We start from the raw sequence: 288358 nt of genomic DNA on the forward strand, positions 1-288358 counted from the left end.
TAATGGCTTCAAAGACGTTAGAATGTAGGACTGAAATAGACTTCAAAGCTGGACAACTCTTTGTCGGCCTGCCCATGTGGCCAAAAGTTTTCTCAAAGTTGTGTTTTGACCCATTGTTTTTATTAGAATCCTCTGATTTGCGCAGCCTTAAACGATTCGCTCCCATCAGCAAATAATCAATCAGCCTTTTGTACTCCGTCTCGCAAATTGCATGCAGAATTATCTCCAGTACTTTCTTTTTAATTCCTATCCAACGCCACGTTTTCCCACAGGGACCATTAAGGATTTTAATCACCTAATCTAATAATGCTGGAAACTTCAAATGTTCCACACATCACAAGCAAAACTATTGCTCGGAGCTCAACGTCATCCATCTGGAATAATGATGCCGCTCGTGATTGAGCCGTTCGAATGTCTATCATGTGTACGCTCTTCCCAGAGGAGTCCCTCTGCTTTCATTATGTTGATTTAGCCGGGGCCTTTATTGCGGCCGCGCCGTGGATCTGTTGTTTGAGCGCTTTGCTCGGGAGGCGGCAAGCTGCAACGGGGAAACAAAAGGAACGCAAACGGCAGAGGAATTAAGTATATGGAAAACAATTACACTCAGCAAAATGTCAGGCCGGGATAAGCCTGCCTAATAACCTGTAAAATTGTCTCATTTGGCTTATTATTCACAATGGAGTGTGCGCGTGGTTGCAGGGAGAGAGGCACTTGGACCAACAAACTGACAGTGGGATTTGTGCCTCCGGTTCTGTGTGGTTTAGCCTTCGCCATGACTCAGTATTTCCTTTCATGCTGGTCTGATATCGGCTCTGCAAATTGGGAAAAAAAAAAAAAAAAAAGAAAAAAAGAGAAAAGCACCCTTGATGACTCACTTTCTTACGAACGTGTTGCATTAAATATCAGAAAGCACACACATCAATAAATGCTCTGCAGAGGACATCAAAAGGAAAAACTACAAGTTATTTTTTTCAGATTTATAATTAAAAGAACACATTTATAGGCTTCAAATATCCTATTTGATTACTCTCATGAAAACAGGTTGTTTATTAAATTGCATTTCTAATGTTGCAAACCTACTATATCTACTGCAAAATGATGCTTTTTTTGCAATGTGCCGTTTCAAACATGTTGATCAAGCTGACGTATCGCTTGATTATAAGAAATGATCGTATCTTTTTAGATTACATTGTACAGTACCAGTGGGGTGATGCATAACGGGATTAATGAATGAAAGGCAACAACTTCTTTTGAACCAGAATGTGCTCAACAGTGTGTTGAGTCACGTGTCCTACCAGCACACTGAACTGATGTAACGTGTATTCTCACAACGAATCTGGACCGCTACAACTAAACTCTGCAGAAAGCCTAAATATTTGATGTGCTGTTCTCTGAATGTGTCACGTATGTGGCAGCTCGGAGCATTTGTGGGGATGCTTGATGTGCAATAGACTGATTAATAAGAGGGACAAATGCAGCAGAGTGCAGCGGTTAGGAGGTGAGGCATAGAACATGCAGCAGGACTGCGTTCCACCACACGCCTGACCTGAAGTGTAGGATGGATTACCATCAGGTAATGAGGGCTGGGTTGTTTAGCACTTTAAAGCATACATATGTACATATTTAATTTGAGTACCTACTTTACAATTTACAAAACAACCAGGCTGAGGTTACATTATTATGTGAAAGAGCAGCTTAAATTTGAATTTCTGTGTTTTAAACACCGTCAGCTGAACGTTTGCCGTCATCCATCAGCATTTAAGGAGGTGTAGGAATCCTCCATCCCTTTAATCAAACAGGCACATTTTTATTTCATGTGCATTTACTATCTCGACTCTATGAATAATAAACTAGCGAGCTCCTCTCACAGCAGGATCTTGCATACCAGGCATGGCATTTCAACGTATTATTGTTAATGACTTTGATGTATATAACCAAGGGTAGAAGAGTTGATGAAACATGTAAAATCATTGTGCTATTTTTTTTTAAATTATTTTAAAGATACCTCTTGACAGCCTGTGTCAGAGGGACATGTGGTTCCCGCAATTAGCGCTGGCCGATTCATGGATGCAGAGGCTCTGCCAGCTCTCAGATGGCTACAATTAAAAGCAGATGCCACTTGAGCTAATGGGGTGTGTGTGTGTGTGTGTATGTGGGGTAGTCATGGGATGCTGAGCTATATGGACGGGGCACAAGAGGGTATGATGGAAACCGATGCAAGTGGAGCTGCTTTAATACTAATCTTGTGGGCTCCCTGCTGCTGCAGATCAGAGAAGAGGGATACGATCCCCAACCCCAAGGGACCGAGACTTGCTGAGCAGCAGAGATATGGGAAATGGGGTGGAAAGGGAGAGGAGAGACGAAAGCGGTCTTAGCAGCAGTAGACATGTGAGGGAGGGGATTCCTGAGTTAGCCTGGGAATATGGAACGTGGGCTAAGGGCAGGTAAAGAGATGAAACCTGCAGTTCCCCATTGTGAGGTAATTTAAGGATTATTTCACCCAACCATCTTTTTAGTCCGTATTAAGGTCTCTGTGGCTAAACGGAGAGCAGACATGCTCCGATATACCCTGAATCCCACATGTTCCTCCAGTGTTTCCTCAGGCACACACGACTGCTTGAAGATAAACCAAGAAACTTCATCTCGGAGACCTTGTCCTAATTGTTCATGTAAGGTAAATCATATAACCAGACTCTTAGGTTCCCTGCATGACCCTGTCAGCCTCATTCTGAAGACCAAAACCCTTTAAAGAAAACTCGCTGCAGCTCACGTTTCGTCCGTCTCCTGCAACACTTTATTAAACTGCTGATCTCAGCTGACATTGGCTGAAGGTAGGATAAACCCTTGACAGGTCGTCAATCGATCACACGGTAAACACAAAGAGGCCAGCAACCACATACACACATCCATGAGTCATCAATTAATTTGAAGTGTATGTTTTTTAGACTGTGAGAAGAAAATGAAATATCTGTGGGGGGGAGTAAGAAAAACCTGTTTAGTTAGCTGTCTTTGTCCTCCTGTGGATGGATCTCCAAAGGCTTGCCGGCTGGAAGCAGAATCAAAGACACACTGAAGGGCTTTACTCCCTTCTGGCATTTACATGTGTCTCCGGCGAACCAGATGCAATTACAGCAACAGGTATATTAAATTGCACCTGACATTAAGACGCATCTCTGCATGCATCTTAAGGTGACGTCTCCTTAATAAATCTCACCCCTCCACTCAATGTGCAAATTAACATGCTCATCACATAAATAAAGCTGTAAACAGGTAAGAAGTACAAAGACGGACGAGCCGAACAGGGCACCGCAAAAATCAGACGTCGACGTTCACTCAAGCCTCTTTTGTGAACATCCTGCTGATCACTGGGGGAGATCAAACCCTTCACCTCATATTCTTATTAAGGAATCGTGTTTCGGAGGTAATTTGTTTCACACAATCACTCAGATGTAAACCTGTAGACGATGGAGGCAGATTTTCCCAGGAAAATGAAATCAGTCACCGGAATTCATTGCTTGCTTTTTATTTGATTGTCAGTGTTGGCGCTAATTAAGTCGGAGCGCATAATTAGCCTCGCCGCAGAAGACGGTACACAGTCGGCCCATTGTATTGACTGAAACCCTCCGTTAGGCCGGAGACATGCTACAGGTGTGATGCGACGTATGCCAGAAATTACAGGAGAGGTAAAACAATAACTGAAGAGCCAAACGCAGCAGAGACTTTGAGGCAACTGCCAAAAACAGCCTGTGTTTTTATGCACCGAACAGCTGCTTTATCGCCTACCTGCAGATTAGTCTGCGCTTGATCCACCCCATCTGAAAGTTCAGCTGTGCTCGGCAGAATTAAAGAGGACATGTTTCTCGCAGGGAAGACGTCAGTGGAGCTGGCAGCGCCTCGGTGGCGGCCGGGATATACTGGCATGTGAACGAGAACAAGGACTGACCAGCTCCAAGATGTGGGCTGATCCATGAAATCCCCTCAATGCAGCCCAGTTGAATTCAGTCTCTTCTTAATGCCTGATGCAAGACTGCAAGATGTTATCCTCAAACCTGCATGAGATGGAAGAAATCAGTCCAAAGTAGCAGTACCTGTAGCTGCTGGAGCAGTGTTGAGATCTTAAGTGAATAACAAATAGCGGAAGTGTTAATAGATGGACTGTAGAACACATTAATGGCCTCAGACCATCAGTGCCCGTGGTTGCGCCTCTTTTTCTGTGTAAAGCGCTGGAGCAATGTCCAGCTGTGACCATTCTTGTTGACTTCCTTCTTCGCTCTAAAAAAGTGAACTTTTGGCTAGTACGTTGATCCAGAGCAGTGTGCTCCGGTGGGTAGAATATCTAATGCATTGGAAGTATGAAAGCGTGAATCTGATGTGAATATGGCACGACTGTTTGACCTTACAGCTACACTAAGGAACTTTCAGTTTTCGTTGATTTCGGCAGCGCCAGTGGACAAAAGCGGTAGTGTTTTGCCTGAAGGAATACTACAGTTCCCATGAGGACTAGCGCGTGACGTCGTAAAATGCTGCTCCCGGTGGCATGCTGTCGGACTGAACTCGCCTTCATTTGTTTCCAGTGGCTGTGTGAAGGACGGATAGCGATGAGGTAATGAATCTAATGGTGGCTAAACAATGTTATATCATGATGTGACGCATGCCGTAAAGCAGTTCGCACATTTGGAGTTTTTCAGTGTGCAGGGTTCCTACCACCCTCCTCACAGCTGCTCAGTCCAAGTGAAAGCAATACTGACGCCCTCAGCCCGTGACAGAGGGGTCATTCAACTAGTTGTAAGTCGATGTATCATCACAAAAGATATTAAAATGTTTTATTAAGGTTGAAAAGTTCCTTAGTGTCGGTTTAATGTTTGAGAAGTTTGGGAAAGGTTGATTAAAATCGAACTCAAAATTTCCTACAATTTCATTAACTTTGTTATGTAGTTGCAGTTTTGTGCAGCTATATGCACTTTGTCAATCTTTTTAGAGTTTTTTACATATTGCATGTAATTTCTATCCAACACTGAAAACATGCAAATTCATTAAAACAGTGAAGGACAAACTATGTGATTAATATCAAAATAAAAAAGCTTACTGTTTTTATTATGCGTGATAAACGGTGAGCGATTTAATTTGGAAATTTTTGGATTAAAGAATTCAAGTAATACAGAGTTCTGATTTTATTTGGGACCAGATGATGTCTGGCTGAGAATTTTTTAATCACCTGAAATGGATTCTTTTCCACCCAGAGAAATATTTTCTTCCCAACTTTATCAGCATTCAATCCAACTTTCAATTACATTTTTTTTTGGGTGACTCATAGCAGAGAAAACATTGCTGATCTCTGACCTGAACGGAGCTTAAATGACCAGAGATCAAGAAGTGCTGGCGCCGAAATCACCTGCATATGTTCGGTCTTTTTTTTAATTTAAAATCGTAAACCATCTTAATGTGTGAGTAAGACGGACTCGCACCTCGGTGCGAACGGCAGCTGACAGGCGCTCTCCCGCTGGCTGCGTGCCATTAGCATTCCACCGAAGCGGTCAACTCTCCAGCCATCATTCATCCTCGTCGTCCAACAGCGCGCCCTGTGTGGCTGTTTGTGGATTCCCCCCGCAGAATAAACGCTCCAAAAAACTATAAATCTCACCTTACGGCAGTGAGTGAGGATGTAGGGGGGCGGAAAAAGGGCAAACATGGTGCCGGTAGGTGCAGGAGAGGGGAGTGAGGTTGGAGGAGCAGCAGTTACTGGCCTGGAGGGCAGAAACGTAGCGGCGCAGGGTGGATGTGAAGCTAAAAGGAAGTCAAGAAAGATTATCTGTGACAAATTTAGATGTAAAGAGGGAGAAATCGGCGGAAAGGGCAGGCGCGGCGCGACGCGTAAGAGGTTTAAAGGGTGAAAACAGGGAGGGAGGGGTTCAGATTTTGAACTTTCGCCGCTGCGCTGTGTAAGTGAAGTATAATCACCGGTGTGGGAGCAGGGGGGGGGGGGGGGGGTGAACGAGCGCATTTCATTTAAAGTGTTTGTGCCAGTTCCTCTTGCTGGCAAGCGATCGCCCAACTGTGCCGAAGCCCGGTCTCTTTTCCCCGAAACAGCTTTGTGAATTAAAAGCTCCTGGCATCCGAGGGCGTTCTCAGCGATTTGGAATGACTTTTGCAGGCCTTTTTTCTCCCCCCCCCCCCCTCCCACCGAGGAATAATAGTGTGTAACCGCGCTCATTGTGCGTACGCAGGTGAGCGCGTGCTGCCAGTCTTCAAAATTAGTCATAAAGCAACAAATAATTATTTTTTCTTTGAGGGTCTATTTTAATCTATGTGACAGAGCTGAAGGGATTCGTGGGCACTCTCACTTGGTCGGGTTGTTGGGAAAGTAAATTAGGTGGAGAGGAAATGGGCCTCTGCTCACTGTGGGCGCCGCAGTCTGAAAGGTTAATGGCTTTATGAGATTGCAATGACATATTATTGCAAACACCTCCGAGCAAACAAATGATTTGATTGCAATATTGCAGAGCTGCGGCTTCAGTTTCAGACCGTTAATGAAATTTCAAAATGACACGCTTGCTTTCGGTGTCGTAGACATGGATGGATACATGCATGATTTTTATACATCAGCATTATTGGAAAGTGGTTTGAAACAATTAATACATTAACTTTCAAATGGCAAATCATTTCATCTATCTTTAAAACCAGATTTATGCACATTATTGTCACTGGGGCTGAAGTACAACACTGAATGAAGAACAGGACCAAGGTTTTTTGGGTGAAGTTTGCATAACTCTCCTGCTTGTGTTAGTCTCTGGCAACAGATTTGTTGAGTTTTTGAGAACTTTTCCAAAAGCTTCTTCTTGTGAACTTTGAGTTTTTGTGCAAATTCCTTGATTTTGTCTACAAACTCGTGTTTATATCATGTAGAATTAGAAGTAGGATCTGGATTGAGGCAAACTTTTTTGTGTAAAACACAAATTAGAGGCAGACTATATAAGAAAGTGAATTCTGTGGTAGTTCGACTCCCAAAGTGCCGTGAACTGCTCTCAATAAGGTTGAGCACCTCAGATCGCGGGAGTCGACATTGTGTGAATTTGCATTTCAGTGGTCAGTGTGACGGAAGCCCAATATACATGACAGCACTTTCAGGTGTAAATGCAAAAATGTCATCATGTCATGAGGTTCTAGTTACATGAAGCTCGGCACCACTGAAAACACAAATTTCTGAACACTGTTCCCAAAGTGGAAGTTGTTGAAAATGCTCCATCGCTGTGGAAATGTGAAGAAAATGAATTTCTGAAACGCTGCGATTCCTGTAGTATCTCGCTTTCGTGGGATGAGGGGGCAAGTCATAAATATACATATTTTTTAATACATTTATTTGAAATTTGAGAAAATATGTACAAAACAGAATGGGCAAAAAAATACAAAACATTAAACTTATATTCAGTAAATCTAATGGAGTGTATCAATGTTGACACCTTTTTTCTCGCCTGTGTTCACTCAGTTGCATTGTAGAACTGTTGTATTTTGAAAAAAAAATCCACTGAACAACAGCAGTGTTAGGCCACTGGGCCACATCAGGGGCCCTGTTGGCTGGTCAGTTATGCATGGAGCTGCAGTAATCACACTCAACCAAGCATAAAGGTGTTGTGGAGTCTCCACGCCTCACAGGGACCGCCCCCCCCCCCCCCCCCCCCCCCCCCCCCCTCCCCCCGGGACCCTGACTTGGACAACTGAACTCCAACGCATCATATATCAGCAGTCCAAGCGTGGAGGAGGGCATGTGTTTTTCTTCGTTATGGGATACCGTGTTCATTATACAACACGTGCTATCTGCTCCCACGCGTCGATCAATTCTACCAATGGCAAGCAGCGAGGAGTGGTGTGTGTGTGTGTGTGAGATGGCCGGTGAGGTGAATGTGTGTGTCTGGATACTCGCTTGTCAGGTGTCTCTCCAGAGAGCCATTACCTGTGATGTTCAGGCTGGGGCTTATCAAGTGTGGAACATCAACGTCGGCCCCCTATACGCGAGGACGCCCACCGGCCCTCTGGCTCTTCACCTTGGCCTGATGGGATATCACTGAGGGAATGTACATCCACTGCATATGAGGCCATTTGTCTTGATGGTGGATCCCTATAAAGCCTTCCTCCTCCTCCTCCTCCTCCTCCTCGCTGCTTCACTGGTGCCCATCAGGCATCACATTCTAAAACTGCCTCATGTTCTGAAAGTGTTTAACATTTTCAAAATATTGAATAGGCAAGCGCAATGTTTTTTTTTATTTATCAGTGGATATCGATAATGATACATCTTTTTATTACATTATAAATTGCTGTTTTTGTCAAATTGAAGACGTTACAGAATTGACTCATCTAATGAATACCCTGAGAAGAGAAGATTTGAAATTGACATTTTTAATGATGATGAATGAAACCTAAGTCAGGGTAACTTGTCCAAAATACATTTGAAGTCCAATCATGCAACTCGGATAACACTCTCAGTGTGTTTCATTAATGAAATTCAAAAGAAGAAAAAGGTCAAACTCATCCCAGCAAACCAATCAGGCCTGCTGCATAATTCAAAAATGCAGTACAAATATATATAAAAAAATTCAGAAATAAAATAAGGCTGAATCTCAAATAGACACTTAAGCAAACTCTAAATTCAAAATGAACACTTAAGCTGATACAGCAATTAAAAATGAATACAGGTAAGACATGCCTCTAAATAAGGCAACTCGCCAAGAATGTGTTAATTTGCAGTGTAATTAATTAATCTAATTAATGTGTTAAAGTGACAGCACTAATAATATATATACACATATATATATATATATATGTATAGATATATATGATATATATATATATATATATATATATATATATATATATATATATATATTTATATATATGTATAATATGTTTAAGGTGGTATTTTTTCACTATGCACTTTGAGAATCAAGTCAAAATACAATGTCAAAGAATAAAATGTCTCCTCTGATCTGTCCCTAATAGTCTTTCATACATATCAATTAAGTAAGCAGTTGCGTAACTTCAGAAACTTAAGCTCAAAGTTGAGCTCCGTGCCGCAGCGTGCAGCCCTCCGCTGCTCTCCTCACTGACTTTTACAGGCGGTATTAAGGAAACCAGTGGAGACGCCGCCTCTCGTCCGTCCCTAATACTCGCACAGAGACTTGCACTCTGAGAGCTGGGATCACCAGTTGAAATAACAAGCATGTTTTCAGATTGTGAAAGGAATCCAGAAAACTGAAAGACCATGCAAACTTCCCACAGAAGTCCCTGTTTGATTCAAACTCTGGCTCTTCTGCTGAGGTAATAAGGCCAGTCTTGGCAGGACCTTTGCTTCCTCACCTTCACCTGATGGGACACCGCTGAGGGAATGTACATTCACTACACCAAAGCCAATTTGTCTTGATAGCGGCCCCACTGCAGCCTCTCACCTCCTCTCTGCCTCTCCGATGCCCCTCAGGCAATCCGAGGTGTCCGGAAGGTAAAAAGGCACGACGGGCCGACATGATGTTCCCTCTGATTGACGACAGCGCGGCTCCCCCGGCGGACACGCAGCTTTGTTTCCCCTGCCTGGGGTTTATGTGAGGACGGATCCCGGTGCACGGATGTTAAGCAGTAAATCTTCTCTGAAAAATCGGGCCTGGATGCTGCCCTGGAGCACGTGGGCACGGTTTTCTGCCGAGATTTGAGAGGCGTGTGCTCAATTAATGCTCAGTTTTTGTGGAATATCGTGCAAAACAAGAACAGGAAGAAAAAAAAAAAAGGCTTTTTACTTTTATTCAGTGAGCTGAGATTTGCTGGCAGGCGACAGCCCCACCGACTGTGGATACATGGCTCTGCAGTGGGATAGTGACTGAGGCAGATGTTTGGCTGTGTTATGACCCTGGTAATAAGACAGACATGTGGCCGTGCTTCATCCAGAGGAGCAGGTGCTGCCACCACGCTGCCATTACCATCTGCGCTGATGAGATCAGGGACTGAGCCCGTGCTGGATGTTGGATGGTTATTATCCCTTAAAGTAAAATGTAAAATAAATAATGGCCAAAGCTGTTGAAGTCAGCAAACACACCCACCTCCAGAGAAAATCAGCGTTATATTACAAAAGGGAGTTGTGGTGCTGATTAGTGAGAGTACAGCCTAATCTTATTGTATTTTCTATCATTTTTACCTTCTGGGGTATCACTATAAAAATTCTTTAATGCCCCATTTGGCATGAGAAACAGTAGTGAGCCATTATTTACAATTTTGTGCCGCTTTCTGTGGGGACGAGCCAGACAGAAGAACACCGTCTGTGTTGGAAAGGTAAACTATGTGACGGGAAGAAGGGAGGAGAGGAGAAAGATGCAGGGTGGAGGAAGAGGAGGAGGAGGAGAAATGTGTTGGTATCCCTTTAACATCCTCTGACGTCATACTGATGCAGATCTGGACGCCAGGAGCAGAGGGATGCCGAGAAAAAAAAAAACTCCTCAGCGTTAATTTTTACTCCTCCGCAGGAGAAAATGAAGATCGACCCCTGTGCCACCCCAAAGGAAAAATAAAGCAAGAGAACACCTTTTTTTTTCGAGGGGAAAAAAACACGACACATTTTAATAAATAAAAAAAAAAGCCACCATATTGAGGTCAGAGGAAAGCGTTGCCAGGGCGACCGGGTTGCTTAGGGAGGACACTGCGGCGCGCGTCACTCGCCGGGCACGAGCGCGCTCGCCTGCCAGCGAGGTTGTGCACGCGCGTGCGGCGTCGGCGTCGGCGGCGGCGGAAGAGAGCGAGGCGGTCGCGGCGTCCATCCATCCATCCTCCACAGCGGCGGCGGCGGCAGAGGCAGCATCTCCCCCCCCCCCCCCCACCGTGAAGAGCGACCCGGAGCGGCGGAGTGAACCGACACAGCAAGCCGGGAGCCGCGCGCAGGGACCCGGGCTGAGCTCGGTGTGGAGTGTCGGGCTTCTCCATGGAGGAAGGGATTTACTGTGTGGATATACCGTCGACGTCCTATAATTGAAAAAAAAAAAAAAAAAGAAACGCTCAAAAACTGAGTGACAGTTCCTCTAGATATCACCGCAACACGGAGTGTTTGCAATATTTGGCACTGTTTTATTTTAGGAAGCAAAAAGATATTTATTTTCGTGGCAATCTAGACTGTCAGCCGGGAAAATTAATTAATTTAATGCCGGTGCTGGAGACGACGGAGACCGGGGGAGCGCGCCTGTTCGGAGCGGGAATAACCAGCTCGGGAGCCGCTCCGTGCGGACGTGCGCGCCAATGCAGCACCGCGGCTAGGCGCTATTTCTGCGGCTCCGGCATGAAGTCCTCCACCTGCCGGCCCGTGGGGACCCAGACATTCAACGCTGCCTAGAAAAAAAAAGAAAAAAGAAAAAAAAAAAATCTTTTTTTTGGTACATTTTTGTTCTTCACAAACAGGCACTTTATTATATATTTTTAATTTTGACTTTTACCGGCGGAGGGGCTTTTTTTTTTTAAGAGAGGAGGACAAACAGGAGGACAGTTTCAGGAGGAAAAACGCCAGTGGGAGTCTGGCATCACTCACATTAACAGGTAGGACCGTGTCTGCCAACCCTAATGCTCACAAATAATGTGGGGAAAAAAAATGAACTGAAAGCCTCACGCAATTTGTATGAGCTTATCGTGAGAGTGAAGACACCTGCAGTGCATACATATTGAGTATAAGACTCCGAGTGAGTGCTTTTGAACCACAGATAAATATGTTTTCAATTATCTGCATGCACTTTGAATGTAGTTTGAGAAATGGCCACTGAAAAGACTGCATCTCCTCTGAAAATGTCAGGGAAAAAAAAAAACGCTCCGTGTTTGGATTTTTGCTGTGCCTTTCGGTATGCATGCATGCAGACCTGCAGACCTGTTGGGAATAAATCCTGCTTCACGCAGGGTGAACGTGTCCTTAATAACAGAGGAGATGCATCCGCTGTACCATTAATGAGGACCTGCGCCAGAATGAGGCGAACAGAGGCTGCTATTCAGCCAGGCTGGGCTGCTTTTCTGTGTTCTTCCTCCTACATGCACAATTTGGAGCACATTCATCAAAGGGCTTCTCGGGGGGGGGGGTCGCACGCCAGTGCACGGTCACTCTCTGGACCTGCTGTGGTCGGAATGCATTTCTTCAGTTCTGCAAAAATCTGGATGGAGATTGAAATTAATGGAAGTGCAAGGGATGAGATTTGACAAGGGAGCCAGAGTGTGTTGCAGATGGATGATCGAAATGAGGCGCACACTCACACATGCATGCACACACTCGGACAAAAGTCCTCCTTTAACAGCTGGATCATCCTTCAACTTAATACCAGCATCTTTTCATGGTGGGCTTTATACTCGGAAGACCCCAGGAAGCGCCACGGCCATGAGAACATATTCCCCTAAATGATCCTCTACACACACACACACACACACACACACACACACACACACACACACACAGAGGAGGAATAATGGGGTGCATTTATATGCTGCTGCTGGTGTTGTGGGGCATTCGGATCGGCTGGGCCTGCTAAGATGATAGAATTCAACAGGGACAAGAAGACCTCTGTTCTTATCTGCAGCGACGAGAGGAGGAAGGCAGCTCGGCTTCTCCCCTCGGTTTAAGGCAGCTCACTTGCCCTACATAAGCCAGATAGGGACATCTCCTCTGTTTGGGGGGGGGGGGGGGGGGGAAGTGTTTTAGTGCAGGCAAAGGTACTGGGGAAATGTCGTTGTGCTTGATGATGTTGTCACGGGAGTTATTTACCGAACTGGAAACTTTGACGTGTGTGAATGTTGATGGGCCCGAGGGGTGTCGTGTTAATTCTGTGTGTCCAAGGATTGCAGAGATATGGAAGAGAGCGGAATGTGAACACACAGGGTGACGGGAAGCAAATGGAAGGTGGCACATGGAAGACGCAACGCATTTGGTGTCCGTGGATCATTTTACTACCAACAAAACGGCGACATAAAGGAGAGACATCTCCAGAAAGGAGAAAGGATTCCTGTGTGTGACGATGCATGTGGAGGGGGTTTTTCTTTGTTGTGGTGCAAGAATATACGTGATGAAAATGTCTATTTTTGAAAAACCAAACAATTACAACAGAGAATGTCTACAATCGCAGCATAATGATGCCTTCTGGTGCTAAATACAGTGAAATGTCAAAAAAAAAAAGATGAAGGAAATCTCCTCAAGCAGTTGCATTATGCATGTTTTCATAAACTCACCCTGACACCATGGCTTTGAGCAATGGGGAATTGCTTCCATGCTGATATCTCCGCTCACGTCTGTGTTGTTTTGTGTCCGCTACTCAATGGAAACTGTAATTTTTAAATTGATGTTTTCTCTTAAATTTTTTACAATTTTTAAATTTTTTTTTTTTCGGCCGGCCGGAATGGAGCCTTCTAGTGGGCCGGTTTTGGTCCACGGGCCTTATGTTTAACACCAACTTGTCCTGTATTTCCTGATCACCGGTTTCACAGTAAACTGGCACAGCAGCAGATGCGACAACAGTACGATCAAAAAACATACATCAAGCACTTTAGTGGACTAATTGGCAACATTGACATTCCCAATTGATATATGGGGTTCACATTAAAGCACCTTAATTCAAATTGATTTTTTTTTTTCATCATAGACGTCGCACATATTCATTTGTTGTCTTCTGTTGTTTTAAAAGCTGCTTTTCAACCCTTTGAGATCCAACGTTCCTTTTTAAAGGGAGGCTTAGACATGGCAGCCGTCACAACGCACACTGCTATTTATGTAACTGGCGAACTAAAGATTAAAAACAATAAAAGTTTGATGTAAAACACTTTCAGATATCACACATTATCATATGAAACGCTTACGTAGAGATAATCAGGGCTTCAGAGATTTCACGAGTGCTTGAAACTCTTTCAAAGCTGATTAATCAAGTCTATAAATTATTCCATGACTGATGCTGCAAACTTGAAAGCTTTCTTTTACAGTTATGTTCAAACTTTGGGAACAACTAATTGCAAAGTGGTCATAAAATGTTTTTTTTTTTTTTTTTTTTTTTAATCCCACTGAAACCAAAGCTCTGTTCATCCTGACTGCATTTTTTTTGTAACAGATTTTACTGAAGATTTCAATCACACACAGGTTGAAAAGTAATTTATAAATAGTGCATACCTTTTTAAAGATAATGTTCACTTTTGATTAAAATGATCAAAGCTTTAACCTTAATTATACATATTTTTTTTAAAATTTTTTTTAGATTGCTGTGGTCTGTGTCTATGCTGGGTTTTCTCAAGTTTTCGCCCAGAGTCTCAAACTCATTTGAGTTCAAGACCCACAAACAGCCCAATTTCATATTGTGTGCCAGAACGATGAAATAGTGCCATAATAACCTTTAAATTTATGTCTTAAAGTTTTTCTGTTATTCTCGCAGGGTATTAACGATGAAAATGTCACTTTTCACAAAAAACTAAACAACCAAAAATGACTGCAATCTCAACACAAGTCCAATTTTAATTATACCTGCTGGTGTTGCATTCTGCATGTTTTTACAGACTCACCTTGACAGCCTGTCATTAACCTACATGACATTAAAAACACAGTCCAGTGCAAACTGTTAATGTAAAAAAAGAACTTAAACTGAAAGTTCAATTAAAGTCTCTTTAATGATTTCAAGTAAAACGGCAAAAATACCTGAAGGCAAATGCAGAATTTATGTCAAACTCAATAAAATCAATAAAATATGGATTGTGATTTATGTCGCACTACAAGCACCTAACGTAATAATTTTTTGCTCAATTTGGTACCATCTGCCTGTTTCTCTACCTTTTTTGAAGGCTTTGATAATCCCAGTAACTGCAGACTTTTCACATTCTTTTGTCAATAGATGATCACAACTTTCTTTCAAATACACTTTTAAAGTATGTAACGCAGTGACTCTGCACTCGCAATCAAGAATTAGAAATCAAGCAACAACAAGCTGCAATAAATCACAGAAAATTCTCAATCTTTGAGGGTCCAAAGCCTCACCAGGGTTCTTTTCCCTCTCTTTTCTCGCTGTGTACATCAGTGTCACTCTTGGGTCAGACCTCAGACTGAACCATGCCACATGAAAAACTTTCTCAATTTCAAATTTTCACGCTTTTGGCGGTAAAAGAAACTGGACGATCCTTTCATACTCTGACCGTTGCTACCCAGCTGGAGTTAAAATGTGCCAGTCAAACATGGCTTTCATTAAAATTTTAGTAACAATCACCAGGAATGTTTCAACAGTTGACCATTAACCTCCCAACGTTTTCATCCGAAGTCGCAGGCTAGGGTTTTTCCTTTGGTGGCGTCTGCGAATGTGCCCTGATCAAATGCATGCAAAGTGGAGAGCCATCCCTCTCAGGGACGGCGCAGCAGAAACTGCAGGCAGATGGGACTGAAGGGTTCAAAGTGTGCCGGCGGCGAGATTGATGTCTCCAAGCGCGGGTCGCTAAGCAGTCAACAGATGCGGGGCCGGTGCGCTGACAGGTTGGGATGAAATGGCGGTCGCAGTCTCACACGATCCTGCTTCTTCCTCTTTTTTTTTTTTTTTTTTCTTCCTTTAAATCAAAAAAAGCCCCACCTGTCAGTTTGCTGCTGCTAATTTTATCCCTCACTGCTTATTTTTGCCGCGGCTGAGTCCGTGACAGCAGGTTTCCCACTGGGTTCGGATGTTTTTTGACTGCGGTGATAACAGGAGGTGGTGCTAATTTAAGGAGTCATGCATGTTTTAAAAGAAAAAAAAACAAAAAAACTTCAGCATTATGACAGCTGACAGGTTGACTGGAGGAGTGGAGGCTCGTACGACAAACGCCGGCAAAATTAAATGTTTGTCGAGCAAAGTCGGAATGAATTAGTAAAAGCCGAGTCTGGCTGAGCAGACGGGTCCTCGGGGAGGTGCTGTTGTTCGGATCTTCCGTCTGTTAGGAGGGGGACTATGTGTGTCAGTCACTGCTTTGAAGCCGCGCGGCAGAAAGGTTTTCCGAGGACGTCTGGCAGGACTTCTTTCCCTGGAATTTGCAGGTGCCACGTTGACAAACTATGCAGTCAGCTTTGGGGATAATTGAAAGAATATTGAATAATCTAGGGAACCTTCTTACTTCTTCGGGAGAAGTGTTTTAGACACTTAATAATGCCTTATTCCTGGAAGTGAAGTGTAAATATGCCACCATGGCGGGGGTTATGAGTGGATGTTCAATACTTGGGCAAATCTTATGACAGGAATCTGTTGCCGTGGCGTCCGACTCGGAAAACCCGTTTTTCTCTGCTCCTCCAGCTGGAAAGAAAGCTTGTTAAGTGCAGTAGCTCTTCAGCGGATGGTCATTTCTCACATGGCAGGGCTTGATGATTGACAACAAGCTGCTCCCATGTGGAATGCTCCTCATTTTCCCTCCCGAGAGTCCGCCGCAATCAGCCGGGCGTTCACATATGTTTGTTTTTTCCCTTTTTTGTTCCATACCGTTCTCTCATTATACGAAGCTGATTTCGGATGACATTGTGCGTTTAGAGAGCCGTGCAAACCCCGCACGACTCTTTTCTTGTCTTTATTCCTCATTGATGTGTTCATTTGTTTCTCTTCTCCATGCGTTCGTGGCAGACTCATTCAGTCGGTTCAAAGGGAGCCTGCCTGCCCGTCTTTTGCAAAGGGAGTGTGTGTCGTTGCTATGGCAGCGTCTTTTTGGAAGGATAAGCGCCACAAAGACTTGAAACTCGGTTTTTTTGTTTTCTTGCCACCGGTTAGCACGTCTGCTCTAGCGTGCACCCTCGTATATTAATCCTGCTGCTCAAAAAAAAAAAAAAAAAAAAAAAAATTGCTGCAATGCTCAAATTGCTTGAGGTTGCATTTTTTTTCCCTTACTTCGTAATCAAGGTTTTTCCCTGTGCCATGGCCCACTTCCTCATGTTTTTCCACATTATAACATATAATTAATGGCTTTTGGAATCCATAACCAATGAAACGCAAAACTGTTCTCATCACATTCATTGGCTTTTGATGCTAAATAGCTGGCAAACCCTTATATCATTTGTATCCTCAATTATTAAACTTATGAGAAAATCGCAGGGAAACTTCACTTCCTGAATAGTGGGAAAAAAAGCTACAGGATATAAAAATACCTTTCACTATGATATAGTTGAACTGAACTGTTGGCAAATGAAAAAAGGAGTAGAATTTATATTTTATCTATTTTTTGTGTGCATATGTTTGAAATGTATGTACTGTGTGTAGAAATGGTAACTAATATAATTCAGTCAGTATTTGTCAATTAAGCATGGAAGACTAAACATGATGAAGAAATAAAAATATATAATGCTTAATGGATCATGCTAAACTTAATAGTCAACAATCTGGTTTGGTTTGGTATGGAAGTTTTTGGAAAAACTAAAAGTTAGCATGATTGTTTTTTAGTCATTTCAGTAGCATGAGTTTGAGCAGATCAAGCACCAAACTTCAGCAAGAAGTTATGGAAAATTGGTATTTGGGTTAATGACTGATAATGAGTAAATTTGGAGCAATGTTTGAATGAAATTGAATTCGACCATCATACAGTAAAATGAAGACACCATCTCTGCAAACAAAACTTGATCAAAACATAGTTCACGATTTAGATTTTTGCATGTCAAGGTCTTTAGAGTCACCAGTAGTTATTAAAGCAAATATAATGGGGAATAACTGAGTAATTGCCCCCGGTCAATAACTCCAAACAACAGTTTTTTTGTTTTTTTGGGCAACATCTGATTGTTTTCCAGGACAAGCACCTTCATCCTCTTTTCATCATATCATAATATGTTTTTTCTTTCACTGTTCTTTCAGCATCTTTAAACATTATTTCCCATGTTTTTCTTCGTTGACCCCTCATCTCCTCCGATCAACACGAGCCAGAGCTGTACCGTCCCCGGTGGGCTCATTAAGGTTAGATCAAGGTCGAAGCCTCGAAAGCTTTCCGATATATTTTGGCAGGAAGGAAAAAAAAAAAAAAAAAAGCTGATGTTCTCTCCCCGAGTCTCCGGCCAGCAGGAGCAGCGAGCGGCTACAACCTTCACTTCAGCACTCCTCCCACCCCCCTGCTAGAACCATGCTGACCACCAGCCAAGATCAATGAACATTTACTCCTCTCCTTTCTTCAGAGAGATAAAAGCAGAAGAAGACACAGAGACGGCGAGAGAACCTCCCAGCTCCGGGCCGCTCCCCTCCCTTCAACTTCCACATTCCGGGCTGGGTTGGAAGAGAAAACCTGCCAAGATTAAAAACCGCAGAGCATTCATCATTCATTCTCATTCTCTGCCGCTTTTTCCCTTTCGGGGTCGCGGGTGGCTGGAGCCGATCCCAGCTGCTGTGGGCGAAGGCGGGGTACACCCTGGACAGTTCGCCAGTCTGTCGCAGGGCTGACATATACAGACAAACAACCATTCACTCACACATTCATACCTAGGGGCAATTTAGGGTGATCAATTAACCTACCATGCATGTTTTTGGACCGTGGGAGGAAGCCGGAGTACCCGGAGGGAACCCACGCACACACGGGGAGAACATGCAAACTCCACACAGAAAGGCCCTGAGCCCCGGCCGGTATTTGAACCCAGGACCTTCTTGCTGTGAGGCAAGAGCGCTAACCACTGCGCCACCGTGCGGCCTCAGAGCAATTTTTTTTTTTTTTTTCACTTCCTTTTTTTATGAAACAAATAATTCCATTCATAATAGAGGTGCAAGGCTGCAATTGGATTTCGTGCCTGTGTGCTGCACGGCCGAGTCCTGAATAGAAAGTGTGATCCAGATTTGATGAAATCAACAGCAGTGGAGTCAGCAACAGCCAGGATTAAATGCATCCTGCTTTCTGGCCAATCACATTCACTGACAGCGGGAATCCATGTTGCCCAGAGCGCCAAAGCTCATCCCCTTTCCATAGCTGGGCAGCGTCGGCGTGTTTCTTCCCCTGGCCCCATGGGAATTCTACCTGTGTGCTTCATCTTTATCCTTAAAAGCCCTCTGCAAGCCCTCCTGTATATTTCATATGCAGGTTTACAGCAGCAGAACTTTGAAGATTAAAAGGCTTTTAGAAAAAATCTTGTGTTTTTTTTCATTGTTATTCATTAAATTCAGCACTATCTGCGACCTGCAGTGCTTTAAGACCGCGGGCTTCAATTTGCCACCTATAGGGTCACGGGTCTATTGAGTGAGTTACGGCATGGGCGGCATCTCAAGGTCAGGGGCGGCCACGTCCAGGCGAGCGCTCCACAGTAAACCCTCGGCATCGCAAACAAGCGCCGGGGTCAACGGTCAGGTGAAGATGGGCAGGCACATACCCGGGACACGCACAGGGCGAGGTGGCGAGAGTGTGCTCAGAAAGGCAAGTGACCGCCGATGTCGCCACGGAAAAGGAGAGCGAGGGGGAAGGCAGGAAATGGACCAATAGATACAAAATCACTGCGTTTTTGAGGAAAAGTGTACAGAGCTACGACACCGCATTACAGCAGCACCGTCCCTGTTTTGCACTCTTAACATCTGCTATATGCTGCCTCTTCCCTGCTGTTGCACACACACATTAGTATTGGCTGACACACACCACATGTATTAGTATGAGCTGTCAGCTGAAGCCCTAACAACCAGCAACAGAGGGACCAGTGGAATGGTAATAGTGGCAAAGGAAGCAGCCGCAGTGGAGGCTGTGTTGGCCAACACGCTGAAGTGTTATCACTGTGGCTGCACTGTATAATGATAAGGCTTGTTATAAAGCGCGCATTTTTTTCGTCTCTTGAGCTGACTCACACTCGCACAAACACACACACACACACACACACACGCACCCAACACGGGTCTCAGTCAGTCAAACATAATGAGTCTCAGCGGTGGTGCTGCTCTCGGGTATACCGTGCTGCACGACGGGCCTTGGTCCTTTTCATCCATCTGTTGACGTCGGCGGCGGCGGTGGTGCCGCGCTGGTCTTTGGGTTGGAGGCTCGGCCGGAGCCGGCAGCCGATGGCAGCAGATGAAGACGCAGAGATACTAGTATCTGCTGCCCAACTCTGTCCCCATTTGGGGCCTCTGATGCTGCTTTGGAGTGCTTTCTTAAGGACCGTCTGTTTTCTTCACCGCAGTCGCTGCTTCTACCACTGCAACTGTTTGTTTTTTTTTAGTGTGAAGTGTTAGGTTACAAACAACAGGGATGTATTTGTTGTAATGGTAAACCAAAAGGGAAGTAGTTAATGGATTTTTCAGGTTTAAATCTGCAGACCTCATGTGCTTGTGTCTCTGACTTCATGTAATAATTGGAGTACAAAGACTGATCACAGTGAAAATGTTTCATCTAAATGATGTGAAGATTCTGGTCCGATAGGGTCCATTGGGAACTGAATTTAATTCTGAATGAGACAGGTGGCTAATGATGTTGGTTTCAGATCATGTCCCTCTAGTTGGGGTGAAATTATGTCTGTTACAGGCTGTTTTTGAGGAAAATGGCGGTGGGAAATCTGGCGAGCTCGCCAGTAAATCTGGATGTGGCGATGATCATGTGCACATGTAGCAAAGCATTATGGGCTTAACCACTAACTCTTGTTCATAGCCATTTATTCTTGTGCCATAGTCATGTAAACAGGACAATCTGATCCCTGAATCAGAGAGAGTTCAATTGAAAAAGCAAAAAAAAAGCAAAATCACAGCTGATAACAGAAAGAATAGGGACAGCCACCATTATCACATGTTAGATCAGGGGTGTCCATACTCTGTCCTGCATGTTTTAGGTCTCCTTGCAGTGAGGGGCTTGCTACTGGGCTTTGTTGCTCCTTAATGATTACGTCAACATGTTGCGATGAAATTTCTTCCAATAAACTCCGCCTTTTACCTTGGCATATTGTTTTGTTCTAAAATGATGATGTTTCACGGTAGAATGTGATTTATTAGGTCAAAGCGTGATTCTGGGAGATGACGGATGTGGCAGCATGATGTCTCTGTAAACCATCTTATTTAACAAAAGATTAAAATGACAGTTCACACAGTCTTCTGACATGCTTTTTATGACCCTGTCACTCACAATGACAGACAACAAGAAAGTCTAGTGAAGCCTTTGTTTCACGCACCAGAGGGTTTTTTTTTTTTTAAAAGTGCTTTTCATGTGTCTAAACATTTTTCCGAATGCTTTTTTTTTCTGTCATCAGAACTCCACAGAAGTCAATTATTCAATAAATCGTTTGATGTACTTTATATAATTTAAAGTGTGGCCTATTTAGTTATTACTGCATATTGTGCATTTGTCTCATTCAGTGTGATGAGTAAAATCCATGCATTTTTTGCACGCACACTCTCCTAACGGCGGACCCAAATCATATGCATGTGCATTGTGGCACGCCTACAGCCCCATGTTTAGTAATGAGCCTCCATCCATTCTCCTTCAAATGAAGCAGGACGTTCGATTCCAGCCATTCCTGTTTGTTTTCAGGCTCCGGTTGATGCATTGTTTGACTGCTGGGCTTCTGCTGTCCTGTTGGCAGACGCTAATGAAAAGAATAAGCCTGTTCTTACGGACCGAATTAGAATGTCTCCTCGTTGACAGGCCACTGCTTGATGCCGGTTGCGTTCGTGTGTGTGTGTGTGTGTGTTTGCGTGCGTTGCTCATGAGCGGGAGCGGTGGCGCGACAGTGATGAATGAGTACCGAAATGGCAGCGTTACACTTTTGCGCCCGGTGATGCAGAGCGGGCGATGATAGTCACCGTTATTGTCACAATCAGCAAAGAGAACTCCACCCTCGGGACAAACGGGGATGCACATGCACACGCACCAACACAAACATGCACACAGCAGCAAAAGGTGTTGCCTTCAGCGCATGCACAAACAATTGGCAGGCCTCTCTCCTTTGATGTATCGTGTCTAAAGGCGCTTTCCTTTTTTTTGTTTTGTCCCAATATTTAAGGATGCGGCATGTGTGTCCTCCATCCTTCATAGAGAACAATGCATATTGGTTGAATCGCTCATCTGTGGCTCTTCACTCTGTCTCTCAAGGCTGAAACAATTCCTCTGCTGACAAATAGATGCAGGAGGAAGAGGATACATTCCAATATGTGCGGATCACTCCTGGGCCCAAACACGCCGCATGAGCGGTACAGAAGTATATTTTCCCAGGTAGCAGCTCACAGCACCAGGAACATAAATGTCAGTGTTCTGACTCGCACCGAACTTTATTGAGTGCAGTTATCTGCTACCCTCAGGCTCCGGTATCTTAGTGAAAATGACTCATGTTCCCCGTGTAGTGCCCTTCATATGTCCCATCTGACTGTCTGGAATCCACCTCAACTGCTTCAGATACGGAATGAAAGTGAAAAGAATAGTTTTTCCAATTTTTTTTTTTTGGGTTGCAAGCTTAAGAATTTAGATGGCAAGAGGGATTACAGAGGACTGTAAATACAAGAACAGTACACAAGGACTGTAAGTAAAAGAAACAGGTTTGCACAGGTTGAAATTTAATTTGAACAGCTTACTATTGTCAGAAGAAAGATGGAGTCTTGTCACCATAAGTAGCCAGGTTGATCACATGCTATCACCAACTGTTAATGAGTAGCAGGAGTGCTTTGCAGGGATGTACGTTAGTGTTTATAGTCACTTTCAGATGGCAGAAATGCCGCAGGGGTTGTGGTTGTTGCCATAAAGACCCGAGAAGAAAGCATCCAGAGCCTCCTTGCTACCTCCATGAAACAATCTCTCTCTGTTCGGATTTAGACTCCAGGGACTCAGGAATGAGAAAGGCAATAGAAGAAGGAGGCCAGCGATTGAATAGGCTGCAAGTCAGCAGGATTTCCTGGCCCATGTTTTTTTTTTTTTCTTTTTTTTTTTTCCTTTTTTCACTATTACAGGCTCTTTCTCTCTTTCTATTTGTACAAAATAAACACACTTCAAAGAATTCTCTCACTTGAGGACAGGCTTTGCATTCTGCAGGACAAAGCAGCCACAAGGGGTTGTTGTGTAACTGCGGCTCATGTGCTTGACACATGTATTCCCTGCTACTTAGTTTGTGTTGACAAATAAATATCTGAATTGATTTTCCAAAGGTCTCCAAAAGACTGAACCAAGAATGTGTTCTTGACGTCTTATTTCACAAGACTTTGACAAATATGAAGAGGAGGAGTTGTATCGATTCCACAAGGTGAGGCAGTAGTTCATGTTCATTACTAACATGAAGACATTTCCATCAGAGAGTTATTGGATGGTCCCACTCAATTTAGCTAAGTACACAAGAGGATTTGTGCCCCACATTGGACTCCTCCACCGCTGACTGTTCTAATGCCAAATTTGTCTACCTCTCTCAAGCTCCGCCCACTTGCCCTTCCACCCCCCCCCATTCTTCTTCACCTCTGGTTACTCGGTCCCCTGCCCTCTCCATTTTCCCTTCTCATTCCACTTAATTAACCCATTGATCAGGACGCTCATAAATTAGCCCTCTGGAGAGGCCCTCACAGAGCACTCGTCCTCCGACACCCCTCCTCCTTTCGTCGGCTATACCCGTTCCAGAAAAGGTCCCTCGGCCACCGCATGCAGCAGTCGTGTCATCGTCCGAAGCCAAATGAATTTTTCAAAAAAAAAAAAAAAATTAAGGTTGATTCGGTTGCTCTGAGGGCAAGTGCAGAGCAGGGAGCAGTGGTTAGGTCACTTCTGCCCCTCAATTCATTACTCCCACATAGTTCAACCTTTCCATGGCACCTCCCTTGTGTCTGCAAATGTTTCCCCTCTTTTCCTTCCGTCTCTTGCTCTCTCTTTCTCTGCCTGACCTGCTCTCCTGGGCTGGGTACCTACTCAAAGCTTTGCCCAATTAGGAGGAGCTCAGCGATCATTATGAAGGCAGGCCTTTCACCCACTCCCTTCACCGCATCCCCTTTGTCTCTCTACTGTTCCCTGTTTACATAGCTCTTACCCCTCAACCCCTCAGTGTTCCGGCTTTTCTTGAGTATTTAACACAACCTCTTTTTGTTTCCCTTTTTCCCATTTAGCCTCTTCACTCTTTTCATTGTGTTATGCTCCTTTCATGTCAGGCTCCGGATCTCCTGAAAGGCATCCTTTCAGAAAACCTTTCTCCACCCTTGCTTTAAATAATACCACAATTAGAGAGAACACTAATTACTTCCATAAGAAGGAAGAAAAACTCTTCCAAAACCAACAATCTAACCGTAAGAATCATTTGGTGATTAGTTGTACTCCTTTTTTCCATACATTGGTCTGCTGTTATTGCCTGTCATCTATATGTCCATTTCATCCCACTTTTCCCAACTTGAATTTGCCAGTATCAAAAACCAATTCCACTTCAATATTGATGAGTGTTGGGTACATCTTGGATGGGCTGCCTGTCCATCTTAACACAGATCAACAAACAGTCGTACTCACCAATGAACTGCATTGATTGATCTAACCCACACAATATGTAAAATCCACACAAAAACAAAAAAATTCCTCCGAGTTCAGACTGAATTGAGATATGTTTGCTATATGATGAGGGCCACCACCAATAGTCTCACATCCTGCCTAATGTGTGATGGTCTTGTTTTATATATTTAACCCCCTTGAGATGTCTTAAGAACCGCCACTGAAAGACCAACTGCCCTTGAGTTTTCTCATGAAAGTAGTCCTTTATATATGGTTAAAGTCACGCTGCGTCACACCAGTTGGCCCATATCTAGTTTTCAGCCTCACTTTAAGGCTTATATAGGAGTGCTCAATGGATCCGAACCAGGAAAATATGTTCGCTACAGTCTGGTTCAGGGTGGGTGGATGGTTTGATTTAAAGGCCTGGCTTCCTGGTACATGATTCATTCATATTCCGAGGTCCTTCTGCCAGGCCCACAGCCAGGCGCGGGAATTTACACCGAGCTGGGAGCTATGTGTGCACTTGTCTAAGGCAGTTAAATATAGAACGCTTTGGCAACCTGCAGATGGGAATGCATATAGAAGCGAAATATTTTCTATTAGGAGTGTAGCGACAAGAACTTTGTCACGATTAAGCTCTCATGGGGTAGAGCCCTTTTGGCGCAGAGGAAATATCCCTACCCAGCACCGCAGACAGGCGAGTTAGCGACCACGCGGGGTGCTCCATCAACACCTTTGGCAGCCACCAATTTGGAGGGAAGCTGGTGAGGTGTCACATCTTTGCTGCACAACAGTAGCAGCTCTGTGGGGGCCTGTGTTCAGCGAAACGGGACTTTCCCTGTCATGGGACGCATTCTACCCAGCTTGGTTTTGCTTTTCACTTATATAACAAAGCAAATAATAATTACCAATGTTTACCGGAGATAAAGGGGGAAAAAAGTGGTCTCATTCTGGATTTTTGTATTTCCACGGTGATGTTATACAAACATATGTTCCATTTGTTTTCTTGATTTCATTTAATGTAACCTTGACAAGTGGCGCTTCCTTCTGAAAGGATATCCCTTTATGATAGCTGTAAAGATGTACTGAAGCTTGCGCCATCCCTTGTGGCCTTCCGCAAAGAATAAGGGGGAAAAAAAAAAAAAATAAGACGAGGCAAAGACAAGTGAAGATTCAAAGGTATCGAATGCCTGCAGGGCGAAGAAGAGCTGCGGATGCCCAGGGGTGTGATGAATGGATTCCTTTCTACTCATGTGGTGGCCCACTGTTGCTAAGGCTTGAAGGAAGAGTTTGTGGAGAAGACGTTATTACTGTGTGCGCCTTGAGAGATCCAACTCACTGGCTCAGTGATGCATTCACTTCTGTTTCTTTATGTGTGTAACTGTATATTTTGTCGTAGAGGCTTGCCCGCATGTGCGTGTGTGTGTGTGTGTTGTATTTTTCAGGATATCATGAGGCAAAGCAAGGATTTTTATCACCTCGATGTCCAGAAGAGTTGAACCCAAAGTTCTTCAGCTGTCTGCCGACATTGGGTTGTACATTGCAGGACCTACCGGTTCCCGTGGGCCTCATGGCTCATCTTGTCACGTACACGCAAGGACACACACATGCAGGTGTAGCCGCCCGAGGCATATTCCACTATACCTGTCACTGCTGCATAGAAGTAAATATGTTTAAGGGAATAATCTGATCTGCCAAGTGCCCTCTCCAGCTCGCGAGCCTTCTCCGTACAACAGTTATAATGCTATTACATTTAGTCTTGTCAAAGCCAGACTTCAAGGTCAGTCACGACAGACAGGGATTTAGAGTCGGAGCTGAGCGGAGAACAAGTCAAACATTGTGGTTTTACGCATTAGAGAAAAATAGCACCCAAGGGTTCTACAAATCAAGGTCGGTGATAACGCCATCACTTGGGGCTGGTTGGGGTGAAAGAGGGAGAGCGGGTGTAGCATTAAATACCACCCCAACTTCATCCCTGGAGTGACAGTCGACCAAGATTAGCACACCTGTCAGGCCTACAGTCAGCATATTTACATGCATAATGTTATACACTATTGGAATTTTATTTAAATTATTATTTACCGGGTCTTTGTCAATAAGCTCGAGTCTATTTACAGTTGGTAATTGTAGCTCCTGCGCAGTCTTGTTTTCTGTGAATATCGAGATGGAGAGTGACAGAGTGAGTGGCACGTTTGTGCTTCTTGCATAATTTCCTGTCTGCATGTTTTGAAGGTTGTTTTTCTCTCCGGATCTCTGTAGTCACTTCAATCTATTCCTTCCTCATTCATGGTGCAAAAGTGGAATGCCACAATCCTTTTTGAAGATTTTTTTTTTTAACTTGCAGTAAACAAAAGAACCACATTTAAAGATGAATTTATTTTAGACCTCATATCTGTTTTTATTGATGGTATATGTCGTAAAAGCCTGCATGCAGTAGCTTTTTATTAGATTTCTTTGCAATCTCAACTCGATGCTTGAGTCTGGACCGACATCTATCCAAACGTCCATGTCTAGTGACTCTGGCTGAGCTAGTAGAGATAGAGCTGGTGGTTGGATTCCCCATCCCAGCATGTACCAAAGTGCTTTTAGGCCTGACGATCAACCCACTAATTCTTCCCAGTGTTGTGGTTGATCTCACCTTTCAGCAATCAGGTGATTTATGTTGTCACTGATCGTGTATTGACTCGACTGAAACAGTAAAACTGTGCTATAGCAGTAAAATTCAAAGTAAATTTACATCCATTTCTACATATTTCTTTTTTTTTTTTACAGATTGTTGAACATTGCAATATGACAAATTGAGAGCAAAGAATTCCAAATAACTCAGTCCACGTTTTGGTTGCACTGCAGAATCATAATATTCAGTGATTTATGGAGCCATGTGGTCAAGCCTGTGTCAATACACTGAGAGCTTTTTTTTATTGGAAAATATATGAAGATAAATAGAAATATAAAGGGTATTTATACTCCCTAAGCTATCTCCTGATTTGGCTTGTGGTGAGAGATTTATTTTTGTATGAGTTAGAGTGGCCCCAATTCTTCTGCCTCATAATGTCCTCGTTCTCTAAAAATCATCGCTGGATGGTAACGTTTCCAAAGACTCAAAAAATGTTTGGATCAACATGTCTCAGCATAGGTCGTAAATAATTTGCTATGTAGTTACATAAAGAAAACTGGACATGAAGTAGAGACTAAAACTCTCTAAACTTCATTCTTTGCACTAATTGTGAAAAACTTTGCAGAACATTCCCGATGTATGAGAGGAAGATGTAGTCGAGTTGAGAGAAGCATATAATCATCCTGAGCCGTAATCTTTAATGCATCATACATACTGAACATGTGAATCTGCCAGTTGAATGCGTGAGCAGCTCATTTCCGACGCGACCTCTGGAGTATCTGTTCTGAAAAGACCTGCTGGCACGATTCTTGAAAAACCCGCCGCTTCCACCTACTGTACCTTAATCCCAATCATTATCTTCAACCTGGAAGCAGTGAAGTGGTGGGAAATTATGACTTGCAGCAAGTCATCATGAAAAAGCTCGGCTGAGCCGACGCCGGCATCAGACCTGGGGGGAGGAGTCTTTTTTCGACTGCGGTCTCGTCTCGCTGGAGTCGACTTCTTCCACACATATCTGAGAAACAAACACATTCAAAGATCTTGGTCTTAAATACCTTTCTTTTAATCTTTTAATTTATATGTGAAAACCTGTCCTGATCAGAAATAATGGCCCTTTCGTGGACGCCACTGTTGGGCATCACAGGTCTCTGAAAACCGGCCTGGGGGTCTCTGGTAGACGAACGGCACCAACTAGTGGCCCCACGTGAAAACTACAAAGTTTTCAGTGTTTCTTCAACCTCCATGTAAACGGACATCATTTTCAAAACGTTGCCATACGCACAAGAAAACTTTCTGAAATGAAAACAAAATCTATCTGCAAGTGAAATGTAAACAGATTGTTTAAGGGGAAACTTAGTCCCACCTCGCTGCTGCCAGCGCACCTTGCTGAGCATTAACACACAAAGTTGGAACCAGCATCTGGTCCACCGTGTTATCTTAAACTGATGCATAATGCTTACAGACCCTGGAAACAAGGAGACGATCATCATTCACTTGGCTGTCTGAGAGCAGTGATGGAGTAGCTGCTGGGATATAAGACTGTTGCCAACTTCGTGCACCATGCGGTGGATGATGTGCGAAATCCCATCTACATGTTAAAAAGGCTCCTGATGAGAGAGAGAGAGAGAGAGAGAGAGAGAGAGAGAGAGAGAGAGAGAGAGAGAGAAAAGAAACTGTCCTTCAGATTTGAGCTGCGTGTCATTGTAATGGGAGGACTTGAGTCAGTGTACATGCACACTTCCTTAATTTACAAGTGTTGCATGACATACAATTAAAGCTCCAGACTGGTCCGTGCACAGACATGTCCGACTCATGCACGCTTTCAGCATTTTCAAACGGTTATCCACCCTCAGCATTTCCACCAGGCTGGCCTTTTGGGAGCGTGCGTAGTTTAATGTTGCAAACACAAACAGCTGTGTGTGCACGCTGCGTACGCACTGCACTGGATCACGCAAGGTCATTTGAGAGTCTGTGAGGAAGCTATGTGTGATAAATACTTCAACACACAATAAACTCATTTGGGCATGAGCAATGCTGTCGTATCATCAACTTGCCATCCGGATGCATGAGTGCACTCTGTGTCACACTTCTACACGTGCTGGATGCCTGAAAGACAAACATCTGCACACGGAATACAACAGCATTGTATATCAGTGCAGCTTTGTGGTCCATTTAACTGGAATTCTTAATAACGTTGGCCTATTTATTGCTTTGTGGCATCAACGAGCACAAAGCTCTCTGACAAGTTCACGGGCATTATGCCTCAGAAGCTTTGCCGTCAAGGAGAATATTAGTTTTCCTGCCCTAAGTATCGCGCATGATCAAAACACATCAGTCAGAGCTTCTACCTGATGCGAGGCGAAGTATGGGAACACAAGCACCCAAGATAATTCTGCTTGTCTGCTCGTATTCGGGTTTGTTGTCTTTACTGCTCCCACCCCTCTTTATCCATCTGTTGTCTAATATTCGGAACATTTGCATCGCTCAGCGTCAAACTGTTCCTGGAAACCATTTGCATGGATGGGAAAAAAAACAAACCAATCATGTTACTTTGTTGACGATGTCTGAAATGATGCAGCTTCTGAGCAGGGAGATGCTCTAGTAGTGGCGTAGCTGTCATGGGTCGTCCTGAGGAGGAGATGGGACGGGATGATTAGAACGTCTTGGCTTGGAGAAGCACCTGCGATGCAGAAAATGCAGTTGTAGAAAGTTGTCAATGGAATCGAATCAACTGTGAAAGTAGTGTTTGGTGAAATGTGAATGAGCTTTAAGCTAAATGAGCAGGCTTAAGCACCAACGCCAGCAGTGATTGATCAGCCTCCGTCCACGCAAGACGCGCTCGGGTACCGTGTTCAGCATACTGAAAATAACCTGAGGCCAGTACACAAATCAATGCAAAATGTAATGATATTTAAAGATACTGTGGACCTCAGGTGGTATTCTCAGTTTCTTGATGACTAATTAATTCTAACAAAAGCTTCTAAATTCAGAGGTGGTCAATATCACACGGTAGTTCTGTTCAATCTGCTCTTTGTTGACTCCTGAATCTTTTGCTATTGACTGCAGTTGCCAAACCATGAGTTTGATGCCCACAGCTGAGTTTAGCAAATCAAAAATAAAGCATAAAAACATTACCTGCTGGCTTTTGAGGAGCTGAATGTGATTCTTAGGCAAACAGTTCAATTTAAGCAGCGATGGCTTTGAGTTCAGAAACAACCTGAACTCCATTTTTTCGTGCTTATTTGATTGGTTGAAGATGTTATGATGACATTTCTGGAAAATATATTCACTGGCCACATAATTCTGATAAACTGGAACGATAAAATGTAGCACTTCTGAACCTTGAAATTTTCATTTTGTAAGAATAACATCGGAAAAGGAAAAATTATCATCATTGGTTTTTGGCTATATTGACTCCTGAAAACACTGCATTGATTTATATATTCATTCAGTTACTTGATATCGCTGTGAGGGAGCTTTTCTTGTCTTGACTCACTGACTTCCTTGTGTAGACAAATGATTGGTGATAGATTACAACACTGCTGCCTTGTGGCCAAAGGAGGGGAAGCATTTTAATTTAATATAAAAATGGCTGGTTTCCTGTTTGTGTTACACAGATGTTGTTTGCTTCACACTTGCTGAATGTTTGATATTTATTATAAGTTTACAATATTTTGATGGAAAAAAAATTTCGTCGTGTCACAATTTATAATGATCTCTTGGTGAAGTTTGCACTGCTTATTAAAGCACCATACCTGTCTTTCCTCAGGCGGTCCCTAACTTCCTGATTCATTCCTTCCCCTTTGTCCTGGATGCTCGCCGCTCCTCTCTGTGTGGTCTCCGCTGGCGCTTATGTAAGGCCCCAAAGCAGGTGTTGCAGATAGATTGTGTTTTTCAGGCTATTTCTGGGCACAGGTGGACACAGGCAGTCAAAGCAACACATCAGCGCTCCCCAGATGATCCTGTCATCCGGGAGACCAGATGTTTCAGCTCTGGCAGGAATAGACCCGCATGTGTTTCTGCGAGTGTGTGTCGGTGCATTATTGTTCGCCGCCACTTTATATTGACATTTTCAGGAACTTGGGGAGTGCAAGACGGCGAACGCTGTGATTGTATCTCCTCACGTGTGGCTGCTAACACATTTATCTAACACTTTGGGGCGGCTGTGACACTGGTTTAATAGCTTCAGTCCGGATATCAGCCTTTTCTGCCGCATATACGGTTTGCGGCATCATGCCGCACAACACGCCGGCGGCGTGCGGGAGATAAACATCGTACAGGCTACACGTTTATCCGCAGGTAAAATACAGTGCAGAAACCTCCCCCATAATTGTGGCACTCATCCGATAAGAGAGAAAATGAGATCTGGCAGTCAGATGGAGCCGAGACATTTCCCAGGCACACCGTGTACATATGTGTACATTTCACCGCAAGTGTGGCACGTGATCCGGAGATTAGGACCCCGCGCCGCGACGATAAGGGCGGCTTTTAGAGAGCGACGTGTCGCCCGGCTGATGCGGCCGCTGATGTGAAGGATTATCCCATTACTGAGACCTGGGCATTAGCACGCAGACACTCACCTCGGGGAATGACGGACCGACGGAGGAGGGAAGCGGTGAGGGAAATGGAGGGACGTGAGATAGAGTAGAGGACGGGGGGGGGGGGGTTGGATGAAAGAGATGAGGAAGAAATGGGAGAGAAAAGTGTAAGTGATGGAGAACGGAATGAGAGGGAAGATAGCATGGCGGGGGCATAAAAGGGAAAGAAAGAAAAAAGGTTGAAAGAGCAGAGATGAAGTGAGGGGACGAGCTTTTGCTGCATGGATAGAAATAGAAAGGGGCACGGAGCGGCGGCAAGAAGTGAAACCAAGACAAGACATTACAAGAGGGGCAGAAGAGGGAAGCTGGAATGCCAGATAAAAGCCGGTGATGAAGATTTGATAGTGTGGCTGTGAAAGAGAGGGAGTGCATTAGGGAACAAAACCATGAATGATGCATCAAAGAAAAGACTGTTATTGGGGCTGGAGGTGGGTTGGGAGGGGTCATTCGAAAAGAGAATTTTATAAAATGGGGAAAGGCAACCGGCAACAAAGAAGAAAATGGAGGATTAATGCAGATGGTGGTAAGACGATGAAGAGATGGGGGGGGGGGGGGGGGGGGGGGGGGAAGAGTGCAACATTAGAGGTGACTGAGAGGAGTTATTTCTGGACCAAAGTGACAAAAAGAGAATGAAATTAGAATTTGATAAAAAAGAAAAGAGTGACGAATGAGGATACAGAGATGCGTGCGAGCAGGAGAGAACGGAGCGAAAATAGAAGAAAGTGGAGAATATGGCCTGAGAGGGAAACGAAAAGAGAGAAGGGAAGGCTGATGAAAACAGAGGACAGGTCATTATTCTGTCAACCTCTGTCCCCTGTGGATTGATCCAGTGATGGAGCTTGCCCTCACACACACACACACACACACACACACACACACATACAAACACACACACACACACACACGGGACCAATAGCTGCTGAACCTGCATTGATTTGATTGGGGTCCTGTCTGGTCCTCTGCTGGCTTGTTGTTTACGAGTTACTCGTGGAGAACGTCGGCGAGCACGCGCAACCCTTTCTTTTTTTTACAGCCCGAATCCGGCTTTGACCATAACCGAGTCTCCACTTTGAACCTGCTGTCAAAGGCACGGGCTCTGATTTTGTAAAATTGATAAATGGAACTCCTGAAGGAGGACGATGGAGCAAAGGTCGCACAAACGTAAAATTTCTGTTTTACTGGGGTCACTCCCACTAAACAAACATGACCCGCTTCCTGCTGTCAAACAAAAAGATGATTAGATCACATACAGGAAGTCACGCAAAAATTAATGTTTTTATTATCTATGATTTATTTTCACAGCACAGTGAATATCGTTGAACTTATTTAATTTATAGCTATTGTTCTCAATAAAATGTTTATAAAGAATCGTGAAGAACTAGCACAAAAAATAAACTGTCCAACATGCATCCATTCGTTTATCTGACTTGCTTTCTTATAATAAACTAGATTCCCACAATCTGTTTATGAATTGCAAATTTCAGGCCCTGAGCATCTAATGTCACAATGCCTTCTGTAATACGTCGTCGAACAATCAGCCATATGCTGTTGATTTAGTATGGAGGAGCATCTATCATTCAGCACAGCAGAAAGACGGCCGATTGGCCTCCGACAAAAAAAAAAAAAAAATTAAAGTAGACTTTCAAGAAGACTTTCAGGAAGAGTGAGGAGAATGTTGCAGCACGAAGCCCGTCATGGCGTCGTGGGGCAGATAGCACTCAATGCTTATGTGCTGTTTGTGCAATAATAATCACCCAGAAGAACCATTAAGAATGCATTGTAGCACAGGGGTATTGAACATGAAATGATGGGTGCCACGAGGCTCGGCTGCCCTTGGAGATTTGTCAGGCCGGGTGTCATTAAAATCCATCATGAGGGTTTTTTTTTTTTTCTTCCTTGCCAGCAAGACAACCATTTGCAAGATCATCATTGTCTGTTTTGGGCAGAAGAGGAGAGAAATGGCTTGTTCCTGTACAGGCTGCTTGGCAGATGTCATGAAATGGCATCCATTTTCATCCAAAAAAACTAACTCTGACTTGGATTTAAAGAGGCAGTTCTAATGTTAGACACAGCTAGCAGGTAGATTCTACAGCGTGCTTTTTAGTATGTGCTTGTAGTATCAACGAATACAGAAACGAGATCAGAAGGAATTGAATTAGACCGGTTGCTCTGATCAAACCCAAAGAAATTGAAGTAATGGAAGCAGCAGTGGAAACAAGAGTCAGTTTGATGAACCTGAGAGTCGCAGAAAACTGAAACAGTTCAAGTCAAACACTGGATAAAGGTGATTATCTTTGATTTAAAGATGAGTCTAAAAACACAAAAAATGTTATTAAGCATTATGGTGTCTTCATACTAAGAATTATTCATTTGAGATGTAGAACAGACAATTTTCCCCCAAAAAAATCATTGTATTCGTGAATGAGAAAGAGAACAGTGTCAGAGAATTGCTGGTTTCCGAACACACCTGCTATGTTGAACAGGGAATTTTTGGGTGTTATATTCTTGTACCTCAAAATGATGGATCTCAATTGGTGCCACAAGAAAGCTGTCAACTCTTGGTTTATTTCTGTTGGAGGGTTCTCCTTGGTTTCGTCGTTATACTTGCCGATGCAGTATATTCATCCTTAAGAGTCATGCCGTTTTGACATTCCTAGAATGTGTTTATGTTTCGCATTAGTGCAGCCTGCCATTCATGTTTTTTCACTGAAATACAAAGCGATGGGTTTATTTTAGAATGAACACGCTGAAAGATCCAAGAATAGCAGTAATTGGCCTGAGCGTGCGCTACAAAAGAACAGGCCAATCAGCGGACAGTAGGGGCTCAAAAAAACCTCTTGATTCTGCTCCATCTGGGGTTTTTGACTTGCAGTGTGTTTTAAAGTTAAAAAAAAAGAATCTTTTGAAAGAGAAGCTCCACAGATAGAAGCTGTGCCGTGCCAGTAAATCACGAGCAACAAGATTCTTGATGTGAAAAACCAGCGGTGACTTTCTATGGAAGTCAAGACTGCAAATAGCATATTAGCAGAGTGTAGCATATGGAGCCTTTTATGCCTCACCGTATAAGCACAGGAATCACTGCTGCACTTGGTTTATTTTTAGTAGTCTTTCTAAATGTACAGCAGCTGTAGCACGCCGTGTCAGTACACGATGTGTTCTTCAGGTCAAAGGATGCTGGATGACGGAGACAAACAGTGGATGCGCCAGATGCCAGTTCACTCGTATTTCTGCATGGGAAAGTTTTGCTGCACATGTGCACGAGCAGCGATGGCTCTATTAGAGAAATTCAAATGTCATCTGTTAGTCCGGCGACTGCCAAGAAAGATGCAGTTATCTGCCCCCTCTATCCTCCGTTCCTGATTTTCTGGAAAAATGACAAGGCTTAATTTGTCTCTAAATTATCCCTCCCAGCCTGAGCTGGCCGGCCAGTCGAGAATTTGTCATTCTTTGGCCGCCGAGGCAGGAGGCGAGAGGGGAGGGCCGGTCCGGTCGACGGGGAGCGGATGATGCTGGTGAGCCGTCAGCCAATGGGCTTTGAGCAATTAGAATCGTTACTTACAATCGGACGATCAATCCGAGGCCGACCGAGGGATCCGTTCGCGGGAGGAGGGCAGAGCACGCGTGGGCACAAAACAGTCGGTCCGTGCCAGGTTGAGATTGACCAGAGCGTGATGAGTGGGATGGAGTGTCACACACGGCGCTCTCTGCCTGCCCGCGGTTATTGTTTATGAAATATCAGGAGGCGCATGTCAACACTCAACACAGTCCAATTTTATATAAGCGACAGAATATTGTGTCAGAACCACAGCTTCACTAGTGACACACTATTGAGTTTTTTTTCTATTTTGGGTTACTAATTTCCCAAAGGAGAAGAGAAATTGTGGTAGCGGGTGAGATAAATTGCTTTCGGAATGGCTTCTTTTCCTTCACTTTTTTTTTTTTTTTTTTTTTTAAGTAAAACTGTATCAACATTTAATGGAGGAACAAACTATGGAGGTATTGCGGCGCTGCAGCAAATGTTGCAAAGCGACGAGGTAATGCAAATGTTATCAGCAAATAAATGGGGAAAGTATCAAGTAGAGTGCCTGTACAGAATGGGAAAGGCCACGTTGAATGCATTAATGGCGTGCTAAAAGTGGGAGACGTTTCTGATGACGCCACACTGCTGTTTATTAACCGGGCGCAGGAGGAAAGAGCTGTTATCGAAGGAGCATTTTGCTGTTGGTGCAGGTGGAAGATGTTCACAAAACAGTATGGCAGCTATTTTCTGCAGTTTCTCACAGCATTTGGAAAGTACACATAAAAAAAGAGGATTATTCTGGGGAGTTTACTTAATTCTTTACCTTGAAAATTGCCTTAACAGCCTCCTTATTCAACACCCACAGAAAAGAAATAGTAAGATTATGATCCATCGCTTTTGGGCAGAACAGCTTCTTTATTATTGCACTTTTATGATCAATCATATTTTTTTGTTTTATTGTTGGAAGACTTGCAGAGCCTTTTGTGTCTCGGCTCCATTAAGAGTAATTGGGCAGCAGCCTTTGTTTATGTGCTGTGGATGAGCCAACGCCGGCGGGTCGTTGTCACAGCGGCGCCGAGGGGAACAAATGGTGGTCGCTTTTAAAGGGTCACCTCATCGATTGCTGAGAAAGAAGCTGTCCTGAGCAAATATATCGACAAGTTGCCTGCAAATTTAGAGTTAGGGCTTTCAGAAAAGGAAAAATGAAAAAGGACTACAGGTGTTTGATGGGGTCTTCTTGGCAGGACCTGTCGGATTGAAAACATGTCGGGTTTCTCATTTTCTCATTAAAATTGAGCCAGATGAAACAGATGTCTCCAAATTGCGGCGCGGCTTCTTGGAGCGCTCTCATGACGGCCTGAAACGAAACTCGCTTTGCCGCTCTCTTCATTAGCTCATGCAGAGCTCTGTGGCACTCCCGCTCTGGCAGGAGAAGCGAGAGGTGCTCGCTGGGATACCCTGGAGGGCTTATGAAGAGCAAGACGCACAAATTTGTATCGAACCGCAGCGGCGTCCGCTCAAAGACTCGTGCGTGTGCACGCACGCCCGCACTGTTCTGCCTCTTACTCCGCACTTGATGCCAAAACCTGTCGGCCCACAAGTGTTTGAGGAAAGAGTCTGAGGGGCTTTCAGTCAAGATGGGCCCCGGTTGATTAGGAAGTAGGAGGCGTTTTGCTCCTTGTGCAAAGATAATAATGACAACTCCAGCGGCCCCCTTGGCCTCGGCCAACCGGCGTGGAGGACCTGGTGGAGAGCAGCCGGAGTGGATGGTGGGCGGAAGTTTGGCTCTTCAGGTGGATTGGAGGTACCAGCGGTGAACTTATTGTCAAGCAAGCTCTCGGTGAGAGTACAGTGGAGGCGTCGATAGGAAAAGAAAGAAAAAAAAACAAACTTAAAACATTTGGATTCATGGTTCAACAGTGAAATAACACTCAATCTACCGGATAGCACTGGTTGCAGCGTGCAGAAATATCATGTGGAACGAAAGGGGTCAATTAAGATGATCACAAAAGCCAAGCTCTCTTTTTTATTAATGAAGAGTACCTCTCCTGCAATACTAGCAGTTCTGCCCTGTTTCTACTGTAATTTCCTCATTCAGTTCTCAGTGAAGGTGTCAGACACTTCCTGTAACACAGAGACCCAAGTCAGAGGTTAGACTTGTCAATCCTCTGCAGTTGTCAAGTCGTCAAACACTATCTGTGATCTTTGAGCTCATCTGTCTCACGTCAAGTAAAGAAACAGAAAACCCTTTCACCGACTGTTGCCACCTTCTTTCGGTCAGTCTCAGACTTGATCTCACGGTACTCACACTCATTACTTGATCTTACTTGTGTTTTACATACTCTTGGATGTATGTTGTTTTTGATGTAGGGGTCTGCTAAAAGAAAATCTAAATTGCCCTAATTTGAGCCATCTTTGAAGCAGCTTTTCAAAGCAGAGCTGTTAGAACTTCAGAATGCGAAGCTAGTTCTGTGAGGAGTTCAATGACCTCAAGGCAGCGAGGCGGATTTCTGATTGGATGGAGGGAGTTTAAGTCTCACTGCCAACAGGCCACCACTGTATGAAAAGAAGTGTCTTTTCATGATTTGGCATCTTCTAACTTGCCCTCACCAAAAGTCTTCCTCAGATCATTGCGCGAGGAAGATAAGCCAGCGTTTGACGGCCTTGTCTTGCCGTTAGAGCGGAGGTCTCTGGAGAGAGCCTCCTGGTCGGACGTCATGGCGGATACTGGAGAGGTCGGCTGAAACCACCTTCCTTCAACAGAGGTTGAGGAAGAAATTGATTATACGTCATTCCGGAGCATCAGTAATCTGATTAAGAACAAAACACAATCTCTGTAATCACACATATGCAAATCTAATCAGGCCACAAAGAAGATGATTAACAAAAAAAAAAAAAAAAAAAAGAAGCATAAACAATCACACACGCTGTTGTGCACAGTTTTGTTTTTCTTCTTTTTTTAAAAGAGTGATTTCATTCATAACTGTAATCAGAGTAAGATAATGACAGTTCTTTTTTTAAAGGTCAAAAGTATTTAGTAAATATTTTCTGTTTTGGCCCTGGTCTTACATGGACTGCCTATGAATATTGAAGATTTTTTGGCTATATTAGAAGAAGAAAAATCTAAAAACGTTGCTGATGCATTCAAAGAGAATTATTTTGAGTATATGTGAAATATAGGAGTTAAATGGAGCAATAAACTACTCAATTACTTGACAGTAGTAGTGTGGATCTATTGTAAAATTGTGGCACTTTTTGATTATTTGTCTTGACTCTTTCACAAGAAAAACACCAAACTGCAGATATCAAAATCAGGAGAAAAGCTACCACTTATGTCCGTTTGTACACATCTTATAATATGGTGTGAAAAATACCATAGTTCGGGTTCCTGTCAGTGTGTGCAGTGTTATTTCTATCGATTCATCCACATTTATTAATAAAAACGATATACATGAAACATTCATCACCCCTATAAAACGTCAGCGCTGCCTGATGCTCGTGGACTCGTGCCAGGGTCGACTGGTGGGGCGCCGCTGTGTTGCTCTGCACCTTGTTGCTCTGCAGTTCCTTCATCCCTCCATCTCTGCCTGTCCTCAGTCACCTCTATCTGTCCCTCCCTCCCTCCCTCCCCCCTTCTGCGTTCTGGGCCTTGTGTGTTCAAACCAAAAATTCTCAAATGGAGAAGCTTATTATTCCAATAAAACTATTGACTCATTGCACACACACACACACACACACACACGCAGGAATGCAAAGATAAATAGACCGACTCACACATCAAATACGGGCACGGGGGAAGTTTGAACAGACGGGGAAGTGCACACACATCGCGGTGACACAAACACATGGGAAAGACACACAAGGTCCACAATCACACACACACTTTTAATTTAAATCACCACTGCACCCACGTACGTCCCAACACTCCACTTTTAATAGACCTCTGCCTCTTTATGGCTTTCTGCCTCCTAAACCCATCAATCCTCTCTCAAGTCTCTCTCTCTCTTTCTCTCTCTTTCTCTTTCTCATCTGATTGCATCTGTGACGCAATCGCCCCTTCTCATGCAGAACCCCCCCTGCATTTTCCGGCTTCATCTTCTTCTCCAGACCGACTGCAGTCTTTCCATCTTTTTGTTTTACCCCCCCCCCCCCCCCCCCGTCTTTCTCTCCGTGCCCCCCTCTCCTCTCCATCCCCGCTCTCCCCCTTTGCTTTCCCGTTTTCTGCTCTGCCGCTGAGACGGCGGGAGCCGATGCAGCGGCGCATGTGGAGAGGGATTAGATAAAAAAGAGAGAGCAGAGAGATGAGCAGAAAGTGAGTCAGAGAAAGAGACCAAGGACAGCAAACAGAAGGAGACAGATCGACTCGGAGGCTGTAAATGAGTTTTAGAGAGGGAAGGATGGAGCGATTGAGCAAGGACAGATGCTGCCTGACTCAAGAGGCAATAAAGATATAGACTTGTACCAGATTGTTTCTGTCTCTCAAATTAGATGCAGGTTATAAAATTAAGAAAAAAAAAAAAGGTTGAATGAGTTGACAAGATCGTGACTAATGCCAATATAGTTGAATGTAGAGAAGATGAGTGTTGTTAATGCATCACAGGACCAACAAGTGTCGCCCGCATCTAGAAGGTCAAACTGAACATTTAGACAATACTTACAACAGGATTGTGGTTGCGAGGGTAAAGGCTGGTGGAGGTGCCGCTGCCGCACAGAGCCGGTGTTGGCTGGCTCAGGTGGCGTGGATGGCGGGGGTCCCGGGTTCGTACGCAGCGGGCCCTGGCCAATACACGAGCACACCTGCACCCTGCCTCCCACGTCCCACCTCCACCGCCACTCCAAACAACTCCCAACCCGCCGTTCACACTCCCTCACACAGCTCCCCCGTAACAGCCCTCCCTCCCTCGTTTTCTCTTCCAAACCATCAGGCTCCTCGATACCCCCCCCCCCCCCCCCCCACCCCCCCACACACACACACACACACACACACACAATCTTCCTCCCACCACCCATTACTGCCAAAGCACTCTGAAAAAGCCTGCAGTACACCACTCTACCTTGTGCCCTTGCACAAAATAAACATGATTTGACCTTGCAATTAGAAAAACGGTCAATAAATATAGATTTTTTTTTTTTTTGCCCACCCTCCCATCTCTTCGGACGTTATGCATTTTCCATTTTAACAAGAAAATATAACTGGTGGATATTTATCCAGTGTCCTGTATTGGTAATGTGATGCATTCTTGTTTTGTGTATGTTTGAATTTGAAATTGGGGTCTGCCAGCAACATGGCGGAACATATGAACCAAATAAAATCATTTAATTCCGTTTTGAGTTAGTTTTTCTGTCATATTCAGATGTGAGTCTTTATAACATCCATTGGATTGTACAAAATACAAAATATGAAATATTTTTAAATCTAAAATATTACGCTCAAAACACAAATTGGTCAACATTCAGCTCCAGAAGAGGTACATTTCACCTAATTTTGTAAAAAATGATGCCTTTTCTTAAGTCTTGATCAAAGTGAACAGGTAGATTTGTGCTCGTGTTGGGAAGCGTTCAGGATGGGACGTTAGTTAGATCAGCTGTATTCCCTTGAGACAGTCAAATTATGTGTGTATGACCGTATTATAGCGCTTGAATGGCATTGGTGGTGATGGTCCACCCATTTATTTAGACGCTTGGTACCAACATCTCTGGTTCTCCGAGGATTAGCTTCCGGTAATTTCATGGTTTCACCAGGGTGATATTACTTCATGGTTGACTGCTTTTTGCCATCAGGTTTAGTGCCTTTAAACTCAGTCATCTGGTCCAGAAATTCATGGTGCGTAAAAGGGGACTCCCATTACTGGAATGGTTTCGCGATGATGCGCTTCAGTTCAAGGTTTATCGCTGTGATTTGAAACACAATCTGAGCGAGTATTAAAGAGATCCTGCATCATGCTGGTGACCGGATCTGACAGCATCGTTGATACCTCAGTGATACCTCATGTTCCGATACCATCAGACGTTTCGGGATGCCTTCTCAGCCTCAGACGGCGTCTTGACAGCTCCCACCTCTGTTCGGCCTGCTCGCACTTCAGTACAGCGTCTACAGCATTTGCTGAGTGTTTCTTGGCTCGGAGAGCTTCGTGAAGGGCACATTTCCGCTGGACACCAGTTGACCGTTTTTGAAAAACTCCTGAACCCCGGCCATGTTCTCCATTAGACCAGGAGTGCTTGTGAATAAGTGGCTCGGGCAGGTCGGTGGAGAGGGAGTATAATTTGAAGTACTGTATTACAAAACCTGTCTGTCAAGCTAAATCGCTCCATCTTTCTTCCTCGCTTCCCAAGACACTTTGACACCGAGACACACACACACACATACACACACACACACACACGCACGTAGAGGGATTTTGAGGTGAATTGCGAGGCCGTGGTAATACCTGTGTGCACAGGGGTGTTTCAGCAGTGAGAGGAGCCCTCCTCAGTATATTAAAGGGATGGACAGAGGTGAAGAGGAGAGGAAGAAGAGGGTGGGAGTGGAGGGAGGTAGGCACTAAAAATAACTCCGAATCACCAGCTTTTTTTTTTCTCAAAACAGGCTTTTGCGAAGTCACATTTGCCCCAAGCAAAAGATTTGAAGTCTCCTGGAATAATAGATTCACCATGCGCTCTTTTCTTTGCCTGCACGGCTCTCTCCCAACAGCACAAAGGGCTGCAGCAAAAGGAAGGGGAAGAAAGAGGTAATATTGTGGCCACTCAGACACAAGCCGCTTCTCCCGCACGTTCAAATGAAACGTCAAAACATGAGAATAGTTTTTGTCAAACCGACGGCATAATTCAGACGGTAATGAATATAAATGGGAGCGTGTGGATTTCGGAAAGGTCTTGGAGTGTCTGTTTCTCAATATTGTTGGTGTCATGAAAAACCTCTCAACAGTTTTGGTTATCCTGCCTACTTCAAACCTCCTCTATTTGGTAATAATCCGTTTTTTTTTTTTTTTTTTCCCCACTACTCCAGTAAGCTCACATGATAGCGTTTCCCAACCTACCGCATTGAAATCGATCGTCTCGATGTTATTGTTTTCCGGTTAGCAGTGAAGATGAACTGAACAGATGTCCAGCACAATTTGAAAGAAGGATCAATAGTGTCAGATGAGGGGACACCTCCACTTATAACCTTCAGATAAACAAACCGCTGTTCCTATTGGGTTAAGCACCCTTTAAAATGTGTCATAAATGGACTATTTAACAGGCATGACTCTTGATTAAGGAAACAAATTGACCGAAGGAGTCATAAATATAACTGTCAATATTTACAACGTGATAGGATGACGGACTCGGAAGTCAATGATGAAAAAGATGTTTTAGTCAAATGTGTAATATTTACAAAATCCACTATATTCTATATTCACTCAACAAACGATCAGTGCATTTTTTTTCCCTTTGTCTTGTTAAATCCTGAAAATATAAACAGTTCTTTGGAGGATTTTTGTTGTTGTAGCCTGAGTTGGAAGATGTTGCCATGCCCACAAAGTACAAAAGATAAATGTAGTCAGTCATTTGTGTCGCCCTAAAATTCGATCTCGAGTGGGTCAGACTCATAAAATTACAGCTAAATAATCTCTAAACAAAAACATCTTCAAATGCTTTCCCTTACTGCAAAGACAAATGAGGATATAAACATTTTGTCCAATATCTTTTTACAAACCATGAAAAAGTGAAATGTAAAAAGAAAAATCATTGAAATTTTAAGATTGTGCCATATTTATTGATCCTCCATCTGCAAACCTGTCTTCTTGTGTATTTTTGTTTCAACTAAATAAACTTTTTTCAGTTTTTCCAAATTCGCAGACAACTTTTAAATCATCTCTGCAACAGGCTCTCTTCATTCTAACGCAGGCAGAAGCCTGACGCTTCTCAGGACTTTGCAGTTTACAGCATGTTTTTAATGAATCCAAACTCACGGTACATTCACGCTCCTGCAGAAACAATAAGAGAGCTGAGAGTTTATAGCCCACGGTAAATAACCACAAATGATTCAAAATGAGAAGCTTTCTGTTTACTGTTTGCAAGGTCGTCCCATTGAGCCGGATTGGTCTCTTGGGCCTCATGTTGACGTCCCTGCTCTGAAAAGATTCTTAGCAGATTCAAATAAACACGTCTACAATCCAGTATTCTTGTATTTCTTAAGGACTTAGTACCATTAAGACTTGTCACTCGCCGGATGCGTTGCCTGGCAACCTCATCTGATTGGGCATTCAGCAGGAAGCAGGAAAACCTTTTGGGACCGCAGATGCACGGCCATGCCTCCGCTCTGCAGATCGACGCTGGGCCAAAGGTCACTGCTGTTGACATGCAGCATGCTGGCACATACGAGGGCTTAAATACAGACGTGCTGGTTTCAAGTCGTATTTGTCACTGTTGCTCCAGCTCCTGCTGCAACCTTAAGTTTGTCCTGTTTCTCAGTGCAGCTAAAGTGAAATTCCAACCAGCAATTTGGTAATGAAGTGTTTACAGAATTGGGCTTCTGAGAGAAAACATACAGATAAACGTGTGGCTGATTTCCTGCTGAACTCGCTCAGTAAACAAACACATGCTCTCGCTCGGTCCCTTGACTCTAATCTCCCCATCGGTCCCCCAGTGCAGCCAGTGACTCCGTGCCTGGGTAGCATAAGCAAAAATCAAAATGCGGTGTGAAATATGGGCTGGGATTCATTATTAGGTGAAGGCTTTGTTTTTCCTTGGCACGCAGGCGGACTGGGGGATTTAAGCCTCTGTATTGGAAAGCATACCGATTAGCCCAAAAGGAAGCAGCAGTCACCAAAGCTGACTCCCCTTGTGCTGCTTTTTTTAAAGTTGGCAGCTTGGTCGACTACAAGCTGGCTGTGTATGTAGAGAAATGGCGGGGAAATGTGATATTGTCTCTGATTTATAACAACATAAAAATCCAATCCAGGAATAAGAGTTAAATGACTTTCAAGGAAGCTGAAAGTTGATGCTTGGCTGACTGTGGGTGACGGCGGAACACATCCACGACTAAACCCCATGCTTTAGTATCCAATAAGAATATTTCCTTTTTATATCATGACCTTTAAGTTTTGTAATCGACAAGATGGATAGTTTTGACTTTGAGTCGTTTGTAGTAGAGATGTACTGATTCCGATGCTGCAGGGAGAACTCATAGCTCCCCACAGCATTTTCCCTCAGGTAACCGAGAGAGCACAAGCAGTGTCCACAGTCGAGGTTTTCAGGCGAGTTCATGGTCAAATACAGTCCAGGACCCTGAGAAAAGTCCTTCTCGCATTCATGCATGGATTCATTCATTCATATCACCAGATGTTTATTCCTCTGAGGTCTTCTGGTCTGGTGATGGCTGCAGCCTGAGCTGCCACAGCCTCCATCAATAATACATAAAACCCCACCAACTACATACACAGGCACTCGCTGCATGAGCATGCATAATAAACTGCAGGCATTTACACATATCTCCAAACAAGTGACCCGGAGGAACTGCTGCGCTGCCACCTGTCGTGACGTACAAGCTCCAGAAATAACGGCGATGATGGATTCTGGGTTATAAATCATAAAACCTATAATGTATTGAGCCTGTGTTGAACTCATTCCAGGCGATTCGTGAAAAAAACTCTGGCACAGGAAGCAGAAAAATGTGAACTTTCCTTTGGCGCTCAATATCACCATCCACACATCTGTGTGCATGAGCTCACATTTCTGTGAAATAAATAATTCAGTTTATTTAATTCCCCGCAGTGTTTGCGGCTTTTAATTCTAACAGGGAGAAAAGGGTGAGGAGGGAGAAAAAAAAAAAAAACAACCCCATTAATGTCATTATCCTCTCCCAGGTCACTTCACTCGATTGGTTGGCTGGAGATGAAAGGGAATTACTCATGCGTGGAAATGTGGATGAAAGACGCTTTTTTGAGACATCCGTGTCTATTTTTACACAACACATACAGTATTCGCGCGCATCCAGCAATGTGGGAGGGCGAGGAGGAACCCCCCTCCCCAACACCACCTCCCCCTGCTCAAGGGCACACGGCTGGAGACGCGTTGAACGCGTGCGCCGACGCGCTAAGTGCTAGCATGCTAGCGCGCGCCTGCACTTGGGATGGCTTTTGTTTGGTTGTGGGGACGCAAGGCTGTGCTGTCCTGTCATCTTTTATTCAGGGCAGCTCTATATGTCTATTTTCAGCTCTGCAGCACTCTGTATAGATGAGCCGCTCTCTAGCAAAGGGATTTAGGAGAATGGGATCATTTCAGCAAAATGTTCTCCTCCACTGCCCGTTCCACTCTCCAACACACACACACACACACACACACACACACACGCACACACAAATCCAGTGTAAATTACACATCTTCGTAGCTGCTCTGCATATTCATGGAGGTGCTTGGTGCCAAAGCTGTGGCAGCATTCCACATCTAACAGCAGGGTGACACAGTCATTTAAATATTGCTCCACCAAACGCCCGGCTTCACGACTACAACAATTTACTCAGAGATACTGGCTCGCAATGCGCTTTTAATGTCAGTCGTAGACAGGCGGGCTCAGAGTGACGGAGGGAAGTGGGCAGAGATGGAGGGACGAGCGGGCAGAAAATAAGGTGCGGGGGAGCCGCTGCCCCTTGTGGCGGCTCCGTTTGATTCGGAATAATCGGAGGCACGCTCTCGCTCGCTGTCATCGCTACATTTGCGCCTGCATTAAATATTCAATGAGACATTTTGGGCAGACGTGTGCGGGAGCGGGCCAAAAGGGCAGCTTCGCCGGAGGACGTGTCATGTGCCAGCCAGGATATGCAAACGTGCGCTGGGCGCGTGTTTGCGTGCGCTCACGGGGTGCGTGTCATACATGGGAGACTGACTCGCGGCTCGCGCGAACACAGCGGCCGACCTTGGCAGGCGGTGAGGTGATTTCGGTTGACCCCCCGTAGTCAGTGAAATTTAATTAGACATCAGTGTAGCAGGAAAATTGCTACACTAAGAATAGTGCCCGCTTTAATTGAAAAAGCTAATGGAGCGCCTCTGTGTACCGAAGCTACAGGCGGCTAGAATCACAGCAGAAGGAGTCTTAAATCGTCAAAAATGGTCTTCTTCAAACATTCACGTGTTAACAAAGCAATTTATCAACGATGTTGTTAAGGCCTTTGACAGGAACACATGTTACCGACTTCAATCAGATTACAATTACTGGAGGTTTCTCAGAATATGATAATTTTCATGCCAAACATGACAAGAGGAGAAAAGCTGCAGAGCTGCTGTCTCACTGTTGGGTGTCTTGATTGCTTAACGACTTACCAATATCTCTAGTGATGCAGACCTTCATTATCTGTTAATTAACTAATTGATATTGACAGCAACAGGAAAGTGTCTATTATTCTAATGAACGCAAGCAGCAGTGAAGCGTTTGCAGCTCAAAACATTGGCTAACAGCAACACAACACGGGCGCATGTGGGAAGTTCATTTCAACTTGATACAACAAGTTCTAGAGGAAGTATTGCAAGAGTTATTTAGCAAATAAGTAATTTTTCATTCCCAGGCAAAGGAACCATTTTTGAAGACACTGTTTGGGCTGCACAATATATCACAAAGTTATAGTCATGCCAATATCAACATGCGCATTATTTATATTGCAAAAGAGTGACTGAGCAAATAAAACGTGTCCCATTCGTATAAATTAGGGCCAACTGAAAGAACACTATTCTGGAAGAACAAAGATGTTATCCAGATTTATCGTGGCAAAATTCTTGCCTGTCCAGTGTTTGCTGAACATCGTGCACCCCTGGTTCCTTCTAGCATCAGTCAATACTGATTTTGAAGGACCTGTTTATCCGGGGTTGTGAGAATGTGCTGGAGTATTTGTTCGCACTTTCACAGCTTTGAATTGCGATGAAACACCCAGCACCTTTTTAAAGGTCGAAGAGAGGCAGCCAAAAGGAAGCGGTGTTATGCAACAGGTGTGTTTGCATGTCAGGAACTTGTTCATCTGTGCTTCTGCACCCACTGAGGCCGTCACGTGGAGGTGTTCCTGTGTGAGGGCGTCGTTTTCCACCATCGCTCCAGAAAACAAGCGCACACCTCCACCAACACAGCTGCACGGGGCAGATGTGTGAGTGCCCAGTTTTCCTGTCCTGTTTACAAAAAGCTGTCCATTAACCTGCACAACACACCGGTGTGTGTGTGTGTGTGTGCGTGCGTGTGTGGTGATTTCCCGTCATGTTTCGTAATAAGGCGGACAGTTTCAGGCCAGATGCTGGACGGATTCAGATCAGTGGTGCAGTCCAGTTGCTTTATTACCGAACCTGAATGGATGCGCAGTCTGCTGACAGGCTACAGATGTGAAGCTTTCTGCTCGGGTCTCTCCCCCACTGCGCAAGCGGTTCACAGGAATTCACCGTCGAGCACGATGAAAGAGCAGAACTTATTGATTCTTATCATTCTTGTAGGTGGGAGAAGTTGGTAATTAGTTCACAGAATGAGGGACTTCTGATAAGGCCCCTGCCATATTGAATGAGCAAAAAGGGTGCAGTGCATGATGGGTAAGTGTGAGATCAAATAAAGCAACTGTGATTAACGAACGTTGCTTTTATTCGATAACATTGATGTTTCTCCCATTGGACCTGTCATCCGAACATTATTTTACTCTTTATATTTGATCTGAGTGGGTTAACCCATCGTTCCTAAGAGGAGCCGAGGCTATCCACAAAACTACGCCACTCTGAAAGATCTTGAGCTAATCTGGCGATTTAATGCCTGTCTGACTCAATTTGACACAGTTCCCGTTCCGCCGATAGTTTCCAGCTCGGTTTGGGGCTCCAAGATAGCGTTTGTCTCATCCCACAGTCCTGGGGTTTCCTCAGCCTGATCCACCTCATTTTCACTCTGCGTGTTTGGCGTGCCAATTTCATCTGGTTGGTAATCTCCAATGTATCTTTACTATGGATTGCCAAAGGCCGTCGAATCCCAAGGATGGAAGGCAGGCACCAGTTAACGAACACCTGGACCCTGTCTGTGATGCTGTTGGTTAGTCTCCAGGTCTCCGCGCTGTAGAGAAAGACAGCTTTGACGTTGCTTTTGAGGATCTTCTGCTTGGTCTTAAGGGTTAAGGTTTAAGTTTCTGGATCCCTATTGAAAAGTCGCTTGACCAATTCTTGCCTGCACATCTTTGTCAGAGCCGTCAGCAGAAATCAAACTGCTTCAAAAGATAAAGGAAGGTTCCTTTGGATGTTCAAACCTTCTACATTGATCCAAGTATTTATCTAGCCTTTTATTTGAACTGTCATAGCAGATCCTTAGTTTCCTTTTGGAAAACTATCTTCCATTGACTGTATCATGGTGAACTGGCTCTCAAATTTGACCTCCTGTTAAGGTCACACAAATCCAAAAAGTGTGTAGAAATCCTATCAGACATTTTTTTTATCATCATACAAGAATTAACAAAAAAGCTTTAACGCCATCCCTCACTCACAGCACCTCCATAAATTCTCAGAGGCAGAGAGGAGTGAAACTGTCTCAGTTTAAAAAAAAGAAAAACACCTCCTCCTTAAAATAGACTAACGGAAATAAAACTACTTAAAAAAAACAAAAACAAAAAAAAAACGTGCCTGAGTTGACATCATAATATAACTCCGACTAAAAATATGAAAATGAAGAAAATGTTACAAAATGAAAATTAGTTTGAAGTGAGGCTAGAAGGAGTCTGGAGTTTGGCGCCCTCAGGTAAAATGTTCTCAACATGGGAACATGATTTGTTTTATAGTTGTGAGAAAGCTAATTGTTGTAAGCTTAAAGAAATCTGTCATTTATTACATCAATATCTGCTCCTTGTTAACTGTTTAGCATTGGAACAATTATTTTTAAGTATTTTATTGTCTAACACAGTTATTTATACCTTGTAATAACTATCTTCCGGAGACATAAATGCTTCTTCTGCATTATTCTCTTCATTTTAATTCTGTTTGAACAGTGACTTGACACTTTGAGAAAACAGTGGAGGACACTGGGTTACCTCAGATGCACCTGCCCTCACACTGCAGTTCTCTAAAGGTTAATCCTTCTCCCTTTGTTTTTTTCCCTTGCATTTAAATGACATTTGGTTTTGTGCATCTCCCCCGAGTTGGCGGTGGCAGCCTGCACACGTCGGAGGTTGCGGCGGCTCGTATACGTGTTTGCGTATGCGTCGCCGGTCTGGAGGCCGAGTCGTCGGGAGCGCTCGCTCGCCCTGACTCCGACGCGTTTGGCGCACTGCTGTGGAGAGCGAGCACAGTAATGAAGGAGAGGACAAATTCCACTCCTATTTTCTCCATCAATCCTCTTTGGGACAAACACGCCTGCTGCCGCTGGTGATGTATTGTTACTGTAGGCTGCGCCGTGGAGCTTCATTTGTCTCAATCAGCAGATTCTTATATTATCATTCCTGCTCGGTTACGTTTGGTAATGTCACCAATCATAACAAATGAATGATACGGGCTGTATTCATTACACAAATAAAATGTGAGATGCGCGCGTGCCAAAATCTTGTTTTTACAAATGGCCCTTTGGCTGTGTTTAAATGGGACATTCAGCTGAAGAATAATCGCAAACATCAATACTGCCAGCGAGACTAATGGCCGACTGGACATCAACAAACAAATGTAGCCATCCGCTAATAGTACATCTATAGTAAAACTGTCTACCTCGGTCTGAATGGTAAATAAGAATGCAAATGAAACGGCGTTATAGCGTATTCATGCCAGTTCTGCTCCAGAACTTGAATGCTTCGTCGCAGCCCACCCGCACCACGGATTTCTCTCCAATCAGCCGCTCCCCGCTCTCTCCTCTCCTTCAGTCAATAGTCCCAAACCATCCTGACGGCTGTTTACTGCATGCTTCTTTATGTCTCGAGGCGTGAGTGAGCGAGCCGGGCACTCCGTGGGGAGAGGAAAGAGAGAGAGAGAAAAAAAAACAGTACAAGATTACACGCTAGTGTTCCACTCCTGGGCCGGGCTCTGTCACAGCCCGCCTCAATCTAATAAACACATGTCTTTATTGATCTTGTCCACACCTCTGCATGTTTTTTTTCTTCTTTCTCTCGATCATCTTTTATTCACAACTCCTGCTTCTCCAGTTATAGTATCTGTGAATGAAGCGCTGTCTGGAAACCCTGCTCAGGTTTTTTTGGTTTCTGGCTCGACTTTGCAGAAACACGTCGATGTGATGCAGACGTTGGTAAATGAAGGACGCTTTTGTTTTTCGTAGCTTTTTTTTTTTTTCCCTCCAATGAGTTTTGCTTCAGTTTAATAGACTTCACGTTGCTTCTCATCAGATTTGTTTAAATTAAAAAACCAAAAAAAAAGAAAAGCTTTATCTGTTTAATTTTGTTTCACTCGCTAGTTTAATAAAGATCGACCCAACAGAGGTGGAGCAGAAATTTTAAGCAATCCCATTATTTTTCTTGAGCTTAATTCATGACTTGAATAATTGAAGTGTTTTAGTTTATTTAGAATCACTATAGAAAGTGCTATGATAAAAGCCCACTCAGAGGTTAATCCTCGCATTTTTTCCCAAGCCTTTAATGAATAATTGATCATTGATCATTAAGATGGCGCTGATTAAAGGCTCGAAGCTTTGCTGTGCATTCATCAAGTTGGTTGCCATGGCTACAAGCGTAGACAGGCGTCTTTTTTTTAGGGAGTTTGAGTCGAGGTGGTTTTGCGTGTTGCGTTGTGACAGTACTGACAACACGGGGACTTCCTCCTGACCTCCTGAAGGTCAGTCAAGGTCACTGTTAAACACCCTGCAGACTGAGGAGAGTTCATCCTCATATTTTAATAGAAACTTTGTTAGATTAATGATAGAGTTATGGTTAACATATTCCTAAACGATGCGGGAAGCCTGTATGAAGTGAGTGTAAGTCAATGTAATGTCCCCAGACGCCGTAAAACATGACTGCGTGTCTGGTTGCGTCCCGGCGCCGACAGGTGCAGTGTGAAAGATTGCGGTCGGACGTTTGCCTTCGTGCGCCCGCTGAACCGCAACGACAGCGAACGGAAGGGGAAGAGAGGGATGGCACGGGAGGAAGGACACTGGGAGTCGCGGGGTCGACGCGGAGCAGAGAATGATGAAAACGGCCACGAGATTTAAGGCCACACAAGGTTGGGTGCGAGTGGGGATAAAACAAAAACACCAGCATTCGGTTTCGAGGGAATGAAACGCACTGGGTTTTATAAATCATACATCTGAAAAATACAGAATGACCCCAACCTCCCACCCATATCCATGAAATGCATACAAATGCCACATCATGACCTCAAATGACACACACACACACCCGCCACACAGGCCAAGGTGATTATAATTATGTGATTAAATTTCGGGATAAACTCAAAATTGATGTGGAAATCTTAATTAAGATAAGAGTACTTTCACATGCAAGTCCTTGCATTTACCCAGCCGTATCTCTCCCACATGACTGCACACAGTTCTAATAATCCGGCCGCTTCACACACACTTCCCTCCCGCGCTCATCTAATTTGCCACTTTCTCTTCCTCCGCTTCTTTCAAGCTCACGCCGTCTGAGTCGGTGAAGTCCAGTCAGAAAGGAAAGAGGTGGACGGATGACAATGTTTGTCTGCATCGATTTAAGTTTGCAGGTTGAACAAACTCCCATGAGCTTTCTAATGTCACACCAAAAGATGAATCAACTGATTAGTTTTTGATGCAGAAGATTTTCCGGTTCATTGTTGATATTTATAGACTGATACTTCTAGACTGGCATTTGAGACCCAAAACTGGACCAAAGAATTGACTTGAACCGACAAGTAGAATCCAAACTTGACTTCAACTTTTGAATTAACATTTTAAATGCCTTTGAAGGTTTTTCAAGAACTCATTTTTATCTTGTGATCAAAGACTTCGCGTAGCTTTGACTCTTGTTCAAAGATTTTAGACTTTCCTTGGACTTCCAACAGGAAAAACTGAGACGACGAACTTGACCAAGAACATCGGATGTTGCTGAATCTGGTGTCCAAAATATCAAAGCCAGACTCAGAGCAGGAATCTAGACTCAGACTTAACTCTAAGACTTTCCTGGAACTTGTGATACAAGACTAAACTTGGAACTGAACTGTGAGTTCTCTAAGATGTGTGATCGAACACTTGAGATTTGACTTTTAAATAATAATTTCTCAAGCATTTGCAAACACTTGGGTTTCATATCATGTCCCAGACTATCAATAATGGTCTCTGGCGGGGGTGGGGGGGGGATAGAAACAACATGCCGCCCCGGCACAGCTGCAGACACCAATGTGCACCAGCTTTACATGTGTTCATCTCAGTAGGGGTTGGTCACAGCTGATATTCTGAGCTCCTTTTGGCTCCTAAATGGTCCACTGGTGACATTTGCTCCAATTAGCTCCCCCCCCCCATCAGCTTGTTTTAGATCAGCGCTAAGTGGTTAGAGATAAGAGGCATGGTGCTGTCGCCAAAGCCCACATCTCCTGCAGATGAGCCATATTCTCTTGAGCCGTGACCGCAGCAGTCATCTCAAACACCCCCCCGTCACTGCAGCCATTACACACCTCGTTGGATTAAAACTAAGTGGAGGAATCATGCAGGAATCAATGGTGCGATAAAGATGGAGGGAATGGGTGTGGGAGTGTATCTGTGTACCGTAGGTCACCCCATGTGTATAAGATGCTGAGTGCTTCAGTGTTTATGGACAGTTAACCCCTCTCTTGTGTGTTTGCTCACTAGGCTCATGAAATAAAATTACTCAATCTTCTTTTTCCAAGAGATATAAAAATGATCTGCTGAATTGACCTGGATAATCACATCTCAGGTGTTGGGGCAGGAGCGTGCTCGCCATCGATATGGAGCGCAGTGATTTCCACGTGTGTGAGACTGTATTTTCTTCCTTGTATTTTATTTTTTTTAAAGAACTCTCTGGTGTGTGTGGTTACTGGAGGTCAGTCGGAACGCTCATTATTGGTAATGTTTGCTAACCTCGGGAGGCTAACTTTGTATGGCTTAATTTTCAGTAATAGATCAGCTCCAAAAGAGCAATTGGAAGTAGAAACCATGCTGGAAGTGCAGGGAAAATTTCAGCAAAATCACATGCCTCTTGAAACACAGACGTCCTTCTGATTTCTTGAGCTGCGTAATGCCATAGTCTGGATTCTGTTCAGTGCTGTTCAGGAGTTTCAATTCGATCGAGCAGCTGTTGTATATTTCTAAACATCATTTTCAATAATGGGTAAAATTGCTGCAAGACACACATTTTGTCTCATCAGAACAGTTGAATCCTCTTGAGTTCAAATGATCAAATCCATAATCCACATAATCATGTGAGAGAACTGTGCCTTTCTTGTTTTCTCCAGGTAGCAGGATTGTCGTCTGTTCTCGGTTATTTTCTCAGGAGAAGAAGGCAACGCAACAGGAAATCAAATTGAGCAGTGATCCCTGTACTTGCACACCCGACTGACAAATGAAGAGAGGCTGAATCACAAGAAGAAGGAAAAAAAAGCAATTCATTAATCATCATATTAATTCACGAAAGCCAAGCATTTTACAAAACCTGGGGATCAATTCATGTTATTTTGGTAGAAGACAATGCAGCCTTTAGTCAGACATTTTTAATACCAGGCAGACTACACATAATATATTTGTATACACTGGTTTTCCATAGGATCACAAGATGTAATAAACAGATGTTGCATCAGTGTAGACTCCCCGCAGTGCAAACTGGTCCAGTATGCACGCTCATGCTTGGAAACTCATGTAGTTTCTGGCATCTCATTTCACCAAAAAAAGACAAAACCTCTGGACTTCTGAGGTGCTTTACCTTCGCTGTTCAACTGAGCATGTAAAATCACACATTTAGTAGCATTTGCTGTCAAAGAAGAAAAAAAAAAAAAAAAAAAAAGGTTGGTGATGGTTCTAAATGGATGCATCACAAAGAGCAACATTTCAAAGAATATCCATTATGAACACAAAAAGTAATCAAAACTCCTAGTTCATTCAGATGTGGTGTTTGAGTACATGATTAATGGTCAAAGCAGGACAGAGTGATTTGCCGTTTCGGCCGCCGCATCTCCTTGCTGCCTCCCCCCCCCATATTCTTTCTAGCAAAGGCAGAAGTGCTGCATGAATAATAAAGAGGAGCATGCACTGTGTGTGTCGGCGCATGTGAGAAAGAGAGGGCGCCTCTCGGCATTATAACAGGTAGCAGCCTAGTTGCTGATGCTGATGTGGTCTCGGTATGCATTCGGACGAGGTTATATAAGACATTATGCTGCATAGCCGGCGAGCAGCGTTGGCGCTATTTATAGAAACCCTTTGATGGAACAAACTCTGTGACACACAGACACAAAAACATCAACCTGGGCGTGGATGCGCACTGAGGATCTCATTTGCTTGCAGCTCACGCGGCGTCTTAAAATACCCTTTTCTCAATATTTCGTGCCCCCCCCCTTCCATACGCACTCACGCACACAGACAATAACAAGCTGATATCTCTAAAAAAGATTAAAAAAAAGATGTAATTGCGGTCTATCAGAAGGATGAAGAGGCGATATTAAATTCTGAGGCTGCAGCAAGTAAACAGATAATTACTGATGTGTCCTGATCAGTCACCCCGTCCACTGTGTCCTCTCCTCACATTCTCCCTGTCCGTCTCTCTCTCCATGAGGATGAGTCAGTCCTTCAGTTCGGCTGCAGCTCCCCTCCCCCTCTTGTTACTACACATGCATCTCGGAGTGAGCGTGCACGCTCGCATACGTCGACCGAGCAGCAGAGGCAGAGACACGGACGACATTTTCCGTTTGTTCATCTAAATACCGAAGAGTGCAGGCAAAAAATAAATAAAAATAAAAAAAAACCAAAACGCCATTACATAGCGCAATGTGGCGTGACGGCTTTTTGATCAGCTGGAAAAAGAAGTAAGAGGAGAAGTGTTCGGGGCATTAGCACTCATTTTGTGGAGGTGCTCTGATAGTGCTTAACCAGCTGATTGCTTTGTTTAGAGCTCCGTCGGCTGCCAGGAAATGTAAAGCAGGTTCTGTTCTGGGCTCTGCCTGCAGTTTCAACGGTCGCCCCCCCCCCCCCCCCCCCCCGGATGGTAATCGTGAGTGCCGGAGCCGTGCAGCAGGTGAATTTGAACATACGTCGACGCAGCTGTGCTCTCTCGGACTATAATGGCCATATGCATAAATTATTTTCATCATGAATTCATGGGAAAGTAAGAGCAGCCCTGCTGAAATATTCACACACTGTAGTGGTCCGATGACATGATTGTGCTGGCGGCAGTCACTTCCTGTAAGACGGCTTCTCGCTGTGATAGCAGCCTGTTTGTGTTGGTGTTTTCTGAGTTGGCCGTCTGTAGATGGAGTCATCTGACAAGTCAGCGGCTTGATCGAGATCTGGATCTCCAGAGATGCAGCCCAATGAGGAAGACAGAACTTTTACAACGTCTTAAACTTGTGTGAATTTGGGAAGTTATTGCAGAATCAGCACCTTCAAGTTCAATTCAAAGTGCCGGTTAACAAATACCTTTCAGAAGACGAGTATACAAGAGGAGATTCATATTGACTAAACCAGGTGTGATTAAAAAATGGATAAAAATGAAATGTGACACAAACACAGAATAAGTAAAATACATAAAATAAGGATGAAGAAAAAACTCAAAGCATAATAAGTGAGGGATTTCCTAAGATGAACATAAACGTCGTAGTAAAAGTAGGTTTGAATAAACATCAATAAACCCTCAGAAAATCTTTATTTGTTTTGTGCTGTGTTCACAGACATAAATCAGTTTGTCGAGGAGTGGCTGGAAAGAAAGAAAGCATCTTGTATTGATTACTTTGAGGAAATAATTCCTCTGCATTTAACCCATCCTATTCAGAGTTAACCATGATATGTTTGAATTAGCGGGACGAAGCTGTGGGAATCGCCTGGTTGACCGACTTTGACGTGCAGCAGCGCCTCACGTGTGGCCGCCAGCCTCTTCTTTTACTCCCGCTTTACAATCGAAAGGAGGTTGCGACACGAGCAAGCCAGTCGATTCTCGGAGGCCTCGGATTCATATATCAAATTGAAATAAATCTGGATGTGAGATTTGTTTGTATGTCGTGTACAAATTGATTCTTTGCCTTACTTGACATGATTCTTGCAGTCGGCGCTGACGCTCTATTCTCTGCTTCCCTCTCTCTCTCTCTCTCTCTCTCTCTGTTTCTCAGCAGCATCCACGGTTACTCGACAAAAGACTGCAGCGGAGAGCCACTAATCCCGGCTGCTATGATCCTGTGTTCCTCCTTCCTCTCTGTCATGTGAGCCACACACGCTTTGTTAATTTCCCACCATATGCTGCTGCATTAGCTTCCCGCTGTTCGAGATCTGTGTGTTGGCGTCGGCGCGCTTTTGACTTACCGGCGCTCTCGGAGGTAGGTGCGGCCCCGTGAGCCGAGGCGCCCGTCCTTCACAAAATACGCTCGTGAGAAACGCTCAAAAAGCTCAACGTACAGTAGAAACAGCCTGACATAAGAAGCGATCAGCTTACCAGTAGCTGATACCGCACAAACAAAAGGCTCCAATAGATAAATCTTGATAAGGTCATATCTCACCAGCTGTTGGTGTTATGGAAGACAAGATAATGAGACGGCTTTGGAAAGGACTAACAGCAGAATTGTAAACCCTGATTTACTAGTTTTATGTCTCCAACTGGTGTAGAGTCGAACTGATTTCACCAAAAGGGAAATGAATCACCGGGTGCATCTGCAGCCTTAAATGACTTTGTCATCGTTGAGTCCTTTCCAATAACGATACAGTGCTTTTAGCCCCATTAACTGCGAACGGTAGGAGGAAAATGCGTGAATTTACAATTATTTTTTTTGCAGTCGCCCTCCTCCTTCTGCTGTCGTTTTGATCTGAGTGATTAAAATGAAAAAAAAAAAAAAAGAGAGAGAGATAGGAGGAGAGGCAGGAAGGAGCAGGCATTGACAGCTGCCCAAACCGAGGCGCCTTTCAAGATATCAGAGCAACTGCAGCACCGCGGCAGCCCGGCAGATAAGGCTCCAGCCAGAGATATCAAACAGCATCAGCAATAAGCGGGCGCCACAAACAAACACTTCTGCAGCCAGCAGCGCGGCCTTCCCCGAGCGCTGCCGAAACAGCTCCCCCCGGCCACCTGGGGAGGTGAAGTGGGGGGAGGGGGGGGGGGGGGGGGGGGGCGGGGCGGTCAGTTGAAAGTGGGGTGGCCGTGCAGGTGGACGGTCGCAAAGAAATTGGAAATGTCAAACAAGGGTCGACGGCGTTCCCGAGCTTTTATCGAAAACCTAATAAAGCAATCAAGATGTCTCACAGCGGAGGGCTAGCGTCAGTGTGTTGCCGGCGCCTGGTCGGGCGGGGGTCGGTACGGCGCGCAGGTAATGAGGGCACGGAGACGCGAGAAAATACAAAACCCGGTGTCTTGCCTGACGTTGCATCATCGTTTTACTGCCTTTAGAAAACCTGCGCTGAAGGGCAGTTGGAGGTGATAACCCCGAGGGGCTTCTAAAAGTCAGCCAGGCCAAACTGAAGCTCTAACCTACAGTTCAGGAGTTTCTGGCCCCATTTTCACGACCTTTCAAGAAAAAAAAAACGCTTCATTTTTTTAACATATTTTCATTTCAGGAAAGTTTTTCTTTCATAGCGCAATACAAAATGGTGTAGTTTGTCTTTGTAATGAAATATATATGTGCTCAGACAACAATCTAAATATTAGCAATAGAAACTATAGGGATGTGGTTTGGAACATGTGACTTTTCTGCAAGTGGCATGAGCGATCTTACATAAAGTTACAGTGTCTCTCATGAGTCAGGCAATCATTTTATCATCAGATGTCAGAGTTCATTAAAGAAGTGCAGAACGTGCTTCGTGAAGACCCAAACCTGGATCAAGACCAAACTGAAATGTCAACAGCGTTTCTCACTGTTGTCACAATTCCTGAGAGGTTTTACACACTCGCGATTGAAACCTTCTAAATCTTCTGAGTCATTCTGGAAATATGTAGCACCTCAGTGAAACGTCTTCCGCACCACCTTGACCCAGTACATTTATTTCTCCTGATTTCATTACCTTGCGTGTTTCATCCGTAGTGGTTGGATGAAGCAACTATTTCATGAAAAAGTTTAGTTTTTCAGTCAAAAATTGATCACACTGCGGGGAGGGGGGGGGAAAGGAAGAAGCTGCGAACAGAAATAGCTTTTAAACCTGATTTCTCGCCCGGAGAACCCAACTCCAGAGCGTCTGATCGCGAGCTAACTTTTCTTTACTGTTGTCATACACAGGAGCTCACAACAAAATAGCCTTTCCTCAGAGGAGAAAAACAGAGGCGGCATAGGGAGGAAAATAAAGGTAGCTGCAAAAAGAAAAAAAAGAAGGGGTAAGAAGCATTTTCTTTGGAATGAAATGGCTTTCTCCAGAGGTAGTGAGGCTAGAAATAGGACAGTGGCGTCAAGTGAGAGGATGTGTCGGTGAGTGCCTGTTTGTGTTGGTTGTACGCGGGAAATAATGGAGCAGCTGTTTGGACACGCACCATTTGGAGCTGCTGTGTTTTGACTTTTAATCATTTTCGAACGATCTGAGCTGTTTTTGTTCAGGGTGGCATCTGTACAGAACGAAGACATGATACAAGGATACATTGGGAAAACTGCTATTTAGCCTCGGTGAGCCTGCAGAGTGTGTTATTTGTGTTTTGCAGCAGGAATGTCTTGTACGTTCCCGGCTCTGGTGCGGACGGGAACGTTTGCTAATGAAGTATTTGTCTCAATCCGTGAGTTCGCTTGAGCAAAGCAGGATCGTTTGCACCAATAAGCAGAAAACATGGATTTTTTTCTTACAGTATGAGTGCTTGTCTTGTTATAAAGACAATCAGCTTTTAGAGTCTGTTTATTGTAAAAAAGCCTATTACAAAATATGTATTGCAAAATCAGGCTCCAGATAATTAAAGCATTTAATTGTGAAGTAAAATGTTGAACGTTCGTCGTCACTGACTTCTTTTTTTTGTTGATCAGATGTTTTCCTTTTGCCCCTACAGCACTTTTCCACCTTCCTTCCTGTGTCACATGTTTTGTGACGTGGCCATGAGACACACACACACGATGAAGAATCGAGGCTAAAATGGTGGAATGCAGTTTGCATTTAATCATTTCTGTCACTTTCCCCCCTGGAGAGCATTAACCCATAAAGGCTTCTCCCTGTAGAACGGGATGCTTAGGATCATTATTTTTGATATTTGCCGCTCCTGGGATTATTGGGGTTTGCTGAAACGGGTGAAAATGCAATACCACATCGCCTTTTCGCGAGACGTGCACGAACATGGCATGCAACATTAATTGTTGCCTCGGGTCTTCGCGGATCCGTCTAACTAAAGGGTAAATGATGCAATAAACTTTGTCACTTCTGCGCAGAGATCCCGCCGCGTTCTGAATTGTTGACCCGGGCCTGCTTTATCAGTACACTATCATTTGTGTGATACACTTTCCAGCTTGTTTTGGATGTAGGGAATACTCTTACTCTCAGCAGAGGACAATACAGCGCTGACGGCGTGATTCATCATTCTCTTCATAATGCCGGATATGAATCATGCTCTCTGTGCTGTCCCCCACCGAAGGAATTAGTTAAGAGTTGCGAGGCTGTCCTGTTCCTCATCCATTTCCTATGCCTCATTTATCTTTGTCTTCCTCAGGTTGTATTTTTTTTTTTTTAATCCTCAAATTTACTGTCATCAGCACCGAGCCGCAAAAGAATATCTTACTTTTACAAACAAGACGAAGATTAAGGCTCAGACAGAAGAAAGAGGAGCGAACAGCAGAGCCCATTATGAGAGGGAAAATACCATAATCAGCAAAACCGCCGACGTGCCAAATTCACCGCGGACTGACGTATCTGCTAAGAGTTTCCACTTACAAGGGGAAGGTTTGTGGCATATGATCCAAACTCTTCAGATCTCACCTTAAATTACACAAGTTGCAAATCAATGTGAGAAATGTAGACATGCCCGGAGGGAAGGATTTACATTGCCAAGCTTTTTCACTTCTTTAAGCTCTTTACACCTAAAGAGGTACAGGATACACAATCCAGCAAAACTCTCCACCGTTGGACCTGTGTCTAGTAGAAATAGTTTTTTGCAAATATGTATTGAGTTGTAAGTCAGTGGCAAAGGTTCCACTAGGGTTAAGTGTACAGATAGATGCTCAGTTTTAATGGTTCTACCTCCAGCTCTGGAGCCAGATGAAACTGTTTAGCCTCTCCGCAGTGCCTCCTTGTAGCTTTTGATAGCTACAATTAATTAGATTGTCATTATTAATTTTTTTTTTCCCCCCACAGGGTCTATTTTCTCGCAGTTCCGGGTGACAAATGTGACACTTAAAGTTGCCGTTTGAATCCTATGAATTATGTTTTCTTTGCTTGAAAATGAGATATTCCTATCCAGATGGAAATAGTCCAACGCATGTTTGTGTGGAACAAAATCAATCACCGAAAGGCTGGCTGCAGTGAGGATGTTGTGGATTTACTCCACCAGCCGCAGGTTCCGTCATGCTAATTAGCGGAAGACAGTATGAGTAATGTTCAGTGACATCCGTGACACTAAGTCATCATTCTCATTTTTATTTATTAGTTTTTTTTTTAATGCTGAATCTCAACTAGAAGTCGGTGATTGTCGCCATTTATTTAATTATCAGGGACAGTTTATTTTGCTTCTTGAACCTTCAAACCTCCCCTGTCTTTACAGCTCCCAGTGCATGTTATTTGACCCCAGCATCACTGCTGTTCTGGCTTCTTCTTGTATATTACTGAATTGAATCAGGAAATCCGTACAATAGTGCTGTAGTTTTCCCATAATGTGTCTGAGAGATTTGGGTGGGCAATAGCAGCAGCAGTGCATCCAGCTTTACCATGTTTCTGCGTGTTAATTAATGCCGCCAGTTTAAACAGGTGAAGCAGCATAAAGCCGACAAGGCGCCTCCTTCATCCTGTACGCCGCTGTCGGGGCTTTTAACAGACATGTTGCATTCATTTTGAAATAGAATTAGCATCTAAGACAAAGCTTGAATTTCACTCAGTTCTACTTAATATTGAGATTAAAATAGTATTCTGATAAGCTACTGTTGTCGCTCTGCTTCAGCTGAGCTTTAGTTTTCCTCCTGAAGTCTATTGCAGTTAAAATTAATTTCCGTTAAAAAAAGCACACAGCTTTAACTTTGACTTCAGCAAATCACTTATATTTCTACTCTCTCATGGATTGTTACATCTTTCAACCTCTACATATGATTTCCCAGAGTTCTGCGACAGGATTAAAGCAGTTCATATAATACCAGTTATCTATCGTGAAACTGGATAATGATGGATCGAAGTGATCAAATCAATCATGGTTAAATATCGTCTCCAGTCTGCTTCAACAAATATGATGTGAAATTGGATTCATATTGACCAGTCAGGTTATTTACCTTTTTATTTTTATTTTGTCACATAAAGCCATGACGAAAGCTGAGTCATGACCTCAGGAAATGCCGATGGTTCAGCTGGTTGAGCCGTAAGGGTGATATTTCTTTACTGTCTGGTTTTCAAGTAAAAAATGCAGAAAAAAATATGACAACAATCAAACGAAAACCTTGCAAAGATGCTTTTGGTAAAAACTTCAGCTCAGCACTCGTGAGACTCCGTGCTGTCAAAGTAGCTCCTTGTACTTTGTGTTATGACCCTCATATCGCAAAGTTTCGCACAGCAAAGGTGAAGAAACTCATATTCCTAACTAAAACAGCGGGTAAACATGGCTGAGATGGAGTCCATCCCTGCTGCCTCTCCCCTCAGCAGCCTCTTTTCTCTGACATTCACCTTTCTTTGCTCCCTCATGTCCCGAAATCTAGCCGTCTCTCTAGTGTCTTCCCTGGCGTTGTCCTTCATTTGTCCTCACCCTCCATCCTTCCGTTCCTCCACCCGCACACATCCGCCACCTTCCCTCCTCTCTCTCCCTCGCCTCTCTCCCCGTCCAGCACCTCCATCTTAGCTCATCGTTACCGAAGCAGGGTTTTTTTTTTTCCCCCTTCTTACTTTGCATGCTGGTGATGTCACAGGTGTGTGTGTGTGTGTGCGCGCGCTTGTCTCGGAGTGATATCGCTCTCCCTCGGACCGTGTGAATGAGATGATCCACCTTCTCGCGGCCTCCCAGCCACCCCCGCCTCCCCCTCGCCGCCGCACACTTCCACTCACATAAAGGAGTCAATTTGTCAGAGATGTCAGGGGTGCTAACTAACAGCCAGCTTCTTGCCATATGCCTGTGTGTGTGTGTGTGTGTGTGTGTGTGTGTGTGTGTGTGTGTGTGTGTGTGTGTGTGTGTGTGAGAACTGTTGCTGCAGCATGGTGTGAGAGGGTGTGCCAAGTATACTAAAGAGACAAGTACACATGTATGTGTATATATACGGGGAGCCATGGAGACAGCTTGAATTGTGTTATAGTGTGTTTCCGTGTGTGTGCGCGTGCCTGTGTGTGTGTGTGTGTGTGTGTGTGTGTGGGTCTGTCACAACTGTTGCTGCAGCATGGTGTGAAAAAATATGTGCCAAGTATACTAAAGATATTAATACACATGCATGTGTGTGTGTGTGTTCAACCTACAGAGATGGAAAGGTTGTTAATTAATACATGACAGTCCTGTTTGGTGTGTGTGTGTGTTTGTGTGGGTGTGTTCCTTGTCATCCGGCGCCGCCTCAGGAGTGTGTGACGGCCGGTTCCTCTGACAGGCGTTCCAGTCACAGCGGGTTGCCCCGTCGCTCCGGCGGACGGGTCACCAGAGTTAATTATTCTCAGCGCTGGTCCTTCACTCTTCACACACACACACATACACACACACACACACACACACACAGTCAATACACGTGCACGCACACCAACACATAGCTCGACCCGGTTCAGCATGCCAAGTTTTAACTAAGAGACACACACCGGAGCGTCTCGTGTGTGGAGAGTGCGTGTGTGTGTGTGTGTGTGTGTGTGACGCTCTCCGTGCAGCAGTGAATGTATGGAGTCTGAAAGACAGTGAGTAATGCGAGGAGCCTTCTCTCTAATTAAAGCCTCGTCATACATTAATTACCATGAGCCGCAGCATTTAGGGCCTTTAATTGAGTGCGAGATCATAGTTTTAAAATGTCGGATAGTTTTAGAATATTTGATTATACATTTAGAATAAGTGTTATTATATTAAGTATATTGTTAAGATGAGTTTGCCTTTGACCTTAATTATTCCCCTATCCAGGTACAGCTTTGAAATGCTTTTATATTGAAGAAAGAGTCAAGGAATACACACATATAAACCCCCCATTATGTGAATTTTTTTAACAACTGTATTTGACGTGAGTGATACCAACGAAATGCATTACTTGAAACATCTCAATTTGAACGGAGTCACTTTCCACGCCGCAGTTATCGTTTGCGTCCAGCCGCACTCCAAAGCTCGCCTCCTTTTAATCATTTCTCTGAATATCATGCTAATCCCTGTTATCTCATAACGCCGCGCTGGCTAGCTCACTCGATTGAGTCAAAGACGTGTTGTTTCCCGGGATAATGGGACAGAACGCGTCGGAGTCACATTTGAAATTCAGAAGGATTGCCAGGAAATGATGTGGAAGGTAAGCCGAGCAGGAAAAGTGGAAATATATGTATTTTTTTCCAGTTCAAGAAGTAATGTTTGGATCTTACAAGATATTTATTTTTAGAGAGATCTGAGCTGTTTCCAGGGATGATTTGCAGTTTACAAATATACCCACAGTCTGAAGCAATTACAGCTGAAATGGAAGAAAGTTTAGTGAAACCATATGAGGTTGCCAAACTTTAAAAAAGTCCATGTTGCCATCAACTCGGAGCCAGGATGGAGCGTGTTCGGAGATGCTGAAAACTTAGATGGAAGCTCCCCAGAGGTTTCCAGAGATTGAGTGCTCTAAGTTATTAATGCCTTGGAATTTACAGAAACAAAACATTTAAAAAAATCTCGTCTCACATATTTAATACTAGATTTTGATGCTCATGTATGTTGTATATTTTAGCGGTGTAAAATATAAGGTCTGGGGGCCAAAACTGTCCCGCAGCAGGGTCCAATGTGGTCCGCCGAACCACTGAGCAAATTCAAAGGGAACAACAAAGACAATCTTCAAAGTTAAATTCAGGCTTTAGTGGTACTGTTTCTCTGGTCTGACCCAGTCAAGATAAACGTGGGCTGTATGAGGCTCCTGAACTGAAATGAGTATGAAACCCCTGTTGCAGAGGTACTTTAATTCTTGCAATATGAATATACTGCAATTCCCTAGTGACAAATTTGTAACACATAACTAAGAAGAAACACTGATATCAGGACAAAATAAATCACAATGATTTGATAATTAGTTTTTTGCTGCTTTGCTGCAGTGTAAATCCAATAACACGAGCATAAAACCCCAACAGGGCTGCTGTGGCTCCGTTGTTAAAAATGGGTGGACATTCAATTCAATAGCTTGTCACTTAAACCCTGTTTGCCTTCACTGGCTGCTGTGTCTGTGTGTCAGTGGATAAATGTGACTAATCAAGTAAATGTACCAAAAGAGTGAGTTCGGAACTCCAGCAGGTTTTTCAAAAGCTGCAACACAAATGCATAAAAATGTAGTATAGCCGTAACAATTTCAGAACTTTAACCCCTCATAGCTCTCTGTAAAAGCATTTGTCAGTCAACAATCTGTGTTTTCTATAGCCTGGCCATGCTCGCATGCAGCCGTTGCTCAGCGTGAGCCTGATCACTTTTGGCAGTCGCATTTTTAATCTGGCCCGACGCCTTTAAACAGCCACACTAACGAGACCCTGATTAAAATATGCCTCCATACGACTGCGTATGAAAGTTGAATGTTGACTAATGTGCTAGCTCAATTTTTAAACCTTCAGTTGGGCGTAATGGCCTCGACATTCTCATTTCGTTTGATTATACGGCAATCATGCTATTACTCGTGGAAGCAGACGTGACGTGTTTACAGCCGCACGCAAGTCATGGATGTGGCATTTCACGAGTGTTCTTTTACCGTAGGATAGGTAATGTAATGGCGAGAGCTAAAGACCGAGAACAAGGCGGACCGCTTGCCTGTGAGGGTATTAATTTGCAGTCATGTTTACCTTCGACATAAATCACTGTCTGCTGTGTGTTGTTAGCGGACCCTCTTTTTAACGCGACATTTCAGTCAGCCCCGGTTTTTATTGATCAGAGCGGCATGCACCTTTAAGTGCACGATAAAAGGAACTCCGCTGTTGACACTATGAGGTGTACTTCCGAGCGCGGAGGCGAGCCCTGGCTGGAGTATTGGGAGCAGAAGGCGGCCATATGTGAGTGGGTGTGGTGATGGCAAAGCGCTCGCAGAGATACACAAACACGCGCGCGCTGTTTGTTGGGGAAGGCCGTGCTGTCGAGCCACTGTCGGAATTACATTATTGTGCAGTAGAGTTGCGCCAAATGTTCCAGATCTGACCGGGCCGGCCCCTTCTCTGCCTCTTCCTGCCTGAGCCGAGAGCCAGAGGGGGGGGGGAAAAAAATGGCAGTGTAAAAATCCAGAATCCAAACAAACACACACAAAAAAAAGCTCTTAATTTGGCAAAACAAACGAGCACCCCTGCGACCGCGAGCACATCAAGCGAGTGATATGCAAACGAGTGCTTCGTGTGCCTCGGAGCGAGCTCGCCAGATGCTGGTGAGCCCGGCCCCGGCGGGCGGGTCGTGAGGGAGATCTCTCCGAGCGTGGCGGGGGAAAAAAAAAGGGAAGGGTTGCGGCGGTGGGGGCAGCGAACGAGAGCGTTTAAATGTATGATTAGCCGTGGAATATTTTGGCAACTGCTTGAGCTTGGCAGGAGGTGTGAAAGGTACAATCACAGAGGGAGTGAAACGGTCTCTCTTAATGTAGCAGATGAGTGATGCTGAGAGTTTTTTTTGGACCAGATGTAAGCATCCGCAATCACATATGGGATTTCCCAGGCTTTGTGCAACAGCTTGGCTTCACTACGCTCTACGTAAACACAGCCAACGTCATGTGATGTGATTGGAAATTAAAATTACATTAAACGGTGGTGACTGTTGCACAGATTGTTGTCCCTCCTCATTGGCCGACGGGTCCTCCATAGTCCCACATAATCTGCTTTGTCATGTGATCGTCCATCTCAGTCCAGTTTAGGATTGTCGGTGGAGTCCGTCTGCTGCCACATTACATTTTTTTTTTCCACACTATTCTCTCCCTTTTGGCAGTTGTGGATCCATGTGAAGCCAACATTTCTAGGCCAAAAGTTGCCACTGCAGCCAAAGTTGCTGCATTTGACAGTGCGATGCTCTTTATAAGCTAAAATATATAAATAAGTATATTTTATACATAATATATTGGCTTTGTGCAGTCATTTAACACAACAGACTCAAATTTACTCACAACAATGATGCATGTTTTGCAAATGAGGTGCCCACTAAATATTTAATAGTGCTTTAATCTCCATTTGAAAAACATTCTGTGGTCAAACATGACTTGTTTTCTCTGATGATGAACATTTTATCATTACTGCACTCTCAAAAAATGAATATCTTCTTGATATAGTCTATCAATTCTTCATGGCAGTGGAAATGTGGCGAGCAAATGATCCCAGAGATCTCTCTCTTTTAGAGCTTTATTAAAGTCATTTGGAAGGATCCCTTGTTGCTCTCAGACCACTTGATGTATGGATGTTATCTTTCCAGCAGGTCCTTAGTTGACCGAGAGGCCTTGTCCCGGTAGGTAACCCTGTAATGGGAGTGGACCAGGAGGTCATCCTAATTAGCAACCATCGGGATTCTCTTCCTGCAGATGAGAGCGACTGGCTGGTTCACTCTGAGCCTCTCCTGGATGAACACACTTCATTCCAGTTAATATATCTACTCGTGTTTTGTTGCGTTACAAGATATGAGAAATGTCTCTCTCAAAAAGCCACATTTTGTATTCAATATTCTGACTGGTGATTGCCTGGTTACAGAGTTTAAAAAAAAATCTCCAATTATAATCAGCCATGATTAGACTCTATGAACGAACAGGTATCCTGAAGAGAAGGTGGCATTAAAGACACGGGCGAGCCGTGACGGGTTTACAGGTTACAGGCAAACGTTTCAGTGTGCAAATGGCCTTTTCTTACGATTAACTGTCCAGATGGAGCCACGGGAGTAAATAGGAGTGTGAGCAGAAGCGTAAATTGTATAGTAAGCTCGCGGTTTATCACACGCACAGAAGGCAAAGAACACTAGAATAAATTCTTTGTCTTTATTTAAGCATACAGGGCTGTGTTGCTTTGTGTTCTTCAAGGAACAATGGCAGAAAGCTCTGTCCTACTATCTGCACGTACCCAAAATGTCTGCACAAGCAGCTCGAGTGTTCATCTTTAATGCATCGTGTGTGCTCATTGCGTATTCCGTGTGTGTTTAGCCAGTTGCTCTCAGCTCCACATCTGTGTAAGAACAAGTGAATTAAGCTCGCGTTGTACACTCCAAACAATAAACTTGCCGCTGTCGGAGCGTACCGCGCGCTATTGTGCGCACATTTGCCGCGTTATGGCCCCCGTGCACGCACGATTTGTTCGCGCAGCAGTTTGTTCGCGCACCTGTTCGCTCAAACGCAGGAGTCCTGACGGAGCGCCCGCGTTCAAACCACAGAGCTTTGCAGTCGCTGTCGCATTAAGCAGATGAATTGCGAGCTCTGCTGGCTGGTGGGCCCGAGCGGCTGGGGCTGGCGTATTGTTGGGAATCAAGCACCCTGTCGGAACGCACTGTTGGACCCCCCCCTTTCCTAACAGGCCGTGTCACCCAGCTCCAATGCCAGCACAAGCCTCTGTACCCCAACACACACACTGAAAGAGGAGCTTGATTTCAACACACTGTTAGCGGCTTCGGCTTTCGAGCAGGTGCTAGCATGGTCTGGCGGCGCCCGCGGGGCTCGGAGGCCACAGAAAACCAGCCGGATCGACCGCCAGCTTTCTGCATTCCGCTCGGCGGTGCCCAGTCTTAATTATTATTGGCCACTGTAATTAATTACAGAGCCCGGTAACGGCCCGGAGACATAATCCACGATCCCTTCCCAACTTCAGCGGCGTCATTTGGTGCTAAAAACTGTGCCGTGTGACCCGTGTCCCTGGATCGTTCCCCTCTGGATGGCTTCTCCACAGAGGCGGGTGCTGCTGCTACATGCTAAATTAGCAAAACTCTGCAGATCAGCACATGGTTCAGTGTTAAGAGTGATTTATTGAAGATTTTTACATCAAAATATTTGACTATTAAAGAAAGTTGTCCAATTAATATATGCAGCTGAATGTGGGAATCACACTTTGTAATGGTAGCTCCTACTGCTGGCCTGAAGGGGCAATTATTCTTGTCTGGAGCTATAAAGATTATGGGTTTATGAGCAGGGGATTTGTCCTCTCCTTGTGGTCAGAGGGCTGCTGCTCTCTGCCCACGCACTAAAAAAAGGGACCCGCAATACACACACAGGCGCCAAGATTTAGGAGGGAAGTAGATGAGTATTGAGCGTGGAATATATCTCGGTGAAAATTGCACCCAGGGGAGAAAGAAACGAGGCAGCCAGGGCTGAAGGGAAGGCAAAACAAAAGAAGAAGCGGGGCACTTATAGAAGGAAAATGGAGCACGATAGCGTCAATCCTTGATGGCTGCTGCATTCAACTTGCGTCATCTTTTAAGAAGCGAGTTTGCGACCATCTCCACACGAACCCACCCACCCATTTGAAATTACGGCACGGGGCTGCAAGAGAGGATCAAACAAGCCGCTCTGTCTTATTCATTTTTCATGGTGAAGGAGTGAGAGGCAACACAACCGAGAAGCTTGGGGAATGAAAGGGGGTGTGTGTGCGTATGTGTGTGTGTGTGTGTGTGTGTGTGTGTGTGTGTGTGTGTGTGTTTCGGTGGGGGGAAGAAAACAAATCAGTGTAACCCAGTTTCTCTTTCACGCGGCATCTCGGGGTGCATATGTGGAAGCCTAACGAATCGTGCACACACACAAACATTTTTCTTGTAATTGCTTCGGTTGACGCTCAGGAGCGCAGATCCCAGAGGTGCGATTGATGCTGAGGCTGTAAAACGGCGGGGATGAGGGGGACCGCGGACACGTGCGGCGACCCTCATTGGCCGGCTTCCTGTAGCAACATGCTGGTTGAGCATGACCTGCCACACCACACACACACACACACACACACACACACTTCCAACACCAACTGGAACAAGACTCCAAAGCCCTCGTCTCCTCAACGCCCTGCTCTTCAGTCGCCGCCGCTCTCCGCTGGCACCTCATTATTTCCTCGGGCGCCGAGGGGCAAAGGCTTTCTCAGATGCAGAGATGGAGAAGGGAAAGAGAAAGGAGGAGTCTGTGACGGCATCCCGCTGCGCCGCTCCACGCCGCTGTGACACCTCAAACGCACCAAACACCTGCACTCAGATTGAAGTATAGCGAAGGAAAAAGAAGGGCACGGATCATTGGAAGTGTGTGATGTCAGAGAAGGAGAAGACAGTGTCTCCGATGATTCCGGAGAGGAGAAAATGACAGCTGAAGAGCAGAAGCAGGAAAGCTTCTCGCAATTTCTTACCGAGTTTTCTTGTGCAGACGTCATTCACTCAGAGGCGCAGGCATCACGCTTCCATCAGTGGCGGTACACAAATAGAAAATGGAAGCCAGAGAAGAAAGATAGCTCAGTTATGTACCTACCTGCAGGGGTGAAAGCCATCATGAAAGATGGATTGTACCTTCCTTGCTAAATTATCTATATAATGCTTTTCCAACATCGAAAGTACACAGAACTATTCACACTTTGGAATAAAAAAAAATCAGCAAGCTGTGGTTTGAGTCACTCATCAGTGCATTAGTCAGCCTAATCACATGTTTTCTGTGTGACTGTAGGAACAACTGTACAGTTCTGAACAGCCCTGATGCCAGCAATAGGTCAGAAGGAGCACTTACACGGTTCAGTTACAGCAAGATCAATAAATAAAGTGGAGCAGAACCAGCAGGACGATGGACTGATGGACTCAGCCTTTTCACATCGTCAGCTGGTGTTGGCTCTGGCCTCCAGTCACCATAAGTTGGGTTTGGAATCTGTTAATGATTAAGAAACCTCACCTGTTGGTCTGTCCATCCTTTGCTGAAATATACAGTACCAGAAACTTTCTTCTGGATGCTGTCTTCCTTCTGGTACTGTGTATCTGTACATGCATATAGCTTACCAGCTGCAGTGAAGGTAACGTGTGGTAGTTTGATGAGGTTTACACGTTCAGCTAAGGCATAGTTTGGCTCTCAGCCTTGGTTGCCTTTTCATGGGATTGATCCCAACTACTCCACAAACAACGCATACCTACAGTGCTACAAACTAGCAGTGAGATGCTTTATTGCATAAATCTTAAAAACTGCTATGCTATATGCCGCTGGAACCCTGTGACCACTCTGAATATCGCGTATGCAGCAAGTAAATAATTTAGGGCATATCTATTATGCCAAACAGCATTATAGCTGTGTATACATTAGTTTAACTTTAGCTACTTTAAAGTGCATAAGTTCAATCATGCTGCTGTTCTGTATTTTTCCCTTTTACAGCTATAATGCTGTGCAAACCTTAAATCCACTTCCTTTGCTATATGATCCATCAGTCCGGCTAATCTGCTTTATCTTTCTGGATCTAAGCCAAGACAATAAGCTACTGTAGCTTTGTTGTAAGCTACTGTGCTCTTTATACTATGGTATAGGCTTAGCTAAATGTAAGATACTGTATAGTTGCTTGTGAACAGTTAATAATTTGTATTTGGGCTGTTTTTGGCTTTATGTTATATCTGGCTAGTACTGGTTGCCATTTTCGTCACACTAATCAGAGAAGTGTTAGGACCAATTTATTAAATTGTTTTCACTGGGTGGTTTTCCTGAGTGAAAGCTGCCTGAATGGTGAGAAAAGTTAAGCCAAGAAAAATTTAAATAAAAATCACAGTAAATGTCCTGATCTGATCTGCACTGTGCTAAAGATAACTGGTGTTTTCAGCGGGAAGAATTGATGGTTGCATGTTTGAAAGCCTGCTATTGTCTAATTTGGTCTGAAATCAGGGGCTCATCACCAGGAGTTTGGAGTAGCGGCTCTGACATTGTTATTGTAAACTGCATGTGTGGCGTGCCAGCACCGAAGGCTTGGCTCGCTAAGTAACAGTAACTAATGAAGTGTGGGATGTCGCCAGAGGTAAATTATTGAATCAAGACAAAATACATAAAGAACTACAGTATTTTTCAGCCTCTCCACTCAGGGGCTCGTACTGCTTTTCTCTATGACTGAAATGTAAGTTATTTTTGGAAATAATTGCATTTGCAGCCTCGCATGCATGCACACCACTTAAAGAACAGGCTGTACTGTGCATGCGGCACGTCAATATGCAGATCAGATCCTGCTAAAGCAAGAAAAAAAAAAAAAAAACAGAGTCCAGATCATTGTTGTGATCATGTACGGAATATTTATGAGCCCGTCTTCCTCCTTCAGCTCTCCTCCAGTTGTAAAACAAACACAGCTCTTCTAGATGAGCTCAGCTATAGATTAAAGCAAAGGATGAATATTCATTGCTCATGTTAATAACCAGAGGAAGGGTGTAGAAATGGATCTGGGTGAGAGGGAGGCATTCAGATGTTGCAACTAGTTATTAATGATGCTGAGGATTTTCTTTCGCCATGCCCTTTTTCTTTTTATATTTATCCCTCACCCTCTCCTTGACTTCAGAGGGATGCATCACAAACTTCTAAACCCGCAGTAAACTCAATTAGCTGAAGACTAAAACGATCAGGGTGGGGGACAGACAGGTAGCGGGCGGCTGTGTTGATGTGAAGACTGAAGCAGACAATCACACACATCAGCTGCTCGTGTGTCTCATTGGCCATCTGTCAGGGACAACTAGATAAGGATGGCAGCCCTCCAAGCCCTCCCTCTTCCTCACTGTCTCACGCTCTGTGGCCTTCATCTTCATGTACTATATCGCCCTCGCTCAAGGTTCACCGCCAGTCATTCACAGTTAAATGAGAGCGACTTCATTTCTGAGGCTCATGTCCTCATTTGGCCCATTCTGTTCCGTTCTACTTCTACATTAACGGACGTATGAATAAAATCACTTTGGTGCCTGTTTAAAAATATGTAAACCCCACAAATTGTCACTTTGAAGTGGCAATAGAATGATCAAAAATACTGTAGCTATGTTGTGTTTTATGAGTGTATTTCTAGGGATTAATTCCCAAGTTAAATTGTGATTACTCGGCTATCGAGATGACGTAAGGAAGACTTAATGCACCCTCTGTTGTGGGCAAACTAAACTGCAACACAGACGCATTCAGTTTGAGTTTCAGTCACACGATGCAGCCTTTTTGTATATTTCAGGGATTCTTTTTCAAGAGATCTTTCAACATTGCAAGGCCTAATAAAAATGATGTAACGGTAACCCAATGCAGCGCTGTTGTGCCTTGTTATGCCCACTTGAAAGGCCTGAGATGTGTTCAATGCTCTATTTTCTCATTTTCAGCTCATCATTAACTTAGAGATGGATAATATCTACGCTGAGACATCACACTTTGTTCCAGGACATTTCCCCAACACCCAGTCTGTCATGTGAGCCTCGCATGGTATTTTATTAACTGCTGGGAGCTCCGCTCATATTTTAAACTTGAAAAAGCTCTGCGGGCGTTAAGGTTGTGCGGCTGCACAGCAGAATTTCAAACAGCCATCAATGTTGTTTAAGGTGTTCCTGACCGATTCCTTCTTTTAATATGACCGTTTGCTTCAGCTTTAACTACAAGAAATAAAAAAAAAAAAAAAACCAAGTCTGAGTGATGAAACTGGCGTGAGGAGATGGACCAGCCGCCGGAGCAGGTGTGAATTTAACTATCAAATTCATATTTGCACATTCAGATTAAACCTATTAGTCATTTGACATCTTAATATCTCTTTTCTCTGGAGCTCTGATGTGACCTCAGTTGGAAAATTGCACATTTATTTCACTTTGCACAACGTCTGCTACCTTCTTAATCCGCCGAGTCAATATTTTAACGGAAAACTTTTATCTGTCCCCGGCCGCAAGCCCCAGTCTGGCTGTAAACAAAGTCCAACTGCTTCTCGGCTTGTCAAATGAGCAGCAGCTCACTTCCCCCCGCCATCCGTCAGCCTTAGCGTGGCTCGGGGAGCAGTATTTTGCACCGATGCCGCTCCTCCGCCACCCACCGCTTTATCCTGATGTACCCTCCACTCAGCCGTGGCCGCTCTCAGTGTGTCAGTTTCCCTTCGGCTGTGTTCATTTGCTCAATTAGAGCCCTTTCACCCCCGTCTCCCAAAACACAGCGTGGCCTCCTTTCTGTATTTGTGTCCCATGTTGCCTTTGGCTAATTCTTTTGCTGATGGGGGCTTTGGTACGCCACCCCCACCCCCTCACCAAGCTGAAGGAGCGACCCTCAACTTACCCTCCCTGTGAGACTCGCTTTACCTCACCGGAGGGTCCTTGGTCACTGGTTTCCCTCCTCGCGGTGGCGAACGTATTGCTCTTTTTAATTTCTCTTGCAGCTTGACCTTTGGTGACCTCAGGACTGTAAAATGGTCGCTGTGATTTTTAGCAACGAGGTCTTGTGATCATTTTAAACTTTTACTGCAGCAGTCGTTCCAAACCAATCTCTTTGAAGGTCTTGAAAGCTACAGGCATTTTTTATGTTTTTGGTTGGGGGAGGTAAAAAAAATAACACAACTTTATTGTTGTGATAAAAAAATTCATTACCAATGAACACTGTGCTGAAAATCTGGAGGTTTCCGTTGTGCCCTTCTCTGGCGACTCAAAGCAATATGTGCAAATAAGATTTACTTTACTGTGCCTGAAATATCAAGTTTAACTGTGTCCAAATTGCACTTTGTTTCATTGTGCTTCGCTTGACTTACAAAGCGAAGCACATTTTAATATTGTCAAACAAAATGGAGATATCCTGCTTTTGACTTAGGAACTTTCTGCGCTTACTGATACTGTTCAAGTTGCTTTAGATTGGCATGATTTGTTGTTATATCGAGTCATTAACTCAGCGTGAGCCTTGTGTGGATCGATTCATATCATTCACTCCAGCTCTAATTGCATTAGGAGGGCGATGCTCTATGATCCCCATTTTAGCTCTTTTGTAAAAAAAAGGAAAAGAAATTTTGCATTTGTGACAACAAAAATGAACAGAAATGGATCAACTGACGTAAAGTGCGAAATGCTTCAAACGTAGCTAAACATCAGACGTCCTTAAGTTCCTGAGTTACTACCAGGGTTTTATCCTCCAATAAACAGGAGCTCCTGCTGATTTCTTTACTAAAATCTGGTGTCCAACGCAGTAAACATGGCCGCCCTGGACTCAGTCTTCTCACAACACTAACATATTTTAGTATCAAGCCCACCTGGCCTTAGATAAGAATATTTTTGACTTTTACAATAATAACCAGATTGTTGAGTCAATTTTGACAGGAGTAGCAGCATTTTCGGAACAATTATTGTAAAAGATATTTTTTAAAAATTGTATTTTGAAAAAAGTGATCGATTCATTGCAGATTATTTTCTTTTGTACCGGTGAAATGTGCTTCTGAGTTTGGTGAGTGGCTCCCCCTCTGAATGGATTTTTGTGCTAAGTGGTAACAATCGTGCGCACAGGGGTTGATTGAGTTTAATTGACTTGGTTTTGAAGGTGAACTTCAGCTGCTGTGTTTCTGTCAGCACAATAAAATCCATTTCAAGATTTGAGAAGTGCCCTGAAAGATGAAAAGAATAACCAACTGCACTTTATTTTTTTCTTTTTAGCTTGTCATTTAAGTAGATATTTTATTTCTAAAACTTGAAAAGCCATTTTCCATTCAAACAATCCCCAGTTCAGGTGTGGCTATTAAACAAAGGGACATTCATATCTGGTGATTTAGTAAGAAAATGGAGGAAGAGAGCGCCGCGAGGTCACGTGTGAGAAAAACAGCAGGGAAAATAAAGACGGGAGTCAGGCTCGCTCATCAAAAGCTAAATACACTCATCTTTCTGTGGTGTGAGCGGCGTGCCAGCCTGAGTGATGGGACCGCGCACAGCTTGCCAGCGTGTTTGTGTGCGGCTGTGCGCCGTCAGCCGGTGATTAATCTGCCACTGTCTGTCTAATTACCGCCCGTGCCCCTCCGTGTTCTCAGGCGCCGGGCGCGGACGCGCTGACCCGCACCGGAAGCTAGGTGCTCCCGATGCAAATTAAAGCCCTGTAAATATTTGCTTTTAACTCTTGCGGGAACATTGTTTCCAATTTTATGCTCCGCTGGTCCGCAACCCACCGACAGGCCCCCCCCCCCACCTCCACCCCCCTCCAACACACACAGATAGACGTTTCGCGCTCACACCTACGCCGCTCGCATCTCTGCGTTGTCATCGGGTGTGCTGACAACCCCTCCACCGTCTGGCCCTCCTTCCTATTGTGTCTGGTGCTGCAGCCGGCGGTCGATCGGCCCGTTCTCCCTCCGTCAGTCCAAACCGTGAATAGAGTCGGCTGACGGAGGGAGGACGCCGAGCAATTGTGAGTGGACAGAAAGAGTCAGTTCTGATGGGCTTTACATAGAATTGGCAAAAAACAAAACATGAAATTGTTGGATGTTTTCGTGAGGTGGAAAAGTTTTTTGCGTTCAGTCATGCCGGACATGGAAACTCGCACAATGAAACTAAAGTATTACAGTTTTAACTTTTGGACTTCAAAGGTTGTTTACCAGTCTTAGAGAACACTGTTGCATGTTTTTTTTTCCTTTAGCCTCCAGACAGAACGGTGTGAAGTCTGATAAATGCTCACAAGAAGTATCACAAGGAAGCATCAGCAGACAAGACTGCTAATGAAAGAAAGTAGAGATGAATTATAGGGTGGGGAAAAAAATCACCTCCAGAGCCTGAACAATGATCGTGATGTTTCAAACTGCGGTTACTTTAAAGACTAAATCTGATCCTGTTACAGCATCCACTTTTAATTCCTGGTATGGGAAATGTGATCTTTCAGTGATCTTGCTGCACACTTTGCATAAATATATTCATTTCTGCAGAAAAGAATTCATATATTAGCTTTTCATCAAGGTTCATGGTTATCTAAGAGAAAGATGGGCGGCATTCTCATTGGTTTCTTTCACTCTATACTCCAGCTCATAATATTTTAATTTCAATATGATTTCTAGGAATGCTTCATAGTTTAATGAAAAATAAACGCCCTCACATATGAGGAATTAAAAGCAGAATGTTTGAACCCTGTTCTGTACTTGAGACTTTAAATACAATAGATGAATTAAAATAATAATAAAAAAAAAATCTCATGAATAAAATGCAGGCAGCTACATCAACAATTGATTTTATTTTCATCTCAAGGGAAGTAAAATATTCCAATGAAAATCTTTATCTCATTGAGAAAAGTGTTGTATTTCTTGGAGAGTTGAGAAATCCACTCCATATTTTAATTAATACAACCACAGTTTCATAAAAAATGTCTTTATGAGACACAGTCGGCGCAGGAAAAGTGCAAATTCTTCCATCTTCTTAACGTCCCTCCTCCCCTTCAGCGATACGTGTTGAACTCTGCTCCGACTTTGATTCCTGTTTTCAAAACACAAAGAGAAAGAGACGGAGAGATAAAAAATAATGAAAAACAAAAAAAAGAAAAGGAGGATTGACAGGAGCTTGAGTGAACACTGACCTGCCCGCCGGCTCTTCTCTATTCGGAGCCCACACAAAGGCTGTCAGCAGGATGGCAAACATACAAACAGGCTTTCGCATGCACGCACACACACACACACACACACACACACACACACACACACACACACACACACACACACACACACACACCCCTTCAACTGGCATTAATGTGTTGTCTGCCCAGATGAAATGCCCTTTTTTCCCCTGTTCAGCCACTCGGCATCCACTCCACCGCGCCCTCAGAATTACCTTGTGATCAACACGTTAAACTCCTATCACAGTGTTAAAACACACACACACACACAGACACACACGCAGCACTGTAGCACAAAGAACCTCCAGTCAAACGCCGTGTATAAACATATCGGCGGGATGCGCTGATATTTAAATATCCAATCTTCTTGTCGCAGCCTTGACGTATTAATTAGCAAATGTTAAAACTAATGAGCTATCGATTGGAAGACTGTCAGTCTTGAGAAGATAATGAGCACGAGGCGCTTGTGTGCGAGTTGGCTGCATACTGGAAATGTAAACATATAGAATATGCGTTCCCATTTTTTGCGTTCGCCTGCACCGTTCTGTGCGTTTAACCAATTTTTGTGTCTTCATTTCTCTCCTGGTCTTTCTTGGCCGCTCCTCAGAACCGCCTGAGAGCAGCGAGTCCTCCTGACCTTGTTCGTTCAACTGCATCCCGGCTATTAGCCCGGGACCCCTTCGCCCGGTGAAGTCGGTTTATTATCTGTCATTAAGGTGAATCCAGTGAGTGTCCTGACAGGTAGCACAGCAAGCCGAGGACGAGGCGGAAGGCAATTACAGGAGGGGAGGCTGCAGTGAGCAGCTCCGCGGCCGTACTGGAGCAGAATTGGACGGAATTGGTTTTAGTGGGATTTAGATTGTGCTCGGTGAGCTGCGTGGCCGAACGGTGATGGATGTGATTGTGAGACTGTCGGCTCCAGGTGGGGTCGGCCGAGGCAACCCAACTGGGATAAACAGGAGCGGACAAGGCGTTGAGGAGAAAACAATGGAAATTAGTGGTTGGATAGTTTGTCCAAGGACTGAGAACATCAGGTTTTCAGACAATAAATGAAACAAATGACAATCAACAGGCCAGTGATTACTATTATATTCAAGCTTAAATCCATTTGGCTTTGAAATTCATCTCCTCTTCTTGAACTGGATTGTCCACGTCATTGATTGTCCGCGCCGTAGCCTTTGAAACGAAAAGTGTATCCGCAAATCTGTAATTGTCACAAACGTGTGAAGATTAAAAGGAGTCGAAAGGAGGAGTCAGATGTAGAACATCCACGAGTGGAAGAGATTACAAAGGGACTCGGGCGTTTCCGTTTTGATCCACACACGAGTCGGCTTATCTGAATCAAACCCTCGGCCGGCCCAGGGAAACATAAGGGGAGCGCTGCTTGTTTTTGCTCCTTAAATGAAGTGTAATTTCAATCGCGCCCACTGATCAACACTTCAGTGTCCATGAGCAGCGGCACGACCTTCACGTGGGAGATTAGCGGCAGGTTAATTGGAGGAGGCCTCTGTCACAGCACATGAAAGCGGCGCCGAGCGCTACTGGCCGCAATTAAAGATAACAAAAGCCCGTCTTGCTGTTGAAAACACCAAATCATAAGCACTTTATGTAATTCTCGCCTTAATGTTCGCATTAAAGCGGCCCCCTCCGTTCCCCTCTCCCTGCAACCCTCGTGGCAACAACTTCAAAGTGTCAGTTTTCAAGGCAGCGCGCGCAGAAGAAAGCGTGCAACGTGATCTCTGGTGGGACTTACTGTAATTAATGAGGTGGAAAATTGTTCACATGTAGAGGAGAACGAGAGAGAGAGACGGAAAGAGACACAATGAGACCAACACTTGAGCGCGATCTAATTGTCCGTGCTGCAAATCATTCCATTTTTTGACGGCTTTGTCAAGCATTTGACAAAAAAAAAAATAAAAAAAAAGTTCGGGTCACACTCGGCGGGGTTTTGGATCAGATCTTGTTCCGCGCCCTCTTCGTCAAAGTGCTCCCTGACAAGAGTTACTGTAAAGAAAAATCACTTTCTTCATGTTGTGGTTTTATTAGTTTTCTACTCTCCTGTGTTCCCGTCCGCCTCTTAATAGATTCGGTGACCTATTTGTTGTGACACTGCCCCACGGAGGATTCACATTTTCAATATATCTAACCCTGCATAATTACCTCGCCGCAATTACTTCGTCTTTTACGACAAAGGTTGAGGTAATTGCGTCAGCCGGCGTCTTGCAGGAGTCTTTACATGAAGGAACGCTTTGACATTTTGGGGCAGACGCTGGATGACTTCCGCAGCAGAATTAGACGAGAAAACACTCGACTGTCTGTCTGATTCAGGCGGTGGTAAAACGGTGAATGTATTTTGCTTTTACATTGCTTTTCCACTCATTTAGAAGCCCCCAAAGCACTTTGGATTGTCAATCACACACACTCTAACACACCACTGTGGATGAGTGTGCGATGAACAAGCGGAGCGTCACGAGTGAACCTGACATTTTCATCATCTCCCTGAAGTTATACCTGGGCTGTCAGCTAGCTGACAGCTGAGAAATACTTATAAATAAAAAAGTTTACTTGGATTGTTTACTTCTGTGTGTTAGTAAGGTTCACATAGTTGAGGTCGTGTGACAGATCAGCTGTTAGCAGTCAGTCCAATGAAGACGGAGATCAGTTACATTTATAAGACACATAATTTTGCACAAATTATCTGGTGTGTTTGAGAACTTGTAGGCAAATTGTGCGAGTAGAGAGACAATAACAACAATGGCGGCCTGCAGAGTGTCATGACTTCCTTCTGGGTCTTGACAAAGTTGGACTGCTATTACACATGATTCATTTATAAAACTATTGTCTGTCTATTAACCCACTGTAATTAATTATTATTATTTTTTTTGTATTGTGCATTGTTTTCTGTGTGCATTCACTTCGAAAGCAATCACCAAGAGGCCCGACAGGAAAACTACATCATTTTCAGCATTTCTGTGGAAACAAACTTAGTTTGTAAAACTTTGCCGTGTAAAAAACAAACTTTCCTTTTATGAAAGCTTGAAATCAATGTGTTTTCACTTGAAAAGTCGTCTAAATGGGGCCTTAGTTTATCAGCCATTTTTGAATTGCAATGTTTGTGAGAATAACTTTAAGCAGTCATGTATTAATTGTCATAATGTCTTCAAATGAAATGGATTGACCCATTAATGACAACAAGCAGGACCTGCAATCAAAGTAGACAGTAGCAGATGACGTTTAGTTTGTTTTTGCCCCCAAAATATATCTAAAGTACTGTGCAGGTAAACCAATGCTAAAACTAACACACTGACACACACTGTAATTCATGAATAATCTACTTATATTCCAATGGTCAAGATTATTTGAACCTTGTGAATTTTTGCATTAAAACACATTTTATCTCACTAAGCTTTCCAGTCTGTCAGAGATTAAGCCGTCTTATTTCTCCCCTTTACTCTCAAGTCAGAACTCGCTCGTGAGGTTCTTCCTAACAACTCCTACTGACAGACTGGGCCCTCCGCTCTTCTTTTGTCGATCTTGGGATTGTTTATCTGTCCCTTGTAGATTGTATCCTCTCACAGTGAAACTCCTCGCTGCGGTCCTTTGGCTTCGCAGAGCGCATATCGGCTGTACCGAGCAGTGGCGAGATTGTTTTAACTAAGCGGTGTCCAGGAAGCTAATAATGGAGGCGACTTTTTCAGGTAAACAAATTAGGCAAAATGGATGTCATTTACTGAATTATAGTTAATTAATGTTGGAGAGGTTGATTGTAGCCTGCAGAGTCTGACCCTGATGGATGCATGGCAGAAGGTTGTGGTTGTAAAATACATGGTAACTGTCTCGTTTGTGCATTATTTGAACGTTGTTAAGCTGTACGGAGTAAAACACACCATTAAGCAATTCAGTGTGTGGCTGAGAGGCGAGCGAAAACCTTTTTTTTTTGTAGCCTTTTAGTGCACCTCTTCTACATGCTTTTTAAATTTTTTGGGAGGGTCATTTGGTTGAGGAAAACAGAGAGAGAGAGAATATGAGGCAGATGAACAGATGCGGTCAACGATGATACCGTCACGGCCCGGCCCGTGTGGTTTTCTCCTCCTCCTCTAACTCCTCCACTGCCTGCTAGGAGTTGAGTAAAAAAAAAAAAAAAAAAAACCTGGAAAAATGACATGAATCATAGATCAGCGTGCATCAAAGTGTGCGTGTGTCAGCTACAGTATTTCAGGAAGGAGAAGAAGGAAAAAAAAAAAAAAGCTGATCCTTGAAATCTGTGACTGTGATATCGGAGTGTTTCATCTGGTCCAAAATGACACACACACACACTCACAGAAACGTTCTCATGAATGTCAACTGTATGGCTCTGTTGCCATGCTCTGGCTCTGCTCTTCGCTCATATCCCCCTTCCTGCTCCATCAATCACTGAGGCTCTCCCGCTGCTCGCTGCCGAGCTGGACCAATTACGTCCTCTAATTGAGCCAATTAGCAATTAAACACTTAGATGCACCCCGAACTTCTTGGAGGTCCCTCCAGGCGGATTCATGCCTGCCAAGGTTTTGGAGTTTTACCAGGGATGCTGCTTGTCGGGGCCTCTGCAGATCCTCCACAACGACCCGGGCTCTCGCAGACATCAGTCTATACCTTCACTCGCTGATCTGTAGATACTCATTTCTCTGACACTCTATTCTCCATAACCAGTGTTGATACTCTGGTGTAGTTTCTTGGCCAAAAGCCAATGTTGAGGAAAAAAAAAAAAAAAGGGATCTGGGTTGAGTTTGCTTCGCTCTCACCAAAGATGTATTCGAAATACACGCCATTGTAATGCTTATTCAGCAGCATAACTTCCATGTAGAAAGCATTGTGCCTCGCAAAACAATTCTCTCTGGGTTATTGTAGTGGGAGTTCTACCGGTTATAAAATCATTGGCAGTCTGTGAAGTGCAGAAAAGGTTCAAAATGCCAACAAAAAAATGCTCCGTTACGCACTCAGCTTGTGCTGATTGGCAATGCGATCATGTATTACAGATTGGATGGATGTTTTTTTTTTTTTCTCTCCCTTCCTTAGCGGTGCTATAACAGAGTGTAGCAAGTGCTCAGTCAACCCTTATATTACACTAAATGTGGTGTGGCAAGTGTGTTTTTAACGGGAGCTGGAGAATACTGAGCCAGACGGGAAGTTCCGACACGAAAGGCATCGTGAATCATGTCGCAAAAATCAAACGTCTCATATTGACAGTGGGTTTTCGGAGGCTTGTGCAGCTCCCATCGTACTTCACGTAATTGATTCGACGTCATCTGGTGGCAACGTGTCAGAAGTCAGAATCGCAAAAAGTCCCTGGAAGGCATCGGTTATTGGCAGTCGCACAGGTTGATAATCGGATAATGTAAATCGGGACAAAGGCGTCCAACCTGCGTCGCCGGTTATGATATATTGTCAGGATACATCCTGAATTTGGTCCGCTCCACATTCTCTTCATCTCTTCCACCGCAATTCCCAAGTCTCTTTTATGTGTTTTAGCGGATGAAAGTTTGGCTGCGGATGACGCGTGTGGGTGAGGGCCTCGCCTCCCTGCCCACAGACTCCCAATGCTTTAATTAGAGCGTTGCGTTGCGTTGCGCGGCCCTCTCCTCCCGCGAGCGCGTACGCATCCAGACGCGCGCACACGGACGCGTGGGCAGAACAACAATGTCCGCACTGTGAGGGGCAAACGCAGCCGCCCAAGATATTTAGTCTGAACACAATGTACGGAAACACGGATACGAGCGATTACGGTCGCTGCCGACTCGCTTGCAATTAGCGATCTCTGACGGAGCACAAATCTGTTTTTTTTTTTTGTTTTGTTTTGTTTCGACACAAGCCTGAGAGCGTCGTCTTTACAAAGAGCTTGTTGTACATAAAGGAACTTTATTATGATGTGAACGAGTCTCCTTATTTGCATTATCTACTCATCAGCCTATAGACTCTAATTATCTGCCGTCGTGCCTCGGGACACTCGACTCCCATACTTTCAGATTCAAATGGCTTTCCAGGCAGTTAAAAGGGGGACAAAAGGGAAAACAAAACAGGCAACGCAATAATGCAGTTAATGATGTCTTCAAATGGGATGGTTATGGCAGGGTGATAAAAGAACAGGGAAGGAAAAAAAGTGTAGTTTTAAAATGTGTTGGATGAAATTCAAAATCAGCATGCTTTCATTTATCCATCTGTAATTGTTTTGTTCAACTTAGCTGCAGAGAGCTGGAGCCAATAACAGCTGACTTAACATCTATAACCCTGAAACTGAGAAACTCACAATCACACACATAAACAAACACACACATTCAGAAGATCTCTGGTGACGGCAGATTTAGGTTGCAGTCACATTTTTTCTTTCACTGTCTGGAAAAAAAAAAACAAAAAAACAATGTAGACTTGTTTTAATCATCAGTAAATTGATTTGCATCAGGCCAAACCTAACTTTTCTGGGATATATGTTTTTTGTGCATTCTTCAACAGTGCTTGTGTGTGTGTGTGTGTGTACGTGTGCGATACCATTGCATAACTCCACCCAACAATGTCATGACGTTCTAATCTCCTCCACTCCCCGCGCGTTTGCAGACCCCGGGACTGCGACATGAGGATTTGCACATTTCCGCAGTAGATTACATGAATGAGAGCCCGGAGTGTGGACACTCATTCATGTGTGGGTCAGTGAAGGCTTATTGCATGCATGCGTGTGTGCTCTGCATACAGTCACAAAGAGTCCCGGGCCATTATAAGCTGCTTACGGGCACACATTATTGACCTTTGACCTTACTGGGCAGTGAAAGGCTCAGCCTAATCTTTTAGCCTCTTCTCTTGGTTCACTCCTGCTACTGTACTGTTATCACCATTATCACAAAATGCAAGGCTGCAGCTTCGAGGAAATTAATAACCGTAAATCTTGAAGCAGCCGCAGCAGCAGCATCAAAGATCTGTGAAGAGTCCTGACGACATCGATCGCTCTAGATTAGTCACCTCCTCAAATGTGTGCAGTCTGAGCGTAAGCTGGCAGGTTAGCCACAGTTCACTGAGAAGGATTTGGAGCCTGTCCTCACCGAGGGTCAGACCAGGACAGCTTCAGCACACCCAATTTAGGAGTTTCGTGCATGTGATATGACGAAAGGCTTTGGGATATACAGTATGAGAGCATGGGAGATTTCCTAGCAGAATGGGATATGATCTCAAGAACTGTTTTGCTTCATCTACATGTGTTCTAATTCTTTTGACTAAGTAAACGGAGCACATTTACTTATACAGTTTGTTTTGTCTAATGTCTCATTTTTCCGTATTGATTGTAGACACTGGCAGGCTGTATACTCAATCCCATCTGCAACGGGGCAGATGTGTGCAGGGTGAAACAGTCAAGACGCTCAATGGCAAAAGCCCGATGAGCTGTAAAAGGAGAGCCAATTTTCACAGATAGGTCAGACCGTACGTAACGGTAACAGGCTAAGTGATTTCAAGTGCCTCAAACCAATCTTTTTGTAGGCGGAAGCGTGCCTGTCTGAAAGTATTGTGGGCCGCAGATGGATAGTATTGGCATTTTCGCGCCCGTGATAACATTAAATGAAACGAAAACATCTCGGTCGCCACATGAATTCTTCACTAAATGAGAGTCCTGTCAGCTTGATCTCCCAAGCACGGCCGCTAGATTTAAAAAGTCTCCACATTTCAGAAGATGTATTTTGCTTAGCAACAGTTGGGGGGGGGGGGGGGGGGGGCAGTCCTGACAAAATTTAATGGAATATATTTCTCTTTCAGATAAGCTATAATCTCTCTTATCTTTCTTCCTCCCCCACCCCCTTTTGCCTCCTCTCTCTCTACATTTCTCTCTCTCTCCGTCACTGTCTTTCTTAAATCTTTTCCCTCCCCGCTCCTGCCTTTTCTGTCTTATCCTGCAGAGTTCCTCATCACTCCAATTACCTGGATAATAGAAGGCGAATAGGTATGGAACGCAACAGAGCCATGGCAGAGGAAGAGTTTCGGATCACTGTTGCTCGCAGTCAGCACTGACCTGGCGTCCTCACCGAGGTCTCGCCCCTTTCTCTGACAACCCCGGGACCCTTCGTACCCGGCGTCGACTTTGCCCTCCATCTCACCTTGGCTTGGTGCTCCTGGTCTTAAACAAACCTTTTAAAAAAAAAAGCTTTTATTAGAGTCCACCTGCGTTTGTTGTTGCTGTTGTCCTCCGATGTGCAACCTGCCAGACTGCGGGTCGTAAACCACATCGTCTCGTAAAGACTGAAGTTTTCTTTTATAGAGTATGAGCAGGTGGCTGAGCAGTATGAGTCCGGTCACGTACCCCGTTCCGCTCGCCGTTTGTAAACCCAGCCGGCGAGGCTTGTTGTCCCGGACACGCCCTCTTGGCGTCGTGACGGACTGGTACCTCATGAGCGTGCTCGGCCTCGTCGCGCTCTTCAGCCTGGCCTCCAGCCAGAAAATGGATCCCTCCAAACACCCCATAGTCACGACTAACTACGGCAAGCTCCGGGGCATCAAGAAGGACTTGAACAATGAGATTCTGGGCCCCGTGGAGCAGTACCTAGGCGTGCCCTACGCCACCGCGCCGATAGGCGACCGCCGCTTTCAGCCGCCCGAAGCCCCGGGATCGTGGCAGGAGATCCGCAACGCCACCCAGTTCGCCCCCGTGTGCCCTCAGAACGTCCACGGGGTGCTTCCGGAGATCATGCTGCCCGTGTGGTTCACAGACAACCTGGACGTGGCGGCGGGCTACATCCAGAACCAGAGCGAGGACTGCCTCTACCTCAACGTCTACGTGCCCACAGAGGATGGTGAGTGGACAGAGTGGGGTGAAGGAAGGGTGGGGGGGGTTCACTGGGTCATGATGAGACAAGAGATGACTTTTCACTAAGCCCCGCCTGGTTTGTCACCGTTCTGATGCCTGTCAAGCTTTCCAGAGGGAGGAGAGTCACACAGATGCAGATCATGCATTACAAATGTATTGCAGGTTAAGGGCTGGACGATCTACTAGATGTGGGAGGACGAACCAGTGAGTAAGTTTTAACTCACTTATAAAATTTAACTCAGGGTTTAATTGAGTGTAAGTTAATGTTTACACAAAGTTTTCCAGTGAAAAGGCAAAAGTTTCGTTGTATTTCTGTAATCCTTTACACGACAATATTTCTCGGAGTCTCTGAAAATGCAACTAGTTGAAAACGGCTCCCAAGGGAGGAATTCCTTGTCCCTGTGTAAACGCTGCTGCACTGTGCATGCACTCCACAGCTGCAGTAAATAGTTCTTGTGTACAGTAACAACAATGGCGGCCTTCGTATTCTCCTGGGACTTGGTTCTTTTATCGCTGAGTCTCCTGTCATAGCGATCCAACTTGGTCGTCCATGAGGATGTCTGTTTACTCGCCATTGTTACTGTTTATAGTCTGAATGTGTGGTTTCATTACAAAACTAGCAGCAGTAGCTTCTAGTGTAGCCACATGAAATCCACACTGTTTAGAGTTTCTACCTTTAGGTATAAATTGACATCATATTCAAATCTTAGCAATGCAAACTTGAATCTTTTCTGAAGCAAAAATTCAAAAATGATGCCTTATCATTTGAAATGTTGTGTAAACGGGGTTTCAATCTTCCTCAAAGATCCCATCTCAACAGAAAGCTGCTAATAGCATTGATGAGTCAGGTATACAGAGGTAACTTATCTCCTGGGATGGTGGGTTTTCACTTAGTGTGAGGATGTTATGCCTTGGGTAAGGTTTTTTTTTTTTTCAACTCAGCTACTCTGGAGGAATTCTAAAGTATGATATGGAGGCAAAATTAATGATGGTTTCTGCTTTAGGTAGTTAGTGACTTTGTAAAAAAAAAAAATATATATCCTTGAATATATTTAGTCAATTTCTTTTGCAGTTTTCTGTTCAGCCCGTATATTTTTAACACTGTGTTAGCCGAGTGCAGCTGCCAGTACTAATATACATTCATATCTCTGGCAGGGATAGTGTACTCGGTTATGGAGCTCGCATAATTTAATGGCTGCCCTTATGGCAACGACCCACTGGCAGGTGTGCATATCAAATATAAACCCATTCAAACTACTTCAGCGTGGATGAACATGCCCTGTTAATGGATCTCATAGTTTTATGTACATCATCTGGGATTTTCTGTTGATTTAGGGTCATTAAAGGTATCAAGCATCATTTAATTTACAGCTTATTCATTATAGAGTTTGGAAAGCTTGACAGGCCGGTGTAAGTCTTTACAATTGGTTTGTCTCTGTTTGGGCAAATGGGGCTTCAGTGAACAGTCAGTTAGGACCACTCTTAAGAAAAATTCCTTTCAACATAACTATGATGGAAAAGTTTTGAGCAAAGTAAATATTAACCTTTTTTTTTTTTCTTGGTTCTTGCATAACTTTAAACACTATAAATATTTAATATGCCTCTTGTGTGGAATTGACTGAGATTTAAGTGTGTGTGTGTGTGTGGGGGAAGAGGAGACGTATGCATAAATATAGGAACAAGATACTACATGACAAGAATCCCACGGAGGGTCAAAAGCTTTTTTAACCACCCTTCGCTGGTTTTATGGCACATCCCCATTTCCTATTTAAGGCGCAATAAAACAATTGAACAAAGGTCAGGACCGGAGCAGTTTTCAATCTGCTTCACGAGAAAAAAGGATTAGGTGACTTTTGACTTTTCCTGGCTTTTTTTTTTTTTTTTTAATTTCAAATTTTTTACTTTCTCCCCTCCCGACTCCGATCCAGCTGCGCGCGGACAGTTTTGTCTGCCTGTAAGGTGCGTCGAGCAATAAAAGCGAAATATTTTCATCTTTGTTGGCAGGTGTGATATGAAAAGACTTCCATCACCTCTCTGGCTCTCTCTCTCTCTCTCTCTCTCTCTCTCTCTCTCTCCCTCCGCTCCAGCTTCTGCAGAATGTGTTTCACATTTGTGTTTCCTTTTGTACGCCTCCGACATGAGCTGCAGAAAGTGGCCACCTTTGAGAGTAAAAAAGGTTGAACAGTCGCGTTCGTGAAAAACATTTTGATAGCAGCGCCAATGGGATATTTTTCCCCCCCAAAAAAAAGTTTTGTAAAGGATCCTTGTGAATACGGAGGTGCTTTTTTTTTTTTTTTTTCAAGCCACACACAAGATATGTCTATGTTTGATGTACACAATATATGCCACTGCCTCCATTGACAGAGGGCTGTTCAGAGCCTGTATACATCCCAGTCTGCTCTCAATGGGCCCAGAGCAGCAAAAAGCATATCAGCCTACAAATACAGACAACTCAAAACTCTTTTTCCTTATTTTTTTCACTGAATAGAATGACATTCTGAGCATGTCCTCATTTCAAATACTGTTATTTTTTTCCTTTTAACCTGAAAGGCTTGAGAAAAAATATGCTGCTATCCAGTTGTGTTGGTATATAAACTGAGGGCAAGATGGCCGAACACAGTGTGACAAACTTGTTGAGGCCAAAAGTAAGTTTGACATCTGCTCAGTTGTTCTGTAAGGTTCTCCGCCTGTTCATCCCGTGGACTGTATGTTTGACACCTCTGCTTTAACACGTTTCCATCTTCCTTTCATCACTTGCCTTTTTCTTTTCTAGCTCAACACCCTCCCTCCCTTCCTTCCGCCACCTCACTCTAACGCCGCGCCCTCAGGCCTCCACACCTCCTCTTTCTCACTTATAGCTCCTCGGGCCACATATAGAGTGCCATACATCGGATCTCACAGCTGCTGAAAATATAGAAATAACACCCGGCCGGACACGCGCAACACTGCGTGTGAATGCGTTGAACTCCGAGTGTGGCGGCGAGACGCGTTCACTTCACACCGTCGGCCTCGAACTCACAGCGCAGTGTCCCAAACTTACAAAACCATCAGCAAAATGTAAAACGTCTAACTAGTATAGATTGTGTGTCATCATTTATTGAAAGCTTGGAAAAAAGAAAGCTCTGAACTGGATTCACCCCTCATCCTTCATCATCACCGCCGCCATAGTTGTTGTGGACAAGTCAGCCATGACATTGCTGGGCTCAGCGTTTTGCGGCAGCTCCGGGGTTGTCTGTCTCTCCGCTCCTCCTCTTCCTCTGCCCGTCCTCAAACATTGATTCTGAATCTTTTATTTTATTTATTTATTTATTTTTATGTGTGTGCATGTTTCACCGGAGAAGAGAGAGGAGATGAGGGGGAAATATGGAGACACAGAGCGGCAAGGAGACGAGGAGTTAGGGCAGGAAAAAGAGAATAGATGAGAAAAACAAAACAGTAGGAGAGAATTTACAGAGGATAAAGCGAGGGGAGGGAAGGCAAATAAGTGACATTGAGGAAGGGAGTGAAACCAGGAGAGGAGACAAAAGGATTGAGGATGTTCGGAGATGGTAGGGAATAGGAAATGAGACTGGTGGAGAAACAAGGTGAGGAGACATGAGGAGGAAACTGGAAGAGGAGGACCAAGGCAGCAAGCAAACAAAAAAGAAGAAAAGGAGTAAAAAGGAAATAAAGAGGAAGGAAACTAGAGATACGGTGATGAAGAAAACAAGGTAGATGAGAAGATTACATGAAACTCTGAGCGGGGAAAACGGAGATAACATGAGGATTGGAAGGAAGGTTGGTGGAACCTTTAACACATGGGGAACTAAGGAAACTAGGAGAGGAAAGGAAAAGATGGACAGAAAGTAAAGGAGAAGATGTGGCATGAAGGAAACAATAGATGAGAAGACATTAGCTGGAAAACTCAATTAGGAGACTAAAAATGAGAAACGAAAAACACTAAATAAGGAAGGGAATGAAGAGAAATGATTATGAAAGGTGTGAAGCACAAGTGGAGAAAGATGGGAAAATCAAAATATGAAAAGAATAGATTGTGGACGAAGAACAGAGGAGAGCTTTTGTGCCGTCCTTTATAAATCAGGCATCACTTGTTGTATACTGGGAGCGATCAGATCAAGGCTGTCAAACACAACACCCTCTACCTCTTCTATACACACTGTTCCTCTCCCATCTTCTCTTTCTGATCCGTTTTTCTCACCTTGACAACATGAATGCGTCCATTTCTCCCATCTTTCCTCCTCATGACTCTGCTTTGTTGTTTTTTTAAAGAGCACCATTCAGAGAGAATCCTTAAAAACCTCCATTAATTTTAAATGGATTAAGCCTGTAGAATTATTTCCTAATGCCACCATCAGTGCAAAGTGGGACACGAACATGACTGTGTGTTTGTCCATTGATAAACAAACTCGCAAACATTTGACGCTTACTTCTGGCTCTTTAATTAATGCTTAAGTGCTTAGTGAGTTGCAAAGCTAGCCATGTGTTGTCATTTTTTCATTAATTCTGTGTCGCTTCCGTGTAAATATGTGCCTGAGTGCGGCATATTGTTTTAGAATTTGTAATTCTTTTGGAGCAAATTAAGAAAGCAAATTCAACTTATTATACAAGTAAATGAAATGGAGATTTTTCCGATTAACAGGAGCTTAATTTAAAATGTAAATGAGAAATGTAGCTATTTAATGCTTTCCATGTTTGACTATTGAGAGGCTGACACCTACTAATCAATCTCATAAAAGAAAAAAATTCACACGCAGTAAATCAATATGTTTAGTATTAGACTAGGTGAAAGTAAACCAAGATGAATCCAGTGTTCCAGGTTTTTCATAACAATTTTTTTTTTTTACAAGTAGCGGATACAACACAACACTGAAATCCAAGCTGACATATCGGCCATGTTTCCATGAACGATAGCCACCTTGTTGGCAGTAAGCTAGCTTCAAAGCCATGCTGTCAGCATGAGTTTGCATAATGCAATGGCAATTTTTAACCACTAATTCTGACCATCTCAGAACAGACGAATCATCGATGCCCCGTTGTAATCCCACCGCCGCTGATCCAACCTCTTTGTCTTCTAATCCAGCTGCTTGTTTGCATTTCGTCTCTTCTCCCGCTAAGCCGTCTTCCCAGCTATTATCCAGTTTGCTGGGTAACAGTCATTGCCCCTTTAATGATTTTTATAGTAGCAAGTGTAGTGCCGCTCTGTCGCCTCTGAGCATGACAAGAGTGACAAAGCACTTAACGATGTACCTGTCCGCTTGTTAGGTGAGCTAACCGGCGAATTCATTTTCGTTTCATTTATTCTTGCTTAGGGAAATAAAGCGACGCCGTCGACTCATGCGGCCATGAAAAATTGAAACGCGACAAGGGGAGCCCCGTACTCACTGTTCACACTGTTATTTTGCAAACAGTTACATGGGGATACCATTCACTGATATAATATATTCCCAAGTCCCTAGAGTTAAACACAAAGTTGATCATCTTCTCCAAGCCTTTGTGAGGCACGAAACCCACAGTTTCGAACTGGAAATGTCTCTAAATTAGAAAGACGCCTAATTTTTTTCCTGAAAAAAATTGCCTGCACACTCAGTCATACTATTAATTGGGGGTGGGGAAAAAAATCAAGTCACATAAGTAACCGGGTTTTTTGATTACATAGTTTGAAATCTTTTTTTTTTTTTTGTTCAAAAATTGATGCTTATTGTATTGTGTTTGTAGTTAAAAATATACTAGTATGTTCTGTATTTTAAGAAAACATGAGGATGAAATAGCTGGGTTTGAAGAAAATTACATTTTTAATGCTATTTTTGCCTCTTCGATGCACAGTCAAAGCTTTTGAATAGAAAGTTCAAAGGTTTAAAAAAAAATATTAGACTCAGATGTGATGTGCATGTTTTGGCGAAATATGGCTCCTGATCCAGTTTGTAGACATCATCATTAGACTTTTTCATGTGATCTGGCGTTAAAATGAATTAAAAAAACACACACACACAAAAAAAAAAAATCATCCGAATCGAAGAATTGCAATTTAAATCGAATTGGCACTCGAAACATGGGAAAAATCGAAGCAGGAAGAAGCATGTCGTCCCAGCGCAACTATTTATTTTGTTTGACATTGATAATAATACTTACTTGCACAAGTGTGTGACAGTTTTCTTCATATTTTTTCAGTGAATACATTCAAAAAAGTTTGATTGGAAGGACCTTCATTGACCACTGTCATCCCGATCAAGCAGTCATGGTATCCAGAGGATCAGTTGTCCGGTTTGATCAGTCACTCACTTAGCTGTTTGATCACAAGCGACCTGCCATTTCATCGAGTATTGCATCAAAGCATTCTTGTGGTCATGTTTGGCCTGACTAGTCCCAAAGTTTGAACATTTTTCTTCACTGCTCTAATTCAGTGATCGACCTCCTGATAAATACACAGAAGCATTTATTATTAAATGACCATGAAACTTCATCATCTCTTTGTTGGGACAAGATAAAATGTCTTAAAACAGGGTGGAACTGTTGCCCCATCGGTTCCCGTGGAGATGGCATCACATAAATCATAGCGAGAGGTTTTCATCTGACTCCTGCAGAGTCACGCTTAATCGATGGACGGGGCGAGGGACGGACCGGCCGCCACGGCCGCCGCCGCCTGAGGCTCACAGACAGACCGCATGCTTCTCTCAGCAGTCAGCGGCCGTTAACAGAGCTGGACGTCATGGTGGATGAGCTGGAGGGGCTGGAATCAGCAGCCTCCAAATGGGCAGTGGGTGTGAATGTTTACTGGCGCGCAGGATCCATTATCGCTGTGCTTTGTGCAGTCAGGGCAGAGGCGAGAGAGGTAATGGAGAAGTCGTCACTTAGAAGTCACCTGGAACAGGCGGGCAGAAGGGTTTGTTTTGTCTCATCAGGTGACCCACGGTGGAGACAGCCACAATCATCCAAAACACAGTTTATGTGCCCAAATTATTTAGTTATGAATACTCTGCCTTTGTGAGCAGGGATTGGCTTCAGCGCCTCACAACCCTGAATTAGATGATCGGAAACACTGCCAGAAAAGCAGGTATAAATGAGTGCTGGGCTCGTAACACTCGAGAAGACTGTGTCAACCCCAATTTAGTGAATTTAAAAAAATGTAGGATTTAATCCTGTATTGAATCTCACATGTTGGTGATGTGTGTGAAAGAGACTGAAGCTGAAACCATGATTAAAAATGCATCATCTCAAAAACCTTCAGTTGTAATTGGAATGTTAAACTGAGTCTGCACACATAATTAAAATTTGCTAATATGAATAAACTTGCTGCTTATAAAGGTGCCAGAGTACTAAAAAATATTGTTAAATCAGATGATCCATGAAAACTCAAACATCGGCTACATCATTCTGTGTGGGATTTCCATGTTCATCCTGGGTTTTCTCTCAGTACTCTCTTGCACGTTTTCATCCAGAGTCGGAGTTTATGTTTTTCAATTCACTCATAACTACAAATGTGAATATTTCTATTTAGTTCCATAGAATTTTTGTTGCCTGTGTCATCTTCTAATCTGAAGGTTAGGAATTAACGCCTCCATCATGTCCATGTATGGAAGTCGTCTTCAGTAGCAAAACCAAGACACGTTACACACATGTTCTTGTTGTGAATAATGTGTGAAGTTTGTTGAGACTGCAGAAGCAGTAAAATGCACCTTAAGTGAACTCCTTAGTCTGGTGTCAGACAGTATGGCTAAAGGTGCTTGACTATCTAATCTTTATATGATCCAAAATACAATTATGAGACGGTAAATGAAGTGAGCCCTGGCAGCCAAAAGCTGGAGTCAATATTTACAAGGTAGCTTCCATCAAATAGCTTCCTTTCTTTCCTCGCTCAGCTTAGGAAAATGGCACTCCTGCTTCAGGGTGAGTTGTAGCTCTTGTCAGTCCCATTTTTTACCCAAAACAAGATTTACAAAATAATCAACATTTTGCCCCATTTTCTTCTCTGACATTCCTCTTCTTCCAAGCTGCAGCAGTAACGTCGAAAACACATTCTTTCCTTCCGATCATTTCAACTACTTATGATTTAACCATGTGACAATTCCTGGTTGGGTTCACAGTTCAAGCCTTTTAGCCTTAAATCTGGTCTGTTTTTCACAACTCAAGGGAAGATTCTAGATAATTCTTTCCCTTGAGGTTAATTTCACACAAAAAAGTAGCCAATTAGACTTCTCAGGGAGTGTGAATGTGTGTGGGTTGGAAAAAAAAAAGGACTGGAGCAGACTACTGCAGGAGACATGAGATGTCCATGAATTACTTATGGCAGTCTGACATCTTGCAGCTGATATGGACAGCATCAGAGGATCAATAATTAAGGGTTGAATTCTAAAAAAGATGGACGCGGTTTTGTAAGGATCTGAAACCGTTTAAGGACCGGAGACCACCCGTTTTGAAAGAGCTTTATTGGAGGTAGATTGGGTTTTTAACCCTGATAAGCTGCCGCGCGAGAGCCTTTTAAGCTGCAAGTTCCGTTCAATTAGTCCCTCCGAGGAGGGCCGGCATTGGTTTTGCCAGATAATCCTCTGGGATTTGAACCGCCAACCTCAGCGTTGTCAGCGAAGTGCTTCTTTGGCGTAGCTTCTGGGCGTCTGATAAATTATTCCATCCGATACTTCATCTATCTCCATGCATCAAGCTCAAACTCCCACATCCCTCCGCTCTGCAATATTTCAATTTTCTGAGGAGATTCATCAAGAAGGGTTCGATACTAACACAATAATGCGCACGGCGAGCAGAGGGCCGCGGCGCAACGTCGGCGTCGTCAGAGGGCCAGAGATGGATAAATAGATGAAAGAGATAAAAAATGGAAAAGAGGGGGGAAAAAAGTGCCAGCATTCAGAAGTGGAAATATGATATAGATTGCTCCTGATACCAGAAAATAAAAAAATAATAAATAAATAAAAACCTTGATTATTCAGCTCCTGCTGATTTATTTTGAAGAGCAAAAATGGGAGAAAAAGGGGATGATGGGAGGGGAAATAGATCACCGTCTCTCTGCAGGCAGAATGCTCGTCCCTGAGACTGAACAATCGCTGCTGTATAGTACTGTACTGGTGCCTGGAGCTCCTGAAATATCCGCCCATTTCTCCTCATCATATACCCCGACGTTTCCTTTGATGTGAGCGCGCTCGCCAAGAACAGAGAGAGACGGTCGGAGCCTTTAATGGGGAAAAAAAAGCCAAGGACGCGGCGAGGAGCGCAGATTTGAAGTCAGCTGTCGGTTTTTAGTTGTCATTTTGTGGGAAATGGAGGTCAGAAGAGACGCCTCATTCAGCATGTGGTCCGGCTCCTACAAGCTCCGACTGACAGAGTCTCTCCTCTCATGTTTCACCTCCCCTCCTCTCCTCCCCGTCCTTCATCCCCCTCCCCCACTGAGGCACGGCGGTACCAACCATGACTAGCCTGCTTGGCCAAAAGCGTTTTTCTTCCTCTCGTTCAGGACGGGATCAAAAAAAAAAAAAAAAGAAATTGTCAGATGCTCTTGGTCAGGTGCTGCTTTTATCTGTTTAGGATAACCTACCACATAAAAACGGCTCTGACATACAGTTTGACGGCAGCTACAAATGGGAAAGTTTCTTGTCTTAAAAGATTCCCTTTTATTTTGTTCCAAAGCTGTTAAAAAAAAAAAAAAAAAAAAAGGAAAGAAAAAAGCAAAACATGTGCATCTTTGATTTTATCACAGCCAAGTCTGGTATTTTGCCGTCAGACAGCTTTCAAGTAAAGTTCACGAGTTAGTTTTTTTAGTGGCATTTAGGAAGAATAGTAACCTGATAAAAAGTCGAGGAAAGGCGATGGATCGCTATTTTTTTATTTGCTGCTTCTGTGAAGATTCTCAGTCATGTTCTTGTGTATCAAGTCATATCATAAAGGCCATAATAAAACTTGGACAATGTTTCCCTCTCATCCGGAAGGTTTTAACTGTTCTGTCTAGTCTTGAAGCAATGAAGCATTTTTTTTGTTTTTGAAGAAGAAAGCCCGACCTATGACAGTCTTACCAGCATAGACTACATTGCTTATATTCTTTGTGCTTTGGTGTTTGTCGGCCAGTATTAGACCAACATGATCCAACATAGACCAACTGGATCTATCCGTTCATCTTGGCCAGTCCATCATAAGCATATAGTCACACTCCTATTCACAGCTGCAGCGAATTTTCAAGTGAAAAATCTGAGCTTTTTTTGTGTTTTGGGTGTCCGTTACTGCGACAGTGGTGCTGGGAGCCACTGAAAATGCAACTTTTTTTGAAAGGGGATCCCAAGGTGGAACTTCTTGAAAATGCTCCATCTCTGTCTCCATGGAAACGAGTGCAAACGCAACTTTTCTAAGATGCTGCTACTTTGCATGCACACCAGGGCTGTAGTAAATGGTTTAATAGTTGGGAGTTGCACATAAAAACAAAAAACCTTAGTCACCAATTAACCTAAAATGCATGATTTTGGATTGCGGGAGGAACAAAGGAAAGGAAGACGCGCCCAGGAAAGCCCCGGAGCTTCTATTCAAACCAGGGATTGTCTGTGTTTGGTGAGATCGCTAACCACTACATCACTCTGCAGCACAGAAAGGACTTTATTCAGAACGATCCAGTTTTTTTCTGTCGGCAGGAACCTGGAAATGTGAGCTGATCCCTCAAATGTGCAACACATTCATTCCCAAACTTTCTTGACTATTCTGCCTTAACCAGTCTGGAGGATCCCTCTGCAGCCACGTGCACCTGCAAGCCTTACATATGTTCATGTTCCAGCAGGAGCTCAGTGTTAGCTCAGGCTGAATGAAGGCAGTGAAAGGAAATTACAGTTCAGTGTGATGATGGGCCCTGTGCACAAGAGAAAAACAGCCCTGTGGTCCAAATTGGCACTGTAGTTCCCTAATGCAAGATAATTGGCCTACTATCTGCCAACCATAATTTGTATTTATCACGTGCGCTTTAATAAACCAATTTGAACATTCTGCAAATCTTTTTTACTTTGTTGCCCCCAATTTGTCCCTCAAGAGATTTCACTTACAACAGCTTTCATTCGGTGTTGCCATCTTTAATTGGTTTTTAAATTGGCCTTAAATCCAATCTCAGGTAGCATTAAAAGGTCTTATAAAGCATTAAATTCAGCTGTAAACCGCCCTGTGTGCAGTCGCCGTGTGTGTGCGTCGCCTGTGAGAACATGTAAAAGGTTGCGGATCCACAGGGGCGAGTTAATAAAGCTGCTGACGGTACCGTATACCTTTTAGCTGTTTAAAAAATGACGCATAAATGAGAGACGTCTGTATTTGTGGTAATTCAGTTGAGCGGGAGTAAAGAGAGGGTTTGCAGGGATTGAGCTGAACAGCAGTGTATGACATGTAACTGAGCTGATGTTAAACCAGAATAATCAGATTACATACACCCCTGGGAAGTGGTGGAGCGCTATTGGATGAGGGAAAAAAAAACATCTTCAAGACTAAAAGCTGCCTTTGATGTGCTACCTCTAGATACACTCTCAGGAATTCATTTTAATTTTTAATGTGGGAGATTTATTAAATAGTCGGCATTTACATGATAAAAAGCATCCAGCATGTCAGGGTAGAACTCAGGATGGGTTCCCTTGGCTCAAAAAGATTAATTTCTGATTGATATTAGCAAAAATCTGGACGGTTATGTTGCTCTCCGCAGCACAGACCTACAATATGTGATATGAAACACCAGCTGAGACGTACTGTGGAAGAAGCCAACTGTTTAAATTGCTGACTGTGAAGGTTTTTGTAGCCTGTGGGTTTGATGGACTGTTGAAACGGAGGGTGTGGTTAGAAGAAACGTGTCAAGACTAACTTGCCTTACAAGACAGAAGCTGCAAAGACAAAAGAGAGAGGTTTTGGAGTGAAGCCGTTTCAAACACGGCGAACTAAACTACTGCGTTTGAAAGATGGGACAGCGAGCGCCTGACAGGTTCCTGTAGCAGGAATCTCCGAGGCTGTGCTCGGATTTGAGAGCAGATTATTTGTCAGACTCCTCCTTGTGTGTGGGATGCAGTTCAGTGCCATGATCAGCAATGGTTGTGAAGTTTTGAAATGTGAAGCCTGATTGAAATTTGACTTCATTGAAGTGTTTTTTCTTCTCCATAAGAGATGTTTTCACACCTTTGTCAGATTTCTGCCCACTGCTTGAAACCGAACTGCATGACTGTAGTACTATGAACACCTTGAAAACTTCAGGATGTATTTAAAGATGCTTTCTGACTCGTACTCTGCAGATAAAGTCTGATGTCTCATGACCCCTAAAGCTGTAAATCTCCATCTATTAATATCCTGTTTATTATTCCGGCACTAGCAGAGTACTACATTCAGCTGCATATGCAGAAATAAATGTGAAGGCAGTATCCTGAGATACTTTGTACTTTTTTTAATCTTCAAATCAGTTTATACTTTCATCTTCCTGCAGATTTCAAGGTTAACTGTGCGCTAATTCTTTCTCTCTTCTGCCAGAGCGGCGACTTATCAAAATCTGAAAACTCTGTGACACGGGGAAAACAAAACGGATCACAAACAGGTTAATCCGGAGCTAAATATGCTTTCCCATAAACACAGTCATCCGTCAGAATCCTGCGGTCTCAGTTCAAGCTGCTAAATGTGGAGTTTGAATAATAGACGGAGATTTTGCTCAGAAAGCTTATTGGCAGAGAGCGAACCTGAACGGTTATTAAAGGATGAAAAACTAATAACATGGAGGTTAAACGACTAGATCCATCCTCGGACCTAAATATTGCTGCTTGTTTTTCCATGTAATTTCCGTAATACTGGATGGGTAATGCGATCAGTATGTTAACTAGTAGAAGTATATAATGTTAATGATTGTACTTAGTAAATTTGTTTGCGTCGTTCACGTTCTCCTCGCTTGTGGATTGCAAGCGAAAGCAGCGGCTTCGTAATGTGATTATGCGAGTGAGACGGAGGCCGGAGCCAGATTATGATATTGATCACGTTTTGAAGCCTTCATGTCGAATCTTAAGGTAGAGAACAAGAGTCGGTGCTGAAGTAAGAAGAGGAGAACCGGAGAAGGAGAGAGGAAGGGAGGGAAAGAGGTTGAAGGAGAGCAGAGTTTCGATAAAAGACACAGGAAAAAGGGGGGATGGGGGGGCGGAGAGACTGTCTTGGCAACCATCCACCACTTCCTGTGTCTTCCTGTCGGGGCGTGCATCAAAGACCGTGTGCGTTTTGCGATTCCACTAGACTCTGAATGAAGGAATTAGCAGCAGCTCAGTTCCAGCTATTTTTAGCCTGTAAGCCAGAGAGATGAAGAAAGGCAGTTTGTGGAGCGGAGGCAATGTGTGTGTCTGGGGGTGAGTTTCACTATTCGGCGGGGGGCGTGCAGCGCGTGTGCATGGGAAGTCACGTGATCCCAGTAATCTGCGCTGCTTGTCTGCCGCTTTTGTGGTGGCTCGCGTGGTTCATCGGTTTGATCGACTCACCTGTCCGCCCTCGATGTCGCTCTCCTTTTCGTCTCATTTATTCCCCCCCCCCCCCTCCCCCCCCCCCACCCCCTGCTCTTCTCAACCCCCCTCTCCCCTCACTGGAGAAAGGGTGGATGTCTCTCCAGCCCCCTCCCCCAGCACCACCCATGTTCCCGTGCCTTCCCACTCTTCACCACATGATCTGGATGAGCAGTGGAGGCAGAAATGGGATTTAGCAGTCTATTTAAATGATCTTTTTAGCCTCAGGAGAGCGAATTGACTTTACAACAGTGCTTAAATGATAAGCTCTCAAGCATTCACTGTGCGCGTTCGTTTGGCTGGCCTTCTGGAGTGTCACCGGAGCGCGATCTGGGATGGGATCTGATTTAACTTGGGAATTGTTGAAGTGCATCTAATAGGATTTGATGGGGTCTGATATACCCTGTCCTATCAATTAAACATTCAATTTAATAATGGGGGAGCGCTCCTACAGGTGGTGCAGTGGTTTAGAGGCATTCTGGGAAAATATGTGCCCACCGGCCAAGGTTACTCCACAAAAAGACTCGTCTAAGTGTTCTGTCATCATTTATTGAAGAACTTGTTTCAATAAGATACTTTAATAACAGGCTATTTTCTTGCCAATTGACGTGAGTTATTTCTCTTTTCAAATCCAAAGCAAAACAAGACAGGACTGAAAAAGATCATTAAATCAATCGGGAGCTGTCGATGCCGCCTGCGGAAGAACAACGGAGGCAGCGGTGCTTCTCACGGACTCCCCCACAGGGCAAACAAAGCTCTTAAAAGAATCCACACGCTCCCATCCTTCCTCATTCAGTGAAGACGCAGGATCCTGAAGCAACTTGTGGTCCCGTTGGCGTGGAAGGTAGCGTTTCTTCACGGCGCGCCAGGCATCGTTCCATACATCCAAATAATCCACTCGTTATCCACTTATTGTACGCCGCTGGAATTGATGAAGCAGCCTCGCTCCGTGAGGGTTATGTCTCATTGCTTTTTAATTCAGCATGGATACGGGAATGCTTTCCCCTTTCTTCTCTCGTCCCAGTTGCAATTTGTCTGAGTGTAACCCAAACAAATTAGTCATTGTTTAGTATTCTTCATGGGATTGTACACTCAATAGCCCGTCTATACAGTTTCCTCCTTCCTTCCAGTGATGCACTCCGTGGTTCCCCCCCCCTCAGATCAGCATTGACTACAGATGTTGAAAACAAACTTCTTTTTGTTTTTGTTCTGATCAGCAGCTTAAGCATACATTATGGGTAGTGTCAGAAAAGATTTGCTTTGCAGGGAAGAAAAATTCTCAGAACAGACACCAAGCATATTGACATTCAATGTTTGAACTGAATCGCAGCTTGATATTGAGAGATGATTACAATGCAATTAATTATGCTTTTAATTTTTAAGTGTTTTAGTTAGGGTTATTTACAAAGAAGAGTAACAAAACACCCAATGTATTCTATTATTAAGTGTTTTTACTGTCCTCTGTTGTATAATATAAGTTATCAGATGACTTCCTCACTCTATGAACTATTACCTTGTGCCTTCTTGGAGGTTTTTGCACCGTACAGTTTGCTCTCTCTCCATGCGACAGCAGTGTTGGTTTGGGAGAGTACGGGTTGTTTCCAGTGTGCCTTTGTGGCCCGACCTGAGCAGGATACGAGGGTTTGTGTATTGGCGCAGCAGCAGTGGACAGTCATAAATTGCCCCCGCTGGTTCTCAGTGTATTTGCCTTTTATAATTAATCCCCTGTTTATTGATACCGTTCACATTTTGAACTGCTGAGTCGGCGGCTGTCGGGGCGGTGCGGCCAGCTGCACTGTTGCCGCGCTGTTGATGAGACCAATGGCACTGGGAAATTACAGAGCAACGCTGTGAAAGTGAGATAAGCTCGGCTATAGAAACGGGGTAGTGCGGCATTGCAGGAATTTATTGAATCGTAGTATTGAACTGAGTGAAAGTGATATACCACATTTCTTATTTTAATTTAAAATAGGAATCGATGTGACTTCTTTATACTGGATTTAAAGTTTATTACAAGGGCTGCTTGGAGGAAAATGTCCTTTCTTTTTTACAGCACAGCTTGTTTGGAGAGCACTGTGGTACAGAGCAGAAGTGGGCCTATCTGCCTCTGTTCCGTCTGTCTATGGAAATTGGAAACCGATCGCGCTCGCAGAACACAAGTGTTCCTGTTATTAGGGTAACCTTGAGAAAAGGAGATACAGGAAGATCAAAGAGCTCGGCAACCTGTGAGGCAAACGGCAAAAAAAAAAAGCAGGATTCAGCTGTCTGGGGATTAATGATCGCTCTGGTTCACCTCAAGGCTAAGAGACGAAAGGACACACATGTATACACACTGTCAGACACGTTCCACACCGTGTTGGAACATACACATTTACAGTTCTACACACATGTATGCCTGTTGGCTCCTTTTGTTTCTCAGCTTCCTGAAGTTATTCATCTGTCTGTCTTTTTACCTAAAGAATTAGTCTGTCAGTCTTGCTTCAGAGAAATGTATATTTTTTTTAGAATTATTAATATAATAACGTATTTATAATAAGATTTAGAATAATTAGAATTATTGAAAATATCTGCGAAGTAATTGAACAGTTATGCTGACTGTTGTCCAAAACTAGGTGACTATCTGTGAGTTTTATCTGAATGACGATTTGCTTTTCATGGGTTGAGTGGTTGGAAGCTGAAAGCGATGGTCGCTCCTTAGATAAATACTCCAAACACTTGTTGGCACTTTTGAGTCATACACTAAAACAAGCAAACACACACACACACACAGGCACACTTGGGACACTTGCACAGCCCCATGCAGTCTACACTGTGAGTTGTGTTGACACCACTCATTCGTATCTCTTCCTCTTTTCCATGCACGTGCGTGCACGCCCTTACACAATCACTCTCTCTCCGTCCCTTTCAGCGCAGCTCAAAGAGCCGTCTCTTCAGGGCCTCTGAAGCCGAGGTGGCCAGTGGCAGTGAATGCAAATGACTCCACATACATAGACACCTTCCTCTGCCGGGTCCCACCACTCAGTTCCTCCCACCGCAGTTAATAGAAACAGCATAGGGGATGTTTGCATCCAAGAGAGAATGAAAGAAGGGAGGGATGAAAGGATAGCTAGTGATAGAGCATGAGGTCATTCAGAGGTAAGGCATCTTCTGTCCCCTCCTCTTCCTTTACGGTGTAACAAGTCTGCTGATACGTTCTCGCCGGGAGGAAATCGATGCATGACTGCAGCACCATTCATCACCAGTTATTGTGAGACACTGCTGGATTCAAACTGTGAGCAGTAACAATGGAAATTTAGTTTCTGTCTGCAGTGTGAGCACCTGGGCTGTTCCACACGTTTAATTTTGTAAAGTGATGCATACGTGTGCAGACGCACACGACCCCCTGACGTGCGCAGCCTTATCCTCACGGTTACAGGAAGGCAGCACGTGAGAGGCTTAACACAATGAAGTGGGCGTGCTAAATTTAGCAAACCACTTGTGTTTATTTTATATGCATGGGAAGAAATAAGGCAGATACTAATTCACAGTTTATCCCTGTGACGGCAGCGTGTGCAGCAGAGAACATAAATGCTACATGAACAAGCCACAGAGCGTGAATAACTAGACAATGTTTTGCTTTTGTCGCTTTTTTACACATGTGATGAGCTTAATTTAGGTCTTAAAAATGCATCCTCATGACAAAATCTCAGTCAAACTACATAAATCAACAAAGTAACTGACTTTATCAATACTCTGAAGAATAATATAAGACATGCTCTTTATGAATGGCTTTGTTTCTAATAAACTAATAATTTTATTATATGTTGACAGACAGCAACACAGAAGACAATATTGCAGTGTGCAGTACACTTTTACATTACAGTAAATAAAGCAAAAAATATACTTCAAGTAAGGACTTGTTTCCCAACTTTATATCCAGAGCATGACAAAAACTTCAACAGTTTTGTTTTGTGTTCTTGCCTAATCTCAGTGTATTTTTTGTTTTAAACCTATACCTTATGGAATTGAGTGTAGCGTTATTCTTCGGATTGTTTTCTCATTCCCATAAACAGCACAGTGGCCCCATGCTAACAGCTCCCCACCATTAAGCACTGTGGAGTCAGTCAGGCTTTGGGGAAAACGCTGGGAGCAGCCTGTGCTGCACACACTCCCGTCGGCTCGGATTTCAGCACCACGGACAGCGCCGCAGAAAAACAGTCCCGACACGTTCGCAGAAGTGGAAATCCAACAGTTTCTCCCACACAGTGAACACACCTGAAATGACTCCGATTTCCCACTGACTAAATACACGACGCTTTAAAGGTTTCAAAATATTCAAGTGATAGTATGTACTGCGTGTGTGGTGACTGTAAAAGACTGTCAACATTTACAGAATGTCAACATTATTGTATTGAAATTGATGCATTTGTTGAACACAAATTACCACAGGTTGGTGAACTTCTGCCTGTTTTATATTTGTTTATGTTCTCTTCTTGGGTTAGGGTCTTGAGAGTTCAGTTTTATGATGTTTTTTTTTTAATTATACTTTTATTCAAATTACTGGCTTAAGTTTTCCCACCCTTTACTTATATCACTTTGGTGAAACTACTCCTTCATTACACAGCTTGAGCTACATTTCAACCTCCCAACTCTCACAGGAGAAACTCATTTTTAGTTCCACACTGAACGTACTAATGGTTTTCACATCGCGAAAACTTATAATCAGTCAGAATCCATAAGTATTAAATAGCATGACTTTTTGTTTTCAATGCGCTTAGGGTATTCAGTCTGAAAAAGATCAGTAGTCAGCTACTGTTCTAGAGGATGTTTTGAAGTACAACTGTACTTTTAAAGCTTCAGTCTTTATTACTCTTAATATAATTAAGTTATACTGATTTTTTTTCCATTCTAATTAATAGTTTTTGCTCTCTACTTTTTTATGAGAAATTGAATAAAATAATCGCTCTCGGCTGTGTTTGAAAACCACAGCCTCACTTGTTAAAATTATGACTTTATGGAATTAAATCATGATGCTTAAGTTGTTAGATTCACTGTCCATAACACAGAATGTGTTATTTAGACCTGAAGTGATGTTATAGGCACTTTATTTCCAGCGGAGGTTTTAAACTCTCCTCTTCTAACTTTTTATTAGTAGCCAAAGTTCTTCCTTGCTATTTTATGGGCCCATCCAATCAAATACTTTTCCAAGCCCGCCGAGTCTGCCGAGCCAGTCCACACTTGATGGTACACTAAATGCTTTGACTACAGGCCCGGTCTCCAGGTGACACAACCGATTACACCCTTGGTATGTGGCTATGATTTAGCTTGGGGGGGAATTAAGGTGGCTTGAGAGAGGGATGGCAATTGAACTGTCCGAAAGCATTAAAATAACACGCTTTCTGTTATACCAGCGCTGTCAGCTCTGCCTTATTTCCCACCAGCCTCCTTTATTTTCACGTTTGAGTTTAACAGGATTTTTACTCCCATTTTAGACGACCTTACCGAGACAAATTAGTATTAATGGAAAGTCTCCAATGGTTTTATAACTCAGCGTTAGCTGGCGTGCTTAAGAGTGGACTTTCCTTTAATGGAATATGTACTCACTGGCACGAAAAACAGCAAAGAAAGGCAAAAAAAAAAAAAAAGTACGAATACGCACAAGCGTGTGTCTGCTTCTGCGTGTCCCTCCTCGTCCTTTGACCTGAATTCCTCCCTGCGCTCCTTCTTCCACTCCCTTAGTGTAGCACTCAGTCAGCATTAGGAGCTCATCTTCATCTGCTCATTGGTTAGTAACGTCCCAGTGACGCAGCCCGCGGTGGAATAAGCTCTTACGAGGCGGACCAGAGAGGAGGAGGAGGATTTAGATGACGGCAGCTAGAAAGAAGAGCAAAGGGTCAGCCCCAAACAAATTCTCTCCTTTGTGTCTGCACTCCCAGAAGAGTCCTCAAAGGACATTCAGGCTGTTTTGTAAAGATGCGACGTGTGTAAGACTCTGCCCATTGTCGGTGTGAAACCATTTGTGGCCGGATAGTGAGACTGTATCTCTCCATTTTAGCTGCATCCACTCATGTGCAATAGCTATTTAAAGACACTCATTTAAAGTGACACCGCTTTCCATTTAATACTGTCTTCTTCTCATAAAAAAGCCTTGAATTAATTAGCAATAAAACTAAAGTTTACTGAGCTGATTATGCTCAGGGGTTTTGCTCCTACTTGAAGCACTCTTTAGCATATGATAACAGAGGTACATGAGAGCTTCTGTGCTTTGCATATTGGTGATGTTATGAATTTTTCCCCTTATAAGCAGTATATACGGTTTTTGTAATTCCACCTCTGTGCATTGGGTGGCAGCAGTAAGTCACTTCAGCTTTGATTTGACAGAGTTTTTCAGTTTTTTGTGATGTATATTGTCAACTATTAACCTCATCTAACCAATCCTGTCTGTTCCCATCGTTTCTAACATCTGTAAACACTGCAGTTTAAATGTTTAAGTTTACTAATGTTCTCTTAAAAACCTCACAAGTGTTGACAGACACTGCAATGACCAATAAATGCCTCACTTGTGTCGGTTTGAACAGATTTATCGATGTTCTCACATTGGTAAACACTAACTAAACAGCTTTCCAACATAAGCTCCCAAATCCCTGTAAGTCACAGCAAAATCTCAAGACAAGCATGTGGCCTGAAACAATTTGGGAAGAGTGAAATCAAGGGCTTTATTGGAAGGTCGGACTGCTTTATGAAAGATTGATCTTTGATGTGTTGGACAGTCTGTTCTTGTTTGATTTATTCCAGTACCGCCATCTTGGTAGGTTGAGTCACTTCACATGAAATGACTCATAAGCAACGGCATCAGCCGAGGTGTTTTCTCACCTTGGCATCAGTAATTCCTCAAAAATGCACTCTGCATACACGGCGTGATTAAATCCAGCTTTATTTAGTATTTGCTATTTGAGGTTAAACTTTTTTTTTTTTAAAACAATAAATCTTTATTATTAAAAAAAAATCATAATATTAATATAGACTTAGTGTCTGGGCATTGTTTTCACTGTATTGATATTTTCTCATTTTACTCTACTTCACAAATCACATGATCTGTGGTGTTCCACTCGGCTCATATTTAGGTCCAGTTATGATGCATTCGCTTGCTGTTTCCAGCTTTTAAATTGCTTTGTTATATCATTCATCTTTTAGAGCTCCTTCTACACTTCTGCACATATAGCCATCCGTGTGTGTCTTGCTTTGCTCTCCATCATATGTGTTATTATTGGCGTCAGGATGACAGACAAAGAGGAGACCTCTGTGCCAGGTGAAGCAGAAATATCTCCAAGACAGATAAATAGCAACAGTGATTGTCCACTATACAAAAAGGTTATTGCACAGATCACAAACAAGCCTTTGTTTAGGGCAGAAATAGCCCACGGGATGAATGACTGCTCGAATACACAAACTCAGATTGATCCCTTTGTGGGTTTTTTCTCTTTTTTTTCTGGACAAAGGCAAGAAAGAGTATATGCTGCAGAGATTACCTCTGAGATGAAATACTACATGAAATGGCAACGGAGCAGCTGAGCCTGTCGGCATTTTGATAGCTCAACAGCGCAGCCTCCCACCATCTTTTTTTTTTTCTTCTTGTTTTCCTTTACCTCCTCCTCCTTCCCCATATGTCAGACAACATAAAGACTCTTTGCTCTTCAAAGGTTAGCCTAATAAAGAGCACACACAGCTCTGCTGACAAAACCGCAAATGTCAAAATGGTTAAAAAGCTGGCTTTTCTCAACACGCCTCTTACCTTTTACATGGAGGCAAACAGTGGGTGCTGTTCTGACAGACCCAGGGAATTATGGGAGATGGGCTGAGTGTCTCTCTCCAGTAATCTTTTCACCTCTGGATCAGAAGGAATCGCACTGTTGTGCCAGGGAATTGACAGGCTTGACACAAACAAGGCTCAACAATTTGAGCCAGCTGGGACATATAAACAAAGGCTTTTTGAACAATATCCACATTCAGACCTCGATCACCAAACAGTCTAGTATATGATACATTTATACCCCACAATATGAAGAAGAAATATGTTGCTGAGGTAATATGAATCTATTTTATCTCTATAAAGTAATGTCATTACATTCATTCCTATATAATTCAGCCCTGTGTCATTAATAATCACAGTGATAGGGGATAGATAATTAATCTTTAGTTATCATTGCTAATTGATGATAAAGTTCAGTTCTAAGTTCTTCCACATTCATTAAATTAATAAATCTTGAAGTAAGAAAAAAAAAAATCACATAGCTGCACATATGCATTTTAACCACGTCAAAAGCCAGACGGGAAAACTCATCAGTCATTTGCTCTTCAGCATCTTGAGTCAGTGATGGTGTAGTGAGAAACCCTCGTCATTTATTCTGTTGACAATTCAACAGAAAAGAAAAGAAGAATTAAAAAAAAACCTGAGGGCAGTTTTTATCTGTTAACTGAATGAGGCCAAGCCACATGTCAAAGATAGTGTTGATGATAGTGACCTCTTGTGGCCATAGTCAGTGTGACAGATGCAATGTGACACAGACAGACAGACTGTTAATTGTTTTAAATATCCCTTCAGAAGCAGACCTGACAAAATACATCAAATAATAGTATTTTGAATTTTACTCAAGTTCACAACTCACAAATCATTAGTAAAATTCGAGCTATTAGGATCTGTGTATATATGTATGTGTATATATGTCTTCTTATATATGTATATAGAGATGTATAGATGTTGAATTATGTACTTTTGATAGGATTTTGAAGTAATCATATCATTGATTATAGAATATTGCAGAAGTTATAGGATTAAATAAGTTTTCCTTCATCCTGACCCTTTTAAGACTGTGTGTGTGTGAATGTGTGCATATGTATGTGTATAGGATTGCTTCTAGTTTCGATCTGAATATATTTGATTTTGTATAGATGACTTTCTTTAGTCTCTTTTTGTAGATATGTGTTTTGTGTGTGAGAAGTGCAGGATGTCACATCAGACAGTAAACAGATTCCATTCTGTAGAATTCTCCAGAAGTTTGGCTAATGAGCAAACTATCGGATGCCTGACATCCTTAGGGTTTCCTCATTAAAACCATAAACACTGTGAATCATTCCAGAAGATAAACAATTTTACTTTAAAACAGGAATCAGAACCATGTCTGCATGCAGTCCAGGACACATTTCAGCTCAAACTCTCAACCGAGAAAACGGCGGCTGCACCGCAACGTGTTGATCGATATCAGGACACATTTGGCTGCAAGTCACACACACGTCATTAATGACCTGATGATGAGACCAGAAGGTGGAGTTCACCGTGTGTGAGTGGATCAACCTTGCGTGTAATATTGCTCAGTGCAACGCAACAGATTTGACATTGTCGGGGGACGTGGCCACGCTCATCACACCTCCGATACGTCGATGTGTCAGCGTTGAGGAGTTCTTCATTAAAAACTGTGTGCATTGGGCAGTGTTTACACAGGGGATTCAATATAACACATGAAGCAAAGTAACTATTGGATTTTCTGCCTTTATTTGGTCACCTTATGAAAAGTTAATGCATTGAGGCTCGATATTCCTGCCCGAGAAGGGAATTTTTTTTTTGGTCGCGGGAAAAGGTTGCTGGTAATTTGTTATTTTGTCAGGACTGAAAGTTGTATTGTTGAATTTCACATTCTGCTCCAAAGCTCACATTTGTTGCTGTAGTGTATGCATGAACGCATGAACAGATAAGCCTGCGCGTGCGCGTGTGCGCGCGCGGGGAGAAAATGGCTTTAACCTTCATGCCTACTCGATCATCAGCACTCGGTAAATGTCACTCCATCTGCCTCCCCGCCATCCTCTACATCTGCTTCCCTCTCTCTGATTCACATAATCTCGTCTTGTTTCTCGCTGTCATTTCTTTATTGGTGGGGTATTTTTTCCCCCCTCCTCCTCCTCACATGTTCCTTCCTCCTCTTCTTTCCCTCTTCCATCCTCTCGTCTTCCCCTCCCCTCACTCTAAACTCTTTCTCCCACATCATTTTCACCTCCCATTCCTCCGCCTTTAAAAATACCCTCCAGTCACACTCTCCTCCCCCTCTTCATTTCATGTACATTTTATCATCCTCTTTTTTCTTCTCCCCTTCACGCGGCACAAAAACCCTCCTTTCTCTTCATTTTCGGCTCAGCCGTACCTCCTCTGTCTTTTCCGTGCCTCTTACACACACATTATTCGAAAAGCCTTGTGTCAGCATCCTGTTCTCCCCTGTCATCTCCATCTTTCGTTCTCTTTCCCCCCCCCCCCCCCCCCCCCCCCTCCTTCATCCTTTCTGCCTACTTGATTCCCTCCCCTTCAGGCCGAGGCGGATCGATATTTCTCAGGCTCTCGGTCTGAGGCTCCGGAATGAGGCACCGAGAGACTGAGGAGGGAGAAGGAGTTGACAGGGGGAGAAAAATGGTGTGCAAAAAAGAAAGGGTGGTGGGGGGGGGGGGGGGGGGGAGAGAGGCGGCCAGAAGAAGGAAGGAAACTCAAAGATGAATTCTGTACAGAGAGGTGAATGAAACATTTCAGTAACAGCTGGTAGCGTTCACTTTACGTTATTTCCTAAGTTTAATAGTAACAGGCCGACATCGGTAATATGGAGAGGACAGCTACAGATCAGCGTGCCTCGACCTCATTCACTTCTTTACCTGTATCCTAGCAACGCTGCATAAACCAGCCCAGGGGCAGTGGGTTATTCAGCACCGGTGTGCTTCCTCATGGAGAAAAATCAAGGTTCTCCCAGATGAATGTGTGGTAAACACAGATATTAGTGTTAGATTGATAAAAACTTGGAGTAGTCGTCGGAGTCGGTCAGTTGTCAGATATTTCGCCTCAGGGAAAAAAAAGAAGCTGTACATTAGCTACAGAACAGACTGTGGAGCAGCGGGGCTTGTGCCTTTTGACGCTCGGTAAACGTTCCTGTAAAGGCTGTTTTTAAGTAGAACTTACTATTTGGTCATTACTCCAAACAAACCTTTTATCTTTAAAGCTACACTTCAAATTTAAGACCAAAATAATAGCTTTCAATTTTCCATAAACCTGAGCTTTCTGTGAAACTTGTTACAGCAATTTGTAAATATGACTCATTGAAGTCATATTTCTGTCTTTATTGCATCGAAGTATATTATTTTCAGGGTGTTTTCACACCTGTGCAGGGTGGATTATCTATTCTTTGTAATGAAAAGCATATTGGAAAATATTCCGGGTCTCCTGGAGGCATTTTGTTTTAATAAGAATATTTGTATCACGACCTCTGTGCATGCTGTCCAATTACAAAAACATGGATTTTAGGTTAATTAGTGACCGTGTTGTAGTGACTATAGTCAGCTGGGAACGGAATATAGAAGATCATAGATGGACTTTTTCATGCCGTAAAGTCATTAAGTCACTTTGGGAAAAGAGTCGATCCCGGTTGACTTTGACCGAAGGCAAGCGAAGGAGAACACGTAAACACAGAAAATTCAGCAAGTTCTGAGCTCCAAAATACCTCTCGGGGTACAAGTGGCCCTCTTTGTGAAGGCTTCTTAGACTTTGTATGTAGATCCTGAATAAAACTGGTGATGGAGTGTAATTCCCACCCTGAGGACGTTACACTAAATTATGACTTTCAATGCTGTGGCTGCTAAATATCTGAGAGACCAGCAGTGATCCTTTAAAGGGAACGAAATAGAGTAGACTCTGTAAGGTATAAAAAACAAAGAAAGACAGTAGCTGCAGTTTTTGCTGTGAAGGTAACTGCTGCTTCAAATTGGTCCTTTGTGGCCTGCGCTGTTCCAGGAAGTGTAAAATAGATCATGCAAATTTGAGATCCAAAACTGAACAGTGGGTAGAAAAAAAAAAAAAAAAAAAAAAAACCTTTATACGAGAGATCAGTGAGGTTGCACTAAAATTAAACCAACTCATTTCTGGGGAATTAACATTAGGGTTAAAGTTTTGTTTGTAGTTTTTTGAATTTTGTCATCGCAGATTTTGAATGAATGCCCCAAAACATCATGATGGACATGGTGGTCCCAGCTGCAGATGTAGAAATGGCTTATTGGCTTCGGTTGGAGATTCGTGCTCTCCGCTTGCCCTCCACGTACTTCTCATAATGCACACACAGTGCATTAACTAATACTATCAGGCGCACTGGAGCTTATTAAGAACCCATGAGCACAGTTTTGGAAGGACACCAGTGAGACGTCGGAACGGGTTACACCGCGTTCCCGTTCCACCTCGTCATGCCTCCATTATTCCCTGCATTATGAGCGTTACGATGTCGTCTTGATCTCCCTCGCCCTGCTGTTCTTTTCAGTTTTACATACATGAAAAATCAACATGAGCAGCTCATCTATGATTAATGTGGTAAGACGTTCCTCACGGCGATACTCGCTTTAATCACTTCCCTCCGTTACGCTGCCTGATGTTGATTTTGTATCTGAAATAATACTTGATCCACAAGAATAGTCATTTTTGTGGAATTCGTGTGAACCTACAAGTAATTTTGGGTAAAATAAAATTGAGTTAATTGAGTTTGAAGCTTTTAATTTGAGCTTTTAGAGGATTTAAAGGTGGTAGAGTGGGTTGTTTTCCAATCTCTTCATTGGCGGTTCGATTCCTGATTCTGCCTTGAATTAAATCATCAAACAGACATTTCGCTGTTTGTGCCCACCATAGGTTCTCATATAAGCTCGAATATGTATGACGAATAATATGGAGTGGATTATAATAATCAGTTTCACCACGATATGCCACAATGCTGTCATTTTTAGTTTTGACTCCCAGAATCGCAAATCCAAATTACAGTTCATGTTGCTGGCAGCAGCCATGGAGATGTTTTATTTATTTATTTTCTTTCTGTATTTATTCCTGCAGTTGATGCCTCAAAAAAAAAAAACAAACAAACAAAAAAAAACCCTGTGGTATACAGATATAAATACATCTAATAAATTTGCAGAACCACACATCCACACGTCTTCCTATCTCGCTCTTTTTTATGTGCATACAGTCTCCTGAGAACAATGTGGAGCGAGATAAAAGCATGCCAAAGCCAGCTCCAGCACAACAGATCAGCTCCTTAATGCAAGACAAGGATGGAGAGAAAGCGGCCTCATAAATAATTTGAACTATAGAAACAGGAGAAGGGCTCCATATTCCCAAAGTATCAAGTGCACCTAAAATATGCAGATCCCACCAACTTTTAGATCTGCGAACCGTCACATTTTCATACTTCCTTCAGCCTGAATCTGAATAAAATGAGGCAGTCCAGCCTGTTATGATCACATGCTGATGATCCTTCATCCAGTTAACTATAAAATGTATAATACATCAATTTATGGAAAAAGGTAGATTTATATTGCAGATGAGAAGAGACAGAGGAGCACAGGAAGTAGTTGATGAGAATCTTCAGGTTCCCCGCCTGTGGGCCCTCTGCTGTCCTCTGCTTGGCCCGCCGGTCTGCTCAGCTCCAGCGCGGTGCGGCGTTCCCCCTAGTGGCCTCAAACAGGCGTCCGCCGCGCCGCCGCACTCTCATCCGTCTTTGTCTGTAACTTTGAAATCCCCTAAAAGCCTATTATTCACCTAACGCCGCCACGGGGAAGGTTACTGTGTGTTAAGTGAGGGAGACGAGGGAGGAGGAGAGAAGTCCCCGTCGTCCTCTTACAAAGTGGCGTCACTTCGTATGAACAGAAACTACTTGATGCGCATGAATGTCCAATGAAGCCAACATTTTTGTTTTATATTTACTCATATTTAATATCTACTCATATCTAAAGCATTTTAGCATTCTAGTAGAAAGGTTTAAGTCTATTTTCAGACATTATCAACAAAGCAGATACAGAAATTACTTAATTTTAAATCTTTTTTCTTCATTCTATTGTCTTGCAGAATCATAGTAGTTTAAGAAATGCCCATAATAAGCTGTTGTTTCTCTTGAGCCGACTGAAGTCAGCGAACCAGAAAGTCCAGAACCGATGTCTTTTGCAATACGACGTTACATCTCTAGGTGAAACGATGAAGCTGACTCCACTATTACGAGGGCCTACGAACAAGCTCCGTCCGGACCGGGAGGACACTCCTGTCGGTGCTGCCCGCGGACTGGCTTCAGTTCTACTTCTGGGATCCGTGGTTCTTGTGCTGGACCGTCCAACAGACTGTACTCAACATAGTCCTAGGCTTTACTTCTTATTGTCTCATGATAGCTGTTGCCAAAGCTGTCCGTCCCTGGGAGAGGGATCCCTCCATACTGTGGTTCTCCCCAAGATTTCTTCTTTTCCCACTGGGTTTTTGGAGTTTTTTCTTGCCGGATGTGAGGGTCTAAGGCGGTGGTTGCTTCGTTTTGTCTCGCTACTGTGAATTTCACATATTAACATTATGCTTATTCACTGTTTTTATTTTTACCAACCAATGTAACATCTTGAAGCCCTCTGAGGCAACTGTTGTTGTGATACTGGGCTATACAAAAATAAATTGATTGATTGATTGATTGGAAGCTCGTCCAAACAAAGAAAGAGGTAGCAGAGGAATGCTAAGGCTGTGTGTGAGGTTGGAATGTTTTAGTAGATGCAAATACATCTTCCAACATTAATTTTTAACTGAGCGATCACAACAGGCCGCAGTCTTCTGAAGGGTTACCGCCTCCTGGGAGAGGAGGCCACGTCCCGCGCTGACCGCCATTCATCTGAGAGGACTTCTCAGTTGTGTGTAGCGTAGTCGCAGCTACTCATGTGTGACCTGCCCACACAGCCGGGCCGCGCACACACGCGGAGCGTGGCAGCCGGGCGAGGCGGGGAGCGCCATAATGAAGCAGAAGAATGGCAGCAGTGTGTCTGCCTGTCGGCTTGGTCGTCCGTCCGCCGTTACGGCCGCATCACGCACGTCCGAACACGTAGCGGGCGGCGCGTCGCTCTCGTCCCGGCTCCTCATCTATCTGCAGCCCGCTCTGACGTGCACGCGCCTGTGCACGGAGCCCATTGAGTTATTCATTGCTGTGCCGCTGTAATATTTTAGCTCTAGGACAATGACAATGTCCCCGTCTTCGCTCTTGCTCTTTTCTTTCCTCCATCTCCATCTTTCTCCCTGTTACACACACACACTCACACACACACACACACACACACACACACACACACACGTTCACTCACTCACATTGTTTTGCACGGCCCCGGACGCAGCGTCCATCTTTCACGGCCGTCTCTCGCTCACAAGCTGTCAGCCGCAGTTCCATTTCCTCGTAGATCACGCCGGACTAGCGCGCACTGCCTCAAATGAGCTACTCAACACCTACTTACTCTTGTGCCGGCGCATAAACATTTTCACACACGCTCACTCACATCTGCAAAGACAGAGAAAAAAAAAAAAAAAAACTCTTTTTGAGCTTTGGTATATTTCATATTGTTAAAGAAATGGTGTAGATTTCATCTGGAACGCAGAGCCATCGAAAGCCATCAGTCAGCGGGCTTTTTGTCAGTCATTGCCGAGGCAAAGTTTCTGCATGCTGTAAAAACACGTCGTAAAGATCAAACTTCAGTCATAATCCTGACAGGTTTGTTGCAGCCAAACCCTCCAGGCAGGATAAAATCGACTTAAGACGCAATACAGAGGAACCGGCGCCTCCATTGTCGTATAAAACATGGACACTTTGCAAGTGGAAGCAAGTTAAAGTATCCTCGTAAAAATTAGGGAGAGAGAAAGAAAGCCTTCACTGAAAGGTTCATTCAGATTAGATTGAAGCTTCCAGATTATTTCAAACTCTTTAAATGGACAGTGGAAAATGTATTGACAAAGGTTTTCTCAACCAACGTTGCCACAGTACACACACACTCACAGCCAGTGCTGTGAATAATTCATTATCAAGCCATTTGTTTTTGACAGTTATTACAAAAACCTGTTATATTTACTGTTATATGTTTCCTCCGCTCTCTAAAAGCTGTCTGCTGTTGTTATCACTGCTTCATAAATAAATACATTTCAGGTGTTGTGCCGAGTTCCGCGCGACTGACGAAAACATGCTCCACTCTCGTGGAACTGTGTGAGTTAGAGTGCTTACGCTATTTATTTATATATATATATATATATATATATATATATATATATATATATATATATAAATTGGACTTAGATAATGAGTCATTATCTCAAATTGGCCAAAACAACGCGTAATGAGTGACTCGGTCATTAGACGGCCCTGCGCAGCGCTGACAGCTCAGCAACAGGACAATGATACAGCTGCACATTATTAAGATACCCTCACCGAGGGAGACCATTTATAGTTGAAAATACTAATTGGAAAAAAAAGTGGAGTGAATTCTTGAATATTTTAAAGATTTTCATTTATTCATGATATAAAGACCATATATTTATACTAAAAAAATAATGTGGAAAGAGCAGAATTTACTTTGTTTGGAGATTTGGTGTGTTTTTGCTGGTAACGATTTACTTTAAACTTCAATCAGTCTGAAGACGAGGTTATTTTTAACTACAAAACACCAAAATGCGATTTTGACTGAAGCAGACGAAACCTGTCGGTCACACGTTGGATCCCTCTGGTTGCCACGTCTGCTTAGCGAATGCAGAAATGAGGCGGTTCTCCGGGTCTGACGAGAGCGAAGCCACTCAGGAGTCACAAGATCTCAAATGAATGAGACACCTGTGGGAGAATTTCAAGTGATGCTTCAAAAACAAAAAGCGCTAAATGAGGAGCCAGCTATCAGAGGAATCGCTCGTCACCCCCTCCAACACCTCCGAGGCCTGCGCCTTGTTTTCCCTTCAATTTGCTTTTCCTCCACGGAAGAATGCAGCAGAATCACAAGGTGGTTTAAACACTCGGAGAGAAAAAAACCTTGTCAAGCTAAACCTGCGTTTTCCCTTGATGCCACACGCTCGGTGTATTAATCCTTTCTTTTTTTTTGGCGACTCCTTTCAATTACTCCAAATCTGCATCCACCCCGAACATGAATAAACCTGCGTTTTAACGCCTCCTGCTCGCATGCACGCGTTCAGATCTGTTTACCGGGCGCCGGTTTGTTTGCGAGCGTCTGCCTGGCCGTCGGGGGGGGGGGGGGAGCGCAGCCGGAGCGGGGCCTTACGTAACCGCCTTCAAAGCCCGCCGCACAGTCGGCCGGCGACACAGATGTGAACGAACGCGAGGAGAGGAAGATGAAAACAGCCTCGCAGACGGGAGGGCGGAAAACAAAGACTGTATGGAAGACAGAGGAGAGAGAGAGAGAGCGAGAGAGGAGTGTAAACAACTGGAGGTCTGGAATATTCTTCATGTATAGGAGCACTGGCTGGATTCTTCATGATTCTATTAATGAATTTAAGCTAATGCCATTGTTCAGGATCTGCTTCGGCTCTATTATTAGCATTTCGGTAGGATTTTCTGTTTGTCAGAGTGTTTCTTCCAACGTTTGGCTTCACTGCAGCGATTCATGAAGGAAATGTTCCATCAACTCCCTGCAGACTGTAGGTGATGGAAATGTATGTTCCAATCTCAACATGAAGCCAATTTTGATGAGATACTCTAGTGCAAAGTATAGTGAAATGTCAGAAGAACTCCACCTGTAGTTGTTGCTTCATGCATGTTGTTACCAACTCACCCTGACAGCTTGGCTTTGAGGCTAATGCTAGCAATGATTGAAATAGTTTTCATACCGATATCTCAGCTCCAGTCTGTGTGGTGTTGTGCACTCTTAAGAAGTTTCTTAAAAAAAAAAAAAAAAAGAAAATGTTTTCTTGAAATTTAACCTCTTATTTTGGTGGGCCGGATTGGATCCTGCTGCAGGCCAGTTTTGGTCCACGTGCCTTATGTTTGACACCTCTTTTTTGTGGCTTCATTCCAAAAAACTTTTTTTTTTTAAGTCTTAAAAAATTCTACACATAGTAGCCCATAATGATATGAAGGTTTTTACTGACATGTTTGCAAATTTATTGAATTTGTCATCAGTAGATTAAGTCTGAATGGACAATAAATGTCTGTACTTTTAATCGTCCAATTAGACAGATGTATGTTAAAGACTGGGTCCCTTTAAAAAAAGCGTGCAGGATCAGGACTGCCCACCTCTGTCTCTCTGACTCCCCCCACACTGCAGCTCTTTTGATTGTGAAAAGAGTGTTAAAGATGTCAGGGAAACCAGCTGTTTTTTCCCCTGCAGCTTGATTTGCTGTGCTCGGCTGCTCGCCCACTCATCGCACAGGAAAATGTGTCAATCAACCTCCACTTTAAAAAAAAAAAAAGACAAATCTTTTTCTCAGCATGTCACCGGCCTGGTAATAGTTGCTTGATTTGTGCTTTCCCGCGTTTTGTCACAACTCCCCTAAAAATGAGCCGTTCCAGCTTTCTTCACTGGCAGTTCTCTGACTCTTTCTGTGATCTTGACAAAGTTTTTAGTGGGAGAATTTCATGTGCCACAAGCAGGAACTCTTTTAATCGAACAGCTTCACGGGCATTTCCCCTCGCCTACGAGATTAGAGACGAGATTATATTATTCAGTGTTTGGTCTCCAATGTGGCTTTTAATTACAATCTCAGCTGTAATCAAACAAACTTGACACAGATCAGAAATAGGACAAAACAACATGGAATACTGTTTATAAAAACAAAATACTCCTGCTATAAAAGTGGAATGGAAAGAATTTATATGCTGATAAGATAAACATTGATTAGTCCGACTAGTGGGAAAATAGTGTTAAATTCTTAAAAAATGAAGTGTGGGTAGGGATGTGTGTGAATGTGTGAGTGTCTGTGATTCATTGAGGGTCAACCTGTCCACACTTTTGTCAGAATTCACATCTTAATCCCACTTTATCACTCTGATTCCTTGACTATGAAGATATTTTGTTGTTGTTTTTTTTTTTTTATTCATCTTCATCCCAATAAAGACTCATGGCTCCTGAGGATCTGTGACATGAAATTTGATTGTTTGGACCACGTCGTATTTTCTTCTCACCTCAGTCCGTCTTCATACTTAATGAATGAAATGAATGTACCCAATACAAAGGTGCCAGCTTCTTTCTGTTTTTCCCTTTTAATTCTTACCTCGCCTAAAATCTGAAGCGCTATAAATATGTAAAGGATCAGGAACTGAGGCGTCTGACTCGATCTTTTCTTTTCACTGTCAGTCCTGAAAAAGAAAAAAAGTTCCTTGCATCACATTTGAAAAGTGTTTCTGAAACAGCAACATTTCTCCATCTGTATTTGCTTTGCTGTCAGAGAGAAAACATGAGAGACTGAATGGGTTTTTCACAGTTCTGCGTCCCGTTGCATTCACAGCTCTCAGAACAACGGAGCGCTTCTGGAATCAGGTTTTTACACGCTGTTGTTGTCCTTGACTGAAGAAGTGAGTTTTTCCACTTTTGAAAAACAGAACTTGAGTCTCTCTCTCTCTCTCTCTCTCTCTCCCCTCTCGCTTTTTCTTTTAAAATTATTTTATTGCTTCCAAGGTCACAAGTGAACTTTTTTTTACCCCACAACACACTTCACTAAATCACCACAAACCTCAGGACTCATGCTGCTGCTGCAATTATTGCTGAGCGCTGCGTTCAGGCTCCACTTGCAGATAGAAACTTTTCTTTACCTCTCAGGGGTGCGAATAGAAGAGAAATTATTCCAAACATCAGACTGCCGCGGCAAGCGAGCATTGTACACTCCGCTTTGAGGTCATAAATCTCACTTCGGAAAGAAATGTTCCCATTAAATTAGTCGTCATTGCTCATTTTCTAATTAAGAGTTGTGTTGTTGCTCGGAGCCAGCTGTCAAGTCACTCCTAATAATTAGCTGGGTACCTGAAAGCGCCGCGTATTTCCGAGGTGTAAGTGCCTAAAAACGTCCAGGAGGAGAATTTGTTCGGAGTAACTCGAGCCCCGCTAGTCAGATCGGATCGGAAACACGCTTTTATTTCACTCTGGAGCGTGCAGCAGGTGTTTAACTCGCTCTCTTGCCGTTTCCTCGACTGCGCAGTGAAAAAAAAAAAAATCACATTTTTGCCCAGCGTTTGGTGATCTGTGTGTTTTAGACGCACGCGTGCCTCAACACGCCTAATTACAACGAACGCGTCGCCGTCCGACTGTGCGGAGAAACTGATAGCGAGCAGCTAATTGCAATCAGGTCGCAGCAGGAAGGAGTGTGGCCCTCCAGGATCGAGATCAAATGTCTGCATCTGTAGTAGCTCAGTTAGTTTCAGATCTGCGAACGCGTTCTAGATTAAGTGATAAAGTCATTATGATGGAGCGAGGGATCAATGCTGTAGTGTCACATCAGATAAACTCGGCGCCAATAAACAAAAGTGAAAAACGGTACTTATCTGAAAATCAAAGTCCTGTGAAGCTGCATGAATTAATTTTGGAACAAGCATCAGTTTAAAACCTGAAGAGGGAAAAAGCTAAAAAGAAACACCCAGATGTATCAGGAGTGTGTTGAGGACACAGCTCTTCAGAAGGTTGTATTCATCCTCCAGAAATTTTCCAACTTTTCTCACTTCAGCCTCCAGATCGTGGTCAACAGTCGGAGGGAAACTTTTTTTCTTCCTCTTCAGATCCGAGGCTGATGTGAGCTTCAGGGCTAACTTTCTTAACCCGACTCAGCCGTCAGAAGCCCCCTCAACCCAAAAAGATCCATTATTTAAAGGAGGCCACAGCTATTATTAACAAGGAAGCAGGAACTGCAACTCTGTCGACTGTTGCTTCACTCCGCTTCAATGTCAACGAATCAAGTTACTTCAGATGATGTTTTGACACTCCAGGTGTCTGAGCAGAAGCTGTGATCACTCAACTTAGTTTTTCAACTAACTCCTCAAATAAAACAAGTTATACGTTACTTCCAGGTTTAAACTGTGCTGTTTGTGAAGTTAGATTTGTATTATGAGACTTTCAGTGATTAAGATATCACTAGAAATCAGTCCTCTGTACTGAACTGACCTGATGCTGGGAGCAGCGGTTTGATTCTCTCACCCTTTACTCTGTGTTCGTACCGCATGTTTATTCTCTGTTTTTAAAGGAAGTTTGTTTAAAACTCCAGTCTTTAGGTGTATCCCCACCTCCTCCTGGCCAGGTATCAAATGTTCGGCTCCCGTCTGCTGTGTATAAAGACTTTCAGTTGGACCGAGAGCAGACGCTTCCAGTGAGTCTGTGTGGTTACATAACGTGCCTTTTTTTTCCCTACTCAAAAACTTCCAAAGAAAAAAGAAAAACTCTTTTTCGCAAAAAACCTCAAGTTTCCCCAAGTGAATTCATCAGATGAAAGGTGAACCGTTTTCTCCTCACCGCGCTGAACCTCTGAATGCGGAGGTGAGCGGCGTTTTCCACAAGCGGTCGCCGTGAGAGGGAGGAGGTGACCGGTGTACGAATACCGCTTTGGTTAGCGCTTCAGAACAGCGTGTGGCTGATCCAGGCTGAGCAGAATCTGAAAAAATAATGCTTACAGTCTGAATTTCCGATTGTAAGAACCAAAAAAAGATTCTTTTAATCCCGTTTTCTCTCTCTGTGCCACTCTCCGTATCTCTCATTCATTTTCTGTTTTCTCATCTTTTTCTGCCACTCCTTTAATTACCTAAAATAAAAAAAGAGAAAAAGAAAAGCAGCCATTGGGCAGATGGGGATCAAATTACACTCACCTTTTTACCTGCGCTCCTCCACGCAATTAGTGATGCGCTGGCTTGTCATTTCAAATTGACACACTGCTGTTGTGTAATTATTTACCCGCCTGGGGAATGGGGGCTTTTTGGTTTCACCACTGAACAATGACAACACACACACACACACACACACACACACACACACACACACACACACACACACATGCTCCAACACACAAAAGCACCTGTGCCCTGTTTTGTCTGCAACATGATTAACTTGCCTTTTACCATTCCAGGGTGTGTGTCTCTCTGCGTTAGCGGCGGCTGTCTAATTAAAGGTGTCTTTGTGTCCACTGTGTCTTTCTTTAAAAAAAAAAAAAAAAAGAAACAACACAAAAACGAAGCAAAGCCTCTAATTGACTGGTGTCGTGCAGCGTCCCTTTAACATCTTGTGTGCCGAGATGTCGGCGTTTTGGGGGTTTGAGCATCAGGACCGCAGTCCGTTGTTTCCTTTTTCCGCTCGCTTTTTCATCTCAAAGAAATCAACTTTTTTTTAAAAGTATGTTTGGAGCAAAAACAAACAAACAAACAAAAAAACCGGGCCGGGTCCTGTTCTTCAAACCACTCAAGGCCTCAGTCTGATTATTAACCCCCATCTTTCCCCCCTCCCCCACCTCCGTTTCATCCACATGTTCCAGTCAGGGAGTGAAGGGGTTTAAAGGAAGGACAGCAGATAGAAACGCAGACAGTGGCAGACATTTTCTTCTACAGGGGGAAGAAAAAGAAACCACATCCACAACAAAACAACAAAACTTTGATCTTGTGTCTTTTCTTGTGATAAATCTGTGTCTGTGATGCCTTTTGTTTTTGTTTTTGTACTCTTTTTAAAAGGAAAAAAAAAAAACTAAGCAAACGTGAACTCTTGCTGATTTGTCCTTTTTGCTCTTGCTTCTTTTCTTTTTTTGATATTCTTTTTTTCTTTTTCTCGGTTTTTGCCAGTAATCTTTTTTGAATTTTCTCTTTTCTCTTTTTCCCCCCTTTTTTTCTTAACCCTAGGTCCGCTCACAAAAAAACACGATGAATCTTCAATGAACAAGCCTCGAGACGAAGGTATTTTTGTTGCATGTTTTTCCTTTTTTCTTGTTTTGAAGTCTTTTTGGGGGATGTGTCTCACACACACACACACTGCACACACACACACACACACACACACACACATGCATGCACGCACACACAGACACACACATACATGTATAGGTGGGACTTTACGATGATGTTGGTGGGAAAGTGTACATGTGAAAAAAAGAAGAAGAAAAAAAGAATGTCTTTTCAAGTGTCAAGTCGTCAGGCCTTTGTGTGACCTTGGGTGATCGTGGCGACAGAACCTCATTATGAATCCACCTCCGAGTGTCTTCCAGAGCTCTCGAGTGACGGAGGGCCCTCGGACCCCGCCGTCAACCCCGCCGCGCCCTTGAAAAAAAAAAAAAAAAACCCATCGGTGAAACCGGACAGTTGTTTAGCGCCTCATTTGAGAGCGGCTTACACCGCGAGGGCGCGGCATTATTACCGCCATTCGGCCTCCGGCTCGGGGATGAAATTGCTATTGAATAAGGAACTACACAAATATTAAGGTAGCCCGATTCCCAGTCACTGGCGATAACATCAAATCAAGGGAAGGCGAGGAAGAACGAAGAAACGGGGGACGCTCAAGGACACTGGTGCCCCGCTGTGGAAGATTTAGCTCTAATCGGCATCTGGAATAAGGACACAAAAACTCTCAGCCTGCTTCTAATTTATCTCCTACCTGCAACACTCAGACGGCGGAGGTGATTTTATCTGCACTTTCATCTGCCCCCTTCCTCCTCCCCCCCCTTCTGCTCTTGTTCTCGTGGACTTGTTTCTCGCAAGGAAGGAAAAACAAAAAAAGAAAAAGAAAAGATGACTGATGATATTTTGATACGTATTTCTCTTGGTGCTATTTTTAAGAAGGGGTTGTGCAGGTGAAACTTTTTCTTGTCTCTTTGATTTGTTTTTTTTTTTTCTTTTTTTTTTTCTTCTTCTTTTCTCTTGAAGTTTGGGATTCGGGAGGAAGTTTGACACGAGAGGATTTTCTTCCTGATCAAACGCATCGGCACAGACACAGCCTTCTTGTTTTTCTTTTTTTTTCTTCTTTCTTTCTTTTTTTTTTTTTTTTTTTTTTTGAGCTGCCACATGTCAGTCAGGCCCACTCAGGATGCTTCTTCCCCCTCCGATAAACTAACCAAAACGTCATCCCTCATCACAACATACAGTTAAACTCAGGAGTCGTAAATCCCTGACTGCTGATTTAACACTGTGTGTCTTATGTCTGTACAAATACATGCACTTTACAATAATGTATTTCTATATGCGTAAGTCGTGCTGATAAATCTAAGCTGCCTGTTCCTGAACAGAATGACCAGTTCCATGGGTAAGAAGTGAGAAATATTTGATCAAGAAGTTAAATAAAACCTCCTATAATGGTCTATTTCATTCATATTTAACTTATTTCACTCAACTTTGAATAGTTTGTTCAACGAGAATGAACAAGTACGCCGTTTAACATTTTTATCAACACTATTCAATGTTGAATTTAGATGAAAGAAGAAAAACTTACAGACCTTCTTTAAATTTCCCTACATTTCCTAATATAAGAAAGTCATAAAGTTCCTCTGCAAACTAAACTTCCTTGAATGTTTCACTTTGCACAGTAGATCTACGGTTAAATCTCATGCATATTTGGACACTGGGACAAGTTTTATAGATTTTTACCTTTTTACTTGAACCTATTCCAAATATAGTAATATAATAGGCAAAACAGACGGTCAAAATGTTTCGGATACTCACATTTTTATGCAATTAATTTGCTCAGCCCGCTGAATTAAAGATGAAAGTCTGCACCTCTATTGTATCTGAATTGTTTCATTAGAAATGAATGAAGACAATGAACAGAACAATATATTTATGGGCCTAACTGTGTGTGCAGAGTTTAACATGAGCGTCTGCGTTTATTTGAAAGGAGGGCTGCCTTCACAATACAAAATGAGGTTGAATAATTAATAAATGATAAATCACACCAAACACAACGTATTAGTAGTAAGTACTTGATAATGTCTCTTAGGTTAAAATAATGTGTCCTTGCTGGTCGTTTTTAACGACTGAAAGTCAGCGATCATTACAGTAGCGATGAATCAAAATCTCTTTAAGGGGGTTTCTCGAAAGCAGGGTATTTTTTGGTTTGTTCGTTTCTTTCGGGGGTGAAATTGGTTGTATCTTATGTTTCTACAAATGATTATTTCTCCATGAGAAAATGTGGTTATGTTTAAGTCTCAACATCAAAAATATCAATGTGATTATATGAAATCTCAATTCCTTCCAAGTTTTTATTGAAAAAAAGAAGTCATTATACTGAAATTCAAAGATCACTGATTTAAAAAGTACTCGGTCCTGTTAAATTTAGGTAACACCTTGAGGTAACCGCTCTATGTTGTTTGCACATGTTCAGTCGAACTTATATGAATGGTTAAAATCCATGATCACACCTTCTCCTCAATGTGACGTCTCTAATTTCTTTCAATTGTCCAAACATGTTGACTCAGAGATGAATGGACCGTCCTGTGTTGCTCAGCTTCAAGGTCACTGGGGAAAAGAAAATTCAGAGAAAACCTTCACATTGACTGAAAGTGGCTGAATTTCTACAGATATTCCTCTTCCCTGAAGATGGATGATGGGGTGAAAGTCACAACAGGCAGAGATCCTTTATAAAGACAAATTTGTCGGAAAAAGCTTGCAGGTATTTCTTTTTTGACGAGTTTCTCAAAGCTCAAAGATGAACTGGTTAGAGTTCTGAACATCTCAGTAACACAAACCCAGAGATTTATAATGGAATTTCACCAAACTATTCACCCCAAAGATGAACTGATTGGCCTTTAGCGAACAAAAGAAAACTCAAATTTTTATCTGGTTACTTGCTCAGCAGCCACTGCATATAAAAGCCTTGAATACACTCATTGACAGGTCTGACTGTATATTTACCTTCACATTCAAACAAACATTATTCCCACTGGGAGGTCAATGAACAATATGGATTATCTGTATTCTGCAGCGAGTGAATATTTTCCCATCAAAGATAATGTTGTCGATGTGGTTTGGGTAAGAAAATCACCATCCACGTCTAAACAGACCTTTTTAGACATGCTCCAGGACATTTGTTATCTTGCCATGAAATAAACATATTCAGTAAACTGAAGCCAAATTAAATTCAATTCCAATGAACCCTGAAATCTGAAGTGACTGTTTGCTGCTGATTGCCACTGTAAAAGTCGACCGCAATGAAAAGCTTCTTTCTTTAATGTCAAGATACAAACCCAGAGTGTTTCGGCTAAGCAGTCAATGGCTTGCAGCAGCTGCAAATTGATTGAAAGCAGTTTTCTCTCAAAACAAAAGCTTATTTGGATGCAGCGGAGGTGCATTATTAGTCTGGGATTGATGCTCCGCTGCAGAGTCTCCATTATGTTCCAGAACAGTAATCCAACACAACGGGCGCAGTTGTCTTCCGTGGGTCTCCGGTGGCTCTGCCCTCCCTCTCTCGCTCTCTTTCCAGCTTCTGATTCATGCCCTTTGATTCCAGGCTGCTCCTCGGCCTGACCTGTGCCATCTTCTGCTGCCAGGCGGCACACGGGCGATTCTCAAAGAGCCGCTTTGTTCGAAACGTTGCACAAATAAAGCGATCAGCGTCGACAACCAGACGCGGAGTGCACAGGGGCCGGAGTCTTTCATTAATCTGGCATAAATGCTCATTATTGGCTGTCCCGCTTATTATTTCCTAATCAACAACATCCTCGGTGGCGGACGGCTCCGGCACGTTTTTTTTTTTTTTTTTCCGTCTGATTAGAGCCCAGTCGGCACAGTCAGTTCATCCTTTTTGTCCACCATTTTGTCCTCATTCTTTCAGCCGCATATCAACAGCCTTTTCAAACTGGCATGCTTTGAAGCAGTATATTCTAGGCCATGCACGAGCCTATTCATGCGCCGGGCCTATTCAAGCCGAAGCGAAAGTACACACTGTACTCTGGGAGCGGCGTCCTCGACCCGGGCAGACGACTTCATTCAGGGGCCGCTTCTGCGTCAGGTGCGGGAAAGCGGCGGCTCCTGGGCCGCAGTGCTGCTCGGGATCGATGTGCGGGAAGATTGATGGAGCTCTGCGAGTGTGTGTGTGTGTGTGTGTGTGTGTGTGTGTATACGCATACACAGAGAAGGGAGCGAGGAGGAGGGGGGGGCGCTTTGCAAAGCAGGACGAGATTGAGCTAAATCAAGACAGAGACAGAGATGGTGTGTTACTGTGCCGTTCTGTGTGTCAGCTCCGATCAGAGACAAACCAGAGCCACCTGAGCCCCAGACCTGGAACACATTTCTGCCAGGAACAATGTCACCGCTCACTGACACACACACACACACACACACACACACACAGTCACTCACACACACAGACGCAGACTGACGCGTACAAGGCTGAGCAGTACAAACATGCGCGTCCCTGAGAAAGGAAACACTCCGCCGAAGCCGCTCCGACAGACACAGATGAAGCGCAGCTGCTTTACAGACGGCAGAGAGGCTGCGAGGCAGGAAAAAGGCGCATAGATTCTCTTGACTTTCTCAAAAACTGATCATTTAATTACTGTACAGTCCCCCCTGAATTGTCTTTTTCCTAATTATGCAGGCTAAACAAAAAGTTTGCAGCAAACTTTTGGCATCAACAAAGTGTGTTTTTATATATTTTGCAAAAACAGGCTGGGAATTTCAGCTGGAGAAAGAATGTTACTCTGTAAATAGAATGTAGCACAAATTCATCTGTGAATCTCTGTCATCTTTAACTCTCATTTGCATCCATAGATGACAACTTTTCCTCACTGTAATAAAACTTTCTGGAAATCTTGTAGACACAGATGGAAAATATTTGTTCACAACTTGATTGTAGCTTCAGAAAAAAGAAACTCTGACCTTAAAATCTGACAAATCAATTACATTTTATCATTTAATGAAGCATAATTAGTTAATCAATGCTAATCAGAAAAGTCCAAATGAAAAATAATTGTTAGATTTTTGCGCCCTGACATGGCATGGATGAAAAGAAGGTAGAACTAATGATCATTTCATCAAATCACACAAAACTTCATGTTTTTAGCTTTTTAAGGGAGTCCGTCTCTCTTCCACCTTATTTCTTCGTCACTCATGTGGGGAACCCAAACTATAATCCTGTGGCATTTTCGCCATTCACCGAGTACAGCCAGTAAAGAAAGAAAGACATAAAACACAAGAGAAAGGTCATAAGTATTTTCACAGTTTTCCCAGAACGACCGAACAAACCACCTGATTATCTTCCTTTCAAGAGCCGAGTCTCATTTTTCTAACACTGGCCGCGTTATCGCGGATTGTAAAGAGGGTCTTTCCCAGTAATGCGGCCGATTGTCTTCATGAATAGCGATGATAACAAAATGAACCTTCCAACTGGGTTTTAAATTACAGTGTAATGATTTCATTAATCAAACAGTCAGAGGTTTACATTTACCTTCAGTCAGTCTGTTCGTCAAATCCTCATTTCTGATAATGTGCTGCCCATTTTCTTGCTTTTGCAGATTACGTAAGTATTCAGCCATTTACTTTTGTTTGTATTTGAACAGATTGTGTACTTTTGATGTGGGTCAGCGGTGGTAACACAGCTTCTCTGGCTTTGATTCGACAGGAAGACAATTATTGCGAATCGGATTTATGGTGGAACAGAGTAAATTTGGGCTTGAATGAGAAAAAATGTGATATCAAAATAATGGCCTGACTGCCTTCAGTTTATCATAGAGATTAAAGCAAATGATCAATACACACATTATACAAAAGAAGCAAAGTTTGATTTTTATACATATAATGCACTAACACAAGATATTGCTAATTGCTGTTACAAATAGATTTGTTCTTTCTGTAAATGGCGTGAGAGCTATACTTTCAGTTCTCCATGGATTTCATCATTAGCTCTCCCCGTCCCCGTCATAAATAACCACTGTGACACTGTCAGATGTGTGCGTTCTAATATTAGCAGCTTCATTTGCAGCCGTATCGATTCCTCCGTTTGTAGTGAACGCTGCTGATGAGCACCGCTTACTGACATCAAGCCAGACCTTTACGTTGTACATAGTAGACTGTAAATAGTTTTTATTGATCTCGAAGATCTGCTTTGCCGTAGAGAAAAAAAAAACCCGACGAGCGTGCGTACAGTACATGCAGTCGCACATCCAGCGTCAGAGGCAATAACAGTCACGATGGCTGAATGTGTTTGAGACTGAAAGGCGGTTTTCTTCCAGCCTCTGAGGGTAGAAATCTTCAAAGTTTGATGTGCTGTGAGGGAAAATTGCGCTCTGTTGTCAGCTTTCCAGTCATATCACAGAGCTCAGCGGTGCTTCTGATTCAAAACGCCACCACAATAATCAGCTCTCACTCATTTACAGTATTGCAGTCATACTGTATTCTACAATGCTGCTGCAGTGAGATGTGTTTCGGTACGATGTGCGACGTGATATCCACGGCGATGGTGATGCTGCATGATATATTTCAGCAATATCGCGGGGGAGGGCGCGATGCAGCGAGCGGCAGCGCTGCTGTGATTCTCTGGAAGATAATTACAGTTGTGCTGATATTCAGTCCAGCAACATGACCTCAAATGTGATATTGCTTTTATATCACGGCCACCCTTAACGCCTTTTTATTGGCGCAAAGCAATAAAAGTAACACCGTGATTTATTTCTTTAATCATTCGTTTTGTCTCAAATGTTGTCGCCACCAAACAGGAAAGTGAGTGTTGCTCAACCCACCGCTGCCTCCTTCACATCAACATGTCTGTTACTTTTAATCACACATTTCATGTGCAATAAGATGAAACATAACGGTTAAATGTAGTAGTTATACTTAAAGTCTTGAGAAATTCTATTATTAGTATTGATCACTGAACAATTTTTCAATTGTTGGCAAGTTTTTATGTTTTATCTCAGAAAACGTGTGTGATTTTCTAAATGATAAACAAATCAATATAGAATAGGACTAGTGTAAAATAGGTCAGTGGTTCAGAGTGTTTTTACAGAGAAAATGTTGAGCTTGTCAAGTCAAACATGCAGTCATGGAAACTATTGACGACAGAGACTTCACAAATGATGCATTTGAGAAATGTCTGCAGCTATTACTCACAATATTCAAACTGCTAAAGCTCTCAAGAACAGTTGAAGTGTGGTCGCACTGAGTGCATGAACCAAATGCAGCAGGCTGAGGTTCAGACAAAAATAAAGTTATTGCTTATTTAGATGGAGGATATTTTGAATTGAATTCTCCTTAAAAAAAAAAGAGAGAGAGATTATTTTCCTGCCTGCACCACTAGAGGGAGTTTGTGGTTTTATTGGTACTTTAATTAAACAGTGGAATTAAGGATTGTGAAACAGCCTAGAAATAAAGAAAATCAGACTATCTGCACAAATGTTGCAACAGGAGCAACAACTGAACTAAAACTGATCAGGCAATATATTTTAATAATATACTGCATGGACTGATACACAGTGACATGATACAATATACAGAATAATACAATACACTGCATAGTGCAACATGACATGTTGCCATCGCTATTCTATACATAAATATAAATATTAAACATGTGAGATATGATGTGATTAACAATAGAAGCTAATATCACGTGTTCTGATAGCTCAAGATAAATTATACAACAAGTCGACGTGATATAAAACGTGATTAATATTATAAACATATGGTACAATCAAATATGCAGGAAACTGGAGTATGCAGGGAGATGTTGATGTTTCCACTGTGAACTCTTGATGGTTGGTTTATATTTCTCAGTATCAGCAAAGACACGACGAATGGTGATTCGTACAACAAGCTGAGATTATGCGTTTTACTGCTGATGCTCTAGATTTAGATTAAACATTAATACTGTCCAGGCAACTTACTAAACTTTATCTGTTAAAAAAAAAAAAAAAAGTAGAGAGTCCCTGCTGAGGCCAGTTTGACTCACAGGTAAACCGCCGGCGGTGCGTCAGGCTTTAGAAAGCAGATCTGCAGAAAGTTTCTCTCCCCCGGCTGGATTAGCGAGCGCAGAGCGCTGAATCAGCTCTTAATTAACACCTTTTAATTGAATATGTTCCACACGGTGATAGCTGCGAGAGGGGCTCGGATGTGCCGCTGTATTCCCAGGAAAAATGTACACATTTGGCTGTGGGGGACTTATAGAAGTGGTTGAGATTTCACATGTTGATCACGGTTGGGGACTAACTTATTGATGAAGGCATTCAACCTGCCTTGTTGTTCACAACTTTGATCAGCAGTGAAATCAAGAAAACATGGACTTCTGAACTGAATCATTTCTATAAAATAAAAAAAAATCAGTAAATGCAATATGCATCAATAGAGAATACTAATTTATTTAAAGCTGTGATTAACGGAGGGATATGTTGACCAGAGGAGGGATGCATCTCTCTTCCCTCCTCTGGCAAATTGCAGTCTGCAGACAGCGGGAGACAAAAGACTGAAGATACCGTCGGTGCTCACTCCCGGCCTCCGCGGTGGTCGATGGCGTGAAGGAGTAATAGGAGTTTGTCTCTTCACTGCCCTGTTTTTGTCTGCATCCGAGTGTTTTTTTTTTTCTCCTCAATTTCCTCTCCTCTCCGTGCTCGTTCCTCTTCCTCTCTCCTCCTCCTCCTCTGTCTCTCTGTGTTATGTGGTGTTTCCACTCTGGTTATAACTCTGCTAGCGGACGTTGGCCTGTGGGCAGTGCAGCATCCCTCCATATCGGCTTCCCTGTTTGTGCTGTCAGACGTGCACATGCACTCTGAAACAGCCCCTCCTCACTCACACACACACACACACACACACACACACACACACACACACACACACACACACACACACACACACAGATACACACACTGAAGTGTAACTGTCTTTTTGGAAAACGGCGCCATGCAGCGATGGAGACTTGGCACGTTCCATCTTTTTCATGTAATTAGGAGCATCCAGGGACACACTCTCCTACTAAATCTCTCTATTTCCTGCAGATTTACACTGTGTAAAATTTAACATGCTGTACAATACAAACGCTCACAGCCAACTCTCTGAATTGCCAAACACAAAAATACAAGGAGAATGCGAGCAATCAAGCTGCAATGAATACGCCAGACTGCGTCCGTCGTGTCGCTCGTTTCACTGCATTTTGCATCTTTTTTTTTGCAGAGTACAAATTATTGTATAAGGAGAGAGGCTCTATATCCAGCAAATGATGAAAGATAAATTGAAACTGTCTGAGTGAGGAGGAAAACTATGAAGTAGGGAGCAGGAGTGATCTAAAGAAGCATGGATAGTACCAAAATAGTGTAAGACAGAAATGTTTGCAATCTTCTGCAGGAAAAGTTAGAAAAAAAATGTGTGTGAGTTTCAGAATGTTTGGTAAGATCAACCGTCCTGTCAAAACAACTTTATTCCAGCATTACAGAGACTCGATCTCCCGTCTCTCTCCATTACTCGGTTTCTCGGCCGGCCTGTTTGTTAGTTGCGGCTGAAACCGGCCTGCCTCCCCGTTACCTTGACGCTCGACCCGCGTCATGTCAAGGTTGTGTCGATACCTCATCGAATACACCTACTGCTCCGCGTGCTGACGGATCCTGTCTTATTGAGTTTCGACGAGACAAAGAGAGCGACGAGGAGGCGCAGGAAGGAGGCCGAGGAGAGGCAGGGAGAGCTTGTTGGCGACGTGCGGCTTGTCAGCTCGCTCGGTGTTTGGGAAATCGCTCAACACCGTATTATTCTTGTTTTGTTTTGCTCTTGGCTCGTTTGATTGCCGTGTGCAGTGGCTATAAGGGAAATGAGGGAGGCGACGTCGAAGGCTGGCTCGGGTCCTCTTCCACTCCTGGACGTCGGTGAATAGCCTTGATGCTCGGCTTTGAGCTGGCCAAGAGCGATTGGGAGTCTGTTTAATCCAAATCAATAAATGTTAAAGTGCTCACTGAAATAAATGAAGTTTGGAATTGTTGGATTGTGTAGCAGGGATGACATTCCAGCACTCGTCTGTTAGATCAACTCTATCGATGAAGCATCGCAGAGCAATACACCGGGTTTATCATACTTGATGCATTGTTTTGCATGCTCTAGATAATAAATGCAAACAGACACACAAGCAGAGATGTACAGAAACGGTGTGTGTGTGTCACCTGCTTCAGCATTTCAGCAAGAGGGAACGTGGCGCTAGCAGCAAATAATCAGTGATAATCCCCGACAGCCGACCTGCTCAATGCCAACCGCGGTTGTTTTATTTATGTTTCCTTAATGCGGGATTAGGAATTGATGGCTGCAGAGGGGGCGCCATGGTGTGTGATGAAGGGTTGTTCTAAAGCGCTGCGCAGGATGCATGCAGGGATTTCTTCTTCAATAACTTCTGCCTAAATAATTACCTCATGAACATTTCAGCCTCTGCAAAAGATTAGAGGTGAAAAGTCATTTATCTAATAAATTAATCTATAGGTAAACTGTATATTTATTCATATTATGTCAGAACTAACCACAACTTATTGATTGTTACAGAATCGGAATGTGTTGCTAAACTATACAGCGCTCACAGTAACAACCTCATACAAAATGCTGTGTCCTATTTTGAGTTTTGAGGATGATATATGTAAATAGTGTAGCTGGTGAAAGTATTTTTGGCAGGTAAATGTATTTACAAGTTGGTGGAAATGAAGCCAGAAAGTAAAAATTAGGACTCTGCATGATCACAGGAGACGGCGGCGATCAAGTGGGACTGCAGGAGGAAAAACACTTCCCTCAGTCAGATTCTCAAACTCTCTTAACTGCCAGCGTATTGACATCCAGCAGCAGTCTTTTTGTGGATGTGGCTGCACAGATAGGAGGGAGGGAAGGGAGAAGGAGCAGAGGGTCTGACAGCTCTGGAGCAGAGGCAGGTTTTTCTCTGCTCCACCATCAGATTTCAGCGAGAGGACGGACGAGCGGAGATAAGTGGCTGCTAATAATCCCGCCTCCCGCCGGGGTGGTGTGGAGCACAAACAGGAAGATCTCCATGCATGCAAAAAATGTTTGATTACAGATTAACACACACACAAACACACACACACACGGTTGTGATGTGTAGATATGCTGCTGGCAGATCTGAGATCACAGCTCAAACTGAAGGACATGCGCACACACACACGCACTCACACACACGAGACAGGAGATTATTCACCTCTCTGTGCAGTTCTGCTGAAACGCCTCAAACTAAGTTGCTTTGAAAAACTTTTGCTCGATTTGACCAGCCAATGCTTTTTTTTTTTTTTTTCGGTTTCTGTTCCGAGTGTGTCAGTGTGTTGTCTCCATCTCTCTCTGTGCCCGCTGTGTTTGTGTTTTCTTTTTTTTCTTCTCTACCTGGATCGTATGGTTCCTTCTCGGCGGTGCATTCCAATTAAGGCGGTATTGTTATGTATGAGATGAAGATGGGTGGGCAGCGACGGAGCTGACAGCGTTTCTTAATGGGAACGCTGGAGAGTCTCTTACACCCAATTTATTGTTTGCGTGCTCCTCCTGACGGAGTCTGCAAACAGGAAAAGAATACATTACGCTCGGCAGATAATACACTTTATATACTCAAACAAGCTGGAGAAGCCGCGGCGCTTTTGTGTGCTTCATGTTTTCTCTTGTTATTCAATTACAAATGGAGCTGTTACTTTAACTTAGAGATGATGAGGTCAAAGAAAACATCGTCACAAACATGCAAAAGGTCACGGTTCGCATTCCCACTTCACAGCGAGATAATTCCAGGTTTGAGTCTGGGGTAGGGGCCGTTCCTGTTTACATGCTCTCTCTTTGTATACATGGTTTTGTCTGTTTTATTGAAGCACTGTGATTTATGTGAAAGACTTGTGAAGGTCTGGAAGGTCTGGATCTCTCTTTTACACCTGTAGCCACAGTGGAACTCCAGAGATTCTCACATTCATGCTGGAGCGCTAACCAATACACCACCGTGCGGCCCCACAATTAATACAAGAATGCATAAATTATACTGATAAATACGCACTAGTCAGTGGCAGCATTAGTCATTCACTTCAATAACAATGAATATTTCATAACTGTGGTGCTCGACAATGGGTGGAATCTGTGAGACGACGAGTAAACAATCAGTTCTTCGTACTGATGAGTTCGAAGAAGGGAAAATGAAACGAGCAAGGTAAAGTGACAGATTTGCCTTTTTGTTTCGCAGGTTTCCTCATATGTCTAAAAGTACCACATTATACGAGAGTTGAAAGAATCCAGCCGGTTTCATCATAGAAAGATAAGAGTGCTTCTTCCATCACTTCAGTGTTTTCTCTTGAAGGGAGAAAAAGTCAGCGAGACAGAACGTTGTGCTTACGATACACCTGGGTGACAAGCAATAGGTTGTTTAGTGAGAATACATCGAACATATTATCATTTAAACAATTCAATTCAAAGCGATGACAGCGGCATACGGGCAGATTTGCAAAATCCCCAAGTTGCCATTGACAGTGTCCCCACCGAGAAATGTTACGACCAACCACTCATGCGGATTTCACTTTGACACCCCGAGCAGTGATGAATGGTAAATAGATCGTACTTATACACTTTGTTTTGAAGTGCTGTAAAACCACTTCGCATTCACACGCTGGAATGCACTGACACTTAAATGGGTACAAAGCTCTCAATAAATTCTCCGTGAGGCCAAAGAACACTCCAGGACACAAATTACCTGCCGTGCGATTGTAGAACAAACCTGAGCTGCCGTTTTAACTGCTACTCCCAGATGGCTGTGGCCTTTTCCAGCTGTCACGCCGCATCCTGGCCTCCAAAATCCCGGGATGTCGCTCAAAAAAAAAAGGACGACTGGTAACTTTTTTGGGGGGCAGATACCACAGTTCGTCTTTTAAAGAGTGTACTGTAGCTCATCTCTAAATGTTTCAGAGATGCCAAATACCAGATACTTTACAGTGCTTTGAATTTATTTTCACTTGCTTTTGTATTATCTATTTGATACAGATGAATGAAATTTTGCAACAAAAAAAAAAAAAAAAGAAGAAAAAAAAAAGTCATTGAAGTACTTGGCGTGGTAAAATCATCCCACTTCTTTGATGTCTGACACTCCGTGAAAGGACAACTCAGTGCCCACATGTGGCAAAGCTGCTGGAGATGATCAAGGAGCGACTGGGACATTCTAAGTTGGACTATAATTCACTGGCAAGGAATTCCTTTCTTTCTTGTGTTGTTGTTGTGGGTCGCCAGGTTTGAAGCAATTCGGCTTTTTACTCATTGCTGTCGCTGCAGAGGGAGCCAATCAGACACTTTTAAATGCAAAACATGTTTTTTTTTTTTGCATTATTTTATTTAATTTATAAAAGAAAAGGGCTTAAGTCTTCGTTCAAAAATGAAACTAAACTAACCACAAGCTGCATGCAAGTCACCCAGGAGAACAGCATCTTTATGTATATATTATGCATTGAGGTGCCTGTGAAGAGTGGAGCTGAACATCTCTATACAAGAGGGAATGGACAAGCTGGCCTCTGGATCTGAGTCAATGAGGCCTCGCAGCGATACACACTCATGCTCATTCAGTCGCAATTAGACCCCAGACACCCCGTGAAAGCAGGACTGGAACGACAATCCCAGTAATGGCCAGATCGTTATAAGAGGGAGGGAAGTGGCGGGGGCAAAGGAGGCAGAGAGGCTGAGTGGGGGGGTGGGGGGGGGAGGATAATGAGGGGTTGCATGAGGACAGACGAGCAGGCAGATGAGGAGCACTGGAGCGTAGCAGCTTTTTTTTTTTTTTTGTTTTTGTATATAGACGTAGCATAGAAATGCAAAACAAATGAAAGTATTGATGCCAGCTCGAGAGCCTTCCACTCATTTTTATTAAAGAAATAACCTGCTGCATGTACTGTGTAAAAAAAAAAAAAAATGAAAGTGAAGCTTCAAGTGGAACACTAAACTCAGAGCCGGTTTGTGATTATTCCCACGTATTGTGTCAAATGAAAAACAAAAGTTTCAGTTTATCTCTGAGCTCTCCGATCCTTCACTGCCTCTCTTTTCACTCAGGGCTTAAGTCAAGCTTCGACTTAATTTAGTTCCCGCTCTTATCAGAAGTGTTGAAGCGTCCTTGGTTTACTGTATTGTGTTTTCATATCGCCGTGTGGGAAAATGTGAGAAATAGTACAGACACACAACGCAAGGCTGGAAGTAACAAATGTTACCAAGATGGTCATTAAACAAAGTTTTTGCTTCGATAATAATTCAGAACAGAAAGTGATGATAGAGCACGAGTGCTGTTGTGCAAAAACAAAGACATCCCTCACCTAATGAGGACCTGTGTTCGCTGGGGATCAGCTGACTGCCTTCAAAAGGAACTTATGATGCTCAGTTTAGTATCTTTTCCATTTATTTTGAAACAAGTCAGGTGTCCAGCCTTTAAATCATCGCTGTTAGCAGCAGTGCAAACATTAGCGTGACAGAACTGTGTCGTGATTCACTACAACGCTGAGTAAAAATCAGCTGAGCTACACTCTGAAGGGAGAAGCTCACGAATGTTGCAACACAGTTTAAAAGAGATAATTACAGAGATTGCCTGAAGTCCTGATGGGTCAGCAATTCAGGCCTTGAGGATAGTGTTTGAAAATCAGGAGTCAAGAGCAGAGATAATCTTTCCACACTCGAGTGTTTGAGCAAAGGAGGATGAGGGTGAGCACCTTCCAGAGATGGATGGTTCGGGCAGGAAGGAGGAGGGACACTCCACACAACAGGGAGCGGAGAGGCTTCTTCAACATCAAGGAGTAACAATAGTCTGGAAGGAATAGAGTCTGGGAATAGTTTTACACATCAAGGAGTCGGGGAAGTTCTTCCAAATGAAGTCAGTGAGCAGTCTTTAAGCTGTGAGGAGTCGACGAGAGAAGAAGTCATCAACGCAAGGTCGATTAAAGAAATGAGGAAGGGTAATTTTCGGGCATTTAAGTGACAGAATAGACTTTAAGCTGGAAGGATTCAGGATCATATTTGAGCAGGAAGAATCTGGAATGCATTGAGGCAAAATGGCGTGCGGCTAGTTCTAAAAATAGGATACTTCCTGCTAATTTGGGGCAATAATGTGAAGTCTGAGATTCTCTGGGATCATCTTTGAGTGCCTGGAAGTTGAAAGCAGTGTCATATTTTCAGGCAGAAGCACAGATTTTGAATTGCAGTCATTGAATTGATATTTCCTTGAGCCGTCACACAGCTTTGCTTTGTGTATTTTCATTTTTTTTTTTTTGCGGCACTTCAAACAAGACCCCCGTTATCTCCCAACACACATAAAACCTGCAGTCGAACAAGCACACTCACACAGAGATTATGCTGTGTTGTTACCACTCGAGCATAGAGAATGTGGAGATAAAGAAAAAAAAAAAAGAAAACAAGGAGGAAGAAGATGAGTCAGAGGAGGAGGGGGGGGGTCGGGGTCAAATGGAGTCCAAAAGGCTTAGAGCTGGAAAAAAAAAATAAAACATGGATGTGGAAAATGGGAAGAGAAGAGGAGTGTTATGAGGGTGGGAAAAGAGCGCGCCGGTGGTGGGAATACACAGACAATGCTTGTGTTTGTGTCGTCTGTGTCACTGTGGGATTCTGGAGGACAGAATGGCTGTGTGTGTGTTGTGTGTGTGTGTGTGTGTGTGTGTGTGTGTGTGTGTGTGTGAGAGAGTTTGCGTATGAGTGTGTTTGTGCGCGTTCCCTTCCCTATCCGCTCAATTTGTGGAATTGATCCTCTCCCTAATAGGGAGCAAAACAAAAAAGTCAGCCTAATCCAAGCACTATTTATGTGTGTGTGTGTGTGTGTGTGTGTGTGTGTGTGTGTGTGTGTGTGTGTGTGTGTGTGTGTGTGGGGAGGGGGGGGTGCAGATGGAATTTAACAGTAGGAGCATTACAAAGGCCCGTGACAGGGAGATGAGGCAACGATAGAGAGAAACAAATGAGGAGAAACAAGCGGTGAAAGAAAGGAAAACACTACTGAGAGCAACTGAAACAAGTCGGGGCTTCTGGCTGAGGAGGTGGAGAGAGAGGGGTAACAAACACACTTTCCAGACTAAAACTGAGGGGGAAAGGAGTGAAAGATGAAACGGAAAAGGGGAGAATCAGAGAGAAAATGAAGATCAGATAACAGGCAGCTGATTGGAGATGAGAGGGGCCGGCGGAGGGGGACGCTGGAGGGAAGAAACTCCAGAGAGACCGAGCAGCGGGAAGGCTGTCAGGGCTGCGAGGAGAAGGAGAGGCGAAGAGGCCATGTGAGAGGACGCAGAAGGGAGAAGGAGCAACGGACGGACAAGAGGAGGAAATTAAAGAGAGCCACTTTTGTTTTTGGGGATGTTATTGAGTCTAATAAGAGCATGAAGTTGTCAGACAGACCAAGACGGCTATTCCTATCCCCTGTGGTGTCCTTCTCTTCTCTTCTTTTCTCTCTTTTTTTTTCTCTTTTTTACCTCGCCCACACTTAATCTGCTGAGGGAGAGAAGGAGCAGCTCTGACTGATTTGGGGAAAAGGAAAGTGGCTGCAGGAGGTGTTGAGCTCAAAATACAAAGGAGTTCTGGGAAAACATGCCCAGCACACTGCAGCCATTTTCTCTTTTCTTGGGGTGATGTTGACTCTCTCTCTGGGATCCCAATTCAGGAGATTATATACAATGACTATGAAAAGTATTCCTCCCGTTTATGCATTAATAAATTGAACCGTGGTTGCTTTTTTGGAGTAAAGAGGGAATTCAATAAAGAAACTCTTGCATATCGAATTGAGCTTGAATAGTAAAACAGAACAATAGCAACTCAGTGTAATCGTGGAAAATAAGTGGCTGCATAAACATTTCTTGCCCTGAAGCCCGTTTTAAGCTGCACCTGACTCGCAATCACAGTGCAATGTCTCACTGAACTGTTCTGCAGACACAATTAGACACCAGAGTGTTACACCACTTCTCTGCATACTTGTCCATTCAACAAGGCCAAACTGTTTTTTCCATATTGCAGCTGATCAACTTTAAATCTTCACATTTTCACCCTGATTCAAAGAAAAAGTTGTCGGTAGAACTCTCAATTTAAACGTATATCCTATAGTGCCTGATGCCAACAGTTTAATATTTCACATTTTTTTAATGATCGCTTAAAAACAAAAGGAAAAACATGTTTCTCCATTTGTTTCCGCTCCCTTTCCAGAGCCTGTTGTTCAGAAGCATCCCCGCAGCATGATGCTGCCACTACCATGCCAGAGAGACCGTGTTTGAGCGGTGAAATCTTTTCCGAATTACAAAAAAGCTCCGTGCTGGCTCAATATGACCAGAGAACATTCTTCTCTTTGACCTTGGAGTCATTCAGACACCTTCAGGCAAATTGAGCTTCAGATCACTCCTTGAACAACGGCAGGCAGCGAGTATTATTTATAAGCAGTGGTCTGGGATGATTGTTACATCCTGTCAGGTGAGTACCACAGGCACAGCTTGTGCCTCAGAGCCAGGGCTCCTTGTTGGCTGGATCTCGGGGAGCTTATTGCGCTGGGAGGCGGGTGTTTGCTCGCTGTCGCAGACTGTGAAGATGGAGCAGACAGAGTACAAACAGCACAGCGGCTGAGATCATCCAAACTTCATGCGAGTCCCCACAGCCCCCGTGTTATAAACTCAGGAAGATCGAGGCAGATAGAGAGTGTGTGTGTGTCTCACAGAATCGTTGGCTACTGAGTTTGAAACCTGACAAAGAGAGTAAAAACTACAGACACACACACACACTTGCTCCCAGATGCAATCAGCATGGCCTTTGTCTCGATCCATTGTGTGTAACGATTCAGGCCGGGCCCTGCCCAGTGGTCGGCCCCGCCGCTGTGCATCTCATCACGCCCCCATTCATCACTCCCACCTTCAGCGGCCCTCTGTCACGCCGACCTGCCGGCGACCTCCCGTTGACCCCCACGTGCACTCGCATATGCACCCATCTCATTTGAGGCCGATAACCACGCGGTTATTGACAGCACAGGCCGGGTAGCGTTCTCGATCCTTGGTGCAGTCCGTTTGAGACGGCTCGCAACGTCTCCAAGGTTTTCAAGACGAGATGCATTCTGACAACTTTTGATTCGGTTTTCGCTGAATCACAGAGAGAAATCTCCCCAGCTGTACTGGTCGGAGCTTGAAGAGGTGAAAAGATAGGACCAAGAGCAACAAACACACTTTGACATCAAACTCCAAGCTAATCTGTTTCCTGCAGACTTGATGGAGGTCGGAGGCTCAGATCATAAAGTTCTCGGTCCTCTGTCAAAGATCCTGCAGGAAGGTTCAGAGAGCACCGACTACAGGGAAGAGACATGGTGTGTGTGTGTGTATAAAACACCTTTGTCACTTAAAACTTTTGAGCTTTGGCAGGAATAAAGGTTTTCTTTTTCTCTATTTTTCCAATAAATGTTTTCCATTTGGAAAGATTGTAGAATGTATTTAGCTGTGTAAATTGAGGATGTACAGTAAATCCACGCGGCTTGACCTGCACATTAACGATAAGCCTCTTCATAATAACTCCAGTCCATCATGACTAAAATTACATGGCATCAGAATTAAAGAAATACACCCGAATTGCATTCCCCCTCCCAGTGCACACAGCTGCAGAATGTTCAGCGCTCGGTAACCTTTCTGTTAATTAGCCCACCAGCACAAAGAGCCTCTGTGTATTTGCACACTGATGACAGTTCATCATTTGCTGCAAGCAATTTCCCCTATTATTACAGTTTGGATCCTAAAGTGTGAAAGGTCAATATTTATCTCCAACTTATGTGCGTGCGTGTGCGCGCGCTCTGCGGCGAATGTAAATAGAAATGTTGAGTCGGGAGGAAAACGTAGAAAGCGGAGCCTGTACGGAAGAAATGAAAATGCTAATTTGCAGAAGGTATAATGCTCCCTGCGATGCGTTATTCCCCCCTGAGTTGTCGTCTCACCTCGGCTGATTCAATATCTTTTTAATTATGGCTGCGTGGAAGAAAAGGGCCTTCCCTTCTATCTCTCCACGCTCAGGTTAACATATGGGAAGATGATATCTCGGCTCGCTCCGCTCTGCTAAAAAGTAATATATGCTTTTCAAACACGGCGTCCTCCAACACCTTCGCTCCCGGGGCTCAGATGAAAGAATCCGGAGGCGGGACGTGGTTAAGGTTAATCCCGAGTTTAGCCTCGACTCCTATTAAAGAAAATAAACAGCTAAAATATGGAAGCGGACTGTAAATCTGAGGCACCCCGTCTCGGTTGTTGCTCCAGTTTACACCCTGAAGTTCAGCCATTACCACTTAAGTGTGTATCAATCTGTCCACTCTGCCTCTCTGGCTGGATGCGTCACTGTTTACTGACAGCGCACATCAATTCCCATAAAATCAGCGGCCGGGCGACGCTGACGCGCGCGCCGAGCCACATCCCCGTGACTAATCGGCCGTCTGATAACGCGGCGGGCGAAGGGAAGGCCCCGCGTCTGAGCCGGAGACCCGAGGGCGGCGTCTCCGAGGGGCAGCGGTGGGCGGCGTGCTAAACTGGAACGCTCGACACAAGTTTAGGCCTAATCGTCTCATTGTCTCGGTTCTGCTTGAGAGGATCAGCAGCCGTGCTAAGCTCCTCGGGGTTCTAGCCCTCGGCTGCTCTCTGCCATCTTGCTTTTGTCTTCGCTGCTGCTGTTGTTTGTGTTTACCGAGCAGAGCCGCTCTTTCTTCCAACCCCATTGTTCAGTCGCTGGAATTCGTTCACCTACAGAATTTGGGTTTAATTGATCTTTCTGTGTCATGAAGTGCTTTTTGCTCGTGACGTTGTTTCTTAAATATGTGCAGCGGTTCGTTTGCCAAATCTCTGCCAAGAAATAATTAAAGAGGTAACTCAAAGAAAGTAATTCTGATCAGTATGAAACTTAAAACAGCAACAAATTTTCTGATATCATGTGTATTATATTAATCCTTTAAGTAACAACCAAATAACCCTTGGTTTGAAATAAACAATCAGACAAATCTCTCTCTGCTCCGCTGAACTTGCTCATAGAAATCCTGAAAAAAGATGTTTAAATAACTTCAACTCCTGCGGGCGACTCCAATATCAAACACAACAACACGTCTTCGTAGCACTCAGGCAAAAACATTTCTGTGCAACATTAAGAGTGAAATATCCAGTAAACACAGCAGCGCTGACTCGAGAACTCATTTTATTAGGTGAATCTCTTGTTCAAAGGCGGCAACGGATCTGAACAGGACTTGTTTTAGGACAGACTTGCCCAAGGGCGCACCAGATGGGCGCAAGGACATTTGCAATTTAAAAAGCAAAGGAGAAGAAAAGTTAATCTGTTAATAAGTTCATCTGTCTAAAACCATCAAAGACACTTGCGCTGCCCTTGCTCTTGCTTGATCTTATGCTAACTCTGCAGTAACTCTTTCCTGATTTTTTTTTTCCCCGTTGGAGCCCTGCTGATTGCCTCCAAGTAGAGCTGCAGACGACTCCTTATATTTCTGATGTACCAAATGCTAAATAGTTTTATAGAGTTGACTCTGCCTCATTCTTTACCTCCGTTGTCGTCGTGCTGTACCCTGTACCGCTTTTCTCTCGTGAGCAAAATCACTGCTTAAAAACAAATGAATGCAAATCTTATACAGACACCACAGGTTCTCCCAGGAGAGCTGATGAACTGATTAGCTTTTTGGGAAATGCCTTGATGCATGAAATTTGCACGTTTTGAAACTGAACCATAGGTGTTTGTGTGTGTGTGTGTGTGTGTGTGTGTGTGTGTGTGTGTGTGTGTGTGTGTGTGTGTGTGTGTGTGTGTGTGTTTTCCCCCCATGAAGCTTTTGGAAAGAAATTGCGAAAGCAGGAGTTTGGAACCCAACCACCTGCCTGTCTGCGGGCATTGCATGCTTAACTTTTCTGTTGTGGAAAAAGCCACAACAAAGCCAGAGGCAGTGAGAGCGGAGGCTTGTAGCCCCCCGAGGGCCTGGGGAGAATCTGTCACCGTGCCACAATGTGAGGCTCTGTAACTGAGCCATGGACGTAGAGTCTACAGGTCGGCTGTGACAGCCCGCTTCCTGTGTGTGTGAGCATCCGTGCATCTGCATTCTTTCTCCCATGATGCCACTGACTGTCACTCTTCATCTCCTGTTGCAGAGGTGTGTGTGTGTGTGTGTGTGTGAGCCAGGAGTGTGTATGTGGTCATTTGCCTCTAATGAAATGACATGCAGGTAGCGATGTGGTCAAGGGCATCACCGGGTTCGACATGCGCCAGAGTAATGCGTCCACGTGAGAGCGGCTCATGTAAAGTGAGGGAGGAAGAGAGAGAGAGAGAGGCGGGAAAGAGGCAGGAAGCAAGTCCATGTGAAGCAGTTGCCATGGAGACTCTCCATTGCAGCTGCCTGTAAATTCCTCCCTCCCCAATGTGAGTGTGTCTGCCTGACTGATGCACCGGTTTAAGCACCATGGCTGTGTGTGTGTGTGTGTGTATCTGTACGCACTGCTCCGGTGTACCAGTGGCGTTTTTAGGCTGCGTCTTCAGTGTGAAGCTCTTGATGCATGTTTCAGCAGGTATCTCACATCCTATATTTGTACATATATAATATATGAGCAGGTTTCAAAGGGTGCCAAACAGCCTCCATCTCTCTTCCTTTCCTTAGCAGATGCTGTAGTGGTTATTTATGTGGTTGTTCTGCACTACTGCTCCCTCATATCCCCAGGCCAACACACACACACACGCACGCACACACGCACACACACAGGAGCCAATAGGGGCTGTCACAGTGCCACAGTTCTAAGTCTTGTGTGCCATATGCTACCGTGGGCTCCTGGCAGGCTGGAGCGTCTTTGCTCGGGGTCAGCCGGGGGAGCGGTTCAAAGGCCAACGAGGGCCCGTCAGGGACCGTCCAGCCCGCGCACACGCAGAGCCGCGGGAGCGGGTCTTCATTGAAAACTGTCACGGACGACATTAGGGCCCTTCTGCAAAACACGGCATTGATGTTCTCGAGAGAAATTCCAGGCGTCATGATTTCGACGAAGTCCACCCCGGGCTCATCCCCCAAAAATAAGTATTTTCGCAAAGTCCTTCATGCCACTTTGAAGGAGCAAGCGTTTTGACTTCTTGTAGCAATCCCCTGCAACAATGTCACAGTAATATGTGTGAATAATGCTTTGATATAGAAAGCTCTTTCTCAAGATATGATTGAAAGCATTAGTGCTCAATTTACAGATTTATTTATTTATTGTTTGCAGTGGTAGGAAATTCCTGTAATGCAGGATGAGCCAATGAACTGTGAACACTTTATTTCAGGAAGATATTTGAAAGAATTTCACGTAAAATACTTTTGTAATACAAAAGAACAAGGTAATTTTTTATTAATAAGTTTATTTTTAGGTGGAGATAAAGTGGACAAAGAGATTTCTTTAGGTAAAAAGTTGGGATAAAAGCCAATAAAATAACAAATTACAACTAAAAAATGATTCAGTCATTTTGAAAGATGCAGCCTGGTAAATGGAGGTGGGTTCCTCCAGCGTTGTCTGATTCTCAGAGTTTTGGCAGTTAAGCTTTGTTAATCTTCATTTATTTGTCGAAACAAGACTCAGCCATTATTTTAATCTTTCATCGTCTACTTTTGCTGTTATCTCGTCACACTGAGGACAAACTATAGACTCACGCATTTCAGTGTAATTCCTTATAGTACAAAATAGTATTACAATAAATCTGAGGGTATTAGCTTGGATATATATTTTAGTTTTTTAGCTTAATATTCATGTAATTAGGCACATCTCAATAAGACCGCACCATTTTAGTTTTTTTTTAATTTATTTGAAGAAAATAGTAATACTTTAAAAGTAAAAACCTGACATTAAGTGCAGTTTTCTGCTGCTGGAACATGACATTTTGATCTGAAACTTTCCTCAGTATCTTTCTATTTCTTACCTCAAGGCGGGACCCACTAACAATTTGTGCCAGTACGAAATGATAGCATCCAAGAAAACTGTGTTTTTCTTGAGATCCCCCCACAGGGGAACTGACCTAGAAATAGGTTGATATCGCTGTCCCCGCTGCTCAGGGCGAGCGGCAATTTGCATTAGTGGGACTTCCAACATCTAAGGTACAAAGTAAAACGAGGAATTTATGGAAATTCAATGCCGACATGATGCATTAAGAGCCAGTGGCCTTGTATTATCTGCCGGTTGCACACAGAATGCTCTCTTTGGAAAGGAACACGGACATTCGCTGTGGCCTCCTCACGTCACACTGTCGCCTTTTAACCTTCAGTAAATTGCGCTTGTGGAGAGCAGTTGCTTTCAATGTGTTTCCGACATGTAAAAAGCATCTTTTCCTGCTGCTGGGGGGGAAAAGCTTTGAGCTTCCCCTGCAGTACAATTTGTACACGGTCTCAGATTTAGCTAACTACCCATGTCAAACCTTAATTTTCAGCTCTGATTTAGGAAAACACCCTGTTGCCATCATTTGGGATCGCCGCAACCTTTTGTTAGACGACTTGAATCAGCTTCAGTTAATCGGGCCCTCAGTGTGAAATAAAGCCTGTTGCGCAGAATGATGTGCAGGTTGGGTCCGATATGGAGCGCTATCCAGCGATTTTCTACAAGTAGCTACTACTGCTTTAAACACCAGGAAACGTTTGATTAGATTCTTGCAGCAGTGACTCTTGTTGCTGGAATCGCTGCCTGAAATCTAAATGACCCCAAGCTCATTTTTAAGCGCTGACATTCAGCTGCAGGGAAAGTCGCACTCCTTCTCCTTGTTTTCATCCAGCTGAGCAATTTGCTGGTTTTTTTTTTTTTTCCCCCTTTCTTTCTTTCAGGATATTATAGTCCTAACACAATGTGTGATCAAAGAGAATATGAGCAGCGTAAATACAGCTATTGACTTTTCTTCCTTTGTGTACGTTGTGTGTGTGTGTGTGTGTGTGTTTAGATATCCGTGACCGCAGGAAGAAGCCCGTGATGCTGTTCATTCACGGAGGCTCCTACATGGAAGGCACAGGAAACATGTTCGACGCCAGCGTCCTCGCGGCCTACGGCAACGTGATCGTGGTGACCATGAACTACCGTCTGGGCGTGCTCGGTGAGTTATCTGGACGCCGACCAGCTGATCATTTCCCTTGTCTCCTGATTTATTATGCTGACGATGGAATTTATCAACGAAATATTTCTTTCTAATTTGCGTTTAGCAATACGGTGTAAATCACGAAGGCTCGCTTTCTTATAGGTCTCTCTTGGTAATTATTCCTCCCGAAACACACACACACACTGTGTAATGGCTTCACTTTCTATGAGAGTCCAGGTTTTCTATGAAATACCACAATGAAACCAACCCCACAGGAAACACCCGTCGGTCTTGATTGAGGCGTAATTGAAGCTTCTGCTTTCTGTGTGTAATTGCGCTATTGTAGCAACATTTTAAAGGAAAAAAGAAAATCCATTTTTTTCTGCCCATCTTTTTGAACTACTACTAAAAGCAGAGAGGAATGGTACAGCTAAATGGCAGCAGAGTGTACCTATGTACATAAATGATTTAACTTTGGTGGATGTTGTCTCCGCTTTTACAGTTTAACTGTCAGACCAACCGTGTTTTGCTCATACTATGAAGAAAAACATGTTTGGGATGGAGACATCTGGTATTTTGAGAAGCCATCAAATGACCTGTTTCCCTTACTGTACATCTTCAAGTGTTTTAGGAATTTATCCCTAAGTCACACTAATTGGAAGCAGTACTGAACCAATTAGTTGTCTGTAACTTGGTAAAACTGTAAAGAGAAACCAAGGACTGAAACACGGGGTACAGTAGATCGATCGACTGTTCTTCCTCTCAAAAAAAATCAGTTCATTCATTTTGTGTGCAGGTTGTGACTCTGACACCATATGTGAACTGTTACCATGCTTTCTTCGTTAGGTTTCCAGATAAATACAGCTCCTTGTTTGCAACATGAGACCTTTCAATAGACAGATTGTCTCACGCCACCTTTCTTCAAACCATCACGCTGTTATTTATTACATCCCTCGAACTCTCTCGGAAGGCCCTTTAGGGGAGAAAATGCAAAAATGCCTCCAGGAATGCAAATGAGATTCAGATCTGGCATTTTTACTAATGCAGACCTCCACCTCGCAATTTTTCATTTTAGCTGCAGCCCTCCCTCCACTGCCTCCGCTCGCTAGATGTCTGTTTTGCAGCTTTTATTATCTATTCCTCAAAGAGCAAGGATTGTAAAATAGAAGCACTTTTACAGAGTGTTTCACTTGCACAAGATGTGGTTATGATGCACTTTTGAGCTGTGACGGCGTTAAATTGGTTAACATGGCTTTAATGTCCAGGGAAAGGTTTCTGAGAGACATGATAGAGAGGAGAAAAAAAAAACAGTACAGCATTGCTTACCACCTTCTTTCTTCAGATCTCATCATCCGTCGTCTGAAAATACACTCGACTTCGCCTCTTCGTTACTCACGGCGCTCTGTCTCACTCCATTGAGACCAAGTAATTTAGGTTGGAGAGGAGGAACATGCCTCTGAGGAGGCAGGTGCTAACTAAAGGAAACTAAGTGCATTAGATATTTCATTAGCAGAAGAGAGAGTGGGCTCCTTGAAGCAGTTTGAAAATAGTCTGCCTGCCTTTGATTGGTTTTGTTTCCCTCTTAAAGAACGATATTGTGTTGTTGTTTCTCTCTCTCTTTTTTTTTCCTTTCTGCAGCACTTACATACCATTTACAATGGTGACAGATTTTCATTTGCATATAATTAGCTGAAGTGTTTGCTTTTCAATGCATCTTTATTGAGTTCATCAACATTTTTGCACAATTGAATAACAAAATGCAATTTATAATGTGAGTTTTCGGAGAAATCCATGAAGCACACAGCCGATGTTTTAATTTTCAGCCGAGATCTTTGTTGGGTTCTTTGTCTTCGATGGCTGCGGGGCTTTCCTGAAAAATCAACGTTGTTCTCACCAAGTTTATTGGAAAGAAATATGGGAATGCTGGACTATTCATGAAGTGAAAACATTTTCATTTACAAAGTAGAAAACAACAGCAGATTATTGGCTTCTCTTTTAAACTTGCATTGGACCAGTTTCTCATTGGCGTTCACTTAAATAGTATATCTTCTTACCCATAAAAGTATTTCTCCCCCTTGAAGCAACACTCAAGCAAAACAAAGCCAAACTAGTAATTATTATGTATGTGAGTCTGGTGGTTTATTTTGAAATCTTTTTACACTCTAATCCGTTTGTGACAGTTGCTAATGGCCGCAAAATGGGCCCAAAAAGCAAAGTCCTGTGGTACAACTAAGTCAGACTGAGTCTCCGGTCTGTGGCGCAGTTTCATGCCAGTTTGGGCCGAACAAACTGAGTTTCAGATGAATGGAAATAATCCCTTACAGATGGCATCTGAATGAGTGGATTACTGAAAGCAAAAAAAAAAAGTTTTTTCAAAGATGAAAGCATGAGCCAGAAGTCTGAACAGCTCCGCCATGCCTTTCTTTTGCCAAATTTTAAAAGAGACATTAGCATAGTATTTAGTCCGTTCAGTGTCTTTTTAGTGTGTCACTGGACTTGGATTTTGCTCAGATTTATTTATTTACCTCTTTTTGTGCTATTCCACAGTTCTTCCCCGTATCTTTGCGCCCCTCTTTCCACTGCTCCGACGGCAGCTCTGCATTCCCCTTTTTTTTCCAGCATCCAATCTGTGACACTCTCATCACATTCTTTGCGTCAAGGAGAAATAAAATTGAGAGGGAGACTCTGCCATTTGTATGCAAAGAGACAGTCGCAGCTATCTCCCAAATATGAGAGCCATCCAGAGCAATTTGCCTATGATTGGGAGAAATGTGAGTAATCTATCGCCCCGTGCGTCCTATATGATAGATGGCGCCTTCCCTTTGATGGAGCGAGCCGTGCGGAGATGCACGCCAAAGCGGATAGGCCGCGGCACATTGGTGTGCTTTAGAGGTGGCGCGCACCGAGCAGCACGTGTAGCCGCGTGCACTCATGCATATCAATTTGTGCTGTGTTGATGCACCGCGCGATGGCTTGTGCCTGTATTTGTGTTCCTGCCTCAGTAATTCAGACATGCCGATTTGGAAGGGCACCGCAAGAATTACTGATGCAGGGGGCTTAGATGCTGTGGAAAGTAAACTTGAAACAAGATGTGTGTGTGTGCGTGTTCACGAGACAGTCATTAGCAGAACCAGACCACTGAGGCACGTGATCGACGCTCCAGTTATTTTTTTTTTTTTAAGTCGACCGATGTGGTCTTTAGCTGTTAGCGGCACACGGGTTTAATGTTGTGGTCTTGGTTTTATAAGCCCCACCACAAATTACTTGGAGGGCTGCAAAGTTTTCTGCCGCCGCATGCTTTCAATTTAGCCGTGTATTTAATTACCCTGATCATATAAATGATTACAGCTGGAGTTGAGTTAATTTGAATGCACCGCTGCTAATTAAGACTTAAAGCTGCTCCTTTTGAATGCCTTGCTTGTACTGTTTCACAAAAGCACAGTTTTTTTTTTTTTTGCTGAGAAAAGCCTGATATTTGTTCTTTTGTACTTAAAATCTGCCAATTAAGCTCTTCCTACAGAAATACTAATCACATCTTAACATGGATTTGTGTACATTTGGCTGTTCTCTGATACCATGTGTTAAAAACAAAGTCTGCACTGATTATTATGTTATTGGCAGCACAAAGACAGCACAATTATGGATCATATTTTCAACCTGAACATCCCAAAATCAAGCTAGAAAAAGTGACAGTGCTTCATTTTCTGCATGACTTTGATATCAACCAACTTTCTTGCTTATTTCTGTCAAAGTTTTACCAGTTGTAGAACTGAAAATGAATTTAAATTTTCTATATTTGCGATCATAACATTGAATAGAGGCAGAGCAGCCCTGCTATTACTGTAGTTTTATAGATCCTCAACTGGATAGATAATAGATTACCCACAGAGGGTTTTTGTAATTTAAGTGAACTGGCTGAGTGTGATGATACTTGTGATAATGTCCACACACGAGCCCTTCAAGACCCCATATTTCTCGAGCCGGGGCATCGTGCGAGCCGTCAGAAAGGTGAGCGCCTGTAACCCGTCGTTATCCGTGAAATAAAAAATACTGACATTCAAGGTCTGTCCTAAGGCTGCATCGCTCCGTGTCCTCGCGCAGACATATTCCGGCCGCTGTGCAGATATCCTGGTGTTTATGAGCAGGTTTGTGGCGTGAAGCAGAAATGTCACGTCTCAGGAGGAACCTGTTCGGTTGTAGGCCTGAGGCCAAGAACAGGTAAGCATGGGCACATGAAGGCACGCAGGAAGAAGCAGCTTCTTTTTTTTCATTGACACTGTCAGTATTGAATTGTTCTTTAGCGCTTGATCAGTGAACTGAAATTATTTGGTATTTTTACATGACTTTTTTAAGTGAGGAACATGTAGAAAATCGTTATTTCAGCAAGTAAGCAGAAGACTCTTTGCAAGGTCTTTGATTTGCAGACCCTTAAAAAAAAAAAAAAACATTTGTTCTGTAACAAACCATGTGACCTCACTATAAAAAGCTTGTTTTTGTAACATTCGGAATGTCCATGGAACACTGATTGTCTCTGGAGAGGCACGTCGTCCGTCCATTCGTCTCGCTCTCGGCAACGCAATATCTGAAGCTCAAGGTTTTATCTTTAACTTATGGAACCATTGAGTCACTGTTGGATCTCAGAAAAGCGAACTTTGCTGATTGGTGGAGGCACAAAAGGATGAAATGCTTTAAAGACATTTCGTCTGTTCAGACATCGGGTTAATTGTTTTCAATCAATGTCAGTTTTTCAACAATGATAAAAAAAGAATTGAAGGCCATCTGTTATGGCATATGAGCGTATTGAGGACAGATTTTTCGAGTGTTGAACTCAAAGTTGTGATTAATTCGACCTTGACGTTTCTTTACCGTAGCCTGATGTTAGCTTAAAACTGCTAAAACTTTGCTTTTTTTCATTTTGAAATAGAATCGTCAGAAGAATATTTAGGCTCTCTAGAATTTCCTTTAATATAAAAACTCTGTGAATGAAATTGTCTTTATATTGCCAGCCGTCCTCTGGGCCTCATCTGGGTGTTTGTGCCTGCGCATGCATGACACAACTTAGACGTGAGCGTTTAAGAAAAACAAAAAAGAAAGCGAGCGCAGGCAGGCCTGTAGCAGCAGCGATCGAGGTTGTGGGAGATAAATCTCAATCTTTTTTTTTTCCCCATCTGGCTGATTGAGAGACGTGATCTTTTCACTCCGAGACTCCGCTGACACCCTTATTTAACAGCTGCCTCTTCAGCCCCTGCCAGCACTCCACAGACGCTAACCACCGTGGAATCACTCACGTAGCGGGACGCGCCCGACTCTGTCCGTATGCTAATGTGGAAATGTACCTGTCTGCAGCCAGACAGGCGAGCGCCACTGCAGGGAGCAGGAGGAGGGAGGGAGGGAGGGGAGGGAGGGAGGTGTGTGTTGTGTGCAGTGGGCAGTCTCCAGCGAGGTCTCTGCAGGGAATTGGGCCGAGTTAAATATGTAATGAAAAGCCTCGCCGGGGCACCGAGCACTTGACCTTGCCTCGGTTGGCGAGGCAACTGGCGCGCTTTACTGTACATACGTCACCCCTACCTTTTTTTTTTTTTTTTTTTATATCCCTCCGCCGCGGGGGCGAGAGATGAAAGTGCAACTCTTGAGTTGCCTCAGATAGTAAACCACGAGGGCAGAGAGCAGCGGGGTGCGACACTCCCGGCCTCCGCGGCTCTGGCAGGAGTGCTGTGGCCTCACGCGCCGGCGAAATAGGCCGAGAGCTTTTGAGAGATGAGAGAAGTGACAGCGGGAGAGAGATGAGAGAGAGGGCAGAGAGCGGGCGGAGGAGGAGAGAGGGGCTTCGTTCGCCTGCGATGCTAAAAATAAAACTCGCAGAGCCCCTTTTTGAGCGTGCGCCGAAGCAGACGTTGCTCATCTAGAGCACGATTGTGGATGCTTGAATAAGCCGCCCGTGCACGCGCACGCCACTGAGATGGCATCTTGTGCTGGCACACACAAGCACCGACGCAAACATGCTCCTATGCATACGTATCTCCATATCCAGTCTTGACTGTTATCTGCTGATCCTTGATCAATGCAAGGTTCTCAGTCCATCCACTGGAGAGAAATGACTGCAATCTCAACAAAAAGCCAAATTTACTGACACCTGGTGTGAAATGCAGTGAAATCCCCTATAGCTGCTTCATTATACATGTTTCTCCAAACTCACTATGGCATCATGGTTTTAACATTAATGCTAATTTGCATTTCTCCAGCGAGGTAGCTATTTCTCATGGCAGCATCACTGATATCTCAGCTGGAGTCTCACTGTTTGCATATTAGTGTCTAACTGGTTTTAGGACTTAAATTTTCCCCCATAATCCCTTTAACATCAAACTGAACTGACTGAGGTCCCCAAAACTGTAATAAATACATGTCCATACATGCACACACACACACACACCCTTTGACCTTAAGTTGCCTTTCATTCATTGTTTGCAGATTTACTGTCATTTCTGCAAATACTACCTGCTTCTGCTCATGATGTATTTAGTCAAACCTTAAAATATGTTTTTCCAATTTGTGAGGGCTTCATTTTTAAGTCCACAAAATAGTGAGAACAAATTTAGGTCTGCACATAAATACACACACACACACACACACATACTTGGATGTTTTTGAGCTGTGGATTTCTGAAAGGCTTCAGCTGCACTCACACACATTTGCACACACTCACACACATTCACTGACAGTTTTTCATTGGTATTCAGGACGTGTGGATGTGAAAAATGCCTGCTCACGGCTCAAGCAGGGAGCTGTGTGCGTGTGTGTGTGTGTGTGTGTGTGTCTGTGAGAGTGTGTGTGGGTGTGTGAGTGTAAAAAAGGGGATTTTTCAGTGTGGCTACCATCCCACGAGCAGACATTAGTGCGATCTGACAGGACCAGAGAAGATATTAAGACACACACAAAGGGCCGAACACCTCTATCAAGCGCACACACTGTTCTCAGTCTCCATAGCAACCTCCAGCAGAATTGATGAGCAAAGTCCCATTGACTCTCGTGTGGCGGAGGGAGGGAGGGAGGGAGGGGGGCCCGCGGTGTCTTAAGCGTGCGATGGGTGGCGTACAGTGTGACATTGAGAAGGAGGACGACCTGGCTCGCTGTTTTGAGAGGGGATTAGCACCTCAGCTGGCCCGCATCTCTCACACACACACACACACACACTGGCAAGCATCCCCACAGGCAGGTGAAACGCACACCGCGACACACACATTAACACAATAACCGACATGTTTGCAGACAGCTCGCACATTTTCCCCTCGTCACACTCCTCTGGACGTCACTCCTCCTCTGTCTGTCCGTGGCCTTGACACTCAACTTGACATCTGTCCTACTTTCTTACCTCTTGTATTTCTTTTTTTTTTTTTCCTTCACCTTTCTCTTGCTTCCTCCTCCTACACGCAAACCCTTAAGGAGCTTGTTGAGTGGTGCAACGCTGCTGTCGAAAATGTCTTGAATGACAGAGAAACGGGAGGTATGGAAAGTCTGAATCATTTACTTACTCGTGCTTCTTTTAGAGGATAGAAACGTGAGTTCACTGAATAAGTAGGCGCGCCATTAAAACAATACAGGTAAAACACTAACTTCTCAAAATTAATACAATATAAAAATCTGGTTCCACCAATTCTGTAATACATATTTGCAGACAATGTTATAATGTAAACATTATAAAAACAACTGTTTGCTGGATAACCACTCTCGATATCTGCTTTTTACAAAAAAAAAAAAGAAATAGAGCATCTACGCATGTGATCCAAATGGACACTTTCTTGAAGAAGTGCTATTCAGTTCAAACAACTATTTACTGTGGTCATAGTGTCATAGTGTGCATATGCAGACCTCCATATTGCAGAAATGTTGCTGAAAAGTCAGTGCTGGTGCTCACTTTACCTACCTTTAAATAACAAGATTACTCTGAGGAAATTCTTAAATCCTGCTGTCATTTGGTTGGGTGTAATTACACCGTCAGTCTGACAGCTCTTCTTTTTAAGACTAGCACATTTGCTTTTTTAAACCAGCATTGTCGCTGGATGAGAAATGACAACTGCATCAGCCTGAGACACGCAAAGTCACTCCTGCTGTGCTCCAGGAGCGATATGAGAGCCGGATGTGTCTTCAGAGCAGTCTGGCAATCCAGCAGTGCAAGAAAATCCTTCAAATCTTCATGCCTGGATTCACGTGAAGAAACTCATCATTCAGAATTGTCACCAGAAAAACTGCATCATTTGCTTATTCCGGCGTTTCACAGCCCAGCCCATTCGAGAAATGTAGAAAAAGTGCAACCCTCTGTGGGTTTTCCAAAGAACCGTCAGCTAAAGTCATTTCGAATGCTTGTCAATGAATCTGCTGGTTTGCTGCCAGCCGCATTGGGATCCGACTCAGGAGCCACATAAGCAAACAACTCCGACAGCTGAGAAAGTTGACCTTATATGCTTTCTTTGCTACTTTTCTCATGCAACACAAAGAGCTTTCTTCACTACTTTTGATACATCCTGAATTGCTGCTGTCTTCAGCTTGATCCTTTGGATATATTAGGGATTGATGGCTAACACTGGACTGTCAGATCTTTTCCAGATGATGCCGACATCAAAGACAGAATTGATTTATTGTTTTGTCTCCTTCACCAAACCCCGCTTTCCAGCTCCTGTGTTTGTCTGCAGCTCATCTTTCTTATTTAAAACTTCACTTCCTCGCCGCAATTTACTGCTGGAGCTCTTTTTAAAAGCTGAGTTAGGAGGCAGATTACGCTGATGTATGTTTCACATGTCAAACAATCAGCTTTGTAAGTGAGAAACTATGGTCTGGTAATGGCCGGGGATGGATCATCATTACTGTGGGATGACAGTCGTTTGAATCATGGCGCGGCCGCTACCAGGCTAACTGAGGGACTTAGCTCTCCCACGGGGATGCGGGAGTTGTTTAGGGAGCCGAGCTAGCATCCCCGTGCGTCTGTGCAGTCGGATTGACACTCATAAAGACAGGCTGTTAGTGAGCGTAAACACCAGTGCACCAAAAGATGAGCAGTCGGTGTTTGCATGTGGGGAACTGCTGCGACGCTGCGTGATGTTTGCGGCAGCCTCTGAGCTCTCTGTGCATGAAGCCAGCACACAGACATCATAATTAACATATGGTGGATTTTACACAGCTCTGTGTGTGTGTGTGATATTTCATTGCACTGCAGGCTGTGTAAGTCACGATTGCATGCATATCCACTCAAATAAAATTGTGTATCAGTAATGTAATCACAATTAGAAGCATATTGTCCTCCCTACGAGATGATTACCAATGTGGAGTGTGGGTATATTTTACGGTATTATGTCTGCAATTACTCCAAAGCTCTGGAAATGTACATATTCACACGGTTTAGCCTGATTTCAGCCCATGTTTGGAGGTGAAAGTTCTGTGTGTGCATGAGTTTTCTCAGGGTAGTTTCGTTCCTCCTACAGACAGAAAGCACATATTCAAGGCAAACTGGTGACTCAAAATCTACCCTAAGTATGAATCTGTGAGACGGTATGAGATTGTCTTTCTCTTTGTGTTTGCCCTGTGATGGACTGGTGACCTGTTCGCGGTGCACTTGCTTCTCCCTGCAGTCAGGTGAAATCAGCTCTTGGAAAGTTATGTAAATTGGTCAAAAAATGCTTGGATGGATGTCCTCGTATGTCCAAACCAGCAGTCCAAATTAAACAAAGAGAACATGAAAATTCAACACAGAACAGCCCCACCAAATTCAAACTCTAGCTAATATGTAGCCCCACATCCACGATATCTTTAAGGCTTAATATCAGGCTTTCTGAAACGTTTTTGTAGCATTTCCCAGACTTCCTGACATTTCGGAACTGCTTTCAATAGCAAAATAGTTAACAATTTACTGACAAGAAAATGAGAGTGACATCTGTCGACAGATAAAGAAGCTCTTCATTCACCTGCCATTATTATTATCGAAGCTTCTACTTTGTAGTGTTATTTTTTTCAGGTTTTCAGGATGCTGAAAATCCACAATACCAGTCAGTCATTACAATTATCAGTAATTCTAGAAACTGGAGCAGAAGAACTGTTTGTGAATCCCCAACATACAGGAAGTGATCTTGTTTTATCAGGATTTCTGGACTTGTGAAAATGGAAACGCTCTAGAAGATTTATCTTTCAACAGAGGTAAGGGGAAGTGTATGCTGCGAGGTCATTGTCTTGATGAGCTGCTTTAATGTCTCAAACTGGACAGGATTACAGTCTTGGCTTTGTCTAACAATAGCAGCAGCAGCAGCAGCAGATGTTTTAGGAGGAGTAACTTTGTGATCTCTGCTTCAGCACCATGGACAGCGCCAATACTCATTTCGCCACCAGTTTCTGATATGAACATGTTCATGTGGCATTCCTTCACTGCGATGCCCAAATATTACATTATGAACATTTCCTCTTTGGACTTCTGCTGTTTCCTCAGTCATCCCTCCAGCCGGCCTCCCAAGCTGCTCTGCTGCTGAAACCTTCCAGAAACACCAGATCGTCACAGAGCTTCGGTTCTCGGTCATGCTGCACTCTCCTCTCCTGGCACTTCAATAACCCATCATGTCAAGCTCATGCACCACCTGCTGTCAGGACAGAGCGTGTGTTTGTTTTTTTTTAAGGAATCTGAGGGCTAACTGGAGCAATTTGCATGCCAGGCAGGGTGAGGTCAAGGACGGCACCGGGCTGGGCAGGCCGTGATTGACAGGAGGAAAAGTATGACAACGACAGAGGTGATAGGACACCTGACAGGGGTACACACACACACACACACACACACACACACACACACACACACACACACACACACACACACACGCACGCACGCACACATGATAAAATGAGACAGCAGAGGACTGGGGGGAGAGGGAGCTGGACTTTAACAGTTGGAGGCGGCAGCACGGGGAGAGTAACGAGAGAAATAGAGTTCACTCATCCGTGTAGTTCACTCCTCTCTACACACACATCCGCGCACATGCACAAACACACATGCCAGCCACAGGCTGACCGTAGTAACTCAGTGGCCCAGTAACAGATGCTGCGAGCAGTGTGGGGGCCGGGCTACACCTGCTCTCCTCTGCTCATGATCCTCCACCTCGGCTCTCTGGTGCACCCGGACGGCCACAGCACTTCCTTCCTGGCTACTTCTTGGCCTGGCTACTCTACATGCCTCGCCCTCCCTCCTCTTCTTCTCCATCTGGTTTCTTAGATGCAAAGGCCAAATGATGTACTCATTATACCCAATTACACTGACAGTGATGGCCGTGGCTCTGAAAAGCCATCACAGTATTTCAGGGTAATCCTGCAATAATATTAACAATGGTTGAGATACTATAACATAGTTTGACACCTTTTCTTTTGCAGACCTCCTGGTTCCATGAGAATATGAAAAGAAAAGTCAGAAACGCATAAACAAAGATCAAGACGGCAAACAAAATGCAACATTGCTCCCAGGAGGCAATAAATAAAATGTTACTGCTGGAGGCGATTTTAATACACACAGAAAATATCAAATATATTGAATAATTTAAAGATGTAAATGCACAGCAAATAGATATCACCAGTTTCCGGTATCTCACAAGAGGAAAATACTTGCAGATAATTAATTCAAATTCCTACAGACATTTTATTCATCCATGGGGAAATTGTATCTCAGCTTTCTTTTCATGAGAATGACAAAATTCAATAACGCTTCGACTCTGTCTCCATGGGAACAGAGGGAAGCGTAACTTTTTTGAAACGCTGCTGCTGTGCATGCGCACCAAGGCCGGAGTAAACAGTACTTTTGCACATGCTTGAGTGTACAATAACAACATGACTCTCCTGAGACTTGGTCGAGTCTCAGGAGACTCACAATCCAACTTCGTCCTCCATATCGTATCCATATGAATGCCCATGGACTCGCCACTGTTAATGTTTATAGTGAATTGTTCTCTTTGCAAACGTGTGTGGTTTCAGCATGAAAACTATATTGTTTCCAGTGTTTCTATTTTTGTACCAAATAATGCAACACTGACAAAACTTCATTAAAGAATCTCCATTTATATTGTTTTTAGCAATAGTTACGGGACAACAAATGAATTTAATAACCAAGTGAATAGTGTATGCTAACCATTAACGTTCAGAAGATCAGTACAAATACTGAGAATGTTTTACAAATGTGCAAAGCTGATTGAGATGTAAATAATTAGCATTTTTCATCAGGATAGTCTGGGGGATGTGTTGAAAAAGATTGTTTCTTAAAGACTTCTCCCTCTCTAATTAATATTGTGTAAGATGCTGATCTTATGTGCGAGGAGATTTTTTTGTAATTTCGTGTGTTTATTTTGTGCACAGCACGCTGCTTGTCAGTGGCTCTATAAAGCGCTTCATAAACAAAGCTGGATTGGATTGCAGCGTCTCAGGAGGTATACCCATTGTATTGATTGAACTAACCCAGAGTCAGACATGAGTATTGCTCCAATTGAACAACAGAAGAAAAACAAAACAAAGTTTTTAATGCCGCCTAACAACTCAGAGTCAATAAGAAATAATGCAGTGGTCTACCTGTTATATTTGTTGAGCCATCAAAAACTTTCTGCCTCAATGGGCTCAAAACCTGGTTTACTTTGATTGAATTCAGTAGCAACCACAACATGTTGTTTCAAACAACTCTGCCAAAGGTAAACCTGGGTCAGTCCTGGGAGCAAGTCACAAAACTAGCAGTTTGGAGAATATAGACTGAGAAAAAGGCATATATGTGTACAAATAAGGCTTTATTTCATTTCCACAGGAGCTTAAAAAAAATCCCACTCTTAATTCTGACAAACTAATTGCTAAAAAAAACATTCACGCACTTTCACATTCAACCTCTTACAACACCTGGCGGCTTAATTGAAAACCTTAGGTGATTCTCCGAGGTGCTTGACGTGTGCGTGCTGCGGCATAACACATTAAGTGTTTTCTGCATAGGTGTTGGAGCAGCCTATGAATATGCACGTTGTGTGTGTGTGTGTGTGTGTGTGTATATATGTGTTACCCACCTGTGCTCCTCCAGCTCTCTTCGTCTGATCAGGGATGAAGCGGTATAGGCGTCTCATTAGGAGCTGCTGGAGCTAATTAACTAATTAAGCGGCCCATCCCGGGAAACCGAACCTCTGCCAATCAGCGGGCGCGAGCAGGCGGCGTTCGCTAACCTGAAGGGAAGGCGGCACCCCGGCTGTGTTTCCTCTCTGCCGTGTTCGCTTTGCTGACATGCCCACTCGCACGCGGCCGGACTCAAACAAAGACGGGCTGATGATAATGAACGTTTATTTGTTCCTCAGACGGTGCTGTCTCATGGTTCGATGCACGTGGGTGCATACACACACACAAACACACACACACACACACACACTCTGGAAGTAGCTTTCCTATGGAAAGCCCTGTAATATGTTGAGCTTTGAATGAGGCAGATGGTACCTCTAAAGTGGTGCCACAACAAGCTGGAGCTCCTGTGTCAAAATGTGCCTATTTTTTTTCTTCTTTTTCTATTTTTTTTTTCTGCTCCCTCTATGGTGAGCGATTTCCTGAGCACTTCTGGAGCATAACAGCATTTCAAAGCGCCCTAAATGAATGACTGCTCAAAAGTGGTGCATAAAGCCTTGTAGCTGTACAATTACCGTGATCTGCGGAATTTGAATAAAACACATACAAGTTATCACCAGCTTTCATTTCATGAAGTAGCTGTAATGTTTGAATGCAGGCCTGAGCGCATTTGCAGGGACGGGGGGGGGGGGGGGGGGAGTGTTTGTGGTCTACGTGCGTACATTTGCATGTTCGCATGAATATCCCCAGACAGCTTCTTGTCGCCTCTCACAGGCTCTCTGCTAGATTCCGTCAATGTTTGTACATACCAAAGTTCTCCTCTAATTGACTTTTGAATTAGCAATGAACGCAGTCATGTGATCGGCTTCATGCTCAAAGTCCAAGATCAAAAAGGAGAAGAATATGACAAAACCAAACATGACAAAAAAAACATGCAACAGGCTGGTGGTGCAAGCCCCTCTTCTGAACCACAGTCATCTGATCTTTGCTTTAAAGCGGGGAGCCTTTGTAATCTTTGGATTTCTTCACATGTCAGAGTGTCGATAATACTGTTACTGCATACTGAATTGGTTCTTTGTGTTTGAGTCTCTCAGTGGTTTGGTATGTAGAGACATCGGCGGTCTCAATCCGCTTTGCATGATCAGTCTTTTCCATTAATTTGCACAATCATTCACTCGTTCACCAGCCGTGTTCCCCTGGTAGTAGCATGAGCAGAATCTGTTCAGTAGCATGAGCAGAATCTGTTCAGTGCGTTAGTTTCCATTCATTTCCTTTCAAATGCAATGTGACTGCATTGAAACTCATGACTGATGTGTGAAATTAACAATCTCTATTAGAATACGTTTGTTGAGACAAACTCTTTTCAGAGTAATCAATTGTCATCACATTACAGATCTTACAAAGTCTGAGTCTGTTAAAAAAGCTGAAAGCGACCTGATTGGCCGAAGAGAAGCTTCCACAGCGGCTTAAAGCAAGCTGGAGTGTGAAGAGGGGAAGAAAAAAAAAAAAAAATCAAGTCTTGCTGGAGCAATTGTGTCTCTGCTGTCTCGCAAGTCTTGCAATGCCCAGCCGTCCGCCGAGACGCTGTGGAAAGACGTCTGAAATGCATTCCGGCCTGCGGCGATGTGACCGTCCGTCTGAAGCATTAGTGCTCGGGCACCCTGGGGTCCAACCCACCAGAAGAGCCTGTGTGATGTACGATCCGGCGACTCCCACGCCATCAAGCAAAGAAACCGGCACCAGCCTTCCTCTCAGTGGGAATTCCACTGATTAAAGGACGAATTTGTCAAATATTTGGTTTCAGATCAGCACCCAAAAGCGGCGAGAGATTAATTTGTCTAGTAGCTTTCGTTTTTCAATCTTTTATTAAAGAACCCTAATGGAGCTCAATACTGGAACAGAATTCCACACACAAGTGTTTCGATACATGTTCTTCACCATGTGGACTCTGATGTTTTCCTACTGACACTCGGTTGTCTCTCTTGTGCCCTCTTTTTCCTGAAATGCCCTCTCTCTCATTAGAATGCAGGCGGATGAATTACAGACCGCTGGTGGGGTTTGTGGTTTGGGGTGAGAGTATAATTATGTTTGCAGAATACATACCAGCCCTCAAAATCTCATCATTGCTGTTGTACTTGCTCATGAAGCGTGTCTGCTTCGCCTTCCTCGCATTGTCTCTTGGAAACTTCGCCTCCTCCAGTCTGTCTGACCTCCGTCGCCCCCCCCTGCTCATCCCTGTGCTTTTCTTTTTAATTAGAAAGAAACAAATGTGCTCATTAATTGGCCAAACCCAAAGAAAAATAACAGAAAGTTGCGTAGAAAGTTAGAGAAGCCGGAATTTTAAAAAAAATGTCGCCGTTCCTGCAGATGCGCAGAATTCCAGGATACAATCAAACAAAGCTTTCAGGCTATTTGTTGTATTTTCAGAGAATAGAATAAGATCAAGCAGAGGGTGTTGCCTTACACATGTAAACATGAGATGTCTGGGTGACTTTGCAGAAATGAGCTGGCTCTAAGCGAGCTTCGAGCAGATGTGACTGGTGGAAGAAGCAAATTGGAATTGGCACCTGATCTGACAGCTTGGCAGTGTTCTGAGCCCCCTGTCCTCAATATGAGCGCGGTAAATTGAGTGCAACCCAGTATGGGAATAAGATGAGGGGATTTGTTTACTTTTCCTCTCCCTCTCTCTCTGCTCCTCACTCCTTTTTGGCGCACTTGGTGGTTTGTAGATGTCAGCAGATCCTTAAAATACTGCTTCCTTTGGAGCTTGACTGCTGGCTTTATTGACAGCTGCACCGCAGGTCCGATAGCTGATGGTTGTTTAAATGCTGCATTCAGAAAAAAAAAAAAAAAAAAAAAAACTTTACAAACACAAATAGACACAAGATTTTTGAAGTTACTAAAAAATGAATAAACAATTCTGAAATCTGATACCAATATTAAGATTATTGCTTTTTAAATGCACTAAATACTTGTTATTCTTTTGTGTGAAAACAGTCCCATTAAAAACCCACGACAGCCCAACGGCATGATGGTGCCTCTACCATGCTAGAGTAGAGAGACTGAGTGAAGTTTCTGGGAAGGAACCTAAACTCCAGTAACGTAGCAGCGCAAAGAAATAGATGTATTTGATTCAAAGTGACATCTAAATTAGTCCTTAAAGTCACCTGAAGAGCGCTGGAATCTGCCACAGCAGAAAATTAAAAGAGCTTGAAGGCATCACAAAGCAGGACTGTCAGAAAGCAGCCGCAGACCTGCGTGAGGATCATCTACATGGTAATAAAAGGCAGTTAGAGGCTATCATTACTGGGGAAAAAAGCTTCAGAAACCCAATATTAATCAAGAACGGTGATGAAAGTATCCATGGTACATTTTAATATCTTTTTCCTGTTCTGTCTTTTTTCCGTGTAACTTTGGACTTTTTATTAATTATTATAATTGCACAGAAGTGGTTCATTTGCATTCATTTCCCCACAATATTCTCAAATTCTGCACCTAGAAATCATCAATTCTGTTCAGCAGCATAATTACAGACACTTTATCACTTGCGCCGCATTCAGCAATCACTTCATCTAACTCCGCGGCGGCGCCACACGCACATCCAAAACTAACATGACACAAACCATTTAGGTGTCATGTGCAGTCCATTGTGTCTCATCTCTGCGGCAGCAGCGCCGTGCGCTGCTCAGCTATGCATTAGATATACCATGGATAATGCATGACGCGGATGTAGCCCGAGTGAAATACTCAGCGGCTGCACACCTTCAACATTATTCATATACTGTGTGGGGCCCAGTGTGTGTGTGTGTGTGTGTGTGTGTGTGTGCGTGCATTAGCATTCATGCTATAAGAACATCTTGACTCCCAAACTGATTTTCCAGCAATAGGGGTGGGAGTGGGGAGGGGTGCTCAGCTCTTTGCTTTACAACTCCCAGGGTGTATGGATACAGCTGTGTGTGGGGGGGGGGGGGGGGGGGGGGGGGGGCGCTCGCTCGCAAAGACTGTGATTATGAACCCTTCCATAAGTATTCATGAGTTAAAAAAAAACGGTTCACACACTTACACAGTATTGCCTTGTGGCAGATTTCCTGGCAGGACTGATGTGCGTGAGGGAAAGTCGAGGAGAGGCTGTCTCTTCCTGCTCCTCTGTTGTGAGGGAAACTGCAGAGGGCTCCACCGGGGGATTCCTTCGCATGCCAAGCTCCAGTCGGCCCCGCCGCCCCGCCCTTTTTATCCCGCAACCAGCCTCCCACTCGCCCGGCCTCCGCCTTTCGTTCCCCCTCAGCGTGACTTCACACCTAGCCCCGCTCGTCGTCATCCCCCCTTTCATTTATTCACCACTCCCCCTCATCTTTTTCTTAAGTGTGAAGCAAATAAGGATAATTAATTTTCCGGACAAATTGTTCTGTCTGCGGAAAAGGGGAAATTAAATTAGTCCTTTTTTTCCATGTGTGTCTAATTACTTCTGCAGTCATTAGTTGTGATTAAAATAAGAAAAGGAGAAGTTCTAACTGTTGTTGTCAGCCACTGTGAAGACAACATTAAAGTTAAAAAGACGCCGCTCTTTGACTTGCTGGTGCAGTTTCAGTGAACTGAAGGTCGCAAATCCATTTTAACAAATGAGACGATACATGCTACAGTCCCTGTGTCACTTTCAATGGCATTTCTTCAATATGAGTGTGTGAATTTGTCATTACATGTTATAAACACTCTGGTAAATCTGGTCTCGGTTGGATTCGTGTCCTGGTGGCCACTAAAATTACTCTATTAATCCCTAATTCTTTGCTTCGTGCTTGCTTTTAATTTAAATCTATTTTTAGATATCATAAAGAGTCAATGAACCATGATTAGAGGGGGAAAAAAATGTAAAAAAAAAGTCTCCTCCATCCAGCAGCTGGTGAGGCCGGAGCATTTCTAGAGATAATGGACGGCACTGTCAGCAAAATTTGATGTTTAATGGCACTGTGTGTTTTTGCACTTAGTGTATTGCGGCTCTTAGTGACAATTAGGAGCAATTTATATCACTGGATCCAGGCCAAATGACGCACAAATGATATTATTGGCCAGTTTAAGTGGATCTTTTATATGAAAAACAACTCTGGATGATGATAGTAATAATGGGATGAGGGTTAAATAATGAAGTTTGGTTTTTTCAGAACATAGCACCCAAACAGCTGCAAAACATCTGCATAAACAGCCATTTTGTGAAGAAAAGGGGATATTTACAGTATTTTTTTAGCATGATTAATGCAAGCACTCCAAACTGAATCATCATGAAATGGTCTGAGTGAGACATATCGATAAAACAAAGAGGAATAATGACAGCATTAACTTTATAAGGCTCATCGATGATTCATTTGAAAAGTCTTCACCTCCAAGAACAACAGAAGATGGAAAGGTAAAGAGTGTGGTGTCAAATAACATTTTTCTAAAGTTACAAATTAGCAAAAGTTAAACTTTTGAAAGACAACCTGCTAAAATACAGAAAAATGGGCTTTCAGGGACTGTGTGGGAGCAGCTGTAATAGTTTCAGACAGTGGTTGAGATGTGAGGTTACGTTAAGGGCCAAGATATTAATCATGAATAAAGATAGACTGCTTGTGTTTCGAATATGAAAACAAAAACAAGCGTGTAATAGTTTATCTAACGTCTGCGAGTTCCACTTCTAAAAAGAATAATTAAAGAAAACAAAGGCTGCAGTTCTCTTTCTTGTTCCTTTACCTGTTCAGATTTGTGCTTCTATTTTGGTTTTCTTAGTCTGTGAAAGGACTGAATAGATGTCTGGTATCCTGGTGGCAGATCGGGTCGAGCACTGACCTTAAATTTGGGTTCAAATCCAACTTTTTTGTCTCCAGTGCAACGGCGCCACTCTGAAAGGGAGCAGCCGAATTGACACTTCTCCTCTTTTATCCTCATTAATATTGAATTCCTTCTTAAACATGCGGCACCGGTCAGACTTCAAGTCAATCGTGGATAATTCATCCAATCTTTTTTTTTTTTTTCCCCCTTTTTCCTAGTGGATTACTCTATTCACATTCACTTATTTGCAACTTGTTTGCAGAATCCTTGCAGACCAGCTTATTGCACACAGCGAACGAGGGTTTTATTTGACATAACTCACTCTGAAGTATGAATCTTGCAGCAGTCGGGCCAAACAAACTCCCCCCCTCCACCCCCTCCTTTCATTCACAGCCAGCCTTCCCTCCTCTCTCTCTCTCTCTCTCTCTCTCTCTCTCTCTCTCTCTCTCTCTCTCTCTCTCTCTCTCTCTCTCTCTCTCTCTCCTCTCTCTCTCTCTCTCTCTCTCTCTCTCTCTCTCTCTCTCTGTCCACCTTCATGCTCGCTCTGTCTCCCTCCCCTCTCTTCCATGCGGCGCTCCCTCCGCCCCGTCCACGTCGCGGGCTCGGCGGGTCAGCCCAGTTCAGGACGTCAGGCTGAGCAGTCGGCTCTCGTTATGACAGCCTGTCTAAGTGAATACACCTTCCTCTCCTCTCCCAACCTCCTCTTCCTCTCGGTCTCTCCGCGTCCGCCCCGATCCACCCCTCGCCTCTCGCTGCGATCACACCCCTGCCCTCCGCACATCCTCTTCCTCTGTATCCCGCGTGCCCGTCCAGCCGTTGTCAACTTCGCTTCCTCCCTTGTAACGTGGCGTTGGCCCTCCCATCCATCACCGGCTCCCCCCTGTCTTCTCTCATTGCCATGCATATGTCTCAAACCCTAAAAGCTGTCCCTCTGTCTCCGTCTTTATCAGTTCATCTGTCTCCTCCGTTCTCCTCTTGCGCCACGCCGCCGCATCCTCCGTCCCTCATCCGTCTCCGGCGTCATCTTTTCTCCCTTCATTTCTTTTCTGTTTTCGTACTTTTTCCTAATGAAAAGATCCATTCGTCCTGAACCTGGGTACCATTTATCTTCATTTTCGTGCGTTACAAACAGCCCGTCTGTTCATTAATCTTCAGCTCTCCCCTTGTCTTTCTCTCTCCAATCTATCATCTATCTGTCTCTACGTGCAGCTCCTTTAAACCTGAAACGCAGATTAAACTCATTCCCAGACGAAATATATTCCCGATCGATTTGCCTGTGCATGTTCGCTTTGGCCAACGCTTTTAACAAGTCCTCAGCAGTCTGCAATTAATGTTAGACGAGGATGAAACCCTGTGAAACAAAATCTGCTTTGGAATGCGTCATCCCACACATAATTGCATCCAAGACAGAGAACGCTTTTACTGGGAATGAAATCACCATGTAGTTTCACTTTTCGGCATTACATCAAAGTTTTTCTCTCAATGGATGTCACCGTTTTTTTTTTTTTTTTTTCAAATTAATACACTTGAATAACTGTAGGTAACCCTGAGACTCAGGAGCTGCACTAAGACACTAAAGCCTGCTATAGTGCAGGTGAAGTAGCATGAGCATTCAAGTCAAAACTGTGAATGAAATTGTAAAAACATGCATGAAGAAGACTGCAGAAACTGCACGTCCTGCAGGGAAACGTCACATCTTTCAACACATTTTCAAAATAAAGCAGCAAGTCATTTCACTTTTTAGATATGCTTCCATAAAAGTGTTGCAGATAAAAATCAAGGCCCAAGTAAAATAAGTGTTTTTAGTTGTTTTTATGTATTTTTCATCAGGATACATCACAAATATGGCACATAGTTCACACTGCACAGACTTGTTGTTTTATGTAAAGATGTTTCATTAATATTACACTTTGCACGAAGTCAAGGATAAAAATGCAGAGTTATAATTATTTATACGTCATTTTGTCATCAAGTTATCCTCAAAACTAAAGTTTGAATGTGACTGAAAGGCGAAGGCAATGTTTAATCACTCATTTCTTTTCAAAGAGAACCCTTGGGCAGAGGACAAATTGAGGAGCAAATATGGCAAACACACACGTACACACTCACGGCCCCAGTGTGTCTGAATGATGCGTAGGCGACACAGCCGTCTCCTCCTTTTCTGTTAGCTTGAACAGTGGAGTCAATGTTTTGACCCTTTCATGCGTTCAGAAGATGCGTTGAGTTCTGAGCTTGTAAAAACAAATCCACTTGCATCGCATTGCATTTATCCGGTTTTATAACCACTTCATTGTAAAAGTCAAAGATTCGATTGCTTTGAGTAATGTCATAACAATGGTCAACAGCAGGATGTTGGAACTATTTAGATCAAAGTTACTTTGATGTCTCTTGGCCAAAAAAATGAAGCTTGAGCCAGTGCACGAATACAGAAGATGAGAAGAATTTCTGTGCATAATCTATGAAGAATATTTAATTAAATGCTCTCTCAGCCCTCAGCAGTTTTTTGCTATATGTGTCACATGTAAGACATCACTCTTCAGAATCCACGGAGTTAAATGGATATAAATGAAGACATTTCTCTGTTTGTCTTCTTGTTGTGAGCAGGTGTAAAGAGAGTTTCCTGACAGGAATCAATAACGCGTCGCTTTATGATTGTTATCACTAATTGGTGTCTTCGGCATCCATTTCGAAAGGCCGCGCGACTGTTATCTTTCCATCCCCATTACTTTGCGCACACCAATTAGCAAATGTCACAGACTCCCTGGTTTAAATTAGTGGTTAACACTGTGCTGGCAGTGTTCATTTTTCTTTCTTGACAGGTTTGGGTTATCATTACCGGAGGTTTCCTCCTCATTACTTCAAATTAGCAGTTAGCATCGGCCGGGACGGTGCTAGGTTCGCTCTCCTTTCTTCACCGGTTTGCGATGGTGGCTAACAAGGACCGTGCTAAGGTTTCCCTAGTCATCTCCCATTTGCAGCCGTTTAGCCCCAACTTTCTCTTCCCATTACTGTGACTGACAGTGCAGCGGGGTGGAGAGCAGCCAAGTACTCAGGGGACAACAGACCAGCACACATTTCACTCTGCTTATGCCTCCGACACACACACACACACGCACACAAACACAGCCTGCCGAATGCATACAAGCCACTACCGCAGTGCTAAACTGAGGTTATCATATCTACACAGAGGTGAGCTTGTATATCGCCTCAAAACAAGCGCTAGACTATTCCTTTCTTATCCCTTCATGTCAGATTCAGTAATTCAAAGCGCCGGCTTGACTGAAGTCTCCAAAAATAAGCTTTAAAAGCAAGAAGAACTTCTTTCTAAATGATCTTCACAGTGAGTCATCTGCATTTCATGGGAGCTAATATTAGCAGGAAGATGCATTTTTATGCACAAATTGATGCAGTCGCCGCACAAAACGCTCTTGTGGAGCGACAGCACAGGAAGTATGGCTTTTCCTTCTCGTCTGACTCCATATTCCGCCTGATAGAGTATGCCTGTTAACACGCTTTGTCGCAGTCACGTCCAGAGGTTTGCAGTTGTCTTTGGGACTTAAAAGCAGCTAAAGCGAAGCTCAATACTCATTACTGCAATGTCTTTGCCATTACCCCTAAAAGATAAGATGACTTGGCTCAAAATAAATGTTCTGAATTGTCAGAGAGGGGTAAAACGAAGCTGTGCTGCTGCGATTTTCAACAACTTCTTGTATTGTAGAAAAACCTCGTAAAGGTGGATTTAGCATGTTTCAGTGCCTGTGGATGTGTTATGTGGAGGATAAGCAGTTCTCTAAGGGTTCTCTTTGCTTCGTGGCATGAGTCACTATTACTCATCGGTCCTTGAGCATTGTGTGACGGCAAAACGTGCAAGACCACACAGTAACAGGATAAAGATATTCAGACACAAAAAGAGAGGAGCACAGCGGAGTGAGTTATCAGTGGGAGTGATTGCGCAGGGAGAGAGGGAAGGAGGTTGATGAGGGATGGCAATGAGAGCAGGAGAGTCGAAGAGCACGATATTGTATATGCGACGGACCCCGGGTTGACGAGAATGGAAGGGACGGATCAGGCAGGCGAAAGGGACACCAATCAACACCTCCTGATTGCCTCGGGAGTCCCGGGGGAAGGATCGATCTACGGGGAAGGGGAAGGGGAAGGGAGAGGGGGCTGGAGGACCGAAAGATAACTGCTCCAGACACTCGTCAAAAGAATACAAAGGAGTGTCATATCCTCCGCCGACTCCCCGTCTCTCCACAGGCCACTCGGGGGAATGAGGCGGGACGCCGCCGCGGTTTGATGTTCTGCTTCATTCAGCCGTTGTTGACAGTAACTGAACACTCTGACATCTCTTTCCCAAATGCGTGTACCAGCCAATCTGTCCCGCCATCAATCATTCAACCTTGGTGTATGTAACTCATTACTTAGACCAAATACAATTCAATACAGCAAAAGAGGAAGGTTAGGAGAACGATCGCATGTTGCGGCCCTGACAGGGACTTGAAGGGAAATTGACTCCCCGCTCAGACAGGTCTCCATTCAAAGGTAGATTAACTCGAATGCTGAGCTGGCCGACGCTACCAGGCTGTGACGACGTCTTCCAGACTTATTTGATCAGACTGTCCTACCTCTGTTCTATCATGTATTACACATTATAAGGGATTACAGAAAGTGCTCAGTACAGATCTGACTTGAAATTCTAATAGATATCAGATATCAGTCTCGACAGCGGTAACAGGTTACTGCAGTCAAGACTGAAACAGTCTGAAATGGAGAGGCTCTGTTTTCAATCTTAAAATGTACACGGTGACCACAAGCAGCAAATACTTCAAATACTTATATTTCTAATTCTTGCCTGAGCCAAAGAGAAACTGAGCTTGGTCAGCGTTTTGGTCATTTATGGATATTTTTCAGCATCTATCCTGAGTGCTTTCTAATTAATCTCCAGTAATCCATACTTAGAATACGTGCCATAAAATGGGAGCAGTGACCTCTGTTATGTTCCTGCTGATTACCTTGACTTGGAATCACAACGTTCATGTTGGCACACTGAGATATCAAACACACACACACACCCCAGCTGCCTCTGGATCTCCGTTCTGCTTGTGACTCCTGAACACAAAAGACAAGGTGTGAGCGAAACCAGCTCTAGCCGAGTCACGTTCGTGTCAGCTTGACCCGTACATGATGGAAATCAATGTCTACTCGCCCCTCCGCTCTCTTCACTCATGTCTACATGCCTCTTCTTCCTCCCATCACTCTCGCTTCCCCTTTTTTCAAGGTTGCTGATGAATTATGAATCTCTCTAACGGATAGCCTCAGCAGAGTCCGGCCAGTCTCCAGATTCGAGTGGAGAAAAGCGAAGGTTATACTTTCCCGTTGAATTCTCTCCCTGCTGGCATTTATTTCATACAGATGGAGATCAGAGTGAGTCACGAGGAATTCTCAATGGAGTGTGCCAGGCCCCAGAAAAGGTTTGAAAGAGATGTATTTGTCGTGAAAATAGTGAAGTCTAGAATGTGTCATTTCTCACATTCTTGAGCATTATTGAGTAAAAAAAAAAAAATAATTGGACTGGAGCTGTTTGTTTGCCTACTGTGACAGTGAATCCTGTACTTGTTCCTGTCCTGGCATGTTTAATAGCAGACTCAGACTGGACAATGTCTGAAAACACCAGCTTTTTCGGTGCATCGAACATTAAACGTGCGATCCATGCAGCATTTATACATCTTGACATTCTGACACTCGCACCCACTTGACACAGTGGCCGACTGTGTGGAAGTGAGAATGTCAGTGGGCCTCAAACCTCTCCCCGGCTCTCATTTCTTGTTTTATTGACCCATTTGCGACCGAGCGCCTACCCTTTCGAAGTGTCTCCCAGAAAACAGGGTGTCAAATTGCGAGCCGTCAGAACATTTCAGCGGTTTGTGATTGTGTCTCGGCTCTCCACATCGGCAGGTTTTTGCCCCGCTGTGCCCCGCCGGTGTTCTGACCCGCTATAAACACTTGTGCCTTTACACATGGCTGCCTGAAACAAACTACTTAGCATAGTGCAGCGCACCTCCACCCAGGGGGCCTTCGGTATGCTTCAAACAAAGTGCTTGCCTAATCATCTGCCAACTAGCAGCATTTTTCCTTCTTTTTCTTTTTTTTTTTTTGTTTGTTTGTAACAAATACACTGACTCTACGCTGCAGTCTGCTGCGTGTGTGGAGTCAAGGAAACGGGGGGGATTAAAAATTCCATTTCCTTCCTGTTTAGTCTTATTCTTCACACAGCTTGTGTCACTTTTTGTGTTCAGCTTCAACACAGAGACTTTGCAGCGTCTTTCCAAACATACACACATTATCCGCATTTGTTTGATTTCTGGCATCTGATTCCTATTAATTGTAAATATTACTGGCCTGAAAATCTGCCCTTAAAGTCTTGTGACATTGCTTGAAATTAGTGTTAGAAAGATTGCATGTTACATGAATACTCCTCAGTGGCCTTTTTAAATAATCTACTGCCAATTGTGATTTTTCACCTAAAATCTCAGATTTGTTGTAAAAGGAAGCTGCTAACCACAAAGCTAACGAAGAATTAAATGTATTTCTAAAATGTTTTGGTTTTTGAAATTAACATCAGATCGTAAATGCACCTATTGTATAAAAAATGTTTTGTGCTTGGGGAAGGAAAAAAAAGAAAAAATCAGAAAACCTGATGTGAAACTTAAGTGGTTATTTCAACTGACAAATACTTTCCTAAAGCTAGGGTTGGCGATCTGATTGACATACATGTTTTTAAATACTGGTTAAAATGATCTTTATGACCCGATGGGAAGCAATTCATAGCGTATTTTTAAAGTAGAGCGGAAAATATCCGCTATCTACAGCGGGAGTAAAACGGGAAAAACAGCAACCAATAGTCTTGCCGGGACACCTTTTTTAAACCAATCAAATCCCTTCGCCGTTTGACCTGCCTCCTGCGCGTACATGCACTGACCCTGGTTCAGTGCGCGCGTAGAAGGACGGAGCGTCGTTGCAGAATGGCGGAGAAGAACGTTTGGGGGTGTTCTTACCGTTGAGTGCTGCATAACTTGGTGTAGTGCAAATAAAGAAAAACAAAAAAACGAAGCACTGAGGACAGCGGTGCCCGTGCATATAAGCGGGTGCATCCCATTGGGAGGTCCTCCAATGGGGTGGGAGCTGGGCGGAGCTAGACGGAGCCTTGGGAGGGATGCTACATTTGTGCTACATGCTAGTTTTCCAAGACTGCCAACCCTAGCTTTAAGTGGGATTAAATGATTCATTTCACAGACACACTGTTAAAAAACACAAGCAAGAAAAAAAACTGACACTCAAAACTTTGCAATATTTTGCTGAGTGTGTCGAACTCTGAGTAATTTAATAGTAGCGCAACGGAGCTTAAGCAGCAATGCAAGAAAAAATATTTTCAATGTTTAATGCATTGAAAACCTTTTTACTGGTTGTACCGTATAAGTGCTAAAGTCTCCGAATTGTTGGTAAATATTTGTACAATGGCTTGCATACTTTGGTTGTGGTAAGAACTGAGCTGTACCACATGTATCATATATAGGATTGTGTATTGCGATGCAGTTGGCAGGATAATATATTGGAATATTTCTGTCTTCAGCCACTAGGTGGCAGCGTAGCGGCCTTTCTCCAACTATTTCTTCCAGAGAAGTAGTCAGTGAGAAGTGCGCTTTCTAATTTGGGACACATTCAAACGTGCAAATAAATCCAGCTAGCTATTAAAAGAAAAAAAGTCCATGTAGTGTTTATGGGGATTCAATACACTGTTGAAAACCATAATATAGCAACATTGCAAGATATAAAATAATTCTACTACAACTCTAACACACAGCAGTGTCTCAAAATATTGGAATACAGTTTAAATCAAACAGTCAAGATTTATGTTGTTTGTCATTTTGGTGTCATTTTCAGAATTCAAACAACATAAATCATGAAAATCTAAAATCAGTAAGAATATTTTATAATAGTTCTTAATTTTTGTCCTTTTTTTCCATAATTAACACAAGAATTTAGAGACGATCACAGGGATTCTTATTGTTAAAAACATATACAATTCAGTTCCATCTAAACAATCTGAAAGAAATAACGGCGGAACCCATTATGAGGATTTTTGAAGAAATATGGTGAAACATATGGATTGTCGCATGTTTTCAGATGACTGGGTTCATACCAGAGCTTCTGAGGCTGTAAAATTCTCAGTCAACCTCTTCAATCTGAGGCACAGTGTAGAAAATCACGGTTCACTCACAGCTCAAAAAGAAAACTTGATGTCAGCTGAGTTCATGCAGATCTCTCAATTATATTTACACTGACATGTTTACCACAAACTTGGCAAATTAATAATGAATTGCTTGTAGCATCCTGTGAATTTGACTTTATATTTCAACTCCAGTTACTTGTGTAAGAGAAAAATATGCAAAATTCACTTCCTATCAGAAAAAAGCCCAAATGTCCCCGAGGCAGTGAAATGAGTTTTGGGGACTTTGAGTTAAACTTCGGCTCGGAGAACAAAGTTTAAACTGTGCTCTCGGCGGCTGACCTCTTCGCTCATTGTTTAAGAGACCTTCAAACGGACCAGCAGAGGACAGTGATTTCATTAGCCATTCGGTGGATGGCATGCGTGCATGTTCCGGCGTGCGCGCGCCCGTGTGTAAATGTTAATGACATAAGAAATGGAAGGCTGGCTAAATGAAAGCCGTGTAAAATGTCAACTGTGCACATGTATGTGTGTGTGCCCTTCTTCTTCTTCTTTTTTTTTTTTCAATTTTCATTATTGCTCCCATCTCGTCCTCCCCCTCCCCCCCCCCTCGCTCCCTCCTCCCCTCCCCTCCCTCTCGTCTGCTGCCTGTCTCTCAAGCCCTCGCTTTGCAATTATAACCTCCATTAATTATGAATCGGGCCCCGGATGAACGGGGCGAAGCCGCTGCCACTGTCGATCCAGCCAGGCGGCGGCGGAGACCTGGCAAACTCCTGAGCTGTTGACGTCGCCTACGGAAGCACCTCGTTTTAATTTTCCATTTATTAATTCAGGTCGCTGCCGGTATGAGCCGGGGAAGCGGAGGGGCGGAGGGGAAAAAGCGGAGTTGCTAGGGGGACGGAGAAACGGGAGCGAGCGCTATATAGCTATAATTATCCCACATTATTAGTAATCATAATAATATTGCTGAAAGAGAGACATTTGTTTGCCCCTCGGCCTCGCTCGCCGTTTCATTTCTGAACATGGAGCGATGAATTCATAAAAGAAAAAAAAAACTTTCCAATGCCTTTCTTTGTGAGCGGCTGGTGACATTATACTCTCTCTCTCTCTCTCTCTCTCTCTCTCTCTCTCACACTCTTCACTTGTCTCCTGACTGTCTCATCGGGACAAAGGTCTGACAGACTCACTTTCACAGCTATAAGAGAAAGGCGTCATCTGTGAATGTGAGCCAAACTTGTACAGAGTAAAGCAGTTTATATCCTACAGTTTGCTTTGTTTCTGAAGCGATTGCTTATTATTTGCCCGCCATCAACCACAACACTTCTAAAAGTTCAGTCCTTCTGAGTATTTTTGTAGAAAACGACATAGATGGATGCAAGAATCTGAATCTGTTTCATTTAAATGAAGTTCTACCTTAAAGAACAGAAAATAAAACTTGCATCTCATGAAAACACTTCAACTGTTGTGAAGATGCACATTTTCCAGCAGCGAAAGAAGAAAATGTTCCACGGCAAAGCACATTAATGTTTCTCGGAGTTGACGGCGACGAGAGTTTTTTCAGGTCACATTTTCCTAATTAAGTGAAAATCCAGTGGGTACCAACCACACTGTTAGATTTGGAAAAGACGATTTCTGAAATTTCTTGCTTCTGATGTGCCGAGTCGAAAAACACTTTGTTTTTGCTGAAAAACTCTCTAATCCCATGCGATTGCGGGGTTGACGGTGTTCGGCGGCGGCCCGTCTCGCTCTGCGCTCGTGTTCTTTGTGAACTTGATGAGGCTCCTCTTAATGAGACACCGCCGTGTTTCTTCTTTTAAACCCTTTAACTCAAAACACTTCCTTTCCCCCCCCTCTCTTGGCAAGTCCTCTCATTAACCCATACCCATTGCACGTCCCTTATTTCACTTCACTTGATCGTGCGTCTCATATCCGATTCCCTCTCTCTTTTCCCTCCCGAGACCGGCCATGTTGATGCGCGTTGTTGTCATTTACACACCTAACAGCCCTGCTGCTCCCCACTGGCCTGCAGTGACAGATCTGGTGATAGCAAGCAGTGGATGAGCCGAGTTGACAGAAGCAATTAGCACATCGAGAGGCTGTCTGCTGCTACGTGCCACTTTGGTTACCCAGTTAAAGTTGTCTTTGCACGCAACCAAGAGGTTACACATCTCATGACAGGATAAGAGCATGTTTATTCGTGTTTGGGTGTCGGTTCAGTTGTTTTCTTGAGGTCTGGATTTTGACAGAGGTGGAAAGTCATTGGAACACATCACTTGAAAATACAACCAAATATTACCAATAAAACCAGAAGTCTGCAGAAAATAAGGATAATATTTTTTCTTGTGTTGATTCTGGTCATAAAGAAACGGAAAAATACCTCTTTGATCATTAATCTGCAAGAAAAAAAACCCCACTACAATTATGGAATTGATTTGAATAAAAGGCAGACGATCAGGCAGCCACCACTTTGACAAACCTTGTGTCTGAGAAAAGGTTTCACAGTCTGACGGTTTTACTGAAGAAAATAAGACACAGGCAGCTCTCCTGTCCTGCATGTTTGAGAAGTCTCCATGCTTCACTGCGCCTGAGTGTAATGATTAAGCTCAGAAGAAAGCTCAATAGGCATCAATCAGAGAAAGAATGTGCACCTGCATAAAACATCCAGGCCAGATGCCCCCCCCCCACCCCCCACCCCAAGGACCATGATTGAACACCTCTGATCTGCAGCCTCCAGCGTTCCTCACACACATCCTCTGCCTCATTGTTTTCACTCCAGCTATCGTCGCTCTATCGCTCCACTTCCACCTGTTCCTCCCACAGAGCATCATCCTCACTGCCATGCCAATAAGTTGAGACGCAGCATTTTAAATCCTTAGATACATCTAGTTAACAACAATGTCCAGCTCCTGTAACTGACCGATCACCCCCTCTGGTGTGCACATCTGACATTATGACAGAGTGACTCAGGAATTAGGAGGCCATTTCCGGCATATTTCCAAGGAGCTCCATTTTAAGCACCTAATATAAGAACTACTACACACTTTGGTTACTATTGAAAGAAAAAAGTGTGCTTCATTGTGCATCGCTTCATCTGGAAGTCCATCCAAACTGGAGCTGGTCCCAGTTGGCTTTGGGAATAAACACGTTTCAGCCCCGGAGCAGGTCAGCAGTCTTTTACAGGGCAAACAGAGAGAGAGACAAATGGAAACTGGCACTTTCACAACTAAACTCTGCAGAAAAAGACTCAGCTCAACTCAAACCTAAGCTTTATAGCCAGAGAGAGATAATGAATCTTGACTAAAGAGTGGAACTTATTGAAGAATAAGCTGAAGTAATTGATTAAAGTAATTGATTAAATTGTGCAAAAATACCGAAAGGCCTACTTGAATCAGTGTTATTCATTCCTCTCCAATAATAATTGTTGTAATTATCACAGATCTGCTCAAACACACAATGAAATTGCTGTCAACGGGGTCCTCTTTGGACCTAACTGATCTTTTCGTCGCCGAGCAGGCGCTCGACAATGCAAGAAGTGTTTCAGTCTAACCTGTTGCAGATTAAGCCCGAGATTAACGGATGATGTTACGTCGCCAGCAGATGGCTCGGCTATCGTTGCCATCTTAATCATCGCCGTTATCTGCAGCTGATAGCCATCGCAGTCCTGGCCAATTTACATCCGAAGAGTGCCGAATCGCCACCTGATCTTCTCACCAACAGGACAACACTGGCTCAAGTGTCCCACCAGCAGAAGCATTAAGAAATATGTATGACGGATATATTCATGTATTTATTTATCTTGTTGTGTTGCGTGTCATTGGAGCCCTGTTGTGTGCGTCCAGAACTCCACAAACTGTAATCCAGTGACAAAATGACAGCGGCGGTGGTTATCTTACCAAGGGCAGCGCTGGCACACACTGTAATCCTGCGAAACATGCCAGTCAAGTCGTTTTATCAGCGCCGACATACCGTCCGCACAACACCTAATCCTGCTTACGCGCTAATGGGAACGTGGATGTACACTGCATCGGCGTAAACTCCCCGAAGAAACCCGCAATATGGAGATGGCTTAATGCTCTCGTCTCTCGACACAAACATGCACAAATAAACACACATGCCACCTTCAACTGTGGGATATTATTTAATGGCACCATGCTTTTTTTTTTTTTTTTTGCGCTCTTATCGGCCTTTCCGCAGACACGCTGCTCGCCCTGCCAGGAAAACAATGGGAGCACAAAGCCTTTTGTTCAGACGAGTACCCAGCGTTTCCACTGCAGCCTGCCCACCCACCCCCACAAACGGCTCGCACTGTACTCACACCTTTCCCAGTGTTATCGCACAGTTGTCTTACTGCACTTCCCCTCCCAGTCTCTCTCTGGCAGCATGTCAATGCGGGTTTACATTTTCTTTTTCATCCCTTGCCACCTCAACCCCCACCAAACATGGTCAAGATGCGCTTGAGATTCGCTTATAGATGGGAAGCCGAGAGGCAGATAACAATAACTAACATGGTGACTTCAGCAGGATGGAGGGAGAAAGAGAGCATAAATGGAGAGATATATGTGCAGATTGCAGATTTTGTCTCAGGCTATGCGTGTCTGCAGTCATGTCAAACTTATTTTCCAACATTCAGGATTAAAATCAAACACAGATACACAAAAATAGCCTCGGCTGGATGTACGTGTGTTCCCCGCCAGCATCCTTTTCGATTACCGGTGCAGTCGCCACCGGCTCCACCTTCTTTAATTTCTCCTGTCCTGCTGCGCCCAACATGGACGCTGTCATTAAAACATGATTAATTTCCTCTGAGTGGCTATTACAAAACTTAATCTTCCTCCGTGCACCCATTGTACCAGCGCAGCGCTCATATCATCCCAGCTCCACACACATGCACACACACACACACACACACACAGACACACACTCTTGCACCATGAATTATATAATTTAGCGATAGCAGATTCTTATTACTATGTGGGAATTCTATATCTTCAGGGTGGAAGGCGTGCATGTGTGTGTGATTACGGAGCAAATCAGACATTAAGTTGAGACCGTCGGATAAAAAGTGGTTGTGTGTGTCGCAGCGTACATTTTTTGTGTGTACACGTGACCATCAGCTCTTCCTTCTTCATGAATATGGTAAATATGTGCAGCCCTGCCAATGGCCAGGATGAAGGGTCGTACGTGAATAAATTCTCTGTAATTACAAGCAGCGATTAACTCGTCACTGTCAGCTCGCTACTGTTCAGTCCCAGGACTTGAACACACAGTAGATGGACTAGAGGAACCATCTCGGACATGGCATGAAGTATGAACATCTCTTTTCCAAGGTTATTTAAGATTTTTTTTTTTGTTCACCAGCTTCACCAGGCCGGTTCATGTGTTGGCCATATACGGCCCAAACTTCAAATGGCCTGAGAACAACACCAGTGAGAAAAACAGCAAAAACATACGAAGACGAGTAACGACAACTCTTTGGCAATGTGTGGTAAACAGCTACAAAATTAAAGCTGGACTTGCTGATTGGCGATCAAATCATTTATGACTGAATAACAACGATATTTTTTATGTTTGGAATGAGCACAGAAAAGGATGATCAGAGGCACATTTTCCAAATTGTTACAAACACACAGGTGACCAGTAATTTACATCAGGCCTGGTTGCATTGTTGCATTCAAACTGATCTGTGACCTTTCTATACTAAGTTCTGCTTTCAAGTGAAAGCAAGTGAAATGTATGGCATCCACTGAAAATAGAACATTTTTAAAGTATAGGAATTTGACTTTAATTATTAAGTACTCATATCGGCACAGATGTGAGGACTCTGTAGAGAAGCAGCATCGGTGCTTGTCTGTTGAGTGTTTGTGTGTCTTTGATATGCTTTGAATTTTTTTTCTGCTTCCTGTCAGCAGAAAATGTCAGGCCTCATGGTCTTCATCTTGAAATGTGGTACAGTCGAATTTATGATTGAATAGCTCCAGCCTACGATGTTGAACTCGTTATATGTTTACATTCATCAGTTCGCTCACTGTGGCGCTTTTCTATCTTGAGGCATCAGAAAGTGATTGCCCTATTGACCAACTCCAATCAGATCTTAAGTCAATGGTGGATGGTTTCCTTTGCACAACACTGTCAGGCCAATCAGCCCTCATAAAAGGATTATGCTGTCGTGTAAAGATGGATGATGATGAGCGAAATGCCGAAGAAGGCAGCCGGACGCATCGGTTCAGATGCAAACCGAGAGAAGTTTATTGATTGGCAGTTGTAGGGCCCCCCAAGGAATAGTACCAGCAGTCAGGCTTCACTGAGAGCCACCACCGATTCTGACTGAACTGTCTGTCTGTGTAGCAAACAGTCAAGGGGATTGTTAGAAACTGCGGATCAATTTTTTTTTATTCTTTCTCATCAGCATTGACTCGTATATGAAGGAGGAACCCTCCAGAAGTTACTAAAACCTCATTCTACCTCTTTATGCCCTACCAAGAGAAGCTTGGTCTTCACTGAATTCTTTAAGAGGAAAGCTCCTCAGGTCAAGAAAAGACCGGTTTTTTTGACATTTGCCGTCTAAAATAGATTCTACACTGTCCAGCACCAAAACAAGACATGAAATCGTAAATTATTACCATGAACAAATGATTAATAACCAAGCTTTCTTGACAATAGCCAAGGTTAGAGCAGTCTTGGGGAAGTGATTGATGGCTTTTTCATTGGTGTATTTGACCTTACATTCGAAGCATACCAATCATAATTGAAGAGGGAGCCGCACTGCACTATACTTTGCATGCAAAGAGTCTATTGTTACTGTGAGACCAAAAAAAATCCTTGAGTGCCTCCAGCCGTCCCCAAGTACAGATGAATATGCTTCCTGTTATTGGACACATCTCTTTACAGGCGTGTCAGTAGGGTTTGGTTGACAGATGCGACTCAAGAGTATTTTGTAGTGTGGCCCCTGATTACTTCTGTTTCTTCTGTCACATTTGTTCACTCGACACTCGAGCCTGGTTGTAGATCAAAGATGCAACAACATGTTGATTGCTTTTCCTTCCTTTTTCTCTTCGAGCCCCCCCTTTTCTCTTTTCCCATCTTTTCAGTTCTCCAGCTCTTTACTTGCCCCACAGTCTCCATGCAGCCCAATCAATCCCATATTCTATCTTTAATGCGCTCTATCATAATTTTCTCATTATAATCAGAGAGTGATTGGATTCTGGGGGTAAATGAGGGATTCTGAGAGGTAATTAGTAGACTAATAACTCCAAGTTCTGACATGCTGAAATAGGAGACGGATGGAGGGACTTTGAATTTCCCATCTGCAGGATGAGGGAAGGAGCAGTAGGACGAGGAGGAGAATGGGCCTCTTCTCAAAGCTCTTTGCGCACGTACATCTGGTCCATGCCCAATATTGTTCTGTAGCTGTTGGAGGAAGAGCTGAGTGTGGAAGTGTGGCTGGTCATATATTTGTAGAACAGAAGGCTCATTTGTCGGAAAGTTTAATTCTTCTTGTGGGCCTTCTGTTATCGCTGCAATTGTGAGCGAGAAACAGAATTGCTGAAAAAACAGAATCGCGCCACACGAGCCACCGGTCAAGTGAGCAGGATGAACTGCAGAGGAGGCCGGAGAACTCAATCTGAGCTGTGAGCTCTGCTCTAAGAGCAGCAACTGTCTGGATTTCTTAATACATCCATTGTCTGCCCCTTGAGTCATTGTGATAACAGCAGCCTTTTCTCATTTAGTGAAAAAAAAAAAAAGCAGGGCTGCAGCAATTCCAGCGAACAATAAAATATAAAGTACACCTGATACCTGATTATTCCAGACACTGAATGATCTGCATGCATGAGGGCAGCTCTGATTGGTATGCATGAGTGTTTGACTCCATGTGGAGAAGTCATTCTTCTTTTTAGTCTGTATTATTCTTCAAATAGGCTTCAGGTGTTCAGGCATGGAGGGTCAACCCTGATTGAAACCTTGGCAGATTACAGTCAAGACTAAACACTGAGAATTTCTTCAAGCAGAAACCAGGATGCCCTGAATTCTATCCTGTGGATCTATGTTGGAAAAAAAGCAAGAAAAGAAATACTTGAAGCTGCGGTTCTAAAAGGGGTGAAAACAAGGTTAAGTCCATTTCCTTTGATGGTTAGTGGGGTGAGATATTTAAGTGACCTGTTGTAGACAATCAGTGGAAGCTGCCAGTGTCTGTCTTCTGGCTTATCACTTAATTACTGTCCGCCATCTGTTTGCTCGAGCTTTTTACTGCAACCCCAATTTACTGCGGGAACAAAAATGTATTTTCGGTGATGGAATAGTGCCATAAACATACAGGTGTAAAAATACTCCTGTGTATTTTCGATGTACCAGTATCCGACCACTTCGACCATCGCTGAAGGTTATTAGACACTGGTCAGTTCCACCAGATTTATTTGTAATTTGTGGAAAAGACAAAGACGCTGGCAACAACAGTGACAGGATGGAGGAGGAAGCCTCCACAAGTATGAGTGGAGGAATTTGTCAACCATAACAGATTAAGCAAATGAATCAAATTAAGCAAAAAGAAATAAAATCCTAATTTAATCTGTCACAAAGATTTAGCTACGAAGACAATCAGCAGAAGAGAATCAGAAAAAAACCCACAAGAGATAAATAGTACCAGCGGTGCTTCCTTTACAAACATCTTGAAAACACACTCTGTTCAAAAACAATGCAAATCGTATTGTGATTTAAAATAAACTCCATCTGATACACACGCTGGACATAGAGGCAAATGTATTTCGTCAATACTGTGTGTTATTTTGCCGGTTTGTCAGCTACAATACTCAGTACGTCCTGTTCGGCTTCCCATTATGTGTAAACATAATTTTGCGTTCAAACTTTCAGTAGAGCAGGTCCGAAGTCTTCAGCTGAGAAGTGTGCTGATTTCTAGAGTTGAGATGTGTGAAAATTTGCTCATGTAAAATCTAAAATCATCCCAAAAAAATGAGAAACGTATAATACCTCCCAGCTGTTTTTTGTATGCTCACAATTTCAATGAAGTTTCAATGATGCTGAAATTCACCTCTGCAGCCATGTCAGGAGATGCTGGAAATAAGGTTTTCAGTTAAAGTCATGTAGGAGAGATCCTAAACACCCATTGAGTACTACAGATTCCAGAGAGGGAATCTCAATTTTTCAATATTAGATGAAATAGAAAACCAGCTCACAGTGTCAGGACCCTGCTTTCTGCGGACTTCTGAACATGTTTTTATCTGCATGTCTCGGTGAACAAAGACATAATATTCAAAGATGAATTGAATACCTTTATTAGTATTCATGCTGTTTCTTGTGTGAGTGTGTGTGGGTACATTTAAATGAAAAAATCTGAGTGGAAGACACTTGCTTCAGTTCCACACTCTTTAGGTTTTGACCACAGCTGTGATCATGAGAGTTTCTCCATTTGGACGTTGATTTAAATCTAAAGCTTCTGAACTAATAATAACTCAACACATGTAAATACATATTTATCGTTGTGGTACGCCCCTTCGTTGGAAATCAAGCCCGAGGCTTCTGCCATCTTAGATATTCTGACACTGGTCCACAATCGCCTCCTCATTAACCATAACCAGCAGTACAAGATACTTGTGTAAACGAGGCCCGGGGCTCATTCCACACCAAGCAACACATGTTCGTGTCTCCCAGCTATGACCGCCAAGCGTCTGACAAGGAGTCCAGATTGGTTCAGTCACAGTTCAACCCAATTAAGACTCACTTTGTAGGTGTAACGTGTGCTGCTATATTGAGGAACACCGCCATTCCGCGAAATCAAACACACGCAGGTCCTGTGGCGTCATGTAAATGTGCGCATGTGTAGCAGCAGCCAGCACACAGGAATCCATTGCTGTCTCAACACATTTGTGTTTGTGGCAGCAAAAGAGCATCTGAAACTATAGGGTCAGTTTGTAATTGCACAGAGTGGTTCACGTGCGTCCTCGGGGACGTATAGTAACTGTTACAGTTGCATGGCTCCCCACTGGCCTCAGGTGTGTGTGTCCTGGCCAGCGGAGCGCGTGATTAGCCGGCGCTGCCAGCCATCCATCTTGGTTGGTCGGGAGGAAGGGAGGCGTTCGGCCGGCAACGGACCCGGCCGGCCCGGCCTCGGGGTACGACTGTGTCTCCATCTACCTACCGACCGCGCACACGCCGTCACACACACGCGCGGCAGCAACAGCTTCAAGCCCGCAGGTTAATGGCTTTGACTCCTGTCCACTCCATCTCTCTCTCTCTCTCTCTCTCGCTCGCCCCTCGCTCCCTGTCATTTCGTCATCCTACTCAAATGTTTGCTCTCCTGCTTTTAATCCCATCCTGTCTTTTTCACCTTCATACATCCCAATACCGCCGTCCTCCTCTATGCCTTTCCTTTCGATTTTTCCATTTATTTCCTCCATTACCGTACTATCTTCTCATTAACTTACTTTGCTTTTCTTTTTCTCTCCAATTGCCTTCCTTCCTTTGTTTCTCTTTCTGTCCCTCTCTCTCTCTCACTCTCTCTCCCTCTCTCCCCTCTCTCTCTCTCTCTCTCTCTCCTACCTGGAATGTGTGTTGAATATGTATGAGGGACGTGACAAAGTGCTGCCCTCAGCGCAAACACAGCCAGGCATCCAGAGCAGAAAGTCTGGAGGATGTGGAGAGTGAGAGAGAGAGAGAGAGAGAGAGAGACACCGTGGAAGAAAAGGAAGAAAAAAAATCAGCAATGGAGACAGAAGTGCAGAAAGTGGAGAGACAGGTGCAGAACAAACAGTGAACAGATGAGCAGGGAAAGGAACAGAGCGAGACAAAGTGTTGCATGTTTAAAAAAATGCTTGAAAAGAACTTCCTGCATTAAGAACAGAACCAAATATTTATGTGAAGCAGCAGGGATTATTCAGGAGCTAGCTATTAGCAAATTTTTGCCACATTAATTGAAAGAAGTTATTTCAGGGCCAAATGGTAGAAAATATGTCAAAATAAAGTTTTTCACTGCGAACAAAACAATACTTAATACTAAGGAAGTTTAAGGTTATCTCATTATTGCTTAACTATTAACTTGCCAATACAAATGCTTATCTTTATATATATATATATATATATATATATATATATATATATATATATATATATATATATATATATATATATATATATATGTATAAATAGAAAGTACCTCCTTCTGAGCCCAAAGACATGAAAAATGATTCTGTTCTGGAGGCCATGTATGATTATGTATTGATTTCTTAAACTGCAGTACTGACATGGTTATGATGTTAAGTAGATCGGTATGGTTGAGTTAAAAAAGCATCGACTCAAAATCCATCCGCTTGTGTTTTGATCCTCATCTCGGTGAATCCGAGATGAGGTTTCAACCTTTACAATCAAATATGTGACGTAAAAATAAAACAGAAATAGCAGTCTTTTCACCCATATTTCTGTTATTTTTTTTAATTTATTTATTTATTTTTCTCTAGCAGTATTTGAATGCGGTCCCAGCTGTTTTCCACAAAGCAGACCAGTCACGGGACTACTGGGGCTTTGAGAGCGAGGAGGAAAGGAAGTAGAGCATGAAACAAGTTGGAGAGGGTTTCACTTGTGTCTGAAAGAGAAGCAGAGAAAAGCAGCGATGATGAATGGCAAGAAGGAGGAAAAAAAGGAGAGAGGGATCGTATGAGTGGAGTAAACAAGTAAAGAGGCGAAAGGGTTTGGCTCATTAAACTGTGCGCTAGTTCAGTCTCAAACGTTGACGTCTTTAAAAAATTAAACAGATTTTTTTGTTCTGTTTTCCCGGAGAGAGTCAAGCTCTGGCAGGTCTTTTGTTTCAATTTAACTGGTAAACAAAAGGGATAAAATCCTCAATTCTTTTGACAAATTAAAGAACAGAAAGTTGCTATTCTGCCACACATATGCCGATCAGCCACAACAATATTATAGGTTAAGTGAATTCATTGCTTACCTCTTTGTCGTTACGCGTGGTGGTTCAGGAATGGTTTCTGTAATACAACAAGTTTGAAGTGTTGACTTTCCATCAACATCCAGCGGTGCATCTGTTGGCTGTGCTGGATAAACTCTCAGTAGAAGCCTGACCCTGCAGCTTACAGGCCTTCAGAGGTCTTCAGCGGTCCGTGTCTCCAGAGGTCAGGGCCGCTCTGGCACCGGAGGAAGGACCAACACAATAACAGGAGAGCAGCCGATGAGTGGCAACAGGAGGTTGATCTTTGGCGCTTATTAGTGAAGAAAAGTTTGGAAAATGACAAAAAAAAAAGAAAAGATGGACAGGCACTCGTCCCTCACCTCATCTCCGGCGGTGTTCTACCTGTGGCCAGTTGCCCGGCAACAGTGTGCTTGACAACAGCCGGGGATCAGTTGGTGTGTCTGTCCTGTTGCCGCAAGGTATCGAGTTCGGTCCGTGTCAAACATTTGCCTTGAATACTTACACGAGGTCAGCTAGAAGACGTTCGCCTTTCAGTGAGGTGCCAATTAAAAAAAATGTATATATGTATCCCACCAAGAAATCAGACCAGAGGTAAAAAAAAATTAAAGCTCACACACTGATAACACCCCGGAATGTGGGTGAGGCATCATGTTGCTCTCGTGCGTGCCTGTGTGTGCACGCCTCCTCACTGCCTCACGCTGTTTGGATGAATAAGTGAGTGCCTGTGCATCCAGCAGCGTTGGAGCCCACCTGCCCGTGTTTTGCTCCCTTTTAGTCTCCAAGCAAACGCCTTGACTGGGACCCACCGCTGTTTACACCTGTAGCTTATGGTAATGCTGCTGTTGATACACGTGCGCAGATACACACACTCAAAAACATCAGTGGGAGATTAAAAATAAAATAAATTAAAAAAAAACTTCTACCAGTAGCAGATGTGAGTAACTGAGAAGAAAGAGAATGAGACACGAGGAGGCATCTGCAAGGACTCAGTCGTCTTACATCTTTTCTGCCGTGAATTCACTTTCTATGAATGCAGCTAATTGAATGCACTCAATAGCAATGAGTGATTTAAGATTGGAATTAACTTCAATTTACTGTTGAATGTCTGAATAAAACTCTAACATGCCCAGTATTAAAGCAGTCTTCCAGCCATATGTCTTACATATGACCTGACAATCCATAATAACATGTTATTTAGAGCTTCTGTGTAAAAGTTTGACCATGTAAATGTAACTTTCTGTGCAAAACATCTTTAGTAGTACAACAAGTTTTGAAAGCAACTTCGTCTACAACCATAAATCCCTTTGTTAGTTATCGGTGCACAATTCAAAATGTTTTGCTTTCAACAAATGTCAGAATATACTGAGTGTTACACTCATATGTCACACGATTTAAATATATACGCAGCTCAAAGCCCTGATGTTTAATACATGCAGAACTTCACTCACTGGTTTATGGTCTTAGGAGAAAAAAGTTGAAGCGTTGTCTCTTTGATTTCTCCCCTTTGTTATTTCATTTGATCAACTGAATAAGAGAGACTTGTGTGAAAAATGCATGTGACCACAGACATTCACACATCAAGCACAGAGTGCATCACGTTTAAAATTGCCCCTTTCCCTTTTCATAGTCAGGTGCCTCCTTACATTGTTAATATAGGTGCCGATTTGCCAAGCTCCTAAAAAAAAAAAACTTTAAATTTTAGATGGAATTTTACTATGTAATTAATATTAATGGAATAATTATGGCTGTTATACTAAACTCCATGATTTTATAACTAACGTGCCTTGTGCTTAAATGTGTTCAACTTTAGAGACTCACACCCATAAAAGTACTGTTGTTTAATGTGTCTTGCAATGTTTGAGGAAAGATTCCAACAAACAGCTGGAAGTAACAACCCGAGGTTTTACAATATTTATTATTGTGAATACCTGCTTTCAGTTTTTCAGTCATATCTTGAGAATTGGGCACATACATTATAGATAGATAGATAGATAGATAGATAAAACTTTATTAATATATATATATATATATATATATATATATATTAATGTATACATATATTATATGTCCATGAATATTACAGCTATTTATTTTTAATTAGATGGATCTTTGAAAATAACATGAATGTAAAGAAAAAAAAAATGAGGTAAGTATAGGCTTGTCATCTTTGGAATTAATGCTCTACTTCCAGCTTTCACTACTCATTTACCGATGTGTCAGCTTTCTCGGACCTGTCATATTTTCATGCTGGGAGCCGGTACTGAAATGCATCATTCCTTCCTCAAAGTTTAATTTATTCTGTGTTGTCTGGCCTATCGCGTGTGACAGATGAACGGATAACGTGACAGACGAATGAACAGAGGAGCCTGAGTCATTACGAGGGACCGAGGATGAAGCAAACACAAGCAAACTGCAGCTTTTTCACTGCCGACCGCACTGTATATCCCTGTTTTTCCCGCCCGCTGTTCGACGTTACGCTCCACTCGCGCTCGCTCCATCCCTCCCCTTTTTGTCATGTTCGGCGGTAGCTAATGGCAACGGAGCGGGGAAAGGCTCTGTTATGCCTGGGTGCTTGTTCTGCTTAAGAGAAATGGTGCGTTCACAATAATGCGATAATGGAGCGCTGATGAGCTGCCATTCAAATACCTTCACCGTGGAAAGTGGTGGCAGGGAGGAGGCGGTGTAGTGTGTGTGTGTGGAGGACTGACACAGATGCATGTGTGTGTATCTCTTCACGTTTACGCTGATTCACGACTCAGTATGTCTGTTTGTGTTATTGAAACCCGTTCGGTGTTTGCAGGTTTGATTGCGTCTCCTCACGTGTGTGTGGTGGGAAAAGAACGTTTATCGATGTCGGTGAACAGAAGACACACACTTTCAGTGTGTGTGTGTTTGTGTGTGATTAATTTAGCAGAGCTCTGGAGGCACCGAGGCAGGCGAGATGCCGCTCTGCCGCTGCTTATTAATCAAGCTGACAGACAGACAGTGGTGGCGCTGCCCCTCTGCCTGCCAAATAGGGAGCTGGCCCCACTCTGATAACTTTCAGCACGCGACACCCACCGCTCTGAGGATGCCAAATTAGGAGCAGCTCTGGCTAAGATAAGTCTAATAGCCCCATGCTGTGGGAGGGCGATAGACTGCAGCTTCGCATGAAAGACGGATGGTGCTCGGTCGCCCGCCGTGGGGCTCGGGGTTAAAGAACAGGAAAGCAAGAGGTTGAGAGGAAGAAAGTAGAACACAGAATAATCCCGAGTTGATTTCTTCCTTCTAGTCTAATCTGGGGAGACTTGGAAGAAGACTTGGCCCACCCCGGAGGCAGGATGCATTCACGCTCTGAATGGAAAAAAAAAGAAGAAAAAAGCAGGTTCACTGAATGTCAGAGCGTATTTAAAGCAGAGCGCTTTCTCTGCCAGCACGGGAAAAAGAAAAGACGATGATTATTTACAACCTGCATTCATGTGCGAGTCCGGCAAGAAGCGATGCGGCTGCCAATCTTTGCTGGCACGACTTGCAAAAAAGAAAATAAGAGGAAAGGGAAAAAAAAAAAGCTAATTGATTGTCTAAACTGTGTGTTTGGACGGGTCAGAAGATTTAATCCCTTTGATCTGTGCTGAAGTGTAAATAATTGTTCAACCTGGAGTTCAGCACAGAACAATCCGTAACTGCATTTGCTAATTTGCTTCTTTTTTTTTTAATGTGGAGTCGTGGTTGGTTATATCCTCTTAGTGAAGGGATTTCTGCTAAACATTGGATCCTTTTTGCCTTCTGAGTTTGCATGTTCTCCCTCTCCACGAGTTTCTTCTCACTATTGAAAAATGATGATTTTAACTTAATTGGTGATTTGGAAAATTGTTATTATGCATGTCATTATAGTCTGTCAGGACTTAAAGGTGGCCAAAGGCAGGATTTTCTATGGGGACGGATCACGATCTGGTTACCTGTATGAGTCAAGGGTCTTTAAAAAAAAAAGCCAGAACAAAGTGGAAATATCTGCAAGATATTTTTTTTCTCTATGAATTGACACAAACATGCTGAGTATCTTTCTTCATTTCATGGTTCTGTCCTCAGAGCAGATGACGCTCCTCATATAATTACACTCGCAGACATCAAAACCTGATATTTCTCACCAAATAAGAATAAGTTCTTCTTATATGACCTAAATTTTATATAAGCAGAGCATGAATGAGTCTTTCAACAGAATCAATCAGTATCAGGCTTCGACTAAACCAAGACCTGAAAGAGGGCAAACTGCCCACAGCCTCAAACAGCACAGTAGTGATAAAGTTACCTGAGCTCTGACTCACCCAAAAAAAGTTAACTCATGTTGAAGTTAGTCTGTCAGAGAGAGGACAATGTCAAACTGTGACTGATCAATAAAAACCAGTTCCTTCATAAACAGGGAATTAATCATTAGCTTGTCATAACTTTAGTCCAAACTTTTGTTCTGTGTCTTCATGCGTTTCATGAGTTTCTGTGAGAGAGGAAGGTAAACGACCTTTAGCAGGTCAAGCTTGATTGGCTTGTGTTTTCTCGCAACTTTGTATTTAGAATAAACAGATGAACGCTCCGCGGGTTTCTGCCTAATTTGGCATTCAGCAGCAGTGTGCAGATCCATAAAAAGTGTTGTGCGTAAAGATTTTACACAGTGAAGGATTTCCAGGTTGCCTTGCATCAATTTATGTCGCATGAATTATTCATCAAGGCCTCGGACATCTTTCAATATCTGCCTGTAGATTCGCGGTGTGCAGACATGTTGACTTTGACTCGTCTCTCTTCCTCTGTCCCGCAACATTGCACTTCACACTAGCACCACTGTGAGGTTTAGCCTCCCTCAGAATCACTCCGCCTCAGCTGGCGCTGTTGTTTGACTTCAGAGAAAAGTAATGATGGTGATCGTACAGCGGAGCTTCCTGCTTCTCACCACAGTTGTGGAAAGTGAACCCTGCGTGGTGAGTTTGCAGGGAATCTGAAAGAAAACCAAATAATTGAAGGAAGCATTTCAGAGAGATAACCTCGCTGTGGTGTGTGTGTGTCTATGTCTGTGTGTCGAGAGGTTTTCAGCTTATTTTGTATTCAAACTGCAATTTATTTTAATTAGAAAATAAATCATTAATAAAATTAATTATTTTCTTGGTCTCGGAGTAAAGAATTAATCTGCAGATTTTAATTCAAAAGCACTTTTTTAAATGAAGGTTCTGTTGCAATTTCAATTGTTTGTTTGATGTTCATCTGGTTCAGTGATGTAGCTTTATTTATGAGAACAACAGCTAACATATGAATGTCTTAGATTTATTGTTGAGATGCTATAAGGCCCTATTGATATATCTGTTTGAAAGAAATGGAAAATATTGGCGTTCAGTGAGCCTCTGGACTCATTTGGTCACTTTACCTTGAGGAAGACGTTCACTATGTGTCAACATAATGCTCAATCCAAACATGGCCTCACCTCATTCAAAAGCACCATCATAAGCTTTAAATTTAAACCAAAGTTTTTCTTTGTGTTGAGTATATTTGATGAAAATGTAGCAAAACCAAACAATTGTTACAGAAAACTACTACAATCTCAACAGAAAGCCAGTTTTAATGTGGTGTGAATTCCAGTATCATGTCAAAGAAAGCACAGAAACACTCAGGTCCACCCTATGAAAGCCCCCTCGGTTCTCAGTTGGCCAAATCACCTTTATATGAGTGATTCTGCCACCTATTTTCATCGCCGTCAGCCAGCGTGGGCCGTGCAGTTGGAAGCAGCATGTTTTGCGGGTCTTGCAGACCGGCTTTGCCTCATGGGAAGGACGAGGGATGCCAGCCGCTCACACAGTAAGAGGAGTGAGCGCTCCTCCACCTCCGCCTCGGAGCGATTGCGCTCGGAGCATTACCTCCATGCATTCTGAACAGTGAGTGATACGGCAAGGCGCAGGCACAAATCACGAGGTTGACAAACAGTGTTATCTGGCTCGGCACGCCGGAGCAGTGTTTTCCATTTGTATGTGATGCTGTGAGGAGAGAAAACACCACCTCTGACAAAAGCCTCCATCACAGCTATTTGTTTGTGTTTTATTGCATTCTGAAATAATAGAGCTCGCCCAGTAGCCTCTGACTTCTGCTCCACTGCGACTGCTCATTCATTCCACCACTCAGTCATCCTGGCAGTGTGAGGAAAACAACATGTGTTCAGTTTCAGTTTGCTTAAATCATGTTTTCAGGTATTTGTTCATGGCATAAAAAAGCCCCCCGTCCATTTCAAAGCAAAGTCAGCCTTTCACTCTCATTTCTTTCCTTTTTGATCAGTAGAATGTTTTTTTTTTTTTTATTATTATTATTCTTGACCAACCCTCAGGTACTTATGCTAAGAAGTCTGGGTTGACTTTATTTCATGTATATTTTTCTACGGTGCTGAAAATGGATGCTCTCTTGTTCAACAAGGCCAGCTGGTTTCCTTTAAAGGGATACTTCAACATTTTGGCAAATTGGCCCATTTAGCGCAATTCCTTAGTCATTTCGAACAGCGTACTTACTTTTTTTGTGAGGGCGAGCTGTTGCCTATTCAGAGGTGAGTCGGGGAAGGTTTTCAGGACGGACACAATGGAAGTGAATGGTATTTTTGCTTCCCTTCGTCAAACTCATCAAATACACAATCCAACAACCCCAAAACACTTTGGTGGACACGTTATAATCCGCACATTCACTACGCTGTGGAACACCAACAAATAATATTGTAGCGTTACAACACTGAAGCAAATACTGGGAACTACTTTTTCTTTTGAAATCACTACGCCCAGACGCCATGTTTAGTAAGTAGTTCCATCTTAGCAATCTTCGCATAAACAACTCAATCTCGTAATTTTGCATTAATATTTCACAGCGTAGTGAATGTGCGGATTATAACGTGTCCACCAAAGTGTTTTGGGGTTTTTGGATTCTGTATTTGATGAGTTTGACGAGGGGGAACAAAAATACCATTCACTTCCATTGTGTCCGTCCCGAAAACCTTCCCCGACTCACCTCTGAATAAACAACAGCTCGCCCTCACAAGAAAAGCAAGTATGCTGTTCGAAATGACTAAGAAATTGCGCTAAATGGGCCAATTTGCCAAAATGTTGAAGTATCCCTTTAAGTTATGCAGATAGTGGTTCAGTGGGATGTTTGAAACCAATGCGGGAAACTTTATAAAGATTTCAGATGTTTAATAATGTTTGTTGGATATTTGATCCTGATGTTGCATGTTTTAAACTGATATCAGGAGTTGAAATCATGTTTTCGAAAAACATTTTAATCTTAATGAAATAGTCTTGAAATCAACAAATGTATTAGTTACTTTCAATACATTTTGTCCAAAACTGCAGATGATGTGCAGGAAATGAAGAACTGGGTTTTTGTCAATTTGTAGAATAATTTTTAGCCACTCTGTTGTTGCTGTAGAAAAATTTGGCAACATTTTTCCAGAGTGTTATTTATCTAGCTTGTTTATCCAAACCTTGTGCACACAGAAGGTCGATTTAAAGGAGTTTCTGCAGCTCGGGAGTGTGTGAGTGTGTCTGGATGTTTGAGTGAAGGTTGCGCTGTCCCTCACACACACTCATGAAGTCAGATAAAGATATGAATTCCCTCTGGCTCCCCCACACACCCACTCGCGTCAGCCATACTCTTTATCTGACAGTGCCCTCCCAATATGGAAGGCATTCGATGCCGCTGCTGTTGTCTTCGTCGGAGTGATACACGTTTTATCGTACTATTTGCATATTTTAATTACACTGCCACGGAGGTGGAAAACATCAGACATCTTGATGCTGTTTCACATTTTGATTGACAGGATTATCACGTAAATACGTGTGTGTGTGTGTGTGTGTGTGTGTGTGTGGGTGAGAGAGTTTAAAGGCGGTTAACGTGTGAATTTTGGTTTAATGTGAAGGAGCAGCTTGACTCCATCGCCCCCCCGGTGAGCCGGGCTCTCTGTTTAGTGGGGGGTTAGTGATTGAATAATGATTTCAAACACTTTTATCAAGAGCAGAAGCGGATTTTTTTTGGACTTTGAGTTCAATCGGAACCAAAATCCAGCAGTGCAGCTTAACAGAAAAAAAATAGAAAGATAGTTAATGCTATGCTCTGGCTGATTAAAGGTGCAAGACAGCACTGAGAAATATTTCTACGACGACATGATTTGTAGTAAATACCAAGAACACAATGTTAATGTTTAGAAGCGGAGGTTGTTTACTGCGTTGTCTTTTTCTAACAGAACATACGTCGCCATCACAGGTCTCTACCACATTTGGAAACTGAGATAAGTTGGATGTTTTTCATCAGCGGTGACAAATTGTCGAACAAAAATCCCCCAACGATGAGGTGTGTCGGCAGTGCCAGCTGAACAAAACTCAAACTCAGCTAAACTGTACCACGTTGGTTTGAAGCGGCGCTCTGCAAGCGGAGTGGAGGAGTTACGGTATCTAGGCCAACGCAGCATGGGTACTGTTTGAAGTTCTGCAGAGTTTTGCCAGCGCGTAGTGGAAAAGCGCAGGTCTACTTTTAGCTCCAACGAGACGAACCGCCATTCATTCCGATCGCGGCCGGGGGGGGACTGTATTCGCACGCCGACATGCCGTGAGTCGGCGTTTGCACGTAAACCCTCCAGTGAAAGGCTTGTATGCGGAGGCAAACAGACGCGCGTACATTCACACACCCCTGCAGACTCTAAATGAGTGTTTACCCATTTATTTTTGTGTTTGTTTGTTTTGCTGGGTAAATCCTGACCACCACACAGCAGCTGCTGCTGCTGCTGCTGCTGCTGCTGCTAGTACAGGCCTGGACGGCACTTTTGGGATTCATTAGATCTTGCTTTTCTCCATCTTTTTCCTTTTTCACCTGCATTCCTGCTCAGGACTGGACAAAAATACTGGTTTTGTGGAGCTATTGCTACACTTTTTTGTGTGTATGTGAGTGTTTCTTTTGTTTTGTTTTTTTCGGTTTTCTTTTTCTAATTTACATTGTGAAAACACTTCTATGAAGTGATTGTGGATCTCATAGATGAAGGTGGAGAGATTTCCCCCTTTGAAGTCATGAGGACGGTTTCAGGTCTACTTTGTGAGGCGCCAGCTGTGGGAATGAAATTTGACAACATGAAAGCTCAAGTAGCTTTAATAAAAGAGGCAATCAGATTAAAGAATATGTGTTGTAGGCTTGTTTTCTACCTTCAACTGCGGTTCTTGAATTCTGACCATTCCTTCCTTCTAAATAAAAACCAATTTAGCAATGACGTCTGCTGCTCTTACTTATTTTTATCTCTGAAAGAGCTGAAAATACATTAAATTAATGTTGAGCAGCGTCTACGATTTGGATCTTAATTTGAAACAGGAATGACAAACATTAAATAATCTTCAGATTACAGTTAAAATTTAAAAAAAAAATAATGAATGATGACCTGTTTCTGAAATGAAGTAGAAAGAACTTACCACTGTGGGTAGAACAACTTTAGAATGAACTTTACAGGTGTGCAAAAATGTTTATTTTTGCACCACTCATAGACCACTCACTTGTGTCATCGCAGGAAAGACGTCGGCTAAATTGGTACATTTAAGAGAGTCCCATCAAAGATACAGTCCAACAGATGCAGGAGCATTGACTTTGAACTGATAGAAATATCACAGGAGAGAGTAAACCGTTTCTTACATGGCATCATGGCTGAAAACAATTACTGTAGCTTTGTCCAAGCGCCATCCACACGAGCATGAAATAATGCCATACATGGTGTCTGATCTGGCCCGTGGCACCCCTATTTCACCCACCATTACCCCCCGACTGAGAAGGAGCCCTGAGGGGTGGCAGCACCTAGGGGAGCCGGGAGGCTGATAAACAGGAGTGCGGGGAAACGATTAGGCTGAGGAGGAGGTGTTGGAACACGTCAGAAAGGAAAAAAAGCGGGACAGGATTTTCAATTCAAAGCACGCACGCGCGCACGCAAAACGGCTGATGGTGGCAGAGCGCGATCAAGACGATGAGCTATTGTTCCTCGGGGCTGTAAAAGTGTTCACAGGGCAACAAATCGTGATCGATGGACACACGCCGCCACTCCATAAAGACTCTAGTTAAAGAAGAGGAGGGTGAACAGACACTGGTCCTCCTCTCCCCCGTAGATACACACACGCAAACACACACCTGACAATCTATCATCTCGCTTCCTCACACCCTGTTTGTCCCTTTGTGACTCATTCTGTCTGTGTCAGCCGCTCTCATCCTGATCCCTCGCTGTCATCCTCCCTCATGACTGACTCGAGTGTGTGTGTGTGTGTGTGTGTTTCTCCGCATCCATCGAACACACTCGGACTGGCGACAAAAGCGCAAGCAAACACATCAACACCACACACACACAAACATGCGTGTGCAGATAGAAGCTCATGTGCATATGGTCGTTCGCTCTGCTGGGAGCTGGCCTGGTTTCTCTTTCACCAGCGTCAGGACTTCAGAGGCTCGCAGCTCCTCACTGAACCTTGAAGATAGAGAGACCGAACCACAAGAGACCGGGGTGATAGAAGAATCACTGACATAGGAGTGACTGAAGGAGCATCTGTGAACAGAAGAGAGAGAGAGAAAAACAACAGTGACGAATACCTACAGTAATTATTTACACTTGAAATTTTGCACTCTTAGGCATTTTCTGCTGAGATGGTTTGGGAGATTTTTCTGACAGTATCCAAAAATTAGGATGTCCATCAGACTCAAACTCAAAATGCGCATCCCAGAAATAAGGTCGTCCCAATTCAAATTGCTTCTGCAAATGAAGCCCACAAGTATCAGTAGAAAGAACAGTAAGACAATCTGAAGTTGTTACATGACTGGCACCAAAATAGCCAGATGACAGATACCTCTCTACACCTGAAATACGTCCAGAGATACCTTAAATACATAAAAGTTTGAGTTTTACACTGGAGAACTCATCACTTTGGTGGGAGCAGGAAATGATACATCAACCACTGCTACACTGTAACTTCTATTAAAGAAGGGTGAAAAAAATCCTGTGGAGGTGAAACATAATATCTCATCAACTCCTCCAATCACCTCTTTTTTGTTTTTTGTTTTCCCTGGTGACATTAATCCAAAATAATGATGATGAATTTCAGGAAAGCAGAAATTATTTAAGTCATATCCGAGGATCCAGATTTGGTGATGCTAAACTTGATTTTTTTTTTTTTTTCGTTTAATCAGAAGATCCATATTCTACTGTGTACTCTTATCTTTAACTTAACATATTACTAAAAATACTTCCTGTCAAAAATAACTCGCAACAGCAGGTTATTATTATTGAGTTGTTATTAGTTGTAACTTATTTGCATGTAAGAATGTGAACTGTTTCCAACAGGGAAACTATGAGGGGAGTTTCAGTAGGAGCGTACAAATGAAATAATGTGGAAATCCTCCGTGATGAGCTGAAGCTCTGCATGAAGATTTAAACCACATAAAAGCATGGAAGTATTAGTGGGAAAATGCTATGAAAATCCAGCAAAAGTACAGGTTCTTCCAGTCAGAGTTTACGTTTAATAGGAGCTCTTAAGATGTGTTCAGTCTGCTTATTGAAACAAATTATAAAGTACATTACAGAATCTGTCTTGATTCCTGTCAGATGCAAACTCAAAACCCAAAGTTACAAGCCCATTTTAAAACTATTACAATTAAAAATTAAAGATGTTTTTTTGTTAAAAGTGGAAAATCAGTAAAAACTTCCCTCAGTCTAATGGATTTCGGTCTGACTCGGTCTTGCGGTGGTCCCTGTGGCAGTATGCAGAGCAGACCCTGTTCACTTCTCCCAGCTCTTCCTGCGGGAGCATGGGACCCCGGCTAACTGAGAAATATAATCTCTTTAACCGGGTCGACCTCTGGTGCCCGTCCCAGCTGACCATGTCTGATATAACTCCGACGGGATGTGACCACCAGGCCCCCTAATCAGATCCGTGAAGCGTCTCCAGTCACTGCGCTGAGTTTGAGGGAGGAATCTGTTCTTCCCTCAAACTCCTAAAACTATCATGAAGAGTGGAGTCTGCCATCTTGCGGAGGAAATGTCTGGCCACCTGAAAATGTCTCTTTCAGTAGATTATAGAGAGTTTGTGCCATCATTGATGTCAGTTAAACATCTGCAAGCAACATCTTGTTGCTGCAGCTGCAGGAGGCAGAGCTGCTTCACTTTCTTTATAACGCTATAAAAATAGCTCCTGAATCCAAAAGCTTTAAATTTTACACTTTTCCTTAAAAATAAATTGTCAAACAGTTGAAAGGACTGAAAAAAATCAACACACTGACGTTGATATGTGACCTTCCAGCTGGTTAAATGTCAGTTGTTCAATCTGAAAAACATGCCAGATTACCCTGAACAATAACTGAATATCTAGAGCAGTTACATGTAATTGTTGAGTTTGAAGTTTGCCAAATGTACTTATTAATTTGTTCCACATCAGGGAAGGATCTAAGTTAAATGTGAATACTGCTGAAAGAAATGAATCAGAATCAGAACATGAGTGAACGGGAAGGCTCTACATAGACACAGAAGAATACTGATAAATAACAAGGAAGAGAGAGGAATGTGCTGATATTGACCAAGTGTCCTCTCTAATCTGAAGCATTGTTCCACATCTCTGAATGCCGTCATATTCACACTCGGGGAACATACTTGCATCCAGCTCCGCACTACACCCAGACCGTCTCAGAGGGGTGCTGCTCAATATAAGGGTATAAAATCTGAATAATTTCACAGATAATTTGGTTGTCACAGCCAAGCAGTGGTAATAACAACTTTAGAGTTAGAAAAAGCATTAAGAGAAAGATGAGGAGGGGAGCATGGCCAATCACCCGGGGCCAGTCCCCATGTCGAAGCTAAAGTGGCGTTTGAAGACAACAAAAAAAAATCTTTAAAGCTCGACGGAGAAAAACAGAAATGTGCATCTTTTCCCTCCTTTTTTCTACCCAACACTTCGAAGTCCTTCTTCCCCTCCGCTTGCTTCATTTGGTGAAGGCGAAACGTCTAGAGTGGCGGCGTGATGATAGCCCGGTCCGGCTCCGGCAGACGCTGTGGGGGACGCCGCCATAATTGTGGTAATACACTTAGACACGGTTTGCAAATCCATCAAGCCGTCCTGTAGCTTTCTATCCTCTTCAACCAGAAGAACACACATGGTCTGAGGTGTGTGTGTGAGGAAAATGCTGAAATACGTGTGTCCCATACAATATTCAGATGTTTCAAACCGCCCACATCTGCTCGTGTCTCTGGACGCCACGCACACTCCACTCTGATAGACAATAATTACCACGCTGCCAAGGAGGCGCATGCTCACCAGGGGAGCTCCGGCAGCCCCAGTCTACATCCCAACAATGAATCCACATGGGATACAGTACGCTGGAAACGCAAACAAAGTCACGCACGCATGCACAAATCAGCACAGCGAGTATGGCTGTGCACGCACAGCAAACCCGCGCAAAGCGCATTGAGTCTATATGCATAATTGCACGGCTCTCCGATGGAACATGAAAGGCCCTCTGCAGGTTAGGTACACAAAAAGTTGGCTTGTTTGCTCACCGCACGCAGGAAAAACAGGCACAAACAGGGTGTCTATCGCGATTTCTTTTGAGTGATCCATGCTGACTTTGTGAGTGCGTTCCGTGTGTGTGTGTGATTTGTTTTTTTTTTTGTGTTTTTTCCTGCATTTATATCTGTTGTGTGCGTGCTAAAGAGAGATAGAGATGATGGGTAAAAAAAAAAAAAAAAAATGGAGCCAGTCTTCTCTGTAGTGTCAGCCTTTGATCAGTGTGTGTCTGTGTGTGTATGTGTGTGTGTGTGTGTGTGTGTGTGTGTGTGCGTGCGTATGTGTATGTGTGTGTTTGAGCCAACCCCTGGTGTCTTGGAGGCAGATGAAACACTGCGCCTCTATCCGGGACTCACAGAACACCCACTATCCTTTCTCGCCTCCTTTGCTCGCCCCCTCCTGCCTCTCTCCTTCCTCCCTCGCCCCTCTCACCGCCGTTCCTCACCACTGCCATTTTAAGGGCCATTCATGCAGAGCTGCGCTTTCATCTTGCATTGCTGCGTTTTAACCAGCTCCTCTTGTCTTTCTTTTTTTCCCTCTTCTTCTTCATCATATCTCAAGCCTTTTATCAGATTAGAGAGGATAGGGGTGGACTGGGTGAAGTGGCCTGCTGTTGTACACTGACCGAGTGGCAACCATTCCTGACGTCACCCGTTTGTTTCTAATATCAAAAAATGATGCCAGCTCGGAGGCTGACAGGGTGGAATTTTGGAGCCAGTGACGAAAAAAAGACAGCAGGGGCCGGTCACCAATTAATCGGGAAACCAGTCATTCCAAAACACCGGCTCCGCTCCAGGTTCTGGACACTTCTCCTCTGCTAGTTAGCTGCTGCGTTCAGGTGACTGGAGCGTGCTGCGGAAAACTGAAACTCGGAGATGTCGTCAGTGACAGCTCAGACCCAGAGCTGTAGAAACCTAGCCGATCTAGTTTTATTAATGTTTCATTTTGAATTGGAGTCTGCGGAGTCGCAGCCTTTTTGGAGTCAGCCCCTGGTGGACACTGTGATATTGCAAGTTTTTCACACTTCCGGGTAGGCTTCTTCTTTGGAGTCGCATCCTCTGTCCATTATATATACAGTCAATGACACTGACTCACAGTCAGATGGACGCAGCATGAAGGTGCAGGGAAGATAAACGTGGAGATCTCGGGTGTATGCCAGTTTCTTGTGTAAAATTTGGACTTTCTTATGCAACTTCTGCCAATTTTTAAGCGAGAAAGTGAGCTGACATAGAAGTATTTCTATACACTGCATTAATTAGCTTAATGAATTAGCCAATTAGCATAATTGGTAATGTTTAATATATCATGCTGATTACAGTGGAGCATTAGGCAGCTTATTTGCCAGTTGTTTGTGCTCAGCTTAATTAATGCACCCCAAACATGCAGCTTACTTGCGTGTTTGTGGACTTTAAAGTGCAGCTCTGAGGCTTACGATGCAGCTCATGGATATGCGCTTTGATCCCTTTTGTTCTGTGTGGACCATCTTAACTTATGCAGTCATGCAAAAAGTGAGCACACCACGGGGAAAAACTTCGGTCTGTCTGAACCAACAAACGCTTGATCCTCTCTGAAACGGCCTATTAATGAAGTGGATTATCATTAAAATAAATTCACACTTCCCTTGTAAAAAAATGGAAACTCAGTTGTGTTGTAGTTTGCACTTATACTTTATTATAATGTCTCCAGTTCCATCGTGGGCTTGGCAGCTGTTTGCATGTTCTCCCTGATCACAACTGGGGTTTTTTTCTCCAGTTGTGTTGCACATTCTGAAAACATGCATCTGAAGTTAAAAGTTAAATCATTTTCATCTAAAGTTTTGTGGCAGAAAACTGTGGTTCGATTAACAGGTCTGATGGTGCGATTCCCATCTTGCCTTGACCATATGACACACTAAAAGTTGTTCCTCATGATTTGCAATTTAATACGAGATTCGTATAGATTCATAAATGCAATAACCTGTCAGACATGTGGCAGTGTTTTTGAATTCAGTCATTTTTGATGCAGCATATTGTTGAAAAACGGGCTTCTTTTGGTCACATGTAATAAAATTGACTTTAAAGCTGTCTGTATTTGTGAAGCCTCAGAAATCACACGTTTCGGTGCTCATCATGAGTGGATCGCTGATGGTTGGTAATGAACTCAAAGTTCCTTTCAAGAGCAAAGGAAAGGGGAAAAAAAAAATCTGTTTTGAACAACTCCTGCAGCGCGAGCTCTGATGTTTATGAGAAGTTTGTGTGGGTGTATGTGCGTGGGCTTGGGTTAGGGATTGCGGAGGGGGGGTATCTGATTTGCAGGTTATTTTGGCTTAATGAACAACTGAGTTAATGTCATTAAGTGGATCCCATTTTTAATCTCTTTTTCTTTCCCCTCCTTCTGCTTAGTCACTGTTTATCTTAATTGCCAATTAAAGCTGCATCAGTGTCAGTACAACTCCCCGCTCATGCTGTTCACTCAGTGTTTATGCTTATATATACATATTCATGTCATGAATGCAGTTTTAACTTAAACTGGAAAGACCTTCAAGAATGAAGAACAGAGCAGAAAAAAAGAAAGAAACTGTACTTTCCTACTTCATCTGAGGAACCTTTTTATATACCCATCTTGTCTTTTACTGTCAAGAAAGAATGTGAGTTCTCTTGTCTGTAATGTTAAGAGAATGTGTATCTTCTGAGTTCAACCTGCTAGAACTTTTTTCCAGTGTGATCAGATGTTTAGAAATTTTTGATTCCATTTAAAGTCCGACGGAGAACGCTTCAGAACCTCGTATCACTAATTACAGATGGCACGCTGTATGTTTGTGTTAGATGGGAGCCTCGCCGATCGCGGTACACATTTACTGTATCGGCTTAATGGACGACCTTTTCACTGCACCTGTCTTTATTAAAGCTCTAATTAGAAGTCCTGTTCGGATCTCGGAGGCCGCCGGCTAATGGGTACTTAAATAGAGAAGATTTAGGTCTTTGGTGGAACAATCGAAGACACTCGACAGCAATCATGAGAGGCAAATGCCAAGCCAACAACAAAAAGGGTAAGCTGTTATTACAGCGCTCTGATGAATGGACTTACAGGGAAACTTTGAGGAGTCTTCAATACCTCCCCATTCCACAGGGGAAATGTGACTCTCCAACAGGCTTTCATGTCGCTTGTAAACACATGTAGCAACACTTAATACAAAAGAAAGAGTGAAGCTGTTGACTGAGTTAATTTCAGCCGAAGATTGAATAAATTGTTCGAAGACAGTGAGGAGGTGAAAGAAGCTACAATACACAGTTAAATTCAGTATATTTCATCTAATGTGTATATATATATATATATATATATATATATATATATATATATATATATATATATATATATATATATATATATATATATATATATATAATAATCTCTAACATATATAATTTAAAGCCAACTAAGTTGTAACTATTCTTTTGCACTAATTAGCACTTCTTTGCTCTCCATTGGTATGTTTTTCTTTTTTAGAATATTTAACAAATCCCCAAATAACCAGAGGCCATTATTTGAAGGATCTGTCTTTGTGGTTCAGCTCCACGCTCATTTGTTCTTACTAAACATTAATGTATGTACTTTCTGCTTCTTATTTTTTTTTCCCATCTTATAAATGGTCGACGAGCACACAGAAGAAAGTTGTATCAGAGGATATTCACTTTGAGTCTTTTATCAGATAGATGTTCCGTACACACAAAGGCGTTCTCTGCTTTTAGTGAAAGTGCTTTATTGTTGAAACTCGCTCTCAGGGTGGATAAATACGAACACATGCTCAACATTTGTCTTTTTTTATGGCTGAAACAGAAAAAAATACTGTCGCCATAGCCCTAACCTGCAGTAGCAACCATGCCAACCATCAACACAATCGTGTAGAGTTACAGGCCTGCATTCATGCAGAAGCTTCTGATGCAGTTATGGCTTTTTAAGAAATTTCTCACCTTCTCTTGTAATTTGTGGCTTTCATACTCCAGTCCAACCCAAAGCTGGATTTCAGCTTTGTCTCCGATCCAAATAAATGCCCTTTCCATTGTACTGTATGTGTTTTGACTTTTATTGTGCATCTCATGTCTTCACTGTTTCTGGTGTATTTCTATGAGCATCACAGTGTCAGAGGAGCAGCTGTTCCCGTGGTCTTTTCTGGACAGACACAGTTCATAAAATGGTTTTGTGTTTATCTCTGAAGCAGTGACTTTAAAGCGTTTATTCAGAAAGTGGTAAATTCTTTCATTTCATCTGTGTGTGAAGAGTCTGTTTGATTATGTCATTAGAATAAAATCTTCAACTTCTCTTCATCACGGAAAAACGACATTTTATTCAGGCTTTACTTTGAAGAGATGAGCACACATTAAAGGGTCAGTTTCATTGAGTTGTCTTTGTATGAGGGTCTTGGTGCCATACTTAAGAAAAAGAGTGACTGGATGGAAAAATATAGCTCGAAAGTCTCTGATATAACCTTGCTTGCCTACTGATGCACTGTGTAATCACTCATTGGTACATTGGTGAAGCTAAACTGAACATTCAGAGTTAAACTTGGTCTATATTCACAATTCAGCTGTGAAAACACGTCACAGAAGCTGCTCCTGTAAAACATCATGACGTGAACTTCCAAATGTGATCACACTGATTAAGGATAGAGAATAAAACAGACACACCCAGTTCAATCCTAAATGTGTAATTGTTTTGTAATCCAGTTGTGGGCATGATTCAGATTAAAGCCACCTGTATTGCTCGGGCTGCTTTGCTCTAAGTGGTTTTGTTTCAGTCTGCCCTCAGAAGCATTAGAGAGACAAAACGTCATTAAAAGAGAGGCGGGAGAAGACATTTCTTCTCTTGCTCCCGGTGCTTTCTCCGAACGCCGTCTGTGACTCCCAGTTGATGGATGATGGTGTTGCATGCTCAAACACATACACGCTCTTCCTCCCTTGCTGTCCTGCAATTCGCTCTCAGTCCGAAGTTGATTTAGAGGACAAAGTGAGGATCATTTGCCAGACACAGACACTAACGTCATCCTCTCTTTTCTCTTCTTTTCCCGCTCTTCGGCTTCTCTAAACAGGCTTCCTCAGCACTGGGGATCAGTCCGCCAAGGGAAACTACGGCCTGCTGGACCAGATTCAGGCCCTTCGTTGGCTGAATGAGAACATCGGCCACTTTGGTGGAGACCCGGAGAGGATCACCATCTTCGGCTCCGGAGCCGGGGCGTCCTGCGTCAACCTCCTCATCCTCTCGCACCACTCGGAGGGTAAATCAAACTACTTCTTCACAGGGCGTTCTTCATGTCATTTCATCCTTCACGTGTCATTTTCTGTTAGAGGTCATGTGTGAGCAGATTACGTGGGTTTGACATGTCTGAATCATGGCTTTGGCCGTAGCACACAGTCATGATGCAGTCCTGTATAATATACTGGACTAATGGAATTTCGCTCACTGCTTGAATTCTTTCTCAATCAGGAATATTTCAGTCCTGATCTCAGATTGTGTCTTGTTATTTTCTAAATAGCCACAAGCCATATCAAATATAAATGCTTATGCTTTGCTTGAATCAATTGTGTTATGATGTGTTTGTGTTAGTCAATGTTTTTTTTAATTTGAATTCGAAAAGTCGTCAGATAGAAACACAACTATTAGCATCCAGCTCGGAAATCGTTAAACCCCGTGTTGTTCACTTGTCACGTCAATCCCCAGGGGAAAGTACCGCTTGTCCTTGAAACCTAATAGCTGACGCCGCCATGTGGCTAATGAGCGTTATCCAAGTTGCGTCATGTATTTGGAGGATGAATGAATAGCGCCGCCTGGATCCCTCTGCAGAGGCTTGGTGAGCGCTCCTCCTGGCTGGACTCCCAGCCTCCACCTCCATCGGAAGACCTACATCTGTCTGACCTTGTGCTCCCCATTACCGACAACACGCCCCGAGGGCGAAGTGTTAATATTGCACCACCAAAAGAAAGAGGCCCGCGGACCGAGCGGACTTTGATCTGAATTGAGATCAGTGCGGCTGGCGATCCGCAGCCAAACGGTCACGCACCCGCAGCCTTTGATCATGATGTTCTTGAGCCTGTCCTCCTCCGATCGTAACTCCTCTGTTCTTTCCGATGGTCGAGGGCTCTCCCTCGATGTCTCTCTCGTCTCTTCATTTTCCGTCTCGCAAGCACAAACTGCAAAGGACAGGAACAGGGAAGAAATGAGCGAAAAGAAAAGATGGAGATTAGAGAGAGCGTGTTCGCACAACCGCGTATCAGTTTCAATTACTGCTCTATATATGTGTGTGTGTGTGTGTTTTTGTGAGTTAGCGCGCAAACATCGGAGACACCAAGCAGACGTCCTACTATTCTCAAATTTTTACTCAGTCTGTCTTTTTCAAATCTTAAGCAACCATCTGTTTATTGTTGATGTTTGAATTTATCCATTTAACACAACCTCCACAATTCCCATAACATAACGGGCCTGATCTACTCGAGGCTTGCATGTATAAATTGTGTGTAAACTTTATATTGTGCACATGGTTTTGCGAAAACTGATTTCCTAACGGTTCCCACAGTTAGAGTTGTGTCTAATAGACAGACAAAACAACAAATACAATCCATACAGTGCGATATGCCTAAAACATTATGGAATCTGCAAAGGTACCAATGAGCTCCGTCTTTAGCAGAACTGCTGCTGTTATTGTTGTAAGAGGCATTTTCTCACCTGGCTCCTCACAACTTTTATTCACTGACAAATATTTATCTGTATCCTATACTACTTTTCTTTTTTCCACAACGTATACTTTGTGATTGACTACTTTTCTGTATTGCCTCAAACAATCAATCTGTGGCAGTGTGAGCAAACAGGCACAGAAACAGTATCACTTCTAGATGATCGTTCTCCTTCTGGGGCATATTGTATGTAGAATTTGGACAGGCAAGCTTGCATGTGATCTCACTGAAGAAACAAGAATGACAATTTATTTGTGTGAGCATGAAATTTAGCATGTTTTATACAGGATATTAATAAATCAGGCCCAATGTCTATTAACACTTGCTATTAACCCAGACATCCAACAAACCCTTCTCCTACTGGTCCAACTGGCTCTTTTTGTATACAAGTAGATCGTAGCGGTCTGTTTCTTTTGCCCAGTGTGAAGAAATGAATCATGTACATGAGACTTTTTGAGGACTGTATCGGAAGGACTGACATATCTGTCATTAAGCTGATATCACCTAGCGTTTTTAAGAAAGTTTTTTTTTTTATTTCCCATTGTTTATGTGTATGAGCTGTGGCCACACTTTTGTTCTGAGAGATATTGCAGTTTGCTCTAAGTTAGTAGTGATTTTATTTTAATATCAATGATTGTTAAATTTAGAAAGATTGTATGATATAGTTTTCATAAATGTATTTCTGTTGAACATTTGTGATTGGGATAGTCACATGAAGCTTTTGTCAATGTTTGAATTGCCTCTCAAAGAGAGAATCGTGGACAAAGAGGTTTCATAAAGCATATGTGATGAGACGCAATCACCAGTGTTTGTCTGATTACCAACGATTTTTTTTTATCCAAGGTCACTCCTCAGTGCAGTTCAATGCTCAGTTTTTAGGAGAACCCAACCTCACTAAAACCATATTAACGCTTCAGAAAACCAGTATTAACCTCTTGTCTTGTGTTGCTACCAACCAGCCCCACCCCACGGCCTCCCGCCCATACTCACGCCTCCGCTTTGTCATCACCCCATCGTCATCGTCCTCCTCTTCATCAGCATCTAACGGTGTAACATCAGCCCACTAGACACCACCTGTCTGTCATGCTCCCCTCCCTCTCTCGCTCAGGTAAGGAGGCTGTCATCCTCACGCTTAAGGGACACCGATCATGTCAAAAGGACAGCGTCACAAATCAAGTCCGACAGCGGAGACGTACGGGATGGATAGCAGGATAGCAGTGGCGGGCAGGGCGGAGGGAGGGAGGTGGTGTTGGTGATTCTGATCTGATTAAGGGGCCGTGGAAACTGAGAGCAGAAAACGGTGTCCATGCAGTATAATGGAAGGATAGTGAGAAAGAGATGGATATGTAATCTTGAATCAACGTACACTCTAAAAAAGTCTCTAATCACAGAATCTGTGTTTTCATTTGTGTACTTAAACTCCTGACTGAGGCTCTTCCATACAAACTGCCTCTGTGAGGGACAGAGCGAGCTGTAAATGATGTTGAAACTGTGAAAAAAGATGAAAGAGGCAACAATTTCTAATTGAAACTCTATTTATGTGCTAACTCACATCAAAGCAAGGTGTTTAATAAACTTGGAATATTTTGAGATCTGAACCCTGAGATTACGGTCTGCGCTCGTTAGTTCTTGTTATCGTACCTGTTAAAGTTTATCCAGGACATCATTAAACCCTGTGCAGGTGTCTGACAAGTTTATGATTTTACCACTTTTTTTTTTTTAATGCTCTGGTGTTATTTTTTAAAAAGAGAGTTGAAGGCCAGGTCAGTGTTTGCAGGTCTCTGTTTTATCTTCAAGGCCACCGCATTTACCCCATTTTCACCACTTTCCTTGGTTCATGACTCAACATTGACTCATTAAAATAACATTCGATAGCATTTTTAAGGAGGGGAGGGGGGGGTGGACAGCCAAATGGAATAAGGTACGAAGCAGAGAAGACAAGAGGCACTCAGGGGATGACAAAGAAGCTGGTTTTGAAGGTGAATAAAAGTATCTCCATCTCTGTCTCTCTCAGTGCAGATACGTAGGTGTAGCTGTTTCCCAGCCGCTATAATTGATTTCCCAGGGAAAGGAGCCTCTGCAACTCTGCTTAATAATTAACTGACCGGTCTTCAGCCCCGGAGAGGGGGGGGGGGGAAGAAAAAAGGGTGAGAGAGTGAGGCAAGCGGCCCCCTAACGAGCCACTTGAGTGGTTCAAACAGCACAGGACAGCCAGAACTGAGGAGACAAGGAGGAAGGGAGGTAGAGAGAAAGCCCGGCTCGAGTCGGGCTGAGAAGAAACAGGCAGCACAAGAAAGAGGGGAAAAATGGATCTTTTGACATATTCTCAGTCCTTCGTCATGGCATGCTCTGCCAGTGATGCTTGGGGTCTGTTGTCCCCGATCTGCCAGATTTCCTCTTCTGAGAAACTTAAGATGGGGGGAAAAATATCTGAATTGGCAGTTTGAGTCTACTGGGTTTCTAACACTGCAGTCTTTGAGCATCTGCAGATCTGGATTTGTTCACAGAGCTCCACCCTGCCAGAATCATAAATAAAAACAAATAGGGGACATACAGTACATCGCATTCGTCAAATTTTGGTATGACTGGAGGACAGGGGTCTCGTGCTCAAACGCACTGGGGGTCACTGTGTCCTTTGTCATCTCATTGGAAGGCCACTTCAGTCCCAACTAGCATTATTCTCAAAGAATACATGTGAAAGTGACTCAATTACAGGAAATTGGGAAATTTGGACATTTCAATGTATTTTATTCCCAGAGAAATTATTAAAATGGTCTTTTTGTTGAGATCAGAGTGATTTTCTTTTCTAATTATTTGTTGTTGGGTTTTTGCTGTTGTTGTTTTGTATTTTAAGGTAGTTGTGGAACTATTTTATCAGCCCAGACCATTTATTTAATTAGATAATAAAATCAAAATGGGAAAGGTAACCTCATTGCATTCTGTTTTTGACATCAAAGGTTAAAGTCCCTGCTACATGCTTTCCTCACAACAGTATAAACCTCAACCTTCTCCATCTTCCCTCACAGGTCTGTTCCACAGGGCCATAGCTCAGAGTGGAACAGCCATATCCAGCTGGTCTGTCAACTACCAGCCCCTCAAGTACACCAAGATCCTGGCCCGCAAGGTGGGCTGCACCTACACGGAGACGGCCGACCTGGTCGACTGTCTGAGGCGCAAGAACTTCAGAGAGCTGGTGGATCAGGACATCCAGCCGGCCCGCTACCACATCGCCTTTGGCCCCGTGGTGGACGGAGACGTCGTGCCCGACGATCCAGAGATCCTCATGCAGCAGGTGAGGAGTCTGGGATGTGCAGACATGAACCTTCTCCTGTTTTTTTCCCCCTTCTATTGTGTGAGGACAGTGGCTGGATCTGTGAAGACAGCGAATGTTAGAGGAAGTGAGGAGCTTGTGTGATTAAGTGTGAGCATCACCTCTCTGCACAGGAGGGCGACCAGTGATGAGAAGTCACACCCTGCAAAGCTGTAACACTTTGAAAATAAGCCTGGTGTTGGTGACGTGAGGATTCCTTCCTGTGTCCCACTTTTTCAGTTTGTGACTTTATGATTTATGAAATGACACAACTTGTTCCGGGCTGTAAAAACTTCCTCTGTTACTCTACTCCTGTGATAATCGTGACGATAATCATCAGTAATTAGTATTTATTGATTTGATAAATTAGTTCAGGAACATCATGTATCCCCTTCACTTCCATGCCTTCTCCGCATTATCTGGGAAGTAATGGAGTGTTTTAGTATCTGCTCTCTTGTCTGTGCTCCATTCTGATCCGGTATTTCTTTTATGACATTTTCACCCTGTTTTTATTTACATTTCAAACATTCAGCCCTTTTGGAAATGGGGGAAGTACATGTGCCAACGTCGAAAGCTTGAAGGAGCGTGACTCTTGCAGCTGCTTTGTTATTCAGCTGCTCGGCTTCCCTGTTAGATCCCCCATGAAAATTAATAATCTGTGAGAAAATAATTGGAGGTGAGCATCAAAAGCTTTCCGACTCCGAGACCTCGCTGTGCATTAATTGACTCTGCAGACTTTGAAAACTCAAAAAGATCCTTGCTTACAGATTGTGCTGTGCTGAAGCCAGAAGCTGAAGTGTGTTATCTGAGATTTCTACTAATCTGAAGTCATTTTCAGGAAAACACATCACTTGAAAAAAGCAAGAAACTGATATTTCCTGAAAACCTCATATACTGTATGTGATGTCAGTGCATTTTAACCACCCAGCATGTGCTTCTCCACTCTGACCACCAGGGGGAGTTCCTCAACTATGACATCCTCATAGGAGTGAACCAGGGAGAGGGGCTGAAGTTTGTGGATGACAGTGAGGACAATGATGGCATCTCCGCCGCTGCGTTCGACTACACCATCTCCAACTTTGTGGACAACTTGTATGGATACCCTGAAGGTGAGGAGGGGTGGGGGCATAGTGAGACAGCTGTCAGTCTTCTCAGGTCCATCGTCCTCCATCATCTGGTCTCTGACTCTTCTACTCAGATTAACTCAGATTTTCAGTTCATTAGGAGAAAAATTGAGTAACTGTTAGTGTAAGTAAATGTTTCAGGTGTCTATACTTTTTTTTCTTTTAAGTTTCATAACAAATTTGTGGTGTTTCATATAAAATCCAGTCCTGTTTTTTGTTTAGTTTTTTTTCTGGAAACTTTCAGTTCAGCAAGCAATCGAACCTTTTCCAGACAAACCTCAGAAACAGTAAATGTTTGACAATATTAAAGTAGAAAAGTGTTGTTTCGTTAAATCTGTGTGTGGAAATGCAAATCTCTAAAACATTACATGAGAGAAGACAGAGAGGATATAAAATGTGAAGTGCATCAACCAAGACGAGCATACTGAGGAGCTTGCCTATTGTGGAGATTATCTTGCTCCACGGTGGGTCTGTGCTGTGGCCTTTGAGGCTCTGTGGGCACTAATGCCGCCGCTCATCATCCCCCAGGCGGCCGGCTCCTAATCACAGAGCTGTTGTTCCTCCAGGATCAGCCTGCAACCCCCTCGCAGCGGGCTGCAGTCAAAATACAGACACGTTTGGAAAATGTTGCCATGCTTCCCCTCAAGTGCCTGTCACTCATTCCACTTTCTGAGAGGAGCATTACAATGGTGGCTTTTTGTGTCGCTCCATCTTTTCTCTATCACAGTTTCAGCTTCATCTTGTTCACTACGATTGCATCTTACCTCCTGTTTTTGCTTATCTTGAACACTTCCTTCCCTCAAGATTTATTTAAACTTTACTCTCAGCTTTTCAGTTTTCTCCTTTGTCTCTTCTTCTTCCTTTTCCCTTTCCGCCTGCAGGTAAAGACATCCTGAGGGAGACCATTAAGTTTATGTACACGGACTGGGCAGACAGAGACAATGGCGACATGCGAAGGAAGACTCTCTTAGCTCTGTTCACAGACCACCAGTGGGTGGCTCCAGCAGTGGCGACCGCCAAACTCCATGCTGAGTTTCAGTCGCCGGTTTATTTTTACACGTTCTACCACCACTGCCAGACTGAGACGAGACCCGAATGGGCCGACGCCGCCCATGGAGACGAGATCCCCTATGTGTTTGGAGTGCCCATGATCGGTGCCACAGACCTGTTCCCGTGCAACTTCTCCAAAAATGACGTGATGCTGAGCGCTGTAGTCATGACCTACTGGACCAACTTTGCCAAGACTGGGTAAGTCTGATCTTCAACATTCTCCATTCATTCATTCTGAGCTCAGCAATTGAGATTGCATGATTAGCACCTCCATCCATCCATTCATCCATTTTCTACCACTTATCCGAGACCGGGTTGCGGGGACAGCAGTCTCAGCAGGGATGCCTAGACTTCCCTGTCCCCAGACACTTCCTCCAGCTCCTCCGGGAGGATCCCAATGCGTTCCCAGGCCAGACGCGAGACATAGTCTCTCCAGCGTGTCCTGGGTCTTCCCCGGGGTCTCCTCCCAGTGGGACATGCCCGCAACACCTCCATAGGGAGGCGCCCAGGAGGCATCCTGAACAGATGCCCGAGCCACCTCAGCTGGTTCCTCTCGATGTGGAGGAGTAGCGGCTCAACTCCGAGCTCCTCCCTGGAGACTGAGCTCCTCACACTATCTCTAAGGGAGCGCCCAGCCACCCTACGGAGGAAGCTCATTCCGGCCGCTTGTATCCGGGATCTTGTCCTTTCGGTCATGACCCAAAGTTCATGACCATAGATGAGGGGGGGAACTTAGATTGACCAGTAAATTGAGAGCTTCGCCTTTCGGCTCAGCTCCTTCTTCACCTCAACGGACCGATACAATGACCACATTACTAACAGCTGCTGCACCGATCCGCTTGTTAGTCTCACGCTCCATCCATCCCCCACTCGTGAACAAGACCCCGAGATACTCAAACTCCTCCACATGAACCAGAGTCTCTCCACCGACCTGGAGGGGGCAAGCCACCTTCCTCCGGTCGAGGACCATGGCCTCGGATTTGGAGGTGCTGATCCTCATCCCTGTCGCTTCACTCACACTCGGCTGTGAACCGTCCCAGTGCATGCTGTAGGTCCGGGTTCGATGAAGCCAACAGGACAACATCATCTGCAAAAAGCAGAGATGAAATCCTGTGGTTCCCGAACCGGACCCCCTCCGGCCCCTGGCTGCACCTAGAAATTTTGCCCATAAAGATTACGAACAGAACCGGTGACAAAGGGCAGCCCTGCTGGATTCGCACCTGCTTTCGCAATTCCATTTGTAAATCAAACTACCATAACATTAAGACCACCTAAATGGCATTATGGAGGAAGCGGAAATGCTGTCCCGATGGCTGTTCTGTTGAGAACCAAAATACATTTGAATTTCAGGTGTCAATTTAATATATGGCTGTTAAAAGGTTTATTGCTGGTATGATTAATGCAAATTTATATCCTGTAGTCATTGTTTTGATGAAGTGAAACCTGTTACTGAGATGTTCCCTCTTTGCTCCACCAGGGACCCCAACCTGCCAGTCCCTCAAGACACCAAGTTCATCCACACAAAGCCCAACCGCTTTGAAGAGGTCATTTGGACCAAGTTCAACTCCAAGGACAAGCAATACCTTCACATCGGCTTGAAACCTCGTGTCAGAGACAACTACAGGGCCAACAAGGTGGCCTTCTGGCTGGAATTAGTCCCTCATCTCCATAGTTTAAATGAGGAGTTGTTCCCGACGACCACGCGTACACCAACAGGCACGGGCACCATCAAACCCTGGACCAGAAACCCGGGTGCTCGCACCACCCGTCAACCCTACCCCACCTTCCCCTCTGATCCGGAACCGGAGGGTTCAGAGCGCCCACACCAGGACCTCTTTCCTGAAAACACCCGTGACTACTCCACTGAGTTGAGCGTGACAGTTGCGGTTGGGGCGTCGCTCCTCTTCCTCAACATCCTCGCTTTTGCCGCCCTTTACTACAAGCGTGACAAACGGCACGAGATGCGGCGGCACCGGCTGTCCCCCCAGCGGGGCGGCCCAGCCAACGACCTGGCCCACAGCCAGGAGGAGGAGATCATGTCGCTGCAGATGAAACACTCGGAGCACGACGCTCACCACGACATGGAGCCCCTCCGGCCCCACGACATCCTGCGGCCCGCCTGTCCGCCCGACTACACGCTGGCACTGCGCCGCGCCCCCGACGACGTGCCGCTGATGACGCCGAACACCATCACCATGATCCCCAGCACCATCACCAGCATGCAGCCTCTTCATGCCTTCAACACGTTCCCCTCGACTGGCCACAACAACACCCTGCCCCACCCCCACTCCACCACCAGGGTATAGTAGGGACTGCCCCAACGCGGCGCCACCTCAGGACCAGAAATACTGGCTCTCCCCCTGATTGAGAAGAGAGACCTCTGGATCTGAGCCTCTGCTCTGCTCTCTTACTTATTTCTCAAAACAAAAGAAGTACTGGTCTGTCATGTGCCGTAAAACTTTGCAGCTCCCTCCACTGGTGGCGTACGGAGGTACAACTGAACTGCACGGCAGCAGATGATCAGTTCTGGGGGTCACTTAGATCTTTCAAAGATACTGGCTTCAAACTGTCTGTTTTGCAGACTGAAAGCCCCCAACAAGTGTAAGAGGAACGAAACATTTTGCCCCTCGCTGTTTTCTCTCTCTCTCTCTCTCTCTCGCTGTTTTTTTTTTTTTTTTTTTTACTTTGGTGTTAACTCTTTCTCCTGCCCCTGGTGTGTTAGTGCACATATCTTTCTCTTTTCTACATCTGTGTCTTATTACTGCTTTGGTCCCCCATGTTCGATATGTGATTTTCTCCCTTGTTCAAATAGTTCCTCCCCTCAAAGCAGCCCCACTCTCCTGAGCTGCTGGAGGGGCCATCGAGTGCATACAGTTAACATTTAGTGACGAAAACACTGATATCTATCTGACAATTTCATCCTACCAGCATTCTTGGTGCCAAGTATGTATTACTGTGTTTGCTTTCTCACCGAGGGAGGAAAGAAAACAAAAGGAAATTCCAGAGCAATCCTACATACTGTCAACTAACAGAGGCTGTGCATACTCATGACAAAGTGCCAAACTGGCCGTCGATTGTGTTTTTTTTTTCTTTTCTTTCATCACATTTCTTTATGTCGCACATTTGTTTGATTGCTGTTTATTTGTGGAAAGAATTTTTGCTGAAAATATAGATATAGAGAAATGATATTATATAGTTATATATAAATGTGTACAAAGAAGAAAGTATATAAATGGGTTTTCTCAGTGGGGATCTATGCATGAATTATTTTTAAAGAAGCTAGCAGGGCTGGGGGGAGGACACTGTATCTGCCAATGCACGTTTCCCAAATCTAATCAAATCATATCGGTCCATTTGTTTTGTATCTTGGGACTTTCAAAAGTCAATTGACAAATCATCCACACCTCAAAATACTGACCGGTTAAAGTCATCACACATGTCTGAGGAAGTTAAAAGTTCATTATAGTTCATTCACTTCACTCTCCCCCTCATGCCGTCATTTACAGGTAATTTTTCCAACCAGGTGACAAAGAAAAGACAACCAAGAGCAGCTTTTTCTTTTATGTCCACATAGAGAAGAAAGAACATAAAATCAGTTGTTTAGTTTCCTTGCATTGAACTTTTTTTGTGATTCACCAAAATAGGTTACTTTTTTTTCTATGTTTGCCCCTGTATTTCCAGAACAGCAACATTTTATTAACAGTGAGAATACAACATCACTGCTTCACGTGGGCCTGGATTGGATAATGAACAGGCAGAGAGGCAGACACGCAGATTAACTCAAATGGTGAAAGACTTGAACACAAGCTTTTTACCTCCCGGTCTTCATATCATCACTCCCTCACTTCTTGATTCACACACCTCTTTGACATTCCAGACTGACGCCCACATTGTGGTAATCATGAGCAACAACCGCAGCTGCAATCACATTAAAAAAAACAAAACAAACCCAAACCTCATTGTGTCAGCGCCGCTCCACGCGATTTCTGACTGACCTCGGTTCACCTCCACTCGTATCCTCACACTCACAGGTCAGTTCACTGAGCCAGTGACGCACTTCGTGAGCTCGTCAGTTGTAAATTAAACTCTAAGCACACTGAGGACAACCGGTGGGCCTTCACAGCCTGCGACACAGAGCCGGACAGAGTCAGAGATGAACAAAACATGTGGTGGAGGATGGGTTTCAGTCACCTCAACAGGGTAAAAGCAGCTCAGCAGATCTATCTGCTCCATCGTATATGGGCTCTTTTCTGATGGACCGGCAGCCCAGCTCTGCCCCCCGACACTGATTTTCCAATAAAGATGTCAAATACGGTTCATGGGCGATGCTCTGGTGTGTGAACTGAACTGAAGCGCTGCTGTTTGAGCCCACAGGAACACATGGTAGCTTACATGGGGAGAGAAGTTAGTCACCGGTGCTGTCTTTGCTTGTGCTCTAGCTTTAGCCTGTTTGTTTTCTATTTTATTACTGCCTACACAAAAGGACTGGAGGAGTACATACATATATATATATATATATATATATATATATATATATATATATATATATATATATATATATATATGCTCCCCCATCAAACATTTTATAAGCCCACTGAAAAGGAAATGTGCACAATGTAAATCAACAGATGTGGAGGATTGCTGCTGTGAGACAGATGATGGACGAGAAAAGACACCCGCTGTGGAAAACTGGAGACCATAAGGGACTCACAGCCTTAAATGTAGAATCAGGAAGCTGAAAGATCAGGATAAAACTGATCCTAGTCCTCCTGAAGGACATTCAAAGGCTATTTAGAGATTCTGCCCACATTGTGTGAAAGTGTGTGTTTGCTGGGAGGATACCTTCCGAATCTGTCTGCATAGGAGGGAACTGATCCGTCCATATGGACCCTTTTGTACTCACTCCTGTGGATGAGGAGGCAGTGACAGCAATCACGGGAGGCGAGAACAGAAACAAGGTGTTTGGCCCGGCCTGGCTCTTTCTCCTTGTCTATTTTATAAGCTAACACTGGAGGGAGCCATTGTGACAGATTGAGCACAGTCAGCCCACCATGAGGACTCTGGACATGAGAAGAAGAACATGAACCAAACCAGGAGGCAGAGATGAAGACAAACACAACATCTGGATGAGGAGCAAAACTGTACATTTTTAAGTGTAAGAATCAAACAGACAAAATATTTGTAAATATTAAGTTTCCTGTTAGTTTTTTCTTTGTTTCTTTTTGGTTTTTCTTTTTGAGTGAATGAATGATATGCTTATTTTGTGATGGGGAAAAAGACAACAGGTGCAGTTTGCAACAAGAAAAAAAAATACCTTCACCAGCTTGAGGTGTCAAAGTAATGACCCGTTTGCCATGATTAGCTGTCATCTGAGGTTGTTTTCATGTTTCTCACGATGGCGTGGGCATCCTGTAGCATCTTGATATTGTAGCAGAAGTCCTCTCCACTCACACCATCACCCAGCAAAGGGCCAGAGATTCTGGAGTTTTATTGATCTTTCTAAGATATGATATTTGGATTAGTTCCAGTTTGATTTCACTGATCTGCATCATTTCTTCCATTTTCATGCTCTAAATAGCTTTGACAGTGGTCAGACCAAATACTGATGTTTCTCCAATGAACTCCCTTTAAAATCTGCATGAAATGATTGAAGATAAACCATTGAAATTTAACTACATTGTGAAATGTGTCTTGTAAGCCAATGAGGGCTGGGCACTTATGTGCAAGACACTATAATAAAATCAAATCAAAAACATTAAAATTACAGGAAGACTCTTGCCGTCTGATTCAAGTTGTTGAAACAAAGTTATTCAAGGTTTAACTTCCCAACCAAATCTGTCACTGACCCTCCTACAAACACTTCAGAGGCTGAGAGCTCTGATATCAGCCACATTTTGCCTTCCAGTGATTCCTGCTAAACCAACACAAAACACAAGTGCGGCCGACGAAATGTGAGCTCTGTGAACATGTAGCAGTTGTTTACATGTAGCCTCCTGATTTAGCAGTGGGACAGACATGAGGGCTTTGATACCAGAAGATGCCTCTTATCCTCAGAGAGTGACGCCATCACACAGGTGCTGGGACTTTCTCCTTCATCCGTGGCGCTGTGTGGCAGTGTGCTGGTGTGTTTCTGGCTGTGACGTCATGTAGCAGAAGGCTCTTTCAGTCCGTCACACTCTGAGCGTGTGTGTTCACCTGTGGATCAGACTGGACCGACACACACTTGGCCTCTGCTGCGTTACAAAGTGACTCACTGCAGCCTGGAGGGTCAAACAGCTTCATCTCACTTCATTCTGATCTCAACTCAGTCAAACAGGAGCAGAACTCAGAAAGCTCATCATCACACGACTCGTCAACCTTCAGCTCGGTTTCCACTGCAAATTTGCACCTGTTGTCTGGTTTTTACACTCTGTTGAATTCACAAAGCGAAAACTTGACATGAAGAAATATGTTAAATAATGGAGTTTAAAAAAAAGATGATTATTAAAAAAGTCAAGTGAAACTATATAAATAAATGAGGTGATGATATTTCTGTTTACTTTAGAAGTTATTATACGCTGTATGCTGTGATTCTGATCTGGGAAACATTAAAGACATTCATAGCCAGTCTGCTCGTCTCGTCTCTTTATTCATTCTGACAGTTTAACATGATCCTGTACATCCTTGAAAAATGTCACCATGTAGAATTTTAAGTAATAGTATAAGTTTAAGTATAGTGGGTTATAAAGCATTGTGATCATTTATGAGTGTTTATAACTATAATGTGTTATACCGGATGCTTCAAGTAAAGTGTTTCCAAATATTTTCATCAAAGATGCGACATCATGATTTTATTGTCTCAACCTGTGTTGCAGATGCAAGTCTCAACATTTTTTGTTTTGAGCCTTGAATCTATGTTTCTAAGATATTTCTTATCAGGCTGAACACAAACACATATTCAGCTTTAAAATTCTGAGCATGAAAAGTCACAATCACTTCAAACCTAATGATGATCCCCCAACTCAGCTGATCTAATCAGTTTTACATCCTTAAGAGAATAAAAACACACGATCACATTTTCAATAACAGAACCAAAAAAAAAGAAGAAAAAAGATTACATGTCACTAATCTGGTGAAAACTGACTTTTTCAAGTACCATGTTTAAATCTCACTGAGATTATAAATGCAGCAAAAGATGATTCGAAGTAACTTTTCACATGGTCTAAAAATGGATACAAAGACATTTTAAAGTTTTCTCATCAAAATTATCATGAAACATTCATCAAACAAATCCAAAGTGATCATAAGTGTTTACAATGATCAGATCAGGAAAAAATAATAGTTACTAGACGTAACTTCAGCTCTACGAGTGTGTGCATGCCCACCTACGGGCTTCACTATTGGTAACCTCCTTTTGCGCCAGCCAGACACTGAGACAGATTAAAGGAGTTGCCGCTCCAATCGTGCCCGGGTGCTGGGACACGCCCCGCCCCGCTCCATGGCTATATAAGCTGGGCACTTCCTTCAATCTCCCTTCTTCGACTCAGCTCACAGGAGAGAGGCAGTCCAGCTGGGCTTGCAGGCAGGTGGGCACGCACACACTCGTAGAACTGTAGTTACGTCCAGTAATTATTATTTCTACTTCGTGTGATGCTTAGCCCACCTACGGGCTTCGCTATTGGTAACATACCAAGGCGGAGGCCGTAGGGATAAATGTACCCCCAGCTGGACAGGCTGACAAGATTGGCGTGGAAGAAGGAGCAAAGCAGGCTGTACGCCAGGCACCGCCCACCAAGGCCCCAAGACACTGACGCCAAGTGCCCTCGCACCAAGGTGCTGATCTTACACATGTCAGAGTAAAACCATGACATAACGTCAACAACCACATGCCGGTTAAGACTCCCCAGAGTCACAGCGTGCAACAAGGACCTGCACCCCAGCCTGAATTCCCAAGGGAAAACAGCAACCGGCCAGGCCAACACACCGTCCACTTAAACGACAGGACCCCTGGCCCTGTTTAAGATCGACAAAACCACTGAATCCGCGCACATATCCACAAGATAGAGCGCACAAAGTGGACACAGAAAACCAGGAGGCAGCCTGGCCGATGTCACCCACAGTGACTCCTCTGCACAGAGCCGCTGATGCGGAGACACCCCGTGTGGAGTGGGCCCGAACCCCGGGATCACCCTGGAACGAAAGTCCAAAGTGATGACTTTGGGTGACAGGCCAAAGATGAACCAGCCCACCATCCTGGCTGCAGGACAAGCAGGAGGAGTGGACTGAAAGAGCGCACAGATCTTCAACCCTTTTGGCAGAGGCCAAAGCCAAAAGGAGGGCAGCCTTAAAAGACAGAAAGCGGAAACCCACCTGTTCCAAAGGCTTGAACGGAGGCCCCCCCAGGCCCTCCAGCACGGTGTGGAGGTCCCACGGGGGAACCACCCGTTAGAAAGCGCTTCACCAGCAGGTAGCTGTGTGCCGAGAAGCGCCCAAAGCCATCGTGGCCAGTCGTGATGGCCGATACAAACACGACGGTGGAGGCAGAGCGGCTGCTGAAAGCCGGTGAAACGCCGCCCATGAAGGCGGCCTGGCGCTCGGTCTCTTCCAGCGGGAGAGCGAGGCGGGCCGGGCAGGCTCTGATGCTGCCAGCCGAGGCAAGTGAAGCAGCGCTCATGTCGATCTTCCTCGAGCAGCGGTGTGCTGCAGCCGCGGCAGTTGAAAGGCCTGACGCCGGAAGGTGAGTCAACTCGGGCAGTCTTGTCTGTCTTGATGTCCATTTTCAGAGAGGATTGTATGCCTCCAGTCTCAGCTGAGAAAGTAGAAGGGAGATTGAAGGAACCAACTGACTTACATAGCCATGGAGCGGGGCGGGGCTTGCGCCAGCGCCCGGGCACGATTGGCGCGGCAACTCTTTTGATCTGTCTCAGTGTCTGGCTGGCGCCAAAGGAGGCCACAAATAGTGAAGCCCGTAGGTGGGCTAAGCATCAACTGACAAAGTAAAATACCTCTGTGCTCTGATGGTTTTTGCCTCTTTAATCTCACAGTGTCATGTTTGAATGTTGAAAGTTCTCCACACCACGCCCCATTTTTAGAACAACACATGTTTACATGTCATGTTTACTTCAGCTGGTGGAGTGCATCAGAGTTCCACCTGTTCATATTATGGATTTTGACAATGTGCTGGACAGAAACATGACTCGGATTTGGTGTGATTTCAAGCTTTTCAGGCTTTCTTCTGCCTGCTGAGATGTGATCCTTCTTCAAGTTTCAGGAATGTCTTCAGGCTCTGTGTCATACTCTTTGGCAAAGTCATCATTGTACTTGTATTTCCAGTAGTCTGAAGCCTCAAGACTTCCATCTGGAAAAATATCCCAGTCAGGGAATATTTCTTTGTACTTCTTGTATGGATGCCATTCATTGTTTGACTGCAGCGGAAACGATTTTTACATTCAACAAAAGATGAGCAGATGTCAATTACAAGTTTCTTTGTGCCATCTCACCTGTATCTACCCAGACCCTGTGGCCGGTGTATTGAGGCCCAGTGCTGTGTTTGAGCTTCTCCTCCAGCCTCACAGGGAACAGCACAGAATGGGCACTGTTTGCCACATCCGGTCACTCTCTGGAAAAGCTCATCCTGAGGCTGCATGTGGAGACATTTTAGTTTGTTTTTGAACGTTGAGGTTTTTTAACTTTTCTCTCAAAGATTTTTTCATGTCATTCACAGAAATTGTGAGGTTCTGAGCAAACTTCTCCTGATCAGCATTGTTCAGGAACAAAAATGCACCAAGTGCATCCTGGGAAATGACCAGTTTATCACCAAGCTCTTTGCAGATATCTTCCACTAAAGTCTTCACATTCTGAAATTCTGAAATCTTGAAATTCTGAAATTCTTGGGCTGCAAATCTACAGATGTGTAGCTTCAGAGAAACTTCAAACTCTGTGTCCCTCTTAATACCTTGATTGTTTTCCAGATTGTGGTCAGTGATTTGGAGTATCTCTTTGATGTAAGTGTCATGATAATTGTTTTTTTTTGGTTTTGTTGTTGACCAAATTATTGGTGAACTCCATGGTGCTGACCCTGGTGCTGAACTGGCCAATCTGCAGTTGTGGTGCATATTATCAACTGGTCACTGTTGAATGATAAATCCATGGCGCTGTCCATGGTGCTGAAATACCACAGACTGTGCTGTTAAACCAATCACAATCCACACTCTCTTCCTTTTGCCTTTCTGTAAACAGCTAAAGCTTAATAGCCCAACAATGTCAATTTAAAATTATTTGAATGAATGAATGAATGAATGTCTTTATTTCGAGCCAGAAAAAGAAAAAAAAAGAAAATGAACAAAAGAAATAAAACAAACTTCAGCTTCGAGGAAACTAAAAACAGCAACAGCGAAAGAAAAGAAAAAACATAAATGAATCAGCTCCAGCGCGAAAGGGAGGGAGAAGATGAGCTTATTTAAACCCACCCTTTTCTTCAAGACATATAGACTGCTGCAATATATACAACACACATTTCGGCAAATGTTCTCCTATACATAAAAATAGTTGCAGAGAAAAAAAAATGTAACACCGCCATCACCCTCAATTCCGATACAGTTTTAACATCTGAAGATATAATTTTGAATACCATCACCCCTAATTTCTATACAATTTTAACACTGGAAGATTTTTTTTTTTCTCCATACATGCATCTACATGTATACACATATATAAACACACACATTTTATATCTTCATTTAAACTGGTGAATATTTGGACATTGCTTGAGATCAGATCCCAGTTGGTTCCAGAGTTTAACACCACACATAGAAATGCAAAACTTTTTCGAGTGGTTCTTACTGTTGGAACTTTAAAGTTGCCACACCCTCTCAGACTATACTGACCTTTCTTGTCTACAAAAGCTTTTGAATGTTCAAAAGCTTTTGAATGTTCATTGGGAGTACCTTCTTACTAGCTTTAAACAGAATTTGAGCAGTGTAAAAATCAGCCAAATCCTGAAGCTTTAAATGTTTGGACTGCAGAAACAAAGTATTAGTGTGGTCATAATAACCTACCTTGTGTATAACTCTTAAAGCACGTTTTTGAAGAATGAAGAGGGGATGCAGGACACTTCTGTAATTGTTTGCCCAAATCTCTGTGCAATAAGTTAAGTATGGAAAAACTAGTGAGTAGGGCTGGGCGGTATGACGGTATAATACCGTGTGACGGTGTAAAAGTGTATACCAGTTGAAATTTTGCCATACCGTTTATACCGGAGAGAGAGCAGATGTCTGCTACAGCTCTCTGAGTCAGTGTTCAGTCGTCTCAATCGCTAACAGGACAGCCTGAGCGCAATTGTTTGGGTGCGTTTGTGCATTTTCACGGCGTGTTCCGACGTCGTGCGGGGTTTGTTCGCTGCGTTTCATTGGTCAGGTAAGCACAGGGTGCGCTCGCGAACAACACCAGCGTATCCCGGAGAGGTGGGAGCCAAAATGGCGTACGCAGAGACTAGTGGCTCCAGGAGTGACGCTGAAAACTCAGGTCTTTTTTTCTGTCATGTTGTGATTTTTTTTTTTTTTTTTTTTTTTTTTTATATATAATGGAAGTCATATGAACCGGAGTTTAAAAAATAAAAGAGGAAAATGAGCAAATGTAACAGTGTGGTTATTTCTAAGCAATTTTTGGAATTTACAGGGGAAAAAATAATACCGTGATATATACCGTTATCGTGATATGAAATTTCTGATACCGTGTTATAAGATTTTGTACATACCGCTGGGGCTGCACAATTAATCGAATTTTGATCATGATCACGATTTTGGCTGCTGCGATTAAATTTAGATGATAGTCGCGATTTTTAAATTGAAAAAACGGGCTCTGTTGCGTGTCAAATCAAGCACTTTTTTAATCCAACAATCAGCCAACCACCAGGGGGCGACCTGAGCCGTGTAGCTCCTGCTGCCTTCAGGGACACTCCGTAAAAGTAGCTGCTGATGGACGCCACTGCGGTGTCTCAGTCAGCTGTTAGCTTAGCTGTTAGCCACCAATGAACTAGCTGGCTTTGAACGATTCCTTCATGCTCAAACATCAGTCGATGGAACGCATCTCAACTTCTGTACCGGTGGAAAGAAGATGTAAACGCTGAGCGTCTCGGACAGAACGGGAAAAGCTGTTATTGACGGACAGTTCAGGATGTGAGCGGCGTAGCAGCGGCTTGGAGAGAAAGAGGGAATCATTGTTCTGGTAGGTTTCATTTCTGGGTTTAGCGTGGCTGTTTACAGTTCTCTTGTTGTTTTATCTTCATCTTGTTGTTCAGTGATCATCGTGTTGCTCTCAGGGGTTAGAATGCAGCAAGTGACGGTCGCTCAGCTGTGAGGCGTTCAGGTTCCAAAGTCATAATCCGGCTCTTTTCAGAACAGAGGTCTGGTCAAACGTTTGTAAAAACTCACAGTCGGCGCGTCTATATGTTCGTTTCTAAGGGAAAGCGATCGTTCACAACATTGACATGGTTCTAAATAGTTGTTTAGATTCTAATTAAAACATCTTCAATTATGTGCGCATGCACACCAGACTTCGCTGAAGTGCTGAAGATGCACATCTTCAATTTGACACTTGTTTGTTTAAAAAAAAGTGCAATAAAAAGGTATGTTTTACATAACATAATGAATAATCGTGATGAATAATCGTGATTACAATATCGACAAAAATAATCGTGATTAGCGTTTTGGCCATAATCGTGCAGCCCTACATACCGCCCAACCCTACTAGTGAGCAGTATAAGTACAATGCATGGTGTTCTAAGAAGTATTTAGCTTTATTGATAATTGAAATGCTTTTAGCTACCTTATTTTGGATATGTCTTCAGTGTGCTTTCCAGTTTAATTTGCTGTCAATAATAATTCCTAAGAATTTGATTTCTGACACCGCCTCTAAATAATCACCATCTATATTTATTGCTGGGCCCAAACTTCTATTATAATTCCCAAAGAACATAACTTTGGTTTTATTTAAATTTAAGGAAAGTGTATTGATATTCATCCATGTTTTTAATTTTAGTAATTCATTATTTACAGTATATATTAAATCGCTATGATGATCACTGGAATAAAATATGTTAGTATCATCTGTTAAGAGAATTAATTTAAACCAGCGGTTTTCAAAGTGTGAGGCGCGCCTCCCCTGGGCGGCGCCAGAGGGTTTCAGGGGAGGCGCAGCGCTTCAGAGAAGGAAAAAAAAAACAAAACGTGTGAGCTTCCGATGCAGCCGCGGAATGCGCGCAGTGTGTCCTGTGAGATTCCTCCCCCCCGCCCCCTGCTAGGGATGGGAATCGAGAACCGGTTCTTTTGTAGAACCTGTTCCTCATGTCTCGATTCCAAGGAATTATTTGGCTGTCTCCTTAACGATTCCGCTGATCGGTTCTGCTGTGTGCGTGACGACTTACCATGCGCTCTGCGCATGGACCGCAGCCATGGGGCAGCTGCAGTCCGCTCTGGCGCCGCTACAGAGCCGCGGACCAGAAACTTTCAGCAAGGATCATATGTTTCCTCACTCCGGAGCCCTGCTGCTTCAATCTAAACAGAAACAAGTCGGGTGCCAGATGTAAAGTAGATACGTGTTCCTAAATCACTGATTTCAAAATAAAATCTGTGTCGTGTTTTTGCCTTCACATTGTTTTTTGTAATTATTCTGGTAGAATATATGACAAACAACGCAATCTAATCATTATATGCATTAAAAGAATGAACAATGTTGTACTTACTAAGGAAAGTCAAACGACACCAAAACTGCACAAAACTAAGCTCCATGAAGGAGCGGCTGTGTTGCCAGATTGGACGGGTTTCTGCAAAATCAAGCTTCTTTTGAACCTGAGGTGGGTTGATGGAATGGCTGTGTTTGTGACGTGTTTTTTTTAAAATGCAAATCCGGTTTTAACATGCATTTTCTTCAGAGATGGAGGTTTGGACCGCTTTCTACTGTTGGATGGTTTTTAACATATTTGGGGTAGATCTGGCAACCTCCATCAGCTGACAGCAGACACACCAAGGCCCAATTCCAATTCTATTTTTCATCCCTCCCCCTTGCCCTAGCCCTTAACCCTTCCCCTCGCCCTACTCCTTGAAACGGAGTGTCAAGGGGTTGGGCCTGAAATTCCCCCCTAAGAAATGGGACAACCCTTCAAGATCACATATGTCATCAGTAGTCGCCCGTGACGTAGTAAAATGATGCCGGTATTGTTTACAAAAGAACTTACGATGCCGTCTCCAGCTGCACTAATCTCCCTTTCCTGGGCAATTGGATTGTTTTTTCTGCTTTTTCTGTGTGCATGCATAAAAATGTGAATAATAATTCATACAAATTAGAAAGAATGCATTTTATTATGCAATTGGCATTACCAGCAACAGTTTTTTGCTCCAAAATTAATAAAATAGCATAAATATGTAAAAGGATTAAGCTGTGTGTAAACATCCACCATCAATATTGCACAACAACCAAAATAAACATTTGTTTCAAACCAGTCGTTCTGTAAAACAAAAAACGGACTCTTATATATTTCACTAACCATAACAATAATAAAATGTGCAAAAGGGTCCTACACACCATGGTCGGACAAGGATTATTTGCATCTGGCAAAAAGGCTAAAAAAAACGCTCCGTTTTGGCTTCACTCTCTTTTTGGCACTTCTGCTCCTTTGCACGTTCCTCTTTCAAAAAGTGAATTAGGTTGTTGCTCTTCTTCCTCTTCTTCCCTGTATAAAAAGTAAAGTGAAATATGAGTGAAAAGCTATGACACAGAGGGGTACAGCTGTTATATGTGAATAAAAGCACAAGTAATATGCTGTTGTAATACGCTGCCAGGCTAGTTATTTTATTATATAACGTTTTCACAATTGTCTGGCTGATATACAACACTGCTGTGAAGGAATTATTCATTCACAACCCACACATTTCATTCTTCATCAATCATCCCAGCGGTGCTCGTTGACGTTAACGTTACAGGTGATACCGCTAATGCTCCGGTAATGTTTACTTTACTAGCGGAGCACAAATGGCAGATTTTCGGGTGTCTTCTACGCTCAAAGCAGAACAGCAGGCTGCGGTATATCAATAACACGTGTCATGGTCGTGCAGAAATTAAAACAAGTTAATCATTAACATTACATGAGCAGATGCATTTAACGCTAACGAGCTGTCACGTTGCAGCAACCTTAAAATAGAGTTGTTGTTTTTTTAACAAAAAATACTCACATTTGTAGATTTCTTTGGCTGCCGCGGATGTTTTCTTCACCATGTTGCCGGCATTTCCCAGTGCAATGTGGGAAATTTCACATAGCCCTCGTTTTCTAGTGTGCCCCCAGAAAATCTCAGTTTCGAGGGCCAGATAGCCCTAGCACTCCGCCCTCCTCCTTGGTCTGAAGTGGTGTGAAGTAGAATCGGGACACCCCTACCACTTCACGTGAACGCGCAAAACGAAGGGTTCGGGCCAAGGGCGAGGGCTAAGGGGAGAATTGGAATTCACCCCAAGACTGTGTGAGTGATGCAGAGCTGGACCAGACACGCAAGGGCATCCAGTGTGAGGCCGGTGTATTTGTATTGTTTCATTTGTCACGCAATGAGAACTGATAAGGAATCGTACCAATAAGCAGTATTGATACCCCCCTCTTCAGACAATATGAGTAAGCAGGTAAAGGGGGGCCACAATGCTTTTGACTTCTCTTTGGGGAGGCTCGCTATTCCGCACTTTGAAAACCCCTGATTTAAATCATTGTTAAGTGAATTAATCGACTCCTCAGTTCTTACTCTTTTATAAATATATTCTTCAGGTAATTAATTTTTTTCCCCACTATCATTATATACTGTAAATACTAGGGATGCACGATATTATCGGCACAATATCGGTATTGGCAATATCGGTGATAAAAACACGTTTATCGGTATCGGCAGATATGAAAACTTCATATCGGCACAGCCGATAAGGTGACGTAGTAATTGGGCGCGCGGTGACATCCATAGTGCACCAAAAAAAAAAAGAAACATTTTTAATTGAAATGGTTTTGTTATACTAAAATGGACTGGCATTTTAGGTCTGAGCTAGCCAGTTTAAATTTTTGCACTGCTTGTTTTTTGTTAAAGCACTTTGTTAGTATTATTTCAGGGAAACACCCTGCAAATCAGCTGTTCAGTTAGGATTATCATTTTTTTTCCATCTGAGAAAGCTCCTTAAATAAAATGTAGCACTTCATTTATTTGCACTGCAGAGCTCTGTGTCTAATGCAGAGCTCTACAGTCAAATGCAACTTGGTTATGCTTAAATATGCATTGTACATTTAAAGTTCATGTGATCTAAAGGAATTATTTTTCTGTATTTCAACACTGAATGTCTTGAGTTTGAAAAAATAATGCATTTCTTATTTCTGGTAAAATCAAATGTTTTTTGTCTTGTTTTATGTGTGTTTCTTAAACAAATAAGACTGTCACAATAAGAGTAACATATAAATTCCAGTACAGGAGAGACTTAGCTTTCTTTACAGTGAAAAAAAAAAACCTTGTGATTATCGGTATCGTATCGGCCAAAAGGGGTTTCGATATATCGGCATATCGGATATCGGCAAAAATCCAATATCGTGCATCCCCAGTAATAACAGGTAGATGGTCAGTTATCATTTATCATTAGTCCACTGACATTTGCGACCTGCATATTATTGCTGAAGATGTTATCAATAAGAGTAGCACTGTGAGATGTAATTCTACTTGACCTTGTAATAGTTGGATAAAGACTCATACTGTATATTGTACTGATGTAGTCCTGAACCAGTTTATTGCTGTTTGGGTTAAGTAAGTCAACATTGAAGTCCCCGCAGATAAAAGTGGTCTTATTACAGATGGGTGAAAACATTTTCTCCACCCAATCTTAGAAAAACTCCAAACTCAACCCTGGTGCCTGGTAGATACTACTACTGGTACCATTACTGGGCTGCTTGCTGGATTACTATTGCAACAACACATCATCAGTAGGGTAAAACTAACCTGTCTCACGACGGTCTGACAAGCCCAGTAATTAGCTCTCATTGCAATCAGGTGTGTTCCAACTGGGAGAGAGGTAAAGCATGCAGGACACTGGGCCTTGAGGAAAAGGGTTAAGAAACCCTGGTTTAAATTATAATCTCCCAACTCAAAATCAATACCCTTGTTTGAGGTCAGCATTGATCATAAACTCTCCACACCTCAGGTTTAAATTACACTGAGTGAAATCAGGCTGACCAGCAGATGTGATGCTGCTTATGAAGATAAAAGTTGCATGAAGTTTAAAGTAACTGCATTACATGTATTTTAAACATAAATATCTTGTATTCTAGATAAGTTGTGTTTTTATCTTCTTTTTTACCAACACTTATCAGCCAACTCTTATAGACATTAATTACTGGGACGTTTTTGTTGTTGTTGTTGTTGAAAACTGCATTTGTAATCCCATTAGTTAAAATAGAATTATCAAAACACTGCTGATAATTATGATATCAAAACGTCTTCACGTGGACCTGCATTGGATCATAAACACTCAGAAAGGCAGACACAGATGTACTCGATTGGTAAAAGAGTAACTGAAGCGCTGCTGTTTGAATCATCGGGACCACATGGTGGCTTACATGGGGAGAGGAGTGAGTCACCGGTGCTGTCGTTGCTTGTGCTCAAGCTTTAGCCTGTTTGATATATATTTTGTACAGGGTTGGGGAGTAACGGATTACATGTAACGGCGTTACGTAATCAGGATACAAAAAAAATTGTAACTGTAATCTGTTACAGTACATGCAAAAAATATGTAATCTCGTTACAAGTATATCTGATAAAAACACGCATTACTGAGCGGGATTACTTTTGAAAATCAGACAGAATATACCAGCAACAACAGACATCCACGCCGTATACAGACATTGTGACACTTTACAGCCCTTTATGGCACAAACCGCCACATCATCGATCTATAAACAATAGACACAGTAGATATATAAATGATAGACGCCGCATCGAACGCTACCTTGGCGCAGCCTCTCACTCTACTGATATGTTTAACTGTGAATGAAACAACCCGGGTTGCCATGAATTTTACCACCTGCTGCTGGAGTCATGGCTGCTGCCAGGGAGAGAAACTCATTCTTTGGCTGGAAACATAGACATTTTGCATTTAAGTCAGAAGAGGCCCAGAACTTCTCTGTACAATGTACATTCTGCTTCCCAGCTGTGAAAATGCTCTCAACATCCAGGGACTCATCAAACCTGAAGACACATCTACAGGTATGAAACACACCTGAACTCACAGTGAGGCTAAAGTGTTATTAGCCTGCTAACCTGTCAGTAACCTGCTAACCTGCTAGGGGCGGATCTAGGATTCTTGGAGATCAGGGGCTTAGCCCTGAGGGTGCAGATGCGGATTTAATTTTTCCAACATTTTTTGTGCCATGCACACTAAACTATCTTTATTTTATTTTTTATTTTTTTACATCAACTTACCACCAGTTCAAAGCTGAGAAAGGCATGGAGAACACTTAAAAATCAGACCCTTTGATGATGCAAATGTCTTACCACCAGAAGCCTTGAAGTCATTGTTTTATGCCTCATGTCCACTGAAAGAAAAAAAATATAAAATACAAAAGTTATTCAGACTGACCATAAACTAAAGAAATAAAATACCTTATTTCCTTACTGCAGGCTACCTGTGATCCTGGCTGGCACCTCTGCTGTCCTTTGCTGCTCTGTTCTTCGAGCCTGTCCTCAAATCCTGTCTTCAATCCTCCTGTCTCTTCTCTCTTGCTTTCTCTGCACATTTTTTATGATTTCCTGTTTATTTCCCTCCTCACTTTCTTTCACTCCTTCCTCTCTTCTGTCTCTGTTACTCTTTAAATACAATATTTCAGAGCTGTTCTCATGTCTTGTCATGCCTTTTTTGGAATGTTAAACGTGGATCATCTCCTGTCTTTTCCTCTTCACTCACACATGAACTAAAATAAATAATATTTAGAAAAAAACCTATGAAACAGACTGATGTATTGAGTTTAAATGTTTGAAATGTTTCTTGATGAGATTCGAAAATTCTTCCTCTTCTTCAAATAAATGAACTGTTTTAAACTCCCTTGGATTAGCTGAAAAATATATAATTATTAACTGTTGATTGAACCACTCAAAAGTGTACATATTAGCTAAAATTAGCACAAGCTTAAACATCTGCAGTAGTTATATACAGTATAATAATCCAAAAAACATCCTATATAGTGGCAAAGCACTGACAGGGAGCACTTTTCTGCACAATGAATACTTTAATAATTTTACTAGTAATACTTTTCACTCATATTTCATAAAGGGTTTTTAGTCTTATCCTGGAATGCAACGTTGATCTTGCTGTCTTTCATTTTCAGTGCGGTGGTGTTGTTGTTGGTATTAACGGATAATACTGATGTCCAGCTAGCAAAATCAGAGTTTCACAAACCGGGAACATCAATCTGTGTAGCAGCTACTGCTGCTGCTGCTGGTGGCGACATCCGCTTTTTGAAAAAGCTTCTGATATCCATTACTTGAGTTGACTCTGGTTGGCAGGAGAATCAAGGAGCAGCGCCCATAGACGTGAAGGCTTCTTCTTCTGGACAGGCCGCAGACTGCTGGCTGCTCTTCTGCATGCTGCCACTCTCTGGTGAATTCCAGTACTGCACATTATACTCAGACCAGCTCGGATCCGTGATCCGGGGCTCTTGACAAAACATCCGGGGCTTGAGCCCAAGTAGCCATCCCCGAGATCCGTGTATGGCTGTCAGTAACTGTTACGGTTGCTGCCTTTGTGTGTCATGGGTTTGATCCTGTTTGTCTCCCCCAGGTGTCCAGTTGTGGTGTTTTTCCTTCCTTTCCCAGCCTTCAGCCAAGACCTCACCTGTCCTGCCAGCAATCATCCTGGACACCTGTCGCCAATCATCCCATCAGCCGATCAACCAATCAACCTCCAGTCCTGCCCCTATATATTGTTTTGCACCCTGTGTGAGGGGTCTGTCTGTCTGTGTGAGAGGAAGCGATCACTTGATCTTTTGGAGAGCTTTTTGACACTTTGACTGAAGTTTTTCTTGTTTTTGCCCTCCTTAATCAAACTATTGTTTGATTGCCTATTTTTGTTAACACCTACCTGTCCCCACCTAGTGTGTTTTGTAGTCAACCCCATTCTCTGTATTGTCTTCTTCCCTGGAGAAGGGCTCCAGGTAAGACACCCCGGGGTCTACATTTCTGCACGTAGGTGACTTTCTGTATATACACACTAGGTAAGTGTGGGCGGCTGCCACGATCTTCTGTAGCAGGCAGGTAAGGTTAAGGCTTAGCTAGTTAGTTAGGGCTGGTCACTGGTTAAAATAGTTAGGGTCACAGGGTCGAGGTGTAGGGGAAGTTTAGGGTTTTGTGTTTAGTGGCACCGCCCACAGGGCCCTTCTCCTAACGTCCTCCTGCCCTCCATTAGCTTATTTATTGGAGACTGCATGTTTCCTTCTGTCACTGAGAAATGAATCAATTCTGAACTCTTGAAAAAATACTTTGCATGGCAAACCTGAACGCAAACCCGACTCCTCACTACAGCAGTACAGCTACACAGCAGATTAAGTAATGTGTGTTAAAACTGTCAATGTGGCTCCTGGTGCTGCTGCTGGACTGTAGAGCTACTAGAGGAACACAGTCTGAACTGATGGTTCTGATCCTGAGTCAGAAAGAAAGTCAGATTCTCAGTAGGTTTAGAGGATGTCATGTTGTTGGTATGAACTGGGGCTGAACACAGAGTTCAGCAGAGTTCAGAATACTCAGAGCATTTAGTGTTTACTGTGTAGAGTTGTCAATGCACCGTGAGGATGACACATTTTGTCTTTATTTTTGTTTGCTGCTGAAGTAATCTAAAAGTAACTAAAAGTAATCTGGTATGTTGATATTTGTTGTTGCTGGTATTCAATTAAAAAATTGAAGTAATTAGAGTAAGTTACTGATTACATTTTTTGACAAGTAACTTGTAATTGTACTGGATTACAATTTTAAAGTAACCCTCCCAACCCTGATTATGTACCTGGTTCCCCCTTGCTAAACATTTTATAAGCCCACTGAAAAGGAAATGTGCACAATGTAAATCAACTGATGTGGAAGATTGCTGCTGTGAGGCAGATGAGAAAAAAGACCCGCTGTGGAAAACTGGAGACCATAAGGGACTCACAGCCTTAAATGTAGAAACAGGAAGCAGAAAGATCAGGATAGATCTGATACTAATCTTCCTTCTGAAGGACATTCAAAGGCTCAACAGCGTTTCTGTGTTTTTGCTGGTTATATGTGTTATGGTGTTATAAGCTAACACTGGAGGGAGCCATTGTGACAGATTGAGCACAGTCAGCCCACCATGAGGACTCTGGACATGAGAAGAAGAACATGAACCAAACCAGGAGGCAAGAATCAAACAGACAACATATTTGTAAATATTAAGTTTCCTGTTAGTTTTTTCTTTGTTTCCTTTTGGTTTTTCTTTTTGAGTGAATGAATGATATGCTGATTTTGTGATGGGAAAAAAGACAACAGGTGCAGTTTGCAACAAGAAAAAAAAATCCTTCACCAGCTTCAGGTGTCAAAGTAATTACCCTTTTGCCATGATTAGGTTTCATTTGAGGTTGTTTTCATGTTTCCCACGATGGCGTGGGCATCCTGTAGCATCTTGATATTGTAGCAGAAATCCTCTCCACTCACACCATCACAAAGCAAAGGGCCAGAGATTCTGGAGTTTTATTGATCTTGATATATTTGGATTAGTTGCAGTTTGATTTCACTGATCTGCATCATTTCTTCCATTTTCATGCTCTAAATAGCTTTGACAGTGATCAGAACAAATACTGATGTTTCTCCAATGAACTCCCTTTGAAATCTGCATGAAATGATTGAAGATAAACCAATAAAATGTAACTGCATTAAAATGACAGGAAGACTTTTCACATCTGATTCAAGTCGTTTAAACAAAGTTATTCAAGGTTTAACTTCGCAACCAAATCTGTCACTGACCCTCCTACAAACACTTCAGAGGCTGAGAGCTCTGATATCAGCCACATTTTGCCTTCCAGTGATTCCTGCTAAACCAACACAAAACACAAGTGCGGCCGACGAAATGTGAGCTCTGTGAACATGTAGCAGTTGTTTACATGTAGCCTCCTGATTTAGCAGTGGGACAGACATGAGGGCTTTGATACCAGAAGATGCCTCTTATCCTCAGAGAGTGACGCCATCACACAGGTGCTGGGACTCTTTCCTTCATCCGTGGCGCTGTGTGGCAGTGTGCTGGTGTGTTTCTGGCTGTGACGTCATGTAGCAGAAGGCTCTTTCAGTCCGTCACACTCTGAGCGTGTGTGTTCACCTGTGGATCAGACTGGACCGACACACACTTGGCCTCTGCTGCGTTACAAAGTGACTCACTGCAGCCTGGAGGGTCAAACAGCTTCATCTCACTTCATTCTGGTCTCAACTCAGTCAAACAGGAGCAGAACTCAGAAAGCTCATCATCACACGACTCGTCAACCTTCAGCTCGGTTTCCACTGCAAATTTGCACCTGTTGTCTGGTTTTTACACTCTGTTGAATTCACAAAGCTAAAACTTGACATGAAGAAATATGTTAAATAATGGAGTTTAAAAAAAGATGATTATTAAAAAAGTCAAGTGAAACTATATAAATAAAGGAGGTGATGATATTTCTGTTTACTTTAGAAGTTATTATACGCTGTATGCTGTGATTCTGATCTGGGAAACATTGAAGACATTCATAGCCAGTCTGCTCGTCTTGTCTCTTTATTCATTCTGACAGTTTAACATGATCCTGTACATCCTTGAAAAATGTCACCATGTAGAATTAAGATTTAAACATTTAAAATCAATAAAAACCATCAATCAAAACATTTTCACCAAACATTTGACATGATTTGTTTGACTCAACCTTTGTTACGGACGCAAATTTCAGCATTTCTCTTTGTGAGCCTTAAATATATGTTTGCAAAGTATGTCTTATCAGACTGATCTGAAATATTCAGCTTTAAAATTCTCAGCATGAAAAGTCAACTACTTCAAACATGATGATGATGCCACAAGTCAACAGAAGGAAATTTACCAAACACAAAAACACAATCGTCATCACGTTTTTTTTTTTGTAAACAGATCACATGTCACTAACTTAATCTGGTTAAAAGTGACTTTTTACACTGTCATGTTTACATCTCACTAAAATCACAAATGCTGCAAAAGATTATTCACGCTAACATTTGACATGTTCTCAAAATGAACATAAGAACATTTTAATGTTACAATGTTCAAAATAACCACAAAAAATCATGAAACAAATCTAAAGTGATCATAAAGTCAGTATTTCCAGTGATCAGATCAGGAGAAACTGATAAAGTAAAATGCTCTGATGGTTTCACTTCTTTTACCTTACGGACATTGTCACGATGTTTGGAAAGTTCTTTGACATAAATGTTCATGGGGTAATGATACATGAATCAATGTACTTTTGTTAATTTGTTAATTAGATGAAAATTTAATAAATAATCACATGAACAGTATTTTTCTTGAAAAGGTGGAAAAGGAGGAAATCTTAAAAATTGTACAAAACTTTGGAAATAAGAGGTCGACTGATGGTGAGGGGTCGGATATGATCATTGTGAAAAGTATAATCGAATTTGTAATTGAGCCATTCACTTACATTTGTAATCTATCATTAACCACGGGAGTTTTCCCTGATAAAATGAAATTGGCCAAAGTCATACCCCTGTATAAAAGCGGTGATAAACATAACTTCTCTAACTATCGTCCAATCTCGTTACTTCCACAGTTTTCAAAAATATTGGAGAAGGTATTCTCAACAAGACTTGACAATTTCTTACAGAAACATAAAATTTTGGACAATAGTCAATATGGTTTTCGGGCTAATCATTCCACAGCACTGGCAATAATGGAATTCACTGAAAAAATTGCAACAGAGATCGATAACAATAATTATTTTTTAAGTATTTTCATTGATTTACAAAAAGCTTTTGACGTCATCAATCATTCAAAATTACTAAAAATAATGAGTATGTATGGTATCAGAGGAGTAGCTCACCATTGGCTTTCAAGTTATTTGGAAAACAGAAACCAATATGTACATATAAATGACACTAAATCTGAACTATGGCAAATTAAATGTGGTGTGCCCCAAGGTTCGATACTTGGGCCAAAGTTATTCATTTTGTATATGAATGATTTTGCTAAAGTGTCCAACCTTGGGAAAATTCTATTCGCAGACGATACCACATTATTCCATTCAGGTAAAAGCATACAAGAAGTCACAAAAGTAGTGAATGAAGAACTGGAAGTAATAAAACATTGGTTTGATTTAAACGAATTAATCCTAAATGCCAAAAAAACAAATTTTATGTTGTTTAATAATAAAAAGGAAAAAGTGAAAGTAAAACTCGAAATAGATGGAGTTGAAATCCATCGTGTAAGAGAAACAAAATTCTTAGGAGTGATGATTGATGACGATCTAAAGTGGAAATCTCACATTCATTATACCAAAGGGAAAATTGGGAAAGCCATTTCTGTGTTACATAGAGTCAAGTTTTTTTTGAACAGTTGTGCTTTGTTAACATTGTATAACACTATGATTTTGCCTTATCTCATGTATTGTGTTGAAGTGTGGGGCACGACATGTAAAACTTATTTACAGACAATATTTATACTACAAAAAAGGGCAATAAGGATAATAAATAGTCACTATCGAGAGCCGTCTAACCCATTATTTATTAAACTGAAAGTTTTGAAATTTCCTGATATTGTTGATTTAAGCATCCTAAAAATAATGTATAAGGCAAAGTGGAATTTATTGCCTGTGAACCTTCAGAATATATTTGAAATAAGAACCAGTATATACAATCTTAAAGGAATAGACGTGTTCAAAAAACCCAGATTCAGAACCAAAATCAAAGAAAGAAACATCGTGGTAAAAGGAGTGAACTTATGGAATGCTCTGAAACAGGAAATCAAAGAGTGTAAAACAATTACGGCATTTAAGAAACATATAAAAATTCCATACTAGAAAAATATGTAAATGAAAACTAAGTTGTTGCGGGTGAAAACATTTTTTATTTTTTGATTTTTTGATTTACTGAATATGAGTTTTTGAGTATTGTTAAATTGTATTTATTCAAATACTGTATGTAAAGGGGCAGATATAATAAGATTGTTCTTCTTTCTGCTCCTTTTCTTTCGTTTGTTGGTGTCTAGATTGATGACATTGATGTATTTTCATCTTTTTTGTTTATTGTCTTTGTGTTGTTTTAAACGAAAGAAACAAATAAACTAAACTAAACTAAACTAAACTAATTTCTACTGAATGCTAAAAGTTCTCCACACCACACCTCATTTTCAGAACACAGTCATGTTTACTTCAACTAGTGGAGTGCATTAGAATTCCACCTGTTAACATTTCAGATTTTCACAATGTGCTGGACAGAAACATGACTCCAGTTTAATGTGAATTGAAGTAACGTGTTCTTTCGGTCCGAGATACAGCAGATTTTTTTTATTTTTATTTTTTTTAATTTTCTCAAGTGTAAGTGATGATGATTAAATATCTGAGGAGTAAAAGAAATTAACTTCATGTCATGTGAGATAGTTTCCAAAATATGAAGCTGTTACTGAAAAGTCTCACTTCTTCATGTAAAATGACTTTTGAAGGCTTTCTTTTGCCTGCTGAGGTGTGATCTTTCTCCAAGCTGCAGGAATGTCAGCAGACTTTGCATCATACTCTTTGGCAAAGTCATCATTGTACTTGGTCATGATGTATTTCCAGTAGTCTGAAGCCTCAAGACTTCCATCTGGAGAAATATCCCAGTCAGGGAATATTTTTCTGTAGTCCTTGTAAGGATGATATTGATGGTTTGTTTCCTTGCAGCTAAAGCGAACATCACTCACAACGGCAGATGAGCAGATGTCAGTTATAAGTTTGTCCGTGTCCTTCCACGTCCTTCTACCCAGACCCCTTGGCCGGTGTAATGAGGCCCAGTGTTGTGTATGAGCTTCTCCTCCAGCCTCACAGGGAACAGCACAGAATGGACACTGTTTGCCACATCCGATCACTCTCTGGAAAAGCTCATCCTGAGGCTGCATGTGGAGACATTTTAGTTTTTGTTTAATAGAATTAGTTTTGAACGTGTTTATCAGACTTTCTTTCATGTCATTCACTGGAAGTGTGAGACAGTCAGCAAACTTGCCCTGATCAGCATTGTTCAGGATCATGAATGCTCCAAGTGCATCCTGGGAAATGACCAGTTTATCACCAAGCCCTTTGCAGATTTCCTCCACTAAACTTTTCACATTCTCTCTGTTTAGTGTTTTGGCCTTTTCAATGGCTTCAGTTATGTGGCTGACACTTGTCTCAAGATGTCGGTTCTCAAACTCAAATGTTTTGGAGGGACTTGGAAAATGTCCCTCTATTTTTTGAAGGATCCACTTCTTTACAAAGCTCTCATAGGAGGAAGTGAAGCACAAGTAGTCATCAAAGTTTTCCTTTGAAAGCAAATCCAGTAAAATGCAGTACTGGAAAGCGACTCGTGTGCTGAATTCCTTCTTCTTCAACATTTCATCCACAATAGAAGGACCCAGGTAACGATTGATGAAGTCTTCAACAGCAGGTTTCAAGCATTTGTTGACAAACTCTTCAGCTTTCTTCTGGCACTGATCTCGTTCATGAAACACATCTTTGAAATCAGCACAAAACTTTGGTTTGTATTTCATGAGACATTTGCGAGGATCGTTTTCTTCTAAGAAATCTTCGTGCATTTTCTGAAATTCTCTGGCTGCGAATCCACAGATGTGCAGTTTCAGAGAAACTTCAAACTCTGTGTCCTTCTTAAGATCTTCATTCTTTTCCAGATGCTGGTCAATGATCTGGAGTATCTCTTCGATGTAAGTGTCGTGGTAATTGGTTTTTTGGTTTTGCTTATTATTCACGTATTTTTCACAAGTGCCGATGACGAAATCAGCACTTTTTTGTGCAACTTTAGTGTGAGTTTCAGCGTTAAACAAATCCCAAAATCCATCTTTCATTTTTTTTAGGAATCTCTCTGGTTTATATTTAAAAGGCTTCTTCCCACAATCTTCCAGCCTTGTTTTGCTTAATATTTCATGTGCATAACTTCCCCTGTGTGCCAGATTTTCTCGCAGATGCCGAAAAACATCTCCAAACACATCTGTAACATGTTGTTTGGGAAAAGTTAGTTTGCTCAGTGTTTCTTCCCACATCTTGTTGAATTCCTTGTCAAGCTTATCATTTATCATCTGAACCTTTCTCTTCCGACATTTGTCAATCAGCTCACACACTGCTTTTTCAATTTCTTTTGTGTGATTTTCTTTAATTCTGTCGAGCTCTACCATCCCCTGTTTGATGTCCACTGCTGTTTGAAGCTGATCAAGTACAGACCTCTCAGTCTGTTTTCGAAGGCTTCTTGCACTGTTTGCAAAATCTTCTTTGTGTCCAACAACCAGATAGACATGACCATCTGTTTGCTCAAAGTACTGAGTTACTTTGTCAAGTAGTTTTTTCTCCCGGACAGACATCACTGTGACAGCTTCAGTTTTTAACTGACTGTGAAATTGTTTCAAGTCAGATATTTGTGATTGTGCAGCAGGGGTACCAACATTACAAATTTTGGTTTCTGCATTTTTGACCCAGTCGTACATTTCTTTTTTGAACTCCCATTCCCATTTGTTGAATTCTGTGCAGAGTCTCATGTAGGCGTCAGCTACGAGGCTGTTTCTGAAGCTGAAGAGAAAGTTTTCATGCTTCACTGCATTCCACAGACTTGTCATCCACTCTTTAAACTCCAACACTGTGTTAACAGATGAATCTCTGTTTCTCAGGAGCTGGATGATGTTTTTCTTGAGCTCATAAACAGCCTCGCTGTAGCCTGTGTTGACTGGTGCCATTGGAGGGTTTCCAGTCCAGAGACCAGGAATGTAGCAGCTCCCAGTGTCAGGATCATACGCCATCACATCAGTGAAGCTCTGGTTCTGCTCTTTCTTTTCCATTTTGGCTGCTGCCTGGGTCATCTCATCCAGCTGTTCAAAGAGCAGCTTCCGATCTCTTAAGTTCTTCTCGTGGGCTGAAACATCAGACACGTTCTGGTGAACAAAGTAACATTGTGGCTTTTTGCCCACTTCCTTCATCCGGAGGAAAGCATGCACGACTATCTGGAGGATGTCCTTCATTTCTGTTGAATTCTCCATTGCAATATTGATAATGGTGATGTCGCTCAGCCCCACAACAAGTGTTGCCAGTTCATTGTCATGTTCATAGCTGTTGTCCAGCTGGGTGAGTTCTGGTGACTTCAAGCCTTCAGTGTCAATGATCATCATGAAGTCACAGTTGAGCTCTTTTTGGAGCTTTTCATCAATTCTGATGAGCAGCATGAAGGCACCACGAGTGCATCGACCACTGCTGACTGCAAACTGCACTCCAAACATGGTGTTCAGGAGAGTGGACTTTCCTGTGCTCTGAACTCCCAGAACTGTAACAACCAGTATCCTGTTCTTAGAACCCACCAAGTCATTGAGCTGAGAGAGAACATCACTGGCCCAGCTCAGAGGGATGTTGGAAGCATCTCCATCTACAAGCTCCAGTGGAAGTCCATCAAGTAGCAGCTGTGCACCCAGTTTGGGCAGATGGTTTAACTGCTGACGTGATGAATCAGTTATTTGTGGAGCTCGTGAAGCTTCATAGATTTGACCCATTTCACGGAAGAAGTGTTCAGTGCCCAGTGAACTGTCAGAAAGCTGTTGGTCAATTTTTTTGATCTCTGCATTGTTCTCAGACTTCTTGCACTTTTCTTTGTACAGCTCCCTCAGTTCAGACAGTTTTACACGAGACATGTCATCAAGGTTAATTCGCATCCACTTCAGGAAAAAGCCTCTCTCTAAAGAGTTGCTTGATATTGCACTGATAAAGGATGTCATTGCTGGGGAAATGTCATAAGTGTTTTGTTTCTTTCGCAGTTCATTTTTCTGCAGCTGAAGGTCACTTTTGTACTTCTCAATGTTTTTAGATCCAACTTTTCGGAGTCGAACGACTTCCTTCTCTAAGGAAGTCAAGTCTTTCCATAGTTGGCCTTGCAATGGCAGCTGATCTTCTTTGTACCTCAGGATGTCTTGAATTTCAGCAGTGATGGCATCTGCTTTTCTCCTTCCAGTCTGGCACTGTGGAGAGTCTTCATCCACCAAGATTCCCAGTTCATGGGCAACCTCAGTCATCTGCTCAATTCGCATCTTCATCTTTGTTTTCTCAACTACATGAGTAACTGCTTCTCTCAGACATGTCACAAAGTCTGCATCATTGATGGATTTCGTCTTCAAAATTATGTTTTTTTTTTTTCAAGGACATGTCACTTGCTATTTCTTTCAGAGCATCTAGACTAAAGTTCCTGCTCTGGTGGTTTCCCACTAAGAATATCTCTGACTTGCTCTTCAGGTTGGTCAGTAGTTTACACTCAGGGTCGAGATTATCAAAGAAAACAAAGACTGCTGCAGATGTTTGACACAAAAAGGAGAACTGTGTTTGGAAAGAGGCAATGTCTCCTCTGAGGTTAGCTAAAGCCACTGGGTGGCTGAAAATATCAATGTTTTCTTTGCCACAAGGAAGGTACCAAGTTATCTCAGTCAGTCCATTGGATATTCTTCGTGGTCTGTCTCCACAGTCCATGTTCCGGTGAACAAAGGTGTCATGGTACTGCTGAGAGCTGCTCAGGAGCTTGTTGAGGATCTCTGACTTGGACAAATAGCACTCACCCAGTCTCACAAAAGAGATCATTGGTAGCTCAGACACAACGATTCTGTCTTCAGTGAAGCCTTTGGATTCAGAGAGTGATTTGGGTCTGTACTTTTTAACAATGTCTCTCAAAGCCCACACCATCAATGTGCTCTGATTTTTATCACAATCAGGAAGCAGCAGAGGCACAGAAAACTGACACATGGACATTTTGAGAGCTAATTCCTGCTGCACAAAACCATCAGAGCACAGAAAGAGAACAGTGATTATGTCGAGCGGATTCAGCACATCTGCAGTCTTTGAACTGCTCACGAGATCATCCAGATCAAACTCATCATCCTCTGACACATCACTTTCACATTCTGATGTATATTTCACATTTCTGGCTGTTATATTCACCATCATCAGTTTCTTCAGAAAAGACCAAGGGAGGTCTGATTTACACTTGGGAGGTTGGTCATCAGTGGTCTTCTGATCAATCTGAAGTATCTTACTGAGTGATAGTTTCTGTGTGTAGAACTGCTCCAATCCCAGATCCTTCAAAAGGCTCTCCAGGTGGGTCTCTGTGGACATCAATTAAAAAGTCAGAATTTGGGATGTCCCGACACCACTGCTGACAAAATACAAGTACGAGTACTGATATTTGCTTCCTTGCCGATCCTGAGAACCGATAACAGTAATTAATAATACCATAATGACATATTTAAATTATGATTTTTTTTTTGTTTTTTCCCAGCACATGTTCCCTGAACAAACATGAAACCACTTCCACATATTTCAGTAAACATTTCAAGTTTAGCCTTGGCATTCTATGCATGTACTGATAATATTAAAATAAATATTTTCACAGCATCACTACAGAAATAATACCATGGTATTATGTTGAACTGACAAATGAAAACAATTTAGATAGATACCACCTGATTTTGTCACTCAATATAATATGCCAATGGGGTGAAACATCAGATGACCATCTGCTCTTTCCCTGTCAGCTGCTCTGAGCTAATACTTGGCTCAACGCCTGAAGAACTACAACTGCTGATATTGCCATCTTTTCATAGGAAACATATAAATATATCTAGGGATCGAGCCCAGAGGGCAAGGTCTCTATTGATCTTCTGCTGTTATTTTTTTCTTTGTTATTTTACTGACCTCTTTTTCAACTCAAATTTGACCCCCTAAACATGCAAGAAAACTCACCAAATTTGGCGCACACATCATGACCAGCGAAAAATGTTATAAAATGGAAAAATTAACCGCATCTGCTCTCTAGCGTCACCCAGAAACACTAAAATGGCCTCTACGGCCTATAGGAATGTCGTAGAGAGATCAAACCAACACTCACGTGTTCGTCTCATCAAGATCTAAAATTCACGTTGTAGAGATGCCAGAGTAACGCAACATGATAGAGGATGAGTTTTGTCTTCAAAAGTTGTAAACAACTTTGTCAAATGTCACAGGGTGTGGATTTTATTAACCCTCAAAGTTTGAAGTCTGAAATCCTGCCTTGCTCCTGCCCTCATCCCCTATCATGGAAAAAAAAGAAAAAAGTCGCATTTTTCAGCACCTTGAACAAGTGTTGAGTGTGGCTAAACTGTGATTCCCATCAACAATCCAAGCACACGCGAAGCGTCACAATGTCCATCCAAACAAGATGATGTAACATATGTGGGGAAAATTTCATGATATACGTGTGTTTTCGCGAGAGAGAAAAGGTGTGTCCTCTGCTCGTCTCTGCCTTTTTTTGCTGTCAGTTATAATGGAGTCGGATGCGGGAAAATCTTGTGCTTTTCACAAACTGAGGCCTCTCCTGTCTAAAGTAAAAGTCTGACTGCTCTGAAAGCCTCACCAACTGAAAGACAACAAATTTTTCTATCAAATGAGATCATTTTTCTTCACTTTGGCCCAACAGGAATGGATTGGTGAGCAGTTGTTTCCCAAAGAGAAACCATTTTTTTCCTGTCCTGTTCTCTCACACTCTCGCTCAGGGGTCGGCAATTAGCGGCCTGCGGGCCAAATGTGGTCCGCCGAACCGTCCAAACCTGCCCGCGAGAGGATTCCAACACGTGCGCGCATGAATGAACGCGTTACACCGGGCCCTCGAGCGGACGCACGCACCCCTGTTGGAGTGCGATATCTGTCTTTGTGTTGCAATAGACAATCCTTGTAGGATGTGTTGTTTAGTTGTGGTTTCCGGTTTGTCACTGAAAAATAAAGGAGTGGCACCTCGTCTGGTGAACAAAGAGCGCAAGTGAGTGCGCTGCACCGAGCTGAAGGCAGCATGTCTCTGTGTGTATTCTCCAGTAAGTTTGAGTGTACGAGGCAGACATGTCTACGACGGACGGAGCAACTGGAGGAAGTTCCCGGGCAGGGAGAGGAGGTACCGCTGCAGAAGAATTAACTATCCGACTTGATTGTTCGATGCCCCGTGCATGTCTCTGTCGCCGCATGACTCGACGGGTCAGTGGATGGAAGCCTCGGCCTGCGATTGAAGTGCCCCCAAAAAAAGTGGTCCGCCCCCAAATGTAATTGCCGACCCCTGCTCTAGCTGCTGGTAACCGACATAACCATATATGGGCGTACAGTGCAGTCACTGAGCTGAGAGCAGCTGGTAATGAAATTCTGACGCCGAGCACTCACATACTGCGCAGGTCTGCGGTCTAGAACGGCCACGAAGCTCGCAGCTGTTCCACAGCCATACGAGTGAGCCCACCTGATGCGGAACGGCTGCGACACCGCACTCTGCCTTTTGACCAGAGGTGCACTCAGCACATGCGTGGGATTATGTTTACATGACGACCTCCATTTAAATGTTTGAACATGATATTGTTACAATTTACGTACCACTCATGCCAATAACTTCAGCTATTGTTGCCCAAGTGTTCTCCTTTATGCTGGTGTCTTTATAAAAAGGATGACTGGTGTCATAGAGTGTTTTGTGCTCTTGTACCTCCAGGATCAGTTTCTCTTCGTCAACCATGCTTGCTCTCGAGTTTAAAAACTTCCATTACTCCTTTGTTTTGCGACGCCAGAGCATGTTCAGGTTTCAGAATGAAACACTCATGCACAAAAGCGTATATTTATGCTTTTAATTACATGCAGAAACATGTGTGACAGCTTCAATAGTAATCTATATTGATATAGTTCTATACAATATGCCTCGGAAATTAACAAAAGGTCAACTTTTGTGGTAATTTGTTTTGATAAAACGGATGTTGCACTCTTTTGGTTTCCAGTTGGTGCTTTGACATTATGGGAAATTGACTACGGCTCTGCTGCGCCTCCGGCAAAAATAGACGCTCAATAGACGTAGACCTCATGCAGGCTGCGGGCGCGCTCTGCTTGCGACTTCATTGACTTCAGTGGGTGCATAAGTACTGCGTGAGGGCTGCCGTTCTGCAGCATGTGGTCGCTGGCTCTGACAGTCAGTTCCTTCATTCAGTGACTCTTGAAAGCTTTTACATATATTTTTAGCAATTAGCAGTTCATACACTGCAAAAACTGCAAAAATTCAAAATCTTACCAAGTTCAAAAGTCTTGTTATCAGTCAAAATGTCTCATCTCACTTGATTTAAGATAAATTTCAGATACAGAGACTTATTTCTTGGTTCAATATTCTTATATCAAGATCTCGTTTTAAGTAAAATTCACTTGCTGCATGGACAGATAATTTCACTAGTTTTAAGAGTATTTTTCTTTAATTTAGTGTTGATATCTTGTATTTAGGTTATCCTTTTTTGCAGTGTACCTTTCAAAATAAAAGGAGACAGACTCCTTCAAAATAAAGGTGAGTGCTGAAAAAGAAAAACTACAGTAAAAACCTCAAAAAATTTATATTTCTGTGTTTGCTGGAGTAGAGAAGTCCTATCAAAATAAGAGCCTCAAACTCCTTCAAAATAAAAGTCACATTTTTGAAGAAAAATAAGATTTTAAACAAAACAAATGGAACTTTTCAGGTTAACCACTGTCAATGACAGCATGTACTAACTTTCCAAAATAAATGCCAAAAATTTCATCAAAATAAAAGCACTTCAACAACAGAAATTGAGGTAAAATCATGAAAATGGATGTTTACAGAGTAGCAAAACACCCGATGACCTAGATTTCAGCCAGCAAGGCACGAGGAGGTCTCAGTCGCGGGCCGGCGGGTGGGCTCGGTCCTGACCAATGCCGCTTACGGCTTTATTTTAATATTGACTTTGCAACATTGAAAAGTGATGTGCATGGAAGAAATATTAATGAATTACTCCTCAACCATCGAAGCCTGCTAGGAGCAAACCTAAAAATTAACTGACAGAGGGCTAGCCTTAAAGGGGCTGTATCATGCATGTTTCAGCCTTGTTATACAGTTATTTACTCATCAAAACACCCCCAAAGCGTTTTTTTTCCTTCATGCCTGTGTGTTTGAGCTTTTCTTATTTTTTTCCTACTCAGAGGGGCAGTCCCTCCCATACCCGTGAAAACGGTCTGTCTACTGACGTCACTAGCAGCAGAGTGCTCCCCTGAGCCCGCCCCTCTTCCCCTCCGCTGCAGGCCCTCGGTCGTGAAAAGGCCGAGACAATCAGTGTTGCTGCTTTTTGTTTTGACATTTTTTTGGCGAATTTTTTGGCTAAACTGGAAGTGACGCCATCGCTGCGTGTAGCGGAGATTACGGAGATAAACTTTGACCATGGGGTGGGAGTGAAGAGGTGCGAAACAGGCATTGTGGGAAGATGGCGACGCCCTACAGACCGCCGGCAGCAGCGACAAACAATAACAGAAACTAACTTTTTGTTGAAAACACAGTGAGTAAAATGAGTGAGGCGCAAGGCAAGAAACCTCGCGCAAACCCGATGATGGAAAAAGAAATTGAAGAGCTCCGTAAGTCGGTAGGTGCCCTGACAACTGATATGTCCAAGGTGCTAAAACAACTAAAGATGCTAACGGATCGCGTTAGTGAAGTAAAACAACTCAAAGAAATTATTCAAGAAAAGGACAAAACTATCATACAGCTCGAAAGAAGGCTACATGACCTGGAGCAATACTCAAGGATGGACGATGTTGTTATTTCGGGACTAAAAGTCCAACCTCGCTCGTACGCAAAAGCTGTGGAGAGAGGAGGGGAAGTAGCAGCAGACGCTCCAGCCGAAGACCTGAGGACGCTGCAGATGCAAGTTTTGGATTTTTTTAAAAGTAAAAACATCGACCTCGATGCAACCAGCATCTCAGCTTGTCACACGCTACCGCGGAGGGACATGAAGACCAACCCTGCCATCATTTTGCGTTTTGTGAACCGAATAGACAAGACGGCTTTATTGATGCAGGGGAAGAAGCTGAAAGGAACCCAGGTATATGTTAATGAGCATCTAACGATGAAGAACGCCGAAATTGCACGGGAGGCCCGTATTTTGAAGAAGAACGGCAAGATCAAATCAACATGGACCAGGAACTGTAAAGTGCTAATTCGGCTAAATGGATCTACGCCTGAGGAAGCCAAGACAGTAACGGTAAGAGAACTTAAAGACCTTGAAGCTTACAGATAATTTTACCGTTACTGTCCCCTCTAAGAGTGATGTGGCCTGGATGGCTACAGATAAGCTGCAATGGAAAATAGCGGAATGGTTTATGTACTCCGATTTTTTGATATTTCTCTCAATTTTAATTTTTGGTGCTCTTTTTTGCATGGATATCCCTTTTTTGTGTGGATGTGGACTTCTCCTTATTTCTATTTGCTACTATTTGCATGGATCAGTGTCGTGGGACATATCCGGGAAGTCGTTTTGTTTTATTTTATTATTATTTTTTCCTTCCAATTTCAATTGGCAAGACTTTTCATTTTTCTCCTTTCTAATGAATGAAAAACTTCTGATGAAGGACATTTTTCAAAGACAATGACATCTATGGAGGGTGAAAATGCAGTCTTTTTCAGTTGTCAAAAAACACCTGTGGAAGAACAGTGGCCTTCTATGTGTTTTGATGAAGATATTGACCCGGAGAGTAATTTCTTTAATTGTGGTAATACAAATAACTGCCGTTATTATACAGAGGAGCAGTTTAATACCATTAAATTAGATAATAGTATATCAATTATTCATTTCAATGCCAGAAGTCTATATGCTAACTTCCAAAGTATTAAGGATTATGTAAGTCAGTTTACCACACCATTCAATGTGATCGCAATCTCAGAGACTTGGCTTAACTTGGAAAAAGGAGTGGACTTTCATTTAGAAGGATATGATTTGAATTTCATGAACAGAACAAACAAGATGGGAGGGGGGACAGCTCTGTATGTAGATAAAAGATTAAAGTACCACATTGTGGAAGGTATGACTAATGCTATTGAAGATGTGTGTGAATGTATAACCATAGAGACTGTTATGGAAAAAAAGAAAAATATTATTGTCAGCTGTGTTTACAGAGCTCCTAGCTCCAGCATGGAAGTATTTCAGAATTGGATGGAAGACACATTTACAATAATGGAGCAAAAGGTCATGTTCATTTGTGGGGATTTCAATATTGACCTAACAAGATCCTAACAAGCTTTCATCTGCGGATGAGTTTGTTGCTGCTATCTATAGCATGGCTTTATATCCTATTATCACCAAGCCTAGTAGAATAACGTGTCACTCTGCTACATTGATTGATAATATATTTACTAATAACATGGAAAATAATATAGTGAGTGGATTATTATTGAATGATATCAGTGACCATTTGCCAGTTATTGTAATTTATAATTGTGATTACAGCATGAAGAAGGTTGGGAATAGTATGGGCTATGTGAGAGTAAGAACGGACGAAGCTCTTGATGCATTTAAAACCGAGTTGATATCCCATGACTGGAGGAATGTGTATGAAGAGAAGGATGTTGACTCAGCATATGATGCTTTTTTAAATTCATTTCTACTGCTGTATGACAAAAACTGTCCTTTGCGACAATGGAGGAAGAAACCAAACTGTTCTGATAAGCCCTGGTTCACAAGGGGATTGTTAAATGCCTGTAAAAAAAAAGAATAACTTATATAGAGATTTTATGAAACATAGAACTAGTGATAAAGAAACCAAATATAAAACATATAAAAATAAGTTATTAGGAAATGTAAGAAAGATTATTATAATGCTATACTAGAAAAGAACAAAAATAACATTAAAGGTACTTGGGATATATTAAACAAAATTATCAGAAATAGAACAACCAACTCAGGCTACCCAGATCTTTTTATTGATAATGAAAAAGCTATCACCAGCATGAATGATGTGGCTGAGGGGTTTAACAATTTCTTTGTGAACGTGGGACCTGAACTAGCAAGACAAATAAAACCTTCACAAGGGGGAGATGTTTTTCAGAATTAGGTGAAAGAATTCCAGATACAATCTTTTTGAGGGATACAGATAGAAATGAAATAATTAATATTGTCAATAAGTTCAAGAATAAGACATCAAAAGATTGGAATGGCATTGACATGATGGTGATTAAGAAAGTAATTATTGCTATTGCGGATCCATTAACGTACATTTGTAACCTGTCTTTCAAATCAGGCACATTCCCTTGTAAAATGAAAACTGCTAAGGTGATCCCATTGTACAAAGCTGGTGATAAACATCTTTTCACTAATTATAGGCCAGTTTCCTTACTCTCTCAATTCTCAAAAATTCTGGAAAAGATATTTGTTATACGTTTGGACAGTTTCATTGAGCAGCATCAACTATTAATGGATTGCCAGTATGGTTTCAGAACAAACCGATCAACTTCAATGGCTTTAATGGAATTAGTGGAAGAATTAACAAGTTCAATTGACAATAAGAAATATGCAGTAGGGATTTTTATTGATCTGAAGAAAGCGTTTGATACAGTTGATCATGGTATTTTATTGCATAAGTTGGAAAGGATGGGGATTAGAGGGGTAGGGTATAATTGGTTGAGTAGCTATATTGGAAACCGGCAACAGTTTGTTCAAATGGGTGAATACAGGATGCCATGAGGTGAAGACGTGTTTCCCGGAGCTCCGCCGAGCAATGGCAAAACAGCTACTTTATGCACGCCTTTACTCTTTATATAAGCTGAGTAGCTTCTTCATTTCAACCTGCTGATCATCACGTCTCATCTGAAAAGCCACGACTTTCCAAAGTGCTGTCTTCACAGCCATCGAGGTGGACCACAAGCGAAGCCAGCTAACTTGCATAGCCGGTGGTGGCTAGCTCTGAGTGCTCCGGAATTACTCTCACGTCTGACTATCGCATCACATCTGACAACTTCAGGAGGCGATCAACTACTATTTCTCCCTGAAGACAAGATATTCCCTGAAACGCGTGAGTCTATATTCAAGCGTGTAACCGTGGAAGTGGTTGTGTGCGGACTTGAGCCAAGTTAGCTGCACCGCTAATGTGTTAGCTCTGCCACGCTCGGCCCCGTCTTGACTGTTTCGTGCGGCGTCACTGCAACAATGCCAGACAGAAGAGAGAGAAATCAAAGAGGAGAGGAGAAGAACCGCGGCAAACAACAAGAAAGTGTCCCAGACGAAGGGGGAAACGCGGATGAGTCAAGATCGACACCATTAAGTGAATCAGTATTCATCAGAGCGCTCGAGAATCTGAGACAAGATATTTGTGATAAACTCGATGCCAAAATTTACACCGTTTCCCAAACATTAAGATCTGAGATGTCTTCAATAAAAACTGAACTGAAAACTACCCTCTCCGCACTCCAAGCTACTGTTGATTCTCAGGGTTCCACCATAAATCACTTGGAGAAGTCAGCTACTGTTTGCAGCGATGACATCTCTAATCTTCAAGCAACAGTTCATGTTCTAAAGGAGGAGGTTGGTGTCCTAAAAGCCCAGTGCGAGGATCTTGAAAATAGATCTCGCCGCAACAATATTCGATTGATTGGAGTTCCTGAAGGTGCGGAATTACCTAATCCCAGGGAATTTGTATCACAACTCCTGAAAGATCTTCAGAAAATGGATGAAGCACCCCTGCTGGATAGAGTCCACAGATCCCTCCGTGAGAAGCCTAAACCTGGGGCCCCACCACGACCGTTGATGATTAGAGTGCACTACTTTCATGTAAAGGAGCAGATTCTGCGCTGCGCGGGGAAAACTGCGCCCCTTGTTTTTCAGGGCTCAAAGTTGTTCATCTTCCCTGACTTCCCTCCGGCTGTGGCCAAAAAGCGCTCCCAGTTTGTCAATGTGAAACGCCTTCTACACACCTGTCCTGGGATCAAATTCGGACTCTTCTATCCTGCAGAACTGAGGATCACGCTTCCTAATGGTACTGTTCGCAAATACACTGACCCAATGGCTGCAACTGACTTTGATACTGGAGACTTGGGAGTCACTCTTCCAGCCTCATAGACATGGTTCAGCAGTTCTGATACATACATATATTACGCAAAATATTGTTATTGCAGATGTTGTTTATTTTCTGACCAGCTGCATACGCTAACTTAGGCTATTTTCTTATAACAAAGTGCATTTCAAATATTTCTGTTAAATTGAATCAGTTTTGTTACTGCTTGGTCTTCATAGGAGCCTGTCACCGCTAGGACTGAGTATGGGAATGGCTAGTGTGAGGTCACAAGTCACTTCCGGGTCCAAGGCTTCTAGCGCGCAATGTAAACACAATGGCTGTTGCCAAAGAACCGGTCACTTTTTTCATGGTAACAGTGAATTTTGTTGACTTTCCAAAGTTAGTGAAGAGGGGTTTCAATCCTTACAACTCAAACCGAGTTGTAATTGTTTCTGTGGTGACAGGTGGAAATCTGAAATGGAAAGTACAGGCTTCAATGAAAAACAACATTTACGAGGTTGAGGTGAGTGATTAAGGGGCTAGCTAGCATTAACACGAGGGTGTCAGTCGTCGCATCATGCTGTGTAACTTAACTATTAATTAATTATCTATGTTAGAATCGGGTACTGTCTGCGGTTTGTGGACAACTTACAGTTTATTCATCCAGGGAAATAATTTTAAACCAAACCTCAAACACGCCATAAAGCAGAAGCAGCACACATTCAGTACAGGTTAAAAAGTAAAATAATAACAATAATAATAATAATAATAATAATAAAAAAGCCCTTACAGAATATCTAATAATATCCCCCCTTGTGGGATTAATAAAGGATTATTAACTTTGGATAACTCCGCTGGTCCATCCTGCCGGAGAGGAGGCAGTTTTAACAGTGAGAGAAGACACACAGCTGCTGCAGAGCAGCTTCAGATCCAGCGGGGGAAACGCTGCTGTTCAGCCCTGAAAAGATGTGGGACTTTATTTTGTCCTGTGCTGTTTTACACCATATTGTTGTGGCCGATAGAGTTACTTTTGATGCGCCGGCACCACGAGAGGAGCTGATGTGGGAACCAGCAGGACCTGAAGAACCGCGACTGACATGTAAATAAACTGTAAAGTTTAGCAAATGATTTATTTAATCAGTGATGTGATGCCAGCAGCCTAGAAAATAATATCAGCTAAAGGGAGATTAAATACAGACAGAGGACGTTTAGCCAAAAATTTTATTTAGACTTCTATAAATTGTCTTTAATTAATTTAAGCAGCACCGGGAACAGGGGGCATGCGCCGCCCTCGTGGACTGAGTCCCGGTCCGCTCCGTCCTGTGTCCTGCTCGGTCCGGGGTCCTGCTCAGGACCGGGTCCGGTGCTGGGTGTGTGTCTCGGTGGGACCGTCCCGCTGTGGGGAGGAGACCTGGCGGCGGTGCCGCTGCTGTCTGGCTCAGAGACATAATTAAATGAAACAATAAAAATCTGATCTATATAACGTGAGTCTGCCTCATTATTTGTAATATCAGTAAAAATAATATAATGATGTAATATCAGAGGAAAGCAGTAGTAGGATATGGTTTTGTTGACATCGTTCCTGTTGTTACAACACGGGACACAGCACTGCACCATCGCGCCTTTGGACACGGAAGTGACGTATTCAGCTTCGATGACGTAGCTACTAGCCATCCCCATAGTTGGGAGGAGGTCCCTGGTGGTTTGCTTTTGGGGGTGTGCGCGAATCTGGTTTGGGAAGATGCTTCAGCGGTTTAGGGTAAGTTTAATCGTTCTTGTTTTTTGTTTGTTTTTGTTTTTTTTGGTCTTCACATTTGAGATAAAGGTCAGCACTTTATTTGATACTTTGTTCATTCTTGCCACATGGTAATATCACAGACAACTAATAGCCAGTCTTTTAAATTCTGTAGTTGGAATTGCAAAGGGCTGAATCAGCCTATTAAAAGGAGTAAAGTGCTTCATCACTTACAGCACCTGGGTGCTCAGATCGTATACTTACAGGAGACTCATCTGAAGTTCACTGATCATTTCAGATTACGTAAAGGTTGGGTGGGACAGTTATATCATTCTACATTTCAAAGCAAAGCTCGGGGGGCTGCTATTTTAATACATAAATCAGTGCCATTTGTACCATCCAATATTAGGGCGGATCCTAATGGCAGATATATTATTGTCACCGGAAGCATCTTCAATACTAAATTAATTCTCGCCAACATTTATGCACCCAATTGGGATGACCAGAATTTTTTTAGAAATTTTTTTGATAAGATATCTGATATATCCTCCCATCATCTTATTCTTGGTGGAGATTTTAATTGCTGGCTTGGTCAACTGGATCGCTCTTCTAGCAAACCCGCTCGACAATCTAACTCGTCAAAATTGATTAACACTTTTCTTCATGAATTTTCAGCCATTGATGTATGGCGCTTTCTCAATCCTACGAGCCGGGAGTACACGTTCTTCTCTCCAGTTTATCATACTTATACTCGAATTGACTATTTTTTGCTGGATAGAAGACGAATCCCATATATTCGCTCTTGCTCCCATAATGCTATTGTCATCTCTGATCATGCGCCAGTCGCCATGGATCTGATGATGGGAGGATCAAATTACTCTAAGCTATGGCGGTTTAATTTGCGTTTTTTGTCAGATGAAAAATTTGTAGATTTTGTGAACTCTAAAATTGATCTATTCATTGCCACTAATAGAACGCCCTCCGTCTCACCCTCCCTTTTATGGGAGACTTTTAAAGCCTTCATCAGGGGACAAATTATATCCTATGCCAGCTTTGAAAACAAAGAAAGGAGAAGGAAAATGTCTGAACTCATGACTCGTTTATCACAGTTAGATGATCTTTATGCTCAATCCCCTTCCCCAGCAATATACAAAGACCGACTTTCCATACAGGCTGAATTTGATCATTTGTCATCAATAAATGCGGAGGAAATGTTGCTGAAATCTCAACACGCACAATATGAATATGGGGAAAAGGCCACTAAGCTATTGGCCCATCAACTTCGCAGTACTGCTCTAGCCCACCTTATTCCTCAAATCCGAACCGGCGATGGTATTTCTAGTGATCCTCAAATAATTAATCATCACTTTGAAAATTTTTATTCATCACTCTATACCTCTGAATGCATATTTAATATCTCTTCCTTAGATACTTTTTTCAGTGATTTAAAAGTTCCAGAGGTTGAAGAGCTAATTAATAATCACTTAGAAGAACCCATAACAACAGAAGAGGCTATTCGAGCTATTGGTGCAATGCAGTGTTCAAAATGCCCTGGTCCAGATGGATTTCCAATTGAATTCTACAGGAGATTTGCACTTAAATTAGCTCCTCTAATGATGAGCATGTTCATACATTCCTTAGAAGTTGGATCTCTTCCTCCTTCTCTGTCAAAGGCCTTTATTTCTTTGATCCTGAAGGACAAGGACCCTCTTGCTTGCAACTCATATCGCCCCATTTCATTACTTAATGTCGACTATAAAGTTTTAGCTAAGCTCTTAGCCATGCGATTAGAAGCTGATTAACCCAGACCAAACAGGCTTCATCAAAGGGAGATGTGGTTTTTCTAATCTTAGATCTTTATTTAATGTAATTTATAATCCAGTTTTATCAAGAGAACCAGAATATGTCATCAGTTTAGATGCCGAAAAAGCTTTTGACAGGGTTGAATGGGAGTATCTTTTTTATGTTTTGCAAAAATTTGGATTTGGTTCTAAAATCATTTCCTGGCTTAAACTTTTGTATGCTTCCCCACTCGCCTCTGTCAGAACAAATGATACTTATTCAGATTATTTCTCCCTTTACAGAGGCACACGGCAAGGCTGCCCAATGTCTCCTTTAATTTTTGCTCTCGCCATAGAACCCCTTGCTATTGCATTTAGATCCAACTCGCAGATTGTTGGCATAACAAGAAATGGTATTGAACAAAAAGTCTCTCTCTATGCTGATGATTTACTCCTGTATATATCCCAACCAGACACTACAATTCCCACTGTATTGTCCATTCTGCACCAGTTTAGTACTATTTCTGGTTATAAATTGAACCTCGGAAAAAGTGATTTACTGCCCTTGAATGTGGCCGCTCGACAATATCCACCTAAACTCCCATTTCATGCGGTATCAGATAATTTTACATATTTAGGGGTAAAAGTCACTGGAAAATTCTGTGATCTTTTTAAATATAATTTCATTCCTCTTCTAGACAAAGTTCGTCAGGATTTAAACAGATGGTCCTTATTAAACTTGTCCGTTGCAGGTCGTATTAATACAATTAAAATGAACATCCTTCCGAAATTTTCCTTCCTTTTTCAATCTGTCCCTGTGTTTATCCCGATCTCCTTCTTTCGCAAACTGGATGGGCTCATTTCTGGGTTCATTTGGAGTAATAAACCCGCTAGAATCCATAAAGTTTATCTTCAGAGGCCTAAAACCACAGGCGGGATGGCCCTACCAAATTTTTTGTATTACTATTGGGCCTGTCATATTCGAATTATTCATTTTTGGATGAGATCAAGTGAGCAAAGTAATTGCCCACCTTGGCTGTGTATTGAAGGATCCTCTTGTACCTGCTCTACTCTGTCAACTTTAATATACACGCCCAAGCAATTGCCTGCCAAAGAATTTTATAGTGATAACAAAATCATAAACTCTACACTCAAAATTTGGTTTCAATTTAGACGTTATTTTAAGTTACCACTTTTTTCGGTACAAGCTCCTATTTTTAAGAACCCATCTTTTCCGGCTTCTATAGCTGATATGGCTTTCTCCCACTGGTCAGCTCTCTGTGTTAAATCCTTTAAAGATCTCTATATCAATGACACTTTTGCTTCTTTTCAACAACTTTTAGAAAAATTTGACCTCCCTAAGAGTAACTTTTTTCCATTATCAGATAAGAAGCTATGTTAGAGACAAAACCTCTCAATTCCCAAACAAGCCATCAGATCAGGGCATTGACATTGTATTGCAACCTATCCCATTATCTAAAGGCCCCATCTCCTTTCTATATGAGAAAATATGTTCTTTTCGCAATTCTTCGTTATCAGCAGTTAAAAGGGCATGGGAGGAGGACTTGGGATTTGGTATTGAAGATGATTTATGGGACAAAATTTTGAACCGGGTACACTCCTCTTCTTTTTGTGCGAGGCATGGCTTAATTCAGTGCAAGATTTTACATCGCACTCACTGGACCAAACATAAACTCTCTCGTATTTACTCTACTGTGACTTCAGACTGTGACCGCTGTCATCAGTCACCTGCAAATTCAATACATATGTTCTGGTCATGCCCATGCCTTCAATCCTACTGGACTCAGATTTTTTCAGCCTTGTCGACTGTTCTTCAAGTACCTCTTCACCTAGATCCACTATTAGCATTATTTGGAACACTTTCTGAAACTCTGAATTTGTCCAAATTGAAATCAGATTTCGCTGCTTTTCTGACACTATTAGCAAGAAGGAGAATTTTACTGTGCTGGAAGTCCCCATCGCCTCCACAGTTTGAAGCATGGCTTAGAGACATTCTACATTTTAGTAAGCTTGAAAAAATTAAATTTACTTTGCGTGGCTCTTCTGGCAAATTTATGAAAATATGGAAACCTTTTTTTGATTATGTTCAGACTTTGCAATTCCGTAATATCCCATTGTAGGCAAGATACTTTTCGTTATTATTTTACAATTTTATTTTATCTAAAACTTTCAAAAATGACCATTTGCTGACCTCATTTACTTTTCTACCTCGAATGCCATGTTCTTTATGTTTTTTCCTTTTTTTTTTTTTTTTATTAATATAGTTAAGGTGCTGTGGACAACAATTATAATGCTCTTGGACGACTTGAACATGTATGTATGTGTATATGTATATATACATATATGTATATGTTTCTTTTCTTTTTTGCTATTCTCTTTCAAAAGGAAAACTTTTCAAATTATGCTGAATTCAATCCAAGATTGCATTTAATATCATATTTTGCTGAGGCATATTGTTGCATTTCACAGTATTTATTTAAAAAAAAAAATTTTCTTCCTTTCAAATTTAATTTATTTTGTTGTTTTATTTTATGTTTGTGTGTATGTGTGTATATGTATATACATATTTTTTCTTATTTCTTTTTGGGGAAATTTTTTTTACATTTCTGACTTTTTTCTGGAAAATATTCTTATTTTGTGAAAACTCAAATAAAAAAAAAAGGGGGAAAAAAAAAAGAAATGGGTGAATACAGATCAACTAGCTTGGATATTACATGTGGTGTGCCGCAAGGTTCAATTCTGGGACCCAAATTATTTACTTTATATAATAATGATATATGTAAAGTATCTAGTATTGTGAAACTGGTTGTTTTTGCAGACAACACGAATATCTTTTGTTCTGGGGAAAATTTACAGCAGGTGTTGGATGTTGTCCCAGCGGAAATGTGTAAGCTGAAACTGTGGTTTGACACTAACAAATTATCACTGAATCTCAGAAAAACAAAATTTATAGTATTTGGTAAAAGTAAGATAGACTTGAATGCGCAAGTTGAGGTAACGATTGACGGTGTTGGATTGGAAAGGGTTTTTGAAAATCCTTTCCTGGGAGTGATTGTTGACCACAGTTTCAGCTGGAAACCCCATATAAAGTATGTTCGATCGAAGTTAGCAAGAAGTATTGGAGTCTTAAGTAAAGCAAGATTAATCCTGAACCAGAAATCACTATTCATGTTATACTGCACTCTTATACTACCGTATTTAACTTATTGTGTGGAGGTGTGGGGCAACACTTATAAAAGCAACTTACAGACTCTGTGCTTAATGCAAAAAAAGAGCAATAAGAATAGTAATGTAGGTTATCGTGATCACACGAATGAATTGTTTTTAAATCTCCAGGCATTGAAGCTGACTGACATAGTAGAATTCAAAACTGCACAAATAATGTACAAAGCAAGCAATAACTTACTTCCTGGTAATATTCAAAAAATGTTTAGAGAGAGAGAAGGAGGTATGACTTGAGGGGCAAATTTAAATTCAAACAACCCACTGTCTATACCACTCTGAAAAGCATGTGTATTTCAGTTTGTGGGGTGAAACTGTGGAACAGTTTGGCTGGGTTTATTAAGGAAAGTAAAAATGTCCGACTCTTTAAAACACAGTTAAAACACTTTCTGTGTCTGAAATATAGATTGGACTGATGTTATGATGGGGAGTGAAGGAAAGGACAGGAGAAGGGAAGAGGTAAGGAGAAGGACAGGGGAAAGGGAACAGGAAGAAGGAAGGGGAGAGAGACGGGAAAGAGAGGAAAGGAAAAAGTGAAGGAAGGAAAGGGAAGAAAAGAGAGGAGAAAGAAGGGGAAAAAGATGAAAAAGGGGAAGTTGAGAAGAAGGAAGGAAGAAAAAGTAAGAAAGGGGAAAATAGGGTAAAAAGAGAAAAAAGGAGGAAAGGTAGGAAACGGAAAGGTGAAGATAGAAGAGGAGGTATTAAAAAATAAATAAGAGGGAAAGAGGAAGGAAGAGAAGAAGAAAAAAGTGCATGCATGTAAATTTGGCTATGTACATATATATATGTGCATACATGTGTTTTGAATATTTTGTGCAGTTCTATTTTTTTTTAGTTCTTTGTTGGAATATTAACTACTCATTGGTTGTTGAGACTGTTTTGTTTTTTTGTTTTTTTTGTTGTTTGTTTTACTTTGTTATAAATGTTGAACAGGAAGAAGGTTAGGCATGTATAAGCTACGTAGCTTCAGCCAAAACCTTTTCGGTCAACCTGGTTTTCAGTGGTGTTGCTTTGGTTGGTATACGTTTTAATATGATCGAAATAAACTAATGTCAAATCTCAAACCATCGTCTGAAAGCAACAATTAAGCAAGAGCAAGAGTCTGAAGGGTCTGCGCTTGGTGAGTTTCTAACAGGAAAAGATGTTTTTGCGTGTCTTTGCGTGTAGAGAAGCGAGAGCTAAAGAGCTAAAGAGCTAAAGCTAACCCTTCGAGAAGCTAAAACATTTGATGACATATTTGTTTTGAAGCGCTGATTGATTTAAGTACGCTGTCAGTCAAAGTCCACAGGGGGAGAGGCGGGATTTTCAGTGAAACAGAGCGTTTTCTCTTCCGGATTTCCGAATTAGCACCAGAAAGTCTTTTATTTCACACACAAAATGACCTTTCCTTGGTGCCAAAAATAGACTATTGCCATGTTATTGCCTATACTAGGGTTTGGACTAGCTAAAAAAGCATGACACAGCCCCTTTAAAGTCACGGACGTGTACATGAATGAGCATAAGGTCTGCAGAAGTGAAAGTAACTAATCGCTCCGGTGCCGCCCCCACGATTCAGAAACAGAAAAAAAAGGCTAAATAAACTTTAAAACTTAATGATAATGTACTGACAGTGTATGTGCTTAATTTTCTCTAAATAATCCGTAATGTCGGAGCAGATAAACAGTCTGTAGTGCCAGAAAAGATTCTCGATCAGCTGAGGCTGAAGTGAGGCTTCTTCTTCTGTTGCTGGCAGTTTGCAGGCAGCTTGCATTCCATGCGGGTGCACTACCGCCACCCGCTGGTAGAGGTGAGGCTTGTCATGATGCGCATGCGTTAAACTGCATCAAAAATTTTAATGTAATTAATTACATAAATTAATTAACGCAATTAACACGTTATTTTTGAAAGCCCTAGAAAAAACTCTCAAAATATAACAGTTCTAATTAAGAGCAGATCAGTGCCAGGTACATCTCTCTCAGAATGCAATGTGTGGAGAGACAGTTACACCACGCAGATCTCCACAGCATCCCAGGTTAACACTCATATCAGTCACTGGAGGAATACACTATGAGGCAATCATCCAGAAATATATCACTGAATAAAAATGAAAGGCTAATATTTTCATTACTTGATATTGTAAAATAATGCAGATTTCATTGCAAATGGATTATTGTATTTTTATTTATTTTTATTTATTTTATTGAGTTTATTTATTTGTTGTTTACCTGCTGACTCTGACATGGAGGCTGCTTTGCTTTGGGTTCCACTTTCTGGTGGGTGAACACAACTGTTGGGTTCAGAATTCAGACCCTGACTGTCTTCAGGGCTTTTTTGGTCTGGTGAAGAAACATCTTCAAGCAGAAAATAAAAACTTTCAGTATTTCCTCATACTATTGCAACAGGTGTGAGTTTTTGGTTCATGTCATTCTGACAATCTTAGAACTTACTGTCATTTTCAGAAGAGTCTTCTGCCCTCATCTCAGAAACAAGTGAAGCCTCGGGTGCATCATCGAGTTCCTTATGAAATGAAAAAGAGTTATCATTACTTTACTCATTCACCAAGGTTATAAATGTCCAGTAATTTGTTTACCTTTTCCTCTGAACTTTCTATTCTGACTTCACCCTCAGTCTTCTCACACTCAGTCTGGATCAAACTCTCTGTGACTGAAACTGACAGAAAACAGACATTGGTGTGAAAGAGTGTCCGTTCACATGACATGAGCAAGTCTCTCGGAAGTGAGAGAGAGAGAAACATCCTCAAATATAGAATGTTAAGATGTGCTTCAAGGCCAGCCACTCTGACAAACTGAGAACAAATCAAACAAAACAAAAAGCTGAAATTAACGTTAGATTTTTAGCTTCCGATTCAGCAGTTAAGGGGAAAGTTAAGGGAAGAATTATTCACTTGCAGAGCTGCTGTTTGTCCCTTTTCTGAACTATGTCTTAATGTAAAACATGTTGAACATATTCAGTTATACATAAACTTTACACAACAAACAAAAAATTTCATTTCTTTGTGTTACCCGTATTGTCTTTGTGAACATTTAAAAAAAGAGCATTTGGCTGTACTTTTCATAACTAGACCACATTGGACCAGTCTTTTGCTGTATGATCTGAACACAGATCGGTAATCTATGTGGTTACATTCTCATCTGAAAAGAGCAGCTCTGACCACGGTCTGCAACCTTGGATACACTGGGATTGTGTACTCCACTGGAAACAAACTGCATTATCATTTCAACCATACGCAATATATACTCTTAGACTATGTATGCATTTGTAGACGATTTGAAAAAGAAGAAAAGACAGAAAACTGCCACAGCTTCTCCACACAGTTGTACCACTGCACGTCTTTCCTCACCATGGAAACACAGAGACGCTGTTCTGAGATCAATGTGAAAACAATCCCAACACTGTCCTTCACAGCTGTTGTTTATTTGTCATCAAATATATGCGCTGCTACTCTGACGGTGGGACACATGCTCATCGTTACTTTTGTTTATTTTGTTACGACCTGCTCTTTGAACAAGCTCACCATTAACTAGCACAAAGCTGAGGATTGCTTGATCGTGTGACCAAGACGCAAAGCATTATGGGAACTGTGAAAACAATGGCCTAACCAGTTAGTCTTCACCTGCCAGACAACACTACCTGCTGCGGTGAACGAAAAGAGGATCAAACTGAAGAGCAAAATTACATCAAATGGACCGGCTGAAAAATATTCAGTCATTCCATGTAGTGAAAAACTGAACCTGAAGGAGAAAGAAGATACGATGAAAACATAAAAATATACACTTCCTGGTCTACGGATGCAGAACATAGTTTCTGTAGCAGTGAGCACAAACCCCCACTGCCAACACTTACAAATGAATAAACACACAAATTACCACAATAAGATGGACTCTTTCACACTTATTTCATACAACATGTGTCATACTTTAACAGAAGCACATTTTCAGATGTTCATCTGGTTTATTTCACTTTATTAATTCAAAAACTCAACCCCAGTTTTTACACCAAAAAAAGAACTATATATTTCAGAGCATGTTCAATCACATTATATTATGATGCTATTGGAGTTGTACTTTTTTCTTCAAAGCAGCCATTTTCCCAAAAAAGAAGAGTGATCTATAAAACTTTAAATTTGGGTTGACTTTACAAATGAAATTGACAGACAGGTGGATTTTAGTGTTGACCACATATTGTGATGCCCCTTCTGGTGAGAATATCAAGCCACAGATTGCATGAAAGTAGAGGTCAACAGCTTTGTTCATCAGTTGCTCTCATGATTCTAGAATCTCTCATTGTCAAAATAGAAGCTTGAAAAGAGACACCAAAGTTCGAGTTCAAAGGTTAATATCTTTTTGCAGGAGCACTTTCACACTTCCAGATTGACATGATCTTATTCCTCTGATCAAGTCCTTTCCACTGATGTATCATGTTCGGTCCTATGATTCATTTTGAACAAAGTTATGACTATAGCTGTAGCTATGACAAATACAGTCAAATATCCCCTCTTTTCATTTTCACAAATCCAAGAAAGGTTTCACAAAACTTAGTGTTTTATGAATGCTTAGCACCTATAGGATGACCGAGGTGAGATTAAAAAAGTCTAGGTGTCTTGGATTTAGATCTGGACCCGGTCCAACATGGTCTAACTGAGGAAAAATACAGTCAAATATGGCTCCTTTTTTATGTACAGAAAATGGACAAACAGCAGCTCTGCATGCGATTGTTTCCCCCTTAACTGCTGCATCAGAAGTCAACGTCAGCTTTGTAGAAAAACCCTCAAAATATGACAGTTCTAATTAAGACCAGACAGTGCCAGGTGCAGCTCTCTCAGAATACAATGTGTGGAGAGACAGTTACATGACGTACATCCCCACAGCATCCCAGCTTAACGGTGTGTTTCCACCGGACGCGTTTAACACGACTGCATTCGCGCAACAAATGACACCGCGCCACGCTAGACGCACAAGTTTTGGTGTGTGAATTCAAATATGCAACACAGAACATCCTGCAGAAACATCACAGCCCTCCTCATCGCCGTCTCCTGCACAGCAGCAGTGGGCAGGATTCTTCTGTTTGTCCCACAGTCCTGTGTGCACCCCGCTGTCTGTCTGTCTGTGTGCGTGCGCGCGTATACTGATCTCTGGTGCGGTTTTTGTTCTTTTTTGTTTTTATGACTGTTTTTACTGTTCAGCACTTTGCGTGGTTTTTATGAATATGAGAAGTGCTTTTACAAATAAAGATTGAGATGGCTCCGACTGCCACAATCGCTGCTGTATTTGTCATAGAGGAGTCAGCTCCGGCTGCGGCCGAGGTGCCGGCATCGCTTCTGGCTGCCTGCTGCCCTACGGAGGCGGTCTGAGCTCGGTGAGTTCCACCGTCTTCTGCAGGAGCTGCGCCTGGACGGCAGGTTCCAGCGCTACTTCAGACTGACGCCGTGTTTCCACCAGAAGCGGTGAACAAATGAGATTGTGCTCACCGCAAGGCGCTCACCTTGGCATGATGCCAACTGTTCTGCGTGGTCGGAGCCCTGCTGCCCTACGTCAGCACATCCGAAGACCTCCACGCTGATAGGCTGTCCTGGCGCGAATTCGCTTGAAAAGTTCAATTATTTCAACTCGAGCGACAAGCGTGGAGTGATGAAGCGGCGGGCTTCAAGCGGCGATCGTCGAGCGAAAACACACGCTTAACACTCATGACAGTCACTGGAGGAATACACTATGAGGCAATCATCCGGAAATATGTCACTGATAAAAATGAAAGGCTAATATTTTAATTACTTGATATTGTAAAGTAATGCAGATTTCATTGCAAAAAGATCATCGTATTTTTATTTGTTTTATTTAATTTTTTTTTTTTTTTTTTTTTTTACTGACCTGCTGACTCTGACATGGAGGCTGCTTTGCTTTGGGTTCCACTTTCTGGTGGGTGAACACAACTGTTGGGGTCAGAGTTCAGACCCTGACTGTCTTCAGGGCTTTTTTGGTCTGGTGAAGAAACATCTTTAAGTTGAAAAGAAAAACAACTTTGTGTTTCCTCATACTATTGCAACAGGTGTGAATTTTTGGTTCATGTAATTCTGACAATCTTAGAACTTACTGTCATTTTCAGAAGAGTCTTCTCCCCTCTTCTCAGAAACAAGTGAAGCCTCGGGTGCATCAGCGAGTTCCTTATTAAATGATAAAGAGTTATCATTACTTTATTAATTTACCATGGTCTTAAATGTCCAGTAATTTGTTTACCTTTTTCTCTGAACCTTTCAGTCTGGCTTCACTCTCAGTCCTCTCACACTCGGTCTGGTTCAAACCTTCTCTGGCTGAAGGAGACGGATAAAAAAATACATGAGTGTGAAAGAGTGTCCATCCACATGTCATGAGCAAGTCTCTCTGAAGTGAGAGAGAGTGAAACATCCTCAAATATAGAATGTTAAGATGTGCTTTAAGTCCAGCCACTCTGAGAAACTGAGAAAAACACAAATCACAAAAATCTATGTGGTTACATTCTCATCTGAAAAGAGCAGCTCTGACCACGGTCTGCAACCTTGGATACACTGGGATTTTTAACTTCTCTGGGAACAAATTTCATTATCATTTCAGCCATATGCACTATTTTGTCTTAGAGTACATAAACGTTCATAGACGATTTGAAAAAGAAGAAAAGACAGAAAACTGCCACAGCTTCTCCACATAGTTGTACCACTGCACGTCTTTCCTCACCATGGAAACACAGAGACGCTGTTCTGAGATCAATGTGAAAACAATCCCAACACTGTCCTTCACAGCTGTTGTTCATTTGTGACCAAATATATGCCCTACAACTCTTGCACTGGGTCTCACGCTCATTTCTTTCACTTATTTTCTTACTGCTGGCTCTTTTAACAAGCTCATCATTAACTAGAATTTGGCACTCAGTGAGCGCAGACCTCCGCCACAGGTCAAATCAGTCACCAAGCCACGCCGCATTCCGCACGTCCCCTGTCGGCGGGCCTGCCCAACTATCTGAAAGACTGCCCTATCTCTCAATGATAAAGAATCCTTTAAAAAATTCCTGGTTCCAGACAGTGATCAGGATCATCACCAAAATTTAATCGATTCTAAGTTAGCCCAAGACCCACCTTTCCATAAAGTTTCATTGCAATCCGTCCATTACTTTTTTCGTAATGTTGCTAACAGACCAACCAACCAACAAACCGACATGATTCCATAACCTCCTACCGGAGGTAACTATGCACAAATCCAAGATTGCTTGATCATGTGACCAAAGCACAAAGCATTATGGGAACTGTCAAAATGATGGCCTCAGCCAGGGGTGGGGAACCCTGGTCCTGGAGGGCCGCAGACCTGCATGTTTTCCACGTCTCCCTGCTTCAACACACCTGAATCGAATCAAGATTCATGACCAAGTCCAGCAGAAAGCCAGATAACGAGCCTCATTGCAATCAGCTGTGTTGAAGCAGGGAGACATGGAAAACATGCAGGTCTGCGGCCCTCCAGGACCAGGGTTCCCCACCCCTGGCCTAAGCGGTTAGTCTTTGCTTGCCAGACAGCACTACCTGCTACAGTGAACGAAAAGACAATCAAACTGAAGAGCAAAATTACATCAAATGGACCGGCTCAAAAATATTCCATATAGTGAAAAACTGAACGTGAAGGAGAAAGAAGATAGGATGAATCCATCAAAACATACACTTCCTGGTCTGCGGACACAGAACATAGTTTCTGTAACAGTGAGCACAAACCCCCACTGCCAACACTTACAAATGAATAAACACACAAATTACCACAATAAGATGGACTCTTTCACACTTATTTCATACAACATGTGTCATACTTTAGCAGTAGCACATTTTCAGATGTTCATTTGGTTTATTTTACTTTATTCATTCATAAACGCAATCCTAGTTTTTACACCAAAAAAAGAACTATATATTTCAGAGCATGTTCAATCACATTATATGATGTTACTATTGGAGTTGTACTTTTTTCTTCAAAGCATCCATTTTCCCAAAAAAGAAGAGTGATCTATAAAACTTTAAATACATTCAGGGATTTAAATCAGGATCAGGCTTATTTGGGTTGACTTTACAAATGAAATTGACAGACAGGTGGATTTTAGTGTTGACCACATATTGCGATGCCCCTTCTGGTGAGAATATCAAGCCACAGATTGTATGAAAGTAGAGGTCAAGAGCTTTGTTCATCAGTTGCTCTCATGGTTCTAGAATCTCTCATTGTCAAAATAGAAGCTTGAAAAGAGACACCAAAGTCCGAGTTCAAAACTTAATATCTTTTTGCAGGAGCACTTTCAAACTTCCAGACTGACATGATCTTACTCCCCTTGTGGCAGAACGATTGGTGGGATGGACAGAAAGCAAACCAAAGACAACGCCACCTGGGGATTTGCACCAGGATCTCAAAAAAAAAGAAAAGAAAAAAAAATTCCCCAAAAAGAAACCAGGTTCCAATAATCCACTGGAACCAAGGACGTGATTTCAAATTAAAACACTCTTTATTAAATCCTAAAAGTTAAAAGCAGCAGACTAACTCAAAATGAACTAGGGGTTGAGGCCTGCCAAAGAAAACTGAACTGGACAGGGCTGGGGCTTACCACGACCGCGGTAACGGAAAGGGGAAAGGATCCAAAAACACAGCACCCGTGACACAGCAAACAAAAAGAGAAAAAGGGACCACCACCAGGGAACCGCTGCCGCTCCAGAGCCCCCTGCACCTGCCAAAAGAAAAGAAAGCAACAATTAAACTCATGCAATGATGGCAGCCCTCCTCCCCAAAAGAATCCCAAACCTGAACAATATTCAGAGAAAAAAAAGAACAAAACAATTTATACAAAATGACAACGACAGAAATAATTATGAAATACTTAACAAAATAAAGAAACAAAAGGAATTAGACAAAACTAATCACTAATCCAACAGAAGGAACAGGAAAAGCAACAAGAAATCAAAGGAAACAGTGCGTCTGCATCTATAAAACAAACAGAGCCCGGAACTTAAACATGCTCCTCAGCTCTCTGCAGTTGGACAACGCTGCTGGAGGAGCCCGGCCTGTCCATCAGGACACCGGGGCAGAAGAGTGCACTCAGGAGCAGGAGACGCGGTGATTAAGTGCCCAGCGCATCCAGAAAAGGGAGCCAAAACAGTAGCATCAGCCCACGAGCAACTGCAGCTGATGTTGCACACTGGCAGCAGGAGGGAGAGTACATGCAGCTGAGTTCAGCAATGGCGGCCGCAGCAAAACACAATTCGCCCAAAACAAACTCCAGGGCTGTCCAGCTTCCAGCCAAATCGTACAGCTTTCAGGAAGACCCAACACTGCACCACACAGACATGCCGTCAGGCAAACAAACACATGTCTGCCAGCCCCATGACGGAGGAAGAGGAAGAGGAAGGGGGGAGCAGGTGTATTTATAAACGCCCAGTAATTACAAGCCACGCTGCCTCTAGTGGAGGGGAGTGCAACTCCCCACCATGCCACATCTACCCCCGGAGTTTGTGTCGTCGTCCCGACGACTGACCAAGGAAAAGAGGCTAGCACCAGGGTCTGGACATGACAGCTGGATCGTGGCATCATCATGGCTGCAGCACTACAACCTGTCCACTGGCTGGGTAACGACACCCTGCGGGTGTCTGCTGCCCTTTTTGCTCTGCCAGGGGCTGAAAGCCGAAGACGGAGTGGTGCCAAAGTCAGTGGTGGTGCTGCAGGGAGGGGAGCAGAAGCAGAGATACTGCACAGACACAGATGTCCTCTTCAGGCAGGAGTCTTTCTTCCACTGAGCTTTTGGAGGGACGGAGGCTGACTGCTACGGGGCCATTGATGTGGACTCTGGGAAGTCACAGATTGCATTAAAGTAGATGTCAAGAGCTTTGTTCATCAGTTGCTCTCATGGTTCTAGAATCTCTCATTGTCAAAATAGAAGCTTGAAAAGAGACGCCAAAGTCTGAGTTCAAAGGTTAATATCTTTTTGCAGGACCACTTTCAAACTTCCAGACTGACATGATCTTACTCACCTGACCAAGTCCTTTCCATTGATGTATCATGTTTGGTCCTAAGATTCATTTTGAACAAAGCTATGGCTGTAGCTGTAGGACCAAGGTACGTTTTATCAGTTTGATTTCCTATTAAATTGATATAATCAGATACCAATTAATGGGTCATTTTCTTGTTTTTTCGTTTTTGGGCAAAAATGACAATTCAACTTTTTTTCGTTTTTCCGTTCTGACTGACAAAACGGATTTTCCACTCGTTTTTTTCCTTTTTGACAGGTGGGCGGGGCTTAACACTTCTCGCTTCTGATTGGCTCATGTTTGCACCGAGCTCTTCAGAGTAAAAGTCTGTCTTTACACGATTCTGACTGCTGCTCCAACCTCCTGTCAGGACTGTAAATATCTCATAGCAGTAATATCATTACTACACACACATGATTACTCTGTGCTTTGCTGCTCTTTGGTCCTGATTGTTAGGCGCTAAACTGCATTTTCTCGACTGAAGACTTCATGAAAGTAGTTACAGAAAATGACCAGCAGGGGTCACCCTGTATTGATCTCATCATCACTCGCATTTATACTTAATCTCTTAAATAATCAATAGAAATGTGGATATACTGAAAAATAAAAACATCTCCTGTGGTTATTTCTAATTAGTCCAGCCCTCACTGGACTGTAGCCTCATCATCTGTGATTAGTGGATTAACTCAGTGGAGTTATGCAGATTATTGTTATATTATTTTCATATTTTTACCATGTAAATATCATAAAACCAGGACAACAGCAGGCTTCAATGCACATTTCAAATGGTTCTTCTGATAGAGAAGCATCTCAGTTCATTACCACAAATGACATGATCACTGAAACTGGAGCCATTACAGTCAGAATCGTCTTATTGTTATTATGCAGTGTACAATGAGATTCTAGAGTTTCTCCTTTCCAGTGCAGGCACAACAAATAACAAAATAACAAATATACAATAGAAATATCACTAAGGATTAGGGATGGGACGAGATCTCGTGTCACGAGATCTCGCGAGATCGCAATGCCGCGAGATCTCGCGAGATCGAATGCCGCGAGATTAAGTAAGTTTATATAAAGGCAAAAACTCTTTATTAACTGGAATATTGACGGAATGATACATTACATGGCGCACAGCCATATAAACACGTGCAAAACCCTGAATGTGCTCATATTCATATTTAAAAACCCGGTCGAAAGGGACATGAAATACTGTTCTGCGCATGTTCTATCCGCAAGGAATCTTGGTCTTTTGAGTCCACAAACTACTTGTGATACAGTTTAATTGATACGACATAAAGAAAATGTGCGGAAACGATCGTTCAGTTCTTCTCTTTTATTGAAAAAACGGTGCATCGCATCAATGAACATTTTACCACGTCTTGCCGGCTCACACTCTTTTTCTAACAACATGCAGAGAGAGCCTGCAGCGGCTGCGGCGCCCTTCTTCCTCTGTGGTGTCTGTGTAATATAAGGTTGAACATGCAAACAGCGCACCTAGTGGCATGAAGTGCAAATGCAGTCATGGCGTCGTCTGTGCGCCGCGGTTTGAATGGGAATAGGAGAACTAGGCGGACGCCTCGGGCGCAGTGTAGAGTGGAGGGCAACGTGGCCGTACAAGGGGCACTCCGACCCGACACTCCATGCTCCGACGCTGCACGTGAGTACCGCGCTGGCCCCCACACCACGGCACCAAACACCCCCCCCCCCCCCCCCCCCAAGTCTCGTGTCGTCTCGGTCTCATGGACTCAATCTCGCGAGATATCTCGTCCCGTGAAATTTGTGTCTCGTCCCATCCCTACTAAGGATATATGTTTTTTTTTTAATGTAAAAAACAAATTAAAAAAACAATATGTTAAAAAAAAGGGATTGAATGCTTTTCTGTGACTGTTTAGCACAGGATGAGTGGATATGACTTAGTGAACAGCAGCAGAGACAGAGCTGTATTATACAGTTCATTAGTTTTTCATGTGAGAGTTTAGGATAGTGATGGCTCTTGGAAAGAAGCAGTTTTGCAGGCTGTTTGTCCTCACTTCAGTACATCTGTAAAGCCTCTCAGAGGACAACAGATCAACAAGCCGAGAATTGGATGTGATCTGTCCTTGATGATGTTCTGAGTTCTGCTGAGTCACCAGGTACAGGGGAGGGGAAAGGACAGCCAACAGTCCTCTTTGCTGATATGTGCCATAAAGGTTTTAGACCATACATTCATATTAACCTGGATTAAAAGTATTTTTGTTTAAAAATCAAAAACCCCATGTGACCAAAGACCAAAACGAACCATGAACCCAGCCTGGAAGAGCAGCTCCTCAAATTCTGACCAGGTCAAACTGTGTCTTTTAACCAAGTTGAAACTAAAAAAGGCCGGTTGTTTGCAGTGCTGTCAACAAAGCAAATGGTTCCAACTTTAACAAAAGTAAAACACAAAACATACTTTGTCTTTTTTCACTTTCCACATGTATTCATTCATAGTTTTGATACATTCACTGAAAATCTATCATGTAAATAGTCATGACAATAAAAAGATAAAACACTGAATAAGAAAGTGTGTCCAAAATTTGGACGGGTAGTGTTTCCCAATATCAAACAACCACTACAGCTTCCTATCTCTGCTGTTACTACTGGAAATATCCTGATAGGTTATACGTATATCATAGTGTCAGACTCTGCACTTGGCAATTTCTTCATACTTACTCCAAACAAACCCCGTAACTCCTGTTTGATGTTAAACTCCTTTCGCAGGCAACTGACACGCCAAAGAAGTTATAGAAAAGACTGAATTTATTGATTCATTAAATGTTCATGTGAATTAACACATGCAAAAGATAAATTAACACATGCAAATTGGTTGGGGGAGAGTTTGGGATTGATCTTTCAATTTAGAAAGACTCCATCTGCATAAATCCACAGCCTGACATATAGCTACACACCACCAGTATGACAGCAATCTGAGAGCATGGGTTCACACTGCTGACAGGAGACGACCACCAGAAAGGATACTGACCATTCCCAAGCACAAGTGAATAGGACTGATGTTCATCTCAGATTATACATTATTATTATAGTCCAGAACTAGGGAAGTGTGTCAAATACTGTTATATTTGTTGTGCCTGCACTGGAGAGGAGAAACTGTCCAATCTCATTGTACACCGTTTAACAACAGTAAAACCATTCTGATTCTGATGGCTCTAGTTTCAGTGTTCATGTTATATTTGAAAATGAAGCATGATTCTTTTCAACAAGAGTTCCATTTGAAATGTGTATTGATGAAGCCAGCATTGTACTGGCTTAATGATATTTACATGGTAAAACATGAAAATAATATCACAATAACCTGCTTTTTTTCAGTATTTCAACATTTCTATTGATTATTTAAGACATTAAAGGTGCATTAAGGAGTTTTACAACCTTAAAAATACTTATTTTCCACCATAAATATGTTACACATTTTTAATGACGTGTACAATGTGCCCTGACATATTCATTGCAAGTACCTCTAACAGCGCTAAATTGTCACTTGAAAGTTGCAGTGCCGTTCCGGCACCAGCATTTTTTGGGGGAGAATTTTAAAGGAATGATGTAATGCGTGCTCCCACTGACCTGATTTCCTTAAGTTTTGCTTTGTCCGCCATTACTCTGCCAGATGCTTAGTGAGCAACAACTGAGCAGGATCTTCCAGAAAGTAAGAAAAGACTGGCTTCTCGCAGGGCCACACGGTGGTGCAGTGGTTAGCGCTTGTGCCTCACAACAAGCAGGTCCGGGGTTCAAATACCAGCCGGGGCTCAGGGCCTTTCTGTGTGGAGTTTGCATGTTCTCCCCGTGTGTGCGTGGGTTCCCTCCGGGTACTCCGGCTTCCTCCCACGGTCCAAAAACATGCACGTCAGGTTAACAGGTCACTCAAAAAAAAATTGCCCCAATGTGTGAGTGAATGGTTGTATGTCTGTATATATCTGTGTTAGCCCTGCGACAGACTGGCGACCTGTCCAGGGCATACCCCGCCTTCGCCCATAGCAGCTGGGATCGGCTCCAGCCACCCGCGACCCTGAAAGGGACCAGCGGCAGAAAATGAATGAATGAATGGCTTCTGGCACTGCCACAGCTCCAGCACAGACTCCACCAGGTAAAAGAAACTTACATTTTACTTGAGCACTACTAAACGAGCGAGGAAGGAGTTCCCCTCTTCCGTGCACAGGAGCCACAGGCACACGTTTTTCACTAAGCTGCATTACGCCCAAGGCCTGCAGGGGGCGCTGTTTCGCATAAAACGTGCAAACTCCTCAATGCACCTTTAAGGGTATAAATTCAAAGTGATGAGGGGATCAATACAGGGCGACCCCTGCTGGTCATTTTTTGTAACTGCTTTCATAATTTATTCAATTTAAAAGCGCCTTTCACAACACCCAAGGACGCTGAACATTAAAACACCGAAAAAAAAATTAAAAGCAATTTTAACAACATAAACAAAACTCAACAACATTGAATGGTGAGTGCGACTATGAGCCATTGTTGAAGTAGGACTGTCTGAAGAGGTGAGTTTTGAGTCGGGCTTTAAACAGTGGCAGGAAGTCAATGGTGCGGAGGTCGGGAGGGAGAGCGTTCCAGAGCTGGGGAGCAGAGCGACTGAATGGTCTGTGCCCCATGGAGACGAGGCGGGCAGGGGGGAACATAAAGCTGGAGGCTGGAGGAAGAGCGGAGTGAACGGACAGGAGTGGCGATGTGGAGGAGGTCAGATATGTAAGGTGGGGCCAGGTTATGGAGTGCTTTGAATGTAATGAGAAGTGTCTTACAGTTAATTCTCTGTTTTATTGGAAGCCAGTGGAGTTGTTGTAAGATGGGGCTGATGTGGTGAATGGCGGGAGTCCGGGTAATGAGGCGAGCTGCAGAGTTTTGGAGGAGCTGTAGTTTCTGGAGGGATTTGTTAGGGAGACCAAGGAGAAGTGCATTGCAGTAATCAATCCGGGAGGTGACAAGGCTGTGGACGAGGATGGCAGTAGTTTGAGAAGTGAGGAAGGGTCGGAGACGAGAGATGTTGCGCAGGTGAAAGTATGCAGACCGAGTAATGTTATTGATGTGGGAGTGGTAAGAGAGTGTACTATCAAGGATGACACCCAAGCTCTTGACCTGAGGGGAGGGAGGGACAGTCGAGTTGTGGATGGAAATAGAAAAACTGTTGGATTTGGAGAGAGTGGAGGGGGTGCCTACAAGGAGGACTTCGGTTTTAGAACTATTTAGTTTCAGGAAATTGAGAGTGAACCAGGAGTGAATTTCTTGTAGGCAGAGAGAAAGGGAGGCTGGAGGAAGTGATGAAGATGGCTTGGTAGAGAGGTAGAGCTGGATGTCATCCGCATAGCAGTGGAAATTTATATTGTGTCTACGGAAGATGTGACCAAGCGGGAGAATGTAAATGATGAAGAGAAGGGAACCCAGGACAGAACCCTGGGGCATGCCGGCAGAGACAGAGAAGGTTTTGGACTTATGATATTTGAGTTGGATGAATTGTGTGCGGTCAGAAAGACAGAAGGTGAACCAAGCGAGGAGTATTTGGGAGATGCCAATGGATGAAAGTCTGAGAAGCAGAGTGCTATGAGAAATGGTGTCGAATGCTGCTGAGAGATCAAGGAGGATGAGAATGGAAAGTAAACCAGAGTCTGAGGCTAAAAGGAGGTCGTTGCTGATTTTGAGAAGTGCTGTTTCAGTACTGTGTAGGGGACGGAAGCCTGATTGAAACTGCTCGTAGATGTCATTGGCGATGAGATGATTGTTGAGTTGAGAGGCTACAGATTTTTCAAGGATTTTGGAGAGGAAGGGTAAGTTGGAAATAGGACAAAAGTTATTGAAATTCGATGGGTCCAAGCCGGGTTTTTTCAGAATAGGGGTCACAGTAGCGGTTTTGAATGAGTGAGGGACAGTGCCAGAAATAAGAGAGGAATGAATGATGTTGGTGATGAGGGGAGCAAGTGAAGATAAGCAGGTTTTTACAAGAACTGTAGGGAGGGGGTCAAGCTGGCAGGTGGAGGGTTTGGCTTTAAGAATGAATTCAGAAATGACTTGGACTGAGGGGAGGACAAAGTTAGAAAATAGGGTTACGATGGGCAAGATGGGGACCGTAGAGACTCCAGAGACTGCAGTACCACATGTAGACAATTGCTGGTGGAAATCAGAGATTTTGGAAACAAAAAAGGACATGAGGGAGTTACAGAAATCAGTAGATTGCATGTGCTGGGGGAGAGAGTCAGGGGGTTTTGTGATGTTGTTGAGAAGAGAGAACAGGGTTTTTGAGTTGTGTTGATTGGAGTGAATTAGACCAGAGTAAGAAGCAGATTTGGCTGAGGAAATATGGTCCTTACAAAGCATGACATGATTATTGTACATTTCTTTGTGTATGGTGAGTCCAGTTTTGTTGTACAGCCGTTCCAGCTGTCGACCTCGGGATTTGAGCTGACGGAGGGCAGGGGTGAACCAGGCTGAAGAGTGGGAGAAAGAGACAGATCTGGTTTTTAGTGGAGCATGACTGTTCAGGAGTGTGTGGAGGCTATTGTTGTAGTGGGATACCAGATCATCAGGTGAGCTATTGACAAGTGTGCTTGGGAACTTATTAATGTCCGAAGAGAAGGTGTCAACATTTATGTTTTTGATATTGCGGAATGATATGGTACGGGGGAGGATAACTTTGGATAAAGAGAGGCTAGTATTGAAAGTAATTAGCATGTGATCAGAATATGGCAGCGTGTGAGGCGTAAAGTCAGAAGGAGTGATACCAGAGCAGCAGACTAAATCCAGAGTATGACCTTTACAGTGGGTTGGGAAGTTAATGTATTGCTGCAAACGAAAACTTTCTGAACAGGATGAAAAATCTTTAGAAAGAGGATTTGTGGTATTGTCCATATGAATATTGAAATTACCAAGGATAATTGTATTTTGAGACAGAGATGAGAAGTGAGTAAGTAGGTAAGAAAAGTCATTCAAAAAGTCCTTATTATATTTTGGCGGTCGGTAAATGGTAGCCACAATTACAGGAGAGGGTCCAGGGAGCAGTGAGGCAGAGTATTTGAATGAGGAGAACACCGGAGCAGCAGGTACCGGCACGACTTTCCAACTCTCGCAGTGTAACATCGCAAGACCTCCGCCCCGCCCACACGTGCGGGGTTGACAGATGTAAACAAACCCCGGCGGCACGGATTCATTCAGAGAGGCAAAGTCATTTGGCCGCTGCCGAGTTTCAGTTAGGCACAAGAAATCAAGCTTTTGGTCCACAAGGACATCACGGATGAGATGCTCCCTGCTGCTGAGAGAGCGGATGTTGAGGAGACCAAAGTTGACAGTGGTGGAGAAGCTCTTGGCCATGGAGTTAGCTGACTTAGCTAAGCTAGCCAGGACGCTGTGGTCAACATCCCGACCAGCGTAATGGGATGGACGGCGAAAGGTGGACCAGAGCGATTTTATTGGATGAGAGTCATTGTACTGGAACTTACAGCATGATCCACGGTGAATGTATCTCTGTCGGGGCTGGAAGGCGATGCCCGGCTTGATATCGAGCCCAGGTGGTGGCCGCAGAACGAAGACGTGGTGCCGAAGTTTTAAAAGTTCGGCAGCAAAGTACAGGAGGAGAGCATTTGTTTGGGGCCAGGACACGTATGACACCAGGAGCCAGATGACAGCAAACCATCTCGTTAATTGATAGATCCACATCACTTCTCAGGAGGAGAATACGAGGGCGCCAGGGTCCGAGGTAAGCCACAGGTCACAGGTCCAAGAAGGCCACAGATAACAGCCGAAGCCACAAGTCGATCACGACATTCAATACTGTGCGATCACAGTTTTATCTTGTTTAGTTTACCGGTGAGCAGCGGCAGCAAGAGCGCGCCAGCGTTCACTCAACCGGAGTCTTGAGTCTAAAAAATGCAGTTTAGCGCCTATCAGGACCAAAGAGCAGCAAAGCACAGAGTAATCATGTGTGTGTAGTGATAATATAACTGCTATGAGATATTTACAGTCCTGACAGGAGGCTTGAGCAGCAGTCAGACATTTACCGCTATGTAAAGGACACTTTTACTTTGATGAGAGCGGCGTAAGCCCCGCCCACTTGTCATAAAGGAAATAACGAGTGGAGAATCCGTTTTTTCAGTCACAATGGAAAAATGAAAAAAACGAGTTGAATTCTTGTTTTTTCGTTTTTGCCAAAAAATGAAAAAATAAGGAAATTACCTGTTTATTGGTATTTGATTATGTCAATTTAAAGGGACTTAAGGCAAGATTTGTGAAAAACTACACATGCATTTCCACTTTATTCAATGCTAATGGGTCGTGAAGCATTAAAAACCTAAAATAACAGGCCAATCCGCGTATCTGTCTGTTGCCTTATACAGGCTGTGTGCCAAATAATTTGTTGCTGTTCGGGGTCCGAATTTCCCGCGCAATCGTGGGGATGTGACGTAAATTGACGCTGTATGCGCGCTGCCGAACAGGAAGAACATGGCCGCCGTGGACACGGACTCAAACACTGCTGGGATCAGGGGCGGGCAGTGTTGCTAACTTGGTGACTTTCTCGCTAAATCTGGCGACTTTCCAAAGCCTCTTTTCGACTTTTTTTGTCAAAAGTAACAAGCGACAAATTTAGCGGCTTTTTCTGGTGCTCTGGAGACGTGACAGGACGTCTCCGCTGTTCTCAGCAAGCAGCAGGTGCTGCGTGAGCCTCTCCCCCATCCCAAAGCTCTCACAGACGGCCAATCTCAGCAGCGCTCCCTGCTGAGTTGGGGCCGATTGGGTAAACGGCCCGGAGCTGCTCCACGGCGGCGACGGGAGAGCTCCAGCAGCCGCGGCCTGCTTCACGCGCCTCCGTGGTTATGCGGCGGGTCCCCGTGCGCTCCGCGGCCGGCACAGAGCGCGTCTCCGCCCGGGAGCGGAGATCCGGAGCTGCCGCACCGCGGCTTGCTCCACAGAGGCGCCTGAAGCAGGCCGCAGCTTCCACGGGCCGAGTGGAGCTGCCCCACGGAGGCTGACGGGAGAGCTCCGGATCTCTGCTCCCGGGCGGAGACCCGCTCCGTGCCGGCTGCGGAGCGCGCGGGGACCCGCCGCATAAACATGGAGGCGGAGAGGAGCTCCGCGACGGATTTAAAAATGAATCGTTAGATTAATCAATGCATAGAAGAACTATTTCCTAGATTAATCGATTACAAAAGTAATCGTTTAACGCAGCCCTATTATCAGCGTTATCTCGTGAGTCAAAAAAATAAAAAATAAAAACATGACCGAAGCCGGGCAGGCACCCGAATAAATATTGGATATGCGTTTGATTCATGGAGGGAACTTCAGCTGCATTTGGGAGTGAAAATGGATGCTTACAAAAATCACATAATATGCGCTGTGGTCCTGCAGTAATCCGCGACGTAGTAAACAGCATGAGCATCCCTGGTGCAGCGCTGTGAAGCCGGACATTCTGTAAAATGTTTGTGCGTGCTCCCGTGCCGCCTTGGCTGGTGGCTGCAGTTCCCCACAGCGCCTATCGCGGCAGCACTGAGGTAAATTTTGAAAAGTTGCCTTAAGTCCCTTTAGCAGGAAATCAAACTGATAAAACGTACCCTGGTCCTGTAGCTATGACAAATTGTCATGCCCTGTGCCCTTGCGGCCATGTGGGGGCACTCGGGTCCTGTTTTGTGTGTCTGCCCTCTTGTTCTCCTGTCAAGTCACCTGCCCTCATGTTCTCCCGCCTCAACTCCCTAATGTGCCTCACCTGCGTCTACCCCATTTAAGTCGAGCTCTCCAGCCATGACACAAATACAGTCAAATATCCACTCTTTTCATTTTCGCAAGTCCAATAAAGGTTTCACAAATTTTAAACAGTGTTTTTATGAATGCTTAGCCCCAATAGGATAATCTAGATCAGATTTAAGAAGTCTAGGTGTTGAGGATTTAGATCTGGACCCAGTCCAATGTGGTGTAACTGTGAAAAATACAGTCAAATATGCTTTTTTTAGGGCTGAGCATGTTAATGCGTTAACACAAACAATTATTCACTTGCAGAGCTGCTGTTTGTCCATTTTCTGCACGATGTCTTCATTTAAAACATGTGAAACATATTCGGTGATCCATAAACTTTACACAACAAACAAAATATTTAATTTGTATTCCCCGTATTCTCTTTGTCAACATTTAAAAAAAGAGCACTTATCTGTATTTTTCATAACTCGACCACAGTGGACCAGCCTTTTGCTGTATGATCTGAACACGTATCGGTAATCCATGTGGTTACATTCTCATCTGAAAAGAGCAGCTCTGACCACGGTCTGCAACCTTCGATATGCTGGGATTGTGTACTTCACGGCTCCACCCCCAGCCTCTGCTCCTCCCATATGTTGTAAATACAGTGGATAGACCTTTCGTGATGTCATCCATAGCATTCTAAAATCCCTTTCTGAAGACTTCAGCAAATCACATTGAACATTTGAAACCGGATGTAAATGTGATTGGTCCAGCCCGCCACGTGACCGCATCACGTGGGCAGAGGAGGCGCTGTGATAGGGCGATTTAGGCAAAACTTTAAAGGTCTAATATACGATTTTCTTGAAAAGACGAAGCCCCACGTCTGTTACTCACTTTTTGAACAGCGCGCATGCGCCAGACCATCCGCCCGGTTCTCCTGCTTCTCCCAGGAAACGCGGAAGCGTGCGAGCGCGATCTCCTCTTCTCCGGCGTGCACGGCTCTGTTTACAGTTTCTGCGATCCGCCTCGCTCATAAATAAAGCTTTTTTTTCCGAAACAGTTGCAGTTTCATTATGTCAGACTCGCCATCGGTAAGTACTAGCTCAGAAGCTCACCGGCTACATAAACACTCTGAATGCGCATGCGCAAAAGGGAGAAGCTGATTGGGCGCAAGCACGTAGAACCGCCTTATGAAAGCAGCTCGTCAGAATGATTGACAAACAGACCCACCAGTTATTTAGGTGATCCACCCGGAACTCAAAATGTTGTAGTACACCTTTAACTCGTAATATAAAATTAACAGATGATTTATGTGAAAATCACAATCTGGTGAAGCCAGCACGGTTGTGGAAACTAGTAATAGAGACTAAAACATGTTCTGAAACCGTTCGTTTTATATGTCTATTTACACTCTGAAAGTCAACATTTTTGAATGGTTTCCAATGAGACCAGGGCTCTTTTTGAAACTAGCATAATCGCCCCCTGCTGGAATTTCTCTGGAATTATAGCTTTTTTGCACTTCCACATTATCTTCATGTTTTATGAGTGGAGGTTGGCGTTTGGCTCCTCCTCTGTCCACTCCAGTGTTGCTCTGACTCCCTTTTTGCTCATCTAACCTGTCTCTGTGTGTCAGCTCTGGGGTTCAAACGAGACTAACCATAACATTATATCCAAACCTTTCACTCAATAAATCGACATTCAAACAAAGCCCATTGTATTAGACATCTCTCGTATTCGGAAACAAAGTCCACCTTTAAAATAAAGGACAAATCCTTTCACTTCCCAATTTCAAACAACGTTTCTTCTCACACTGAAAAAATCCAGGAATTACTACTGGTGAGAACGTCTATGAGACAGAGACTTGTTTCGAGTGCCATGTGAGAATTGTGTTTGCAAGCAGAGGGGGTTGTGAATGTGAGATAAGGCTCATTGAAGATGCTTCCTCTGGGTCTTTTGTTTGACATTCGGCTTTGATTTTACTGTAAAAGAATATATGAGGGTGTGATTTAGGAGAAGAGACTTGAGATGTACCTGGAAGGCTGACTGTTTGGGAGACCACCAAGGAATTCAGGCATGAGAAATATAAGTCTAACAGTCCTCTGTTGAAAACACTTTGGACACCCCTGCTGTCATCCAACATACTTGACTTACTTGTTTCAGCTGTTGTTGTGGCCGGCCTGCTTTGTCTTCCATCTCTCAGCTGTGCAGAAACATGGAGGGAGTAACACACTGCTGGCTTCAGGTTGCTGAGTGTTACACTGTTGGTGTCTGTGGTCACTTGTTGATCAGTCTCTCCCTCAGTGGAACAGGTCACAGTAAAACTCTCCACTTCATCAGCAGGAGTGTCCCACTGCAGAGACAGTGACTCACTGCTGATGTTAGAGACTGTTATCTTGACTGGAGGGATCTGCTCTGAGACAATAATAGAGAGATATTTCCCAGATTAAAAATAAAACAGTCTCATGTTTTTACCCATCCAAATTTTGAAATAATGAAATTACAATGTTGGTTGATGTGGTTGTTTGTCCTGTACTCCTGTAACTTACTGTCATATTGAGAAGAGTCTTTTTTATTCTTCTCAGGACCAAATGCACTACAAGGTGCATCAGAGGAATCCTTGTTCAAGACAAACAAACAAAAAACATCATTACTTGAACTATTCTTTCACCACAGCAGTTAAGGTCTCATAGGATTCTGTTTCCTTCTACTTTTCTTACCTCTTCCTCTGAGTTTTCCATTCTGTCTTCACTCTCAGTCCTCTCACACTCGGTCTGGATCAAACTGCCTCTGACTGAAGTAACAAAAAAAAAGACATTCAGTGTGAAGAAGTGTCCATCCCATGACTTGAGAAAGTGTCACTGAAGTGAGAGAGTCAAACATCGTCACATAGAGTGATAAGATGAGAAGCGTACATAGATAAAGCTTCAAGTCCAGCCACTCTGAGAAACAGAATAAAATCCTAAAAATCCGTCACTTTTAATTAAGATCTCAGCAGTGCCATGTTCAATGGCTTCAGAGACAGATACATTACACAAAGCAACTCAGCTTCACACAGGAAATTTACTCAAGGCCAACATTATGAAATTCACATTTTAAAATTTTATTGTGTAATTGTTGAGCACTGTTGAATCTTACAGTTTTCAGAAGAGTCTTTTTCCCTCATCTCAGGACCAGTTGAAGCCCCCAGTGCACCAGAAACCTCCTTATGAAATGGGAGAAAGTTTATCATTACTTTAAATCTTAATTTCCCATGGCATTAAATTATTCCACAAACAATTATGTTCGGCAGTAGTTTTCTTACCTCTTCCTCTGAGCTTTCCATCCTGGCTTCACTCTCAGTCCTCTCACACTCGGGCTGGATCAAACTACCGCTGACTGAAAGTAACAGGAAAAAATAAAACACATTCAGTGTGACAAAGCACACATCCACATGGCAACTGAAGTCAAGACTGAATAAGCAGAACGTCAAGAGTGGAAGAAAATCTGTCCATTATGGGGGTTTTTTCCAGTAATAAAACTGTGACCTACTAGCTTGAATTGTCCATGGTAAAGTGGCTGCTTCATGTCTGCCAGGAGTTGATGTGAATGAGGATTGCAATCGATGGTGAAACTTTTAAATCATGTGCCACACCCATCTTGTCAGCTTTGTTTTTCTTCTGCTTGCTAAATACTTTCACTTTCCTCTTTGGAACAGCACATAAATGACTTTTTTTGAGATAACAGCACTTATAACAGGAACAATTGTAGCTTTCTTGGCACTAATCAGACAAATGTCCTTTATGACAATAAACCAGCACTCTGGCTCATTTACTTTTGAGGCTTTAAGAGTCAAAGTGATCATATTGTTAATCTACTGTGTCACACTTTCCATATATAGACTTACATGTGAAAGAAGATTATCCAAAATTCAAAGAAAAAAGTATTAAATTGTAATTCATATTAAGATTTGTATGTTTTTTCTCTGATAATGAGCATTGATAAGCACTTTCACCTTACAGGAAGTATTCCCAGAGCCTGCCTTTGTGGAGTTTAAATGTTTTTCCATGTGTCTGTGTGGGTTTTACACAAGTACTGAGGGCAAAACATGATGTGCTGGAGCATTAAATATTGATACCATAACATGTGCTTCTCTCCTGACATCTGCTCTCAGTATTTCATTGACAATACCTTTTTCTCTGTGGACAGGTGAAACCAGTATCTTATTTGGAAATGAGGACTGCAAGATAAAACTGTTTGCTAAGCCGAGTTACCATTCCTGATGACTGTGACTGATGAGAAAGTGGAGGCTTTTTCTGTCATAATGGCTACAAGTCAAAGTCAAAGTCAAAGTCAGTTTATTTGTCAAATATGCCATACATAAACACATACAGCACAAATGAAATTACAGTCCTCTCGGACCCACGGTGCAACAAAACATACAAGTTGTCTGCAGTTGTGTTTGCATAACCATCCCAATCAACCTGACTTTTTTTTTTTTAACTTTTGTACTGTCAAGTCCACCTCTGTTTCACACCAAAGAACGCGAGGACAACTCCCTTTGATTTCCAACTCCAGGTTTATTCAGAATGGGAGTAGGAATTAGCAATGCAATAGGTTGTAAACCTTTAAAGACAGGAAAAAAAAAATTAAAAATTTGTTGACATCATTCAACCACAGAACCAAAATTTGAACATTAACCATTCAAGCTCTCAAACTGAACAATTCAAGTCAACATTCCAATAGACTTCAGAAACATATATGAAGCCGGGATAAAGTAGGCACACAACTTCAAATAGCAAAATGTGGGTCTTTTAATTATTATTCCCAAACTTTGTTTGCAGCTCCCAAAAAAATAGAAGAATGCAGTACAAAGATCACAGTTACAATACGGCAGTGGCCACTTTTCAGAAAAAAAAAAAAAAGAAATATAACATTGATGCACACGGTCACATTTCACATTGTGTCAGTAGCAACTACACAACATGTGAGCTGAGCTAACGCAGCTAACAAAGCTAATACACGTGACACTCGAACATTGATTCATCAAATGGACGGACACTATCAATCACATCCAGTGTATATGTACAAAAGTCTCAGAACATGAACAATTTCTTACCGACGTCATGGAATGTGACTTTAAATCTCATGAATGTCCACAAAAATCATCTCGCCATCGCAGAGATGTGAGCAGAGATGTGAGCAGCAGCAGAGTGAATCACGCCGTTTTCCCTGGAAGAAATTTCCCAGCATTCCCTGCTGTTTTCACACTCACGGCAGTAACAAATGGTTAACCCACACCCTCTGCTGTCCACAGGCGGGAACTACATGTACAGAGATCTTTAAATAGTGTATTCTCTTTTTCACCTGGTAACATATACATATATTCTAATTTTTCAACCCAGTCTCACGGCAATTCGTGCTATGAGTCACGTTAATTAATCTATTGCATCGTGTCCGGGAGCACGACTTGCACAGTTTTTTCGTGTCCCACGTCACTCTTTTTAAACTAATACATTTCAATGAGAGTCGCCTGGCCACGCCCCCCTCGCGATTAAACGAGGCATAAACTATTGTTTCTTTTATCCAGACACTCAAATAATAGCCAGTTTTACTGTTTTATTGCCCTGTCCACGCTGAAGGTAACTTTAAAGATGTGTGCACTCACACTGCTGATTTTTGATTTTCCCTCCTCTTGACACAGGCCTGCTTGACATGTACGTTTCAGGGAGACATGTGAGGCTCAACAGGACGAAACGTGATTGAAATGAATTTATCAATTTATTAATATAGTGGCCAAATTCTTCATTGAGAACTTTGTTTGAACTTACTGTAACCCTGTATTGTCATTTCGGGTTTCTTCTTAAAATCTACATAGTCGAGCCTCAGATGTGTCCCTGAAATGTGCACGTCAAACAAGGCTGGTTCCAAAAGAGGGAAAATTAAAAATATGTCATAAGGCTAAGCATGATACATCATTGTAAAGAACTTGATCGGGGGAGTAATATTATGCCAGACCTGAAGTTTGCATTTGCTCCTGCTCAGAGATATTGACCTTTGAACTTTGACTTTGCTGCTTCTTTTAAAGCTTCTATTTTAACAATTAAAAATGATAGAATCATGGGACCAACTGTTATCCAAAGCTCTTGAACTCCACTATCCTGTCAGGTTTGATTTGATATTATCACCAGCAGGGGGCATCATGATATGAGGTAATAACTAAATTTCACTTATGTATGTCAGTTTCATTTGAAATAATAATCCAAAGAAGCATATTCCTCATCACTCTAAACCCCTAAATGTACTTATTTTGTATGTTTTACTCTTCTACTTAGGGATAAGGGGTATTTTGAAGATAGAACTACAAATTGTAATGGCGGGAATGATGCAAGTCTATGTGATGACGTCACTGATTTTGTAGTTCCTTATGGGGTTTGAACGTAGGGTTTGAACATAGGGTTACGTTTATGAGCTTATGAACGCCAATAAACCGTATGAACAGCTGAACATGTGCTACTGGTAAAGTGTAATGCGTGTCTTATGAATTGAGTGTGAAGAAACACATCGATCTGGATTTATTTCTGTGATTTGCCAGCAACTGTGTGACTGCTAATGTTGCTATTCCCGCGAGATCTTGTGTTCTTGCGATACCAACAGTCCCGCTCTCTGGATCAATGGTTTTTGTCCATTGACAGTCTATAAGATGATTTTGGCGCAGCGTCCCGGGCAGATGTGGAAGCACGGATGATCTGGTGCATAAACCTGCCGAACAGATGTGTATATGAGAGGCACGCGGCGGGTTATTGTGCATATCGTCTTGTTTTTCACTACGATTCCCATGATGCATTGCGGTTCGGTCATGTGAGCAAACAGAACCTGCGGCTGCGTGCTTGTCGCTAAGCTAGCCGCTTCAAACAGAGCTGCGAACATAAAGCTCCGGGCACATTGTCCACTTCTAACCTGCCAGTCACCATAATCACACAATTTTTCCTCTAGTCTCCCAACCGGGGAGCCCGGTGCGCGGCTGCACAGCCCAGTCGCCTGCCCGCCCGCGCGCGACGAGCGGAGCAGCTGAACCGGCTGTCCGCGACTGAGCTATCGGCAGCCGCTGAGCAGTCGTAGCTACTTCCTGCGCTGCATGTCCGTTCCTCCCCAGTCAAACTCATTTTGCTCACTATGGAACACATTTGAAGTGAGAATGTAACCACGTAGATCGCCAATATGTATTTCCACCATACAGAGAGTGGATAATTTTTTTCTCCCCTTTTATATTTGAATGGATACTATCGCGATGTTTCCAGCATTTTGCTGTTCAGCAGTGTGAGTGCACACATCTTTAAAGTTACCTTCAGCGTGGACAGGGCAATAAAACAGTAAAACTGGCTATTATTTGAGTGTCTGGATAAAAGAAACGACAGTTTATGCCTCGTTTCATCGCGAGGGGGGCATGGCCAGGCGACTCTCATTGAAATGTATTAGTTTAAAAAGAGTGATGTGGGACACGAAAAAACTGTGCAAGTCGTGCTCCCGGACACAATGCAATAGATTAATTAATGTGACTCATAGCACGAATTGCCGTGAGACTGGGTTGAATATTTTACTTTAACCTTAAACTTTTGTTCACTTTAAACTCAAATGAACTTTCTTAATTCAAACTGCAATGTCAAACAAATGCCTCAATGTTTTTACTTTGAATTCAAAAGAAATTTCTTAATTTAAACTCCAATCAAAATCCAGAAAGTCCAAACCATTCCACTAGCCAACACAAACCATAACCTCAAACGCTCAAGAAAGACATCATTTCTACACACCATTGGCGTCTTTGGCTTGAAACCACCGGGCTTGAGTCTCTCTGCTCTTCTTCTGAGAGACTGACTGAGCTTTCCCAGGCCTCCGCAGGTGCTTTGAATCACTGAGTGATCACTGAGCTCCTGCCCGTCCTTCCTAGCTGCTCTTGATCAGTGAGGACCTGCTGGTGGTAGTGCACTCTGGGAAATGCAGTGTTTTTCCCACATCTCAGTGGCTCAGCTCAACACCTCCCTCTTGGCCTCCTGGTTTTCCCAAACCCAGCGAGGTCACACAAGTCCTTTACTCCTCTCATTGTTCTTCAGTGGGAAGTAGAATGACAAGGCATCTGACATCTCTATGAAGAACCTTTGCTGGGATTTTCATTTGAGGCCTCTTGGTTCGCTCACTTTTTTCCCCCGTAGGCCCTACTTTGTGTTTTGGCTTTGTGATGGGAACAGGATAACTGGGAAAAGTCTTCACAAGCACATCTCTAACGATGCCTGTGCTGTCAGCATTCACACTGACCACTCTAGCCAGCTTGTACTGTCCTCTCAAGGCATTTTGGTCAGCCAACCAAACCACATCTCCAACAGCAACATTCCGATGTTTGGTGTGCCACTTGCTCCTTAAGAACAGATTTGGTCCAGCCAATTGGCTCCACTTCTTCCAGAATTTGTTTACCTCCGCTTGAATACTTTGAAGTCTTTTGTAGGGGTAGCCATCAAACTGGAAGTCTCCAGGGTCTCCCTTAGGACTTGCACGTCCTGAAAGCAGAGAATTTGGGGTGATGTACTCTATGCAGTCTTCTCTGCTTTGAGTTCTTGCATCAATCGGTCTTTCATTTGCAAGGTTGGCTGCCATGAAGAGGAATGTCTGGAATTCCCCCCATGAGAAAACACCATCTCCACCCAGATTACTTAATGCCCGCTTCACTACTTTAACGGCTGCCTCTGCTGCACCATTCCTATGGGGAGAGTCTGCAGGGTGGATCTTCCAAGACCATTCTGTTCCATGTTTGGCAGCTGTGTTGTCAACTCCAGACTTGTTTAGTTGGTCAAGGAGCTTGTGAAACTGCTCCAGAGCAGGCTTGGCCCCCACGAAGTTGGTGCCTGGATCCGACCAGAGTTTCCTTGGGTGTCCTCTCAGTGAAGTGAATCTTTGATAGGCCAGCAGGAATCCTTCTGATGACATGTCATTCACTACATCAGTGTGAATAGCTTGGGAAGCCATGCAACAGAAAACGATTCCCCATACTTTAAGTCTAGTTCTCTTCTTGACCTCATCTTTAATTTCATAAGGGCCAAACAGGTCCACTGTGGTGAATTCAAAAGGTGCAGCTGGGCCAGTTCGTTCCAGAGGCAGGTCAGCCATGATTTGTTGACACCGTTTTGCTTATGTTTTCTGCAGACCACACAGCTGTCAACTGCTTTCTTCGCCAGTCTTCGGCCTTTTATCACCCAGGCTTTCGTCCTCATCCGGAGAAGGGTTCCTGCCACTCCCTCGTGGTTTGCTTTGTGGGATTCTTGTGGCAACAATGTAGACACCCATGCTTCAAAGGGTAAAACTGGAACTGCTGTCTTATCTTCATTGAACATTTGAATTCTGCCTCCACAAACTAACAGTCCAGAGTCCACATCCTTGTATACTGCTAATCTGCTTAGCGTCGTGTCTGGAAAAATCGCACCTTCTTGAGCCGCGAGGAAGAGGTCTTTGCGTGTGTCTTTTGGCTCATCGACAGTTAGTTCCTCCCACTTTGACTGGGGGCCTGGCAGTTCCTCGTCAGCCACTGCTTGGCAGCTCGGCAAACCCAGGCAACGACTCTCACTAGTTTGAACAGGCTGCTGAATCTTCTTACTTCCACAAGGTTGTTAACCCAGTCAGTGGGCTTCCTTTGAAGAAGAAGGGTTGATTTTTCCTCTTGGGCTTCACTCTTTTGACTTTGGATGTCTTGTAAGCTTTCCTTTTGCTGACACCTTCTTGCATGAGCACTTGTTAATGCATTTGAGAAAGCCTTTCTCTGAAGCTTGTTTACACTCTCCCTGGCATGAGCTGCAACCTCACCAGCCGATTTTATAGGCCACTCCTCCACAGGCCACTTCAGGAACTCTGGTCCATTTTGCCATATGGAATGCTCCTTTAAATCTTCAGGAGAGCCACCTCTTGTTATGATGTCAGCTATGTTCAACTCTCCACTGATCTACCACCACAGCCTTCTGGATTTCACCCACTCTATTTGCAAAGAAGGTTTTGTACCCATAACTGCCTCTTTGAATGGCTCCTAAGACTGTTCGACTGTCCAGTAGATGGAACCATCTCTCGATCTTCATCCGAGCATTCTTTTCCTCATACTTCCTGATCCTGGCTGCGAAGACGGCGCCACAGATTTCAGCTCTTACAGCTTCTCCCTTCTGATCCAGAGGTGTCAGCTTGGCTTTTGATTCCACCAATTGAACTTCAGTGCCTTGACTTGTCTCCCATCTTAAGTACATAACAGCTCCGTAGGATTTGTCACTTCCATCTGAGAAAGTGATGCCCCAAGGTTTTCCTTTCCAGCCAGCTGGTGTGAGGCTCCTGTGGAATTTCACCTGTCCAAGCTGCACGTATTCTTCAAACAGTCGTATGGCTTCTTCTCTGAGGCTGTTTGAAAGAGGTTGGTCCCAGGTTTCTTGAGTTAGCTTGCCACCTCTTCCCTCCTGGAATGCCTTTCTAACAAGAATTGCTCCCTTCTGTTTGGCAGGTGTAACTAGGCCAACAGGATCATACAGTCCAGCCACTTGACTTAAGAGAGCCCTCCTAGTTAGTGGATTAGGTGTCTTGGTTCTCACTTCCTCCTTGAAAAGTTTTTTTCCAATCCTCATCTTCTTCTTTCTTTTGGAAAAGTTAACTGAGGTTAACATGTAGAGCTTGTCTTCATCAACTTGGTAACCAATGCCCAAAGCCTTGTTGTCTTCATCCCTCATTTGATTTGGAAGAATTAAGGTTCTACCTTGCTCCTTTGTTAGAGCCTCTGTCTCCATCACTTGCCGCCCACTCTGCCCTGATCGGACCCATGGTTTGAGAAAGGAACCACCGGCCTTCAAGATCTCTTCAACATTTGCTGTGATTTTGGCGAGTCTGTTCGGGTCATTGTGGGAGGTAAGAAGGTCATCCACATAACTGTCCTCTTCAATGACTCTGCGTTCATCCTCCAGGTGAACAAACTTGAGCAGGCTGACTGTTTCCCTCATGGCCACCTGAGCAATGCAACCAGCAGGTCTGTCTCCTATGTTGACTCTGGTTATTGCATATTCACTTATCTCTTCTTTCTGGGCTGTCTCTCCAGAGAAACCTGTGAAGATGCATCTCGCGCTCCTCCAGCCATACAGAGTTTTACATCTTTTTGATGTCTCCTCGAGCCGCATGTGTTCCTTCTCTGAATCTCAGCAAGACAGCTCTGATGGGGTTGAGGACATCAGGTCCCTTCAGAAGAAGATCATTCAGGCTTACGCCTTTATATTTCTGGCTACTATTCCATACAATACGAACGGGTGTTGTCACTGAATGAGGGTTTGGTGCTACCAGGTAGCTTACGTACCACACTGGTCGTTCCATTTGTCCATGACTTCGCTGGTGAGTGGTATGGCTGCGCCTCGTTCCACCATTTCATGGATCTTTCCAGCCTGGCTCCCTGCTCAGTTGCTTTTCCATCCTTAAGAAGCAAGCTTGGACTGCACCTTTGTTGTTTGGAAGAGAGGCTGGATCTACTGTCCAAGGATACTTTGCATCCCAGTGTGGAGATGGTGTGTGAGAGTTGCCTTTTCTGTAGGTGAGGCCTCCTTTAATGATGTCAAGCTCCATTTCCTCTACCAGGGTCATTTCTTTTCCTCCTGGTGGGCAGTTTCAACATCGGCATCCTCCACATTTTGGCGGTTGCGGTTACTGGCGGCTGTGAATTTGGTCTGAGTCATTTCTTTCTGTTGCAGCTGGGCTCTGTCAGTTGACTGACCTTCGATCTCTTCATATTTGAGACCTGCTGTCCTCATGGAGCGAGCAAAGTGTGTTTTGGACTCATATGCTGCAACCTCCACTTCTTCAAGCAAGTCGGGATGTGCTCCACCCACTGCTTTCCCTAGTGGGTCCTCCCACAAGACGAGGTCTCCAATGACTTTCACCCTCTGGGGCGCCAATCTCCCCTCTCGGTGGCTAATGAGAAGTTCAACCTCTCCTGGCCTCTTCAATTCTTCAAGTTTGACTTCTCGGAAGAATTTTTTCAGCTGCTCAGGTTCAATTACTTGATGCACTCTGGCGATTTCATCCAAGCCATAGCAGACCATTTCATGAGCTCTCTCTGTGTCTTTAGGAGTCTTGACTCTGACTTTGAGGAGATACCTTTGTGTGTTCACCTTCATGGTCATTCCACCAACTCC

General features: G+C 43.1%; 3 protein-coding genes across 3 annotated transcripts in view; 1 reads left to right on the forward strand and 2 right to left on the reverse strand.

Annotated features, from left to right (window-relative positions):
- The first annotated feature begins 11513 nt into the window (after nt 1–11513).
- On the forward strand, nt 11514–212969 carry nlgn2a (neuroligin 2a). The gene is made up of 10 exons (XM_030088438.1): nt 11514–11556; nt 56294–56383; nt 84772–85662; nt 121777–121830; nt 145738–145926; nt 203541–203726; nt 208206–208471; nt 209445–209598; nt 210495–210861; nt 212141–212969. The coding sequence occupies exons 3-10, from the start codon at nt 85134–85136 to the stop codon at nt 212967–212969; spliced, it is 2574 nt and encodes an 857-aa protein (XP_029944298.1). The 5' UTR covers nt 11514–11556; nt 56294–56383; nt 84772–85133.
- A 23240-nt stretch (nt 212970–236209) lies between these two features.
- LOC115383907 (interferon-induced very large GTPase 1-like) lies at nt 236210–279778 on the reverse strand. Its single transcript, XM_030086112.1, is given in 15 exon segments — nt 236210–240052; nt 240054–241017; nt 258685–258810; nt 258907–258976; nt 259050–259129; nt 262345–262455; nt 262568–262637; nt 262711–262784; nt 265076–265195; nt 278340–278600; nt 278735–278804; nt 278906–278979; nt 279324–279390; nt 279490–279563; nt 279717–279778. Coding segments are annotated over 14 exon segments (5820 nt in total). The 5' UTR covers nt 279511–279563; nt 279717–279778; the 3' UTR covers nt 236210–236340.
- An 8025-nt stretch (nt 279779–287803) lies between these two features.
- Nucleotides 287804–288358, reverse strand: part of LOC115386217 (uncharacterized) — a 3726-nt gene continuing 3171 nt past the window's right edge. Inside the window, exon 2 of the mRNA XM_030088440.1 lies at nt 287804–288358. This exon is cut by the window's right edge and continues 368 nt beyond it. Within this exon, the coding sequence (XP_029944300.1) occupies nt 287804–288358 (555 nt within the window).

The sequence above is a fragment of the Salarias fasciatus genome, chromosome 3 (genome assembly GCF_902148845.1).
Source record: "Salarias fasciatus chromosome 3, fSalaFa1.1, whole genome shotgun sequence".
In the NCBI taxonomy this organism is placed as follows: Eukaryota; Metazoa; Chordata; class Actinopteri; order Blenniiformes; family Blenniidae; genus Salarias; species Salarias fasciatus.

Excerpts from the sequence above, each read along its gene's own strand:
- nlgn2a (XM_030088438.1), top strand. The coding sequence starts at position 85,134 with ATGAGCAGGTGGCTGAGCAGTATGAGTCCGGTCACGTACCCCGTTCCG. Across the intron at positions 85,663-121,776 it reads CTACGTGCCCACAGAGGATG|GTCCGCTCACAAAAAAACAC; the intron begins GTGAGTGGACAG and ends TCTTAACCCTAG. Across the intron at positions 209,599-210,494 it reads CTTGTATGGATACCCTGAAG|GTAAAGACATCCTGAGGGAG; the intron begins GTGAGGAGGGGT and ends TTCCGCCTGCAG.